The following is a 211,894-nucleotide window of genomic DNA, read 5'->3' on the forward strand; positions in this document are numbered from 1 at the left end:
AAAGGGGTAGTGCTGTAAGGAGAGGAGAGGAGGAGGAGGAGGAGGTTCACTGGGGAGTCAGGGAACCCTCGACGCCGGGACAGAGGGGCTGCTTGGCGGTGAAAGCCCCCTCCCATGTTCACTGTGATTGGCTACGTCTGTGGAGCCTGCCTCATGAGGAGAGACGGAATCACCAGAACAGCATCGTGGTGTTAGGAATCAGCGGGAACGCGTCGACCTCAACTGTTCTCTCCGCCTTTCAGCGCCCCTATTGTCTCCAAACATCGAGAGAAAGTGGATTCGTATCCGAGGTAAACGCTGGCCGCTGCTGCCCTGAGCTCGCCTTTGTTCTATTGTTTAAAAGGTGGTTATCGCAAACGTGTTGCAGTTTGAACGTGTTTCTTGGGGGAACTGCCTTCTGTTTTTCGGTGATTAATATTCCTGTCAGGATTCTGTAATGTGGTCTGTGGTCTTCCTCTGTTTCTTTCACTTTTACTGAGTACTGGCTGATGAACTTGCTTTTTTTGTTTATTCTCATCAGCCACAACAATATCTGTCCCTGGGCTGGAGCCTGTGTGTAGAACTGCTGTCTTTTATGTTTAATGCTACACTGCACAGCTCCTGTATTTGTCTTTGCATCCCGCTTTAGCAGCAGTGTTACCTTTTTACGAGTAAAAGTGTCTGCTAGGGGAGTTCAGGTAGATGTAGTTTAGTATTATGATGTGTATTGCAGGAAGGCGACCTCAGTGTTGGGATGGGCACATGCATACTACAGCACAGGAGTACCATGAATAACCAAAGAAATGATAAACGGACAATGAACTCCGTTTAACAGCAGACTGTCTGGACACATGAACGAGGTCTGCGCGGTCGTGCAGGGTCAGTTACTTTCCTATATGTCCTTAACAACTAGAATAATTATCATTATTAAGTTATTAGTGTTATCCTTTTTTCATTCATGATCTTTAGCCTTCTCATAACATAGCCTTTACATTATGAATTATTAAAAAAAGAAAAGAAATAAATATATATATATATATATATAGATAGCGTGCAAAGTACCACATTTTGGCATCGTCTCAAAATTCGTACATCAATGCCACCCCGTATATACACAGCAAATACCACAGTGTTAAATTAACACCGAGAGTGTTGACAGGTTTACATTTTTACACTAATCGTGTTGATTTAACACTGGTGAATTTGCTGTGTATATACGGGGTGGCATTGATGTACGAATTTTGAGACGATGCCAAAATGTGGTACTTTGCACGCTATCTATATATATATATATATATATTTATTTCTTTTCTTTTTTTTTAATAATTCATAATGTAAAGGCTATATTATGAGAAGGCTAAAGATCATTAATGAAAAAAAAGAATAACACTAATAACTTAATAATGATAATTATTCTAGTTGTTAAGGACATATAGGAAAGTAGAGACGATGAGTTGAGACGATGCCAAAATGTGGTATTTTGTACGCTCAGATCCACCGTGGGGCTAAATAGACTTGGGGTGGCTTTGCAAGAAAATATAACCTTTATTTGAAAAAGATATGTTCTTTTATTCAGGAGTACAATAAATGTCATCAAATACTGTTCAAAGTATTTCTCAATCTACATATTTCTAATACTGATATATTTGGCAATATTTTGGCAATGGTCCTGAGATTATTTTGCATTACATTAAAAACAATTCACATTCTTAACAAGTGAGAGTTTATTAACATTACATGATGTGTATTTTTTTTTAAAGATATGTGCATTTTTGGGTTTTCTTCAAAGTCAATTTCTGACTTGGTTCTTTGAAGCTCAGTATTTTTAATTTTTTTTTAGAAACTGCAGATAGAGCCTGATTATTTCAAGGAGACAACCAGATTAAAAAAAAGCTTTGAAACATCACAAAAGTAGCAATACCTTGTTTTGAGTTCCCAGGCGTTCTAATTGCACCCCATCAGCTGTCTTTGCCTACACTTATGTCTGTGTAAAATAGAACATTGACCTTTCAGTGCTGTAATTACTTTTAACAACAGCCCTATACTGCTACATACGACTTAATGACATTCCTGCTATTGCCAAGTGTCCATATTATATGTGGAACTTGCTTTGAAACTAAATGAGATGCGTGTGAAGTGGAATACAGATTTGCTTTAATTATATCTTTATGTGAAACACACAACTAGAAGCTCATTTAACTGCCACATTGGGAAACCTGTGACTCAGAGCACACCAGGGAACGGTACTCTGTTCTAGACATTTATTTACTCTGTTTGACCCGTGTTCTGACGATAGAGGATTGGAAGTGCTCTGTTGAACAATCGCCAACCACTCTCAGTGCCGGCCAGGGTGATGTCTTGAAAGCGCCTCCTTTGAATCCTTTGACGATGGATTGGCAAGACTGTGAGCTCTGGGAAATCCTCCACACACCCTCTTAATTTTTCCATACTCAATCTTTCTGTAGTTAGTAATGCAGAATGCTGTAACGACTAAGGTTGCCCATGGACTCTAAGACTCTAAAGCTTTTGTGAGATTACTTTTCTGCTCGTTTGCAACCCCCAAATCAGCACATTATTTGTGAAGGTATAACAATTTAGAGCTCTTTAATTACTGTTTGCAAGCAGTGGTTTCAGGTCTAGTTCAGCTTCAGCAAGCAGATTTTTTTTTACATGCAGCATAATTTTAAATCATAACCTTGAAATTCTCTTAATATCCATGTTGGCTGTTTATCATTTTTTGTTCAGTTCAAATTGCCTTTCATAATTTAATGAGAAATGCTCCAAAAATGACTAAAGTAAATAGTAATTTTTCTTTTCCTGTGAAGTTACATTTTTGTTCCCACATGGACAGTTCGATGTAAAAGAGCACAAACTAACTGACAACTGTATATTATACAATTTTCATGCCACATACTGGTTAGTGTTAGGCTATTTGCATTTGTTGTTTAATTTACTGTATCTGACTGAGCACAATACCTTCCATTTCTTTCTCAGAGAGAGAAAAGCAAGCAAGAGATTTCTTCAAGCAAACCAGAGGAGCAAGTAACGTATACTTTAGTTCTGTTCAGAGATATAAACCATTGTGTCTTTGTTTTCCTACATAAATGACAGACATCTCCAAGAGGGACTGTATGAATCCAGGTCATATTATATTGCCTCAGCTCATCCGTGGAGAATGGTCAGAACAGTTTGGAGTGCAGTCTGTAGGAAACAACTCCATTTGAACTCCTCTCATGTTTCCTCATTTAGTTGTAGTTGACTTACACTTGTAATTAATTTCAGTGCTGCACTACTGGGCTGATTACAGGGAGAGTTATACATTGCATAATGGTAAAATGGATGCAATTGCCTGTTTCTTTCAGAGAGGTTGCATCTGTTACCACAGTTAAAAATAAAGGCTGTTGAATTTGTGCTTGGTATGGGTATACAGGGTTTAGACAATGAAACTGAAACACCTGTTATTTTAGTGTGGGAGGTTTCATGGCTAAATTGGAGCAGCCTGGTGGCCAATCTTCATTAATTGCACATTGCACCAGTAAGACCATGTGCATCCAATGGTTCAAACATTATATCCTGAATGCGGTGCCGTGTATCAGGATGGCAATGCACCAATACACACAGCAAGACTGGTGAAAGATAGGTTTGATGAACATGAAAGTGAAGTTGAACATCTCCCATGGCCGCCACAGTCACCAGATCTAAACATTATTGAGCCACTTTGGGGTGTTTTGGAGGAGCGAATCAGGAAACGTTTTCCTCCACCAGCATCACGTAGTGACCTGGCCACTATCCTGCAAGAAGAATGGCTTAAAATCCCTCTGACCACTGTGCAGGACTTGGGTATGTCATTCCCAAGACGAATTGACGCTGTATTGGCCGCAAAAGGAGGCCCAACACCATTCTAATAAATTATTGTGGTCTAAAACCAGGTGTTTCAGTTTCATTGTCTAACCCCTGTATATTGTTCTAGAAATAAAAGGTGAAGAACCTTTTAACTAAACTTTAAAATGGAGCTTCACACTTCTCAGACTATTCAAAAAATTAAAAAAAATTTTTTATAGTGCTTGGTACAAGTGAAATAATTTTTTTACAGCACGCAGAACTTGTTTTGTGCCTTTCATTTTAAGTGTAACTTGTGCTTATGGATAATATATGACATAATTGGAAATGAAGCACTCTGCTTCCAGAGGAGCATAAAAGGAGCATTCCAAGGTTCACTCAGTGGCAAGTGAAAGAGATAATGCAGAAAAGCTTCCAGTGTCTGTAAGTTTCTGAGTGAGGCTGAGAGCGTGTTGTGAATGAGGTCTGGGGATTTTAGAATCTCCTATACATCAGACGGCTGTGCCTGAGAGGAGGTTGTTCTCATTATTGATTGACAGTGCAAGGTTGCATGACTGTTGCCATCACCTCTGCGATCATCAATCAGAGTCGGGTTTATAGCTGGACTCTCTGATTATGGCGGCTGAGCAGATTTCATTTCTGACAGGTGCCTGATGGATTTCATGTGGAGATGAAGTATTGCAGTTGTATGAAACTATAATACATGTAGTTAATTCACAAATGGCATGCTGTGTGTGTCTGTCTGTCTGTCTGTCTGTCTGTGTGTGCCTTTGTCATGCCTTTGTATATTTTAGGACATGAGTCATGTTCCTAAAAGGTACACAAGATATGGGACTCCTCACGGCCAATCAGATGATCAGAGAAAATCAGATGATTCTATCCAACTGTAAGAAGACAATTGAGCCATGAGGGTCTGAAAGGATATGTAGCATTTAAGAAACAGTTTCTCATGACTACAAATAGAATACAGACAATAAATATTTATTTCGAGAATCAGAAAGTACAGCCTCTCTAACTGAACTTAGATAAAGATAAGTTTACACATGACCACAAAGCAGGTCATAAATTCTTAGTGAATAATTCTCAGCCCTGCTGTGACAGTGACGTGGTGGCAGTGTGTTAGTGTGTGTCGCAGTTATATCAGTGGATCAGACACAGCAGTGCTGCTGCATTTTTAAACACTGTGTCCACTCTATTAGACATGTATTAGATGTAAAATGAGAGGCAGTAGCTCATCTGTTGATTCAGTGTTTGTGTTGGTATTCTTCTAGTTCTTCATCCGTGGACACAGGATACTGCTGGAAGGATGTTTTTAAATGTTTTTTATAAACCTCCAGCAGCACTTCTGTGTCTGATCCACTCATACCAATACACCAAACACTAACACACCAACATCATGTCAAAGATTGATCCATCACCCAAATCATACCCGACCTGTGGGGGTCCTGACAACAGAAGAACATACTGGCCTACAATCTGAAATTATAGAGCTACAAAGTCCATATATTGTAAGTGGAGCAGATGGTAAGGCACAAGTATTTAATCTACAGCAGGTAGTCAGTTATGGCTGACTAGTATATATATGACCCATGCTCTAAAACCATGTAAAGGCAGAGGGGTATGTGTGTAGGATGAGGCAATTACAGTTTCTAAATAACATCTACTGCAATGTACCTTCTAGCATTCATTCTGTTCAAAAGAAAAAAAAACCAAGGATACTTACTTCTTGAATGCATTCATAATTTTTATAACTTCAAGTAATTTAGAGTGAAAACTCTCCTTCAAATGATTAATTTAACATCATGAAATAATTTAGTTGTCACACAGCTCCAGGGACCTGGAGGTTGTGGGTTCGAGCCCTGCTCTGGGTGAGTGTGTGAGGAGTTTCTTGTGTTTACTCTGGGTGCTCCGGTTTCCTCGCACAGTCCAAAAACACATGTTGGAAGGTGGATTGGCGACTCAAAAGTGTCCATAGGTGCGAGTCCATGAGTGAATGTGTGTGTGTGTCGCCCCCTCCAGGGTGTGTTCCAGCCTAGCACTCAGTGATTCTGGGTAGGCTTCGAACTCATTGCGACCCAGAACTGGATAAGTGGTTACAGACAATGAATGAATGACAATGGCCTTTTTTTGGTGTTTTCTTTGAAACCAGGCACATGTTCAGTGAACAGCGTTTGACCGGTGTGGCATTTAATGGACCTGTGTGCTCCTGACGTTGTTGCTTTTTGATTGGGGCACTAAAAGGCCACAGCACATTAATTAAATCTTATGCATCAGTGGCCTGACTGAAGAGATTTCACAACATGAAAAGTAAAGCGTTAGTTATGGCTTAAAGGTCTACAAATCTGTGTAATGCTCCTACTGACCTTTACATTTATGAAGCAATTATGCAGCGACTTTTTCAAAAAACAGCCCTATGCTGCATTTCCTGACATCATATCACAGTCTTCAGATGATTCAAGGTTTTTGTTTGTTTTTGCTGGATTTGCATATATTCTTGTTAGTGTTACTGCGTACATGCTCATGATGTATTCTTTCTCAGGTGAAAGTGGATATTTTGGTTTGTGAGAGTTTGTGTCCCAAAAACAATCATCATTCATTTTTACATGCCCTTTTTCCAGTCAGTTTTTATGCCTTACGACAACTTAAACCTATTTGTTTTTGTAATTGTGATTTGAAGATATGCATATGTCAACAAATGCTCTGATTGGCTGCCCGCCATTTTATTTCTCATTCAGAAATAAGCCTGGAGCTGAAACAGCCTATAGTTTAGCAGGAATGGACAGGGCTAAACTACATGAAAATGTAAAATTGTCTATATGTATTCTATGTGTAAATATATGAACTGTATAGATAATGGAGTAAACAGCACATTTAAAAATGTATAGGCTAACAGCATTAACATACTACATCATACAGTTCAGTTCAGGGTGTCTGTGGTCACTGTGGTCTTTGTGGAATACGGGAGTTCTGCATGCTCTCACCGTATCTGCAGTGGGTTGCACTGGTCAGTGTGCTCCTTGTGCTGGTCCCAAGCCCAAGTGGAAATGGAGAGTTGTGTCAGCCTGTATTAAGTTGCCTGAAGGGTGTGGTGGCTCCTCAGAAAACTCTTTGACTTAATACAACATTGCTCGTTTGCATAATAGACGACATGTCTATAAGTTGGTAAACACATAATTAGGCTGTATTCACATCTAAACGCTCATTTACCAATTCTGTTTTTTTACTCAGATGAGATTTGGTGGTTCTTGACGGTTTACATCCATAACTGTAAATGTCCTGCATCTGTCTAAAACCAAATGGTACACCTGTGAACAGTGATGCTTTTATGTGCTTGATCTCAAATGAGCCTTTAAGCCCTGTGTAGTGCACCGTGTATATCCTTAAACAATGGCTTCTGCACCCAAGTACTGGATTGTGTTTATTACAAATCCATTTATACTATACTCCTTGTAACATTCAATGTATTTATTTGGTGCAGAAGCCTTTTATTAACAGCACAGTGCACTATGTAGGACGCATGGAGCCATTTAAGACAGAGCAGGTGTGGGCTGAATATGACAGCACTAAGCGCATGTGTACAGGCAGAAAGATGTGAAAATGCATGAAATGTGATCTAATCACATTCATGTCACAGGTCCAGGAATCAGATATGTATTTGATCTAGGACCACATATGAAAGTGACACAAATGCGATTTGAGAAGATTGGATTTGACATGTCCACACAGCTCTGAAAAAAATGTGCGTCAAATAATAAAAAAAAAAAAATTGACTCAATTCAACCTGGTATTTTGAATGTAGCCTTGAATGCAGCTACTTACAATGTACACCTAACGTGGCCACTGTAGTCATCGAGTAATTTCCAGTATTAGTACCTGACGTCTAATGATAGAATGTCTCTATATTGTCATTTACTGTCACTGTACCTAGTGTGGGGCGGTACGGTTGTGCAGCAGGTAGGTGTTGCAGTCACAGCTCCAGGGACCTGGAGGTTGTGGGTTTGAGTCCCGCTCCGGGTGACTGTCTGTGAGGAGTTTGGTGTGTTCTCCCTGTGTCCGCATGGGTGTTTCCTCTTACGGTCCAAAAACACACGTTGGTAGGTTGATTGGCGACTCAAAAGTGTTTGTGTTGCCCTGTGAAGGACTGGCGCCCCCTCCAGGGTGTATTCCCGCCTTGTGCCCAATGATTCCAGGTAGGCTCTGGACCCACCACGACCTTGAACTGGATAAGCGCTTACAGATAATGAATGAATGTGCCTAGTGTGTTCACTTTATATATATTATATATATGCAATAAAATAAATACACCAAATATTGCTTTTTAATTTTTATTTGCTCTTTCATTTATTCTTTTAAACAGGTCAAGGCATCAGATTATACATTTAATATAGGTTTCCTCTTGTTACTTTAGCTTAAGGAGCATAAAAAGGTAAGGACGTTCCTTTCTTGAATACTTTTTCAGACATGCACAGTGACCTCGTCATAAATTCAACCATACATTTCTATGCGTCAGTGAGCACAGGTGAAGAGGCCACCGTCATGGAGCTTGTATACAGCGCTGGATATCCAGTATAAATGACCAGGCTGCAGACAATTCACTCAGGTGTTGTCCACAAGAAAATTGATATTTATTATAGTAAAGTATATAGTGTGTATAGTAAAATATAGTTTAGTTCTGTCACTGAAAAAAAAATCTGCATAACTACTTTCAAAAATTTCTCCATCCACATAAAATAACTACTAGAAATACTCTAGAAAATACTAGAAAAACGTTTTCTAATCCAGCAGTGGGCCTGCTCAGATGTGGAAGAACTGCTGTGCTGATATCAGAGCATTCCGCAGCTTGCAGAAATTTTTATTTTATTTTATTACTGTTTTTTAAAATAGGCATTTCAATAGTTAATCATATTTTTGTATATTAAAGTTTGATCAAAAATCAATAGTGCACAAGTCTAATGAGGCGTAGACAAGCTTTTGGCTGTACAGTGTATGTGCTCTCTAAATGTTTTTCAAAGTTAAATTGTGTTTTCAGTTCTGTGACCCGCTCTAAAAGGAAGAACATGTCTGGGAAAGTGGACAGTGATTGATATCTTATTCGTGGGCTTGGTGTATAGGTTTTTCTGTTGAAGAGTTTATACTGAGCAGACTGTACTCATTCATGGCACAGTGAAGCTTTAATTGTGTTAATGGCGTCCCGTGTGTGTCTTGCCTTCTGTCCTGATCCATATGTTGCTCTCATTATGTATAGGGTCATTACAGTGGGAAGTGACTTTTATCGATTAGCTTTTGCCCAAGTCCACTCTCACTTATTATTTTATGCTGACTGAGAGGTTGACAGCGTAATAAATCTCTGAATGCAGCCAAAGGATATTTTTTCTTTAGATGAAACATACAGAGGCTTTCAAGATGCAATTTTAGTTTTGCACCATCTTGAGTGACGTTTTCATTAAAGGCAACACATATTGAAGATGAATCAATTTTATGCACCTAGGTAAGCAATTTCAAGCCGTTTTGTTTCTGATTCACAGGTGAGTAGTGGACTATATTAAATACTGACTGAGTACAAATAGGTTATATTCACTCTATGTGTACAGAGTGACTTAATTTGCTAGTGGACAAAGCACTGAACTGGGCTTAAATTAGCTTTTAATCATTGCCTTATAATGTTTAATTGTACAAGGGAAAGATAACCTCATAAAAGGTTAGACCTAACAGTATAACTTATAGTATTGCTTTTTTATGTTCGCAGGTCAGACCACGCCATGTTTTATTTATTACCACCAAATACAGTCCATGACTTGCATTATAACGTGTAAAAATCAATATAATCCTTGACGTGATTTGTCTTAGAGCTTGCAGTGAGTGGAAACTGAAAGGCTGGGTTTGAGAGGCTTTGTGATGGCTCATTAGATGAGCCAACAGTGTAGATATTCACATGAGAGTGAGATCATCTCTTCATTTCTTTGCTGGATTTTCTATGAACGTCTGCAGTCACTTTGCAATAACAGTCAAAGCCAGCAGTGTTCACTCAAATGTTCAGGCTTCACATTTAGTGAGCAATTATTTAATCAGTCCATTACAATGAATATCTAAAGGCTGCGAAATAATGGGCATGAATGTCAGATTCATATAAGTATCGGCAGATATTTGCTTCAAAAACCATAAATAAACAAAACAAAAAAATAGATCCCTCAACTTTAGTTATTGTTTGTTTCCCATTAGCTAGCTAAGACTCATGATACTTAGTTTGGAGGGTGATGGCAAGACATACTTACTCTGAAAAGTGTGAAGCAGACAAACTTTTTTAAGTTGATGCTTATCAGCTCACTGAACAGCTCAACATCCTTGGTGGAGAATGCTAATTTTCCAGACCTAACAGACACCCGCTCTTGCTAGCATCATTCTGAGTGAAAGGAGGGCTATTCTACCAAACCAGAAAAAGCAAGACCAAACAATTTCATATCAAGTGACAACCATGTGATATGACCCACCTTAAGACCACTGAAAATTTGATTTGCCTGTTCTCCTTCACAAGAACAAGAACTTTCTTTTATGTTACCATTACGTTAAATTCAACAGCGAAACAGTAGGAGTGTACTAAATGTGCAGAGGTGTGATATTGGTGAAATATGAATTAGACCATCAACAAATCCCGTGATTGGACAACTCAAACTGTTGAATACAACTTTTCCTCATTCACCTGAAGAATGTTGGTGTAGATGTCAGCTGTAGTAGGTTTAGAATTCAAATTAAATTCAAGAAGTACAGGGATGCAAATTTTAGGTGGAGGCCTGGTTGACCACAGATTTATTGAACTTTGTAGCAGTGTGGCAGGTTTCTGACATGAGGCAGTGAAAAACGGTGTTTAACGAGAAACCTGTTTGCTAGCCTCTGCAGCTGGAATGAGCTAATACATCAAGACCTGAGAGCCCACTTTACTGTCAACAGCTACTGAAAATTCATCCTAAATATGCCATAATGAGATTTTGCCTGGAAAACTATTTGACTCAAATATCTATCTCAGTCTATAGTGTATACAGAACAGTATATGGTGCAGTAGACCTGGCTATAGGGAGGTTATGTACAAATCTGAAATTTAATTTGTTCTACTTTAATTCGTTCACTCATTGTCGGTAACTGCTTATCCAGTTCTGGGTCATGGTGGGTCCAGTGCCTACTTGGAATCACTGGGTGCAAGGCAGAATCACACTCTGGAGGGTGCGCCAGTCCTTCACAGAGCGACACACACTCAAACATTCACACCTATGGACAATTTTCAACACCTACTAATGTGTGTTTTGGACCATTGTAGGAAACTGGATCATCTGGAGGAAACCATTGCAGACACAGGGATAACACACCAAACTCATTACAGACAGTCATCCGGAGCAGGGCTCAAACCCACACCTGAGGATTTGGGAGCTGTGTGACAGTGACACTACCTGCTGAACTACCATGCCAGCCAAAATAAAGCTTGACAAGCTTTAAAAACTGAGGACCAGTCCAAGCAGCTGGTGTGTTTCATATGTGTTCTGTTTTGATTTTGTAATTGTGGATTATTTGCCATTGAAATTATGCAGATTGCTTCCTTTCCATTAAAGTCAGTTCTGCTGGCAAACACTTGAATTAGTTTATCAATAAACAATTTTAATAACAAAATGCTATATTTATAAGCATTTGAGCTGCAGATAATAAATATTTCATAATCCTTGTAGGCATTGCGAATTATGAGCTGACCTCATCTACTTTCAGTTTTCCGTCAACTGTTTGCTGACCATGTGAGGCTACTGGGCCTAAAGTAATGCTGAGTATTTAATATATTTTTTTTGTCATTAAAACTCTGTTTCTTAGCAGAGTTTGCTCATGACTCCAATGTCCAGCTGACTTTGTGCCATATGCTTCAGTCAGACTGTCCTCAGAAGTGCAACAGCTAAAGACGCCATTCACCCGACCAAGACTCTGCGGGAACAGATGTTGTGTGTTGTGCTGCCAGCTATCTCCGTGTGGCTCAGTGTGTCAGGTTAGCACAGGAGAGTAAGCAGAGAGCAAGGTTACAGACACTCTTCATGCTACAGTAGACTAGAGATATATAAGATACTTTTAAAATGCTCCACTCGTGTACAGATGTCTTAAGCTGAGTAGGTGGTTTACATGATTAAGCAGGCATAGACAGACAGGGTAAGGGTAAAACAAGGTGAAAATGGAAAAAACAGACAGAAATAGATATGTGGGATTAGCTGTTGTTACATGAGAAGCACCTCAAGGAACTGGATTATAACTCACTCACTCACACACATTTAGGAACATTACAAGGGATACTTAAGGGGCATTAATATTAATGCCATTGTATGTTCTTCTGTATGTACTATATCCTCCAGTTCCCTCCTACACTGCAACTCTACAGATAAACTTTTTCACCAAAGTAACAGTGAATGTGAAGGTAGGTTTTCTAATTGTGAACATTAAAGTTAGCACTGCACTCACTTTTCAAATTGGATATGCCAAAAACTTTGTACACACTTTTTTATGGAATAAAGAGACTGAGTACATATCAGTTAATCAATCTTTTTGTCATTTATCATTTATGTAGCACCTTTCAAATAAATGTAAATATTTCAAGTGAAAAAGCAAAATACAACAGAGAATACAAATAATAAAAACATAAAATCTAATTATATAAGATTCCATATAATAAAATATGGTAAAGTATTAAAAAAATAAATAATATACAAATGGAATACACTGAATAAAAAAAATCAGTAAAGACTTTATTTTAAAATATTTTAAGACACTTTAAATTCATTCATTCATTCATATATTGTCTGTAACCACTTATCCGTTCAGGGTTATGGTGGGTCCGGAGCCTACCCAGAATCACTGGGCGTAAGGCAGGAACACACCCCGGAGGGGGCACCAGTCTTTCACAGAGTGACACATTCATTGACAGTGACACATTCACTACACTTTAAATTTACTTTTAAAAATATCAATAGTTTGCTTCCTTTCACATCTGGCTGGAACAGTATCTTGGAGCATAATGGATGAAGGCAGCATCACCAATAGTTTTTGTTCTTCCATATGTTGCAACTAGAAGAGGAATATGGCACTAATAACCATACGGGAACTGAAGGGTCCCTCTGGTTCATAAATCAAAAACAGTCTACCGCAAGGCCATGTAGTGCTTTATTAACGAATAGCAGGATTTTAAAATAAGTACAAAACTAACAGGTAACCAGTGTAAAGACTTAAAAAAAGTAGAATGTGTGCTCTCTGCTTGGTTTAGTGAGCAGTCATGCAGCATTTATGAAATTTATATTTATAAAAGCACGCATTTATGTTTTATATATCTCTGTTTTGCTAAGAGGGAAATATAGCCTCACTTTGAAGATATTCCTCAAGTGGTAAATGCTATTTTTGTAGCACCCCACACAAGCCTTGAAATTAAAACCTTGACTTGGTTGAATCATTGTGCAGTTTATTTGGGGGTTCTGTTATTTCTCTGACCCTTTGAGCCCATGATCAATACTTATTAATTTTTCTAGTTGAGCTTATAAAAAAATATGACATTCAGGCCTTTACATCTAAGATACAGTTAGCAGGTGCATCAGTCTGCTGATGACATTGCTCAGGTGTAGCGTGTACAAAAAAAAAGTTATAGTCCTAATTGGCCCTTGTGGTACAGCACATGTTACCTAATACTATTTAGAGGAGTGGTTGTCTATAGATAGTAAACAAACAAACAAAAATGCTTCCACTAAGATATGAGGTAAACAATTTCAGAATAGTCTCAGACAGAGCAAAATACTCATTTAATATTTCTGAAAGTATCTGATAGTCTGATGAACAGTTATGATTGGGGCTTGCTGTTGGGAAGCAAATGCATCATTGCAGAATTTCTGAAGTGATACCTTAGATTGGAAATGATCACAAATGTCAAAGTAAGCCTCAGGAAAGTAAATGTAGAATGTGGCCTGTATTATGACCTTGGGAAATCAGCCAGCAGAGAGGACAGAACTGTGATTTTATGAGGCCAACTGTGCTTTTTTTGGGAATCTAGATGTGGTTGTGGTATCATTGAGCTTCAAGCTCATGTCCCGTTGGTAGGATAAAATCTCCCTTTTTTAGCAGTTGCACGATTCAGAGAGCATTAACTTTCATCTGGAGGACGAAGCAAGTACATCTTGACCCATGGTGTTTGGAAATAGTAATTAAGAATGCAGACAGTTAAGGCACAAGAAATTAACTTATGGGGTGTTATGAGAGAAAATTGGAATTAGTGCTTTGTGTGCTGTTAAGGATGACATGACTATTTTAAGAAACACTGAATTTAAACTGTGCAGGTGCTACCACACAAGCCTGTATTAAGCCTGCTGAAAAGCAAACTTTCCTGTGGCCTACTCTTATCTCTCGCCCTTACCTCCAGAGAGTTTGAAAGCTGGAGCAGCCTCGTCTGCAGTGATGTGGGACTGTTTTTTTCATGAGCCAAAAGCACTCTGTAGACCTGCTATTCTTTACACTTCCTCATGTCTCAGAAGCTCCATGTCTCCGCCAATAATGAGCTAAGGGCTTGATGTGAAGAAAGAGAGTGGGAGGGAGAAAGGGAGAAATTGGGAGGGAAAGAAAGGTAATAAGAAGATGAAAGGTGGCAGAACTGAAAGAAGGCTGTGTTAATGTTTTGGCAGAATGAATAGTACACAGCAGGGGGAGTTACACAGGGAGAAGTTAGTAAATACTTTTCTAAACAGTTCCCTCTGGGTTTGTGTTGTTTAGCAGTTATCTTCTTCCATTTTGTACTGGAGGAACTACACTGCACGTTTGTTTGTCTTAGTTTTCAGCTGTATACCAAGTGCTTTTCCATGTGCACAGTGCTGTACAATCATTGTCGACCATTCTGTGTTCATTTTGTTTCAAGTCAAAACTGTGACTAAGTTTAAGCTGTTCATTTTCAGGACATATTTCTGGAGATATAAGATGTAAAATACTTCACTTCAAAATGAAGGATACGATGACTGACTGTACTTAAAACTTACCCACTGCAGATCTGGGAAAATCCTCAGATGCTTTTGTCATCTTTCCACTTTGAGAACACTGCTCAACACTATGGGTCAGCAACTGCTAAACTTTTCAGGACAATGGACCATCCACCTCAAAATAACTGAATGTGTTTGTGATTACTTGGATCATGAGAAGCACAAAAAATACAACTTCTAAGACTGAACTGCAGAGGTGGAAAATACTGTAGTGCAGAGAAGAATCTGGCATAAAGTAGTGGGCTGTAACAGTTTAGAATTTCCATATTCAAAGCATTTGCATCTGTGTAAGGCAGTTTTTATAGCTTTTTAGTTAAGGTGTACTTGACAGGCATCACTCACACAACTAATTCACACATGATCTTTCTAAGCTCCCTGTTTTCAAGCTGTGTCTTCCCTAATTACTTGTCCCTCATTGTTGTGTCATGAGTGAAGAAATGAATGACGGACATTAAGTCGTTAGATGGTTTGTGGTTAGCCAGTGGCTCAGGGAGCTGTTTACATTATAATTTAAAGATGCAAATAAGCTGTGAATATAATGTTGGGTATTCAGGGTCTGTGGATTGTCTCTCATAACTTCCAGCATTATCATTATGGTCTAGAATTAAACTGTGACCCAAATAAAAGTGGAGCATATCTTTTTTTTATTTTATTTTTTAAAAATATTTGAACACTATATGTCCAAATGTTTTCTGTAATTGTGAAATGCAGTTACTTTAAAGTGCCCCATTGTGGACAATGCTGTTTAATAGCACACACACAACATGTAGTCTCTGTACAAATGCATGAAATAAAATCAAATGCAGTGGAGCAGTAGCATTTGAGCTTGAGGTCATCTTGCTCAACCCAGTGTCTGCTAGAGGGGTATAAATCCTCCAGCACTGGTCTTTGAAGTGGTGGAACATCATTTACTGAAGTGACAAAGCACCGTTTAGTACCTTTGGAACAAGACAGAGTGGTATTTGTGTTCCAAAACTAATCATCCAACATTAGAACCTGCCCTCACTAATGCGCTCATGGCGGAATGCCATAAAATCCTCTCAGAAATGTTCTGGGATTCCAGTCTAAAGCCTTCTCAGAAATATACAGGCCGTTGCTGAAGCAAAGTGGGGGAAACATCCTATCAGTGCCCTTCATTTTAGAAGAAATGAATGTTCAGAACAAATGTTTTAAGATACCATATAGTGTATTTTAACACTTTTAACTGGGTCAGATGTGGAGACCAGATATATAAATGCACTTGGGTATTTATTTTTCTACCTCTTACCTTAAAGTTGTGATCAGTCATACAAGTTATGCATTAGTGCAAAAAAACCTTTAGTAGAATCATTACTTTTTGGCTTTTATGACCTTTCTACAGAGCATCAGTGAAAGGATTAGACAAGCAAAGATTTCTTTAAAAGCTGAAAAGCCCTAGCTTTCATCTACTGCAGCCGTTTTTATTTGAATGTATTCTCAGTGTTGGACTCCATTTTGAATGCCAATTTAAACCTTTAGTTTAAAGGTTATTTTAAATCCTCCAATGTCATCACACTTATCAGGTTGTTTTATGATGTACTGGTCTTTGAATAGTGTCTTTTTTCCAGGAAGAGGCTGCCTTGGTGAAACCTTCCTTACATAATTAACTTTCTTTAGTGGTGTTAGAAGAACAAGGTGTGGGGTTTTGTGTAATGAGTTTGTGGCTGGCAGTGGCTCCAATTTTTCCATTCAGCTAGGTAGCTTTGTTCCATTTTGTTTCACAGTCAAGGAGATAACCAGCCCTTCATCCCTTTGAAAAAGGTGCCCAACCACATGTAAACCAGGCCCAATTTGTATGAAAATGAATGCATTAAAAAAAAACAGCATTATTTTCTCCCCAGTTTCCTGTAATTTGATTTCTCAGAGAATGAACATCCGCGAGAGGGTCTCAGCAGAAAGCTGTGGTTTTGCTGTACTGTCCAATACAATGTACAGGCAGATAACTCCCATCTGCAATGTATTCTGCCATTCAGTCTATGCAGTGTGACTACTGAGGTCAAAGAAAGCACCTGCCATGATCTGCTCATTGATCCTAAATAACTTTAGCATTTGTAATGAGGTACTATATACTACTTGTCAGAATGTATTATGGCTTGCATTCAGTAGAACCCAATATAATAAGTCTTCATGCACAGATTACCCAATGTCTTTCAGATACATGTGGAGATGAGGTCTTTGTCTGTTTTAACTCATGGAATCTACCCTGCACACTAGCTGCAGGATTAACATTTGGAAGTGGAGGTTTAAATGAGAAATATTATGCCACTTTCCACAAGTTTACAGTTTCCTGTGGTCTTAATGAAACCTCTGTGACATTCTTTGGTCAAACTAAAATAAGGATCAAACAACACAGCACAGCCCCCCCCCCCCTCTCTAAACAGTGTCGGTTCCTTTAAATGACAATGGGCCGCAGTTTAGAACATTGAGAACACAGGACTAAGGAGCATAAGCTCTGGTTCGTAGCCATTTTTGCTTGATTCTTTTATTTAATTATTGCATTTGTTGTGTTTGCAGGCTCCATTTAACATTTTCTTTGTGCTCCCACATGAATGTGGATCCAGGTCTGTGATTCGAGATACTCAGACAAGGGTGCAAGACCATTCTAAATGACCTTAACGTAGGATGGCGTACAAACTGAACAACTACTTTATCCAACGTTTTCTGACTTCGACAGACCACAAAACAACTAACTTGGTGGTTTTACTTATTTATCTATGTGTCATTTTCAACCTTTTTTCTATCACAATAGAAAAAAAATTGGATGCAGTATGAGAGTGTGAGCACAGAAATCTGGATCATTAAGGGATTATTATTGATTTGCTTGCATGTTTGAAGAGACAGTTTGTGAAGCGAGATCAAAAAATGAATTTTGTTGGCTCATGCCATTTATGGAGCTGTCAAATGATTAAAGTAATCAATCGTGTTTATTATTGTGTAGTGTATTATTATATACATTACTTTATCTGTACCAGCATTTGACTCTACACTGTAGAGAACTCTAGAGAAAACAGTCGAGGATTCTTTACACAGTGGAGGCTCTTTAGAGAAACTGTAGCCCTTGCTTTTACTGTTGTTTTTGTCAGTGTGCTGCTTATTGATTTATTCATGGGTCTCCTGTGATCACTTTTTAGTGCAGTTGCAGGAGTTGCTGAAGGTAATACTGTAAAAAGCATTTAAAAGCTACATTTGATGGTGGATTCTTTTATAGCAATTTACATCTGGATTTTAGCTTAACAAACCAATAATGGATATTTATAATTTACCACATTAATAGTTAATGACTATTATATATATATATATATCTTCTTGTTCCTTAAAGCTGGGCCTCTCATGACTGGCCATATGTAGCGTCTCAGAGGGACAGTGTAGAAATGCACTCAGTATGACAAGACTGAAGGCCCAGATGTCCTTGTCATAGCAGCAGGGAGAATGTTAAATATTGACTCAGATATGAAGAGACCCACACAAGGACATCTAGATCAGACCAAGCTAGGGTTATATAACTTGGACAAAAAACATATTGCAGCACATTTCTATTGCTACTCTCATGCAATATATGAAACAATATTTGTTATCTACTTATGTCATCTACTAAAGTCATAATATTTGTTGGACGACATAAATGCATTCATTCATTGTAACACTCAATCAGACTCATCTGGAAGGTGTAAGACATGGCTGTTCGCTGAGTATAATACATTATGCTCAGCCACTGTCCCCACACATCATGACTGAAGCCTTCAAAATGACCATATTTGTTTTCAGAAGCTTGGATTATATACAGACTTGTTAAAAATATAAGAATTGACCGTAATAGAAGACATTTCAGTGAAAACTCTAAATGAGCACCACTTTAAACAAGATAAAGGTATGTTGACAAATATGTAGGTGGGTAAGGCAGAGCATAATCTGTCACTGTGAGCTGGTTTTGCAGTCAGACCGTTTAAAGTAAACAGCAGAATGATTGTAATAATCAAATAACATTTAATGCCAACACAGATTCTGTCCACAGATGCACAGGAGGACAGTTTGTCGAATTAAATAATGCATGATGTCCTCACTTTTTTTTATTTTTTATATTAATTAATTAATATAAATTAATTTTTTTTTAAAGCTTGCCTTGTTGAACATGTTCTTGGGGCACAGTTTAGTAACTCAATATGAGATTCTGAGTCATGTTTTTTTTTCTTTGTAGAAAAAAACAACAACTATAAAGGGGACATTTAATGCAGTCTCTAAACAAAGCTGCTTTATTCTATCTGTGTTCATTTACTTTTAATGTTGCCATGGCTTACTCTCAATACAAAGCTCAGCTTCTCTTACACTTTGACTGGACAGATATAGAATGCAATGTGTTTATTTCTTTTAACACTACTTAATCTCTCTCTCTCTCTCTCTCTCTCTCTCTCATTCACTCACTCTCTGTCTGTCTCTGTCTTGAGTGTGACACAAATAAACAACTGTTATTCTGCATAATCTGTTGGCTAGAGGAAAAATGCTCTTGTTGCTTGAATGCTTTGTCTCCTGTCATAGCCATCTGTTCACTATCCTACACTTTAACAAAAGTAAAGTTTGGGTGAATTCTTATTACTAAGAATCTGTACTTGTGTATTCTGCTACACAAGTATTCTGCTACACTTGTTCTGTTTGTATTCTGAACATACGTTTACTTCATAGCTCATACAGATTCAATGTCTCACGGCTTCTGTGGATTGTTTATGTTACTGTGGCTACACCATTCTTAGTTACTTTAACAACAACAGTACGATCTGAGCTTTAAGCAGATACGTTGCATCAGTTGGATATGAGATTGTGAGTGAACTGAGAATATCGTCCAATGTTAATATATTTGAAGATTTGCAATATAGACATCTTTCACATATGTTATATGTTTGCATATTTACAGCATATTGGCTAAAGAGATGGCACAGCTCAGTTGTGTTATTTTTGCATTACTTGACTCTTGACTCTTCTGAATTAAAAACTGGTGATAGTTCCAAATCATTTATGTACTTATTTATGCAACATTTATTTTCAAGTTCTTCTGAAAACAATATGTATTGTAACTGAAAAGGAAGACCTTTAAAATATACCTATTTGTTATGATATCCACCTCTCAATATATTGTTGTAGAATTACATAAGAGCAAATGCATAAATCTGCCTTAGGTATGGTATTACCTGCCCAGATTTCTGTTCAATCAATATAATCATGTTTTTATTAGATTATAAGCTAGTATGTGTACATTTGTAGAAAAGGGCAGACATGCTGTGGTGAACAATCCACTGTAAATAGTAGTTTTATGTTCCTGTTTGATATATTTTTCAGAGAAGCAATCATGCACCAACAAGAACAGGATCAAAGGGGAAGGACACACAGATGTCTTATAATCTCTCTCTACTTAAAAGGGTTTGTTTGAAGAGCAGATAGCTCTGAAAGCAGCAAGGATGATTATACAGGGCATGGAGAAATCAAACAGAGTTCACCTGAATTACACAAAAATATATATATTCGAGTCTGTGAAAGAGTATTCTGATACATGTCAAATGCAAAACTAGGATACTGTACAGCAGTGAACATAAACTCTGGACTCATTTTTGCATCCAAGCCTGCACACTCGGAACCATTTGTACTGTGATTATATCCAGAAGTGGCAAAAGTAAAAAAAAACAAATCCACTCCAGGATTTCATTGCAACTGCTTGGCTTCGTTAATCATCTCAGACCAGCCTCAGAGCACTGAGAGCAATTAAAACAAAATTCTGGGATGGATGCTGCTATAGATTGTTGTGCCCTGGAATAATAATAAAACTACAATACAAAACTGGAGATGTGGTTGAAGACTGATCTGAATCTGAATAATTTTTGAACAAATGTATGTTTCTTGTAATCATGAAAGTGGCTTGACTCATCCCAATGCCAAATGTGATTATCAAACAATACATTTATATGGAAAAGTATGGACTGTTGGGGACCCCTTATATATTTTATATATAAAAATATATTTTATAGCTTTTGTAAGTGAATATTGTCACGCCCTTGTCATGTCTGTTTTCCCCGCCATGTGCAATTGCACATGGCTCTGTTTGTTTTTGTTCATGTCTCCACCCTAGTCCAGCCTTTGTTCCTTGTCCTCGTCAGTGTTATTTGTAATCCTGCCCCTCGTTATCAGTCTCAGGTATCCTTGTGTGTATTTAAGTTCCCTTGTCTCACTTCCTCTGGTTGGACATTCGTTTCCACCGTTGTTGTTTTGCTCCCTCCAGTCGGTCTGTCGTTTGATCCCGTTCTTCGTTTTATCTTGTTTGGTCCTCACTCCACTGTTGTTGTGTTGCTCCCAAGTCATGTGTCTCGTCTGTTCCTCGCTCCACGTTTACTTGTTTTTCTCATCTGTTCTTTTTTTCAGTTTGCTCTCCACCTTCAGTTTGCTTTGCACTGTTGTCATGTTGCTCCGGTCTGTCTGTCTCATCTGTTACTCATTCCTTTGAAGTCAGTCTTTGTACCTCTGTCTCATGTCTGTGTCTTTTCTCTGTTGAGCGTTCTGTTTTAGTTTAGTCTGTTTAGATGTCAGTGTTCAAGTTTAGTCTGTTTAGTTTTCTTTGTCTGTTTAGTTCTCCCTGTCCAGGTGTCTATTTAGCTCTGTCTAGTTTCATTCTGTTTCTCTGTCTGTTTAGCTCCCTCTACCTAGGTTTCTCTGTCCAGTTCCCTGTCAGTCCAGTTCCCTCTCTGTCTAAGTCTCTCTGTCCAGGTCATTGTTTCCAAGATTCTGTGTCTCGGTCCTTCTTTGTTTAAGTATCCTGTTGTGTTATTCAAGTCTCTGTCTTTGTATTATCTTGTGGTGTTAATAAAAAAGTCACTGTTTCAGCAAGCGCGTCCGCCTCCGTCAGTCCGCCCCGCAGTCCTGACAAATATATTCACATCTTCCATAAAGAACATGTTTCTGCATGTTTTAGCACATCATTACATCAGATAATTCAGTTGATTTGGTGAATTTTAAATCCAATATATTTTGGACTTTGCAAATGTTATATATTTTATGATTGATTTTATTCCCCTGTATGTTAAATACAAGTTGTGCAGTAAAGTAACAGACAAATTCCATGTTTTAGGTTGTTCCCTGTGGCAGATTTGTTTTCCCTTTTGTTTAAGAAATGTAACAAGACAGCAACATGAAGCCTGTGGGTCTTACTTGGTGGTTGAATATTGTGAATGCCTGTTACATTTATTTTGCCTATAAGGCCTTCAATTTCAGCAACAGGATGAAATGTGAAATAGTATATTGTTCCTGTTAAGAAGCGAAGGCAGGAAGTCTGATCTTTCCAAGCTATTACTGTGGTGTCCTTGAAAGCGAGTGTGTTGTAACTACTCTTGTACTCAGAAGGCAAGCTGATAGAATTGTCATCACTGATAGAAATGTGTTTTCTTCATCTTTTGAGATGTTTAGTGGAATCTTGATGCAGTACTACATGCTGGTTTGGTGTCTATATTCACACAATGAATAGCAAGTTGATAATGCGATGAATAGTGAATGAATGGGATAATATTACAATGCATTTTGAGGGAGTCTTTCTAGTCTAGTCAGTTCTAAATGTAATTATAAAATATGTACTTGCGTATTTTAGCCACTCCATTTCCCTAAAGTTGCTAAACTGCGAACATGTTCTAATGAGTGATTTGTGCTATTTTAATGTATAACCAATACTGATGCACAAGACCAACAGTGCATACACTACTAGTAACTTTTACCCATATAGTATAGAATAGGACACTCTACACAAGCATAAGCCTAATGACAAACATAAGCTTAAGTGGTATAAGGAACTGCATTCTTTATTTCTGAGATAACACTGAGTGTTTTTATTGATCCAGAATCCGGATCAGAAACATATGGCATCAAAATAGGTTCTGAAGTTCTGAGAACCAAAATACAGAATCCATAACCAATAAAAGTCATTTTGTAATTGAGAAAACTGTCATTAATATTCTGAGTTATAAAAACAGTTTTACCAACAGAATATTTCTGTATATAATCCTCTATTTTGAGTTTAATATTCTTGAAGAATACGTTTTCACTTTCATTCCGCCTTCTCTCAGTTGCGCTTCTCTCAGTCTCACTTTCGCCTCCAGAAGTTTCTCGCTTTTGAAGGGGTCGGGATCTAGACAGTCATTGGCTGCTAAAGTTAAGCCCCGCCCAACCAGCAGATTCTGCACACCCTAATCCTGATTGCAAAATGACTCTAAGTCTCTATGAGGAACTGTGCATTACTAACAGACATAATCGTTAAAAATATTTGATATAGCTTACCAGTGTTTGCCGGGTGGTCTTTTTCCAATCAGGGTAAAATTGGCGCGCTCTCGCTGATGTAGCGGGGTGTGCTAAATCAGATGGGTGGCCGGGGCTTAACTTTAGCAGCCAATGACTGTCTAGATCCCGACACCGTCAAAAGTGAGAAACTTCTGGAGGCGAAAGCGAGACTGAGAGAAGCGCAACTGAGAGAAGGTGGAATGGAAGCAAAAACGGATTCTTCCAGGAAATATTCTGTTTACAAACCTGATTTTATAACTCTCAAAATCAATGACAGTTTTCTCAATTATAAAATTACATTTATTGGTTATGGATTCTGTATTTTGATTCTCAGAAGTTTAGAACCTATTTTGACGCCATAGAAACAGTCCTATAAATCAAAATCCTTCCCACATTATTCCAGTGTCTAGTGTAAAGCCAAAAGTGGACGAACTTATAAACTATACGCTTGGTTTTGCAAGAAACAATGGAGGTCAGAGTGACTACTAACTTTCAGTTACCAACTGTTTGAATCAGAAAGGCTTAATTAACTCTGGGCCACATTTTTGCATTCGTTAAAGGAACACTTAGTAATATTTTTACCTTAGAATTACAGCTTCAAAATCATGGCCATGCTCCACTAACCTGTAATAGGGAGAACAGAGTGGTGCTTCTCTTGGCTCAGCACTCCAGAAACTGCACTATGTAACTTTTGGAGGAGGGAAAGAAATGACCCCAATTCCTCCCCCTTGATTTTTTCTACAGTGCTGTTAAAATAAAACACTCTGCATCTGTAGGTGGAGCACAGAAGCAAAAATGCCAAATTTTAATTGATTTTAAGTATAGGTTAATAAATTACATATGCTCGTATGATTAATATAATTTTAAATAACCAACATGACAGTGATGGATTTGCATCATTCTTGCGTTTTGATGGCACCTATATTAATTCTTAATCCTGGATGACTGACTTCCATTGTGAAGCTGAATTGGCTCATGGACTCCAGACTAATTGGTGGTGGTAACTAAAAACTTTGCCTCTGGAGACAGCTTTACAGTGTGACACCATGTTTGGAGAGTTATTCATGCAGTAAGTTTTCAGATCTCAGTTTGCTAATCAGTGCATTACAACAGCTGAGTGCAGTGGGTTTTTCAAGGATTCTGTAAACACTGGCTGGAAAATGTGTCTGCTTTCCACGATAACTTCTCATTACAGCTTGTGATTAATGAACATTTTAGGAGACACTGTGCTTTGAGGCAATGACATATTACCTTAGCTCAGCAGGGTTTTTGTGTTCTTTAGATGCCATGTGTTTCTGGTGCTGTTTCTCTGCAACACCGTTGAGTTAAGGAGGTGGATGGGGCAGTGGGTTAGAGTCCCACAAAGGAGAACAGAAAGGTGCAGATTTATATTAAGAGACGCAAACTAGAGATTAGGGCTGTGCAGTCTTTAATATTGGAACACATTGGAGAATCAGCAGAGTGATATAATTATCAACTGGCCTGCAGTTTAGACCAAAATGTTTACATTTGTTGGATTAGACGAATATATACATTCAATGTAACACTGGGGCTCCAGAATGGTGCAACTATGTAAATATAAGCTCTGTCACTGGATGTTTGGGAGGTCACAAAGCTTATTTTATTTTTATCTACTGTCGTGTTCTAGTAATGACCTGTTAACTTTGGCATGACTTATAGTTTCATTATGAAAAAATGTGCAATTACAGCTTCATGTTACTGTGCATTGTATTCCACTACGAGATGCACAGATTTTAAATGAAAGAAGATTAGAAGAACACTGCTATCAGGTCCATACATGGTATCACCTTATACTCTGTGTTTTGGTGTCAGAACTGGTATTGAGGGAAGTACAGTGCAATTAGGGTATATCTAATTATTAATACTTCATTTTTACTTGTACAAAGAATTGTGTCTATTAAAGACGACATTCAAGATTGTAATATAAAACAACAACATCACTTTCTATAAAATACAGATGCTTCCTCACCATTTGCTATCTCTCAGTTTGCTTTCGTGTTCTAAACCAGTCTAATGTGTTTATGAAGCCCCAGTGTCTGTAAATAAGTAAAAAAAACTGTCTTCATACACTATGACTAGTCTCTCTCTCTCTCTCTCTCTCTCTCTCTCTCTCTCTCTTTCTCTCTGCTCATGGTATCCGGAATATTTTTAAACAACGGAGGGAACTCCAAATGTTGTTATACAATATTGCGCTATTCTTTCTCCATGGGTTGGTAGCATTACTTCATTTTTGCTGTTTTGAATCAGTTAAGGTGGAAATGTCTCCAAACTCGGGAGACGGATAACTGCATAACAACTCAAATTACACATGAGTTTATGTGGTAATTCAAACAGTGAATAAAAACTTACAGACATGTTAAACTTTTGTAGCCATGTACAAAGAACAGTGTTTTTTTCCCCCTAAAACACATCAATCCACCTTAAAAGATGCTTAGCTTCTGAATGTAAACAACCAGAGAGAACCGTGTTTACCCACAATCACAGACGTTCCCTTTAAAAGCATGATACTTCACAGCTTGTTTTTGCTTTAGAGTTTGTGATACAGTGCCCAACCCTACCTAAATCCCCTGCCTGAATCTCCAGCTGCAGTAAGCAACTGTTTACGTACATTCACACCCACTGGTGTCAAGCGTCATGCCAACTGGGTGAGCACTACATAACTGTTCAACAATAAGGAAATCCCCAATGTGCCTGTAATATGCTTCAGTTCCTTGGTTCCATGCTGTTGGAAACTTGCTCATACCCTGTGGACGTGAACTGGAGCGTAAGCATCTCCTTAGATACCACAGCCACAGGGTGCAATCAACCCTTCCATTAATGCTTTAAATGCTCCCTTATCATAAAAAGTTTTAAAACTTTCAAAAGCTAACTGCTAATGTGAAGGGAATACTTTGATAAACACTGTTCATTTGGTCTAAGATATATCCCGCTGCTGTGTCCTGGAGCTTCTGTTTGTGGTGGGAAATGAGCATGCTTTGTTATGAGCTTTATAATTAAGAAACGTCTCCCCTTGCGTTCAGGCATTGATTTTCCTCCACAGTGTTCAGTTGTGTGTGACAAAGATTTACGACATGCTGCATGGGCTGAGGAGGTGTTTGGGCTCGCACGGTGTGCCAGTGGGTTTCCCCCGTTCAGTCCAAACTTGTACACAATAGGAAGAGATTGTGAATGACTAACAATAGCCAAGAGCATTAATTATTCAAAACTTTAATCTCATTCTGTCATGATGAGGTTTTAGGTAAAAAATAAAAATAAATTACTATTGCCAAACTGCTTTTAGTTTTGCAATGAACAGAAACTCTCTCCAGGGTGTGTTCCTGTCTTGCGCCCTATGACTCTGGGTGTACCCACTGGATGAAGCAGCTTCAGAACATGAATGTGTGAATGAAAACACAATGGTTAAGGCATCAGACACTGAACTCATGTAAATGTAATGCAATAGTTTTGTGTAAGACTCAAATGTTCTCATTCTAGTCTCTGCCTCTGCCATCTGTAAAATTGAGCTTTTCGTATTAAACTTCTCTGAATGTTTGTTTACATGTTATGATATGTTGAAAATATAGTGGATATATTTCCCCTTTTAGTAATGAGTGTACTGTGCTAAAATTAAGGCTGGTAATGTTTGCATCAACATGCTCTTGGCTCTAGGGTAGTTTCAGGAATCTGTTTCCAGAACACTGGACAGCGTCATGCTTAATTTTAAAAAGAGCTCCCGGCTGTCAAAGGTTTTGCCCTCATTGTCAGGAGGTTGTTAGTCTGAATCCCCACAATGCCAAGGAAACAAAATTGGACCTTTTTAATCTGGATGTGAAATCATAGTTTTTAAGAATATGTTTTAACGTGGCACTGCTAGGGCAATAAGTCTGTTTCACAATATTGGGGGAGGGGCAGAAAAGCTCATGGAGGAGCTCCCAGCAAGCTCCACGGCCACACTTTTATGCTAGTTATTTGTTGTTTAAGGGATACTAAATAGGTATTTGGTTTGTGTGACTGTGTGTTCAGGGTGGTGGGGTGGATTTTGTGTTTGTTTTGCTGTGTGTATTCGACAGGTGTGTGGCAGGTTTTGCTGGCAGGGCATTATTCATTTTGTGTGGATGATGAATAAAGGGCTTTGACAGTTCCTCCATGAACCAAGCCCAATTTTATCCTTGTTCCCTTGCTTCCTTGCTCTTAAAAGTCAGTAATGGCTCAGTTTCATTTACCCTGCTCCTGGCGACATCAAAACAGAAATGAAGCAGTTGTGGTTCGGTTCCTGCTCTGTGTAAGTACACCTTGCTATAGCAATAGTCCTTGAACTAGACTCCTAACACTGCATTTGACTACATCTGCTTAGAACTGTAGAAAACCTCTGGGAAAGAGCACATGTCAAATGCTATCAATTTAAAATATTGTGTAATATCAGAGTTTATTGTGTATTTTTGAAAAGTCTGTGTTCTCAAAGTCTTTTTCAGATGTTATGTACTTTGTAGCATTTTTCATTATACCTTGCTGTAACACCTACTGTATCTCCTCTCCGTGTCTGTGAACACTATCCATATGTGCAGCAAGGCTGATGTGTGGCCTGCTCAAGCAGCCAGCAGTCTCCAGCAATTAGAGTAGTCCCCATCCTCTGCTGCTCAGCATGTGGTTAAAATGGTAGTTTCTTCATCTCTGATCAGGACTTCAGAGGCGTACTGGGCCAAACTAGGCCACATTAGAGAAGCATAATGTCCTTTTTGATTTTACTACTGCTGTGTCTATAGAGACAGTGTTTCTTATCATGCTCAGTAGATATTGTATGGGTTGGATTGTTGGAACTTTTATCAACACTATTTGAGGAAGAAAAAACATCTCCTAACTCTCATTAAAACTAAAACTTTGACTATCAATGGGAAAATCCATTCATGTGAACCAAAGACAAGTTGGACTATTTGGGCATGCTTACTGGGTATTTCATTTTCTACTTGTCGGGATAATTGGTGGCTCATAGTGTCACAGTAAACAACCTCTTCAGGAATTGATTTGTGGATCAATTATATTTGTGAGTGATCTAAACTCTGTAGTTCAGTGGATAATGAATGAAATTAAGTAGGGGTGGCCTATCTTTTCCACAAAGAGCCGGTGCACACCTGATCTGTTTTATTTTAGGCTGAGAACACTTGGAGGACTGAAGAGCCAGGTGTGCACTTGCTTAGACAGAATTAATATTTGCTGCCACACTGGCTCTGTGCAGATATGATTTGACACCCCTGAAATTAATCAGTAATACCAGTGCAGACATTGAAGGAATTCACAGCTGTAGCTGTAGCTGGAATTCTGCTGTGTTGTACTGTGCCAAACAATCTGCTGTTTGTTGTACTGTGCAAAAACAAATAAGTTATCTATCTCTTAGCATGAGAAAAAAGTTCAGTCTTTGAGTTTGGTTGCATTCTCCGCTTTTCAAGATAACAAGTACATTCAAACACATTCAGTGATACTGAGAACTGGGATGTGGGGCAGTCATTCAACTGCTTTTACTGTTTCCTTATTCTTCAACAATATCTTGAAAGTTACACATACCTTTCAGACCCATAGCATTGATTTCTTCTCACAGTGAAAATATAGACACCAACTCCGAAACAAGATGAAAGCTTTATGTACGGTCTGATAATAGTCACGCTGTCTTCGGCAAGTCTATAAACTTTTGGCATTTTACATGGCCAAGTAACTGCCTGCTACTGCAGGAAAAGAAATTGGACCTGACACACAGAAGGACCAGAAGGCTGCTATTTTGGCATGATATGTGGAGACAGTCTTTCAGAGTGGACCAGTAGCAGAGTCAGTTCAAAACGACACATGGAAGTGGGTATACACAGAGGTACGGGTAGCCAATCAGAATACACCTGGCAGAATCCTGACAGTGAGGCCAGATTAGTGCACTGAAGGTATTGGTCTCTCCATCAGCTGTGCATCTGTGACTGAGAATATTCTGAAGGTAACATTATTTGGTGGTTTAGCAGGTCTTTTGTGGTTGTTGGGAGTCTCATATAATGTTTGGAAGTCTCATTTTGAAAATTAAAAATGATTCAAGTTATTGACTTTTCCCTGTTTTAGTCAAGGGAATAATTCACATCTAATCTTCACAGGAATATCCCCTGAAAAGGCATAACTCATATTTAATTACTAATTAAAGGGGATTCTGTCATTATGGGATTGTCTCTGACTTTTGCACAGCACTGCAGTTGTGTACAGCTGTGCTTGAACAACTGAAAGGAATCCTTAGTGATGTTTATGGAGCATTATTAAAGCTGTTGTTCTGCTTGCATGGAGTGGAACCTATTGTACCGCCTGCTTGGTTTTCTCAAGAGGAGCTCCACTCTCCGAGGCACCTGCTCTTGTCTGTAGTGGCATACTATTGAGAAGAAGAAGCACCAATTAACCTTCCTCAGACGACTGCTTATTAGCGATACCTGTCTTCTCTGGGGAGAATGACTTGAATCATGACAGTTGTAAGATGGGTGTATTGAAACTTAACAAATAGGTCTGGTGTGTACAGGGTGTACATTTCTTTTTTCTTTTTTTAGGAATGTTTTGTGTTAAAATTATTTTGATCTTCCTTTATGTGTGTAAAGATATTGGGAAGGGTGGTGTCGTCTAAAGAGGAATCTGTTGCCCTAGATAAATAAAGCCTAGACCACATTTTGACAAATTATATCTAACACCTGCAAGGCCCCATGCAAAGCAAGAAGCCATGTGTTATATATATTCTTCCTTTAAACTGGTATGACTACGAGTGTCTATGTGTAATAAAAATGTGCACCATAGGTCTGTGCCTATTAATGGCTAACCATTAGAAATGACTGGGATAACAGCCCCAAGTGATCATCACGGCATTGCTGGTTTAAAAAAACCTTACTTCATACAAACCTCATTAAGACACTATGATTCTCACATGTGTAAGTAACTTTAATGATGTAGGGTGATGTAAGACCCTACAATGATCCCACATTTATTGTACCTACAGTATGTGATTGTTGTAGAAGTGTGGCTGTTGAGCTGCTCTGGTTGATTGCGTATGATTTTGCAGATCCTCATATCTCATTGTGAGCTTTCACACATCAAAGAAAATGGATTTGTCTTTTGGGAATCATGTAATGTTTGTCAGGCTAAGCACCTACACCAAGGATCGAACAGTAAAATTAGTTTTTGAAATTTGCACCCGTTTTGTTTCTCAGTAAATTATTTAAATATTAGTGGCTGAATTAAAGAGGGGCGGCACGGTGGCGCAGCAGGTAGTGTCGCAGTCACACAGCTCCAGGGGCCTGGAGGTTGTGGGTTCGATTCCCGCTCCGGGTGACTGTCTGTGAGGAGTTGGTGTGTTCTCCCCGTGTCCGCGTGGGTTTCCTCCGGGTACTCCGGTTTCCTCCCACAGTCCAAAAACACACGTTGCAGGTGGATTGGCGACTCGAAAGTGTCCGTAGGTGTGAATGTGTGTGTGTGTCTGTGTTGCTCTGTGAAGGACTGGCGTCCCCTCCAGGGTGTATTCCCGCCTTGCGCCCGATGATTCCAGGTAGGCTCTGGACCCCCCGCGACCCTAAATTGGATAAGCAGTTACAGATAATGGATGGATGGATGAATTAAAGAGGGATGTTTATATTTCATCTCACCTTTTAAGTACCCTTTTTAAACATTTGGGAACTGAGGAGACTAATTATTACAGTTTTGCAAGTTGAATTTTTGTCCATTCTGGCTTGGTACATGACATCAGCTGCTCAAGAGTCTGTGGTCACCTGATTCTCTATTCAAGATGCACCATAGGAGGCAGATCTGGACTGCACCTGTCTCTGATAACAATCTGGATAGTCCCTTTTGACATTAGCAGAGAAAAACTGACATTCATTTTTTTATGAAAACAAGCTGAAACATGGACACCTCTGACCACAGCACATGTTTCTACTGTCTTTTAGACCATTTGAGATGAGCTCGGGCCAAAGAACTCTTTAGAGGTTTTGCATAGAATTGGTAGACTCAATTTTCTCAAAATTTTCTCAAGCTCATGTAGCTATATTTATCACAGTAGCATGAGAGTTTTTTTATGCAGTGCAGTTTGAAGGTTCGAAGGTCACTCTCATTCAACATTGGTGTTCAGCCTCAATCTACATGGACTGGTGCTTCTCCAGATTTGCTGAATTATTTCATGATATTAACAAGGCAGGTGATATTCTAGGTTCTTTGCGATCATGAATTGATTAATGTTTGGTTTGAACTATTTGGACAATTCTCTCATGAATTTTGGCATAAAGTGAAGACATATTTTTGCTTGCAAAGTCTGAGCCTTTTGTGAATGTTCCTTTTAGATCTTTTATATTCACTTGCTTATAGTGACCTGCTTCAAAACAACATAACATGAATTTTCTATAAACATTACACTTTAATTTTGCACTTTTCTCAAATTTTTTAGATAGAGTTTGTTGCTGGTATCAAATTAATGGATATTTTTTTCTTAGCATTTTGGTCAGTTAAAAATGTTTTGTGTTAAAATTATTTTGATCTTCCTTTATGTGTGTAAAGATAGTTGGGAGGGTGTCATCTGAAGAGGAATCTGTTGCCCTAGATAAATAAAGCCTAGACCACATTTTGACAAATTATATCTAACACCTGCAAGGCCCCATGCAAAGCAAGAAGCCATGTGTTATATATATTCTTCCTTTAAACTGGTATGACTACGAGTGTCTATGTGTAATAATAATGTGCACCATAGGTCTGTGCCTATTAATGACTAACCATTAGAAATGACTGGGATAACAGCCCCAAGTGATCATCACGGTATTGCTGGTTTAAAAAAACCTTACTTCATACAAACCTCATTAAGACACTATGATTCTCACATTGTATATTCACTTGCTTATAGTGTCTTGCTTCAAAACAACATAACATGAATTTTCTATAAACATTTCACTTTAATTTTGCCCTTTTCCCAAATTGTTTAGATGGAGTTTGTTGCTGTTATCAAATTCAGAATTTTTTTATATTTACAAAACACAATCACGTTCTTCAGTGAAAATAATAGTAAAAACAGTTAAAAAAAAACTTTTCTTTAAAAATCTTTTTGGAATTTACATCTTTACAATGGGGCTTGTATATGGACTGATATAATATGGATTGAATAATAAAAATGATGAAGCTGAAATTTGAAGCTGAAAATTATTGAGGGCATCACAGTGGTGCAGCAGTTAGTGTCGCAGTCACATAGACTTGTGGGTTCAAGTCCCGCTCCGGGTGACTGTCTGTGAGGAGTTTGGTGTGTTCTCCACATGTCCGCATGGGTGTCCTCTGGATGCTCCAGTTTCCCACAGTTTCCAGCTCCCACGGTCCAGAAACACACGTTGGTATGTGGATTGGAGACTCAAAAGTGTCAATAGGTGTGAGTGGGTGTCGCACTGTAAAGGACTGGTACCCCCTCCATGGTGTGTTCCTGCCTTGTGCCCAATGATTCCGGGTAGGCTCTGGACCCGACTCTGAACTGGATAAGTGGTTACAGACAATGGGTGAAAAGTGTAAGCCTCAGCTGTAATTCAGTAAGTCTTTGTTGTCAGTTTTTTTATTTTTTTATTTCAGTTTTATTCTTTTATGTAAAATTCTTCAATCAGTAAATTACAACCAAGGTAATTTTTTCCAGATAAATTAAATTAAATTAAATCTCAGGTTCACATAAGGAGCTGTTGAAATCAGAAATGTTGCTATAAAACTAGAACTCGCCATTGGAAATAAACTGCCAGAGACAGTGTTTTGGCCTTTAGCCTCAAATGTGTCTTTGATCTACCTGAAACCGCTAGAGGAGAGTATTTGACGTGTGCATTTGTGTCAGTGTTAATAGGAGATGGGAATTTACTCCTGCCAGTAAATGCTGGGTGACTTTTCAGGACAAAACCAATAGAACTCCTCTTCAGCCAATTCTTCTACAAAAGGATAGAAGTTTTTTTGATGCCTTTGAAAACTTAAAATGACTGCAGTATATCACTTAACTCAGCAACTCATCTTTCTGGATAGAAAGGATAGTAATTCCTCTAACTAACAGCATAGACCAGTGCTCTATTATACGGTGGGTTATTGCTCTATTGGAGAAGAAATCCCCTGCCACAGAAACAGGTTATTAAAGGAAATCTAAATTGCCTCACTGGGGGGAGCAGCTTAGTGACTATGAAGTCATTTTCATAGAATTCCAGTGATTAGGCCCCTTTCAGATTAAACACTGAAGAGCCATTATGTTGCAGCAGTTATTGGTATTTCCACAATATGAATCGAGTAAATGTGTTTGCATGTATTTGTAGTGACAGTATCTAGCCTAAGGGCATGAGTATAATATTGAGAAGTAGAAAATGTCATTTGCCAAGCTGAGTTCCAGGCAGTCCATGCAGGTATTAGTAAACCACTGTTGTTAGGACATCCCTCATATCTTGTATCTATTTCGTTAGATTTGATTTCTTACATATTTATATCATTTGGGGGACAAAATACAATTGCCTTTTAGGTTGCATACAACATTCTTGTAGCATCAGAAATGGTCCAGAATCATCTCTACATATATGAAAACGTAAGAAATATTAAAAAGTTTACTTTTATAGATTAAATACTAGTACAACCATGTTTCAGTTCTTTCTGTTTAAGCAGGTTTCACACACTGCGACTAAAGTCTTTAACCTTGCCCTATAAGGTAAGGTAAGGTCTAGCTTTGTGTTTGGAAAATGCACTCAGTCCGTTGTTGTATGGTACATATACACATACTTCCTTTTGATACTGACCAGTGGGAATGTAGCTATTTTCTATGCCTCCTTTGTCAAAGACAATAGCTTGGGGACACAGTTGGAAGAAGGTATGCTGCACACAATCATGCAAATCATGCCTGGCATGATTGAATATGTGAGACACCCTACACATAAATACTTTTTTTCGCAGATTTTTCTGTGCTTGATTGTTGTTAGTTCTCAAAGAATCCACACTACACAAACCACGCTCAATGACACATCACACACTTTCAGATTGCGCTCAACCAACAGATGTTCAGTCGTTACTCAGTCCTCTGCTTTACTTGATCAGAGTCAATTTCTAATTCAGATAGTTGACCCCCTTACAGATCTGTTAATGTACCCATTACACATGTGTGTTTCAATGCGATTGAAGATTTTCCACCAATAGTAGATTGACATACATAGAGACAGAGAGACAGAGCCAGCATTGCAAAGCTGAGAATTTGACTGTGCTTGGAGGAGAATACTAATCACTCCACTCCAAAGACCTGATTAAATGATCTAGCACTTAGCAATGGGGGAAAAAGCCCTGTTGTGCTCCCAGTGAGCGCACACTCAATGGTGTTTTCAAGAGCCACTAACCATGCACAGCCCCACAATGACCCCATCTTGATTTATAATTAACCATTATTGTCTGGTATTCACAGGTCTGCAAGTCTGCAGTGTTATGTTATTTTGTAACTGTGGGAGCATTCCAGCAGAGTAATCAGATGACTAAACAAAGTATTTATGGTGAGACTATTTCTCCCAGCTTCATAACAACCCACCTGTTTGGCTTTGATCATTGATTTTCTGTATTGCTCTGGGACTAATCATGACCTCCATTACTCCGGTGTCATTTCTTTTCTTTTCTGGCTTCCAGGGCTCATCACTCTGAAAACCTCCCTCTGACAGCAGGTCATTAAAGGTCCAGGGACAGATGTAAAACTCTAATATCCTCTGTTAAGTGGCTTAGTTCAGTATTACTTCTATGTCCATACAGCAGGCAGTGTTACTGTTAACCCACACACAAACACACACACACACACACACACACACACACACACACACACACACACAGGTGCCCATTTGTTTGCACGAATGCAGACAAAGAAATAAATTGGACCCGTGACTCACACATCAAGCAAATACCCCAGAATTACAGAGACAACAGCATGTAATCATCACCCTCTCTGTGTCCTCAATAAGGACATTTTGTTTTGGAGTCTTGTGTATCTGCCATATGATGTTCTTTTAATATGCAGAACCTGAAATACCTCTGCAAAACTACAAAGCAGATGTAGTTTTTCATCTGCACTTACAGGAGAGTCAGGAAAAACCCGGCTTGTAGAGAGGCTAATGTATTTATGTAACATGCATTTTTAAAAGGCCTCATTTTGAATAACAATAACACAGAAATATGATGAATTCATTTGTATCCCAATCTAATTTGCTCAAACTGTTTTGAAGAATGGTGAACATGGTATTTGTGAGAAAGGAAGGGAGCGGGAGATAGGGAGATAAAGAAATTGAGAAGGATTGTGAGCGATTGAGTGGGTGGAGTCCCATGTGAGCAGTAGTATGTTTGTACTCTGTAAATGTGTGAAGAGGCACATCATTTGCTGTTCGTGATATATTTGCGTTTTGAATTCTTAACCTCGCTTCAGTAAATGATCTTGGCACTAAGCAACCTATGAGGAGTGAGTGAATCTCCAGTGTGTTTGCATTCAGTTAGATGTTTATTACTCGGCTGTGTTAGTTTTTTCTTCTGAAATACAACATACAGAACCCACACCGCATCTTTCAAAATGACCTTTTCCTGTTCATATTTAATTTGCGAAATATTTAATTTTCGAAGTGAATATGACTTGAAGAGTATGGCGTCTAAATAGGTTCTAAAGATCTGAGATTTCAAAAAACAGAATCCATAATCAATAAATGAAATTTTGTAATTGAGAAAACATTAATATTGACAGTTATAAAAACAGGTTGGTAAACAGAATATTTCTGTATATAAAAGACTATTTTGAGTTTAATATTCTTGAAGTATTCTCAGTTGCGCTTCTTTCAGTCTCGCTATCACCTCCAGAAGTTTCTATACTACATACAGGGCACTTAGACCTATGAACTGTTCCATTTAGCGTTTGGTAACGAGAGTGTAGTCTCAGGCACAGGCGCTCAGCCCGCAAGTAGATGGAGAGTCTGATATCTTTGTTCTTTGTTGTGTTAATCAGGCCTCATTTTCAGGACAGGATTCTGCCAGTTGCATTATGATTGGCTATTTGTACATCTATATACACACACTACCTTGCACCATGTGTCCCAGCTCTGATACTGGTCCATTGTGAATCCTCCTTCTACACGTCAGGCCAAGATAGCAGACTTGTGGTTGGTCAAATTTCTTTTCCTGCAGTAGTAGTCTTGGCAATGTTAAGTGGCAAAAAATGCCAGACTCTCCTTAGAGACTAATGGGAGAGTGGAAACACACTCTTGTAAACACAACATAGTATCACAGCATGTGCACCAATTATTTACAAAGACAATTATTAATAGATGCAGGATGCAGAGACCAAATATTTTTCTTTTTTCATATTTTGATCAATTTTGGCCAGTATTGATGAGTGATACACACACACACACACACACACACACACACACACACACACACAGTGACAGCAAATGTATGTGACAGCGCTGCAGCATTTGAAAGTTTAAATAGATGTTATTATAAGGTGTAGGTGAATGACAGGATCAGCAATAACGTTTTTGTCTTGGCTTCAGCATCAAACTCTTTACATGGGAACATGTATGTGTGAACATTTCAAAAGGAATGGACCAATAAAAAACGTATTTACCCATATAGGTATTTATTTTTACTGACAATAAGGAAAGTTTTGTCTCTTTTGATGTTATCTATCTATATATGCTGTATACATTTTGTAATTTTGTAACTTGTAATTTTTGGACATTTCTGTTAATAAATACATATTATTTACATGCCGTGAACTGGTAAGAATTCTAATTATTCACAATTTGTAATAAGCCCACTGTTTTCAATCTCTCTACAAGATTTAAGATTCTGACAGACAATAATTACATAATTACATTACTCCTAATGTCTAACCAATATTTCTAACAAGTAATTGGAATGTAATATTGATATATTACTGTCACCCACTGAAGCATATGAATTGCAAACAAACCCTGTGGCATTTGTAAACCATCAGTTATTTTTATAGTCATCGTTGTAATGATGATAGATAGATAGATAGATAGATAGATTGATAGATTGATAGATTGATTCCATTATTAATTCCACAGCAGAGAAATTCACAGTGATACAGAAGCAAAGGGACAGCAAAAATAGGATAGGATAATGAGGTAAGCTTAAACATACGATGTTTTTACTGTAACTTACAAAATTTGGGGTGAGAACATTAAGAGAATTATATGCAAATTTAGAGCTTTTCCTTTTTTCAATTTTAAAATAAACAAAAAAATTAACCTTGCACAATAAATCCTTCAGTTATTTCATTTTCCCAGTTTTATAATTTAAGAGGACTAGTTTGTAAAATTAGTGTGCATTTAGCAGCTTTTAATCAGCTAGACGTTTATTAGCAGCTAATTAGCAACGTTCACACTTTCTGTCAGTGAAATTGTCTTCCATTCTTGTGGTGTCTTTTCTTCATTTTCCACATTTTTAAGTTAATAACACTGTGAAAAACTGTGAAAAATGTAAAGAGTAAAATTACGTTAGAGATATATGTATTTGATCATCTGAAGTCTTTTCCTGGTTGTTGACATGTATTTCTCACAACAGCTCCATTAATGCTTACAGAGGTAGTCTAAGAATTCTTAATCCAAATATACTGTGATTCCTTTTCTAGGATTGGACTCTCATTTGACCTTGAAGAAACCATATCAAGTAAAGAAAAATCCCATTCGGTCAGAATAGAACAGCAAGGGGCTGAATTGAGCCTAGTTCACAATCAATAGAGGTACATTGTGGGCTGTATGAAAACAAAAGAAGAAACCTTAAGGAGCTGGTGTTCTTTTCTGAGAGGAATACCAATGAGAATGTTCTTTACAGCATGTATCATCAGCACAGGACTTTGTAATTAGTGGCATTGATTTGTGCGGCATTGTATAGGAATGGTAATTTGTCTAGAGATGATTCACCGTATTCTCTTTGTGGCACAGTGAATGCTCTGATCAGCTGCAGCTGCCATGCACTATATCAGATGTTATTGTTAAGCATAAATGGAAAATAAACTTTCCTACACAAAAAGTTCTATTTAATAAGGCTTCTCAGCTTTTCAGTGAATAACTCTTGTGTTCTACAAGTCTTTCAGTGATTGGCTACTTCTTCAGAATGATTGGAAAAGTTCAGTGCAATTGAAATAGTAGTTTGCAGTATAAAAAAAACAGGCTCCAGTGAAGACGTGTAAGTGACACACCTCCTAAAGTTTCCCATTTTTGATTTTTGCCGGACCACTTACAGGGGCAGCCACTGAAAAAGTGACTGACTGCCTGACACCTAATGTTAAAATGCGCATGTGCGAGTATTAATTGTTAATTCAGCCATATTTCACATAGAGAACTTAAGGTGGTGAAACTACACCGTCTGTTAGTTCAGCCATATTTCACATTCCAGTTCATGAACTATATTTGGAACTGTTCGGCAGTGATGAGAGGCCCTCTTTTCCCTGGACAAGTACTATTTTTGGGACCTAAAACTTGCATGTTCAAATGTTTAAGGGGTCAGAGAGTTGACAGCTGAATTGGGACACACTCGCGCCGCTTCAGCGCTGTAGGTCCACCATCCACAGCGGTGTAGCTCAGTGTTTTACTGGAGCCTCGTACAGAAATCTGTTGAACGTTGTTGAAGTAAGATTTATCATAGTCTCTTCTTTATGTTTGGAGAATGTTTCTGTGACCCAGACTTTTGTTTTCTACTATATATTTAACAAACAGAAATTCATCTTGTCTGTCCCTATACTTGTTTCCTGTGTTAAATATTTGTGCACTTTAATGCAGTACATCTGTAATGAATAGAGAAGGTAATTTAGTTATAAGTATTGACTTGTAATGCTTTAGCTGAATGTTTTCTCATAAAGGCCCTTTTTTCCAGAAAAGCCTATTTATTGAAGATATAGCTTTGTGACTTTGAAGCTAAGAAATAGCAAGGCCCCAAGCCCTGGCAATCCAGTAATAAAGTACAATAAACCATTTGTTCTAAAAAAAAAAAAAGGAAGCGTCGTTCTTATGTTGTGTCACACCTCATATTGTGTCACATCTTTTGATTGTTATAAAACAAATGGGCTTTTTGCTAGAGGTGTTTTTTTATGTGTATTTTTACTATAAAAGTAATATAATTGGTATTTCTTTAAATACTTAATATATCTTCTAGAATATTTATGTATGCAGTATTTAGTCTATATTGCTGTAATGTATTATTCAGTTGACGTATATTCAGTTTATATATTTCTCATGTAAGTTTAGTTATTATACCTTAATGTTTCGATTCTAAAGACAGCTGGCCAGCTGCTGTTTTCCTAGGGCAGGATCTATAATTCAGTAAATTATTGGAGCTAGCAGCAGGTCACAGTCCCTGCAGGCTTTCCTTCCATTGATCATTAGACTTAGACAGGAGCACAAAAATAGTAGGAAGGTGTTGTGAAACAGGCAGTGTTATATAGGACCAGTTTCACATCTAGCCTTCAGTTCCCCAGCTGTTACATTACACTGTCATAATCGTTGCATCATTTCATAACAAAAATCAAACTCTATTAGAAAAACCTATTAATTTGCCTCAAATATGAGCTGCAAAATAAGCTTCCTTTAGGAAAGGACTTCAGTGTGGTTATTCGCAGAGTATCTTGAACCTCCAGTAACTCATGAATATCATTCTTTCTGACTATATTAAGTTTAGTCAGAGAGTGCTCCCAAGACATAAATGTAACAGCTTTAATTATTCCAATTACTGATAAACGTTCAATAAAATTAAAAACCTTGAATATACCTTGCTTTTTTTAATCAGATAATTGTAGATATTTCAAACCATTGTTCACTTCACAGTTCACACTAGAGTTACTAGTATACACGACATTGGCCGATAGTGCACTATTAATTATTGGCTTTTTTGTGGTATTACTTGGATTCACATCCATACTCTCTAAATCTCTAATTCTAACAACCTAATTTGAATAGAATTAAATTTACACGGATTGCTGTGGTCATTTCCTCTTTTACAGGTTCCATTCTATGATTGTTGCTCCATCTGAACCAGCCATGTCTTTCTTTGTCTCCCCCGAGGATATTACAGGCTGAATTTCCTACTGCTTTTCACCAGACTCAGCACAGACCAGCTACATTTTGCCTTGACTGTATACACTTCTCCATAAAACTATGGCTTTAGATTGGAAAATAGGATTATAAGCACCGACACTCACTGCTCCTTGGTTCTGCATAACTCATTTTCTGGTAATTTTATTTCCTCCAGGATGCAACGGTTTTATCACTAAAATGTGTAAACATTTTATTACAGCTGCCCACACTGATGAACTAAACTGGTTTGAATAAGGCTTATTACAGTAGCACAGACTGATGTGGGAAATCTGACTGCAACACAGATTCAATCAAAATCAGTCAGTTGAGAGTGGAATAATGAAAGAAACACTTCTACCTGACGATGAAGAGGACAGATTAAAAATAAGAGACAATTAAGAGAGATCAAAATTATGAAGAATTCATGGTAGATTTGTCCCCAGTCCTGCTATTATATTATGTGAGTTTAAGTACAGATATTTTAAGCATATCAGAGCTAGTGGTTACAGTAATCAGCAAAACACGATTAGACATAAAATATGAAAATGCATAAAATGAAAATATGATATGAAATATAAACTGTTATCAAAATGGTTTCTTCTATAAAATCAATGTCAGCATTTGCCACAACATTGTCCTGTCACTCTGTCATTGTCCACGTATGGCAGACATTTTGAATAATAAAACAGCCATTTTGAATTCATTCACATGAAAGTGATAAGGAGTGTTTTACTTCAGGCTTAGCAGTCTGCAGCAGAGCTACTGGAGAGGTAGATCTGAAGAAACATTTTGATGTTTGTGGAAACATTTCTAAATTAAGAGCGTGAATAAATAGTTTGTCATTTCTTTGTGGCTGTAAAACCTTCTTTTCTTCTGAGAATGCCATAGACTATATGTAGATATTCTGCTGTAAGGATGTGGTATTTAGATACATATATCATTTGTGAAGTCCTGCAGTTAGTTACTCCACAGCTCAGTCCACACTTGACCCTGGGCATTGTGCCAAAGCTCATGTGCAGCTCCTCTTGTGAGTCTTATTTATTGCTCAGTGCTTTTCGACTGTGATTAGCCAAGCTGTGAATTCACAGTTAAATACCGTAGCTGAATATATTAATGAGAAGAAATGTTCTCAGCTTTGAGCATTATGTATAAGGAGCAGTAAATGAAACAATCGGTTTAATTCCAAGGGAAAAGGTGAGGTTAAATAATGTCTTCTTTCTACAGATGTCACAAGTGGCACTTAAAGAAAATACACAAGGCAAATGTAGAATTTAAGCTCTTTATCTGTAAGGCAGAAATTCTGAGGCTTTGTCTGAAACCATCTTGAGCAGAAAAGGCTCAGAGAGGAGTGAATGCTACAGTTTAAAGAGCTGGCTGCACACAGGATCTCTCTCTCTCTCTCTCTCTCTCTCTCTCTCTCTCACTCTCTCTCTCTTTTTTTTTCTCCCCCAGAAACATTGTTAACACTGCATGCTGTCTGTCTTTTCCCAGGTGTATCTGTGGAGCAGGGCGAGGAAGACTCCATGCAAGATGAGGAAGAGCAGGAGTGTGCTGAGCGTGTCGCCCGAGGTGAGTGAGCATTGTGCTTCATCAAAAACCCAAAAGCTATTAACAGGATGTCATTGGAGAAATAGACAAACATTAGAAATTGGGGATGACTTCTTGGGTCCATTTGAAAAATCTCTGCGCAGGAGGAAAGAGAATGAAGATAAAAGAGGCGAAAAGTAAAAGAGGAAAGCAAGGGTATCTGCCCCCAAATGAGAAGAAGCATGCTACAGATCAGACTGGAGCAGCTGCTCTCTGACAGTGCAGACTACAGAGAGAGGAGTTACAGCAGATGAGGAACAGAGCATGAGGAGCCGTGACATGTAGACACTCATCCACTTCTCTCTCTCTCTCTCTCTCTCTCTCTCTCTCTCTCGCACACACACACACACACACACACACACACACACACACACACACACACACACACACACATATTTTCCCTCGGTCCCCCTCTCTTTTTATCCCTCCTCGCTTACTCTTAATCTTTTTTTCTAACAAACTGTCTCGCTCTGTTTCTCTCTCTCCCACTTTCTCCCACTCTTTCCTCCCCTCTTTTACCATCAGTTTCTTTCATTCAGACATCAGTAATAATGCATTAGGTTGACACCTGCAGTTGCTTGATACTAGACATACTGTTTCCCCTGATAAAAAATCGTGTTATTTCAATAACACTTTAATTCTGAATAAGTTACAGATGACAATGAGAATCTTGCTCAAGGACTAAACAAATATAACAGTAGCTTTTCCACCAGGTCTCCAGTGTGTTGGGCTACAGTGTTATCCATTATTCCACTTATTTTCTGTGTTGTATAGATCAGTAGAACATATCACCTAGTGGATTTATGTCAGTGGGAGTGCAGCAGACAGAACATCAGGTTGTTGTCTGCAATTTCAGCTGTCAATTTCAGCTACCAGGGCGGCACGGTGGCGCAGCAGGTAGTGTCAGTCACACAGCTCCAGGGGCCTGGAGGTTGTGGGTTCGATTCCCGCTCCGGGTGACTGTCTGTGAGGAGTTGGTGTGTTCTCCCCGTGTCCGTGTGGGTTTCCTCCGGGTGCTCCGGTTTCCTCCCACAGTCCAAAAACACACGTTGCAGGTGGATTGGCGACTCCAAAGTGTCCGTAGGTGTGAGTGAATGTGTGTGTGTCTGTGTTGCCCTGTGAAGGACTGGCGTCCCCTCCAGGGTGTATTCCCGCCTTGCGCCCAATGATTCCAGGTAGGCTCTGGACCCCCCGCGACCCTAAATTGGATAAGCGGTTACAGAATGAATGAATGAATGAATTTCAGCTACCATGTACACTAGCACATTTCAGATTACCCATAATCCACTGCGCTGTTTGGTGAAAACCCGCATGAGGTGATGTTTGTAATCATTTACTATTCTCCTGAATTCAGTTCCCTATAATAGTGCACTATGTAGTGAATAATGAATAGGGAGCCATTTCAGACACAGGGCAGATGTGTCTTGTTTTGTGTGTCTTTTTATAGGCTGTGTTGTAGCTTTTTGATTGTCTGCCATTCAAGGTTGTCTTCTGTACTTCTGGTCTGGTTTGTCTCATGTGAAGAGTTGTTTTTTATATAGTATTATATTAGTCTGTCTTGTTTAAGGTATCTTCTGTGTCTCTTGGGTTTTAGTGCTTGTATCTTCCTTTGTTTAACTTAGCCCAATATGTTCCTTTGTTTGGTCTTCTGAGATAAACTTAAGTTACCCTTGTGTTTAGTTCTTTGTCTTCTCTGTCTTGTTTTGTAGCAGTATCTAAGTTCTTAGTTTTTTTGTGTCTGAAATAGATTCCCTCCCTGTTTAGCAAAGTCCCCTTTAATCTGTGTAGCCTTTAGTCCTCTGTCACTTCATCTCTAGATTGTCAGCATATCTCATTAGCATTGATCACTTATGTCTCTCTCTATTAGTATTTAGGTATTTTGGTTTGTTTTGTTTCATCTGTAGCCTCTGTAGTCTCCTGTATATTTCTTTGAGGTTCAGTACTTAGCTGATCTTGTCTGTTCTAGGTTATTGTCTTGGATTGTCTCTGTGTTAATACGGCATATCTGCAATTACTTCCATTTCCTTTGTTCCTTGCACCACACCCCCTTCATGACAGTAGAACATTACACGTCAAAACTTACAAACACAGGTTTATTGCACAAAACCTGACAAAGGAAAACTGAATTGCCTAAAATTACACAAGACAAGACCCAGGACAAGGGCAGAGATACAGAGGCAAAGAAAAAGACATGGTTAGGGATACATGGGGAACACAGAACATGTTGGATATCACATAAAGCTTCACGGTCATTCTATTTGAAGCCAATGCTGCAAGCCATGCAGATTTTGAATTTTTTGTGATGTCAGAAACACTGCAGCAGTCTAGCCCCAGAAGATACAGCTTTTTGAATGAGCTACAAAACAGGGCAACCTGTCATTTGCATATACCTGTTTTAAAGGCACAGTATCAGAAATGGCCTGTTTAATTCTAAGAGATAAAGTATGACAAGAGTTTGTTGAATGTAAATATTAACTATGGGGTTTTTTGCTCCATGAAACCACATGAAGATCATAGGCAGTCCTCAGGGGAAAGATGAATTGCGGGAAGATACAGGGTATGGAGCATTTAAAATGTCTTAGTGTCAGTGAGGTATATGAATTGTTTAACACAGAAGAGTAGCTCAGCTGCAGAAGATTATAAGACTTCAGTGGAAAGTGATTGTATCATCCACAGTGGGAGTAATTATGTCATTGAAGACTTTCCTGATTGGCAGCCTCATCTACTCCTGGTGCAGGGTACCAGAGAGAGAGAGAGGGAAAGAGAGAGAGAATGCTTGTCTGCTTTGCTACAGGACTGAATCACAGTGTGCATGGATCAGAGGATCACTGTATCTAGCCAAGCAAGAACAGAAAGCTTACACACACACACACACACACACACACACACACACACAAACCTTTTCTGGCTTTTCTGTTGTCTCAGAGTGAGATGTTCCATCCTCACAATTGTAAAATGAAGAAAAACAAATAGCTAAAAGGCTTTTAAACTCATTCATTGTGTGTAACGTTCTTGTGTTGTGAGTACAAGTCCTCCAAGACTACACTGCTTTCCCTCATCCAGGAGAGAAGGAGAAATTCCCATTTAGGGGTCGTCTGTGGCTGGTTTCCATGGTAACACACGCTCCCTCTTCACAGCTTTCCACTAAGGGTCTGTGGTTCTTCCTGAACCCTGAGCTTACTTTTTAGCACATCCTGGAAACACAATCCACATCATGCTCGACTGCAGCACTGGATTTAATGGCTTCCTTTCTTTCATTTCTCTCTCTCTGCCTCCTGCCTACAAGACTTTACTTGGAGCCATTTAGACTGAAGCTCAGCTTGGTAGAAGGTTTAAAATTCAAAGAAGGAGAAGCTGTAAGGAAAAACCACTGGTGTATTGTATGATAAATGTATATCAGTTATTCATGTGAAAGAAGTAATTGACACTTGATAAAGCGAATCAAACCAAACAGGTGTTTGTCACATCACATAACACTAGTGTAAGGTGAGTAAAAAAACCTGGGTGATAGTTCCTCATAGTCATAAAAAAAAAAAATAAAAACAAGAAGTACTAAATAAATTATAAAAACATAAAAGTACAGTATGTACACAGCTTAACTTATTTACACACATTAATGTACAATATACACATACTACACCCATATACAAAGTGTTATGTACTATATAACTAGGAAGTAAGCAAGTGTATATTTTACTTTTGCCCCATCCAGGGTGTGTTCCTGCCTTGCGCCCAGTGATTCTGGGTAGGCTCTGTACCCACCCCGACCCTGAAGTGAATAAGCGGTTACGGACAATGAATGAATGAAGATTTTACTTTTCCTAATCTATATCTCCAACACTCATATGTAAAGTTACTTTTGTAAAAGTTCCAAAAGTAGTGTGATATGTATTAGTATATTAGTATATATACCAGGCCAGTAGTGCACCGCAGTTATGAGTTTAACACTAATCCTGAGTAATATCCTGTTAAAGCAAAGTTGAAAACAGACAAAAATACTCAGAAGACCCTTCAGTCACCTTTGTGCTCATAGATATGAGGCTTTACCTTCTGAACGTGTGTGATTGGAGCCTCAGCTCGCTGGGACACGGTCTGTGCGGTGTTGTGTACCCTGATAACTCACTTATCTAAGCCTAGATATTTTATATTATTTTATTTGTTTGTTTGCTGTCAATGAATGAATTTTGAAGTTGGATATCATTAGTGCAATTAGTCCCTTCATTGAATAATATACAGCTGCCATGCTTTTGGCCTTCGTCCATCCAATCACTGCCTGCTTGTCTCCTTCGTTCTTTAAAATCACCCCCCTACACTGCAACAGCTGTGCTCCTGCTTTATCAAAGCCTTCCAGCTCTGTGAACCAACACACATGCACACACACACACACACAAGTAAACAGACACACAAACACACACACACCCCTTGTGAATTTATCTCTTTCTCTAATGCACAGCTGTGTCCATATTTTGAACGAGACAATAGCCATCTGTCATCCACCATTCAGCACAAAAATGCAGTTGATATTTGGGCCCTATTTCCAAATGTGCATGTGTGTGTTTGTGTGTGGGCTTATGTGTCATACTGTGTGGCATATATTTCAAGTGTTCCAGCAGTATTAGTGTCATGCATCAAAATGAACTTGTAGTTTTAGCATTGTATCCATTACAATAGTCAATGAAATAGCAATGTTCCTCTTGTCATGTCAGTAGAAAAAAGATTGTTTTTTATTTTGTAAAAACAAAACAGTAAAGTCTTACATATTTGCAATTTTGATTTATGCTATTTAAACAGGCAACAGGGATTTTTACTGGCAAAGTTAACAGTTGCCTATTATATAACCAATATTTTACCATTTTTAAGTGTCTATACATATTTTTTTTGCATGTGGCTTTAGACTGAATGGAATATCTTCTTCTTCTTGGCAGTCTAGTTCATTGATCAGCAGAGCAGTGTTGTGGGTTGTGTAGAGATGCTGCTCTGTTTTTACTGTGCTGTGCAGGGATGCTGCAGCTGAGTTCCAGTGTTCTCAGCCCTATCTGTGCTCTGTGCTGTTTCTTCTTTCTGCTTTTGTTTGAGGTTGAATGTTGCACATCGCTACTTGACAAGACTCCCTTTTAGTCACCCTGAATAGCTGCATATTCTGTGCTGAGGTCAGAGCTGAGACCATGTGTTTGTGTGTAGATGGTGTGTTAGTGTGTGCTGCACAGTAATGTGTGAAGCTCATCTCAATGGGCCAGTGTCTGCATGGATAAACATTCAATGACAAGCATAGTGATAGTCAGACAGGCTCTCTCTCTCTCTCTCTCTCTCTCTCTCTCTCTCTCTCTCTCTCTCTCTCTCTCTCTCTCTCTGTCTCTCTCTCTCTCTCTCTCTCTCTCTCTCTCTTTCGCTCTCTCTCTCTCTCTCTTTCTCTCTCTCTCTCTCTCTCTCTCTCTCTCTCACTCTCTCTCTCTCTCTCTCTCTCTCTCTCTCTCTCTCTCACTGTAATCATTATACTTTATCCTGGGCTTAAAACATGTCTCTTGGGCCAAATACCAAATAAACAGGTCTTTGAACAGATGCACAGAAAGACTGCATACTACCTTTAAACCTTCAGCTTCAGCAAACAAAGATTCTGTACTTAGTTAATTAAGTTTATTTAACTGACAAAAGCACAAATAAACACATTGAGAATTTGATGCCTGCAATATGCTCTACACGTCTAAAAAGACATGTTTACCACTGTTATTTTGCCTTTTATTTACATTTTAATCATTTGGGAAGTGAGGATACAAATTGTTTCCAATTTTTGCAAGTAGAATATTTGTGCATTCTTTCATGAAATAAGACTTCAGCTGCTCATATGTCCATGGTCACCATTGCCTGATTCTTTTTTGCGTAATGGGCCATGGGAAACAGATGTACCTGTGGGCTGTATGCAGGGCTGAGAAGGACCCACCATCCACATAATACGTAGGCTTTGATGGTCCACTTTATTACAAAAATATGTCGTTACTTTTGGTTTATGTATGAATAAAGCTCTCCATGTGACACACATCGGCTCTGTTGCTAGGAGATGAACGAACACGGTCACCGCGTTAAAACAAGTGAAAAAGTTTCTCCGCCTAATACCTAGGCAGACATTGTTTTTATATATATTTTTATATATATTTTTATATATTCCATACCACCATGTAGTCATGTAGTGGTATTAGTTGTATGAATCTTTAAAGTGCACTATTTAGGGAGTGTAGAGTAGAGGAGTTAATATGTCTAGACTTCTTGACTTGAGCAACTTGAACCATGTTCGTCCGACTGCAGACCACTAACAGTCATTGTGGTCTGTGTAGATGTGATGAGTTACATTTCTGAAGAGGTGCACATCAGGCCACGCTGCTTACGGCATAGGTTCAACACAGAAACATAAATTAGGCTTAATAGTCTGTTGGTGTGAAGGGGCAGCACCTTGGGTGTATGTAATAGTTCATATATCATTCGTTGTATGTAATCTTTGCCCATTTCTGCTGTGTTTAGTGTCAGAATAATTAGTGACTTTCTTTTAAAAGACTGGGGAAAAGACACTAAAGTTTTTTCACCTACAATGGGTTAAGCCTGAGTCTTGTTGCAAAAATTACAATAGGGTATTAGAGACATAATATGTCATGGCACTTTTACTTTCAGTACTTCAAAGTACATTTGAAGATAAATACTTTTGTACTTTATACAAGTAGAGATCTACAACGAGGACTTCTACTTTTACTGGAGTAATATTTAACCTTGAGTATCTGTACTTTAACTCAAGTACATTTTTTGCGTACCACTGTTTCTTGTTCCAGTGTAGGCTGTCAAGGATGAATCTTCCACTTTGCCTCTTTTGTTTTGGTGCTTGTTCATTTTTAAATGAGTCTCCCTGAACACTGTCCAACATAGACAGATGAAGGTGCTTCAAGTATTACTTTAAAAGCAGTTTAAAAGCTTCATTTCAGAGCCACAGTGGCAGATTCTATGAGAGCAACATACAGTGAGAGAGATGCTGGGGGGTTCAGCCTGCAAATTGTAAGCTATTTTTTTAGTAGTAGTATGTGAACAAGTTTCAGGATCCATGGAAATGAATGCTGGATGTTATCAGGGTAGAGCAGGATTTGGATCTGGACTATTTTTGCACAAATGTATGTTCATTTTTGCTGTAAAAGGCTTTCCCCAATCTTTTTAATGATTATGATTTAGGTAAACACTGCTTATAGGTCAAAGTATTTTTGTCTAAACTACATGCTACTGTTTAATTTTAGCCTCTGTTTTTGTGGTGTAGGACCCAGGCAGAAGGTGGTTATGGAGTGATTAGGGATAATGCATTGGTTGCTTGTGGCTGGTGTGATTTTAGCTTGAAGGAGAAAAAGGTTGTGTTTGTCTGAGAGCACAGCAGTGTCCCAATGTGCCCAAGCGAGGCTGCATTAGTTTAATGACTAAAAAAAGGCTGCAGTCTCAGGTGAATGTGCCGTGGCTGAGAGCTGAGCTGACCGCAGACTCCTCCAGAGAGCTGCTCCGCACAGAAGGTCACCTCCATCGTCCAGATATGGGAAGACCCGGACACATCTGATGAATTACTCAGCAGTTTCCTCTGTCTCTTTTCTCTCTTGGTACACACACACACACACACACACACACACACACACACACACACACACACATACACACACACACACATATATTTATATATATATATTTTAATAATTCATAATGAATGGACCATTAGCAATACTTAAAATTACTTGGAATAAAATATTTTTACACTGACTTCCATTGAAAGATAAGAAGGTTTTTCCTCTCTCCTGTACAGTTACTGTTTTGGGAGATACACGTTTTTAATTGGTCAGAGTCATGATATGCATATATGTGTAATGTATACAGCGCCTCTATCCTCTCTCTCTCTGCTTTGATAAACATTCAACGTCAAGCATAGTGATAGTCAAACAGTCTTTCTCTCTCTCTCTCTCTCTCTCTCTCTCTCAGGTCATCTGAGGATACTGGGAGCTGTATGGAAGCAATCTATCTCATCAAATTTTGAAATATTACCACCTTTAAATATTTGTAGCACTGAATTTTTTTGCACTGAAATTATGCATCTGAATATAATTGCTCTTAAATAGAACTTGTGAATTTTCAAGAACACGTTTTCACTGTTATTGTTCAAGGATAATAAATTCAGATAAAAAAATTCAAGCTCAAAAAAATTCAAACAATATATTTAGAAGTTGCTCAAATCGACAGACGAAAGTCAGATGCCAAAATACGAGTTACAAAAAAATCAGATACACATCCGGAATTCAAAAGATAAGCAATCTATTCATTAGGATTTTCTCTTTCACCTTAAATGGTGCAGTAGTTGCATTCTGTCGCCGCTAGATTGCAAAATACGAACACAACTTCCATACCGTGGAAAAACTACACGTTTAGCTTCCTTCCGCGGATATTATCTCTTCTGTGTCTCAAAAATCTGAAAGGCTCAGTGAAGACACATTATAAGTTCAATTCAAGAGCAATTGTATTCAGGTGCATAACTGCGAAGCAAAATATTCAGAGGTGAAAATCTGAAGACTTAAATTCTGATGAGATAGATTTGCTTTCATAGAGCTGTTGTAACTCATGCTCCAATCATCCTGACTAAAAAGCACTGCATCACATTCATGCCTCTAATGAGCCGTACACTTAATATACTTATTTTTCTTAATCCGAAGACTTCTTAATCGTAGGCTTATTATCCAGTGACTGGTCTGAACTATTCATTAACCACTCTGAAAAGGGCTAAGACACTGTAAATTAAACACAAACTCCACTTTCTAAATTGTTGGGAGTGTGTAACGGAATACACTTTTCAAAGTTGGGACAGGAGCATGTTTATCACTGTATTAACTCATATTTGCTTTAATATTTTGCCTCTTGCCCTTTTAAATAATGACATATCTCCATATCTTATGAATCTGCTGATGATACAAGCTGTAGAGGATGAAAGACCTCAAATTGCTGTCACAACTTACTGAATTTAAACATTTGGATTATTCAGTGGTGCATTTATAAGGGTGAGCTTTATCGCCTATTGCATTGTTAAGTTGTAGGCCTTTCCCGGAGGCTGGTTTAATTTGAAGCTTGATTAATCACCTGTTCACACTGTTTTTGAGTTTGAAAGTGGTTAAGTCTAGTATAGTATGTGTTGCTAGTTCCCACCTTGGGTCACTGTCTTTGAGGAATTTGGTGTGTTTTCTCTGTCTGCGTGGGTTTCTTTCAGAAATCCAAAAACACTTGTTGGTAGGTGGATTGGCTTTGTGGTCTTGTCCTCAGGTGAGTGTAAGAGTGACTGTATAAGTGTATGATACCATGTCTTGGCACCACAAGATTCCGGGTAGGCTCCGGACCCAATGTGATAAAGAGGTTACAGAAGATGAATAATTGAATGAAGCAGATAATGTTAATCAACGATGACATACATATGGCAAACTGTACTAACTTGTAGTTGAGGAATATCTATATTTGTTGCATTTGTTTTATTTGTTTTTTTTTTGAGATTGTACAACATTGAGATATATGACATTTGTGATGTTTTATGATTTCTATTTTAGATAGAGTTTATCCACTCACATGTTCTTAACAAATATACAGTAACAAGCGAAATCCTCACATGAGCTTTAACCCACAACCACAGAAAGCAAATCCATGAGTAACAGGTTCCATATAAACAACTGGAAGACAGCGCACATAGCGTTCGCATTTGACCAAAATATGTGACAGCACAGAAGATAGCAGCACACTCCTACAGCACAGTGAGAGACAGAGAGTTCTAGATTCTACAGACACGAATACACACCCACACACACCCACTTTACACATCATCAGCAGAGTCAAGAGGAACAGCACGTCTCCAGCGTGAGCACGGACAAACAAAATATAGCTCCAATTTCAAACACATTACAGGCCTGTAAATGAATTCACTGACCTACATTAGTCCCCCGCTTCTACACATTATGCCATTAATTCAATAAGGACCTAAAAAACAAAACATGGCAGCTTTTATCATGAGCACCTCCTTTAACTTTCTTTTATGAAAGAGGGAAAGACTGTCAAGGCCTCTGTGGTCTGCGTAACACATTCTGAATGGGAGCAGTTTAAGGTGAATAATTAACATTTTTAATCAAAAAGAAAAAAGGAAAGTGCCTGAAGGACTTGTTGAATTGGATGTCAGAGTTCAGTTTAAAGGAGCTTTCTATATTTCATGTATTGTGAAGAGTTTGTACAGTCCATTACAAAAGGAATATAGAACCCCACTCACAAAATGGACTGACCCAGGGATTTGCCAGTACATAGACAAAGTGAGAACATTATACACTTGTGTGTGTGTGTGTGTGTGTGTGTTGGTGTAAAACATTCATCAGTGACTCATTCCATTCCGATCTATATTCTAATTAATAGAGTTCTGAAGCTACTGAAAGTTTAGGACGAAGACCACACATGAAAACTCTTACATGGCAACATTTTTGAAGGGTGTTGCAGGCATGAGATTGAAAATTTTTTCATATTTACAAAATACTTTGGTCAAAGAAACAATTGGGAATCATTTTTTCATTTGTTGGGCACAGAGAACAAGGTGGCAGAGGTAAACACAGAGATATTTAATTCATTCATTCATTATCTGTAAGCGCTTATCCAGTTCAGGGTCGCGGTGGGTCCGGAGCCTATCTGGAATCATTGGGCACAAGGCGGGAACACACCCTGGAGGGGGCGCCAGTCCTTCACAGGGCAACACACACACTCACACATTCAGATACTTCTGAGTCGCCAATCCACCTACCAACGTGTGTTTTTGGACCATGGGAGGAAACCCACGCAGACACAGGGAGAACACAACAAACTCCTCACAGACAGTCACCCGGAGTGGGAATCGAACCCACAACCTCCAGGTCCCTGGAGCTGTGTGACTGTGGCAATACCTGCCGCACCACCGTGCCACCACAGAGATATTTCATTCAAAGAAACAATAATGCAAGCAAAGAACTACTATGTCAGCTACTAAACCAGGGATGGGCAAACCTTCCAGTTTAAAGGCTACACTGGATTTAAAAATTGACAGGCGGGCCGAAAGGTGGGGGTTATGAGGAGTGGGAACTAATATACATGAAAAGATTGCCTCCCTACCTTTATCTTTGTTTCTGCTTGGTGTATCGTAGCCTAAACAAAACCAATACAGCATTTAAAGCAGCATTTTCAACAAACGTTAACGGTTTATGTGACAGACAGTCACCCAGAGCAGGACTTAAACGCACAACCTCTAGGTCACTGGAGCTGTGTGAGTGCGACACTACCTGCTGTGCCACTGTGCCGCCCTACAAGAGAACCAGTGTTAAAACATGCAGAGAATTTTTAAAACATTATTTTCCTATTGAAAACACTGACAGAACCGGTGAATTTAGGAAAATGTTAAGCTGTAATTCAAAGATAAAAGGTTTTTGACAGATGTGTTCTAATCAAGAAACTTTAAGGTGTTTACTGTAGTGTTTATTTTTAGGACAATCAGCTTCTGCATGGCAGCTCATTTCCTCTCACTAATGATGTGTACATATATCAGGCAGCTTCAGAGTGTGAGGCAATCTACCACCTGTATCTCTCAAAGAGCAGCAAACAAAAAAGCGCTAGCACTGTTTCAAAGCTGCATGTAGCAGTGATACTCTACATAACGTACATACATAGCTATGAAGATCTGATGGCTTTTAGCCACATTAATACTATTAGTTCTGGATCATAAACACCACTGTAACTTATTGCAGTAGTACTGGATTAGTTCTTGCCAGCAGTGATAAGTCTCAGATTTCCCTCTAGTACAGGTAGTGTAATATCAGTTAATTCTAGGCTTACACTTGTGGCCCAGAACAATGTAAATGAAAGAACACAATGTTATTAAAGGACTCATGGCATAGAAATTAGAATGTTCCTCACTATTTTGCCTTTCATATAGTAAATAAATATGATTTAAGAAGAATGTACTATGTATTACTTAGTCCATATTTATGAACAAAAGGGCTTTTTTGATGTCAAAGTTAAAGTTAAAGAAGTCCCTCGGGGTGATTTTTTTTCAGTGAGGTACAATATGCACAGCTCATTTGATCATAAATTATTTACATACATCTGTTTTACAGGCACAGTAACAAAATCAGTTTCATTCAAATAAAACTAGGTAATTTTCAGGTGAAATATGGACTATGAGTGCTTTACCTCAAAGAAGAACCTCACATATGTTATTTTAGGGACAGGGTGCATGTAGAAAATGGGCTCTTTAAACAGTGAGAATGAATACTTTTACTGTACTGGAGTATGGAAGGCAGGGCCACTCAGTGTAGCCCAGAGATGTGGTCTGATTGAATGTCATCTGATTAATCACTGCTTTCTAAAAGCCATACCGAACACATGAATGGGGTCACTCCTGCAAATGCTTTTGAACGGACACATACAATGGAACCGCAGACCACAGAGGTGATGGATTGCATGATTGAGCCCTCATATTTAACAGATTATAGTTCTTGGTGTGGTGAGTACTGTAGAGTCTGGTGCCCTTTTGATAGCCACTCATATGTGATTGATGTGGTGCTCTGTATGCAGACAATTGCAGGGAGCAGTTCACTGGGCACCATTTCATGCAAAAAGGCTCGATGACTGAAAGTTGAAACTGACATCTACATCTCTACCATGTGGACAGAGTATGGGCTACTGGGGACTGTTTATTCCGGAGAGAGGAACATTCAGTGCCCTGTGATACAGAACTAATGATCCAGCATCTGTACCTGACCTCATTGACCCTTCTATGGTGTTTGTGTTATATTCCCACATTAGTGCTGGGTTTGAAAATAAATACACATATAAAAACACAGCACATATGGTTAAATGCAAGCATGCTTGTCACTCCCTGGCCCTGTCCTGTGTCTGTTTACCCCACCATGTGCTCATGTAGCACATGGTTATGTTTCTCGTTGTGCCTCTTTGTAGTTCTGCCCCCTTGTTATCTGTCCCAGGTGTTCCTTGTCTGTGGTGTATATTTAAGTTCCCTTGCGTCACTGTTTCTTTGTTGGACGTTACTGTTTGTATTGTTGCTTAATCTTGTCTGTACCTTTCTAGTCTGGTCTGTTTGTCCCTTTAGTACTTTACATCTGTGTGTCTCTAGTCTGTTTGCAACCCTCTCTCTGGTTTGTTTGTACCATTGTTCTATCAGTCAAAGTTGTTTCTACTGTTTGGATTTTCCTTTGTTTACTTATCTGGTCTGTCTGTATCTATCATTGTTGCTGTAGTCTACTTGTATTTCTCTTGTCTCTAGACTACTAGTACCTTGCAAGTTTGTGGCTTTCTAGCCTAGTTTATTAGTAATTCCCTCTCAGTCTGGTCTGTTAGCATTTCCCTTTTGTCTGTTTCTTTCTCTGCCCTCAAGTCTCAGTTCCTGTGTTTTCTTTATTATTATTATTTTTTTATATTAAAAATTAGACCTGTCTGTATGTCTCCCTAGCCTGTTAATATTGTTGCATGCCTTCCTCTAGTCTGTGTGTCTCTCTAGTCCGTTAGTGTATCTTTCTAGTCTGTTAGTATCTTCTCTGTACCTTTTTTTTCCAAGTCTGTCTATCTCTCTACTGTTTGCACCATAGTATTATATAGTATCACCCTGTCTTATGAGTATCCTTATCTAGGTATCATCCCTCTAAGTCTGTCTAGGTATTATCCATGTCTAGGTCTCTGAGTGTCCTCTGTATAGTTCTGAGTGTCCCTGTTATTATATTTTGTTATAATAAATGTTATAGCGTTTGTGTTCGCCTCAGTCTGCCTGGTTGTGACATTGCTGTATCAATAGGGGTTCAATTAATCACAGTAGGATCCATTTGTTTGGTGCTAAATGTGAATTACGTTCTTCACTGAAAAATGTGAACATTTATTTTAGTTAATTTTAAACATGGGTCCCACAAACCTGATCACACAAGTTTTGAGGTTTTTTTTTTTTTGTCAGAGCAGGTGTGTATCCCACATAACAGGATATAATTTCATATGTGTGGTCTTCTTTAGCCAGACAACTTGGCCCAAAGCCAAGACAGGTTCCTATTGGGAAGTTCTCGAATTTGGGCTTAAGATATTTAGCTTATGGAATACCTCCCAGTCTTACGTGTTACTTTCTTCACTCTGTGGTTGCGCCAACAGTTGAAGTGTAGATTATGATGCTGGGTCTCCCTCTAGTGTCTGGCAGTGGTGGTGCCAATGTGGGAATAATTGTAAATATTGATTCAAGAGTTTAGTGAATATGCTTAATAAAACAGGGAGGTGCAATGTACTATGGATTTTATATCCTGCCATTCTTCCTTTCTAGTGAAAAACAAAATAATACATTTTTAGATGGAATTGTTTTTTAGTTGTATGTTATGTACATGTTAATATTATGGTCCTTATGTGCAAAACCATCTGGAGAACAATGCCTTGTGTGGAATGTATATATTAATGTGCAAGCTGAACATTTTGCAAACATAAATATTGTTATAGTGTAATTATGTATATAAATTGGCAGGATTAGGGCAGGATTTGTGCTAGAAGTGGGTAGGAATATTCTACTGTATTTTGTTACTTAAGTGACTTTTTGAGTTATCTTAAAAGAGGATGCTTCCTACACTTACTAGGCTTCCTATTCACCTACCTTCCTCCTGTTACATCCTGTTGGGCTCACTAATGAGCTGCTTCTGCTGTTACTCCTGAATGAACATTTGTCTTCGGCTGTAATGTTTTCTGTTGTAATGTGTCTTAGGTGATGCTTCTGTGAAAGACCATTTTTATTTTAGACAATGCATGATTTGCCTCCTGGGACTGTGGGTTTGAGCCCAACTCTGAGTGACTGTCTGTGAAGAGTTTGGTGTGTTCTCCCTGTGTCCGTATGGGTTTCCTCTGGGGGCTCCGGTTTCCTACCACAGTCCAAATTAGTATCCATACGTGTGAGTGTGAGCGAATGTGTGAGTGTATGTCACCCTGTGAAGGACTGTGTACTTGAGCCCAGTGATTCTGGGTAGGCCCCATACTCACCAGGACCCAGAACTGGATAAGTGGTTATAGACAATGAATGAATAAATAATGAATGATTTGGTGTTTTATGTCAGGCTGAGATCCATCAGGTCTATTCTGATTATTAAAAAAAATCATGATTTTTATTAAACACACTCATACCAGCCATGGCCTTGAGGTTAAAGAAGCGAGTTTGAGGCTGGAGGTTCGCCGGTTCAATTCCTGTGATTGGCAAGGAAAAACTCATTCACATATATATATATATATATATATATATATATATATATATATATATATATATATATATATGATTTATACTTCTAAACACATTAATAGAGTCCACACCATCCTTTTACTCAGCTCCTCTCATTCTCAGTCATAGATCCATCCCTGTTAGCTCAGGTTAAGACTGATTCAACTGTAATTCATCAGATTAATTGAAATTCTGCTCTAAATGGAATTCCTTTTAGCAGAAGTGGTTTTCATCTGTAGGTTGAAAAGAAGGTTTGTTTTTTTCTGCTCTGGATGATTGCTGCCCAGTGGGGAAGCATTTCCAGCACAGCACCAGGTAACCGTATTAGATATAGCCTCTTACCGTCCTCATAGCTGCCAGGATACATCTCCCTGAAATTTTGTAGTAATTTGTAATTCAGTACAATCCCCATCAGATAAAATGGGATTTTCTGGAGCAGCTGCAGTGTGATCAATGTGCTTAATGCCAAGGGTCGGCTGGAGAGGTATAGCCCTGGGAAGCAGCCAAAATGTGTTCTCTGGAGTTTTAAAGCCCCACCCAGTACCTATGGGAGTTTGGAGGGGCTGTTTTTACTCCAGAACAGTACCTGGCCTCATTATTGTTGGCTAAATGCCAGCAGATATCCACCAATATCAGCTGTCTGGAAAAATGTGGCTGCATTATCATGACTGTTATACATGACATCTTGGTGTGCAAATTTTTACATCATATAGATCCTCACTATTTTTGAAACAATGAAAAAGTATGTTTAATAATAAAAACAATATCCAAACGACGAGTCAACAATGTGAACAATAGGAACAACTAGTTTACTGTTATTACACAAACTGCATAAAACAGCTGATGAATAATAATAATAATAATAATAATATTTATATTTGTTTTACTTATTTACTTATATGTATTTGGCTGATATTTGGCACCACAAGAGAACCATTAATTTATTCATTGTCTGTAACCGCTTCCAGTTCAGGGTCATGGTGGGTCTGGAACCAGAATCATTGGGTGCAAGGTGGGAACACACCCTGGATGGGGCGCCAGTCCTTCACAAGGCGATACACACACACACACACACCCATGTACACTTTTGAGTTGCCAATCCACCTACCAACGTGTGTTTTTGGACTGTGGGAGGAAACCGGAGCAAACCCACGCGGACATAGGGAGAACACACCAACTCCTCACAGACAGTCACCTGGAGCGGAACTAGAACCCACAACCTCCAGGACCCTGGAGCATATAGGTTAAATATGTCAATTATTCGCATAAATTAAACTATAGCTACACACCAGACCTTCATGAGCAGGATGTTCAGTGGTGAATAGACTATGTGCTGTTACCTGATACACAATGTAGATCAATTAAAGGTTTCAAACTTTTAACAGACATACGCAGATCGGCTAAATATAAAAATGACCTCCTTGTATAACTAATCACATGGATTGGTTCAGTTTTCCTTATTTTTGTTCTGTGTTTCATTCATATAAGACTTTAGCAAAAATAATACTGTAGTGCGTTACATGGGATGTATCATTTTCATTCCACTCTTCTCTCTCTCTCTCTCTTTTTTTTTCTCACTCTGTGTAGGACAGTAAAGGGCCTCCAGACTGTGGTCTCAGTGAATCCTTCACGTCTTCAGGCTGTACTCTCGGAGTGGATTTGCGGCGGGGACGGCGGCGTTTCTCTGGGAACCTGCAGCTGCCCCCACTCTCATGGCGCCAGGCTGAGAGGTCGCGCACCCCTGATGAGGAGATTATATGCCGGCCCACTACGCTGCCCTTCATCACACCACGCATCGACATCACACCTGTGGACTCAGAGTGGTAAGATTTCCTCCAATTCACACTCTCTGTGAACTGTCAGTGCTGAAGTGTGTGTGTGTGTGTGTGCCCGTCGTAACTACCATTGCAGCTAAAGAAAAATTACGACAGATTTAAGGTTTATTCTTTAAAGTGAGCCTGATAGCAACATTAAAGCATGCCTTTAAGGTGAATGTAAAGAGCAGCATGATACAGAGGCAACAGTGGCCTATCCATGACCCAAGTTGTTTATATCTGAGAACCGGCGATATTCCAGTTCCTATGATAGGTAGATGGAGTTGTGTTACACCTCTAAAGTTGTAAAGTATCAGCATGTAATGCATGTAAAGTGGTTGTTTTAGTGTTTGGACGTCTAGGCACGTGCGCAGGTTGTGTGTGTGGCTTACAGATTGTGGGACTGGGAAAGAGGAAGGCTAAGCAGATGAGGTACTGCTCTGTTTCTTCAGTTTATCTGGAGAAGACACTGTTACCTGTATCCATGAGAAATGAATGCTGTAAATTTTAGTCACAAACTGTGTAATGAATCTGTTCGATCGTTTGGGTTTTATACAACATTTCATATGTTAAATCCAAATAAAGTATTGAAGTGTGTGGGGATCTGAGCTTGATGGGTGTCAGGAAAATATTGGGTTTTGTGTGAGGTTTGGCCAAATTTATGCAATTAAATTAATGTAAATAAAGGTGCCTGTGAACAAAACTAGAAAAGTTCAACAATACATTATTCACGTTCATTGTGGTTAATGAGGGGAATGTATTGAAAAATCACAGCAGGTCTTTCCCCTTGCTCGCTAATTCTGTTTTGATGTCTAAGTGTCTAATGACTGTAATCTGCGATTGTATCCAAGTCAGCTATTCTCAGTGAACCATTAAGGTGTACATGCTGCGTGTATTAATGTTAAGCTTTCAATGTCTTGGTCATGGCTGGCGAAGTGTTAATGTGTGAAGGCTGAAATGTGGCTTTATAGACTCAGGTTAGTGTCAGTGTGAGACATTAAGTATTACATGTCTGGTTTACTGCAATCCCGAGAAACCTACACGAGCAAGTGAGAATGAAATAGCACAGACATTTGGGTGTCTTCCAGACTTCATCATATTTTCCTGAAAAATGGACATTTTGTGAAATGGGATGTTGATTTATTCATACTTATTATGTATTGCCTGCTGTAAAAATTAATTCCTGCATGTCGATACAGTCATCTTAGCTTTATCTTTTTTGTGAGGATATCCGTTCACTCACATATTCAGGAGAAAATGTGACTGCAGAGCATGAAATATTGGCAATAGGGAGGCTTTAGTGGGCGACATGGTGGCACTGCAGGTAGTATTGCTACCACACAACTCAAGGGTCCTGGGTTTGATGTTTGTTTGATGCCAGTCACTGTGAGGAGTGTGCCTGTGTGAGATTTCTCCAGGTGCATTGCTTCTCTCAAACAGTCTAGAAACATTTTGGTAGGTACATGGTCTGTGTGAAATTGTCCATAGTGAATGTGTGTAATGGAGTGGCGCTAGTGATTTTTGGTAAGCCACGACAAAGCCTAAAAATGTATGTGAAATAAACAAATACATACGTGTACATTTTATTCAGTCATTTTTTTAAATGCTTCATCCTATTCAGGGTCTGGAGCATAACTGGAATCACTGGGCACAAAGCGGGAGCGCATCCTGGACAGGCCCCAGTCCATCACAGATCATAACACCATCACAAAGCCACTCGCAGACAAGTTTGCACAGCTAATTCACATACCAGTGTTGTTCTTTTGAGTATCGGAGGAAACCCATGCAGACACAGGGAGAACAAACTAAATTCCTCAGACAGTCTGCTGAAGAGGGGATTGAACCATAACCCAAGGACCCTGGATCTGTGACACTACCTTTGTGCCTGTTTAACCGAGTCATTATGCTTGTTTCATTTCAACTCTGCAGGTACTGTAGTTAAACTCATCTCTTCATCATGTTTTTGTAGGAAACAAGGGTTAACATCATGACTGAATACAACTTTAAGTATTAACATTAAACAATGTTTCAGTTTGTTAGTAATGGAAAATAGTTAGTGCTCTATGTAGCTCGGTACCTGAGCTCTTTACTAACTGATTTTTCACCTGTGTTTACCTTAAATACTTTTTTTGTGAGGCACCAGAAGCTTTTGAGATATAAAAGTCTGTGGTTTAGATGAAGATGGGACAGATTCTTTCAGCCTGGGATCAATCTAATTCAAAATATTCTACTGTGGGTTGAGTCAGGTATTTGTTACTGGATCTAACATTTTCATTTCTACTTCTTGCCCAATGAGGGCAGCACTGAGAAACTGAAGTGTTTTTTTCAGTGCCAGTAACCTAGTTCTTCCAAAACACGAACTACATTTGATTTCAGCTTCTGTATTGTCGCTATCAATGGAAAAACATGTATGTTCCAAATAGCAACTTTATAGGAGAAGGAAAAATATAAAAAAATATTTTTTGTATTATTTTGGAGCAATTCTATTGGTCCATTCGTCATGGACAGCTGCTGTGTTCAAATGATGTAGTCTACAAAATATTGACAAAAATTGAGATGTATGGTTTTCGTTGGACGGTGATGATATGTCTCCTATAAAGAAAGGGACACACTTCTAACCTTGTGGAATCAAACAGTTACAAGCTGTGTGCAAGGGAGGCTTTCCAGTTATAGCAGTGATACGGAGTAACTGAGCTGGTAACGTAGAAGGTTTGTTTAATTGGAATCTGACACGGAAGGTTTATTTTGAATGATTTTCCATTAATGTGAGGTAATTGGACTGGTAATGGCTCAAAAGGTGCAGGACACAGAGATCCAGTCTCACACACAGACACAGATTTGTTCTCTGCCTTGCTCACCCTGCCATAGTTCCGCTTGTTAGAGGAGTGTTTAATATGCTTTACGTCAGAGGCATGAGGAGAGGAAAGGAGGCTGCAAGAGAGTGCTATTTTTGGAGCACAATTATTTTGCAGCTGACGTGATACCATTTCAGCAGACATTGATTTTGGTGTGTGTCCCCAGGTGGGTTCTGGGGAGGCATTTATAGAGCAGCCATAAGTGATGGAACCTGAGGAGACCGTGTGAGGCCACTGTTTAAAGCCACAGTGATTTTGTATATTATTTATTTACATCAAAAATAGAACATACAGTGCAAGCTGAAAATAAATGTACAGTAACACACTTTCTGCTGGTTAGGTAGTACTTTGGAACATCTTTTCATCTTTTCAAATGCAGCAGTAACTGTTTATATGCATGACTCTAACAAGACTGCTGCTAACTAAGACCAGTTTATGTGTTGATCCTGTAAACTCCCACTTGCCAGGTGGTCTTCTCTAGAAGGTGCATATGAAATAGCAGGAAAATATTTATTTAAAAATGTAAAAAATATATTTTTATTTAGTACAGTGGTGCAGCAGGTAATGTCGCAGTCACACAGCACCAGGGACCTGGGGGTTGTGGGTTTTAGTCCGGCTCCGGGCAACTTTCCTTGAGGAGTTTGGTGTGTTCTCCCCATTTCTGTGTGGGTTTCCTCCGGGTGCTCCGGTTTCTTCCCACAGTCCAAAAACACAACTTGATAATTGGATTGGTGACTCAACAATGTCCATAGGTGTGAGTGTGTGAGTGAATGTGTGAGTGTGTGTCGCCTGTTGAACATCCGATGCCCCCTCCAGGGTGTGTTCCTGCCTTGGGTCCAGTGATTCCGGGTAGGCTCTGGACTCACAGCGACCCTGAATTGGATAAGCGCTTACAGACATTGAATGAATGAAATTTTATTTAGGCACTTGGTGCAATTTAGTATTTAACTTGAACTGTAGTCCGTCTGTTTTGTATGCTCAGGCAGCCACCCCTTTAACCATGTTTTTCAATGGTCAGGACCCACAGAGCAGTCTATAACTGCCTTGTTGGTCCACATTGTAGATGTAAAGTCAGAGAGGCCATAGTAGTAGTCCATCAGTGGACACTGGACACTATCCACAGGATGCTGTTTGCTTTTTTGTAAAATTATTTAAATAAATGTAAAAGTCAGTTAAGCCTGCTGCCTGCTGTTTTGACATTGTTTTGTGGTCAGTTAATAAGCCAGCCTCTTTTTGTTTCTTTTATTAATGACACTAAAACAACCGTATGGTTTCGCAGAATTATATTTGTCTGTGCTGCCAAAATTGTACAGGTTTAAAAGGTGAAATGGCAGTGTGGTTTTTCATTGGAAATGCTCAGATGATTTGCTTTACCCGCTGCGCTGACACTGGCCAGACCATGGGTGATTTAGTGTAACATGTAAACACATTTGATTGCTCTTCTGAATCTTCTGCAGACTTATTTTTTCAACATTATGAAGCACTTCCTGTAATACCACATGTGCAATGACAGCTTTACGGCTCTAAAGCAAACACTGTAAAAGCAGTCAGAGTTGGAGTCTATATTTTAAGGAAGGCTTGGCACAAAGCATGTCTTAATATTTGCAATACAGAGAGCCAGGCAGTGTGTTTAAAATGACAAGGAACAGAGGTGTAGTTTTAAATTACATTTCAATAGTTTCACCATTTTAATAGGTTGTGTGTGTGTGTGTGTGTGTGTGGTGAATGTGCATTGATAAGGAACAATAAATTGACAATAGTCTCTTATAGAGCTCTTTTAGTTTAGTGTCCTACATTTAATCCTATACCTTAATTCTGTGTCATGGATGAAATGTGGTGTATTTACTTGACTGATAGTAAAAGAAACATATCACTTAAATAAGGCGCAAAGCCCCCGGAAAAAAACAGGAACAGGTTACAAGCATGCGTACAGAAAATACTCAGCATCAGATGAGGTTTATGGGTCAGTGGTCACAGTCATTACATTCTCAGGGATTTTCCACTAAGTATTAAACAGTCATACTTCAGAATCATTTCTTTTGTCTCCTATAAAGAGATTTTTTTTTTAAATGTCCCAGTTTTTAGATTGCACTGAGTGAATTACGCTGTGATTTCATTTTAACAGAACAGATCAAATACCCTACTGCACTAAATCCAATTACAGAGCTATTTCTTCTCTGTATAATAAAGCATGCTGTTGTTACATAGTAATGTTAAATTTTGTCATAGTGCCCTCTCTTGTGTGTCAGTTGTTGACATCATTCTTGTAGGGGCTTAAATTGTTAAATACAACAAATTTGCTCTACTCTAAGCCAAAACTAAATAGTGTCTTTTTAAAATGGTAGTATTTACAGTTAAATATTTTCAACATTTTAATTAGAATAGAACTGCTCCCAACACTGGCTGTTGACTTTTCTTTAAAGCAGGTTTTACATGGAATGAGTCAAACGGGTTGGCAGGCCCTCAGATATTGGATTATCTCTTTTGAGCATTCAGCAGAATGGACACACACGGGAACTGGCATCATCTCTAAGACCTGGTTTGTGTGCCTGTGTTTGTGATTCTTCATTGAGAATATTTTAAGGGTTGTATGAGAGAGCTGTTATGGGTGCAGTTTGGTATCATTCCTTCACATTCTTATGGCTGATTGGAAGCCCCATGGCAGGTCGTTCTGTCTTTCATGGCTGTGGGTCCTGTAATTTAAACTTTAATCTCTGGTTCAGCTTGAGGACTCTGTCTGTAATTAGAAAGAGTTTTAAAGTAGTGGTGCTGATCTGTGGTCCAATTCTTGCTCCCATCAGCTTTAATGGACCCATTTAGATTTATAAGATGAAAGACGGAGAAATGTGTTAACTAGAAAATGAGACTGAATAAAGTAATAGAAAGGGAGAGGGGCTAAAAAAAAGGTGAAGTGAGGGAGAATAAAGGAATAAAAAATAAAATGAGGATGCAGGACAAAAAAGATAAATGTGGAGATAATGAAAAAACAAAGGCAAGTATGAAGTTGGACAGCATTTGTTTTAAGAGTTGATGGAATATAGTTTTATGTTTCCCTCTTCGTGCAGTGTATTGCTTTTTTTCCCTGAAAGTTTTGAATGCTCTGTAACCTGCTTCTGCTGGATGGCTCTTCACTGAAAAGTGAAGGTCAGTGTCAGAAAAACTGTCAACTGAAGTGCACCACCCTACCCCCAAACACGCGCACACACACACACACACACACACACACACACACGTTCCCTTATGCAAAGTCCTGTTTGGCTTACAGCAATTACATTTCCTTTGTATGCTTTTGATCTTGAAATAAAGTGTGTTAAAATAAGCTCTGTGTAATATTCTATGCTGGGATCAGACCACACAAATTTAGTTAGATTTTGGCACGATTTTGTCGTATCCAACAAATTTCCAGTGTTGGAACTGGATTTGAGGAGCGAGTAACGGTCGTGTAGTGTGTCATAATCAAAGATCAGTGATGTAGCGTCTGGGATGCACCACGACACCACGACAAAAAGTCTGACATGTTAGAAATTTTTGGATCTTTTCACCTAGTGTGACATATCCTACGACACCATATCCTTGATGATCACCAATAGGAGGACAGAGTGCTGTCTGGCTGTCAGATAGAAAAATGAAACTGGCGAAAACGCTCTTGCCATGTTAACACATTACCTCAAGTTCTCTTTGCAGGACAGATACTCTATTCTCTCCTCTTCGAAACACATAGGAATGGGCCCACAATTGTGTTTTCTTTTTCTTATTTTTCTTTTTGGAACACCAAAACCACAAGCAGCACACCCAGCACTTCTGTAGCCATGATTGACAGTTTCTTGACCCTCATCCCCAAAAAACTCTGAACTCACGCAATGACGCAAACAAAGAATGGTCCTTGTCGAACGTGTAGTGTTGTCGACCAAGACACAAATTTATAGCGCTAATCTGACGTTGTGAAAAACAAAAATATTGTGTATTCTGATCCTGGCATTAGGTGACACAGGGATTTTCTCTCATTCCCTGAAATGTAGCCAAGAAAGAAACTTGCAGGACAAGCTCTCACTGCCTCAGTCACAATCTCTCACTCACCTATTCCCTCACAATCTCTCACTCGCTGGTTCACTCAGTCCTTCACAGTCTCTCTCACACATTCACTAACTCAATTACACAAACTCTAACTTGCACACAGTCTCTTGATCTGCTTTACCTTGTCTTCAGTCTGACCTTCATCTTTCTATCTTTTGTAGGTTTTTTTTTAATTGTTTATTCTAGGGGTTTGTGTTTAAAGTGTCTGGTGCTCACAGTGAACAGTGAATTAGACAAGTGGAAGCTCAAAAACAAACAAACAAACAAAAAAACATCAATAACCTTTCAATCACATCTTCCCATGTGAAGCATTAAGAATTTAGTACATAGTTATTAAATCCAAAATGCACAGCTGCCTTGCTATGTATATATTATGTCCTAGTCTAGTAGAAAAATATAATATAATAGACTACAGTAACTTTAGTCTTAAGGCTCATTTAACACAGTAAGTCATGTTGAGATAAATATTTGTATTAATGCTAATAGACTTGTAGAGTGCAATTTAATACATGTATGTCCTCCAGTACAAGTCTTAGCACTATGATGGGATTGCTGGAGAAAGGTGACATGAACATTGATTTAAGATTCCGTTGTGTGTAGATTAGGGTAATAAGCCTCATGGTTAATATTTACAGCTGTTTTATCAGTTCATGCTAATCACTCACTCGATGGTGTGCTAATGGAGTATTATGAATTCTGAATTGACCATGACTATGTAGATTGGTGTATTTACAGCACTGAAGTCAATCACATCAATGAGGTGCAGCAGTACTAATTATGTTAAAGCCCTGCACAGACAGATCAATGATGGGCTTAAATGGACCACAGGCACAATCTTGAGTGCAACTGGCAAAAAAAAAAAAAAGAGAACATGTCAGTCTTATTCATCATTTCTGTGTTGTCTTAAACACAACTTGTGATTAACACTGTGGACCAGGGCGTGTTACCAATGGTGGACATTTCCAAACACAGAAGATCACACCGATCAAATATACATGATTAAGTTATACATTTCTGGCTATTTTTATTGACTGCTTGACATTCAGCATCCAAATATGGACAGTAGTTGGCTAATAATCCGATAATCCACAAATAAAAGAGCACTGCTTGTTTAAGTGCTTCACACAGCTGTCAGATTGAGAAAATGGTTGCTAAGACTCAATGTCACATTGGAGCAATAATGGTAAGAAATGAAACAGGTGATGGTGAGGTGAACCCAAACAATGGTCTTTTGAGACAAATACACACTTTGCAGGGTGCTGAATTGAAACTGCTAAAGATGATAAAGTCATTACTGGAAGGAACAATTTGAGAGCATTCTGTGACAAAAATAATCTTACATTCTGGCCCTAACAGCTTGCTTGAATACAATCACTACTTCTTACTTTGTATCATTGCAACATACAGCTTGTCTAGATCATATAGGCCTTTTGGTAGATTGACTTGGGTCAAAGATGGCAGAATTCTTATTCTAATTCTATTCTTATTCTTATTCTAAGTGTTTAATTTACACTTTATTTTTAATGATTATCATAATATTGGTGAAACATGGGTGAGTAGCTCTGCCTACAAACATCAAGATATGAATTACAGTGAGAATAATGAAACATTATGGATGTATACAAGTTATTGTTTATAAATAGACTGATAGAAGAAACTTTTGTGAGTGCTTTGTCCCACCCCCCACCCAAGTCTCCAGCAGTTGGTGGTGAATGAGCAGTTTTATGTAATTCCTTCAATTATGTAAGGTTGTATATAAAGCTGCCTCTCAGAGCAATTCAGTCAGTTCCTCAGAAAGCTCAGAGGATATAAATTCTGAATGAGAAGCTCCTCGTCACAGAACATGTCCTCTCCTGCAGCGTCAGACCTCCAGCAAAAGCTCCAGTGCCTTCACTCCGTAATCAAGGCTTGATTAAACAGTGCCTGATTATCAGATTATTGCAATTACTTCATACTAGTTGCAGTTATCACATATATCTCTTTGAATTCAGTTCACTCCTAGGATTCCAGTTTTTCTTCAGTGGAACATGGGTCATCTATAATGGATACAAAGTATTTACACCTAACCTAACATTTCATATTATACACTAATAAAAGTATAATTCAATTCCTCTAAATATTCATAAATTTTCCCCCTTTTTTCCAAAATGTAGTTAACAAAGCTGTAGTTGAAGGTTGCCTCTTTAACTTTGCATTGGAGCTGTGAGCTGTGAACATTAATTCATTCTTATTCAGAACCACTCAGCATTGAGAAAATGAACAACTCGATTGTAATGTATTTGTAGAGCTAGCACAAAGCACACTTCCAATTGTCCAGGGCCAGGCCAAGAGAGACAATAAAAAGGAAAACCCCCAAAGAGGAAGAAACCTGGAGAGGAACCAATACTCAAAAGGGAACCCATCCTCCTGGTTGATGGCCAGTACTGGGCAGCAAAACAATAAAAGCAAAGTATTAATAGCCATGTAACAGTGCATCAGGAAAGGCCTAATGAATATACAATAACAAGAGATTAATAAAGTAGTCATCAGAGGTTCTCCTACGGAGCGAGGATTAATTCATGATTGCCCTAAGGACAGGCAAGGAGCTCTGGATAATGGGAATGTCTATGAAAATAGTTTTAGTTAAAGGTCTTTCAAAGGACAACTGACACCAGCCCAAACTATCATTATCACACCATTCCCTTAAGCAGTGTTGAGCTGTCAAACAGACTTGTGTATGTGATTCCTGACACTGTGGGATGGAAACATTCAAGCTTCAAGATCGCAGCTTCTGCTGCTGCAGATTTAAGTGCTGTTCTTGTTAGGCGAGTACATGGCATGTGTGAATAGCCCTGAAAAGACACACTAGCCATCTTGTCTGGCGGTGAAACCAGCCGGGATATAACACTCATCCTCACTGACAACGTAATGGCCACGCTGAGGAGTCTTCTGGTGCTAAACTGTGAAGAGGTATTGATTGGAACATCATGATTATCCTACCATGATGGGGTCATAATTGCTCAGAAGTTGTTCTGTATCTGAAATGAGGATTGTATTGACTTATTGAAACACTGTGTATGGCTAATGTAACTGGGTGAAGAAATTTGTTCTGAAATTGTGTATTCATTTGTAACTTTTTCTGGATATAACATGCCTTTAAGAAAAATGACAGCTGATGGACATTATGTGGCCATTAGTTTGCAGGCTTCTGCTCATCCTCTTTTTCTTCTGACTACTAGATTAACATTACTTGATGCTAGAACATTTCTGTAAAGATTTGGAGGCAATCGACAGCGAGAGGATTAGTGTGAGGAGGTACTGATGTTGGACGAGTAGGATCAAATGGGGCTTTTCCAATGCATGGTATCTACTTGGCTCAGCTTTACACATTTTTAGGTACCTGTTTCCTGGTAGCTTTTCCATTAGCACAACCCCCCTCTGGTCTGGCGACTTGTGATAAGGTTACAAGGGAACCACAAGCTTTGGAAACCACAACCATGCAGATGAACAATGGTAGTTAAAATTTTACTCATTCAATATTAACATGTTTTTGTTTTAGGGACAGAACATGGCTGCACACACCAGTTCAAACAGATCAGTAGAGGGGTTTTTTTTTTGTTGTTTTTTTTTCCCAAAAGAAGAATAAACAAACATAAAAAGGGGCTTGGTCTGACATGATGGTGTCTCTGTCTGTCTTTTTTTTCTGCACTCACGGGAAAGAACCTTTGACTAGAGTTGCTTATAGACAGCAAAGATTCCTCAAAACATTGAAAATCATTAAAGGAGAGAAATATTATGCTGTGTTCCTGCTCCATATATGGATAATATTCACATGTTTTTGCTGTTTCAGATTTCTTAATCTGGAACTAACTCTAAATACAGGAGACTGATAACTGCATGAATGTAAACGCAGACTGAAAGTCTGTGCAACCCTCCCCAATTATACCATTCCACCTTAAAAGAAGCAGCACTTCAGAATGTGGACAAACCCGGGAGAACCTTACTTCCCCTGAATCGTTTGCATTGACTTTAATATCTAGGATGCACTACTGTGGGATATATACATTTCTAGTGAGCTCCATGTGTGGATTTTCTCTGGGGATTATGCTACCTATGATTGTCGTTGTTCACTTTATGTGCACCTTAATGTAGCTGAAATTACTGATATATTATGGATATATTTTTAATAATAGACAACTTCATTTAAAGTGGTATTAATCATATGACATCTTTATTTATGTCTAATGTTAAAATGAGTACACAGTTAAATCAAAGATGCTAAATATTAATGGTATCAGTATTGACAGTTTTACAAAAAAAAAACACTAACAAGAAAAATATAACTGCCATTCTGGCATCAGAATGGATTTCTTTGCATGTAAAACGTAGTGTGTGAGTTCTTACATTTCGTCATGTTTGTGTCTTGCGTGTTCTTGCGTTCCGTCTGTCATCTCCTCCTTTTGTCCCCACCCCTCCTCCTCCTCGCTGGTCTCCATGGTGAGGATTCGGCTGATGGCGCTGGTTGACTGGCAGGCTGATGGCTTGCTGAAGGCAGAGCAGTGTGCTGGCTTTCTGCAGGGTTTTGCTGGAAAAACTACAGCTAATCCCACTGTTGCTCCTGCTGTAGAAGCACGGGAAGCGGCAGGCACCACCATATCTGCCTCTGCATGCTCTCAGTACCATTGCTTCATTTACAGCCATGTTCTCACCCTGTATTTATGCTGATGCTGTAGTGACCTTGTTGATTTGTTCTGGTCCCATTGAAGAAGATGGTTTTGCTCCTGTGCTTTCATGCATGGCAGTGTTCTACTCTAAGGTCAAGGCTCCACTTTTGAGTTCCCCCTTCCTATTGCTAAGCTAAGGTGAAATGAGTCATCTCAGGCTGAATGGCAGGCACAGGCTTCACATGCTGCTAAAGTGTTGTTCTGTTCCCCACTGCTTTGTGCACACTCTGCATTTGTCTTTGCCTAAATCTTAATTACTAAATCAAGCCAGCTCGTTCCAAATCAAACCTCAAGTCAGCAGGCAGCACTTTTGTGCCCACTAGACTCTGTGTGTTTATATTCCCCTCAACGCTAGTTCTTGGGCTTAGATTGCTTTCGACCCCCCTCCCCCACCCACACCTCCACCCACACCCCACCTCTTTGCCATCTTGAGCCAGTGCTCAGCTACAAAACCACCAAGAGCCATCATCAGAATTCACCCACAATCTCCACACTGACTGTCCAATGGGCTGCTAGAGGGGGCGGAGCCTCGTCTCCGTCACTATGCATGCGTCTCTCCCCATCTCCAGCTACCCTGTGTATCCTGAATGAAGACATTGCCTGGGGCTACAGAGTTAGGTGCATCACCTTTGGATGTTTTGAATCTCCTCCGTTTTTTGTGTTTTGCTTTCTTTCCCTCTGTCTCTTTCTCTCTGTGTTGTTTCTGCATAGATTGACTCCAGGTGTGGGCATCTCTAGGAGGTTCTGAACATGAGGGGCTAAATCAGCCCTCTCTTACATTATTCATTGAGGAGGTTCCAGTAGCTGAATGGAGAAAGTGAGCGCATCTGAGACTTGCTGATGTAAAGGGAGGGAGAACAAAGTGTGGGATTGAAGCCTTCAGACTAAGAGTGCATGAGTCCAGGATAAGAGACATGGCAAAGCTTAATAGGGTTCAGCTAAGAGACAGTGAGAGAGAGAGAGAGAGAGAGAGAGAGAGAGAGAGAGAGAGAGAGAGAGAGAGAGAGAGAGAGAGACAGTGACAAAGTGGAAGACTGAGAGGGAGACATAAATGAAGCACAAAGTGAGACAGAGACAGGAATAAGGGCGAGAAACAGAAGGCAGAAATCAAAGGAGAGTGGTAGATGGTGGAAGGAGAGAGGGAGAAAGAGAGAGAGAGACAGCAAAAAGGCAGTAACAAAGTGAGAGACAGTGTGAGACAGAAAGGAGAGAGTGGGGGCAGCAGAGAGAGAGAGAGCATGCACGAGTGAGAGAAAGGAGGGTTTTTTTCTTTCTCACAGGAAGGAGGTGTGACTGTGCTCTGACGAAAGCTGCTCTTAGTGTGTCAGTGGAACTAAAGCGCACAAGCAGAGGATTGCTCCAGTGCTCCAGAGAGAGAGAGAGAGGGAGCAAGAGGGAGCCTCATGCTGTGAAAGGAGAGAGAGCGAGAGAGAGAGAGAGAGAGAGGGGGGGGAATAGAACAGCAGCTGTGTCTGGAAATCAGCTTATTTGTTGGACTGTGGACTGAAAATCAGCCTGTATGGCACAACCTCAGTCTTAGAAGGGAATCCTAGAGAGTGTGAGTCAGAGAGAGAGAGAGAGAGAGTGGGAGAGAGAGCGAGAGAGAGAGAGAGGGAAGCAGACTCACCCTCAGTTCCATTTAATTAGCCCTGGCAGCATGGCGTCCAGCGAGCTGACCGCTCCTCCAGAGCCGGACCCTTGCATCCGCACCTTTAAAGAGCACATGCACCTGGAGCTGGAACCCCCCAGGCTGGGCGCAGGGGGCAAGCGCATCACTTCTCCGAAAATATCCCCCCGCAGCTCCCCAAGACTCTTCCGCAAGCTGATGGTCAACAAGGGCGGCCGGCACAGACGTCGCTTCACTGTGGCACACACCTGGTAAGTGGAGAGAGGAGAGGAGAGACGAACAGAGGAAAGAAATAGAGGAGAAACAAGTGGTAAGAAAAGGATGCGAGAAGAGGGGAAGAAAGAGGAGAAGAAATAACTGCAGGAGAGAAAAGGAGCAGGAAAAAATGGAGAGAAGAAGGTGAGAGGAGCATAGGAGACAGGCAGTATAGAGGTGAGCGGTAATATGACAGCTATGAGTAAAGATGATAGACAAAAAGGGAGCATACAAAAGCAGGGAACAGAAGATGAAGTGGGGAGAAGATGTAGAGGAGGAAACAGGAGAGAAGAGAGGGAGCTGGGGAGAGAAGAGTTAAGAGAAATGGAAAATAGGAAGGAGAGAGGAGGAGATGGAATGAAAGAGAGGACTGTAGTTTGGGAATGACTTTTCCTTTCCTTTTAAGGCCATTAGGGTATTAACTTCTTCTAACTGTGACTCCTGAAGCTATAAATCGTGTGCCTTTTTTATCGGTGCTGTTGCTTAAACCTGCAGAATGAATGACTCAGGAGAATGTGCTCTTCAGTCTGGTGTGAAGTGCATGTGTTTATCAGGGTGCTTGATGTGTAAAACTATGTTGGGAATCTAGTGCAGCAGCAGGGGTCTTTTGAAGAGCCCCTGTCCACTTCACAATTGCAATCTTACAGCCTTTACATTATTCAAGTGGAGAAACTTGTGTCTCTTTTACAAAAAAATCACTATCAAAAAAAAGCTATACTATAGACACAAGGTCATGTCCTGAAATATATAATGTAGTGATTATAAAAAAAGAAAAATATTTGGAAACATTTCTATTGGTCCTGCAACTTCAGCACAACGTAAACAACATCAGACTGCGTATAAACATGTTTAGCTAGCTAGAAAAGCAGGACTGTCTTCCGAACGCTTGTTTTGAAAAAGGCTCTGTTGATCTACTTCTGCTCTCTGCGCTATATGTTTGTGTCACAATCTGTGGGAAGCTACTGAGGAGGTTTGTGGTTTGAGCCTCTACGTAACTGCAGAGTGCATGTGCCAGTTAGAGCGCTCTGTGTGTGTGTGTGTGTATTTGTGTTGTACTTCAGCAGCTTTGGGCTCTTCTGGCTAATCTTAACACTAGCAGAAGAGCCAGAGTAACGGCTACAGAGGCGTCCTCCAAACCCAAAACACCTTACATGCAACTCAACGGCTTTGCCTTAGATGGTAGCACTGGGGAGGGGTTGTAAGGAGCAGAACAGAATTTTTTTTTTTTTTAAAGAATTCTGACGTGGTGCACTCAAGCCAGCTGACGTTAAGCCAGATATGTGACAACAAGCCTGCTCTGAATGGAATATAAGCTTATCCTACCAGGGTTAGAAATGTAGCACGTTTCACTCAAGGTCATTGTGCTCTGTGGAAAACCTAGCAGTGTTCTTGGCTCCATTGTGGATTTTTCCTGCCATTGCATTCTTTTTTTTTTTTCTCTCTCCTCGTTTTCCTCTCCCCCCCTCAAATCTGCTTAATCATCCTTCAACGTCAGTAACAGCTCTGACAGAGCCTTGCCTCTTCGCAACCATTGGCTGAGCAAACGGTTTTGTTTTTCATATCCTGTTATTTGTATTGTTTCTCATTAGTGACCTTCTAATAACTTCCTTAACTGGCACACACAGTACTGTTTATGCAGTCATTTCTGGAAATCAGTGTTTGAATACATATCAGCATCACTCACCGTGGATTGTCCCTACTATACATATCATTTGAATACATTATCTTCAGAAAGTGCTGCAGTGTCCATTTTCCTTACGACTCAATGGTTTCAATGCTCTTTCCCCTCTGTTTCCTCAGCTATAGAGATAAGATCCTGCGTGGTGGTGTGTGGGCTGGATAAGATATGACAGGACTATTTTGAGCTTTTGTAAATAGAACATATTTATTGTCCCAGCTAGAGTGGCACTACTGCTCTACTATAGGATCATATAATATTTCTAAGCAATTATATCCAGTTTATAGTAAAACTGAGCTTGACAGGACCATGCATGCTATTATGAATGTGTATAATTTGTAAGTGCGATTATCTGTGTGATAGAGAATGAGAATTAGAGCGCGGATAATAGAATAGGGTTAGAAGAAAAACACACTGCTTATTCTAATATGCCATATCTCCGACCTCTCTCTCTCTCTCTCTCTCTCTCTCTCTGCAGCTGTCCTTTTGTGTGTTTTGGTCTCTCTAGAAATATCATCCATGCATCCATCTGAGAGGTTGGGTGACAGTCACAATGATACGTGTGCTACATTCTGTTATGTTTTGTTGCAGGAGCACAATATACAATATAATCAAATCTATCTGCCTTTGCCAAACTGACTCTGCAATAGCTGCCATATGCAAATGAGTCCCTTAACCAATCACAACATTGTATACAGTGTGCTGTGAGAATCCTGATTAATCCGAAATGTCAGACCCACAAACGGTGAAATAGAACAAGCCTAAGCTGTTTACGTCAGTCGACATGAGATAATATAAGCCAATCTGATTTTGTGCAGCATCTTAACTATACAATTGACCCGCCTCCTTGTCTGAGTCTCTCCAATCACAGCACTGGACCCATGTTGCTATGAGAATGCAAAGATGAAGTTAAATGGAGCAAAACAAACACAGTGACCATGGAGAAGTAGGAGTACTAACCAAGTGTGAAATCTCTCTTCCTCTTTCTGGGGCGCTCGTGCTGAACTGAGCTGTGGCTTCTTCTACTTTAAAGGAGCAGGTGCTGAAACTGGTCACATTGAACAGGGCCAAAACGGGGATTGAATAGCTTGATACATTGTCATATATTTGGAAGATATTCTCATGATGAGGTGTTTTTTTTTTTCTTAAGGCTCTGAGCATTAGTCTCAGTCTGTGTGGGGTTAAAGCTGCAGTGCTCCAGTCAGCCATTCCCCATCTGAGCTGAGTGTTTCTCCCTGTGCTAAGTCAGCCAGGCAGAGCTTGTTAATGTTTAATGTATCAGGTACAATGCTAAGGCTCTGCACACTGGCACACACAGCGAGTGGCTTACGGGGGCAAGCACACACAAGTACCTGACATTGCTCATCCAGCCCATCACTACAGATAGATGGAAAAGCAACAGGGCCGTCAGAGTGCTGTATTGGTGGTTATCTGTTGCAAAAGTAGGTCATAATGGGTTCCTGGTGGGGTTATAGAAACTGTGTCTAAGTATTTAACATGAAAACCCTCTTTTGCCTCCTCAAATGCTCCTCCAGATTAAACCAAGGCTCTTTACAGCCTGACACGCACTGATAAAGTTAATAATTCACGGCAACTGGAAGCTTTGCTTTAAATGTGCCTGCAGTATAGTGGTAGAGCACTTTCCCCATATGGATACCAAAGATCATGGGCTTCAGCTCCCACAATTATGTGTTAAAGGGGACATATTAAGAAAAAAAAAGCACAATTGTGCAGTGCATATGTGCATTAATTTGGGGATTTTGAACACCTACCAAGTGAACCCAGTTAGTTTCCTGCAGTTTGCCTAAGTCTGAAGGCATGGGATAAAATGAGTCCTTCTGATTTTGTGCTGCCTCTAATGCAGACTGCTCAGGCTTCCTCTTCCTACTTTTCCATTCACTGCATCAGACATGCAACTCTGAGAGAGCCAAGACAAGGTTAAATGGAACAAGTAAGGGAAAAACTAGAATGGAGAAGAAAGGCTACTGCCTAAAAAGAAGTACTGAAAGCTAGAGCTCCAGCTCCCCAGTCCTGGGCTCTTGTGCTGGACCGAGCTGGGGCTCATTCTCATTTAAAAGAACAGGCGCTGGCCGTTCTGAACAAGGCTGTTTAGACGGGGGAGAACAGGGCTGTGTTGTTTGATCCCTGTGGCATTTTGACCAAAACAGTTCACACATTTTAAGAATGAGCCGTATTGTGTATGCCCACTTTATGTATATCCACAAATCCTGGGGAAAAGGCCGTAATATGTCCCCATTATACAGATGACAGTAATGAAATATGAAAAACAAGTCCAAAACATTCAAATGCTTATAATGCAAACTTCAAGTCAAGTCTCCAGTGTAAACCCTTGTGTGATACTCTTTACTCATCCAATTGGTTGAGGGTCTGGTGGATATCACTGGGCTTTTAAAAGTATACAACCAAAACAATTTGTGTCAAAACATACAATTTACATCATAGTTATACATTTATTTACTTAGTCCTCTGCAGCCTTGTGATTCCTCTCTCCCTAGTGTCTGAGAGAAAGATGCATGTTACTAGGCTCAGAGACCATTAAACACAAGTGAATGCCATAGTTACTTAGTCCATTGCTTCAGATACCAGCTTCCTGCCCATAGAAGGTGTCTGACCACACCTCTCTGCCCAATGTTCTGTCATGAATCAAGGCCAATGGGCCTTAGGTTAAAAAAGAAATTAATTGCATCATTTTTCATTTAGGAAATGCTATCCGCTTGGGGGGCGTGGTGACCAGTGCTGAACGTCATGATTACTTAACCTTTTGCTGCTGAGGGCTTTTGCTGTACAATTCAAATGACGTATTACATCTCCAATTACATTCTGCAGAGTTGCAGAGTTTCTGCTAGACTAACCATAATGACTTTTTACTTTTCTTTAGTAAAAAAAGGTTCTATATAGAACCCTGAACACATGAAGAAATATAAGATTAAAGGGTTCTTTGCAATTTGAAGGGTTTCTTCTCTATAGATGGTTTTGTTTAGCAACTTATAGAAAAGTGTTCTATATGGCACCAAGCTTGACAACAGTAGAAGAACCCTTTTTGGTGCCATATACAACTGTTGTCTAAAAAGTGCTGTATATAAACTTATCATTTGAAGTCCAGAATCCACAAGTGCAAAATAATATTTCAAAGATTTCTTCCATGAGCGTGAGAATATCAGTGTCACAGTGTGGTGTTGTAAACAGTAGCTGCAGTGACTAACAGGTGAAGATGGATATTGTGTAACATACAAATTTTCAGAAGTTTCCTGTCTTGTTTAGTGCTACAAATGGCATGCAGTTGCTTGAGATATATTTTGAGATCTTGACCTAGTGTGTTATGTTTCTGTTAGGTATGGGTCATCATCAGGGCTTCTCCAGAGTTAGGTAACACTCTGAGAGTGGAACATGGGGAGGGCTACTTCAGGGAATGAGCTGGTGCAAGAACATCGAAATGACCCAAACAAAAAATAGAAAAAAGGCTCCTGGAAGAGTTACAGACACGGAATGCCCTCTCCTGTTCCCCACCTAGCCTTTTCTGCTCCCTAGGGATGTTTTCTGCATCACAGGAAAACATAGCAGCCCACATATTGAGGTATGGAGAGATTAGTCAAGAAGTGCATACTTTTCAGAAATTTGGTAACGCCTTTCTCTTTAGGACTGAAATATGGATGCTTTTTTATATAATGAACTGCACATTTAATTAGAGCCAATATTGTAAAGAACAATGACTTTAATGGAGGTGTTAATCTTTGATAACAGTGTTGGACTAATCAGAGGAAACCAAACTCTTTGCTGTGTACATGACAACAGTCTAGCACTCTGCATTCAGTGTTCAAAACTGTTTGTGTTGTTTTTTTTTATTATAAAAATAGGCCTAGACCTTAACTGATAAAAAATAATTGCCATTGAAATCAGAATCCTAATATTGGTTTTCCCACATTCGTTGAATACTATTTTAGATGACTGACTTGCTTCCTTTTAATTGACTAATAATTGTTATTATAACAGGGCATGACAGCAGTTGTTGAGTAAAATAGATTCTGACCTTTTTTGAGCACTAGATTTTGGCATCTGCAGTGAATGATAGAAGACTGGTTTTCTATTTACTTTGTCACATTAAATGTTGTGTTCTTTACCAATCAACTACTAGCCCGTAGGCTCTAACACAGAGATATTCTCAGGAGAAACAGTGAATGCTTTCTTTATATTTTTGCACACTTATCAGTCTTATTAAAGTCATGACAGAGTACGGAAACAGCATCTTTGAACTCCTCAGATTAATATGTTTGTGAGGCATTCACTGGCATCTGATTTTGAACAGTCAGAAATATGAGGGACTTTGTTTCAAGAGGGGCCCCAGGACCGCTCCTAGCTGCGCTTGTGGTATTTTTGTGCATTGAGGTCAAAGCAGTGTGGCATATATGAGTACTGGCCCATAGACAAGACTAAAAATGTAACCATAACGTTTCTGCCTGTTTGCCCCGCCTCAGTATAAAAATAAAAAGAGAAAGTACAACAAGCCACCCACGTTCCTCACACTAATCTGCTTTCTTCTTCGGCTAATGAGTTCTGCTTTTATTCTGCCCTTCCTCAGGGCATAATATTTGGAGCTGTTCCCGCTCTCTGTGGGAGACATTATGCTACATTAACATACACAAATATGCAAGGAGGCCTTAAAAAAAATTAGTGGGCTCTATTAAAAGTTACTCAAACAACTCCTGTTCCACTCCTGTGGTCCTGTGGTCCTGGCGTTGAGTGTCAATGCTGTCATTCACAAAGAGGCTTAGGGTGCTGTTTGAGTGTTGCCTTTCAGCTATGGTCAGTATGGTCAGTTTTACCAGGAAGGGATCTGATGTTAGATAAGGCTTTGGGCATCATTTTAGCCGGATGAGGGTTGTGGTAAAGGTAATGTGAGGATGTTTTGCCATGAGTGTGTGTGTGTGTGTGTGAGTGTTGAAATGCGGATGTGTTTGTGTGAAAGCTGGAATGCTGTGTCACTTTCACTTTTCATCGTGAGTCTTCTTTCTCCTCCTCCTCCTCTTCTTCAGCCTCCATGCTTCAAGTTCTGCTGAAGTGCTCATCGAGCCACTGAACTGGAACACATGATATTCGCAACAGAATGAAGGAGGTGCACACACACACACACACACACACACACACTCACAGGCTTTGCTTCTGATATGACTGAACTCAGTCACCTGTCATTGGATCAAAACCCAGTGTCCATCTCTTATCTAAACTGGCCCTGGAAAATAGCCCGAAATTCTTGTCACACATCAGTGTGTGTACTGTACCATTTTCTGTATTGATTACATTAGTAATCAGTTCAGCTTATAATACGTATTTATGGATTATCAGTCACATAATGCATCAAGAATGAAGGGAATTACATTACTTGCTCTGTGACATAAATTGAACTGTTGTCACATTAATAATTAAATTGTTTGAGTGACTGTCACAGCTTCATTGTTTTTCTTTCTCTAATAATTCATTCTGGGCGGCACGGTGGCGCAGCAGGTAGTGTCGCAGTCACACAGCTCCAGGGGCCTGGAGGTTGTGGGTTCGTTTCCCGCTCCGGGTGACTGTCTGTGAGGAGTTGTTGTGTTCTCCCTGTGTCCGTGTGGGTTTCCTCCGGGTGCTCCGGTTTCCTCCCACAGTCCAAAAACACACATTGCAGGTGGATTGGCGACTCAAAAGTGTCCGAGTGTGTGTGTGAGTGAATGTGTGTGTGTTGCCCTGTGAAGGACTGGCGCCCCCTCCAGGGTGTATTCCCGCCTTGCGCCCAATGATTCCAGGTAGGCTCTGGACCCACCGCGACCCTGAATTGGATAAGCGGTTACAGATAATGAATGAATGCATAATAATTCATTCTGTTTCTTATATTTTACTTGATCCTGTTTTCATTCTAATTGTCACATTTATAGTACTTGTGATATGCAGGGCCCAAAATGATGACTCATACAGGCATAAAACTCAAACTATCTTCGGAGAGCATTTTTATTAACTTTTACTAACTTAAATAAGGAAGCAACACTGTGGTCAGTATGGTTGTGAGTCTTGCGATAGCTGTAGCTGACATGCTTTTTAAACTCGTCATGGGATACATTAAAAGCATGCACATGGCATTGATATAACAAAAGACTCTTGAAAATCCCTCCATCTGTGTGTATGTTCTATGCAGTATAGATTATACATTATGTTCCACTTTGTGCACTACAGACTGAAGGAATTTTTTTTTTATTTTTATGGTTCGGCACAGTCATGTGCATTGCGACTAATTTTGATTTTCAAATAACCGTAACAGTTCATCACTGGAAACTATAGTGAGAAACACACAGGGCCGATCAGCTAAAATTACAACTGTACAGGCTTAGGTGTATAGCTCCAGTACAGCTTAAAATGGCATCATGCAGAGGAATTATAGCGTATTGCTGCTATACAAAGTAAAACATGCATCTTCAAAATGGTAACTTTATAATAGAAGGCAAGATATTCCTTTGAATGGAAGTTAATGTAAAGAGAGTTTATTGTGAATTTGCAGCATTTCGGTTCATTCATATCGAACTACCTCTGAAGTGTAAACAGCAGCTGAATGGTTCAAACAACATGGAAATCTAAAATCAGACAAACATTGAGATACTGTTTTTCTTAGGAGAGCTACAATATGGATTTTTTTTTTTAGTGTAACACTTGATGTTGTAAAACTTTATTCATAAGTCTTCATGTATTCTGAGTAACTGGCACTAGCACAATTGACTTGCACATGATCTGACTGGTATGTGGAGCAGGATTGGTATTTCTCCTCAGTGGACAATGTGCCAGAGCTAGCCAGCATGTTATCCTGTCAAAATAACACCAACAAGAACGTAAAATGCTTTACCACTTCAGGACCTGCCAAAAGTAAACTAGAGTGGTTAGCATAGTTAACAAAAAGCTATCTAAAATGTATGGGTACTTTTTTGTGTTTCACAAGTTGCTAGATCACTAGCACTAACCAGACTTCCGTTTTACTCAAAAGATACTTTTTATCATCAGTTTTTTCCTGTTTTAGGCCACGGCACATGTTCATCTCGTCCCTCAACTGGGATTCACAATTCTGCAAGAAAATCTGCTTCCTTTGTCACAGTGTCGTTCACCCTTGAGGACCCTAGACCACTTTCTGACATGACTGCTCACCATTTGTGCTTTTTTTTTTTTTTGCTCCTTGCTAATCAGAAAATCAGAACAGCTGTCCTCTGAGGACTTTTCACCCACACTCACCACCAGACTGCAGACATGACGAATAACTGATGACTTCAGTTGTGAAAGATGCAAATATGAAAATCCCTAACTAATCTGATGCTGCAGGGGCTTAGATTTGTGTAGTGCCTTCTCAGTGGACTATGGTGATTTGTTTAATGCTTTTATGTGTCAGTGAACTGTTGCTGTCTGGTGTCTAATGAGCGCACACTTCTTCTCCCAGAATGTTATTGCAGCTTTATTTTTAGCAGGCAGGATATTTGCCAAAATTGTAAAAGTAGCTCAGTGACCTTTTTCTGCTCATGTTCTTCATTCTCAGACACTATGGGACTAGAAAGCATGGCTGTGAATGGTGGCTCATTCATCTTTTAGGCTGATGTATCTGGCACACAGGTGGCATTCATACGGGTGTGTAACTCTCAGCGGTAGTTATTGGGCACAAGCGCACACACACTGCTGCAGCTGCAACTGCTGCGTGTAATTAACATGCGTTTACATTGCTATCGGCTGTAGAGCCTCAATTTAGACCAATGAACAGACCGTTTATTCCCTCGAACTCGCAGTTATCACCAGTAAAACAACAAAATGCTGTAATCGGGTATGGATTTATTTCTCAGTTGTAGTTCATCGAAACAAGGAGAGAAGTGAGTACAGAATTTTAGTTCATGCCACATTGCTTTTCCTATGTAGCATTCAATGAAAATAACTGTGTATACAGTTCAGTCAGGCATGAAGAACAGAATTCTCTGAACTATGAAGTCCCTCAATTCTAATTGCATATCTACATAATATAGCACATTGATTATGAAATGTAATATATTATAAAAGGGAAATGGGCACGTTTCTAAAGCGAATGAGCTAAACCACACTGTTTTTCTTGCTTATTTCCTTACAAGCTCTTTATGAATTTGTCATGCATTTCTGAGGTTAGATGTTTGCACTCCTCCTGCGAGAACAGATAACATTTCTAACGTCTGGCTTTGTCATCTCCTTCCTGAAGGGTGTCTGATAGAACCCTTTGTAGTTCAAGTCTTACTAAATATAGAGCGTGTAGAAGGTTGGTTCTGACTCACATGTGAGTTTAGATATTCTGCCATTAATTACTCACTGCCATATTTTCATGCCCCTTTAATGCAGCAGCCCTAGAGTGAAGCAGTTGTGAAATTACAAAACATGTCTTTTTTAATTTACATATGTTTTTTTGTCTGGTCAAGGCTTGGGCATATCTCTATGTGTTTTTATCTACACTCTTAAAAATAACAGTGCTGCAACGGATCCTTTGAGTGATGCCATAGAAGAGTTGAATAAAAAAAACAAAAACTGTTTGTTTAAGAGGTGTGTGAGTGGTTTAAATTGGCTTCTGTGGCATTACTCATAGAAAGAATACTGCACCATGATAAAGCTTAACACACACATGGATTTCTTCCCCATGCCACCACAGTGTCTCACAGAGTAAATCATCCAGCTCTGGTTTGGATATTTGCGTTAATAGCAGGTTCTATAAAGGCATGAAAGTGAAGGAGAAGAGGTCCGGCATCACACCTGGCAGCCTGCTCCTCCAGGCGACTGCTGCAGCTGAGCAGATGCTGTTGGCCTTGTAATAGTACGCCATCTGCAAGGCTGCAAGTGATTTGTTGAGGCATTCTTCTTTGAGTCTGTTCTCTGAAGAGCAAGTCACGAAGCCGACGACTGTAATTATAATATCAAGATGAATGCAGAGGAATTGACGGGAAAAGAAGAGGAGATGGAGCACTGCTGGGGAAGCTAATGAGCTGAAAACACAAGTGATTATCAGAGGAAGAAAGAGAGCAGTGAGACAGTGAACTCCTTTACAAACTTCAATATCACATGCAAGGGGCAGGGCTCTGTGTGCTACTTATATGCGTGTGTGTGTGTGTGTATACTGATCAGCCACAAAATTAAAACCACTGCAAGAGGACTTGAATAACACTATCTTGGTGTGGAGTCTAATAGGCAACAAGTGAACAGTCAGTTCTGACTGAAATATGACCATCACTTCCTGCTTATTTTATATTTTTATTGTCACTCTCCAAGTAAAAACGTGCCTCTATTTTTGGCGGTTGTTAATTTGAAAGAATGACTTCCACTGAAAGTTAAGTTAAGGTTTTTTCCTTCTCCTGTTGTGGAGATACAGGATTTTCTTTGGACTGTGATGGAACATAGGAACTGTTTCTGCATGTAATTAATATTTGTCCCTGTGCTGCTTTTAACCAGTGTGTTCAGATAAGGATGATAATTATGATGAAGATTATAAAAGCGAAGGATTTTTAATGGTAACCCCCAGTAAATAAACTGTTGACCAATCCACCAGCTCTTGCCCACAGGAAGTCTAAATACAGCTGAGCTGACATGCCACAGAGAACTGGTGTCAGGCTCAAACTGAAAAGGGCTGTGTTGTAAGACAGTTAATACAGTTAGCGGCCTGGTCGACTTGTAGCATAGTTGTAAAAGTAACGCCTGTTTTTTTTCTTCCTCTTTTTTTTTTTTTTTTTTTTTTTTTTTTGAAAAGAGCTTCAAAAAACTTTCAAAGATGCTAACATTACCAAAAATAACCAGTTATCTTGAAATTAATGATCTTTTTACTATTTTTAACTAATTAACCAAATTGACCACAGTAATTTTACCACTTTTTTTCTTTTCTTTGACATTTCTCTTGTTATTTCATCATTTAGTTATTTAGTTATTAATTATTATTGACAATTTAGTTCTTTGCCAGGATATGCCACTGATATTGAAAGAAAAAAACTCAAAAGCATAGATAGATAAATAGATACGTAGCATAATTTATCACCTCTGTTCAATGAAATCACGTATCTCTAGAATAGTAAATTTATAAGGGAAAGACATAAACTTAACGTTCAACAAGCATCAATGTAAAATGTTTATTCCAAGCAAGTTTTGAGCATGTCTGTTGGTAGATCCATCATGAAATTTACACGTGAAGTAACCTGCTGTGTTCAAATGCTGTAGTAAAATAAAAACTGACAAAAATGAAGAGCCATATTTTCCAGTAGACAGCAACAGTTTACCACTTACTGCGGCAGGATAGTTTAAGTAACACTGACCAATAATTAAGGCCTGTCAGTGCATATTTAATGTCGACAAAGGCCATCATAAATGCACACATTAACCCTCGCCTCATCCCAACCACAACAGTTCCCCATATAAGTGCCCCTCGGTACAGCCTTCATCTCTGAGGTCATCAGCGGTTTTAAGTGTCAAGAAAATGTAGCCCTGTGAGAATATCATGTCTCATTTCTCAGTTTAATGCCAACTATTTTTGTTACACTTGGTATCTGTTCTTTTTTCTTACCAGACGAGAGCCTCTGTCAAGGCATATGTTTTACAGTGCCCTCTGATAGAGTTCAGACGTATGATACTTAAATGAGAACTAGTAATGTTAGACAAACTTTTTTACATGTAATTGATGGTCGTAATTAAACAGTCATGCACATCCCTCGTCAAAATTCTCTTATCCCCCTGTAGACTGTAACAGGTATTTTACATTTAACAGCACACTCTTTAATGTCTTTAATGGCATGTGCTCAATGCTCTTCATTTTCTTATTGTTTCATCCTACTATAAATTCATCGTCACTGGGCGCAGGGCAGGATTTTTTATTTATTTATTTAACTCTTAAATCTCAAGTCTTGAATCTGGTGTTATAAGGCAGAGCATATTTTGTGTCTATTGCTTGGGTCTAATTAACAGACATAGCAAGGCTTGGCATTATGCTGGTATTCATGGGCCATAGTCACACTGATATTCAGATGCTCCGCTCTGCGCTCTGTCACTGGAGACCTACAGAAAGAAAAAGATAGCTATTAGAAATAAAAGAGCAATTTTAAATGCTTTAATTTGTGCCCTGGCAAAGCTTTAGAAATTTGTCTTGTGATTTTTCAGCAAAACACCCAAAGATGCCTTAATGAGTCATTCGACTTCTACCATCACAGAGGGCCCAATGGAAGTCGCCCACGCGCTGCATTGTGGGAATAGTGCAGTTTGCCAGAGGCGTGTTTGTATCATGAATAATCCAGAAGTCATTTTCTAAACATACTCTTAGTGCTCTCCTCTTGTTGAGCCTCATCCACTTCTGAAGAGCTTTCGTGAAACTCCACTTCACATGTTGTGCATATGTGTGTGTGTGTGTGTGACAGAGTTCTCTTCATTCTCTCTCACTCTTTCTCACATCATTACTCTCTTGCTTTTCTTAGTTCTATATTCTCTCTCTATCTCACTACCTGTCTTCTCACTTTCTGATCTCTCTTTTCTCTGCTGTCACACTAATCTTTCTTCTCTCTCTCTCTCTCTCTCTCTCTCTCTCTCTCTCTCTCTCTCTCTCTCTTTCTCTTTCTCTTTCTCTAAACAGTTATCTATCTATTAACACTGCATATTGTCTGGCTAAATCCACTGTGTGTATATATACCCTCAAGCTCTAGGTTCAGACAGAGAGAAGGAGAGAGAGAGATGGAGTGATGCAGTGACAGGGCCAGGGCCAGACAGCCTCCTCCATCCCTGCAGTGCTGAACGTCTCTTTGTTTTTCTGCTTTATCATGGTTGCTGAGTTGCTTCATGTGGGAGGGTCCTGGGTGAAAGGAGCTTCAGGATAAAGAAATCTGCTTTTGTGTATGAGGATGTAAGAGGGTGTGCGTGTGTGTTTTTATTAAAGCTAATTATTTATTTATTTATTTTATTCATATGCGCTAGTATATTTGGAACCTAAAATCCTGATATTATCTAGAGTGTGTGTGCGTGTGTGTGTGTGTGTGTGTGTGTTTGTGTGTGCGTGTGTGTGTGTGTCTGTGTGTTTGGGTGCGTGAATGTGTAGAGAGGTTGGGGACGTCCCCTGGATGATTTTGATCATTTTGATCATGTGAAGATAACAGACTAGTCCCTAGAAGAATTGCATTTACAAGACGATATGTCAAAGATTTCTAATGTTTAAAGTACTGACAACCTCACCACGTCTAATTGCATAATACACATTAAATCTCTTAAAGTTAGCGGACAGCAATGTATGTTATAATTTTTTTTTAATGGAATTTGTTGAATTTATTTGATTGATATTGAATTGAAGTTCTTTTTTAAAGGAACTCATGGTAGTATATTTATTTTAAAGTAACAGCTTCAAAATCATTGTGATGCTCCACTGACCTTTAATAGGGTAGCTGACACTACTCCAGGCTGGCTCAGAACTGCAGAAACTGCACTATGTAACTTTTGGAGGAGGGTAGGAACACATTTTACTGGTCCACGTGTGTCGCTGGCTGTACCCACTCAGCCAATGTTTTATTTAACAAGAAAGAAAGTGTGTGTGGCCTGTGCAAACCTGTTTGTGTGTGTGTATGTGGAGGGGGGTTTATTTGTGACTGTGTGCTGAAGCATGTTTCATGTATTCTTGCTTGTGTGTACCATAGCAGGTGGACGCTGAATCACGACTGTGAGCTGTATGCCAGCTCAGTTTGAAGCAGTTGGTGTCTCTTAGTGGCTGTCGCCCTCCACAGATTGCTCCCGTTGATGCCTGGAAAAAATTTTTTTTAGCTTTATTCTTTTATGTTTGATGTTGTTGCAGCTGTAGTGCGCCACTTTAGCGCTGCTTTTTTAGCCTCGTTAAAGCCGAGAGGGCCCATTGTGCTTATGTGAGTGTCTGCCCACTCACTTAAGGGTCTCTCACTGCTCTGAAGAGCCTATTTAGACTGGAGAAAACAGCACTAGTACTGTCCTCTAAAGTACTTCACACACCTCCAGTCCTCACAGTGTTCCCCTGTCCTCACTGAAATCCGATTCATTAGCTGAAGGGGTGTAAATTAGAGATGGGCCATAAAAAGTTGTAATAAAATGTATCAATATGTTTTATTGTGTACACCGTGGACATTCACTGCACATGTATAATAAGAGGTTTAGGCAAATTATGGAGAGCCTGTAAATAACGACAATTATCTCCACAAACTGCATAGCAACAGGTAGTTGATGGGGTATCAGTCCATTTTGCTGTTTATTATGTTGTATTATGCTCATTTATACTTGGCTATTGCTTTATTCAATTTCTGCAAACGCTAAACATAAAACAAGCCCCATAAACCCTATTAAAAACTGCAAGCATTGTGTTGTAAAAAGCACCTTTTTCTGCTTTGCCCACTTTGTGTTTAAATGGCTTTTCTCACCTGAGCTGTAATCATTTCTCATCCGCTTCAGTACAGACATCTGTCAGATTCAGCCTGCTCTGTTCCACTTATCACAGTCAACAGCTGGTAACACACCTCACACACTACTCATGCCTATGCCCTGATGTATCTGACAGGAACGTGATGCAACTGTTGTCTATTGTTTGTGCTTCAGACATTTAAGAGTCCAAACATTCCACCCAGAAACCTTTTTTTTCACCGTTCCTTTCAATATAAGATCCCAAAAGCCTTTACAGAGACAGTAATGTGCTTTATCTTTTGTTTAGCAGATTGGCCAAACGAATAACACAAGAAGTACCATCATATTCATTTGTTTGAGCTGAGCACATATTAGTGGGGACTGTAGTCTGATATTATTCAAGCTTGGCTTACATTTTGGTTTAGTGGTTATCACTTTAATCCAGCATTTGAGTGTGTACACAGCAATTCAAACCTCTAACACTGAAGTGGATGCAAAAGTTAACAAAGCCATACTGAGAGAGTTGAGGCATTGGGGAAAATAAATAAATAAATAATATAAAAGAAATGTACTAATGCTTTTTGAATCCCACATCATGACATTGTCTACATTGTGTGTGTTGTAGTGCGGTAAGGGGTGTAAATTTGAGTTGGGCAATTAATAGATAGGATAAATTGTATCAATACTATAGTATGTATACTATGGGTATACATTGTCAACTTTAACTGAGCCAAAAACTGTAATTAATGTGGTAAGAAATACAATCACTGCAAATGTAGTTAATGCAAAGTCGTTTTGTCTGGTTCTAAATTGTACAAAGCCTCAAAGGTGCTAATGCTCTGGTTTGAGAGTGTCCTAAAAATATACTGTAACCTAATGATCCTAGTTTTTCCATTGAAAAAAACGTTAAAAATATTCAGGATTTATCTCTTTAGCTTTTCTCAAAGCCACCGGTGCTCTAAAGGATTTATAATGGCAAATAAAGGAGATTTATAGGAGTAATTTATTACAGCATAAAATATGCAGTGACAGTGTATCCAGAACATTTATAAAGGCCAAATTGAGCAGTTATTCTCTATTTGTTACATGCCATGAAGCTTGTCAAATATTCTTCTTTTTAACAGATAATTATGCCTGGGGATTAATAAAAAATTAATAAAATCTTTTCTATATCAATTAAATTGATCTTTCATTTTATAATGTTCACCCAGCACTACCGATAATTATGCATTACTCCTTTAAACTTCAGTATAAAGGTCTGTATATGGTCCTACACTTCCTCTCCTTGCACTCATTTTTACATCACTCACATTAGTTTCACTGTGGTTATGAAATGATTCATTGTCATTCTGAATAAGTGTTAAATTACTAATAATAAATCTGCAGTGTAACTGGGGCATACAGCTTCATTTTATTTCTATATAAAGCTCGTATGAAGTCAGATTTGATGGATGCTGTGTATAAAAGTGCGCTGCTTGCACTAAAGTGGTCTGTGTGGTGGTGCTTGACAGAGTGCAGATATACCACTTTTATAAGAGTGTGTTCTGATGGTTGGACGGGCCAGGCAGACTGTTTGTGCATGATAAAGGAGAACTGTAGAAAAGCCAGAGGTCATGTGGCCATGGTGACAGTGTTACGTAGCTCTTAACTGGTGTCAAACTAAGTTTAGGGCCATGGTTTACTTTAGTGTATCTGTACAGCTGCTAACACTTTCACTGTGGGGAAACATGACGCTAACAGGGCCAGGCAAGTTCAAGTTAATGTAGGGTATTGTGTCTTCTTGTATCTGTCTTATGTGCGGAGTTTAAATGTGATGTTCGCAATTTTTAATCGAACACTGTTTTTTAAATAAAATCTGGATATGAGGATGTTGCTTCATTTCTGTTTTTCCTTTTACATTCTAAATTGTTACAGTCTAAATTCAAGAGTGCTACAAAACTAAATATCTCGAGTTACAAATTAGCTCCTGTGGTAATTCAAATAGTAACTAAAAGCTTTAAAGTTTTAGAGGTAAGTTAAACTTCAACTATGAAAATTTAAGTCTGCTTCTTACTCAAACATATGGTTCCACCTTAAAAGATGTGGCGCTTCTAAATAAACACAAACGATGGGGGGAATTGGCCGTTTTGCTGTGGGAGCCATAGTACTCCAGAATTGTCTACATTGCGTATAAGTGCAAGCGTCAATACTGAATATGGCAAACCAGACATAATATAACTCCAGTTGAACTTCATTTATATTCCATTTTTTCATTTGTTACATTAGTTATTTACAGGGAATTATAACTATAAATATATACAGCTCAATAACACAATGAGAAATGGAGCCATAATAACTCTAGGCATCTTCTAGCCTAAACAGATATGTTTTCAGTTGTATATGAATATGATTGTCCACCCTCAGAGCTGTAAATGCTCCTAGGAGTTTGCACATAGCTGAGTGAACTGGTCTGAGTTTAATGCTTCAGTAGAAACAGAAGCATATTGTATATTAATGATCATAATGGTATTCTTTAAGGCGTTTGACTACCCTGACAAATCTCAAGAAATCCAATCTTGGACCATAAAGTCACACTGTTTTCCTTATTGTACTGTGGTAGTATGTTTGAGTGCATGTGTGTTTAGGAGAGGTTGTGAGGACTCTGAAATGCATGTAGAGAGTGTGGACAGTCCCAGTTTTAAGCTCCCAGTGGGTTTTTCTTATCATTTAATGGAATATCTGATGTTCAGACGGCCCAGGCTCATGTCGTCTTTTGTGACACTGAAGTTTCCCCTACTGAGCATGAAGCACTTTGTTCTTATCAGTGCAGTAGAACTCTTACAAAGAACATATGCTAATCTGCAGAGATCTTATCAGCACCTTTTATTTTTCACACACACAGAGTACAGTTACACAACCTCCCACCAACCCCTGACTGTCTGGACATGTTCTGCCTCATAGAGCTCACACACTCACGTGATACACACATACACATCTCACATATTCACTACACAGACTGTATTTGTTGTAATGTAATGATCAGAGGTGTGCGTATGATGGTATTTCCCTAACAAATTGCCTTCTATTCCTGATTGGGCTACAAAGGGCCATAGACTTCCTTTATCATCAAAGCTTTTGGAAACTGGAAAATGGAGAATAGAGAAAGCATTACATTAATGAATCATTCAGACCTGGCACCTGTGGCCTGCTGTTGGGTTTTCATGTCTACTCTTTTTAATCAGGTCTTTTTTGCTGGCGTGAAAGCAACGGCCATGTTTTATTGATGCAGATACTTCATTACAGTTAACAGCATTTCTGAATGAGTGTCAGTGGCCTTCCAATCCAAACACTATTTATATATACACTTTAATCCTCATTTTGTTCTTCATCGCGCTCTCACATTCGCCCTGTATTCTTTTCCTCTTCAACAATCTCTCTTTCTAATTTGCTTCCCCTCTTTCCCTCTGTTTGTTTGCCTTTTTCTGTCTGTCTCCCTGGTTGTCTCTTTCTTCACTCTCTCTTGCACTCTCCCCATGTTCGTTCTCTCTCTTGCTCGCTCGCTCGCTCTTATTCCCTCCTCTTTGTTGACTCACTCTTTTTCTCCATCTTTTTTATTCCTCCTTTTCACTGATTCACTTTCTCCTTTGTCTTTCCTGTCTTTCTCTCCACTGCTCTTCTCTCTCTTCACTGGAGAGTTTTCTTCTTTTCTGAATTAGATTAACTTCCTCATGTCTGAAACAAGAGTACATTGTGTTGTTGTCATTAATTTAAACTCACGGTATGGGCCCTTCATGTTGGATGAATACCTCTTTTATGCAGTAAATCTGCACACACACACACACACACACACTCATACACTCATGCACCTTGGTGATGACGGCAAGGCAGAGGAATGGGCTAGAACTAGGAAAATAAGAAAGGGGGGGGGGGTTAAAATGGATGGTTCACATGCTAACTGAGCAGCTGATGATGATGGTGATGGTGTGTGTGTGGGCGTCTTCTGTCTGTGATTCACATGAGTAAACGAGTGTGTCCTTCACAGAGGTTAACGCTAGTACCAGAACACACAGAGACTCTGCTGTATTCCTCTCTTTTTGAAGATCAGAGAGAGTGAGAGAGACCGAGGTAGACAGGAGAGAGAGGATTTATATATATATATATATATATATATATATATATATATATATATATATAGAGAGAGAGAGAGAGAGAGAGAGAGAGAGAGAGAGAGAGAGAGACAGAGAGAGAGAATTACAGATTGAGAGAAAGAGGCAGAAATCCTCTTGGAAATGTCTAAATTTTTAATTCCTGCATTTGTGTTATAAGCAGAAGAGATGTCAGATTTTAATTTGATGGAAAATCAATGAGGTGTGTATCGTCTAAGATATTTAATCACATATTTGTCAGACTTGATGCTGTCCATACAGCATGTAATCGGTTGCGAAACTGTAATTAAATGTAATTTTCAATGTAGGGCATATTATAAAATCTAAACATTCTTCAGGGCTTTCGCACATTCATTTGTGAAACAAATTCAACGAAAACAATTCAACTGTGAAACGAGATCACCCATGGACTAAATCTGAAAACACGGAGTGAAACAAACTGTTCTGATTTGCCTCGCCTCATTATGTAATAAATGGAATCGTTAAAATTGTACCCCCCCTCTGAGTATGTCAGTGTTAGACTAGCTTTCTTATGAGAGCGCACTGGTTGGGGTTAATCCAGATAAAACAGACATGATAAGATAAGACATGATTGAAGAAAATAGAGAACTCTGTGAACACAAGAGCAGAGAAATGAGAGATCTCAGTGAAAAGTTTCTGTGCCTTGCCTCTCAGTGGGCTATGGTGAGCTGTGTGTGGCTTCATCATTTAAAGAAACAGGCAACCAGGAACAGGCTGTACTGAAATGTGCTGTGTTGACCACAACATGCCTCAGACTTTTGATTAAGAAACTGTGTTAACTTGTGGAAAAGTGGTGTAATTTGATGCCTGTAAAGTAGTAGGTCTTACCTCACTGGGGAGTGAAACATTGTTGGAAAATCTTCAGGCTGAAGTTGATGTGTTAATTCTAGCAGAGGTAATGGAAATAATGATCGTTGGTTCTTTTCTTAGAAATGCAGTGGGAACGTACCGTCCTCTCCTCCAACTGTATTTTAGGGTGATTTCTCTCAAAGTGACATCTTTCCAGCTGCTACTTTAGCTTCTTATTCCTAATCTCCCTCAGGACATTTTGTTAAGGAGTATTTCCATAAGGGGATTCCTGTGCAGTTTGAAAGTATTATTAGAGGCTTGAGCACTGAAGTGTAGTTGCAATTCTGAAGCTGTGGGAGCATACTATGACTGTTTGAGTTTGGATGACACTGCCTAAATAGGAGCTGTCTGATTATTTTTGAATGAAATTAATTATAATCATTGTCAGCAGAAATCATTTGCTAATGAGTCTCACAGCAATTATCACTTGGTTAAAGAGGTAGTTTTTTAGGGAAAAATCAAATAATATGTGATGTTTGCATCTTTAGTGTCACACTGAAGCCACAAAAGCCTCTGGTTCTGGTCGTTTGGTTGTTTGGAGTAAGGCTGTGCCATATCATATTGTTGGCAATAATATCATATTATAATTTTTAAAATGATTTTAAAAAGTCAATATCATGATATTGTGCCCAATGATTCCAGGTAGGCTCTGGACCCACCGCGACCCTGAACTGGATAAGTGGTTACAGACAATGAATGAATGAATGAATGAATGAATGAATGAATGATATTCTAATGTTTACATGCAATTAGCCATAATATGGTATATGTTCTTTATATGAGTCGTTTAGGGACAGTGACGTACGGTGGAAAGTGGCTCTGAATGATTGAAATTACATTTGTTGTAAAATAAAACGTTTTAATAAATAAAATAATTTAATACTTTTAAAATATATTACATATGTTTAATATAATTAATATTAATATAACTTTTTTTGTTGCAATAGTGTGTTTTTGAAATTAATAAATGTATTTTTTATTGTTTTGTCATATCAACAAAGAATACCATTATCGTGAAAATATCCTGAAATATCGTAATATTACTTTAGGGCCATATCGCCCACCCCTGGTTTGGAGACTTATATTTTTAATATTTAGAAACTCTTTTGGAAACATACCATGATCTCATGCAACTGGATTATCAGGGACACATGTCCTTGTTTCCTTTAGAAATTGCTCTTGAAAACTCCATGTGCATGAAAGAGGATCTTATACCTGTTTACTTTCTTAGCTTAATCAGCGGGGTTCTGGCTCGTAGATGAAAAACATGCTTCACATGCCTCTTACTCAGTCTTGGCCACTTCACAACAATGCCTCATCACTGCCTATTCCCGCTCTCAATAGAGCAATGCTATGAAGTATTACAAATCATATGAACAACCAGATGTGAGTCTCGCTCTCTCTTACTGTGTATGTTAATATGGCTACCAGTGTAAATGAATTGTCTTAGTCTTGGCCACATAAACAGTGTGTGAATCATTTACAGATTAAAGAAGAGAAAGTCTAGCTTGTTAGTAAAGTGTACACCCCAGCTCTGGTAAGCAGTCTGTATATATGAAGAGGACTCACTGTGTGTGTAAACTTGGCTTCCACTATTATTCCAGACTAAATTTATGATTGCATATTTCATCTTAATGCCTGTCTGAAGTGAACACATAAAGTGTGCATGTGTTTAAAGGTGGAGAATATTCAAAGAGAAGTGAAAGTGGTTCTGTACGTGTGTGTGTGTGTGTGGGGAGGTGTGCAAATGTGTATTCCTGCTCTGGTGTGATTTATTGGGCCTGTCATAGTGTAAGTGAATGCAATTGAGAAAGAGCCTCGAGCGCAGGGTGCAGTGTCATGCAATCTGACTGCGTCCCGTTAGCCAGTAATCAGACTTAACTATAATTCAGCTCCTCTGGGACTACAGAGCTAACTGTGCTGCAGGGGGGGAATAGAGAGAGAAAGATGGCAGCAGAGATGGAGATGAAGTGATGCTCAGGTGTGCTGGGCTGCAGGGAAAGAGAAGCAGAAATAGGAGTGAATTTAATGTAATTTGAAGTTTAGAGTTTGGAGTTGTGTTGCACTTAATTCTCTACTCCTCTATGCCAAGGAGACAAACTTAAACTCAAATGAAACCACCAACACAGCTGCAGTAAACATGCATACTCATCTCATACAGCAATCATGGAATAGTTTGTGGAATGTAAACATTACACTGTAAATATACACAGTATCTTTCATTTCTCTTGCAGTCCTATTATTGAATATTTACACAAAGAAATATTTGCACAAAACAAAAAAAAAACAAAAAAGAGTTGTTGCCAAGTTGTTGGAGTGAAGAATGTTTGGGCACAACTCTCATGTCAATGTAAGCTACCTGAATTGAGTTTATCAAATTTCTTTAAACAAATAAATATTAATATAATAATAATGTAACAATTATACAAGGACTTTATTGTTTTCATTTAACAAAACATTATTTATACTGTATTTTAAAGTATTTTTATACATAAAAAAATTACATGACAATGGTATGATGGAATAATATAAAATGAAATACTAATGTGATTGAATTCTGTTTACGACTTGTAATTCCTCTATAAGAATTTCAGTACATTGTGCTGACACAAACAATGAAGGATGCTGGAGAACCCAAACTCAGATTATTGAAGGCTGTTCTGGACGCGTGCTGACCGTGGTCCATCGCTGAGGGAGAATGGTCTGAACGTGTGAGTGCAGCAGGAGCAGACTCCAGACTGTGCGTTGGAGATAACACAAGCAAGCAGAGCCCTGCAGCGTGAAGACGAGCCTAATACAGCATCACCTTAATTCTCTTGTAATTGCTCTGCCAATCCAGTAAGCTTACAGACTATTGCATCAGCCACTGCTTTCTTCCTATATTCATTGTATACATTAATATTCATATACAAAACTGTGTATATCCCTGATGTTCTACTTGAAAATGATTTAACTCAGGAAACAATTAATATGGGCTTTTTTCCTGAATTTAAGTGCACAATTTCAGTTTTCTCAATTTAACATAAGGGGGGGATAATAGAGGGGTCGCAGCAGGTAGTGTCGCAGTAACATCTCCAGGGACCTGGAGGTTGTGGGTTCGAGTCCCGCTTCAGGTGACTGTCTGTGAGGAGTTGGTGTGTTCTCCCCGTGTCCTCCGGGTGCTCCGGTTTCCTCCCACGGTCCAAAAACACATGTTGGTAGGTGGATTGGCAACTCAAAAATGTCCATAGGTGTGAGTGTGTGAGTAAATGTGTGAGTGTGTGTCACCCGGTGAAGGACTGACATCGCCTCCAGGGTGGGTTCCTTACCCACTGTGATCCTGGGACAGTGAATGAACATACTGTTTGTATGTTATGTTCCATCTGTGTGTTTTTCACTTAAAAGATAAAAAAACGTGTCCCTGACCAAGGCCATTGTCATATGTATAAACTTTTGTCTATGAATGTATATAATATCTGTACAGATGTCAGTACTGAATTGCAGGATATGCAGAAGAATGCTATTGGTGACCTTTATTAGACAATAAAGTAGGCAGATTCCATGCCATGTTGATGGTCCCTATTTTGTAATAAGTGCTGTACAGTGGCTGATGTGGTGCTGTCGATGTTAAATGATTTAATGGACATTGATTTGATCTGTGGTGAGCGGAGGTCTGTTGTTTTGTTTTTCGTTTCTTTGGGCCGGTGCTAGACACATTGGCTAATGGCACTGTTTTGACTGGTGAACAGAGGGCCCTGGAGATTTATCCTCAGGGTTGGACAAAACAGTGTCTCACTCGTCAATAGTCACCGTGTCTCTGGGGACGGATGGCTTTGAGACGTGCCAGTGCGGGGACACATTCGCGTTTATTTTCTTCACGCACACACACTGAGCCTGTTCCCATGGCAACAGGCTGGGCCCCTGCACTGAGGGCAGAGTGATAGCAGGTTGTGTGTGGCTGATGTTTGACTTCCTGCAAGCCATGATTTCTCCTTTTCACCTTCTTGGCTGATGTGTATACACACACACACACACACACACACACACACACACACACAGAGAGACCACCACACCCAGCTCTGCTCTAATACTGCACCTGCTTCCAGCTCCTCAGCAGAGTTATAGATATCAACTCAGCGCTTTATCGACTGATGTTCATTTAAATACATGAAAATTCAGTATTGTTTTTGTTTCATAAATAATCAAAAATAATATTTATAGCTGCTGTAATATACTTGTAGAGTTTACAAGACTTGTGGCAGCAGTCATATTGATATGCATTGTACCGTTCTGTCGCTGCTACTGTATTTCCACAGTTAGGGCTGGGCAATAATTCAATATCGGTATATATCGCAATATAAAATGTTTCAATAACAATGATATGATTTTTAAACACATTCTCAATATTTAAATATATATTATTTACAGCATCTGTCACTGACTGACAGTCATTACAGGGCTCTGCTGTCAGTTCAGCACTCATTTTAAAGTTAGTTTAAAAGTAATAACATTGAGCCAAGAGGTTGTTTTGTTTGCTTTCAGTTCTTGGCAGATTTTCTGTGTCTTTTTTATTGTTCATATCAATATAGGAGTTGTAATGTATCAACTGAAATTAAGAAATATACTGAGATATAAATGTTGGACATATCGTCCATCTCTATCTACAATAAAATTTATAAAATGTACCTACAGTCTGGGTATGGTTAAACACAATATGTCTGAAGTGTAGACACTGCTTCTAATCAGTTTAGCAATGGGAGACAACTATGATGGTCATAAACACACAGAGTGCTTAAATACTTTATGAAAAGTTGAGGAGAAGGCTCCTAGTAATCATGAGACTAGTATTTAAGACCTCTACTGGTGTGGTGGGGAGCTAGCCTGGCCAGATGTGACAAATCCCCTTAATTATAGAAGAAATTTTGGATGAATGGGTGTCCATAGAATGGTCAAATTCAGTGTTTCTTCCTCTGGTTCCACTTGCTGCAGCAGCTGCCTGTGCTCTTCTGGAAAGGCTTAACTCTACCTGCTGGGACATTGAGGATTTGATTATATTTGGCCACAGAGGCATTAGAACTAATTAAAAAGGCTCTTTGAGATTGAGTGGACCTCATGTTGTGTTTTATTTATTTATTTTTTAAGTTTGTGTGTGTTTTTGTTTTCCATTCTACCGCGTGTTGTCAAATTTCTGAGCTATATGTGAATTTGTAACAGAGCTCTGGGAGGACTGAGGAGGTTAAAAACAAGGAACCAGGAACAAAAGCACAGACAATTTATTTGGTTCTAAAGACTCTTTTTATTCAACTCCTCGTGATTGTGGCCGAGCCGGTCAAACACACCTATTTTCTGAACTCTGAAAAATAAACACAAATTATCATGCTTGTCTCACACTATTCAGGGTGGCCAACTGACGGTGTTGATGATTTCTGTTTTCTATAATCATTATTTAGGCATATTCAACTGAAATAATAGTTTCAATGTGTGTTTGAAATGAGATTGCCTGTTTCTTCCAGCATGCTGGTGACCTGCTGGTCAAAGGACCCAGGCACATGGCATTGATGGGTCATGTAGTCCCGAGTTCGTGCCAATGTTAGGATACTATTTTACATACTAAGTAGAGGGGGGCCGAGTTCTCTCAGGTTCCCTACTTGTATGTTTTTTTTTTTATGTTCTCGCATGAATGTTTTAATAGATTTAAAGGATTTATGTTTAATTATAATATAATATAAATATACATATATATGGGATTAAATAGTAAAAGTGGTTTTAATTGAATCAAGAATGTAAGGTTATGGTTAAACCCTACAATTTTCAAACTCACATGTATTTGGGCCAGGCCAATAGCCTAAAGGTATTTGAGGGGGAACAGCCATTTTTAGGCTAGCTGGCTGGGGATGCAGACCTTAAAGGCTAAACACCACTTAATGGACCTCCATGAATATTTCACATTATTAGTTACTGACATATATAAGTATGAATTAAAATGAAAATAGCAACTTAATTTGCTTTAAAGCTGACATTTTTATTAAATTGATGGAAAAACCCGAGCTCCCTACGGAAATTCTTGAATGCAACCGTGACGTCACTGGTGGACAACAGCTGAACAACACCGCGGTAAAACACCGTTATGACTGACTGTTATGACAGTATCTAGCTAGCTAACACACATTGTTCATGACAATAACCTAGCAATAAGCTAAACTCAAATTTAGAGGTACCGTTATTCTTGTAAATGTGATCAAAGTTGAACTCGAATTCATCTGACACTATAAACCTCCATAATGCAACTACGTAGCCGAGTATAATGAGCCACCAAGTTTAGCAAGTCAAGCTAACGTTAACTAACACCAACTAAAACAGGCGAAGTAAGTGTACTTACCCTGTTTACCTCCATGTTACAGAGGCTCTTGAACACCTTTCGTTGGTTTCCTTACATGCCCATATTGTTGGAAAAGCACCAGTAAAATGAGCACTACAGATAACGGAGTGAGCGGATGGTCCTTTCCAAACTGCCCGTTTAAAGTTGACAAATTAAGTCCATTTTCTGGATATTTTGGGATCTTTGGGCTATTTGTGCACAGAGGTCCCACTGTACATTGAATTATTGTGGCCAAAAACAACACATTAAAATTTTGCATTAAATTAAGTGCAACTTCTAGAGTTGTTGTCCACCATCTACGTCACATGCAAGACGCCTATTAGAGTTTCCGAACATGGACCAATGGTGTTTTAAACCTTTTTTTTTTTTTTCATTCATTATCTGTAACCGCTTATCCAATCCACGGTGGGTCCAGAGCCTACCTGGAATCATTGGGCGCAAGGCAGGAATACACCCTGGAGGGGGCACCAGTCCTTCACAGGGCAACACAGACACACACACACACATTCACACCTACGGATACTTTGGAGTTTTTGGACAGTGGGACAAAACCGGAGCACCCGGAGGAATCCCACGCGGACACCAACTCCTCACAGACAGTCACCCAGAGCAGGAATCAAACCCACAACCTCCAGGCCCCTGGAGCTGTGTGACTGCGACACTACCTGCTGCACCACCATGCCACCCTGTTTTAAACCTTATTCCTTGAATTAGTAAGAAATAACATGTTTTCTGACTATCAGTAAACACAAGTTAGGAACTCAAATTCCACTGAATTTATTTGTTTGACATTTTCATATCGCTGGTGCTTAGCCTTTAATGCTGTAGTTGATAGTGTATTATATTAAGCTTTGATTATCTTTAATCGGTAAATATATCTTTAATTTGTTTTTATATTTATTTAATTATTTAAATTTTTTTTATTAGTTTTGGGTTTTTCTATGGCACTCTAGTTGGTACTTGGATGAAAATAAACCTTTATATATTTGAATTTCTGCTTGTGAATCAGTTTTCGACCACCACTCAGCTATCCTGCAACAGAATTATTTCGAAGGAAGTCACACATTCACAGTTCACCACATTTATACAGTTTCACACTTACTTGCACACAAACAGTTACAAACCCATTCATTAAAGCTCTTGAAATGTATGTTCATTAATGTGCAGCAGAACAAACCAAGTACACTAGATCTTTCAATGAATAACAATTCCATAGTTGCTAGGTTACATTTTTATCTCAGGAGATAGGATGTGGCTTGGGTGTGTATTTATCAGTTGTGGTTAGAAGAAACTACAAAACACTTCTTTAAGTAAGACTTAATATAAAGTGAGTGGAATAAAATGGTCAGAGAACAGAGTCAGTCTTATGACTGAATATCAAATATCAATTGTCTTTATGAGTTTGAGCTGTTTCTGTTGACAACTTGGAAAAAATAAAAGTAATCATTCACTAAATGTAGACTTTAGGCTTTGGTTCCTTCAGGTTTATTATAGGCCATAAAAAGTTTTGACGAATGTAGTGTGATAGCTACAAGTATATTAAAACACCTGCTTCAAAACGAATTGTGCTGTAGAACAAGGTGTCACTCCTACAACAAGTCAAGGCAAGATGCCTGTGTGCTGGACCCCCTGTTGCTATGTGGGGCATGTCGTTCCAGGTTCCTTTTTTGCCCCCAATGTCCCGGGGTCTGTGAGTAAAGCGGTCGTGCCCGCGGCACACATGGCTTCAGCCCTGCCAACTGCTACCATCTGTCCCATCACGTTCTCAGTGTTCCTGAACACAGAGACAGGGGGAGAGGGGGAGCATTTGGTGGTGAGAAAAACAACGCATGCCTCACACATGTCCACCAGTCGCCTATGCTCGAAACTAGAAGAAGATGGAACAAAAACAAATAGGGTAAAACAAAAAAGTCTTTACTGGCACAATATAAAATAGTGGTTCACAGTTCCACTGGTCACAACTTGTTAGCTACATTTGCCTTGTAACTCTAATGGAATAAGTTAGGAGGTCAGCTAACTCCTTGCACTGCTGTAGGAAATTCAAGGGTGAGTGGTCATTGAACCCTGCACTTAGAACCCTACTGTCTGGATGTCTGAATAGCAGGGGTGAATGGACATTAACCCCTTACTTTATTTAAAAAAATAAATAAATAAAGTGATGCAATATGCCAACAATTTCTGAGTCTGAGATGCTTGTTTTTGAAAAAGAAAATCTACGCTTGAAGGAACACTGGGTAGTATTTTTACATTAACATAACAGCTTCAGAATGATTGTGATGCTCCACTGAGCTGTAATGGGGAGAATATAGCCTCTGTTATTGCTACTCTGGGCTCAGCACTGAAGAAACTGCAGTATGTAACATTTGGAGGAGGGTAAAAACCCCCACCCCCCACTTTTCTTTAAAGTGAAACCTGTGTTTATTTAGAGGACTATAGCGTTGCTCCACCCCCAGCTCCAAAAATTGTTTTGACTAAAACATTCACTGAAAAAAAAGACTACTTGGTACCACTACTACTACTATCTAGTAGATAATGGAATTACCTTGTACTACCTGTATCTACGTATTCACCAGTTGTTGGCATTTCAGTCACACACTGGTTCCCTTCACTCGCTTGTGTCTTTTTGTGCTGTAACTCAAGCTCAAGCTCTTACATAAGAGAAGGCAGGCTTAATGAGATGAGTCTAACATATCTTTTCTACCTCGCCGATCAGCCCAGTAATAAAACCACAAAGAGCTCAGAGCGGCTATTGCAGATCCATCTATTACTTATGGCAAAGCTGTCTATTCCCCCCACCCCGTCGCCACTGGAATGAGGTGATGAGCTTTTAATTAATAGCCACTTCTAAGTGCCTTCCAGAAATTACCAGCCGTTTTTATCTCATAAGGAGCTTCAGGGGCCACTTGACTTTTAAGCAGTCCAGCAGCTGGTGTGTTTTCATCAGCCCTAAATGGGTCAGTTGTAAATTGAAGTGTGACTTTCTTCCTCACTTCGATGACATAATGGTGCTGACTTCTGAATGTCTCCCAACACCTAGCCTGGATTTCTAGACTACGGTCTCACCATGTGAACGTCTCTCTGCGCTGCTGAAGTGGCATCATGTTTCCTACTGTGAGTTAGAGCAGCGTGTTTCAAATACTTCATTCATTTTCTCCTAGCATATTTACTAACCACGAGGCACTGCAAGGCAAGATTAACTGCTGCAAATCAAACTGTTTCCTGCTACTCATAACATGAATCTGGTCCACTCAAATTTGAAGTAAAATGGCCCAGATGTCATCAGAGAAGTAACAGATTTACCCGTGACAATTTTTTTTTTTTTGCAGTGATACCACAAGTATAAAAGCATAATATGTACTTGAGCTATAAGGCTAATCCTGCCAACCAGCAGTAGAACCCAATAGTTACTTTATGTACCCAAATGTTTCTTTAAATTCACCCCACCCAACACTTCCTCTCAACCTGCTCAAACCACTTCCAAGCAGGGGTGGACTGGGACATAAAATCAACCCAGCATTTTGGACCAGACCGGCCCACCACATTCGATGACGCACACTTTTCTGTTTTTCCTCTCTTGAATGTGCATGCCTTTAAAACCATGTTGGTTGAGTGATTTCTTTACAAATATGCTTAGAATTATTCCCTTATTGTATTATTAGATTCTCGTAAAGAGGCACACAGCTGCAGTGGCATAACATACCATAACATAGGACAAAATGATATAATTTTAAAAAGTGTGATTTTCTTTCATTTCTGAACATTGTCCCTAACCACCTATAATAAAACTGTCCAGCACAGTTCTCCAGGGCCAGTTGCTGGGCATTGGCCTAGCCTACTACTCACCCCACAAACAACAGTAGAATAATAATGAAGTTAGAATGCTGCCTGCTGACGTACTGTTATTGTTGGTGAATATTGAAAATATTAAAATGTTAAAACGTGTTCTCATATTTAAGACTATTTAGTTCAGGATGGAAGAGATAAAAGTACTAAACTAGCCTTATTTTCTTATACTGTCAGTGTATACAATGTCTTACAAATAGCTATTAGAGGTAAGCACATTATTAGTTTATTTCACCTGCATTTACAATACAAACTTACTTGGCCATAGAACATTAGCTAAAATTATTTTATTTGACGTTTTATCATTTTATCAGATTAAACAAGGGGTTGGTTTGCTTTAGCTTACTCATTGCATACAGCTTACCGCAAGTTCAACTACATGTTCCTGTGCACACTGAGTACCACTGCTAGAACCGTCGTTGCCACCACCATCACCACTGTCATTAGCCACAGGAGCTGATGAAGGCCCTGCTGTGGCAGACATGTCTGTAATTTTGACACATTTGGCAGCGTTTGTATGAAGAGCAAGCTTTTTATATTCTTGCAGTTTCACTGTGCCTCCTTTGCATTTTCTCTCCATCTCAGAAGACCCTAACAGAAAACATTACATTCATTTTACATTGCACTGCACACTGGCACACAGAGGGAGGAGGTGTTTCATGATATGATTGGGCCAGCTGTGGATCAGAAAATAAAATAACCAATGGGCTGCAGACCAGCGTGTTTCAAGGGCCTGTGGTTAGGAAGCAAACACTGGCGCTGAATTTTTCTTTTTGCCTAATATATTACGCAGACAGGACAACAAAATTTGGATTTTGACACAGAACCTTTTGTCTGAACGGCTGCTCCAGCATTTTGCTAAGAAGTGACATTACATTTGTTTTCATAGTTCTATTTATAAGTCAAACTTAGCCTAAAACCATATTAATATCTCTGTGACCTTAATAAATATCTGTTTTTATATAATCAAAAAGGCTGAATTGAAGTGTTTACTGACAACATTAGCTTGTCTTGAGTGATCGACCATATCTGAGCTAACTGGGAAACTTTGAATTTTAGCAGTTTATTCCCATAATGATGTCTACACTGGAAAATACAAACATTTGATTCAAATTTATACACAATTCTAACATGCATAAAATGTCTAGTAGCAACACAGCTTTGTGTTTCTGTTTAGTTGCTTTTAGCAGTGATTCTTTTGATGTGAAATATTTTATTCATGGGGACCAAATGTGCAGATTTAAATGGAGTAAATTTAATGCATTTTTAGTGCACAGCCCAACATTCTCTCAGCCACAGATTCAGTGACCAGAATTGCTTTGTTGACCTAGCAATTTTCCCCCATATCAGTGACCTTAAACCAATTGCGTCTTCCATTTGTATTTACTTTACTTCTGGTCTTGGAGTGTTTTTTTCCTCCTCCTTTTTTGGATATAGGAATTGAATTGCTCCAGGAACTGTGGCCTTTATTTAATGTCTTAATTTCATTTGCTACCTCTAAACCAATTGCACTCAAGAATTTTCCTTTCGCTCTAGTGAGGTGTTTTGTAACAGAAGGGTTGCTGACAAAAAGTAAATGTCATGGTTGCAGAGGTATATGCAGATCAATCTCACTACAAAAACACGACTGCTAAACCTCTTTCTGACCAGTGATTTATAAAGTGCCACAGATGACATAAAGCTGATTGTAGTTGATTTCCACTCATTCCTCGTGGATGTTATTGCATATTTTGCTTATATTGCATATAAGTTGCATATAGCACTGTAATCATTAGCAAGGTGTCAGTTTCATAGTAGTTTAAAAAATAATAAATGTATAAAGTTCCATTGCCAACTTTTCATAGTTTAATAATGAGCAGGGAGATAAAGCTCTGAAAATGAAAACATGCCTGTTGACAGCTATAGATGGTGTCCTCAGTGAAACCCGAAGTAGCTCTATTACACTTACATCATAATAAAAGTTAATTTCTTAATATCTTAAAAAAAGTAGAGACCAAATCTAGGTAGATAACTTGATGATTTTTTTAAAAAATACATAATTATTGAATGAAATTTACAATATATAACATATTGCTATACGGTAAATAAATCTACAGTATTGGAAAATATCAGTACATAACTTCATTAAGGTATTAATGAAACTTGTGGAAAAGAGGTATAATAAATGACATTATGAGGGTTATGAGGAGATGATACAACGGAGTGGACATTCCTGTGGACAAACAGTTATGTTTTTGTGTCAGCCTTTCTCTTGTAAAGTCTGGTAGATTTTAACAAATAAAGGAATCTTAGAATGTAACATGTTACCTCTGTACAACTGGTTGAAAAAGACTTGTTTGACAGTGCTTGGCAAGATGCAAATATTTGTTAGAAATCTAGAGTGAGCCCAACTGTGTAGATTTAGGAGCCCTTTGACTTTCCACAGTTGGCTCATTTCAATGTGTAGTATTTGCTTCTTAGAAATTATAAGGATGGGTAGGTTCTTTAGAGAGATGAGAAGGGATTTGTGTGTGTGTGTGTGTGTGTTTGTGTGTGTGTGTGTGTGTGTGTGTGTGTGTGTGTGTGTGTGTGTATCTCTACATTTAGAATTACACAGCTTTAAATAAATGGCTCCATTAATCATTGTGTGGTCAGCTTCTCTGGAATGAATTTTGCTTATTAGACATGTTGCTGCTTTTTGTCAGCCTTGTAGGGCCTAGAGTTTATTTGCCTTTTCTCTGCTCTTATAAATGTTATGATGGTGCTTCAGGAGATTACAAGGCACTTTGTCAGTTGACGGTGAGTTACATCTAGTCTTTTTATAACAAGCCCAGAGGTAAATTTCCCTCTAGCTCCAAGTAGCAGGAAAGTCCCTGAAGGGGAATTAGTGTGCAGGAAAAACTTGTATTGAATCGCCCAACTCTGGAGTGTGGGAGAGGGTCTGAAACAGGTGATCTGAGATAATAATGCTATAACAAGAACATGACTGAATTGAATAACCTTCTGTTTATTGTCTAGAAGGGAGCATTGTATGTAAGACATTGTGGTTTGAAATAATCAGAACATGACACCAGTGATAATTCTGGCAGATTCAGACAATGTTAATACAGTAGTAGCCATGAACAGCTGCTAACCCCTATTGTATAGAAGGAAGCGATGTGTGCAAGTACAAAGCTGTTTGAATATGAATCAAGTTTTATGAAAGGCTATTATTTCTTATTGCATGATTAATCACCCTGGCAGAATTTGAATGTGTTTATACGTAACCCCATTTTAACTGCATTTATAAATTATTTCAAATTAATGTTTATGATGAGGAACATTGTGGGCCATAAATGGATGAGAGGACTTGCTTTGCTTTGGCTGAGTAGCACTTTTGTGTATGCTCAAAGTGCTTTGGGGAGGTATAGATTTTAAAGGTTTCTAAGAAGGTTTGATGAAAGCTGGAGGTCGATTACTCTCCTTTTTCCCTGCCAGGACTGTTATGTTTCACCTTTGTGATCTGTTTTCAAGGTTGTCTGTTTTGAGCCCCCATGGGGTTGCTTTCCTTGCTGTTTCCTGATGTTGATTTTCTTGACCTGTAGATGATGTGGGAATATATGTCTACTCTGATGGTCTGGTTGTGTCTGGTGAATGTAGTGTTATCCCAAGCAGCCTTTTCTTTCAATATCAAGTTAATCTGAACTCCCATACTGGCTAAGGAGTCTGTAGGTCTGCTCAGGTCAGCGGGGAGTAGGGTTGCATAGTATGGACTAAATACAACATTATGATTAAAATGCTACATATACCAAATACATATTACCTGGCAATGAAAATAAGTGTTGACACAAATTAAGACCCGCATTATTATGACCAAAATTGTTTCCTTAACACTCATAGAAAGCAAGTTTACCTTACATGGAAAAATGATATATTCAAGTCCTTGTATGTTTAGACTATTATGTAAATGTAGCAATCTATTGTACATCTAATGTAACAAAGATCCAAAATAGTAACTTTACAGGAGAAGGTGGTAATATATGTGGTCTGCAGTTAGATAGATAGATAGATACTTTATTGATCCCCAGGGGAAATTCAAGAAATTCAAGTTGCAGGAACCCTCTTAGGAACACTTGGGTTCATCTTTCATAATTTTGTATGGTCCCCTTCTTGGACTTACCTATTCCTTTTGGGTTTTGGCAATACTGTTATCAACCATACCATCCTTAGATCATAGTTTCAAAAGATTTAAAAGGTGAATTCATCTGAAAAACCTAATGGAGATAGTTAACTGCATAGCGATGGCACAAAGTAGAGAGTAACTCACCATGGGCCTCCGTAAAGCTGGCTCTGTTTCTGCCTTTTAGAGTTGGAGCTTAATTTCTCTGGAGCTGTGATTTGATCCTTGGGCTCAGGTTGCGAGCCAGGCTCCAAGAGACGAGAACCAGAGTAGAAGAGGCAAACAATGGCCGCCCTATGGCTTTCTGCCTGCCACTAATAACAATGAAGATGGTAAACTGAATCTTCACACACACGCCCCTCCAATTTAAGACCCACGTCACCAGTAATGTCATTCCTTGACTGGGCTCAGGGCCCAGGGATTGATTGCTTTGCGCTGGTGTTGCTGGGTCATGTCGGCTCTTATGTAACTTTGAAGTAGAAGCAAAACGTGTCCTTAACTTTAATAAATCTTAATTTTAAGTAGTTTTTGGACTACTAATGTGTGTCGATTCATTTCACATTGTAAAGGAAATCATTTGCGTTCCAAAAGTAATTTGAAATAACTACATGTCATCTACATAAGCATCTTATCAAACCAACACAGGCATTTATTCCACTTATTCCAAGCATGTCATGTTGTGAAGACAGTTTGATAGTAAAATAAAATCCAGTGTTAAGAAATTAACACTAACAGGTAGTGTCACAGTCACACAGCTCCAGGTTCGTGGAGTCCCGCTCCGGGTGCCTCTCTGGGTGAGGAGTTTTCCTACGGGGGTTCTGTTTCCTTTCATGGTCCAAAAACACACTGTAGGTGGATTGGTGATTCAAAAGTGTCCGTAGGTGTGAGTGAATGTGTGTGTGTGTGTGTGGCGCCCTGTGATGGACTGGCGCCCTCTCCAGGGTGTATTCCCACCTTGCAGCCAATGATTCCAGGTAGGCTCTGGACCCACCCTGAACTGGATAAGCGGTTACAGATAATGAATGAATGAATGAATGAATAGGATTATATTAGGTGTCATCAAAAGCTTATTTTTAGCATTATGAACCCTTTAAAATTGTTACCAATATAGCCTCCAGCTTCAGTATTGACTTATTAAGGAAGAAATGACTGAAGGGCTTCAGCAATGTCACCATCTGCGGAATGAACCTCAGCTCTTAATTAAAACAATGCATTCTGACAGTAATTACCCTGTTAATTCAAGCCATTTGTAAAATCACATACATTTTAATGCATCCTTTATCAAAGGGGTCTTGGATTAGTCTGTTCATGTGAGGCAGGATACAGTGTGTTGGGGTTAATGGGGTCTCTGTGTGTAGTGACTATGCCTGCTGTGTTTATGTCTGTGCTCGTCATATGTACAGATTAGGGTTTCTTTCCACACTTTCACTTCTCACTTACTAAACACACACTAGCATAGTGACTTACATAGGACACAGGCCTTTCAACCTACATAAATGTTGGTAAAGGCTTGCTCCAACATGCTGAGTGAACTGCAGTCAGCTTCCTTCTTTTCTGATCAAATGATGGGGAAATATCTCCCCACAACACGTTTACTGAATTAAAGTAATCTAATTAATTTTGGAAATTCAAACTAGATCATTGCATTTCTGAAACCATTAGCTCTGAAAAAATTGAATCAGTTGATCATCTTCCTTATAAAATGTTTTAAAAGTAACATCTGCGATTGTAGGGAAATGCTGTTCTCTCTAGTTTCAGAAGCTCCAGAAGCTACGGTATGTTAGAGGAAAAAATTATTTGTAACTCAAGCTGGTGAGTTCTGTAGTGTTTTCGGTCTGTGTTTACTTTCATGCAGTTAGCCCTCTACCAAGTTTGAGAGAATTCCCCATTAAGTAATCCGAAACAGCAAAAATATGTAAAATATTACACACAAATGGAGCAGGAATTGAGCATTATCCTCATCTTGGTTTGTGCCTTTTTTAATATTTTGTGTTTTCTCCATTGTCTAAACAATTCCAGATGCCTTTGCCCTGTTGTGAGCAGAGAGAGAGAAAGCCTATCATATCAGACTGAGACACTTTTTTTTTTTAAGTTTTTTTTACCCATTTGCAGACACTGGGGCTGTGTAAAACACATTATACCAATGTTTGGATGTGGATACCAAAGATCCGAGCACACAAACAGACGGTAGAGAAAATAGAATGATGAGGAATTTTATTTTAAAATAGTTTTTTTAAATACAGTCATGAACGTAGCCTTTAAATGTGCAGAGAAATTTTTATTTGCAGTTACAGTAAGAGTTGCTTTTGGAATGAATACTGCATTAAGCATTGATTCATGAAACTGTGTATAGGTTGTGTACACTAAAAAAATTTGGCCAGAATTGTAACATCATTTTAATTAATTAAATTATATATTTATTTATTTATTTTCAATAAAGGGTGTCCTCCACATGAATAACTTATAAGCTGGTAAATCCTTCACAACTGTTATCTTTCTGTGTAATTCTTTTAAGCAATAAACACACTGCTGTAGTACTTTATTTATATATTTATTTTATTAATGCGCAAATGTATATACATTATTTAAATGAACTTTTTTTTCCCAGACTGTAGTACTTTAGATCAACATCCAGGTCTCATGTTAAACAGGAAATATAAGAACAGTCTGAGACAAGGTCATGGAGAGGGAGAGAGAAAGACACAAAGATATTCATCAGTCATCTGATGCCCTGCAGTTATGCCAGCGAAGGAGCCTTTTGTATTTTGCTTGCGTCATACATTCGGGGCTTTGCACTAGGCTCTTTATTACACAGTCTTGTGAATGAACACACTGATATGTACCTAGTTGTGTTTGCCTTGGAATTCAGCTCACAGCTCCACTGCTTTGGCCTTTATGATGGTTTCCTTCTAGAGCTTCTAAACTTTGGGCTGTGCTTCTGTTGCACACCTTTATTTGTTTGATTTATACCTCCCAGTGAGCCTCCATAATACCAGGACCTTCGGAAGCACTGCCATTTTTACACTGCCAGCACTGTGTATGTATACGTGTGGCAATAAATAATATTTTTCATTGATTTATTTCTCAGTCAATACAGCCATTTAGTTCTAGTTATTAGTTAATTTTTCTTCTGAAAACAAAACAGGAAATTCACAGAAAATTACACATGAACTGCAAAAACTGCTTTTAAATATTTCAAAGGATTAATTTTTTTTAATAATAATTGCTTAGAGTTTTCAAAAAAATTTATTTTGTACGTCCCAGCAGTGATGCACGATATATCCGCGATATATTATTTGCCGATATGTGGATTTTTTACATTAATTTTAATTGGTCTGATATTGGGATTTTAGCTGTTGTTACAACCAACTTTTTTTCCATGGTGAAAACTAATTTAAAATATCAACGACAGACACAGATAGCAGAGTAAATACACACAGCAGGTTAAACTACAGAAGGGTACTCTCAACCGCCCCAGTTCAGGAGTACTTATAAAAACAAAAAAAATTATTACTGAAACATGAGGATAAATGATTACAAACACTTGCTCAAACATTCTCTCTCCAGCCGCTCTCCAAAACAAATCCGGTGCTTCAATATTTAGCACGCCTCTAGAAACCATTCATGTGGAACCAGCAGTAAATCTTTGATAAAAATATAAGTGAACTACAACTAATATATTTAGAAGATAAAATTAAAAAGTACAGAAATGTACAAATACTGAAGAAATGGCTTGTCCTATTTCAACCTATGATAAAATTAATTTGTTTTGCTTTAATCACATGTAAATTTGCTTTAATTATAAAACAATAAAATTATTGGTTATTAATATCTGTATCGTCTACTCCAAGGTGTTAATTATCAGTTATCGTATCGACACAATATATTCAAAATCAGTGCATCCCTATTTCCCACCCTTTTAATTCTTCTTTCAATATATTCTCTACCTGAATCTACCTGTGCTGACTGCTGTTATACTACCTGTGGATGTGTGGTGTAAACTATTTTAAGCTGCCTTTGCTTCACAGAGATCCGTTAAAGTAGCCAATTAGTTTAGCTGAAGCACAGCAAGAACATTTGTCTCTGTCTAACTCATGCTCAGGTTATTCACATAAACTCTCTCTGTCTCTCTCTCTCTCCCACTTACACACACCACATACACATACACACACACACACACACACACACGCTATGGGTACATGTAGATGTGGATTCTTCAACTGGCCTGTAATTAATCCATTATTTATGAGTTACCGTCATCACTGCTTTTGCTCCACTTTCATAAAAATATATTCTTTAAGTCAAGGTCAAATACTCCAACAGCTTCTTGCAGCCCTGCTTTGTGGGAGGTCATGTGATGTAGCATAAGGCATCCTCCCAAAGGTATCTCTTGCACACACGTACGCACATGTCATACATTAAACACAGCTGGGCCTTAGGGGACACTTCTCTGATAAGAACCCTGTACCACCAGGAATCCAGAGTCAAACCTGGTTGCTGTGGCAACAGAGGCAGGGCATTAAAGGGATTAGGTGGCTTGGAAGAGCGTATCGTGTCGTATATGTGTGTGTCTGTGTGTGTGCGTGTGTGTATATTTTATATAAATATAAAAAAAAAAGATTAATACTGTGCAAAATTTACCGACCACCCTACATTTATTGTTGTTGTTAAGCGTAAAAAAAACAAGAGCAGGAAATATATATCCAGCAGAAAACTTTACAGAAGCCTCACACATTATTTCATATTTTCTTGTTATTAGGTTCGTTTAACTGTGCTTTCTGTTTTCAGGAAAAGTATTCAGCACCTGCACAGTTCATGTCTTCAAAATTGGTTGCATTTTAATGTTCCACGTAACTCCAAACACTGTTAGTGATGTCTGTTGTTCTGAGCACACCAGCACCTGCTTTGATCTCTCTCCCTGACTCATTTTTGTGTTTCTAAATTTATAACTACCTGAACCCTACGTGTTCCTAAAAGTGTGACAGCATTCAGCACAGGTTTGTAAAAGCCTAAAATGTCGCTTCAGATCAGTAGTGTTTGTGTCATCACAGTCCCTCTCATGCTGGATAAAGCTTCAGAAAATGGCTAAAATTAATACAGCCTGACTTGTGATGCCAAGGAAATAATACATCATGAAGATGTGGCAGTGGAAGTGAAGAGCCTGTGTAAGACTGAAAAAATTACTTCCTTTATGTCCTTCAGTGTAAGCAGGCACAGAATCTGTCACACAGCCAGGAAAGTCCTGTTTTAACAGTATCTTGACCTAGAAAACATTTCCTCTGTAACAATTTATGTGAACCAGATTGTCAAATGTTGCAGTAAGTCACTCCTTTCTTTTGCCCTTAGGGAAAAAAACGACAGCATTTTATGGTGCAGTTTTCAACATCTTTTTGTGATAAGTTGTCAGTCTAATTTTACTTCTGAATGTGTTTAGGCTACTTGTCACATTTAGTACAAATACCAAGTATGTACAGAATAGAAACCCTTCAAAAAGTATTTATATATAATGGAGACAAATTCAACATTTTGTTGGATACATAGTGGATAACACTCCCCTGTACATGTAAGACTGAAAGTTGCATTCTTCATCCAGGCAAGAAAAGCACTGTTATAACAATGAGCGGTATTTTAACTAGCATTAAAACAGGAGAATATCAACTGGAGAAACTGACAGGAGAGATTTGTCAGAGTCTTATCTAGTGAATGCGCACAAAGGAAGGAAACTTGATATGAATGGAGACACCCACAAAGTAACATAGTTTGGGTAAAAAATCAGACTGTTACTTGCTGACATCAGATTGCAGATTATTTTTGAATGACGCACAGATACTCTGGAAATAGTGAATGTTTCAGACTTTGGCCAGTCATTTTTCTCTAATGATTCTTCTTCTCATTGTACAACATTAATTATACTGACACCTAGTGGCCTGGAATCGAATTTTTTACCAAAAATTTTATAACATTGCCACCCCCAGATTGAGGCCCCACTTTACAGTGTAAAATAATTAATCATCTAATGTGAGTTGTGGAACACATCTGGAAAAAATCCAAACTATATATGTTTGTAAATATCATTTGCTACATTTTGGTGGTTAAAAAAATGATAGCCGCTTTAATATTTCTTTAGTCTAGATTTTCCCAATGGACTTTTTTATTTCTGGTGAAAATGTCCTTCCACATTCAATATGGCATGCCATCATTTGGAGGATAAAAGGAAGCATGTTTCCTCCTCTTGCTTAACCCCCCCCCCCTCCCCCAACTGTTCCAGATGTTCCTGTGGAGTCTGTCTCTGAATGGTAGCTTCAGACGTCTCTCTGTGTCCTTAAAGACTCAGGCCAGAGCATGCCATACTGTTGCTGCCAGGTGGGAGCTCAGGCCCATGATACACGACCCCTCCAAGAGAAAGAAGCGTGACGGTGTAACCAGAGACTCTCTCAAACAGATTATCCTCCCTAAACCACCCTGGTGTGTGTCTCTTAGCTGTGTACACAAAGGTGGGATAAGTGTGAGGCTCAGGATGCTTGAAGAGGATGATATCTGTATCCAGGAGCTGAATATGATGGCTTTGACTTCGCCGGAGGACATAAGCACACTCAGGGCTTCCTTGAATGTGAGAGGCTTTTCTTACCGCCGCCACTCCTGGGTCTGGTGAGTGCTAATTGGCTGCTGGAAGGGTTGCACACAGGGTTACAGTTCTCTCACACTTATTTTAATGTAGTGTTATTAATTCCTTGTGATAATACTCTCTAAACTCTCAGCTCTTAAACTTTAACCTAGAGAAATCCTTGCTTCATCAAATTGACTTTATAAAAAGATGCAAAGAAAAGCTTCATAAGGAATGTTTTCCTAAAACAGCAGTTGTGAAAGATGTTAAAATCATTTGGGCACAGTGATATCTAAATTGAGGTTTTAAAAAGCAAGAGGCTGTAGCAATAAAATAATGTTTATGCATTTATTGGTATTTTCAGAAAGTCTTAACAAGAGTAAAAAGCAGCCAGGCCAGCTTATTAAAGGCGTAATCATAATTCAAGAAAAACACACTGAAAAGGCCATGCACTACCCCCAGAAGATTACAAAGGAGTTAAGAGCAAGACAGCAGTAGGAGAATTGATCAAACCTGCAATAATTATGGACAAAGAAATGCTGATTCATGCTTGTTTATGTTGTTAAACTCAACTGGTTGCCAAAAGCAGGGACTCACAAGGACCTAAAGAAATTGCAGCCAGCAGTAGTTGGTGAATCAGATGAAGACATTAGTATCACTTTATTGTAAAGCTACATGGGGAGTAATATTTCTAAAGCAATATGCCCAAAAAGCAATATTGTTATAAAGCAACTGGTGTATGCTTTTTTTTTCCCGACTCAAGCAAAAGTACAAAGAGGGAACTTGTATCTTTACTTATGCAATACTTAACAAGTATATCTACACTTACTCAAGTGCTGGATTTTTGTATAAGGGCAAATTTATGAAAATTACCTTTTAAATTTGAAGGTATCTCAATCTTCCAATGAGGTATGGTGTCTTTGTCTATGCCCCTCCTTTGCAAGATTCCTATCTTAGTAATGATGCTTTATAAATGCAATGAACTGGATTAAAAGTCCATCACTTTTAATCGGAAATTCTTATTTGTCAGGGTGTGGATGAACAGAAACAAGGAGGCAGATGTGAATGGAAGGATGCTTAATTTAATAAACGGAAAACAAGAACCAAATCCCAGGTCCAACAAATGAAGTAACATGAACAGAGAAGTGTAAAATGCCAAATAACAATGCAGTCTACAGAGGGGAGATGGATTAAACCTAAAATTAGGATAAGAGAACATAAATCAAGACTGTAAAACTAAGACTAACAAAACGATTGAAGCCTGTGTGAACAGGGCCGCATATAAAGAAGCTAAAGTAAAACAGAGACTAGATATAAACAGAGACCTGGACTCTGTAGGAAACGACATGGGAACATTAGAAAAGGGAAGAAACTAAACAAGACTTACAAAGGGAACCGAGGGGAACACAAACAGCAATCTAGACACCAAATATAGACAGGGACTGGGGACAGGGATAAGACACAATAACTGAACAGGCAGATGAGAACACAGGAGGAATACTAGGGAACATACAGAGTGAAAGAGACAATGAGAAGTCCAAAGCGAGCTGAAGAGTCAGAGAAAGTACCATGCACCAACCACAGAGATTTTACAGATGGTTAGTTTGTGCTGGGTGTCTTCTTTCTGTCATGAATCACGAGTCTCTCTGGCCGGTTGGCATTCTCCAAGGTTTACGCATTACGCTTGGAACCATGAGGGAGCAGGTACTAAAACATACCTGGTTTGAGGCACCAGGCAGCTACCAGTTTTGCCTAATACAAAAGCAAAATTGCGAGTCAAGCAGAGTCCAATAGATACTATACAGAGGAAAAGTACCTTAAAGGTGACATTCATGATTGTAATCCAAAAATACTTTTTCTAAAATCCATAAGATATTTCCTCACCATTTTCTAGCACTCCAATCTGTTTGTGCACTGGAAACCAGTCTAATGTGTTTACGAAGCCCCTGTCAGTGGACAGACTGAATGTACTACATAACAACTCAAGTTACAAACAAGTTTCTGTGCTGATTCAAACAATGAATACTAAACTTACAGACAGGTTAAAATTCAGACACATACAAACAATAATTGTTTTTCTCCTCAAACATATCTTAAAAAATATGTGCTTCTGAACATAAACAAACCAGACAGAACTGCAGTTCCCCACAATCGTAGACATTCCCTTAAGTGTCTCCTGCACTTTAAGGAGTTCTACTTTCAAGGTTATTCATCTGCACCTCCATATTTTCACACTATATATTTCTGTCTGCACTTACTCTCCAGAAGAGCTTGCCTGTTCTGACCAATCAGAAGTGAGTTTGTTTAGAAGCATCCCTCAACCTGCACCCTACCAGTGACAGGACCCTGTGGTTTCTTGAATGTAAAGAGCATTACAATGTAATTAGAACTGTCCCTTTGTGGTGGGGGTAGAACATTACCCTCTTAGCATGGTAGGACCCTTGTAGTGAAATCATAGGCCAGAATTTGCCTTATGTTCAGTGCTTATACATATACGTGTTATAAAACCCCTATATAGGCATGTTTGGTAAATGCCTTGTAACACATTTTGCCATTAAAGCGTAACAGGTCACGGTGTTCTTGCTAGTTAGTTTCGGCAGAGCAATTTGAATGTAAATATGAGTGCTTATTTGTAGGCTGTGGACTTTTTATCTTGATTAGGCCTGCACTGAAAGGCTAGGGACTTGGTGGGTGGTAGCTATAGTCTGAAACTGAATGCGTCTCTGGAGCTGCTGCTTCATTCATGCTGTGGGCATTTTCCTGGGCAGGAGGCCACGGTAATGAAGGCTGTGGCTGAAATTTCGTTCATTAACCACTGGCCACTGCAAGGCTCTGGCGCTGACTTTCTGAAAGCTCTCCAGGAGCCAAAGAGAGAATGAGGTTTGAACTTTGTGCACTCATTTTCCTATGACACACACACACACACACACACACACACACACACAGCGAGGCTGAAGTGGTGCACTCATTACAGAGGAGCTGGAGAGAGGTTGTGATTGTAGTCTCAGTGAGAGGTTTTATTTCGGCAGCTTCATTATCTCCTTAGACTTCATATGCACAACTAGTTTTTTATACAAGCACGCAGACCCCCCCCCCCCCCCCAACACACACACACACAAACACACTATGCTCATATACTTAATTACATTCCCTCCCATGCTGTTCTTTTTTTTGTGTTTCTTAGCATGTTCCTTGGTAGTCTGCAAAAAAAAAAAAAGCCAGCTGTCATGTCTGTGCACCGGTTCATCTTACAGCCAGCTCTGTACCAGGGTCACAGGATATCTCAATGAACACACACACTGCATTGACATCTACTACAGAGCTGTCTGCTCTAGGATAGTGTAATTCAGCCAATCTGTACTGTGAAAATGAGAATGGAGGAAGTGTCTTAGCGATTCTTTCTCCCTTTCACACATACTGGAGCAGTAAAATCATGCTACTGGTAAAAGGGAGATACACTCGAGGGAGTTCATTTCACATGCTGGATCAACCTCATTCAAATCATTCAGTGTTTTGCCAGTGGGCAGACATTTAATTAAAATTTGCCCTACAAAGATCTTAGCAATCTAAACATGTTATAAATGGGGTTTTGTTAATTAGATTGAGATAGAAATCACCTGAATATGGATGGTAACATTTAGTGAATTGCAGTGTTGAATGGAATAACACTATCATAATAGTCTTTTCATGATTAACCTGTGTAAACATTTATAAAAGTATGGAGTAGCCATAACATGTTCTGGGTTAAAGTGCCAGCACAATAAGTAGCCTTTATGACAATGCCTGCTGGAAGGCCTTTATAGCTGTTAGTGTAGGTTTATATGAGTTGTTGTGAAAGGATTACACTGCCACCTTGTAGTATGGTGTCTCCATGGATTAAACATGCTGCAAGTTGTTTCTAAAATAAGTGCAATTCACACTATTGTTGCAATCTGTTCTGTGGTTCTTTGTAAAATTTAGTTGTAGAATGATATCATCGCTTTCCAACAGGTGCTTACCAATTTTTTAATTCTAGTTCACTATACAGTAGCTGACATTTACATTTTGTGAATATTTCAGAAGGAATGGACCAATACAAATGCTCCAGTTTCCTCCCACAGTCTAAAAACACACGTTGGTAGGTGGATTGGCGACTCAAAACTCTATAGGTGTGAGTGAATGTGTGAGTGTGTGTTGCCTTGCTAAGAACTAGCACCCCCTCCAGGGTGTGCTCCCACCTTGAGTACAGTGATTCCGGGTAGGCTCCCAACCCAATGAGACCTTTAAATGGATAATCGGGTTACAAACTGAATGAATGAATGATGAATGACTTTCAGTGAAAGTTGAGAAGGGTTTTTTCTTTCTCTTATAAAATTACTATTTTGGGACAGTGACGACATTAATCTTCAATTTTTTAATAATACTTTTTGTCCCTGAATGTAGATATCAACAACCTTAATTTCAGATGAAACGCTGGATGAGCCGGTGCCTACAAACTGCAGTGTGACATGAATGTATAAAGCAGTCTGAGTGGCAAAAATACACTCTAATTAAATAATTTGCTTGAAGAGTGAATGCTCTTTGAAATGTGGCAGTGGCCTCTTCATTAGTCATTAATATGTGTTAAAGCTGCACACTCTTTGGAAGCTCTCTTCATTGTTACATAAGACTTTGAATCTGAAGCTATACTGGTTGGTCAGATAAGGAAATGGAGAGCTTTTGAAAGCTCTTGGATTAAGGCCTGCTGTGCTCTCCGTGGACTTGAATGGAAGTCTGTCTGTTCAGATTTTTAAAACTTGTCTTTACTCAATAAACCTTACGCTTCTTATTCCTTCATTTGGTATTCTGGGCTGTTGAGAAAGCCTCATGGTTTGATTCAGGCCCAGAATAAAGTTACAGATTGTTGTCTAAAAATGCATCAATTTCAATTAACTTACATGTTTCATTTCGTACATCTCGAGCTGTGTAGGACTAGACATATCAAGCCAAACGTGCAGCTACGCAAGACAATTGTCATAAGTGTAAACAATATGTTAATTAGCAGCAAGTGCAAATAAACGATTAAATAAGGAATGTCCAGTGTAGAAGTGGAGTGGGGTGTGTGTATGTGTGTATAGTCCAGTCACTAATTGTTGAGTAGTCTGATGGCTGTTGCAAAGTCTGAATGTGAGGGCCCAAATACCTTTTCCCAGATGGTTGGAGAGTTGTGTGTGTGTGTGTGGGTGTGTATGTGTGTGTATGAGAGAGATGGATGAAGGGAAGATAGACATCGATGATCTCAGCTGTCCTCACTGTCTGCTGCAGGAACTTGTGATTTGAAGCTGTGCAGTTCCCACCAGTACCTTTCCCACTTAACATTTTTTCTTATAATCAGGAGTCTTTCAGTGTGTTTGCCTTCCACACTATGTGACACGGGGTGAAAAATTACACCATTTTTTAACAGGAGGAACCTCCAATGACACAAAAAACTTGAGAAATGATGCTTTGCCACACTCGAGAATCTTTTTTTCACACAATATAGTGAGGTAATTATGAAGAAATTAATAGAATTAGAATCACTTTGTTGGCCACTGTGCTTACACACAGAGGAACACCCTAGTGAACACTAGGGGGCAGTGAGCCCAAATGCCCGGGGCAGTGGGCAGCCCTAGCCACAGCACCTGGGGAGCAGATGGGGATTAAGTGCCTTGTTCAAAAGCACTTCAGTTTTGAGCTGCCGGTTCTAGGGGTCGAACCGGTTACCTTCCGGTTACAGGACCAGTTCCCTAACCACCAGACCATGGCTGCCCATAAACAAACAAATGGACGGACGGACGGACGGTAGGTATTCATGTTTTCATTGGCCGTAACAGTAGCTGGTCTCCACACTCAGTCATGAAACAATTCACACTTGCAGAGTTAGAGTTACTGACAGGTCCAGATATCAAACGTGCTAGGTATATGTGGGGCATTTTTCAGGCATCAGTGTTCGCTGGACCAGCTCTCGGATCGTGCCTTTCGGCAGTTCATACACACCAACTGAGCACAGAGCAAGCGCCGATTTGCCTCTGAAATTAGGGTTTTGTGTCCAACCTCAAAAAATAGTCGATGACTAGAAAAACAGGGCTAAAATTGTGTAACGTGAACCTGCCACTGGATATTTATTACTGATATCACAAGAAGAAGCACTGAAATATGTCTCTTGCACCTCAGCTGGTATATGCCTGGGTGACACATTTTTATATGTCTTCATTTCCCTTTTTTTAAAGGAAGTGAAATGTCTCTCACAGCTGTTAAAATGTTATGTCCCTTTTACACAGTTGGTGGGGTCTTATTAAAATGCCTTTGACATGCTTTGATACTTGACATTTGGAGCACAGTGTGCCTATTCCTTTAAATGATCAGGAGCTACAGCTCACTCCAGCCCTGAGCATGATCCCCCGGCTTTTCATTATTTATTTATTTATATATATTTTAATGATGAGACAAAGCTGGGATGACATGGGACCTGTTACATCTGGCCCAGCCAACACTGCCAGCATTCTACAATAGAACATAGTACTAACAGTCAGGGCAAAGAAGACTGAGCCAACAGATAAAGTAAAATACTTCATATAAAGCATCACAAGTTTTTTATTGCAGTCGTTACTCCAAAGGGTGGCACAGGCAGCAGGTAATGTTTAATCATGTTGTCTTTCTCTTGTGTTAAAATTAGCCGGATGATCTGAGACATCAGCGTATGCAAAAATGGAAAAAATTGTGAAAGGAGGCAAATAGTTTCTCACAGCACTGTATGTTGTGTTCATAGTTTTATCTGATGTCTCCTGGCTTCATCCTCTTCAGGCTGACTCTGCAGAGTCCTGCTCAAACCTGCAGGCAACACAGCACCAACGCTCCCACACAGCCACTGCAGATCATCAGAGAAAACCCAAAACACCTGCAGTCACTCTCTCTCTCTCTCTCTCTCTCTCTCTCTCTCTCTCTCTCTCTCTCTCTCTCTCTCTGTGTTAGATGTTTGTAAGTGCCAAAAATAGTTGAGTGTTTGTGCAGTTCTCTCTCATTTAAGTTAGCTTTTACTTTAACACTGAATCTCTCAGACATGCGCTCAGCTCAGCGCTGGAGGATGACTAATAGCACTGCACTTAAACGATTCCGGCATGGTTCTCTCTCTCTCTCTCTCTCTCTCTCTCTCTCTCTCTCGCTCTCACATTTTGCCCCAGATGTTTAATTTAACACTGGCTGGATTTGTTGCTTGGCGTAGTCTTGGTCTTGATGTGCAGCTTTGGTGTTGACAGACTGATGAGTAACATATCTTAATGTGCTAAATGTGTGTGAGTTTCAGTGTCTTGAGGATAGTCTCATAAAACAAGCTGTGTTTGTTCCTGGGCCTTTACCACTGTGATACTGTATGTAAATCTCATATTGTCACCTAATGTGGGAAATGAGACACAGCCATTCTATTACTGCATCAAGCAACCTTTACTGAAGTACACAAGTGAACAAGCAGTAATTTGGGCTTGGTGTATGGCGGGACAGACAGAGGTCTTATCCACTGCCGCCCTGATCCCTGCCCATGTCAGTCCACACACAGACACCTCAGACCACACAAGCAATCTCACTAATATGTGCCAAATGAGTCCCTGGGAGAGATGCTAGGCATGTTGGGAGCTCCCCAATCCACCCAGGTGTGAGAAAATTGTGCAAAGCTTAAATAACCTTATTTGTGCTCTGCTGCCACCTAGTGGACTGTGGATAATGCGTTTAGCCACTGGCTCCACTACCATATTCAAGATGTAAGGATCTACCTGTAACTGCTCTTTTGCTCATGGAAACATTGATTGTACAGGTTTATGTACATTACATATGTGTACTGTATTATATAATACTGTTTATTGTACTGTTATTTTATATATAGTAACATTCAAGAAGTTTAGCTCCCTGAGAAACTAGTTGTTAAAATACTATTTATCTGAGCTGGGCAGATAAATATAATAGGTCTTTTTTCATGTACATTAATGTAACATTATTTTAGTGTTATTACCCCACTCTTAGAGGAACTGTCACTCTGCAGGATACTCTTCACTGTCACTGTGGTGCCTCCCTCTAGAGGATGTCTTGAGTGACATTAGTTAGGGAACAAATGTTACCTTCTTTTTTTTTAAAACCATAGATTTCAGCTGCATTTATTTTATTCATTATTTATTGATATTTATTTTATTTCATACAGTTTTTGAAAGTGTACAGTAGACCATTTCCAAATATTCCATGCAGCATTAAAATACAACAATGCAAAACGATGCGTGTGTGTCTCACACACTCTCTCTCACATACACACATGCACACACACACACACACACACACACATACACACACACACATGCACACAGAAGTTAGGAGATTTATATCCTTCTCTGCCTCTCTCTTTAAAGACTGACTGACACATCACGTTACCAGCTGAAATGAATGAATGGGTTTCTTTTGTGCTGATCAAGTACAACATGAAGAGTAGCTTTACAGCTGCACTTGCAGTAGTGCAGCATTGTTTTCACCTGAATCATGTCTCACTCTTTTATGTTATACTGTACCCACATGACATGAAGCGTATGGAAATTTAACATGAATCCAAAGTTTCTGTTTTACATCAGAACCAATTCTGTCCTTTTATCTTTACTAGGTTATTACTGTTTACCAAAAGATAAGCCTTTTAGCGGTGAATCACTACTGAAAGAGGCTCTGAATTCAGCTGCACTCTTAAAAAAACAAAGGTGTTACAAAAGGTTCTTTGAGCAATGCCATTGAAGAATCACTTTTGGTTCCATAAAAAATGTTTTTAAGAGATTTGTTAGTGTTTACACCTTAAGGTTCTGCAAAAATCCATCACAAATGGGTTCTTTACCCATTTAAATGTATTCGGAAAAATTGTTCTTTATGGAATCATAAATGGTTCTTTGGTTGCAGTGCTCAAATGATATTTTGCATCTGTTTTATTAAGTGTAGCTTTGCGAAAATGCGCACACGTCTGTGGTGCTTTGTAAAATGTTTGTTTCACACTAATGTATGAGAGAAAACCCATCTGAACTCTTATATAGAAGGGTTACCATTTAATTACATTTACTTTCTTTAATAACAGATTAGAGACTATCCTCTGTCATTCCTATGTATCAAATCATATCGTGTCTTATACACTTTGCAGCTCTTGCCAGTGATAGAGTTAAAAAGTGACTCACTCAGTGACTTTCTAAATCCTTTTCATCAGTGTCTGCTAGTCACTCATGAACTGTCTTCCATTGAGTAAGAAAATCTGATCACTCATCTCTGACTCCATCAGAGTGTGATCAGAGGTAGTGTATTGTAAGTGCCACTCCACCTCATTGTTGCCTGAGAGAAGTGACTTATAGAAGCACATCAATGCCTGGAATGTTTTTGTGTTTGCAATTATAGAGAAACTCACACACACACATTGTGGTATTAGTGCATTACTCAGAAGTATGTGTATTGTGAGGTGGATTGCTGTTTCTCTTCCTGTACTGAATTCTCAGAGCTGAATAAAATGGCTTCTGTTCAGAGTACTCTAGACACTTGTGTGTTGTCAATGTTACTAGTTTTTAGTGACTTTCTCACGCAGTCAATATATAGCGCCATGCTGAATACATAAACATAACCCATTTCATTTGGTTTTCTTAACAAATACAGACTAAAACATTATGTGTACATATCAGAACAGCAACTACTTATTTTATATCTGTGCTAAAATGATTACTTTCCTCTAAAATAACATCTTAATGAATATTAAGTTCCATTTTGACACCTTTTTGAACATCACACAGCTCCCAGTCCACTGTTCCTCCCCAGCTTTTCCCTGCAGCCCTGCACAGGAGCTCATGGTGCAGTGGGACTTTTGGAGGAAGTGCCTGCACTGTGGAGCTCAGTTCAGTGGGCAGGGCCAAAGAGAGGGAGAATGTGTGTGTGTGTTTATGTGTGGAGTCATGCTGGGCCGGTGCTGATAGTGTGTATTTCACACTCCACTGCTGTGAGTGTCCCAGGGCAATGCATCGCAGGTCCCCCTGCCCCAAAAGCAGGGTCCACTTTGACTTCAGTGAGGAGGTAGTCAAAAGACTGCATGCGGCCACTCTCAGGTGAGAATTCTCATTTTCCCACATGTTCTCTCTCTCTCTCTCTCTCTCTCTCTCTCTCTCTCTTTCTCTCTCTCTCTCTCTCTCTCTCTCCATCTCTTTCTGTTTACATCTTAAATAGTGAGGAGAGATGTCTCTTTCTGTCAGTCTCTCGGTTTGTCTGTCTCTTTCTCTTCCTCTCTCTCTCTGAGCCTGTCTCTGTCTCTCTCTGTGTGAAACTGACTCATTTACATTTTTATCTCACACTTTCACACAGGATTTCTACCTTTTTCTTTCTCGTCTATTACACTTTCTTTCATTTAATTTGTAGCACTTTTCATTTGAACTGTGTAAATCAGCTCTCTCTCTCTCTCTCTCTCTCTCTCTCTCTCTCTCTCTCTCTCTCTCCTCTCTCTCTCTCTCTCTCTCTCTCTCCTCCCCTCTCCTCTCCTCTCACATTCTATTGGTGCTTAACCAAACCCATAAAACCCACAATATTGGTTGTTGAGTTTTGTTTGATTGAATAAATGTAAGAAGAAAGCACTAGTTAAAGGTCTCAGCTACACCCACACATACACACATGCACACACACACACACACACACACACACACACATATATATATATATATATATATGAAGATTTCTATTGTTGATTCATAAAAAATAACAATAATATTACAAAAGCAGTGAAGCATGGATTGAATCTGTGTGTGCAGCTGCAGGGCTTATTCATTACTCATTATATCATCAACATCACCTCAGTTTCACTTCTTACAGCTACTTTCAGTGACATCTCCGTAGTGACAACCATTTATTGAGAAGCAGATTGCCGGAGTTGTGAATTGCTTCTGCTTTGTGCCATGTGGCGCAGTAAGGTTGTTTTATTTATTTATTTTTAAATGCAGAACTTTATAAAATGGATCTTGGTTTTGTCTTTTGTTGACAGGTCAGTTTGATTTTAAGTGGCAGAGTACTGGGTCCAGAATGTTACAACCTAGCCTCAACCTCCATGACCAATAGTAGTCTTTGCAGACATAATTTAGGAAGTGAGCTAGTTTTGGGTTCGTAGATATTCTGGAAATAATAAGTTAGGGCGTTATTCATACTGTAACTCAAATGCAGTCTTTAAGTACAAAACACCTGGCCACACATTCTTATTTCTGGCCTCGGGTCTGTGCGTAAGTTTTATGCATCTACCCCTGCTATATTTGAATAGTTCTACTTTAATTTTAAATCAGTAAGACAGCTTTACATTTATGGTTGAGCTACATTACATCACACTGATGGACATTCCTATGCATTTTGAACTGTGGTGTTGTAAAGGTAATTGTACATTTATCTTTGGGATGAGATTAGATTATTAAAATGCTATATATTACTAAATATATGAAATAGAACTTATTCACATTTATCACATTTGGCAGATACTTGTATCCTGAGCGAATACCAGTTCTAATCCTGTTGCAGATGTGTCCACATGTAGTGTTAGGAATCTTGCTCAAGGACTCATAGTGGTGTAGCATATTGTGGTTATTTCTGCAAAATAAATTTTACATTTCTGATTTGCAATGCACTGTGGTGCTTTGTAATATTATATACAGGTGCTGGTCATAAAATTAGAATATCATGAAAAAGTTTATCTATTTCAGTAATTCCATTCAAAAAGTGAAACTTGTATATTATACTCATTCTAATGAAGGAGTATAATATACAAGTTTCACTTTTTGAATTGAATTACTGAAATAAATAAACTTTTTCATGATATTCTAATTTATGACCAGCACCTATATATATTTTTAATCAAGTATAATTATATAAAAAAATGCACCATGGACCAAAATATTCTTGTGTTTTGAATGCAGTTGTATTGCAAGATTATCTTCTAATTTTAGTTTGAGTGGCAGTTAATTGCACTGCTGTATTCTATTATGTTTGGGACATAAACACATTTGGTAGGAATCTGCATCTCTAGTGTGAGCTGTTGGTACAGGTGGTCAGTCTGCTTTTGACAGTGTAGTATTTTTTCTGCAGAAACTCAAACATGCAAAGCAGTTTGTTACTGTAATAGCCTGTGGGTGTGTAGCGACGTAAGCTAACAGGACCCGTGACGTTCTAAAAGCAGATGTCCTTCACGGTCATATACTTCCATTTGTGTGCACACATGCGTGTGTATATTTGCTCTCTCTATTTGTACTCTGTGAGTGTGTGTGTGTGTGTGTGTGTGTGTGTGTGTGTCTGTACACTTAATCTACTGTGTGCACTTGTATACGAGTGAGTGGACCTTTGTGTTTAAACACATGATGCTGTGCTGTTCAGAGGGTGTGTAAAGGTCTCACTTCACTCAGAATTCCGATGAAGATAATCTCTGTTCCTGCAGATTTATGTTAAATAGCAGCAGATCAAATGTTTGGCTTGGGATTGGAGGGGGATTCTCCATCGTGTTGGAAAAGACCACTTGGATTTGAGCCTCAAGCAAACATATTCAGTAGTTTTATGTGACTAGTTCTCAAACGCTGAAGCTGCTGAGAGAGTTCTGGTGACAGTGTTTACGCTAAATACTACATCAACTTTAATAAGATGGCTCAGAAACTGATGAGTGTGTCAGGGCTGGACATGAATTTACTGAGGATGTTGTGTAGTTGGGCTGTTTACTTAATATGGTCTTATACTGCAGCCTCTCTCTCTCTTTCTCTCTCTTTGCGTGTGTGTGTGTGTGATAGCCATAGTGTTGGTTAGAGCATGTCTAAAAGAGCATTTACATATAATGTGCATGAGAAGGATGCACAGTGTTAACCATTATATATATAGTGTAACAAATGCGGTAGTGTGTCTCTATATTATATATATGTCATAAACTAAACGCAATCTACATATTGGCACTGGATTAATTTGGTGCAAATAGAGACAATCTATTTTATTTACTGTACTAGGTTTTTTTCTTCTTCTTTTATTTCTCTTCTCCCCCCTCATGTTATTCTGGTTAACTAACATACACACACACACACACACACACACACACCAGGGAACTAACATGTAACACGTAGATACACAAACACATACACCTGGGAACTAACAAGTGAACACACACACACACACACACACACACACACACACACACGTACATGGCATGCATGTACAGCATCTGAATTTTCCCAAAATCAGTGTCCAGGAAAATATGCTCTCCAGTTGTCATTTTGGGCAGTGAACTGAAATGTGTGACCGGAGACAAAACAATACCATACAAGTGAGCTATGTTGTAAACTGCTCATTGACTGCTCATTGGCGATTTAAAGCTGGGTTCACAGCACTGCTTATTCTCATATGCCATATCTGCGATCTCTCTCTCTCTCTCTCTCTCTCTCTCTCTCTCTCTCTCTCTTCTCTCTCTCTCTCTCTCTCTCTCTCTCTCTCTCTCTCTCTCTCTCTTTTTTGTTTTCTTTGGCCAAAAGTCTTTTCTTCCCCAAAGTCATGTGAACAGAGTCAAACCTGCACGTCATGAGATCATTTTGACCAGTTCTCAAAATGTCAACTTGATCTTTACCTTCTTCTTTATTTATTAAACTGTACGTTTAATCTATAAGCGCAGTGTTATTCAGTATTTATTATAGCTGGTTCTATATTTAGCTGTTTTGTTCTGCTTCAGAACCCTTGTGACACTCACATCTAGTAAAGCATCAACAAGACATGACCTAAAGTAACTAGTGGAACCTTCAAGAAAAATAGATTATAGATTATTAAATAAATAATAAATAAATTATTATATAAATAGATTATTACAATGAACTGAGTTAATACAGTGTACTTTCATATCATTTTCTCACAAACTTTAAAAGACCCTATGTCTCTTCACACATCCTGAATATCTCCACTGCTGTGACAAAACCTGTAAAATTACTGTAAAATAATAAAATAGGTCTGCAGCCTAAATTCTAGAAGAGCCCAAGAGAAAAAGATAAATTTCTAATTAGATCCTAATTACAGAAAATGATCAAGTTTGGCAGATATGGAGAAGTGAGTCTTTGGTCAGTTAGTATATTGTGTGCAGGAACTAAACATCAATCAAGTGCTTGGCACCAGTATTTCATCAGTAGACACTTGATTAATCTGGAAATGTTAATGGGTTGTATTTTTTTATTTATTTTAAACACAGTTTTAATCAATATACAAAATTTGGCCACAACTTCCTTCCATAATTCTCCCATAACGTTTTACAGAGATTAGTCACATATTAGTGGATTTATTAGGTGATGTAAATGCAGTGTCAGTGGATTAAAACTCTCTCTCGCTCTTTATCACACATTCACAAACACCGCTTAATCCACATATTTGTCTATGGTAGTTTTTTTAGTTTTTTCAAGTTAAAATACAAGGTTGAAGTAAAATAATTGAATGAATAAAAATGTCTTATATTTTGTGTGTTCAATTTAAATCAGTATTTTCTAAGTGAAAAGTTTGAGTAACTCGAATTCAATCCCAAATAATTTGGTTGAATTCGGTATAATTGTATATCTTGTGGAAAAGGTATGGGTTTTTCATGGCATCAAACTGTCTGAAAATATTAACGTTGTATACGTTGGGAGGGGGTGGGTGTAGACGGTGCACTGCCCTGAGCTTCATATCTTTTAGCACATAGTCGAGAGAAGGGTCTTCTGAGTGTTTGTGCTGTGCAGTTTAGCTCATCACAGCCTGACAGTGCACACGGCACACATGCTCATGATAAAAACCCATTTCTGAGAGACCACATTTAAGAAGTGTAAGAGAAAAAAAGTGCAATAAGGCAGGTTATACACTGTTTAGAAGCATCGCTGGCCAGTTAACAGGCATTTGTTGTTTACCACACCACAGCTGATGGTCTATCCAGTGAACTCCAGTTCAAAACACACATATTTAGAGGATAAAGCCTAATACCTGTGAGCACAAAGTCGCGTGAAGGGTGTTCTGTGTATTTGATCTGTTTTCAGCTTTCTCTCTTTTAACCCAAACTCAGCACTAAACTCACAACTGTGGTGGGCTACAGGGCTTTTGCCCCCCGCCTGTTTTCTGACTGTGACATCAGCAGTCATTGAGCTCCCTGTGGCTCTCTTAAAGTAACCTGAATGAAAACTGGCCTTGTACTTAAATTAGTCAGACAGAACAGAAATTTGACACACAATACACATGTAATAATTTTGTAATACTGCCATCATTTTGAGATACATTTTTTAAAAACCACGGTATATGGTATTACCGTTATACCACCCAACATTACTGTGGATATTAGTTCAGTCTCTTGCTTTTACAAGATTTTAGATGGTCAAATTCAGTTTGAAAATTTGTTCTTAAACATCTTGACAGTGGCAGCTCCTGACAAATCACTCATCATTCATTCAGTGAAGGTTTTTGGGAGTTCTAGAAGAAATTCTGATCACCGTAAAAGTGTGCATTTCCTCAGCATTGACTAATATTTATGGCCTGAATTAAGCCTCATCACCGAGTAAATTCTATGTTATTGTAGCTTTAAAAGTTAAAAAGGGGAACTCATCTTGAAGTATTTGACATTGTGTTGACAACACAGCGTGGTTGGCATTTTCACAGTGTGCAAAAATTGAAAGGAGAAAGGAAAAGTTATTGCAAAGTTGATTATTATTATTTATTTATTTATTTATTTTGTTAGAACAGTGGTGATATTTGAGATTTTGTATTCTAGATCATGGCTGTGTATGATAATTACTACCTTTTTCATTCCATGTTTGTTTGTTTGTGGGTTTTGGATCCTTATCTATATGACTGACATGTATGTAACTGCACTGTGGACAAGACAGGGGAGTTTAACAGAATTCAAGGCCATTCCAAGAAGCGGAATTGACATTCCAGTCTGATTGTTTCTGTGGTAGAATGGGCTCTGCACAGGAAGCTGTGTGCTGATACAATTACAGACTGAGTGCTCAAAGTGTGTTCCTGTATGTCTCTGGCAAGTTATTGGAAGTCTGCAAGTCTCTTTCTCAAATCCTACTTATTTAATGATTAGAAAAGCCTTCTTTGTTTTTTACTTACAATGCCTTATTGCCATGTCTAACTGTGTCTATTACTTGTTTCCTGTTGGACCTAGGAGTGAAGTTCCTGTTTTATGTCTGCACCATGCTATAAAGCAGCATATGTTGTAGGTAGCAGTTATTGTGAGTTGAACATTTAAAGGCGACATTCATGATTGTAATAAAAAAAAAAAACTCATAAGATGTTTCTTCACCATTTGCTAGCTGTCAGGTCCCATATGCTAGGCTTTCTCTCGCTCTCTCTCTCTGCTCGCAGCAGTGAAAAGGAATCTGGAGCTTTTTAGATAACAGAGAGAACTCCAAACGTTGAAAACCACGAACAGAGGTGAGGATATTACTCTATTTCTGCTCCATAGCTGGGTAATATTGACTTATGTTTGCTGTTTCGGATTAATTAAGGTGAAAATACTAACTGCATGAAAGTAAACAAACCAAAATGACTACAAAACTAAACAACTTCGAGTAAACCTTACAGACAAGTTAAAATTCAGCCATGTACAAACAAGTGTAGTTTTTTTGTTTGTTTTTTCCTCAAACATACCATTAACATACACATAACATTTTAAAAGATACAGAGCTTCTGAATGTAAACAAAACAGAGAGAATTGTAGTTCCCCACAATTGTGGATGTTCAGATCTTAAGACTTTGGTAGTGTAAACCAGTAGGGGTATATTCAGTGTAAGGGGTAATTTTCTTATCATAAGGGGGTACACGCAGCCTTTACAGTGGCACAGATGTGCTTCTAGTAAAAAGCCTGTGGCTGGCTGACTTAAATATTTGCATATATCCATTACACAAACGAATTTCATTAAAGCATAATTATAAAACTGTGATTTATACATGAAAATATTAGATTTTCAGTTATTAATCAATTCCGTAATTAAGTACATTTTTAGTTCATCTTGGGTACCACCTCTTGCTGCTTCACATGCCAGCAGTGGTACGGTTATCACAGTTGGAGAACCACTGGGCTAGTGCATTTGTTTGCACTGAGTATGTGTAACCTCTATTCACACATTACAATATGTAGAGGAGACATGTTATGAAAAGGGGCGGCACTCCCAGGTGTTCTCTCTGTGTCCGCGTGGGTTTCCTCCGGGTGCTCCGGTTTTCTCCCACAGTCCAAAAACACACGTTGGTAGGTGGATTGGCGACTCAAAAAAAAAAGTGTGAATGTGTGTGTCTGTGTGTTGCCCTGCGAAGGACTGGTGCCCTCTCCAGTGTGTAATCCCGCCTTGCGCCCAATGATTCCAGGTGGGCCCTGGACCCACCGCGACCCTGAATTGGATAAGCGCTTACAGATAATGAATGAATGAATGAATGTTATGAAAATGGGCGGCACTCCCAGGTGTTCTCCCTGTGTCCGCGGGGGTTTCCTCCGGGTGCTCGGTTTTCTCCCACAGTCCAAAAACACACGCTGGTAGGTGGATTGGCGACTCAAAAAAAAATTGTGAATGTGTGTGTCTGTGTGTTGCCCTGTGAAGGACTGGCGCCCCCTCCAGGGTGTGTTCCTGCCTTGTGCCCAATGATTCCAGGTAGGCTCTGGACCTACCGTGACCCTGAATTGGATAAGCGGTTACAGATAATGAATGAATGAATGAATGAATGAATGAATGTTATGAAAACTCACATTGTCATTAGCACATTCATTTGGGGATCTGTGGAGCCTACTAACCCACAAACTGAAATAAGAGAACCTGGTCAGTTTTATTGTGGTCTGTTTATTTTGCTCATCCACATGGATCCAGTTTTATGTCTGCGTTCTTGGCCTCCTGTCCATAGGGTTTTTGGAAGGTGGAGTTTCTTGAAAACACCATTGGCAGCGGGGTCGTGTTTATGACAAAAACACATCTTTTCAGAAATGCTGACATCACAGCCTGTTTCTGGCTGAAATTCAAATAGCTCCTCACTCCCTATAGGGTGAATTACAAAAGTCATAAAACTGCACTTTTGTACATTCAGATATCATTAGTTATCAGAGGAATAAATATAAAAATTGTTGTATAAGAAATATATAATCTATTATTAAGAGCTATATTCAGTAATTTCATGACTTACATAGTGCACTACACAGGGAGTATGGAGTAATTTGGGATTAAATGTTAGTGTTTCATTACTATCCCAGGGATCTGTATTAACTTGTGGAAGAAGGGTGTAATATGTCCACTTTAATTTTTTGGAGGACTAATGGTATAAACTGATAAAATAAGAACTACTAGATGACTAATTGTTTTAGTCACTGTTCACTGGTCGTTGTCTTATTATATGAACACTAAATGGTCATATGTTTGTGGACACATGCATATCCCATATTTTATCTGTAGTTAAGAATAATAGCAAGTTATCTCCTCTAGCATTCATTCCACCAGGCCAGAGCACTGTAAATGATCAGCACCATGGGAACTGGCTGTATCAGATAAGGCTAGGGTCAAGGCTGTCATTTCCTGAAGGCTCTTATTGGCTCAAGATCTCTTGGGGGTGTAGAGTGACCCAGAGAGCTGGATGTCCCACAAGACCCCAGCCTTCTGCAGTAACCCACTCTCGGGGCTTGTGGTCATCCTCCGCCCCTGTGGGTGTTCTGCTGCCTCACTGACCGCTGTTTTATCAGGTCACAAACATGTCACACTGAGTGGGCTGCTCTACAGCTGCGAGTCTTTTACCTACATGGGCTGGTCAGTAGGTTTATCACAGTGTCCCATGGCCTTCTGAATTTTTTTTACTGAAAATTACATGACAGGAAATCATTAGCAGGTTTCCTGCACTGCAATATAATTTGATCACTCCATAAATCCCATATTCTAATCCATGAAGTAGGAGATTAGAGCCGAGCTGAGGTATCAGCTGCACTGTTGGGTGGATTATCCTCTCTTTCCAGTCATGCTCGTGTCAGTGAGGCTGTCTGACGTAGATCCTGTGCTGTATTCCTGCATTTCATATCACCATGCCACACGATATAGTACAAGTCTTATGTCTGGAAACAGCTACTAATGTAGGGGTTTCCTTTTTTTCACTTTTCTCTTTCTATTTTTTATGTTTCTATTGACTGTTTTTGCGCACAGATATTTACTGCAGCCCATGTTGACTGTGCACACACATATTTTGGGGTCATTCTCTTTTCCATTTGGTTTTGTTCTTTTAATATTCCTATGGCTAATAAGCACCAAATTATACCTCACTGATATTTTTATTGTCGCTTTTTAATTTCTCCTACTTATCGACTTTAAAAAAAAATAAATCTTTCCCTCACATAAATTCTTGATATAAATAAATTATTGTCTTTTTAGAGACACACAATATAGATAAATGTTTAAAAAATACTAAAAAATAAAATGGATATAGCTTGGTCTGATATTTTAAATACAGATATCAACAATGCCATAACTGGACTGGACAAAAAAATATGTACCACATTCATTCTTCTGTAACTGCTCATCCAATTCAGGGTCGTGGTGGGTCCTTAGCCTACCCGGAATTACTGTGCAGAAGGCAGGAACACACCTTGGAGGGGGCACCAGTCCTTCACAGGGCAACACACACACACACAAATTCACTCACACACTCACACCTACGGCCACGTTTGAGTCACCAATCCACCTACCAACGTGTGTTTTTGGACTGTGGGAGGAAAGCCACGCAGACACAGAGAGAACACACCAAACTCCTCACAGACAGTCACCTGGAGCAGGACTCAAACCCACAACCTCCAGGTCCCTGGAGCTGTGTGACTGCGACACTACCTGCTGCACCACCGTGCTGCCCAATACTTACTACAGTTCTCCCCCAATCACACTGGGCCTGAAGCTTCCTCCTGAGGTCTGAAATGACACTTTTTAAACTGTTGCTAATAGCAGACAGACTTGAAAACACATTTAAAGCATTTCTGCATAAATTAGTAGAGGGCAACCTTATTGTATGCAGGTCATTCTGAAAAGCTGATGAGAGTTGTGGACCATGTGGAGTTGGTAGAAGACTTCTTCTGAGCCATTGTTTATTGATTTGCCCACATATACGTCATTTACAACTCTAGTGCCTCCATCTCCCTCAGTGTAGTGGAGATCAGTTAAACACTGAGCTTGCTTTAAAGGTGTGATATCATAGAGTGTTGCTGTTGGTTGCTACCGGGAAGGAGGGATGACAATAGTGGGATGTTGCTGAGCCATTGTGAGATGCTTAATAAGCTGCGTGATGTTGGTGGAGACAACAGCCCTGCCAGACCAGAGCCCCTCTCTGACGCCATGTCCTGCTTATTGGTCACAAGGTCAGTCATGAGACATTTCAGGAGACGCCAATAAGCCTCACTGAGCAAGTGTGTGTGTGTAATGTTGTCTGTATAAGGGTTGCCAGTTTGTGGATTTTGAGAATAGTGTCAGAGGTCAACTGAAATATTTGTGTTGATGTGTGTGCTGTTGGATTTGTGTTTATCCAGGGAGAGAAATGTTAGTTTTAGTCTGTCACTGACTCCAATACAAACCATAAACAGAAATTAAGATGCCATAGCAGCCTGTCTTGAATTCATTATTTTTGGGATGCCACAGAAACAGCACATTTACATAGAACTGGTTGTGCAGCCTACATCAGTTTAGCTCTGCAATACCTTTAGGAATAAACCACATCACACAGCCACCAATCAGAACAAGAGTGATATTATAATTCAGTCTGACCTGCTAGCAAATGTGGGCATATATTAGCTGACATACTTATAGTGTGTTGAGCATTAATTTTGTTGATGCAACACCTTTACATGCATTAATTTAAAACAATGGTCGATGTCTTGATGTATTGGAGAATATTTATTTTAGCATTCACATTTTTATTTTAGCATTCCTTGTTTGGTCCCATATCAATTTTGAATGGGAAATCTAGCTACAGTCAGGTCCATAAACTGACACATGTCATTAGGGGACACCATTGCAATTATAAAATGACACATTTTAATCAGTATATTGTTTTCAATGTGTTTAAATAACAGTTGAAGTGGTTTAAGTTTGAAATAAACATGTAGAAGTGGCATCGACAGTAGCTCTTTGGCGTGTTCTGACACAGCTGCTTCTTTCTCTGTGGTTTACGCTGCTGCTACTGGTGGTTTTAGGGAGTCCCATCTGAGCTCACTTGCTGTGAAATGGCTAGGAGCCATGGCATAAGGCCAGCAAACATGTGAACCGTCTCCCACTCTCTCCTTCCACATAACACACATGGCACAGGGCAGCGGCGGTGCTTTGATGAGCGTTTGTTTGGGTAAAATATGATGCTTTTCCACAGCCAGCATCTCGTTTGAAGTGGGCTTAGGCTACCTCCGCTAAACTTCCTGAGGCTGAAAGGATGCGTCCTGTTTCCTCCCTCAGCACTGGGAATCTCTCACACTTTCCACTACTTCCACATCTCAAGGGTCTACTTACATAAACTTGAGTGCTACATATTTGTCTCTCTCAAATCATATGTCCATTACATGCCAGATCTATTTGCTGCTGCCTGATCTTTTACAGCAGAGCTGGTTTGTTAATGTTTAGAAAATTCTCATCGTCCATTTGCTCATTTAGTGCTGTTTTCATGAGGATGACTTCCAAGTGGGACATCCCTCCAGGTTATAATTTCCACTCTGAAAGTCTGAATTTCTCATGTGTGAGTTACAATTCTGTGACATCACTCCAACTCCTACTATTTGGTGTACAATTAGTTTAAAAGGATTTTTGTGTACAATTTTAATTCAAAATTCAAATGTTCTCCCACTCTTTTGTTATTATATGGTAACTGTTGCTTAGTTTTTAAAGGTACTAAATATAGTAAACTAAATATTAATATACTACATTCGTAATCTCTACATCGAATTCTAAACCAAAACTGCCATGTAATTTTGGATACTATTGATGAAACTAAATTGATGCACATGTTTTCCTTGATGAATTCATAGACAAATTCTTCCTGCTTGCCATTTTCCAACTATTTATATAATTGTCATTGTTAATACTACACACCAGTTCTCGTAAAATGACAAAATAGCTGAAGAATGTTTTGAATCACAATAATACGTCGTTCTAAGAAAAACACTTCAAAACTCATTTGTACAACTGATAAAAAAAGAATGAACAGGTTGTTTGGGAGTTTGTTGACTATCTGTTTGTATATGATATAGCACTGAGGCATGATATCTCTACATATATGGGATACTGTGATGATCAAATGTGCAAGGTATTTGATAAAATTGTTTGATGCTATCATGTAATTATTAGCCCTGTATTAATGGTGAATTGGCAATCGTTCTAATCGAAAGTATAGAAATGCATTTTAAGATAATGTTAGGTGCATTTTCAGTATCTCAAATAAACAGCAGCACATTCTGAGCATTATTATTTCAGACCTCAAACAGTTAAGTGTGGGATCACGCACTGAGCTGGGAATTTCTGAGTTCTCCTGAATGCTGTATAAACATCGCCTGCTGTGTTGTTACTAGTCATCCATGAAGAAAATCACTCTCAGATATGGCATTAATACTAGTTTCTTTTCTCCTATTCTGATATTCAAACTTGAGATGCACACCTCACATTAAATTACACAATGTAAATGTGTACCTTTTCAGTGGAGTGAATCTGATTAATGTTTGCTTTCTGTCCTGCTTCTGATCCAATGTTTTCTGCTGATATGAATACAGAACTAATGTGGTTTTGGACCAGTGATATATCCATCACTGTCATAACCAAGCCATGTATCTATGTGAAGACCAACTGAAGGATAATTTGTGTCCATTCATGATGAAAGGTTCATATGATGAAAGGCCACCTGATGTTCTAGGTTAAAAAAAAAAAACTAAAAACAAAAGAAGAAACACACACATCCATAGCTATCTTCAGAGCTGCAATTCAAAGCAGCTTTTTAAGCGCTGTGTTTCTGTTAACCAAATGAGTCCATATTTAGCCCTCCATGGAAAGGCCAGATGTGTGTATACACTTGGCAGAAATCATTTTCCAAACACTAAATGGATCTTTCTCTTGCTGCCTGAGAATTTGTTCTGTAAATGTTTGTAACAGCTGACAGCACAATGGATAATGTAGGGTTTTTTTTTTTTTCTGCGGTGTAATGCTGATGTTTTCTTGGGCTTGTGCTTGCAGTTTCGATGTGGAGAATGGACCGTCTGCAGGCTGCAGTCCACTGGACCCTCAGGCCTCCCCTGGCTCTGGCCTGGTACTGCACACTAACTTCCCTGGACACAACCAGCGCAGAGAATCCTTCCTCTACCGCTCAGACAGCGACTATGACCTGTCTCCTAAATCCATGTCCCGCAACTCCTCCATCGCCTCCGAGCTGTGAGTCAAAGCCATCTGTATAAATAATGCACCTCCAACTAGTTACACACACTTACCAGTTTGGACACAGAAGAGTGTTTTCTTAGCCTTTTCCACATTCATGAAGTGATGCAGGATAGGCATGCCCCCATCTATTGGAAGATGGGAAAAACCCTTCCAATATATAGGACTGTGTGCCGTGGTATAAAAAAAAAAAAGAAAAAAAAAAGAAGAAGAAAGAAAAAAAAAAACCACCATAAAATATTTGTGCATACAAATACACTTTCCTTTTCATCAGAACAATGGGATCTGCATGTGCCAGTAATATCTAATAACATGACTATGTTTCTGCAATCTGAACAAATTAACAGTTGCATATATTGGTTAAAAAATAAAATACAATATATAAATAAAAATAGCTGGCAGGATTTTTAAGTATAAGACAGTATACATTTTTAGATCCTGCTTCAGAAGTTCACTTTTTGCTGTAGTATGGAAACCAGTGTTTTTTCCCTCAATCTTAAGTAGTTTTAGAAGAAAATTCAGTTTCTGTATCATCCACAATAACTCTACTTCTCAAGCAATCTGAGGAAAGGAATTACAACTTAAAAGGTAATCAGAACTTATCTCAGAAATAAATGATTGCAGGATTCAGCAAAGGGGGGAAAAAAAACTAAATAAGCCCACATTTCAACTCTGTACACTACGGGAGCCAGTGTAGTTTTTTGAATTCAGCCATACTTGGGCAATACTGACAGATAGTTTAGCTAATGCTAACATTAGCAGAGAGCCCTTAAAGGCAATTTATAAACATTTTTATAAAAATTCAAATTCAGATGGTTTCTTACCATTTGCTGCTTTCCTGTCTTTTTCAGTGTTTGGCTCTCCAGTTTCCTCCCATAGTCCAAAAACATAGGCGGTTAGGTGACTTGGCTTCTGTAGTAACTGTCCTGGAGTGAATGAGTGTGTATATGAATGAATGTCTGTATGTGTGAGTGAATGTGTGTGCCCATATATGGATTGTGGGCCTATCCTGACCCTAGTGTCTGATGCAGTCCTCCAGGTGGACGGTCATTCCTGGTTGAGAGTATGCTGTGCACGTTTGGCTGCCACTTCTCACCAGTGTGTGTGGATTGAGTGTTGCATGGAATGAGCAGTGTTGAGTGTAAAGCGTCCTTGGGTATCTAGAAAGGCACTATAAAAGTGTAGCGATAAATAAATAAACATCAGAGAGACCTCCAAACACTGAAAAGCATGAACCGAGATGAGAATATTGCTGGTACTGTACATTACAGCCCTAGTAATCAGCCTTGTAACAGGAATGAGCATTTTTCCAAAGCGTGTGTAAAACAAATTAGATTGAAATGGCTTGATTGGCAGGTAAGTGAGGATGTGAGTGAGGGTAAGTAAGGCCCTGCTCTCAGTCTGTCTTACTGAGGCCTGATTTCCTCTGATGGCTCCTGCTGGCACTGACAGTCGGCCATCATGTTACAGCACATTTTCACTGAACTCATATTAGCCAAATTACTTACAGACCGCAGGGATTTGGCCACTTGTCCTCTATAAGCCATTTTTCAACTGTTTCGAGTCATCAGCCATTGACACCCTCTTTTTGGGTCATACTTTGACAATGAGCCCAGTGACATCGTCAGCCACGTCAGGACTGAAATCAGACATGACATCAGCACTGTTGCATAATGTGGATTTGTTTTGAGCCAAGCTATCTCTGAATTGAGGATGACGTTGTATTGCATTTTGATTGCAGGCATGGGGATGACCTAATCGTCACACCTTTTGCTCAGGTAAACATTATCTTACGTCATTTTAACCACACTGTCCTGCTCTGTGGTGAAGGGTCCGTTTACTTCTGTAAATGTTTAATTTCATATATTCAAACATTACGCTCTAATGCTAAAACTAACTTTGTTTGTCTCTATCTAGGTTCTTGCCAGCCTTCGAAGTGTGAGAAACAATTTCACTGTCCTCACTAATGTACAGTGCACCTCAAACAAGTAAGTCATACTTGCTCTTTTCAGTAAAATATGGATGTCAGCATTTTAAAGCAATGTTTAAAACCTGAAAAATGATTGTCTGTATTTTTCTCCTCACCCTCTCCGTGTCATGTGTTCAACGTGTAAAAGTTGTTATTTGTCCTTTGCGCCACAAGAGGGCAGTATCATCAAAAGCTATATTTGTAGCCAGCCATGTGCCTGAACCCATTTTTCCACTTATCACTTCTCCAGTTTAAAGCCATTGAATGTTAGCCAAGAAGCATTTGCCTGCTTAGGACTTTCCGTGTGTCCTTCAAAGCCCAGTGACACGTTTTTCCACCTGCTCTCGAGGAGCAGAGGCAGAAAAGGTGGTTCCTTGCTTTTATTGAGCAAAGGGCTGATTTTTCCTTTGAATTACCACAAGCTACGTCAAACCAATTAGGATGCTCTGTTAAAGGCCTTTGTAGGGTCTTGTTCAAACCCGTCCAGGCCAGACTGGACCAGGTGGTGATCAAATTATACTTGGCCTCTGGCGTCTCCCTCTGGAAACATTGGAGTACCCTGAGTGAGGCATTGCCCAAGAATGTTAAAGGAAAATAGCGCATCGTGTAAATGATCTAGTTCACAGACCTGCTGTAAAATAAAATAACCACAAAAAAAAGGCTTACATAACAACTGTATCAAATAATATTGTACACTGCATGTCCAACATCTCAGACACCTTTCTGATTAATAAATTCCCCCAGCCATTACTGGGGAAGACATTCAGTAGCACACACAGTTTGTATTATTCTCACATTATTCCAATAGAATAACACAGTTTGTAGCAGCAGGTGACTTAAAGTCAGAAAACCAAATGTCAGGTGTTGGCTATAGCAGTATACAACTCCTCAGCACTGGATTGTGAAGATTCGTGGTGCTTCATTTAATACATTGGTGATCAGACCTAATCTAACTTTAGAACCTTTACTGCAATTTACTTCATTAATGCAGTTATGGCAAATTCTCACAGAAATGTTCAATCATCTAGTGCCTTAATGTTGTTACCACAGCAAAGGGTGGCAGATATATTAATACATTGCATTTTAGAAAAAAAGGAAAAACATGTGTCTATGAACTTTTAGACATATTGTGTATGTGTATATTTTGAGTTTACATTGTCATTATGAATGTGAAATAATCTTCTATAAGAATAATGTCCCAATGCTCCCAGTCCTGACTTTAAAAAACCCCAGAAAAAACACATACATAGTGTTTTTAAAAGACAAACACACACACACACATCATTTATTTATTTATTTATTTATTTATTTATTCATTCATTTATTCATTCATTTATTAACCTGTACATCTTGAATTTGAGCCAAATGTGATTATGCATTTGATCCCTTCCCTTCATCTGTCCATTTAGGAGATCACCTGCTACCACACAGCCTCCCATCACCAGAGTCTGCCTCTCCGGTAAGACTGCAGAGTATATGCAATTATATAAGCAGTATTATTTTGTGTAATGTGTAATGTGTGTTTGTGTGTGTGTGTGTGTGTGTGTGTGTGTGTGTGTATTTCCCATTTGACCTTGATATAAAAAATGAGTAAGTGAGTGGAAATGATATTGTTAGAGGTCCTCACGTGATAATCAGCCTAGTGCTATCACAGTTCTAATACGTTATCAGTGTTTTGTTACTTTCTCAGTGTTTAGGTATGCTATCAGCATCTTGATTCTTTATCAGTGTTGCTTTCATGAAGCTTATTTCACAAAGTTGAGATTTTGCTTTGTCAGAGTGTCAAACAAGTTTCACACAAGTTCTATAAAGGTTTCTTTGTCATACTCTTCCATGGCCTTGGAGAAGCAGAGCTGTTCTCTCCTGCCTCATGCTGCACTATACTACGTGACTGCCCACACTACTCCCAGCACCTCTCCTTCATCATCACTCATCTCCACGCTGGCCTCTGGTGATTGCCCTGGCAATACGTGTGTATACACACACCACTGTCCATTGTTGAGTCTAGTATAGGGCCTATGGAAGCCCACAGGAAATGGCATGCACTCATTGCCCTCATGTTTATGCGTATACATACGCACACTCACGCACCCACACACACCAAACTATATACCTCTTATCTGATGCTGAGTCTACTTACTGCATAATAAAACCATAGTAGGGCCCTAGAAGACTGTAGGAAATGGAGAATGGTGTAGGCAGGCACACAAACTTCCTATAATAACTAATGTCACAGTTACAGTAAATGAGCCTTAGAAGACAACAGGGAATGGGGGACACACAAAGAACAGTAACATTCATCCATCTGCACACACACACACACAGGCACTGACGTGCACCTGCAAAATAGACTACACAATGCCATTACAGGGAGCTATAATGTTTGACTAGGAGGCAATGCTTTGTGATAATTGCTGGGAAAATTCCACAAAAATCCCCTCTTGAGGGCCCTGAGGGAGATATGAGTGTGGCATCAGAAAATTGTCGTGGAGTTTTCAGCACTAATGGATGCTGTTGTTTGAAGAGAAATCGGAATGTTTCCTTGAAACTGACAAAGTACTGTAGTAGTTGTGAAATCCTTGGCTATGTTTGAGTCAATGATGTAATGGTGGAAGGGAAGGCACATGTTTGTGAAATGTTGGCGTTTCTGTTTCATGTTATACAGCAGATCGCATCAGCGTACAGAATGAACCGGCACAATATGTTTGGGGAATTCATAGTTAAGAAACACTGTACATGTTAATTTTTTTATTTTTTATTATATAATAATAATATATTTTATTATATTTTTTTATTATTTAAATAAACGTTATAGTTGATCATCCAATACTTATTTGATGTCCAATTTTGTAATATTATTTCTAGAATTTTAAGGATAATATTAGTAATAAACACTGGTCACTCATATATATGACACATATATATGACAGCTTCCATTAGTAATATATATTACCAATGGAAGCTGTCATTTGAAGAGAAATCGGAATGTTTCTTTGAAACAGACAAAGTACTGTAGTAGTTGCGAAATCCTTGGCTATGTTGAATCAATGATGTAATGGTGGAAGGCTATATATATATATATATATATATATATATATATATATATATATATATATATATATATATATATATAAGTGTGTGTGTGTATTTTTTTAGTATATAAAACTTCATTCAACCCAGTTAAATATATATTTACAGCACAGTATGACATAAAATGAATAAAAATGAACTAAATAGTCACTATGTAACAAATTATTGCCTAAAAGTGAAATAGCTGTCAGGGACACTACAGATTATTTCAGTGGTTTGTTTTATACACAATGTTACAATAACAGAAATCATGGTACTAATCTGTTTTAAAATGTCATTGTGATTCCCAGCAGTGTTATAGGGAGACAGTTTCTGTGTTTGAATCTGAATTTAACACTAAAGTGGCTGACTGTTTCATTCAGCTTTGTTCATTTGTATAGTTCATAGTAATTTGTCCTGTGCCCTCAACAATTTTAACCTGCCACACAACCTTAATGAAGACCTAAATGCAGTTTTAGTGGATCCAGATGTTGCCTCTGCTGATTGATTACATCAAGTAAAATAAAGAAATAAGAAAATAGTGTTCTGCCCCACTTATGAAACTGCTGTTCAAAAACACGTGGAAGCAAGATTAACAGTTCTTATAGTTAAATCTTAGCAGTTGATGAGAAGAGACAAGACTAGTGAGGGAGAGGGAGGTGTATAATCAGTAGGAGGTGTTCCTGTCAGGTGCGGTGGTTTGTCTTTGACGTCAGTCTGCTGGCATGTGGCTTTTGTTGACTTCCTCTCAGCCCAGGTGGATAGATATTCACTTCCTGAAAGCAGTCAAGCCTGATCAATTTAACAGCAAGATTATCTCTGATTTGCTCAGAGTGCATTCCTCCACCAGCCTCACACTTTTGTTTTATTATTTACTTGAGTTTATATTACCATTAGCATGCACGGCATTTAAAGCATTGCATTAGCATTAGCTTTAGATCAAACACTGCACTGTCCAACACTGCACCATTTTAATTGAATAGGTGTAATGGGTGTTTTTGGAGCATTCTGTCAGAATCTGTAAGAAGTGAAGGATTTTTTTTGGCCTGTTGCTTGTTTAAAACAAGACTGAACTGAAATTCCAAGAGAGAATAACTGACCTCACTCTCTGGGTGTATTTGATGATCCTCCCTCTACACCCTCATTAAATATAGTAGCCAAACTTTAAGATTACTTAACAGAACTAGGCAGTTGGTGTTCTCCTTCAAGTTTGTTGAACTGTCCAGAAGATGGATTGACACTTAATGTGTCTCAGGAAAAGACGCTTGGCAGCATTATGATAATTGGAGAAGTGGCAAAATTAACCAATTTATCCATGTTTATTTATGTATTTAAGAGCTAGAGTACAGATAGACAATGTTCAAACAAAGAGGACTTATATGTTTATATTGTTTGACTCCTATTTGCATAGGGGCAACTTGTAGTGTGTTCTGAAACATCACACTTCCACTCCTTTCTTTTGTTCCCAAATGTTTTCGATCTGTTGAGATCTGTTTGCTGTCTGATGTTTCTGTTTAGTTTTGCACTAGATTTATGAGGCTAACATTACTAAAAAAAAAACAGCAGGGTGTATTTCTGCCTTGCGCCCAAAGATTCCAGGTAGGCTCCGGACCCACCGCGACCCTGAACTGGATAAGGTCACAGATAATGAATTAATAAATATTACTAAAAACTAAAATGTCATCCAAATTTTTTTGGCAGATGTAGATTTCTATTTTGTGATTTCAGTGCAAATCTTAAGAAGCAAACATCAGACACGCAAGATATCTTCCTTCACATGTTTGCTACGTGGAGTGTACTAATACTTTGAATCCCACCCAAAAATAAGTCATAAAAGCATTCAAAAAACATTCTGGTATGGATTTAATTAATAATTCATTAATATGTGTATATATTTAGTGTATATATTTAATATCCACAGCAGCTGAGATGCATATCACTAATTTTAAACATGAATGAGTACAACATGAATGGCATCAGAAGAATCAATGCAGCTGAACTTACTGAACTTGGCGAACGCTGGGGTGTATTGTATTGTGCAGTATCTATAGTTAACAACTTTTTGAGCTATTGGATGATGTTACATACTGTAAAGTGTATTGTGCAGATATTAAACAAAGGTGTATAAGACAGGAAGCTATCAGTCTCTTAATCCCTCCACGCAGTCTTCCGTCTTTTACAAAGTTCCTTCCATTTTTTTTAAAGAGAATCCCTCAGCAAAACATCCTCTCTGTTCTCCTCAGTCTCACTCTCTGCGGCTGAGTGGTCTCCCTTGGTGGGCTGTCGGCTGGTGATGTAACGGTGGCTGATGGACACAATGAGGGAAGTGCTGACCCCCTGTCTGCTCTAAACTGCTTCCTGTGTGTCACACAAACAGGGTCAGTGGGCAGGAAGGAGAGCACAGATTTTTCCTGTTTTTCCCTAACTGTTGGAATTCACCGGAACGCTGGAGGTGTTTTTCACTGTGTGAGTCTGAATGTACATTAACATTTCTCTCACACGCCGAGGGTTCAGCCTATCTGCGAGTTAATGAATGAGAATTCCATTATTGGGAACTTTAAGCAGAAGAGTTTGAAGAGCCTGAATGTCAAAAGTTTGAAATCACATTGTGCAATGTACAAAATTCAGTATTTGTTTTCATACAACATGGTCATGTTTTGAAACAATATGTTTTTTGGATATAGTCAGACTAAGGAGTGGCTGAAAATGCACCCCATAAAAATTTAATGGTTCTATTTTCTGTTTCTAAAAGCCCTAGCCACAAGCTAATATGTTACTTTCAAGCTAACTCGCTAATATCAACTTCACTTCAATCTGCAATAAAAAATAATAAATAATATAATTATAATAAATATAAATTAGGAAATATTTACCCATTTTTAAATATAAATTGAAATTAAGCACATTCTTTGAATTCATGCATGTGCCATAACTACCCCAGGATAAATGTAAAGTTTTATAATTAAAATGAACATTCAAATGGCCATCACAGATATCTTTGCGTTTATCACCAAGGAGAGTTTCAGTAGTTAACAACCTGAAATATACTGCTGTTGAGTGCTAACATCGCAAGGGAATTGAATGTAATCACAATTAAAAAAATTAAAAAATGCATTAATTATTCATATGTAAATGTCAATCTAAACAGCTTTCTGATTAGTGATTTTATCAGGTATTTGCAAAATAACTGTTACATATAAGATATTTTTACTGGTCAGAAGTGTAGATTTGAATTTAAGCTTTGTGCACTGTTTGACGAATTATCAGCGTGTACTGCACTGTACTGTTCTACAAATAAATAGCCTCTTATTCGTCTGCCTTTCTCACGCAGGGATAACTATTCTACCAGAAGCTGTAACTGCACAGGTGTGAAGAAGAAATATGCTTTAGAGGGGAGAGAGAGAGAGAGAGAGTGTGTGGACTGGTTGGTGTGGCTGTGTTAGTTCTTCTGAATTTTTATGTTTGCACTTCCTCATATTACATAGAAGGTGTAATGTGTGCATCCCTTTGTGATTGCCTGTGTGTGTGTGTGTGTATGTGTAATAGTATTGTGAGAGTGAGCAGGTTAGTGCAGGTGTTTTCCCTGATGCGGTTCTAAACAGGAAGATCACAGTTATGATCCTGTCTCTCTTCCTGCAGCATACTGGAGTACATTCCTGCCATAACCTCCAAGTGATTTTAATTTGTTATTTAGGCCAGTGAGTTCACAAGTTATTCAGAACTTGAAATAGGTATTTGGTGACCTGGAAATGGCACTGTTTTATTTATCCTTATTTAAAATTTAAAACTAAAAACTAGTGGGTTTTCCATTCACCATGTGTTTGCAGATGATCAAAATGCACATAAAAAAATGTCACAAAATCACCCGGATATTTCAAAAAGAATTTTTGTACTCAGATGAGGTGAAAAATGCAAAGGAAAAGGGTTTTTCTGAATAAACAATGATGTTTTGGCTGTTTTATTCCTACTGCACAGGCGACACAGCACCCCAGGAGCTCCAGATTGAGCCTGACCACGGGTTTTCAACAGACTATGCCCCCGAGTCTCCTTCCTCTTCTCTTCTTTTCCTAGCACCACCACCTGAGCTTCTAATTTTAGTGCACATGTAAATTATTGTACACATACACAGCACTGTGCAAAAGTCTGTACTACTTACTTTCTGTCAAAATATTATGGTCAACTTCTGTATGACCAAATTATAAATATTAAATTATACTTTTCAATATAAATGTTGTTTCTGAAATAAACAGCTGTAAATATATAAATAAATACATAAATAAATAAATAGTAATTAAAAAAACTTTATTCTGAACAAAGCAAGAACCCACTCAAGTCTGCCTATGTCCCTTGTTTCAGTACTGCTCCTGATCATGGAGCCTACACCATCTGACATTTATTCACAAAAGTAGTGGATGGAAACATGACTCGCTGCTTTTCTTCTATTGATATTTGTATATTGCGCATAGCATTTGCAAAATGTTTGTCAGGAAACCCGTCTACTGTTGTTTCAGATTTGTTCTTTGCAGCAGCCAAGCTGAAGGATCAGCTGTAATACTCCAACATCAGAAGGATTTATTTGTTTTCTAGTTCAGGGTTTTGGGCAGGATTTGTAGATCATCAGCTTTTCTGTTCTGTCTTTTGTTTGTGATCTTTTTGATCATATATTTTTAGCAAAAAGACACAAACAGCCAACACTAGTGCAGTATAAAAACATTAACTAATTATTCCTGGCCATTTAAAAGGTTGATGTATAGACGTATCACTCCTGGATCAGTCTTCTGTTTGTGAATGAGCGAATATAGCCTGTCCCTAGTGAAATACTGGCTCATTAAATGTCACTGGCATCATTTACCTTAAGCGCTAATCCTAAAGTATGATGTAAATCACCAAATGGACTCTGCCCATGTGTTGTGTTTTCAATGAAGTTGTCAAAGTCTGCACTGTCTGGATCTTTTCTAACTGATGATAAGTGTGTACTTGCTGAATTCCTGAGAAATTCACTTCCTGAAAACATGCCATTTTGTTCCATTTAATGCTATTTTGAAGAGCGTAACACTCATTCACCCTCCACTGATAGCTGCCTTGGCCAGCTTTAACAGTATTTTTCCATTTGCTTATGCTTGTTTTCTTGTGTAGTCACTAAGAGTAAATGTTAACTGCTTTCCAACTCAGCATCAGTCTACATCATCATTGTTATGAAGAATGGTGAAGACTTGCGGAAGGAATGTTGCAAGATCAGAGTGGTGTTTAAGTGCGGCTGCTCATAGGAAATTAACACGGCGTTGTTTTTCCCCGTGAGAGATGAGCTAACAATACAAAACATGCATCGGTCATACCACTTGTGCATTAGTAATACTGAAACGTTTCAGTGATGGAGAGTTGCTCTCGTAACTCTGTTATTGTCCCAAATTTCCTTCTGCGTGTGTTTATTTACTCTTCGGATTTAGTCATGTTGATAGAACAATGTGCTTAGTTCTGCATCCTGTTGTGTCACCTCAAGCACACACACACACAAATGCTTGTACTGCACCAAGGTGTTAGCAACTATTTACACCTAATATGGGCTTCAGCGCAGTAGCATTCAAGGCATACATTTGAGCACAAATGTTTAAATACTTATATCTTAATTCACAAATTTCAAATCTTTTATCAGATTCTCAATGATCAAAAGTATAAGCACCCTTTGGGGTATAATATTCGTCCTTCATCATGATGCCAAAGTCTTTCTGAAGTTGTGCCATTCCCTTTCCAAGCAGAACACCTCTACAACCTTCACTCATTACTTTGGTTTGGTATGTGTACTTAAAGCCTCACCCTTTTTCTTCCATGCATAGCTCTAATAAGTTCCTGCTAAAGGCTAGGTCTTTGTCCCACAGAACAGGAAAAAGGGTGAGGTTTAATTGGAAAAAAAAATAATTAAAATAATTATAATATGAAACAAATCCTAAGAACACCATTCCATGTATGACACATCATTACGTTAAGGGGGTGTTTTGATGGGAATTCAGGAAGGAGGATTATTTTAAAAACAACATCAAGGTCTCATTATCATTGTTTTATGAAGCAACATCCCAAGGCCTCAGACTGAAGTCTGAAACTTGTACTATAAATGTGACTTTTAATCAAGGATGCCAACAAATGTGACTGAATTATAGTGGCTCTGACAGGGGGAATGAGCTAAAATTCCTGAAAATTATGAGAAGCTTATATAAGACTGCGCTAAGTATTTGAGTCAAGATAAGCAACTAATAGGCCAACCCATCAAATACTAACAGGTTTTATGTAAACTTTGGTCCATTAAGTATCTGAGGGAAAATAAAGGAATAATAGATTCACTTAGCCATTATGTACAAAAATATTTTTTAGAGAAAAAAGTACAAACACTAGTTTAAATACACCTAAACCTTTGATGACATGAAATGCTTAATTGAGCTGGAAAGAATTTAGCCTAGGTGTGTGCAACCTTTTGCCCTCTACTGTATATAAAGTTTTTAGGCTCAGCTGCTTTATGGAGAGTAGTAGCAAGTGCAGTGTCTAATATAATTTTAAAGTATTTTTGAAGTTCAGCAGTAACAAAAATGTAAAATAAAACCATGTGTCTAACTAAAGGAAAGAGAGGACATTACAATATAAAGGCATGTTGTGTGTACATGTGTGTGTACATGTATGTAAACATTATGCGTATAAGATTCATTTATTGTGCTGTGAAAAATGTTGTATTTAAGTAGAAAGAATATGAAGGATTTGAACCCTTGAGGACTGGCCCACATATGTTTGACTGAAATTATTTATATTTAGTGCATTATGTCAAAATAATACAGTCAAACTTTTACAGAAACTTAAGTGAAAGCTATGATTGGTCCAGATGGTCACAACACACATTAAACACTTAAGTAACTGATGACTGATTGGCTCATTCGCATATTTCTATTAACACTTAACAGCTGATATATATTGCACAGGGGCAGCATATGGCAACACACACTTTCTTTGTAGATGTACTCTGCAGCTCATTTGGTTGTTTGCACAGTGATTCATAATGCATGCAATGTCTTTTCATAATGAGTACAAAAATATTTGCCGATGTAGTATGAATATTAGAGTACATTTGTGTGTGCCACAGAGTTTAAATAAAGGATCGCCCATGTCTGAAGAAAGATTATGAAATATGCTTAGTGAGTGAAGCTGATTACGGGAGTTAGTTGTGTACCTCTGTGTAGACATAGGTAGTGGTTGTTTTAATGCAGCTTGCAGTACGCTTCCATGTGGACTACACAAGGTCTTAATGCCCAGCCAGCAAACACTTTCTGCCAAACTTTTATGGCACCCCAGTGGCTGCTCTCTAGGGCTCTATATTTACCACGCTGCATGTGGCTTGCACGTCACTGCACTAACACTCACTTATTTGCTGTCGGTAACTTTTTCACACTCTGTCCTAGGGCTGCACAGTGGGAAGAGTTGCATTCCAAATTGCTGGGTATCCATTTGTAAAGAAATTTTAAAAGGAAAATAAAGCTAGCATATAATCCACTTCATCAGAATTAATTCTGACAACCGTTTGTACATTTAAAAAAAATAAATTTTTATATAAATACAATTGCCACATATTATGTCATTAGTATTTCTTGAATGTGTAAAGCCCACTCCCAGCAGTAAATCCCACAAAATTTAAAGAAAGTTGTGCAAGTGACAGTATAAAGTTTGTTAGTCATTTTATGTTCTCAATATTACTCAATTACTCAATATTACAGCACTATCAAATGCTACAATATACAGATTATATTTATTCCGTGCAATGATTTTCCTGACCAGTCACAATCCCTGTCTCCCTAATGATTAAAAGTTGGAAATTGAGAGATTTTCTACACAATAGTCCCTATTGAAGTCAATGATCACAATTACAATACTTCCCTTTCCCCAGAAAGAACATGTTACTAATGTAGAGGAAAAAGAGTATAGAGTGGAGTTCCCCATTTAAGAGTTTAAACTCAGGGAAGCTATAGCTGACTGAGATTAGCGCAGTGTACAGTCATAACCGTATTGCTGAGTGCTGACTAAGCTGTATGACTGATGGACTGACTGGGCTCTGTTGAGTCCAGTATGAAGGTCACTTGTCTGCACTGTCTGTGTAACTACAGGAATACTCTTATCAGTTGATTTGGCTTGTCTGGCCTTCCTGCCTGGCGTCAGCCACTGATTTGGCCTGCTTAGGAATTTTGGGCTATTTTAGTGTTTTGAAATGATGCATTACTATTTTTGTGCTCATAACTCTTCCTATGCTAGTTAAGCTAGGCTTTATTACAGAGTATGCACTTATACAATATTGGCAAACAGCTATTGTAAGACAATTACACCACTGTAACTCTCCCACCATCGATCATAACCCTGACAGCAGCAGAGTGTTTGAGGACTAAGATTTTTGTTTGTTTAAAGCTCAGTTGTACGGGAAATACTGGTCTTTCCCAACAGCTGGTCTAGCTTTAAAGCACTGCCCGGAACTGCTGGTCAAGGTGTCCTTGGCGTAAGGGCCATAATCACCGCCATGCCATTTTAATCAGGAATGATATGAGACTGAAAAGCAGTTAAGGAGGGAAATGTTAGGTTGCCAAAGCAACAGTGTTCAGCTCCCCTTTGTAGACCTTAGGTCGGATATAGTGACACTTCCAGTTAAGGGACTGGGTAGGGCAGGCCACTTTAGCTCTGCGTGTGTGTGTGTGTGTGTGTGTGTGTGTGTGTGTGTGTGTGTGTGTGTGTGAAAACCATGCTGAGCAGACACGTCTTACATCCAGTAAATGTTAATTTCCTTTTCCCAGGAGAGAAAGGGCTTTCTATTATTATTATTTTTTCCATTGTGTCCTTTACTGTCACTTTCCGTAAGAAGAGTCTAAGTTTATAATTTCAGTCCTGATAAGGCCAGCTGTTAGTAGAAACACAGACAGGAAAAATTTTGTTGTGAGTGTATGTTTGTAATGTTTTGCTAATCCATTTGTTACTCACAGCATCACTTTCTCCTCCTTGCAGTAATTTGGCCCACATTTCTTCTTTGATAGTCACAGAGCTAAAGACTGGAAGGCAGTCAGTTGAGACAAAAGATGGTCAGACTGGAACCACAGTGTTGTTTTCCCATTCTACTTGCTAATGGGCCAGGATTAGAGCACAACTAGTGCTAGCTGGGAAAGCAAGACCATAATGTTCTCTAATCAGTGCAAAATCTAATTTACAGAAATGTAGTCTCAAAGGGGTTGTCTTCTTTAGTTTTACACTGAAGCTATGAGACTAATGTAGGTAATGAAAGCTTATACCCCATCAATTAGCTTCATTCAGACTGCATGCCAAATCATCACATGCTTGACTCACACACTGAGTTAATAAGCAATTTCAGCCTGCAGTTTCAGTGATAGGATCACTCTGTGATTTTGTTTGACCACTTGAGAAGCCAGTGTAAATACACCCATGATACTCAGTGGTCAGATCAGATAATTCAAATCACCTTCAGAGGTGTTCTGAGAGATATATGGACATTAAATGCACATTAAAATTCTTTTATTACACTAAAATGCTCTATATCAACAAACATTTATGTAAGTCTTAAGTCCAGAAATCAAAGCCAAAACTGTACTGTTCCCGTCTTTATGCAGTTAATGCAGACGATTACTTTCATGTTTTATATGATTTTGACACCATCTTTTTTTTCTTTTAGCCAAGAAGCTTAAAACACAACTGTTTTTTAAATTCTTTCTTTTTTCCAGAGCTTTCCTGGATATTAAGAAGTGACAATGGCATCTAATGAAATTATAACCAGACACCAGTGGGGAACCTATTAGAGCTTTCAGTTTAGACCATAAATGAGGAACAAAGCACTTGTAAAATTAAGGTAGTTTCCATTAGCATGCTTACACTGATTTGAGAATATTAGTGTTAATATTGTAAAAATGAAAATATGTGGGTGGGGATTGGTAGGGAATTGAAACTTTAATTATTGTTCTTGTGAGTGCTCAAAAATTGTTTGCATGGGTCCTGGGCCTAGTCACATGCTCAGACTTGACCCAAAGGAAGGCTCGGAAACACATTGCTTACGTCAGCACAGAGTCTTGGACCCCAGCCCTGATCCAGGATCAGTCAGAGCTTTGAACACTCAGTAAAAAAAAACATAAAACAAAACATGAGCATGTGTCTCCAATGCTGATTCCAGATCAGAGCTTGAGTGGCCTCAGAGAGTCCAACTTGTTGATCTAGGCTTAGGTCTTCAGATCAGCATTGACAAAGGCGATGGAATCTGATCTTGAAGCAGCGGCCTGAGGCCAGTTGCCCCCAATGAACGTTGCTTTTCTTTGGCAGTAGTTGTGGAGTGTTAATGTTGTTAGAGCTAGTCACATCAGCCCCAATAATGTGCTCAATCTCTCCTGCTCGTATAATCTGGCGAGGGCTTTTCTGAGGCTGCTTGCGTAGAGAGAGGCACAATGGTGGGCTTTATGGTGCTTCACCCCAGGGAGAGTGAACCTGCGTCAGTGTCATCGTCACAGCCAGGGGGGTCCGGCCTCAGTCCGGCACGAGTGAGGCCATCTCACGTGCACTGCAGCGGAAACTTTGGGGAATAACACTGGAATTCTGGAAGCTTGCAAATCCAAATGGCCATAGAGGTCTGGCTAATTTCTTCCTTTGTGGGAGACCTGAGCCCAGCATGTGTTTCCTTAACTAAAAAACGAATGGAAGAAATTTATTATAGAGATTAATGGCAGCATCTTTTATACAGGTATACTACAGACTGAACATTCTTAAAATTGCTCAGAACCAACACACATTTCACACTATTAAATTGAAGAGGATTTACAAGAATATTTGAATAGATTTGCAATGATGTCAAATTTTTGTATTGTATTGTTTTTATTTTATTTTCTCTATTTTATTTAGTGTAAATTGTAAAGCTTTGTCAGTCCTTTTGTTGTCAGGGCCTTAAATCAACCCTTTTTTATTTACAGCTCCTATTTTAACAGGACTATTTCTATTTAATTATTTCTTCTATGTAGATCTGTAACTGCTTATCCAGTTCAGGGTCGCGGTGGGTCCAGAGCCTACCTGGAATCATTGGTCACAAGGCGGGAATACACCTTGTAGGGGGCGCCAGTCCTTCACAGGGCAACACACACATTCACAGCTACGGACAATTTTGAGTCACTAATTCACCTACCAAAGTACTGTGGGAGGAAACCGGAGCACCCGGAGGAAACCCACGCGGACACGGGGAGAACACACCAACTCCTCACAGACAGTCACCCGGAGCGGGAATTGAACCCACAACCTCCAGGCCCCTGGAGCTGTGTGACTGCGACACTACCTGCTGCGCCACCGTGCCGCCCCTCTATGTAGATTGTTTCTCTATATTAATAAGTATATTAAGATTCTATTATGCTTTATCTTTTTTTAAAGTGCTGTTAAAAAACTGACTTCCAGATTTGAGGCCTGTAGTCCAGTCAATACAGTCTCCTTTATGCACACTGCAAAAGCCTATAATCACCCTTTATTTATTTATTTTCAGTAGAAGATAGAGAGAAGATGAGAAAGTACTGGAGAAAACCTGGTAGATCACTACAGTTGTCAGTGTATGGTAAAACATCAATTTCATATTTGGGAGACAAAAGAAAATTAAGTTTCACACTTAGTAGGTTCAGTCCATGCTTCCTCTGTCACTGCCTTTGTGACAAGTTGCAGCTTTCCCATGGTGCTGTTCTCACCAGGGTTTGTAAGTTGTGCCCATGGTTTAGACGAGAGAGTGCAGTTCATTTGAGCGATTCTAACATGACATGACAGCACAAGGTCGGTGAAGAATTCAGATCAATATCCGTGGTGTCTGTGTGTAACTGAGTGTGTGTGTTTCTGTTGAATTTGACTAGGTCGTCTACCATGACAGGAAAGCTCTTAGTGTTCTCTGATAGTATCCAGGAAGTGGAGCAAGAACTTCCTGTTTGTGACACACACACACGCACAAACACATACACACACCTGTACAGCTGTGTTGGTTTGCAGCTCCCCTACTTAGGTCACTTTTCAGCAGCAGGATACAATAAAGCCACAGGACATCCATCTGAGGCCAAGACAAACCTGTTCTTTCATATGACACTAACACAATGAATGGACTATGTGTTTTTTTTAGTGTGTGTGTGTGTGTGCACCCTGTGAATGCTCCTCTGCCTTGATATTCTAATGCATGCATGTTCATGTTTAGCAGCATAGTTTCTCTAGATGTGTTTGTGACTATGGCTGCATGACCACACACTTACTCTAAGTGTTGCATGCATGCAGTGGTTTTACAGTTAAGGGATAAGAACTAGATGAATCTGATAATATTGGGGATATCGACAACCCCTGGTTTTACATGGAATAGACAAATTACTGCTTTTTAACTGTTAATAGCTGTAATTTTTGTGGAGGCAAAACAACTTAAAACAGTAGGGCAAGACACTGAACATTAGTGCCACTACGGAAACCAATCTGATGCTGAATTTACAATACACTGCACTCTGAGAGGAAATTTTTGCTACACTTCTGTGTAACTTCTAATGATAATGCATTAGATGGCACAGGCACAAAGCTTGTGCAGAGAATGATAAAAACGTAAGATGATCTCAATTTTATGCAGATGAGAAGCAGCCAACTACATTAGTAAAATGAACCATACTGTGCAACTATGTTGATGATAATCCAAATCCAAAAAACAAACGTTGGTAGATGGATTGCCTGTGCGAAACTTTCCATAGCTGTGTGTGTGCGCGAGTGACTGAGTGAGTCAGTAATGCCATGCAGCGTACTGGTGACCTGGTCAGGGTGTTATGCTGACCGTGGTACTTCCTTTTTCTTCAGTCATAAGCAAATATTTGTTTTTATAAACATAAAAGAAATCCTCCGATTTTTACCATTGCCTATATCTGATAGTTTCTGTTGAAAGTAATCACTACTTGTGGCTAGGGTCCCAAATACAACTGGTATTGGTTAGCCCCTAACAAGACAGAAGGTTTGATATGTATGTAGGTATTTATGTTTGTATGTATTTATATATTTATTTATTCATACATTTATACATTTCCAAAGAAAATAAATGTAACTTATGAATAAGACTTTGTTATTCCACTCTCGGGGGCAGCCAGATGGAAAATAGGTTCCCCTTTTGCCTTTTGGTTCCTCTCTGTTTATTCCTTATTCTCCTAGGGATTTTTGTTTTTCTCAACCAATGCTCTGCCCATAAACGCGCTTTCCTGGTGTAAGTTGGACACTTTTTTGTGTATAGTTAAAACATTTTCTTTTATATATTAAAACATTATAGCGCTCAGAAACATGAGCTTTCACATGTATGCCAAACGATAATGTAGAACGAATAATGTTACAAAAAGTCAAATTTCTTCACTAATGCACCATTCTTTGAACCACTTTTACCAGGAGAAATCATGTAATATTCAAGAGATTTCACTGGATACAGACAGGGCACAGTAGCATCTGCAAACTACAGACTAGGGCAGTGTATTTTCTTCCTAACTGACCTATACAGCCCAAACGGAAATGTTATAGTCAAGATAATCACATCAGATATAAGCTTTATATTAATTTGGATTCTAATCTCCAGTTCACACCAGAATTAGGACTAGAGAAGTCTTATATTGGGAGGCACTTGTTAAGTTGAGTGACAGACATCACACTGACCTGCAAGAGGTTCTTTCAGGGTATGATGTATGCCCAAGGTTTGCGGACACCAGTTCATCCAACACTGCTCCACAGCCCAGTGCCTGGGGCTATATATCCCTATAGCTCACACTAACAGATGAAGTTCCCTTTTTGTCATTAGCCTTGTAGTACTGTTTTTTTAACCCCCCACCCCCTCTAAACTGTAAATACAAAAGACCATGTTAATAGGACATGAATCAGTCAATTTATCTTAAAGTCAGTTGATCCAGTCCGTGCTGCTGTTATGCTGTGGTCATCCTCCATTCTGAGTTTCTCTGCCTCTCTTTATGAAAAGGTTAAAACAGCAGTCCTGCTAGTGCTTTGTGTTTTGACAATCAGTCACTATCCATGTGAGTGACCTTGTTCCACCTCCCTCTCTGCTGCACTTTGCTCCCAGGCTCAATAGAGTTTGTAGCTGCTTAATGCACTTTCACATTCAGCCGCTTTTACACCACAGAGCCACGGCTGACCTCATTCACACTGCCATGCCCTGCAAAGCACTCTGATTCTGAATGGGCTGATAGAGGAACAGAAGTGGGGACATTTCTGTTGCAGCATCCATTTCTCTGTATCTCATATACACATTTTCATATACATATTTCTTCATGATTTGGTCTTCAAAATGATTTTTTTTTCTATGTAAAACGCAATTTAAAAATGGAAATATGTGATTTGTTAACTGCCTTGAAATTTAATTTGACTGACAAATAATTGTATCAAGAAAATATTTCCAATATTTATGCTGACCAACATGATTATATTTTGTAAATATAAACACATTTAGAAATGTTTGTGACACAGTTTTAAAAGGTTGGCACATGAGCAAAATAAATTTTAAAAATTTAGAAAACTTTCAAGTTACCAAATTTTAAGTTTTACACAAAGAAGGATAAGATTCAAAAGCTCTTAGTAAGCAAAGATGGGTCATGGCTCCACAACAGGCCAAACTTTGAGAATTAAAAAAAATAAGTAAATAAATAAAATCTCAATTCACGATGTCAAAGAATTTTGTTTTTTCTCCAAATCCTCTACATAGTATAATGAAAAGATTACTTAAACTGAGGGAAATCTGAATCTGTCTAGGTCAAGGCCATAAGTCACTATTGAATGTGTGTGACCTTCGAGCCCTCACACGGCACTGCATAAGACAAAGTGATGTTACAATGATGAATACAGGCATGTGGGCTCAGAGGAATGGAGAACATCCAAAAAAGAGAAAGAAACACACTTGTGACCTAAGACCCTGCCACTACATTGTTTACATTCAGAAAAACTCTATTAACTAAGGAGAAAGCCATACATCAATTCTATGCAGAAATAATGTAGGCTTCTCTGGGTTGAAGCTCATCTCAGGTGGTCTGAAAGTCAGTGGAAAAATGTGATTTGGTCAGGAGACTGTGTTTTAGCTTGTTTTCAGGAAAAAAAGAAAAGTAAGTTCTTTGTGCCAAAGATAAATGTGACAATCCACACTGTTATTAGCAAATGCTTCCTAAGTCATCTGTCATGGTTTGAGGCAGCATTAGTGATCAAGAGTGCAAAGATACCATTGCTGTGGATGTGTAAGATGGCATTTAGAGTGACATATACTGCCCTCAAAGTTGCCTCTTTTACAGGGAAACTGTAATTATATCAGCAACACAATGCCAGGCCTGTTTCTACACATGATACTACAGTGTGGCTTTGTAGTGTGTGTGTGTGTGAGAGAGAGAGAGAGAGAGAGAGAGAGAGATTGACTGACCTGCCTATAGTCTCCCGTATTGCATCACGAAAAAAATAATCAGAATATGAATACTGACTGCTGAGCAGCTGAGGTATTGTATCAAGCAACAATGGGTAAAAAATCCAGTTGGAACTGTAACAATTAGTATCCTCAGTTCCCAAATAACTAAACCACTCCAGATGGGTGTTCACTGCCCCTAGTGTCTTTTGTGTGTGTGTGTGCGTCTCTCTCGCTCTCTCTCTGGCACTGTAGGTGGTCTACACTTGAATCTTCAATTATTTCTGCTCCTCTCTTTCTCTCCTATTTCCTATTCTCTCTCTCTCTCTCTCTCTCTCTCTTTCTTTTATTGACTTTAATGGCGGGGATGCTGCAGGAAAGACCTGGTTTGGAAAAGAGCTTCAATTATAAAGTATAGCTCCGTGCTAAGAGAAGTCACTCTCTGAAAACAGCGTGGTCACCTCCAGTCAAATCCTTTCCAGACATCGTCTACCTCAGACACTGTTGCCATAGCAACTGTGGCAGCAACAGCCCACCCAAATAGACAGGGTCTTCCCGTCCAGCGGGAAAACGTCAGCTGAAAGGAAGCCTGTGGAATGGCCATGACGGGTTTGCCATTTTTCAGCATGCCACGTCCCCACAAACCTGTGTGTGTGTGTGTGTGTTTGTGTGTGAGGGTAGGCCAAAGCTCACAGCTCTCATTACACAAGCATTTTCTGCCAAGACCGTTTTGTCTTTCTACACACAGGTGTGTGTGTGTGTGTATGTGTGTGTGTGCATGTGTTAGTGCATCTATCTGCCTACGTGACGCTGGGTGCGTTGGTCGTCTTTACTTGACCACTAGGTGACTTTGAGTGATGTGAACAAGCTTGTGTGTGATGTTTACATGTCACAGCGGGATGACCATCTGACTGATGTTTAGCGTGTGTGTGTATTCTGTGTGCAGAGGTGAGGAATACCACACTACCTTCACAAAGCCCTCAGTCCACTCCTACATGCCAAACTGGCCTTAGATCTGAGCCTTCTGCCATGTTTATGTACTCCTAACCCCTAGAGATGGTGTGACATCATTAATAACATTTTCAAACATTTCTGGTCTCTAGCGACTGGTGTGTCTGTTTGTGGGAAAGGGGAGTATGGACAACTGCAAAACAGTGTGGGCTGAAACAGGCTGACCTTTCACAATTTAAAAGGAATTTCTTGAGAATACTGGAAATTAGCATGTATTATATCGTCGCTATCCGACGAAAAACATATATCTCCATTTTTGTGGATTTTTTTTGTTTATTGCATTATTCAAACACAGCAGCAGTCCACATTGTGTGAAAATGTCATGATGAAGATGTTAAGAAGTTTTTTCCTTCTCTTGTAAAGTTGCTGTTTTTGGAGATACAGTTCATTAGACAGAGTCAATATGTTTTATTAAATGAGTAATTGCTATGCGATGCATGTGACTAGTTTCTTCATACAGTGTCTTGAAGCTGTCATCACCAACAAAGGCTTTTGTATAAAGCATTAAATCAATTTCAGTAACAGTGTTCAATACTTTTTCCCAGTATCATTTCTCATTATTGCACATTAGTTAATGTATGTAAATCTATGGTTTGATTTCTTTACATGTGTGGATTGGATGGGTTGTTACTGAAATCCGGTGAGAATTTCATGCCAATAGCACCTTTTGAAATGCAGTGCCAATCTAACGTTTGGACACATCTTCTCATTAGTCATTGATGGAATAGACCTGTTCACTGTATACAACTGTGTATCATCCCTACATCTGCATAACCCAAGTTATTGTCTCAAACACATTAAAAAGGCACCAGTTCTACAAATTAACTCCTGGTGAGGCCACAGCTGTTCACTAAAGACCATTCCAGGTGACAACCTCATGAAGCTGATTAAAAGAACGCCAAGAGTGTGCAAAGCTGTCATCAAAGCAAAAGAGGGCTGTTTTGATTAAATTAAAGTATAAAACATATTCTGGTTTGTTTAACACTTTTCTTTACTACATAATTCCTTATGTGTTCCTATATAGTTAATACAATATAGAAAATAATAATAATAATAATAATAATAATGATGATAATAATAATAATAAAAGAAAAATCATTGAATAAGAAGATATCCAAATGTTTGGCTGGAACTGTTGGTCATAAAATTAGAATATCATGAAAAAGTTTATTTATTTCAGTAATTCCATTCAAAAAGTGATGCTTGTATATTATACTCATTCATTACACACAGACTGATATATTTCAAGTGTTTATTTCTTTTGATTTGATGATTATCTGTATATTCACAATATGTGTAAAATGGCCCAAAACAAAGTAAACCCTCCCTGAGTGTGCATGCCCAAACATTTGACTGGTACTGTATATTTACTTAGAAAATTGGTGACGGGGTTAAAATTTTTGTCAAGTTTGGCAGTTATTTTATATGAAGAATAACATTTGTATGAGAACACTATTCAAATTATCATCAAATTGCTCATATTGAGCCTAAAGCTGTTAAACAAAATTAGGGTCTGCTGGCTGTTCCCATGGGTGTAAACTCAGGTGTTGTTTATATAGCAGTGGTACAGTCCGGCTGTTTCAGATCGTTCCAAAAGTATTTCTGCAAGAACACGATGGATCTATAAAGACATATTCCCCTCATTTGTTATCCTGACATATTACACAAGCATCATCATCCTCTTTCCCCACCCGAGAATATTATGCAAGTGTAACGATTCTCTAATGATTTCTGCTGTTTTGCCTCGTTGTTTCTCACTGATATGATTTATGGTCTGTGCAGCTCTGGGACTGAAGGTGCAGGGTTTTTTGGACTTGTGCTGCCATGGAGAGCTTACACATTCCTCAGATAAAGTCCACCTGTCTACCCTTTGCGTGGAGGCTGAGGAAAGTAAATGATGCCGTAGGGTATTCTTAATCACATAATGGCTTACGTAACTTTGTCTTCTAATTAATTGTTATTCACTGTACTTGTGTATAGTTTTCTTAAGGGGTGTATTATTCGCTTACCTGAACTGTTCTACATTGTGTCATTGTATAATTGCCAGAAATTAATGTTTGTTCTTCTGCATGAAGCTCTTTATGGATTTTGAGTTCTGTTTAAAATTGATCTTTAACTGTAACATAGGCTACAGTGATATCTACACAATTACAATGTTGCATTACTTAAACATTTTAGCGCAGCTGCTCACATGCTGTATATTTATATGATATAATTCAATGCCTTTTTGTTTTAGTGCAATATCTTCAGGACCTTTAGGAGAATATGCTAGAAGGTGCTCATGGAGCACCTATAGAGAAATAAATGAGCAGCTGTCTAACAAATGTAGAAAACTTAAGTAACACAACCATCACAAACATAGCAAAACTCTACCAGCTGTAAGAATGAGAATACCAGTGAAAGAGCTACATATGCAGAGGACTATATATTTGGCTGTATGAGATATGTGGGTGTATAACTGCAGCCCTGATGCAAAATCCAAAACAACAACTTTACACGAGATTCCTTTGGAGTAACATTTAATTAGAAGTAATTTTGTAACATTGAATTGTTACATTTAAATAAACAATAAAATGGAGAAAACAGAAAGAACCTGTTTTTGAGCCTAATGGCCAGTAATGGTTTAATAATTTTTCTTTTCTCTAAGCAACTATCATAAATATTTGTAGGCCCTTTTCTCCTCAGTCACAGCTGCACCGGTAGTCAACAAACATGTTGCGTCAAATTGAGAAACGCTGACTTTATCTTGCTGACATTAATGCCCTCACCCTCCCACTAATCCTTCCCTGCTGAAAGGCTGTTGATAAAATTCCCGTCTCTACTCTTCTACCAGCTGACTGCCAGCTCAAATAGTTTGGGGGGTAAAGGGAGAGGTTAGGTTTCTGCCTGTGGAAGGGTTCTCTGTGTCTCCGGTGGCTGCAATGAGTGCCCAGGCCCCAGCGAGTCACTTGAAGTCTACAACAACACTCACTATTTGATAGCATTACTATCTTTAGGAGGACGTAATGCAAAGGCCAGATAATTCAGCACCAGGCATTAAACACACCACATAGACCTTGCTTTCTGGAGCCAATGATATAAAATCCATCTGCTCATGGTTAATGTAAATAAATAAGACTTTCCCTTTTTTCCCTAGAACCCATATAATCTTTCTCTTCTGAAGAATTCCTTCAGCTTGGGCTTACAAAGCTCACACACTTTCTATGCTCAGGACCTGAATCAAAACAGGTTTTTAAAAACAATGAAGCTGCTGGAGAGACACTGGGCCTAATGAGCTGCTGTGGACATATGGTCAGGAAACAGTCCAGATCGATGCCTTAAATGGAAAAAACTGCTGCCCTTTACAGATCATTTCATGACTTGTATATGACCAAAACATAGCTGTACGGTCTCTGTCTGGTTGAGAAACATACTGCACTATCTTTTTTAGGTAAGTATGCTGTTTCTGAAGTGGACAGAAGCAAAACACCAGCAAAAACACATAATCTAACACAGTGAGTGATAGATCTAGTTTGGGATTTGGGAGTTGTATGAGATGAGCAGATGTTTCTGTGGCTCTGAAAGGAAAGTCTGTGTCGGGTTTTGGCTCTGGCTCGGCTCCTGAAAGCTGCAAGCATGCACCCTGCTAACTATCTGAATTATGCCATTGACGTCAGCACGGCCTTAAAGCAGACAGCCTGCCCTTCCCCTGCGAACTCCCCTGCCAGAGGGCCTGCAAGTTTTCAAACAAGCTGAACCAGAAAAGAGAGAGAGAGAGAGAGAGAGAGAGAGAGAGAGAGAGAGAGAGAGAGAGAGAGAGAGAGAGTTAGTTTATTAGGACAAGTACGACCCTTTTGTTTTGGTTCTTGAATTGGATCTAATCTCTTTTTGTAAACAGTCATGGAAAAATTCTTGCCCGTCAAATGTTTGTTGCATTTGAGATGTAGAGCATTCCTTTGGTTTCAGTTCCCTCTTAAAGGCAAGAGAAAGGAGGAAATAAAAAAAGCATAAACAAAAAAAGGCAGTCGTCATTTAGAGGCTTGGTTTCTAAGATTGTGGGTCATGATTACATTGAAAGGCCTTCATCTGAATTTCAGCAGATCTGTCTTGTTTCAGTTACACAGAAGCATGTTTTAAAGAATGTGAGCCAACAGCCTTTCAACACTAAGCATGTAAAGTATATAATACTGGTACATGGGCATCAACTAATGGAGTATATTATCAGTACTGTCAAATATATATATTTATGATTATTGAAGTACATAGCCTTGTAATCTTTTATAAAAAAAATGTCTGTATGTATTATCTTAGATATATGTTCGTACACTATGTTAAGCCCCATAATTCTTTAATAATGGATCTGGCCTGATATTTCACAGATTGTACATTTTGGCTCTTATTTAGAATAGGTGATTTTTAATTATGTAAAATTTATAGAAAGTTATTAGTGTTTTTTTTTCCCCCGAAGGAGATGCCATATATATAATATATTTCATTTATGTTTCATAAATGAAAGGAAAAAATATCATTCTCTTTAAACTTTCCATACAGATTATACATTTAATGTAATGGTTTGACTTATTTAGGTTAATGTTATTGGGGCAAGGGGTCTAAAAGAATGGAGGTACAATACTTTTTTAATTCATTGATCTAAGGACTGTGGCATTGTTCAATTAACGGTATAAGATTACACCTTACAACAGTCTTGTCCATCTATATTTATTCAGTATTTCCAAAGAAGCAAACAAACAAACTAGAACTGGAAGCATAAAACTAACATCTTGAATATATATATATATATATATATATATATATATTCTTGTATGATAAAAAACAACGGACATGCAAAAGATTTATATTACAGGTAGCACCATCTTTATGCAAACAAACACAACCATGTAATGCAACTGGTTTAATAATATTAAGCATTCTGAATAGCATCATAGGACCTTTAATTAACACATGTATCATGTTTGGATTTCACTTGACCACACGAAAAGGCATCAGGACACACCCTGAATGCATCTCTAAAACTAGGAATGATTCTTTCCCACCAATCCTCACTAATTTGTGTCTTAAAACTCATCAGCTACAAGACAGTTTTCATTGATAATGATTTCTTTCCTGTTCCAGAAACTGCTCCAAAATCCAAAAACACTACAAGTGTTTGACAGATTATAAAGTTACTGTAGCCAGTAAGAACCCATTTTCACAGTAAGAAATAAAAGAGAAGCAGCATGTTTTGATGTTCTTGTTTCACAGGGAAGTAAGATCAGATTTGTCTGATTAAACTGGGTACACGTTTAAATGGAAAAATATGTTAAAGTAGAGTTAGGGTTGAGCAGTATAACGGTAAGAGGGTAATAGGTAAGTAGGGTGGTATTTCAAACATGATGTGTGATGTGTCAAATTTCTGCAGTGGCCCAGTGCAGTTGTGAGTTAAGTGCTGAGGTTCGGTTAAAAGAGAAATGAAGGAAGCTGAAAACAGACAAAATACTCAGAAGACACTTCAACCGACTTTATGTATGAGGCTTTGTCCTCTAAATATGTATAAACAGTAGTTTTCTGTTCCTCAAGCACTTGTTGCTAAAAAAAGAATTGCCAACATATGTGCTGATGTGTACTGTCTGGCTGTGCTGTGCTGAGCTGAACTGCACAGCGCCGAAAACCCTTCACTTTATCCATGTATTAAATGTTAAGTTCACACAGACCGACACTGTACTCCCACCCCATGGTAATACCATATACCATGTTAATATTTGGAAATATATGGATACCACCCATCCCTATATCCGCCTTAAGTTTATCTCATTTAAATGTAAGTGTAAAAAGGTTGAAGCATTACACCTGCTGGCTACTTTTAGGATGCTTTCAGTTCACAGCTTTTATTGACAGTGAAGGGTCCTCAGAGGATCAGGCTGCAGTGTACTGGATAGAGGCCTTACCAGTGTTTTGTTAATGAGACTGACTGGGATCATAAAAGTTTTTAGAGGAAATGTTGATAGCCCAGTGTCTGGTGATTCAGGTCCTTGGGAGATTCCCTCGCAGACACAGGGGGAAAACAGAGCAGTGAGCTGATCTGCTCCAGACATGCTGACAGATTCCAAACCGTTCAGAGAATTCACTGTAAATCTTTCCTACCCTGCCACCCACCTACTCTTCTCTTTTTCACCAGACATATCCTTTCCATCCTGTTTCCCTGATGATCGAAGGGAAAGAAAAATGAGAGTAAAGGAAAAGCGTAATGGGCCCTGTGGCTGAAAGTTTGTTTTATTACTCCATATGATGTAGGCCATAAACATGTGATTTTTAGCTTTGGATTGGTGATATACTCCATATGACCCCTTACACATTCTCTCTCCCTCTCTCTCTCTCTCTCTCTCTCTCTCTCTCACTCTCTCTTTCTCTCTCTCTCTCTCTCTCTCTCTCTCTCTCTCTCTCTCTCTCTCTCTCTCTCTCTCTCTTTCTCTTTCTATTGGCTCGGTTCCTCCACCCACCCCTCTCCCCACCTCTGTGGATTTTTCTGTGGAGTTCATTGAATGGTGCTTGAGTTACTCAAGGGAAAAGCGGTTATTAAGCAGAATTTCCAATTGGACTCAGAACCCAGATGGTGCCCATTAAAATACACAGCCCAAATCATTGCAACATCTTCATCAGCAAGAGAAAGAAAATGAACCCAAAACCACAGCAGCGGATCCTCCTGCCACTGAACCAATCCTGTCTTTAGCATGAACTGTGGCTGTAAGCTCTGAAACGAGTTTATGAAAGAAAAGAAAAATATTCCACAGAAAGTTGAAGTTAATTGGTGTATCTTGGCTTTTTAATCTGTGCTAACGGGGTTAGAAAGGCTCAGTGAGAAGCTTTTCTGACAAAGGCCCTATTGAGTTCCGTCAGGGCTCTAGCTTTAGGCACAAGGGTTCACACCAGGTGAAAGGACAAAGCTCTGACTGTGTGTGTGTTTATATGTTTGTATATGAACCCACACTGGTGACTGATCAGAGTATTATCTAGTTGTTTCGTGCTCACCCCGGGTGCCCTCTCTGGACCAGGCTACTTACTTGCGTAACATTTTGCTCTCATTCTAATTCTTGATGCACCAGTGCGCTGATCGACATTTGCCTAATCCCAGTGTCACCACAAAACAGATGTAGAACACATTTCCTAGTAGTGGAAATCTTTTAAAAACAAATTACTCTGTGAAATGCAAACACTTTTCAAACTTAAACATAATACTTTTCAAAAATCATGGAAGCTTCTTTAAATTTTCAAGATTAATGAAAATTGACAAAATTAAACAGTAAAGATTTATTAATAAAAACACTAGTAAATTTGACTTGTTGCAAGTCTGGCTGTACTGTTAAATGTTTTGTTCTTGCAAAGATATAATTTTGCCTTCTCTAAGGCACTTACAGATAACAGTATATCATGAATAATCAAAAAGTCTATTTGATGTCAGTGAAAGCTCCTGCCAGTGTCTCAGGGAGAAAATTGTTTTAATGATGGCTAAGGTGAGGTGTTCAATGGGTAAATTAAGATCTCTCTGTCCCTCAAGAGAGGCACATTGCAGTGAACTTAGTAATCAAGAAACTAACCTGTCACTGTCATGTAATGCTGAACTTTTTATTTATTTATTTTATTTTATTTATTTTTTGTTCACCACCTGTAGCAGTGCAATCAGTAACCATTCGTGTTCACAATAATCCTGAATACAGATTCTTATAATATACTATGCTAATATACTGTGCATTATATAGCAAGTAATGTAGGGAATAGTGAGTAGGGGGCCATTTCGAACATGCCTCGGTTTACATACGACAAAAAATGAGAGCCTATTTTCAAACCTAAAAGGTGGTACTGTACAGAACAAAACCCTTAATGGATTATAATATTCAGAAGCAGGACAAACCATCTAGGACAAGCACAGCTAGTATAAAACTGTGGTAGAATATGATAGAAACATTCCATCCTTTTCTTTTTAAGTGGTGCATTGCCCAATGGCCCTAACCAACAGACCACCAATGACTGAGATTAATTAACAACTCAGCATTGTTTGAGGCAAGTGCAATAATTTAGGTATGCAGTCTAATTAGTGCAATACTAATTAGTTCAGTATGGAACTCTGTCACGAGTTAAATACGTTAACCTCATAGCTCTGTGCAAACCTGAACTATTGCACTATTTTAACATTATTTACATTTGTTTGTGTTTAATCTTAAATTGATATAATGAGTGATAAACTAACACCAACTTGTCAAATGGAAAGCAGCTGTGTTTCCAAGTACTCCACGCAAACCACACTTCCATCATTTAAATTAAATTACATTATTTATTCAGTTATTCTTCCCCATGAACTATCTCTGAAATCTGAGATCTATTAGATAGTTGACCTTGTAGTTAACTGTACTCTCTTCTCTGGTGTTTGTATCTGACAGGCAGCCAGTAAACAGATGCAGTAATTTGGAGTGTAGGAGAAATGTGGTGCAGCTAAAGAAGCATTGCTGTAAAGATGAAACAGATGGGGGATTAGACAGTGTGGCCAAAGCTACCATCGTATGTTTCTGCTCCTTTCTTGCGTGCCGCAGTATAACCAATAACACCCCTCGGCAGTTTTCGTCCAGCTTTGGTGTTTCATTCTGAAGCGAAGCCTCATAAATTTGTGTGGAATATTTTCCGGAATGCTGCTGTGGAGGGAGACAGGGAGCGCTCTGTGTGGGGATGGAGGCATGGGGGAAAGAAGTGGGGTTGGGGGCAATTGGACAGACAGACATCAGGCCATTAGGTTTGGCATGGTTACACATACAAACACACACATACACACAAGTACCCAGTGTTTAAACATTGGAGACCATGCCTGTAAAAATGCTAACACTTAAAGGGCCCATGTCCTTCATTCTTTGTGTAAATGACCTCAGTGACAAAAAAGAATAAAACAATATGCCTTTTCAAACTAAAACAATAAACATGTAAAGAAACTCTAATGTGATAGGCTGTCCTTCATTAATATTCATAAAAATGAATAGAAAGAGTCCTTATGAACCCCATAGTGAACAGGTGGCTGGATGGCTTTGAGTAGAAAAACACTTTATCAATAAAGAAGAACATTTATTCCAAAATAATTTATTAACATGCATGCATATTCATAAGTCTGGATACCTCAGGTCAAATTACATGTTTATTGATTTCTAAGTTAACACATCTGTCAGGAACAAATTTACATGACATTTTATTCAAATTAAAATTTAAATTCAGCAGGTAGAACAATAAAAGTGCACAGATGTGCTCTATAAATGATGCAAACTTACAATGAGACACCCACATGCACTCAGCCTTACAAATTATGTCAAAGAAAATGTGATTTATCTGACAAGGACACCCTCTTCCAATGCTCCATGGTCCAGTTCTGACACTCACATGTAGGCACTTTCAGTAGTTGACAGGGTTCGGCATAGGCATTCTGTCCAGTTTGTTGCTACCTACCCCTTAGGGAGCAGGCTGCCACGTACTGTGTATCGTGACACCTTTTTATCACGATGCACAGGCAGCACAAACTTTTTCAACAACATTGCAATAGTAGCTCTTCTGTGGGACCTGACTAGATGGGCTACCCTTGTCTTCCCATAATTGTTTCACTGTTTCACTGTCTTTGGACAACTTTTCATAGGTATTAACAACCGCATACTGGGAACTCACATGACTGGCTGTTTTGGAGGTGCTCTGGCCATCACAATTAGGTTCTATTGCCAAAATCCTGTTGCTTGCCAATTTTGTTTCCTGCTTCCAACACATCAGATACAACGACTGATTGGTCACTGGTTGTTTAATATACCCCACCCCCTTTATTGGTGCCACTGTAATGAGATAATCAAAATTGTTAACGTCACATGTATGTGGTTTTAATATTGTGGCTGATCTGTGTATATTTACTTTGAAAATAAACAACACATTGATCTGGGGCTGGGCAAATCTTGCATATGATTGTAATTGCTTCACCAAATTGTTTTGGCAAACTCAAGCAATGAAAGCATTTTTTTTTTGCCCTTATCCTATGGGATTTTCCTTTCAAAAAAATTTTTTAATATATATATGTAAAAATATGTGTGAAAACAGGGGCTGATGTTGTGCCGTCTGATGTGTGTTCACAGTTGTTGTGCCGTGTGAGGTCTGCCGAGGTTTCCAGCTTTTTCATTCATGTGGTTGAGTGAGTGAGCGCTCTCCTCTGCTGCCCTCCCTGCTCTCAATGCTGCTCTTGTTTAAGTCCTCATACACTAAGCAGTGGTTAAGGCTTCTTTACCAAAAAGGAAAAAAAAAAAAGAGAGAAGATTCCAGCACAGCTAGTCTCATGCTATTCACAAAAGACACTCAAACTGCAGCCTAGAAGACTGTAAACATTAATATTTTGACTCCATTATGGACATCGTTCATTGTGCACCAGCAGGAAAAGTGTGTGGAAGTAGGTTAGAGGACTACAAGAATGATGCAGCCTTGTTATATTTTGACACTACACTTCAAAAAGCTAAAACGTCACTGGGATGGATCCCTTCACAGTGGGTTGGTACTATCAATTAGGGCTGTCCCTGAATATTCAGCTGTTTGTTAGTTGGGTAGGAATTTGGTTTATAATTTTGAGATTCAGATATACCACAGTTCATTATGTCAGCTTTGTGCCTGAAATTAGAGCACCTCCACTCAAACTGTTAACTCTGTGCTCCCAGCCAGCTAGTTAGCGGGCATATGTAGTGAGCAAAGGAGAGAGGGAAATTCAAGCAGGGGTTGGAAGCAGATTTTGTTAATGACAACAATATAATCCCGATTATTTGAATATTCACTGAATCCGAAGCCCTAAAAATGGTATTCGGGACAGCCCTACTAATTAATGTATACCTTCAGTACTTTCATAGTTGTAGCAAATTTAATTTAAATGATTTTTTATGACCATTTATCATAAAACAATGATATTTTAATTTACATCACATACACGGTAGGACTCTTAAGATCACTGTTGTATGACATGTCTGAGATCAATAATTGAGGTCACATTGAAATGCATGCTGTTATAAACTGTTATAATAAATTTCAGCACAGCTTTGATTTGGTCATACGCACAAGGACACAGGCACTGTGTCTCAGATAATCACGGCCATGCTGATATTCAATAACAGCACAACCTTGAGTGTGAGTATGCTGTTATTCAACAGTTCAAGTGCCATTTATATTCTAATAATAAGTAATAACTGATATGTTCATTTATTTATGCGAATATTTATTTGGCTCCACCCACACAAATAATTTCGCAACTGGCCTGGGACTGGACTGTTGCCAGATAGCACATATGTCCCTGCATGCTAGCTGTGTAGATCTAAGTTATTGCAGCCGATGTAATTTTGTATCTGTACTTTGATTTAAACCTGCACAAATGCCCAGGTACCTGTTGATGATGTAGAGTACCCCTTCAAAACTCTCTCTGATGTGATATTACTTAATAAACTGAGTGTACCTGTAGAAGTCCCAGTGCTGTTAGTCTTTATATCAGCATTCATTGAATGTTCCTTGTCCTGTGATATTACTTGGTTGCAAATGATCTAACTGTTGTATAACTAGACTTAAAATACACACTGGCTCCTAAGCTTTTTAAACAAAGTATACAGTTCACTTTATATGATGCAGAAGTTTCCTTTACTGCCTAGGAGCCATTCTGAACATCATCATCAACTTCAACTTTTCACAGAATGTATGTAAAAATTTCAGGCCACCCCTTATATGTACATAGTTTGTACCACAACTGTACATGTACAGTACTTTCTTCCTGTTAGTGTACAGTGGGTATGTAGTGTTTAGACTATGGAAAGATTATGATGAGGCCTAAACACAGAGATGGTAGTGTGGAAAACACCTTTAACCATGTGTTGTGTTCCGTAGGTCAGAGCTGAATGTGATACCGTCATGGCTACTGCTACCCTCTGTTAAACATCTGACCACATATTAAACCTGTTTTCTTTTAAACTGTACACTCCTCAAGCATTCTTAAAATTGAAGTAAGAAAACACCACCATTTTAGCAAATAATCCTACACTGTCAGAAAAAAACTCACTGTGGTGATATCCTTAAGGGTAGATCTTCAGTACTTTTAATTAGGGAACATTGTAATGTAATTGTAATTGTAATAATTTCTTCACAATTTGATACGATTCTCTTCCTAAAATAAAGATTTTCACAGCCTGTTACACTGATTTTATTGTGACATTTTTCAGTAAATTTAATTAATGATTGTATTTTGTTTATTCATTTTTTATATCACAATTGTCTATAAACTAAATCTATAAATTGTCTATAAACCACTGGAGTCTGAGCCTCCCCATATCTGATGAGTTTTTTGGCAGTCTGCATTGTGGTGTGTAACCTATGGTTTATTGTTTTCATATCTGAATAATCATGTATGTGTCAATTGATAAAAAAGATAAAATCTTTACATTTAATACATTTATAAAATGTAACAAACATATAAATATCGAGAGCATCAAACTGTAAAAATAAATGAAAAATATGTTAGCTTATTTTGGGTATCATGAGATACCCAACTGACTATGTTCTATCAGGGCTAAATTTGTCCTCTTTAAACGTATTAATCAAGCCTCTCTGTTCTTGCATTTGCACATTCTTGTACTTCATTTCTTAGTTTATAAACTACGTGGCTGAAATTTAACTGTAAGTTTTTATTCACTGTTTGAAATATCACAGAAACTTATATTTAGTAGATTTTGTAGATTATTTGTTCTAGATTTTTGACTCAATTTTTACTTGATTAGTTTAGAAGCACTTTCATTCTGTACTTTCATGCAGTTAACACTCTCCTGAATTTAGAGTCAGTTCCACTTACAGCAAAAACAAGTCAAGATTACCCACTTATTGAGCATGAATAGAGCGATATCCCGATTTTGATTCAGGCTTTTCAAAGTTGGGAGGGCTATTCATTGTCTAAAAACTCCAAATGCCGTTTCTTTGCTTTTAGCAGAGACAGAGAGTGAGTGAAGGCCTGACATACCAGACCGAGAACCTTTTTTAATCCATTTACAGACACTGGGGCTACATAGGCACATTAGAGCACACAAATTGTTTTGAGCACACAAACAGATTTGACAGCAGTAATTGAGGACACATCTTCAGAAAGGTGTAAAGGGTGATTTAATAAATTAATAAATTAAAAATAAATTAAATTAAATGAATTTATTTCTTATTATAATTGCGAATGTCGCCTTTAAGTGTACACTGGAGTGTGTTTGGTCTCCTCAGTGGTTTGGTGTTAGTTCAGTATCACTTAAATTCATTTAATCTCCTGGACTTCTATTTTGTCTTTTTATTTGACACAGTTCTGTAATGAAAGATTACAAATATTCACTTCTGCTTCTAGAGAAGAGAATGTAATGTAACTTTAGGGAAGAAAACTGGACTTTTTAAACCCCTCTTCCGTACCATTTTTTCTGAGACTGTAGCACTCGTATGTAACTATGTCTATCTCACCATTATTACCCCCCCCCCCCCCCCCCACACACACACACACACACAACAAACACACAAATTGATTGCCACATTTCTCGTACAGCAGGATTGTCAGAAACCCAGCTGTTACCACAAAGATGCCACATCCGTCTTTTCATTCTGCAAAATTTTACACACTAGAACGCACACACCAACATGCCGATGCATTTAGAGCACTTATACAATTGGTTGCATGAACACAAGGCCATGAGGCAGCTTTAAAGAGTTCAAAATGTCACAAACAAAAACACATATACATATATTTACACAATTTGAAGCCATTTGGAGAGTTTAAACAGCACTGATTCCACAGCTTAAAACAAGCTCCCTCCCATTTGTCCTCAAAAGACCTGATAAGTTTACTTGAATACACACACACACACACACTGGAGCAAACACAACCCACACACAGCAGATATTAGACGTAATGTAGTATTACTGTAAATGTCACAGTGACATTTCTGGGTAATTTCTGTATCATTAAAATATAAATCTATGGGCTCGTCAAAGGAAAAAAAAACAAGATAATATTCTAGAAAATGTATCAGTTCAAGGTTAACATTTCATCACTGAATGCTGTTCATCCTGATTTTTTTCCTTCTACTGCCCCTCCTCTCAGCCAAATCTGTGACCTTGTGATTTTTGGGTATTTATTTTTTTTCATGGCCATATGTTTGAATTTTTCCTACGTTACTGCCCCAAGCCCCAAATTTCATCTCAATTCCGTTTCTCGCTGCCATCCAGCCATCACAACTACACCGCTGACATGGATGTGTCTGTGTGCTTAATACAGATATAGCGGGAGGAAAGGGTAGCGAAAGAGGATGAGAAACAGCGTGAATATGTGGGAAGGAAAGATCATCAGAGAGACGGATGAGAAAGAGTGAGAGAACATTTGTATAAGAAAGAGACAGGGTGAGACAGTGAGGCAGGAAGAGAGAATGTGCCAGAGTAAGAAAGTGAAGACAGCAAATTTTGAAAGAAAGCAAGAAATCGAAAAATAAGACAGACAGGGAGAGAAAGACATGGAGCAGAGGTAGAAAATCATGTAGAGCCTGGAGTAAGTGGTTGAAAGAAACAGTGGGAGAAACAATAGGAGTTTGGAAATGACAAAGTCATTGTTTGCGTTTATCATAAAAACTCCTGGTAAAGTTTAATAGGCATTATAATGTGTGATAAAGAAGTGGCCTTGCTGCTGAGAAGTGTAAATATATTACACTATAAAGAGTTACTGCACTTAACTGTTTATCCACACATCATAAAATGAATGTCATTTATGCGCATGGGTATATTCAGTCATTTTATTGTCGAGTATTAAGTGTTATCTGTTATCATTTGCAGTAGAGACAGATTTGCTTGAGCTCAACTTGAGCTCTGGTCCTGCTCCACTAGAGCAATGCAGTGATGAACTTAACCAACCTGTGGAAGAATAGAAACCAGCTTGAAGAAAATGAGGAACAGAAAGTCTACAGAGTTCGCATGAGGGAGAACTAGATCTCAAAAATGACGTATTGTGGTGTAGAATAGAAAATGTATTTTGTTGTTAAATCTGCGTATTGTACACTGCCTAATACAGTCAGTTTACTCAAACAATACTGAGGTCAAAAATGAGTTAATGGCATCTCCACAAAGCCATGAAGTGCATTATGGGAGCTGTGATTAGACCTATGGCTGCAGATTTGTGTAAGGGCCTTTCTCTTGTGGAAAAAAAAAACAATGTTTAAACTCTTATTAAATGATACGCATTTATATGATGAACTGGAAAGTGAAGCTCCGGGTCGAGTTGGTCCTGAGTTTCTTTTTTCTTTTTTTTTAACCCAAGAATTTGCTTTTTGTTGTAGCAGCAACATAGAGACAATGTATCAGTTTAATGTCCTTGACATGCCCAGATCACACTGAGACCCCTCAGTGTATTCGACTTTTCTCACACTCCTCTGTGTTGTAGTGACGCTGGGACCCACACAAGAGCCTCTCTCTCACACGCAGCTGCTGCTTCACACTGACCCACACACAGGTCATCTCAGTCCAGGCTGAGGTCAACATGACTACATAGACTCAGGCATGCTTATTAGTGTGTGTGTGTGTGTGTGTGGAAGTGTGGAAGTGAGGTAGATTTGGAACGTGTGTTTAATAAAATGTATGTGCAGATATCTGCATATGGCTTAAAGGGAAATAAATTAACACTAGGGTGCGTGTGTGTGTGTGTGTGTGTGTGTGTGTGGTGTGCATCTTTGTGTGTTCATGTTTCCTGGTCTGAAGTTTGCCTTTTTGTAAATGAGGAAGTGTGTGTATGTGTGTGTGTGTGTGTGTGTGTACTGGAGGAGGTGGTTTATGCAAAGTGCCCCCATCTTCCCCTACTGACATCATAGCTGAGAAAGGGGTATGAAGGAGGGAGGGAGAGTGAAAGAGAGAGTGAGTGAGACAGAGGGAGGGGGCTAAAGGAAGGGGCATGGAGCCAGGAGGCAGTATCACCTAGCCTCTACCACTGAACGAAGAAGAGCAAAAAAAAAAAAAAGTCTGCGAACACACTGCAGACTTCACTCATATAGACCCACTGCGTGCGTGAGCGCAAGCCCCTCTGTGTGTTTGCGTGAGCCCAGGATGAAGGATCGTTTAGCGGCCGGTGCTGGAGTGGTCATGCAGAACGCTTTTGACCGTGCGTCTGTCTCTCTGTGCCTCTACCCAGACGATTCATACCAGAAGCTGGCCGTGGAGACCATGGAGGAGCTGGACTGGTGCCTGGACCAGCTGGAGACCATCCAGACCTACCGCTCGGTCAGCGACATGGCCTCCAACAAGGTGAGGAAAGACCCTTCAGCAGGTTTTGCCAGGACAAGGAGTCATAAATAAATAAAGTTTTAATTATTTTGAATTTACTTGATTCCAATGTGTATATAATTTCCATATGAGTGAAATGAATTACCACATTTTTAATCTTCACAGAAATAAATATTTGAATCATGTAAATTTAATGCATCTATTTTCTCCATCACTCTTACCATTTTGGACTTTACAAAACCTTTAACTGAACCTGAAACTGATTTGTAAGTTTTGTATCGATGAAAGTGTGGAAATGTAGAGCCACATAAGGACCCCTAAGCGCTTAATGGGTTCTAAAGAAAGAATTAAAAATATCTCATGTGTAAAAATTTGTTGTACAGCAGAGATGTGCTGTGGAAGATCAGCTCTCATTAAAATATTAACATTCAGCTTTGTGAGCTGATTGTGGATCTGATGTTACTCCATAATGGGGTTATTTCATGGCTGAAATGCTCCTGAGAAGTTGTAGTGTGCTGAGCAGGTCTGCTTTCCTCATTGAGCAGGTCGTAGCATGCACTACTGTAAAGAGCTTTCAGTCTTGGGGCTGTAGCTGGGCTACATTACTGCGTCTGCCTTGAAGTGGATTACATTACCAGCTTGCAGTTCTGTGGATATTAGACCAGCTCCAGGAGCCTAGTCTTGTATAAGGGTATAGTTAGATTATGGGAGCAGTGTGGAATAGTATATACAAGACTGTTGTCCTGTTGGCTGGTCTGTCAACTTTATTTTGCGAATTCATATGAAGCTGCAGTAACATGGTATTTAGTAAGGAATGTATGTAAAAAACAGATTTGTTGCAGATTTCCTAGTGTAATGAAGTAATGCATGTATCCTATGTGTAGTGATTTTTATTTGACTCACTATTAGGGGTGGGTGATATGGTAAAATGACAACATCATAGAGTAAATTTTTTCATAGGTTCAGTTGAAACAGATGAAGCACCAGTAGTGCAACAGTTTAACCACACAATGACACAACCATAACACAATGACTTATTTTACATTCCACATACAGCGATGCACTCGGTTGTAGTAGCAAGGCTTTCTGAAAATTGACATAAAACTACATAAAAAAGGCATTTAATCCAACTAGTATTAGTTATTGTACAGTCAGCTTTAAACCGTTTCCAGTGAAATGATGAAGGTTGGTCATGAAGGATTATGTAGGTGCCTCTGTAGCCTTATGAATATAAAATCTCACTGGCCAGTTAAACAGGACAAATTATTCTCTCTCTTTGGAATTTAAGTGTTTCAGTGGTACGTGTGTGTGTGTGTGTGTGTGTGTGTGTGTGTGTGTGTGTGTGTGTGTGTGTGTGTAAAACATGTAAAACACATGGTGACCAGTGTCCAATCAGGGGCTGCTATGTCCGACTCTAGTTAGTGTGTGTGTGTGTGTGGCCATAGCTGTGTGACTCAGGTTTCCTGTCTCCTTCCTAAGCCCATGCCGGGTGCAGACTACAATAGAAGAGAGAGCTGTATGGCAGGGCAAGGCCATGCTCCTGTTTGTTTCTGCTTCTGCTGACGTCAAACTGACACACACTACAGCAAGACACTGAACTCAACACAATAGACACACACACAAAAAACTCTTAAGGTCAGTGGAGTGCAGGCTCGCAGAGGACAATAAGATGATATTTGGTCAAGTTTTGATCAAGTACACATCCTCTACAGAGGACACACTTCTGTCATTTAATGCTCATTTGCTAATTACAGCATAATTTTCTTAAATAATAATTTCATGTTTTATGTGTTGTTGGTGTTTTTATATAGCTATGCTCTATAATTAGGGAACAAATCACATATTAAAATGTGTTCCCTGTGGAGAATGTGTCAACAAAACATATCAGCTGACGTCTACATTGTCTCATGAAGCAGTATTACCTTCGTCTTTATCAACTGTGTTGTTCTGTGAGTACATTCTGTTGTCAGAGTGTTGTCAGTAATTCCACACAGTATGACTGCATGTAATACACACAAACAATTGTATTTTATGCTTAAAACACATGCATTTGCTGTAGGAAAAATAAAGGTTTTAGGTGCCATGAGAAAGAAAACATAACTAATCTCATCTTGCTGTTAGAGATTCTTCTTCAAGACAGGTTTGTTGTTTCAGTTAACCTCTACTGCGAATAAGATTAGATTATTTCAAAATCTTTGCACAGCTGGAATATCTAAGTTCAAAATCTGATCAGCTGCTCTTTAGGGTCAGTGTGCTTCCAGTATTCACAAAGATTCACATTAGTGGGCTATTGGAATCAATAGAGGATCAGGGAGCATGCACTAATGACAAGAAACCAGAGAAATATCTGCAAATACTTTCTCTGATTGTTTTGTCCTTCACAGGCAAAGCCTCAGTGACAGTCACAGGACACTGTTTTTGTAACGCAAATTTTAAGTTCACATATGAGGCAGTGGTGGGTTTATTTTTATAGGTCTTCTAAAAATAATATTACAAATGCTTTGACCTAAAGTGGATTGGAAAGTAAAGGTATGAGTAGTTAACCTCTGGCTCTCCAGACTTAGTTATTTATTTGAGACCTTATTCAGAAATATTTACTATGTGTAAAATGACTGTAAAACTCAGAGGTAATGTTAAGAGCGAAGAATGGAAACTAGAATTGTCTTTTTATATAAAGGCCCTTGCATATTAAAGGGTAAATATTATAATAGCCTCAGTGTGTGTAAGTCAAATGGCCCCGACGCAGTAAGTAGGCCTTGCCTTACATAAGGAGAGTTTGGAGGTCTGGTCCACTGACCCAGCACATGGTTAACAGGATTATACATATCAGGTGGGCATCAGGTTCCAGAAAACACAATGTGCTCCAGTTGTGTTTAGGGATCTCTGTTATCTAGTGTATGTTTTGTGAGTGTGTGCGTTTCACACATCTACGAGTCCAAAGCTTCATGACTAGGTAGGAACAAATGACACAACTAAACCTAACTGAAGGGCTTTTCAACAAAATTTCTATGATTTATTTGGAAGTGCAAAAGCAAAAGCTTTTCTTTTTTGGATACAAAATGCTAGGCATGTTTCTAAGACTATAGTCTATTTGTTGCTCTGCATGCTTTGTTTGCCCCATTTCACCCTGTTCTTCAATGGACAGGACCCCCACAGGACCCCCAGGTATGATTTGGGTGGTGGATCATTCTCAGAGCTACAGTGACACTGACTGTATGATAAAACAATGACACACATTGTGGTGTGTTGTGCTTGTACACGAGGATGAGACAGAAGTTGCTGCTGGAGTTTTTAACCCCCTCAGTGTCACTGCTTGACTAGGAATAGTCCACCAACCAAATATATCCAGCCAGCACCGTCCTGTGTCCACTGATGAAGGAAAAGAGGGTGGCTGAAACAAACTGCACAGCAGCAGATTAACTAATGTCTGTGATTTTGCATCTGCAAGGTGGACCAAAGGGTTTGTGTACGAACTGAGTGGACACTGTGTTTAAAATCTCCAGCAGCACTGCTGTGTCTGATGGACACTGTGGCATGTTAAACTGCCCAAGTCATACCTGCTCTGTTGGGGTCCTGAAAATTGAAGGGCAAGATGAAAGGGGGCTAACAATGTAAACAGAAAACTGGTGGACAACCGTGTGTAATTGGAGAAATATGGAGTTCACCTGTATGGTCAGTGGAGCTGATAAAATGGACAGTGAGTGTAGAATATTAGTGTGAGATTGTCTTTTAAGGAGACAGTGTATAAATATAATAGATATACGCTGTGTGTGTGTGTGTGTGTGTGTGTGTGTGTGTGTGTGTGTGTTGTTCGCCTTGATTGCAGGAAGGACTGAGATTTCATCTGTATGCTTGGTTTCATTCCAGTGCAAAGACTATTTGCACTGTAAACTATGATGCAGTTGGGTAAGAGTTACTACTGTGTGTGTGTGTGTGTGTGTGTGTGTGTGTGTGTGTGTGTGTGTGTGTGTGTGAGAGAGAGAGAGGCAGTGAAGGGAGGGTCCAGCAGTAGAGGGCGTGTGTTTAGAGGGTGACACACTCACACACTGGAGGGTAGTCAGAGCACACAGCTCAAATTGAGTCAGTAACACTATTGCATCTGTCAGATGCCAAACCTCAGCATTACTTAACCCTAGCACACAGACGCTCAAACACACGGCAGGACTGAACCCGCTGCCTCAAAATGGGAGCTTGCTGCTTCGAGAGGAAGGAGCACAGAAAGTTTGGAAAAGTTAACTGCTGGAGAAAGGTGAGCCGTGGCTGAGGTTTCTCTGCTTTTATTCTATGCATGTTCCTGGGGTATTGTTAAGACCTGCTGAAACAGTATTGATTTGGACGTTTCTCTCCATGGTGCCTTTAGTAAAAAGTTATTAAGAACACCTTCCTTTGTTGGCTGTTTTGTACTGATTGCTTTTATATTTTGTTTATAACTTTGATTTCCATGTGGGCATGTCAAGACGTTTGTATGTTTTTAAATGTTTTTCTACATGATTTTCTGATATATGGAACATTGGAACATTAGGCCAATGCCAAGCCAGTGTTGTTAAAACCGGTCTAATCAAACAGCAGTCAAACGGCTGGGTTTAAGGCTGTGTTGGCTTGTTAGTAGATAACTATATGTTAGTAGATAACTATATAAGGCTGTGTTGGATTGTTAGTAGATAATTATATGTAGTGTAGTATTATATAGTCTTAAAATTATATATGTGTGTGTGTGTGTAATGGAATTGTATAGGTTTGAGAACAGTATTTAGTATATGCTGTATATTGTTGAATAGTCTTGCCTACATAAATAGAATAAATGCATAACATAAATAGAATAAATTCAGGTGAAGTTTATGCTGATGTGCAGTTTATTTACTTTTGACTTGCAGAAGTCAGGACCATTTTTTCTTCCAATTCCAAAACATGTTTTTATAACTCAAAATAATGTCAAAATAATGAACCAGATATATAAGGGTCTACTTTTAAAGACATTCAAAACTTACCCCTATTTTATTATTTGAATAAATTAACAATGCTTGTATACTCTGCTGTTTGCGTCCACCAAAGTAGCTGTGTCTGCAGTTTTAGTTTAGATTTAGTTAGATTTTTATTTAACATACAGGGAAGTAGAGGCAGATTAATCAAAGTTCTTGTGCTCCACTGATCGATTCAAGCTGACAGTAATTTTAAGAAGGTTTTTTTTCCACAATAATAATGATTTGTTTTTAATTGTTGTTTCTGAAGGCTACCTGCATGTAGTTAAAAGGCGCGCACACACACACACACACACACACACACATAGACGCCCACACACATACGCACAAAGACACTTAAGTCATTTAGGGGAAGTGAGCCACTATTTGCTCACAGCTTTGGAGCTATTTTGTGTGCCAACTGGTGCACACTTACACCCGGTGTCTTTCACAAGAAGACTGTTATGTCACAACGTGTGTTTTACTCGTGAATCGGTTCATCACCTTGCTGTGCGTCAGCAGGTTTCCTAATGCTGATGTTACTTGTGTATGTGTGTGCAGAACAGGATGGACTTACCGCTCTTACAGTCCAGGCTTCTGTGAATGACATGATCATGACTAATCATCTCCTACACCTCTGGTGGTACACAGAGAAGGAGCATTCCGTGTCATTTAGCTTCGGGGAAGTCATGAGATCCGCCAAAATCACACACCAAATATCATATGTGCTTTCAATTTGAAATTACTTTAGTTTTTCATCCCAAAACCGAAAATACTCCCACAAATTTTGCAATATTGATATAAATTATATTTACAGACATATACTATAGAGTCTGAACTGTGTGCTTGATTTACCCTGTGTAATTCATGCTGATGCTGCATATAATATAGTTTTAAAAACTTGTTTAGCCTAAAAAACTTGAAGGAAACAGATCAACTGTTCCACAAAAAAAAATAAAAAATTGCAGTCTTCTTAAGTTAACACTGCCCACTAGTGGAAAGGAAATGTAGTGAATATAAATAACTATTCCAGTGTGGAACACATTCCAAGATTGTTTACCTCTTGCACAATTAATGTAAATTTAAATAAATAAATGAATAGATTTGGATATTAAATATATATACATTCTTTTATGATACATTCTTTCCTAATTTTTCATTATTGTGTTGAATTGTCTGCGCTCCTAAGGAATGGCTTGTGATTCTCTCCGTTAAGGACATAGAGAGGGATTAGTGCAGGATGAAGGTTTCTGAGAATGAAGTGCTGCTCTCATTGACAGCAGCTGACTGTGCAGTGCCATGTGTGTGTGTGTGTGTGTGTGTGTGGAGTCAGAGAGCGGAGAGGAATGTGCTGCTGTGGGAAATGCAGGGGAAGACGACACTAAATGTCGAGTATCCAGAATAACTCAGACATGTACACGTCCCCACTGCAGGAGAATGTGCAGAGACTTCTCTGCTATTGTTTTTCTTTCCCTCTCGTCTTCTCTCGTCTCTTCTCTCCCACCCACTCTCTTTCTCATGAAGACACACACACAGAGTCCTACTTTGGAAATCTGAAATCCTTTTCTGGGCTGTTTTTGATCTCCCCCTGAGAATTCCACACACGTCTCGTCTCAGCCCCTGAGCATTCTGGGAAATTTCTTCCAGAGTACGTGCCCCAAAGTCTATCATCTCAGTGCATCGTTATTGTCCCATCACCGTCATATTAAAGGGTCCTTCTCGTGGAAAAAACAATTTGTCCTCATTTATTTTTAAACAGAACAGTTTATTAAACACTGTCCATGCCCCGTCTCTTCACCCCTTCACCCAGTCATGGATATTAAGCTAAAAATGATGAGGGTTTCAGCAAGTATATGAGACTGGACATTTCCCCAGAGTTCCTTCCCATTGACAAAGATGAATGCAACAGACATACTTTGAAAAAAATTAAATAAATAAATAAATCTAGGATAAAATGTATTTCCAAAGTGGACATTGCTGTGTACAGAGACAAGAGACTACAACGGGGTGGTCAGTGGTCAATCCCATTCACTAGGGAGTTCCCTGCCAGTGGACTGTGCCCTCCTGGTTGCAGCAAGGACAGCCCATTGATTCTGGCTGTCTGCCTTTGTCTTTGAGCTAGAAGGGTGTTTGTGTGTGTGTGTGATAGTGTTGTGTGTGCTGTCTGTGTGGTACTGAACTGCAGAGATGCCCTCGTGATGCTTTGGCGCCCGCCATGTTTGGAAAGACTGGGACATGCCTCATAGAACAAGAAGCTTCTGCAGCATCCCAGATCACGTGGCACTGTTGCCATGGCATTGGGATGTAATTTGGTGGTACTCGGATGAGAGAGAGAGAGAGATAGATAGATAGAGAGAGAGAGAGAGAGAGAGAGAGAGAGAGAGAGAGAGAGAGACTGAGGGAGGGCTGATGTCACCAAAAATGAAGACAAGGGAAAGGCAATTATCCTAGTCTCTTTCTCTTCTTAACGCTCTCGCCCTCCTGCCAGGGTCTCCGGTGCCTGCAGCATTAAAAATAGCACCGGCTTCTCTCTGTGGCTGCCTCACCCACTGTGTGGGAGATGGAGAAGGAGCCAGTGGTCTGCGCCTGGTCACTGCAGAACCCAAACATATCACACAGTTGTCTTTTAGCATAATTTAATCTTGCATCTCTACACAGTACTGCCCTCCAGAGAGGGTTAATGGCTCCTTATTCATCATGTCCCTGTATTCATTAACAGTCCCGGGTTGTCATGTCCCTGGGTATTCCAAAAGAGGAATTCAGGAAAGCAAAGGACATCCTCAACCCTTTTTCTTCTTCTCCCTTCCCTTCTCATTCCCTTTCTTCTTTTCGCATAGCTAAGCAGGGGTCTCCCCCTCCTCTACCATCTTTCTGTCAAATGGTGTGCCTTGGCCACTGTGTTGCTGGGGCTGACATGCTGCAGGGGGAGAGAGAGAGAGAGCTGAAGAGGGAGGGGGAAAGCAAGCAAACACAGAGAGAGAGAGAGAGAGAGAGAGAGAGAGAGAGAGAGAGAGAGACAGAGTGCGCTGCCGCAGCAGTGGAGCAGCACTAATCCAGCAGAGGAAGCCCCCCTCCAGCTAGATGAGCATCCCTGTGTTTTTCCTCATCCCTCCTTCACTCCCACCCTCCCTCCCTCCCTCCCTGCGCTTTCCCCTCGCCTCATCTCCTCCATAATTCACCAGCGCTAGCAGACACTCCAGCCTGAGCGGCGCAGCCATGGAGAGTGTGCGCCGGAGACCGTCGGCCCAGAGCCGCCACCACAACCTGCGCCCACTCTGCCGCCGCTGATCCAGGGGAGAGGAGAGAAGAAGGGATTTTTTTCACTCTGAAGAGTCCCTGTCATCTGCCTCTCTGTCTCTGGCTCTCTCCTTCTCCGGGGGACGCGTGTGCTATTGTGGAATTCTTTATTTTTTATTTATTTATTTATTTATTTTCCCATTTGGATAATAATCAGAATCCAAAATGCCTGAGGCGAACTACCTTCTCTCTGTGTCCTGGGGTTACATTAAGGTGTGTATTTGGATGTGAGCGGTGCCGTGTTTGTGTGTGTTCCGTTTGGCTGGCATGGTGGTCTTGGTGGTCTGGGAGACACTGAGAATGAATGCACTCTGCTGCTGTGTCTGGGGCGCCTCTGCTGGAATGTTCAGTGTCGGAGTCCCCTTTACTTTGCTTTTTAATGAGCAGAGATGGGATGATCTGTAGAATTCTATGCAAAATATTCTAAGATGAATTTTTGGTTAGCAATGAATGCCTATTTTAAACAGTTTGTGTGCTTTTTCCAATGTGACGCAGGATATGGCTGCCTTTCTTCCCAACTTATTTAATTATATATTCAGCTGTTTATTTATATGTGCGAGATTGAATTTTTATTGAGTTTGCGAGTCCGCAGACACAGATGTGTTTTTATTTACTGTATGTTTAAGAGCTTTATGCTATTTGCAAATTTTTGACAGTGAGTTCATAAGATATTGCATTTCACATTATTGTTGTCTACACCCCTGTACTTTTAAATGAGATAGTAATTTTGTACTGTCACAATTATCAGGATGTCACATATTAACCCCTCTTTGGCCTTTAGAATCCAGATGTGTGGATATAATAAATGATAATATGAAATCACTGGGTTTGATGGTTGATTTTATGTGGGAATTTGACTATGTTCTCACATTTAACACTTCCTTCTCTTTTTGTTTTCCTTCCAGTTCAAGAGAATGCTGAACAGGGAGCTGACACACCTCTCTGAGATGAGCAGGTCTGGCAACCAGGTGTCAGAGTTCATCTCAAACACCTTCCTAGGTAACCCCCCCCCCCATATTCATACAAAAACACACACACGCATACACACACGTGCTTAAAATGCTATGGATATCCCATAGAAATCTTTTTTGACTAGATAACATTAATACACTGCACAGATAACAAGCTGTGTGTTAAAAAAGAGGACAATATTAGATAAGTAGGACGTGACATGTCAGAAAATGGAGTGTTGACAGTAGGTGGTCATCGGGAAAAGCTTTCATTTCGCCTTCATGACATGGTGCACCATCAGCTTTTGTCTGGGTAGGCAGCTCTTCGTAGAAGGAGCAAGAGAATTTCCTAATGCAGCAGTCAGCAGAAACAAGAAGGGAGGGGTATATGAGTTAGAGATAGAGTGAGAGATGGAGAGATGCAGGTAAGGTGGGTGGGTGAGGGGGGGGGGGGGATCCTGCTGTAGAGAAAGACGCACACGGTGGAACCCCCGTAATGGAACCACTAGGCAGCAGAACCTATGAGTCATCCAGATCTGTACAAAGAGGGACACCATTACAGCTCCACAAGAAAATATGCACATACACGTCACTGCTCCGCTAGAATGTATTAAAACAGCACTGCGTAAAAAACTAATATTGCAATCATCAAAATCTTTGTAAAATAATTGTAATCAAGCAATCTACTCATTCTTTGGAGACATAATTGAGAAATCTTTCTCTAAAAATAGGGACTGAGGAAAATATGAAAAGTTTAAAACGGCTCATATTTAAAAAAAAAAAAAATTGGGAATATGTGCATTTGTTTTTTAAAATCCAGTCTAATAAAGGACTAGTGACGGCTTTAACGGCACACCCATTTTCAGAGTATGTTTCTGCTCATTTCATCTTAATGAGACATATTCTGGGCTCCTGGATTAGGATTAAGTGTGTTTTGGGCTCTGTGGGATTATTGAGGCTGTTAGTTATGAAGCATCTGTGAGCTCTGTCACGTGTCTCTGCTCCGCTCTGGCTCGGTCCACAAGGAAAAGAGCAAGCATGGCATGGCTAATGGGATTAAACGTGGACAAAACTCAATGGCCCCCATCTCTCCGTGTCTCTCATCCTGTCTTTCTCCATGGCATCTGGAGCTCAGAACAAGCATATGCAGCTTGCCCAGCACACTTTAATTTTTCATAGAGGGATCAGAGGCGTGAGGGTGACATGTGCCTGCGCTCTGTGAGGAGAGATGAACAGGAATATGATGAGATGTAAAGTAAAACTGCACTTTTAGAGCAATAAATATACATTTGATTAATTTGCTGCACTTAGAACTCGAGAATGGCTCGTTCTTTTGCCACAGAAACAAATCAGAGTTTTGGATGGATTGATTTTTTTTCTTTTTCTTCATCAAACTCAGTACTGATCCACTGCCGGTTTTCCGTAATGTTGATCCAAAAGCAGATTCGCAGAGATTCCCTAAACAGAGCTGTCAGGGCGAGAGCAGTACATTGCGTACAGTCAGTGCTGAGGCTTCCAGTGCAGCGGAGGAGCGAAGATGATAACGACTGTAATGAATTAAAGACCTCGCACTCCTCCTCCTCTCCACCTCCGACACTTTTGAGACTATTACCTTGCATTATTGCTCTCATTCACTCATGTTAGTGTAAGAGGTAGCTGGAGAGATGGAGACAGTCGCTAATTGAATAAGCCCCATGGGACTGAGCGCTGTTTTCGGGTGGAATCTTGGCCCAGGAGAAATTTTCATATAAGGAAGTGGTTCATTTATAGCCTCTGTCCCTTAAAAGAAACTCAAAACAACTCCTTCCCTTCTAAGATCCTGTTCCAGTTCCAATCTTAGTCTAAGCCTAGAGCTCAACTCCTTAACCCCAGAGAGTCCTTAGAAATACAGTAAAGTTTACAGCAAGGCTAGGGTTTAAATTCATTTAATTTATTTATTTCATGTGTTTTGTTTTTTTTTCTCCAACTTTGCTCCCCTGGTGTACTGCCTCTTTGATTCACTGTCAAAGGCATCCTCCAAAGGACTGACCTTTTGGAGAGACCATATGAAGTGCCGAAATGGCACGGACCCCTACGGTAGTACTGAGTAGCAATGAGAAACAAGAGTTTGTGCAGGTCTCACTTCATTCTTAACAAGGCTCTGTTCTCCAGGGGTTCGCGTGTGAACGTGTCACACACATACACACTAACACCATGGGCGGCTGTGAGCCGATGTGCTGTCTTGGTGCACCTGAGTCTCTCTCAGGCTAGAGGCAGAAGCTGGCGTGGTCTACACAGCCAGCTCTTAACAACAATGGCTCTCTGTTCATGAGAGAACTCTGGATGACCGTTCCAAAATGAGATTGAATACACTGAAGTGCCAACCAGAGCATGTTTTTTTTTTCATGGTTATTATATTAGCCATGGAAAGGCAAGAGATGGCATCAGGAGTCACATGTCTGGGTTTCACAGTACTCAGGAAAAATTAAAACCGTTCTAACAGGTTTGTTCTGGATGTTTCCTGCAGACAAACAGAATGAGGTGGAGATCCCTCCGCCCACACCAAAAGCTCGGGAAAAGAAGAAGAAGCAGCAGCTGATGACTCAGATCAGTGGTGTGAAGAAGGTATCTCATGGGCCTAGCCTCAACTGCGGCATTGCTCGTTTCGGCGTCAAAACCGACAAGGAAGACCTGCTGTCTAAGGTAGAACCGGAGATGAGCTGTCAGATTTACCTTCTGAGGGAAAGCTTTTGTAGAAAGCTGTTTTAACTGTCAGAATCCTTACCCGAGTCTATCTTTTTCCATCTGCAGGAGTTAGACGATCTGAACAAATGGGGTTTAAATATCTTCACAGTGTCTGAATACTCCCACAATCGGCCTCTGACATGCATCATGTATGCCATCTTCCAGGTTAGTACTATTTATTTTCTTCCATTTGGAACAGACATACACTTGTGATTCCACCTTCCACCTCATGTCTAACCAATGTTCTCAATCTCTCCTCGACAGGAGCGGGACTTGCTCAAGACGTTTAAGATCCCAGCAGATACGTTTGTGACATATATGATGACGCTGGAGGATCATTACCACTCAGATGTGGCTTACCACAACAGCCTTCATGCTGCCGATGTGGCTCAGTCCACACACATTCTCCTCTCCACCCCTGCCCTAGATGTGAGTAGCACTTAAGTCATCAGTATGTTGTAGACCATAATTATAAAATGGGGCCAGTGTCATTCATTTTAGCCATGGTTCTCAGGGCGGATATTTTATATCCTTAGACATTGTTCCCTCTTCCATTAATCACAGTTTAGTTGGGGTTTACGATTATGGGGATTCAGAAAAGTCATCTGGCTAAACATGCTGAAACAGTGACATTAAATGACATTTATTCCTCTTCCAGGCTGTCTTCACTGATTTGGAAATCTTGGCAGCCATTTTTGCAGCAGCCATCCATGATGTAGACCATCCAGGTGTTTCTAACCAGTTCCTCATCAATACAAGTAAGTGGATGCACTGGCTCTGGTCAGAGTTTACAGCAGCCTACATGTTGCTCAAAGAATAAATGTTCATTTTTGCCTCTGTTCTTCCTCAGACTCTGAGCTGGCCCTCATGTATAACGATGAGTCAGTGCTGGAGAACCACCACCTAGCTGTAGGCTTCAAGCTCCTCCAGGAGGAGAACTGTGACATCTTCCAGAATCTCACAAAGAAGCAGAGGCAGTCGCTCAGGAAGATGGTCATCGACATGGTGAGAATCCAGTCGCTATTCTTAGCTCAGTGTCTTGTGCTGAAGCATCTGTTAATACAACAAGATTTAACTTCATACGTTCATACATATGGACAGCTGCCATCTTTCTGTGTTAGGAACTAGATTGTTTCCTTATGTGCGTTCAGAGACTGAGTATGCTTTTTGTTCCTGTCTCCAGGTACTAGCCACAGACATGTCTAAACATATGAGCTTACTCGCTGATCTGAAGACTATGGTGGAGACAAAGAAAGTCACCAGCTCAGGAGTTCTGCTTCTGGACAATTACACAGACAGGATACAGGTAGGACCAGTCGCGTTGTTTATAGCTGGGCATATACTGGCCACTAGCCACTCTTTTTGAGATCTCAATTTGAAATGTGATTTGTTCTAATCAAAGGCCTATTGACTTTGAATTCAGGTTCTCCGTAATATGGTGCACTGTGCCGATCTGAGCAACCCCACCAAGTCTCTGGAGCTCTACAGACAGTGGACGGACCGCATCATGGAGGAGTTCTTCCATCAGGGAGACCGTGAGAGAGAGCGAGGCATGGAGATCAGCCCCATGTGTGACAAACACACAGCATCAGTGGAGAAATCACAGGTCAGGGTTTATACATTAAAGGAACAATCATGTAGTATTTTTACATTGGAGTTGATATGCTCCATTGACCTGTGATAGGGAGAAAATGGCCTATTTTCTATTCATTTATCAGTTGTCACTTTTCAGTGACTGTATATTTTGATTGTATCCTTCTCTAAAGCAATTTAAGAATGCATGTAATGTAAATAATATCAGACTACCAAAACTTAAAGCATCTATTCTGTCTCTAGGTTGGTTTCATTGACTACATTGTCCATCCGCTGTGGGAGACGTGGGCTGACCTGGTCCACCCTGATGCTCAGGACATTCTGGACACGTTGGAGGACAATCGGAACTGGTACCAGAGCATGATCCCCCAGAGTCCTTCCCCACCCTTCTACCAGCCCGATAAAGAGGGCCACGGCGGGGGTCCGGGGGCCGAGAAGTTCCAGTTTGAGCTCACGCTGGAGGAGGAGGACTCAGAAGGCACGGAAAAAGACGAGCACAGTCAGGGAGATGAGGAAGAGGAGGAGGATGAGGTGGAAGAAGAAGAAGATCAAGGGGAGGAGATGGAGCCACCTACAACACACATCCAGATCGTGACTCAAGACGCCTCGCCAGTGGACACATAGGACCTCACTGCCCGCGCTAGTGGGTAGTAAACCATTTTTTTTCCTCGCAACCTGGCAGTTGATGCATTTTAACAAAGCCCAGAGAGGGAGCTATTTTTTTGGCCCTCTCGGGAGGAGGACGACTGGCCCTCCTTGCACTCGTGTTTGGAGCCAGTTTGGGTGGAGCTCTCAGGAAATAAATGCTGCAGACATTTTGGAGCTGAGTGATGGACAGGTGACTGTGAGAAACATGAAGGATCGGGGCCAACTGTAGACCTTTGTTTGTCTAATAGACAAACGTTTTTGAGGAGTCGACACTACTGAGAGGACGGGAGTCTTTTTGTACCAAGTGACTTTTTTTTCTAAAGCTATCTATTGGGTCATGACGGGGTAGCATACGAACTACTGATGAACAAGTATTTGTAAAGAAAAAAACTGTTTACTTTTCTGTACCATTTGTCTAAAGACTTTGTGTGCCTTTTTTACTATTGTCTTTTTACTAGTCTTTTTTATTTATTGAACACACTTTAGTATAACTGTACATGAAAATGTTCTTGTTTTTGTTTTCTAAAAGCAAACCAGACAGCTTACCTGCAGAATCATTTTATAAACCGAAGAGAAAACTCAGTGTCTTCCTTTGTATTTGGCAATATGAAGAAATAATCCAAATGTCTGACATCTGCTCAGAAAACTTAAAAATGTATATTCCAGAGAAAAATGCACTTTGTCATTTTTTAAAAGTCTTTTTTTTTCTTTTTCCCTTGTACACACATACAGTTCACTGTACACTTACCATTTCAAATCAGACCCATGATATTGAATCTCTCAAACTTAAAGGACCCCTACAAATTCTGAAATTGTACTCAGTTTAGGAATTGGATGCAGTTTTCTTCACCCTTTACTCCTCTCATCCCCAGAGAGATTTCTCCCTAAACCTTCCATAGAACTTCCCTTACCTTCATTCCCCCAGTGATGAAAGCTATGCAGTTAGACCTGGTAAAATAATGTTTGTGATTTAATATAATTTTTTTTATTTGCTTCTAAGAAGACTGCTGCAGGCTAATGAAATGAATTTGACTTGAGAACCATTAAATAAATCTCCTGATCTTCCCTGCCTTTCATCTTAAAAAAGGTTTAAAAAAAAAACAACCTTTCCAATCATTGACGTGAGCTGAATTTGTATCACCGTCACTGAATACATTTCCTGGGGTTAGAGCTATCAGCTTTTTATTTGATGACTTGATTACACACATCTCGCTAAAACATGTCATCACTAAACAATGACACATTTCACTTAGTGTCTCAAACACAGGAACTCTGGGTTTTCACCTTTAAATCCCAACACTGCTCCAACGTAAAGGATTTCAGCATTGTAATTGACCACCTCATCTTTTCATTTCATTATACACTCTAATACCCACCATCCTCCAGCCTCAATGTTTCACCAGAAGGAATAGTCTACGGCTAAAGTAGCATGCAGCTGTGTGTGTGTGTGTGCGTGTGCGTGTGCGTGTGCGTGTGTGTGTGTGTGTGTGTGTGTGGATTATTTCTCTCATCAACCCATGCCCTTTTCACACGATTGTTTGGTTTGTTTATATTCGCTCAAGTCGGTCCTTTGCTGTTCATAACAGTGTATTTATTACCTTTGACTGTACATAAGGAATGATGTTTCTTTGTAAATTTACTTTTAATTTATATGCACTTGCATTACCGAAAATTGGTGGTGTTTTTGTGTAGTGGGCTCTTGGATTGAGTCTGTTATATTTGGTAAATATTTTTTTGGTTATTTGTTTTAAATATTGATGAATAAATATATATATATATATATATATCTATATCTATATATATTATACTATATAGGCTATATAAATATATTGCACAAATTACAACTGCCCAGAAAAGTAGCTTAAGAGACACACAACCCATTGGTTACGGGGAGAGTCTGTAGATAAGACACAAGAACATACTGTAGACATTCTGTCAGATGTTAGAAGCTTTGTGTATCACTGTTTGGTGCAACATCGAAGAACCTGATAACACAAGATTGTACACAGAGCAGTACTCCAGCTGAAACCTGCAGCTTTTTGAATGCAGATTGCTAAGAACGGCTCAGAATTTTTTTTTAACCTATATATATTGGACTATGAAAACACACATATTGGTCACAAATGTCACAATCTCTGAACACCAATGTGAAGTCGATATGAATTACAAAAATGTGATCTGTAATTATTTGTGCTAATGTGAACTATTTTTCTGACCTTGTTAGCAGTTTTGAAATTCAAATTGTCGGTATAAGTTTGTTCATCTATGTTTAAAATCTTTTGGTCCGATTTGTGTCCAAAAGGATTAGGCAGAGTTAGTAATATCTGCATGAGGGATGGGTTTTTCGTCTAGTAATCCCACATTGTTGCAGGTGAATATTCAATGTTTCACACAATGTATGGTATAATATTGTATATTGTGTTCAATAAAATATAAAACTACTTTTTTATGAAGTGATTAAAAAGGAAGCATGAATATATTTTCCTTGTCCTGGATATTTTTCCATAAATTCTCTTTATATGAAAAATTTATATGAAATGTGTAAGGATTTCTATCGTTTACTTGGGTTATAGTGGTAATTTTGTAAAATTAACCCCGCCGTGTGGTAGCTGTACTTTAGCTTGGCTCACTCGTACTCTATGTGCTTCCAAAGCAAACAGACACCATGTGAGGGATTAAAAGAGATATTCACTTTATTCTTCAAATCTAATATCGATTTTTAGCAGTTTTCTTAAACATTTTGACAAAGGTTTTATACAGAATCTGAAGAAATATGTTGTCAAAAATACCCATTTGTTGCTGTTGGAACACGTGACGATGACCAAACTACATATGCAGCTACAATCAATATCTATGTTCGAATTTTCCCTGCCTGGGGGTGCCTATGTCCTACTTCTTTCTGTTAAGTATCATGATTCACTACAGAATCAAATGTCATTAGTGAATCGGTGACAGCATTAACACCACAGAGCAGTGTGAACTGTGAGCTAGGGTTGATGTGAGGCTTCTGTGGCTGTGGCGAGTCTCAGCTTGTGCTGGAGCTGAATGCGGTGTGACAAGGTCACATTGCGTCATGTTCTTTAATCCTGCTCACACTCTTCTCCTCCAGCTACTGCAGCTCCTAACATCACACCACGGCACAGCACTCGCTCTGCACTGCCAGCTCTGATCCAGCCAGGGCTTAGCTGCATCTTTCTTTAAAGAGGAGAAGGCAAAACATTCCTCTTTTGCTCTTTCATCTTCCAGGTCTCATCACGTTACTCCACTTTTTGTAGAAATGATGGGATTGTTCAATAGCAGACAATATACAGTACATCGTCAAAGGTCATCTTATATTTCTTTTGAAATACTGTGCCTCCTATTGGCAAACTCACCCATCTTTATTAGTTCTGGATCACAAACTCCACTGTAACTACTTCTGTAGAGGAAGTGGATGGTGTTCCATCACTCCAGAGAACACGGTTTCACTGCTCCATAGCCCTAATCCATGCAATCTATGAAAAGTACAGCAAGCTACAGAAGAGAGCTTCTGAAACTGGAGGTGAACTGTCATCATTCAAACAAATCAAAAACTCGAAGGTAAACATAGCCAATAATTCCACTAGGTGTTTATGGATAATTCGGCCTATATCAAACAATGAGAATTACAAAGCAACATCAATTTTCTGCTTCTCAACATCCCACAAAGGAATGGTGACATTCGTTTCTGCTTTATTGTAAAATACCTGGTACTATAACTATACTACACTAAAATTAGCTCATGAATGTATTGGGACATCTCTTAAAGTCTTAAGGTCATAATGGTTTGTGCTGCTTGACCAAAAAACACTGGCAATAAGAACACCCCAGGGGAGTAAAGGAATAGTATAATACTTTTGTATAACTGACAGAAGTTTAGTGTTGGGATGTTTAAACTGTATCAGTTTAAAAATGAATATATTCAGTCTGAATAAATAGCTTAAACAACCTTGCCCAGAATCAAACTCCCACGATCACCATCACCACTGCCATGGCATCGGGTCCAGAGACAGTGATAATGAAAACAGACAAAAGACTGAATGTGCTTCAGAGAACCGTATAACCATATACTTACACTGCTTTGAGCCATGATCTGTTTTTTAAGCGTTGTTGCATAACGCGTCATTAGAGACCAAACATGATGCTCAAAAAGACTCATTTTCTTCCCCTCTAGAGGTAAATGAGACTATTTACTCTCCTCCCAGTGGGCCTGCTGATTGCTGATATTTTTGGTAGTGAAGGAAGGGACTGGAATGTTTTACTTGGTCACAGTGGCAGTTTATACAAGTTATTTTCTGTCCTGAGAATGCAGCCTACTGGAGTAGTGTTGGTGGTGGCATTGGGGAAACTGTTTAATATATATATATATATTTAATCCATACTTCCATTCGACAGTTTACAGCAAACTCTGTCATAGGGCAGACCAACACAGAGGTCAAAATAAAAGGCAGATGCACACTTTTTATTTAAACACATTCCACATAAGTTAAGGTGGCAAATAATACAAAATTAGTAACAGAGGTATTGTACACTTTTATTATTCTTCTAGTATCTGATGCCATGCATTCAGTAAAGCCCATTACGTCTTTCTTAATTTTAATTATTGCATAGTATTTCATGTTGTTGAATGGTACATGATTGATCTGTTTCTTCCTTTGTTAATCATTGTGAACTTTTATTTTAAAAAATGTTGCCAATCTTTTTGTAATAGAGAACTAAGCCTTCAGGCTGCACGGTGGTGTAGCAGGTACCGTCGCAGTCACACAGCTTCAGGGAACTAGAGGTTGTGACTTCAAGTCAAACTCCGGGTGACTGTCTGTGAGGAGTTTGGTGTGTTTTCCCCCTGTCTGTGTGGGTTTGCTCCGGTTTCCCCCCAAAGTCCAAAAAAAACACACATTGGTAGGTGGACTGGCGACTCAAACGTGTCCCTAGATGTAAGTGTGTGAGTGAATGATCTTTGAAAAGATCAAGGGTAAATGTCAGTGTTGTGTTTTGAAAGATGTGTGTGATCATCCAGATTATGCTTATCTTATGTTCATGCCTAGTGAAAACAGGGCCAAAGGTTGTAGTTACATATTTATATGACTTCAGAGAGACAATGCACACTATGGTATAGAACACTAGCAGGAACACACTAGCTAAGACTAAGAGCTAGCAATGTGTTGTAGGGAAATCACCCCTTGAGAGCATATTAGCTTTGTAAATGAAAGCTGCAAATCAGTCCCATGATGACCAGCCCCAGCTATTTATAACAGCTGGCCAATTAAAAGAAGAGGCTGGTGACGCGTTTTCTCTCTGAGAGGAGCCACTGCGCGCTGAGAGCACCTCCCTACAATCTGCTTAGAATTACATTACCACACTCACAAATGCAGCCACACATGCACAAACACATACAATGCTATGCTTCTGAAGTATTTTTATGCATTTAGCACACAAGCACAGGAAGATGCACAGTCTAGAGGCTGATTCATGCTGCATTCTGGGCCTGTGGTTCAGATCTCTCATAGTTGATTAGTTGAGTAAGTGTACACATGTTGTCTATGTGCTGTAAACAGGTCATGGCTGGCTGTTTTAATGTGCAGTAGGTACCCTTTACTGCAGTATCAGCTTCAATTCTTCTAGGAAGGCTTTACACTACACAGAAAATCACTGATGTGAATTGAATAAAATACTTTCTCTTAGTACGATGATCATTGCTGTACAAAAAACCCATTCATCTCCATGCATCCATCTACAGCAGCTGTACTTCACATTGTGTGAACATTTCATGATGAATGGACCAAGAGGAATGCTCGAATTGAAGTGACTTTTACAAGGGTCAGATTGTGATAGCCATATGATTGGGTCACAGCATCTCCAAAACAGCAGGTCTTGTGGGATATCCCCAATTTGAAGTGATTCGTGCCTACCAAGAGTGATCCAAAGAGGACAACCGGTGAACCTATAACAGGTCCATGGGTGCCCAAGGTTCACTGATGCACACAGGGACTGAAGGCTCACTTATGTGAGCACTAATCTAGATGCACACTGAAATAGACTGATTGCACATATACTGCGCTTAACTCATTTCTTTTTAGGTATTAACACTGATTAGATGCTGTTTATTGCACTTATACATTGGTTTGTTCCTTCTAGGTATCAGCACTGGCCCTTGTTCTGGCAGTGTCTGAGCTCAAGGGTAATTTGGACACAAACGTATTAGTTGGGATACACATTCTGTCTGAACACACCATTATCTGTCTGGATAGGAACATCTACTAAATGCTGTCAATGAAAATGTAAAGACTAGCCAGTCTGCTCTGATCTTGTAGAAGACCAACTTTAACACAAATTGCAGATAAAGTTAATGCAGTTTGTGATAGTAAGGTATCAGCACACACCGTGCATCAGTTTGCTCCCTATGGAGTAGCACAGTCGCAGATCAGTCCGAGAAAATGTACTGACCCCTGTCTGCCTCCAAAAGCACCTACACTGGGCATATGAACATCAGAACCACACCGCGGAGCAAAGGAAGAAGGTGACCTGGTCTGATGAATCATTATTTGTTTTACATATGTTGCTTACCTGGGGAAGAGATGGCACAAAGAGACAACATGGCAGAGGCAGTGTAATGCTCTGGACAATGTTCTGCTGGGAAACCTTTGGTCCTGGAATTCACGTGGATCTTAGTTTGACACGTACCGCCTCCTTAAACACTGCTGCAGACCAAGTACACTCCTTCATGTCAATGCAACCTCCTAAAGGCAATGTCTCCTTTCATAGGAAAAATGTGCCCTGCCACACAGAAAAAGTTGGTCAGGTACGGTTTTAGGAACATGACAAATGAGTTTAAAATGATGACAAACCTTTGGACATGTGGTCACTGTTCCAGTGGTTCCAAAGCCTGCACATTATCCATGCTCCAAAATACATGACTGAAGAAAATATTACATTATACGCATTACTGATTGGATCTGATTGTGTTAGAGCTGGGAAAATATTAAACCATGCAGGACAGTAGTGCTCCAGGGCCAGAACTGAGAATCAGTGTCTTAATTAAATAAGCATTAAATAGGCCAAGCTGTATGGAGGACTGCTAGGAGGTCGCAGTGAGTAATCAGACTTTAAATAGATTCTTTTGCGTGATATTCAGCTGTCTGGTTTAAAAAAAAATCACCTGTTTCTAGAATTTAATAATGTAAACATGTCAGGTTTTTAGGACGTTGTCTTAAATTTGGGGCATATAGGCGTTCAAATACGGAGGCCCTGAAAGGCAAAACCACATCAAAAAAGAATGCCAAGCAAATTAAAACAAAAAAAACCCACTCTAAAAAAAGAAGCACTGATAAATATAACCAACCACACATTAAAAAATAGAGATGTTTAATGTTGTGTGTGCTTTTAAGGTATTACTACATGCAGGTAACTGCTACTCAGAGCAAACCATTTCTGCTCAACAATGAAGAAAAATGATCAGACAAAAAGGAAACAAAGGATACTTCTGAGCCAGATGAAAATGATCAAAGTGCTTTACAACATCAAAACTGAGAAGGGTCTTAGTCTTGGATTAGAAATGACTGAGTCGTTAGCTCAATTACAGATTAACATGAATATTTTATCTCAGCGAATCTGAGCCCTGTGCGAGCCTTTACTGAGATATCCTCTAGAACACAAAAGACACGCAAATGATTCTTGGGCTTTCTCTCAGGAGAAATACCCGAGCAGCAGGAGACCTTTATCTTTCCACTTATTCGTGCTATTTTTTACAGGAAACTACCATTGACCATTAATGAAATTCATTGACATTTTCATTAAGGTGATATTTCTTTCCTGTAGATTGTCTCTGTAATTGTCCTTTTCATAGAAAGAGCCTTTCAAATCACAATAAAACTAATCAAACGGCTTTTGATTTGGCACCCCTGCCTCTGTTGGTCTGAGGGTCCTGGCTGAACATGCTGGAAAAATTCCAAAGTAAAATGTGACCTTAAATTTCCAAGTCCACTTGTTATAATTTAGCCCTTCCAATATTTTAAATTCAACAAATAAAAAAAGCAAACCATGTATGCACTACACTCCAAAATGTTTGGAGAACCCCCTAATAATAATTGAGCTATTCAGCTATTTTAAGGTGCACTCAGTTTACATGCATGCCTTGTATCTCCGTAAAAAAAATCTAATTCATTTAAACATAAAGGAGTAGCTATACATGTGTTTATGGTCACCATGCCCAATGTCCAGTGCCACTTAAAGAGGTATAAACCCTGCAGCATTTAGCTGTAAAGAAATGGAACTGCATTCTGAGGCATGATGCAGCACCATACAATGCCTTTGGAATGAGTTGGAGTGATGATCCAGGTTTCAGTAATGCTCTGGTGGCTGAAAGCAATCGAATCCTCACAGGACTGTACCAAAATCTAGTGTAAAGCTTTCCCGGGGAATACAGATTGATTACGCCGTGCAGTAGTTCCTTGTTTTCACAGTACATATTGGATGAGTTGATGTCCTTGTGTACAGACGGTGAGTCTGAACGCAGCAAGAATAGCCAGTTTTACTTACATTTTTTAATGTCTAATATTAGTATTCCTCCTTTTATCTGTTCATTTATCTAAATAATATTACAGAAAGACTTTGACCTGTATTATTTGGTCTTCAACTTATTCAGATTTTTTTCAGACTTGCTTTGAATCCTTTGTTTTAAAAAAAAATTATTGCTTGTGGACTGCAATATAGTGTTTATGTGGTAGACATGCTCACTCTCTCTCTCTCTCTCTTTCAAAGCACCCACGTGTCCTCATATCCACTGAGCCATGCAGTTCTAGGGAGGCCAGGCACACTGCAGTTGCAGCGCAGTGAGGCTGATGGAGAAAAGAATGGAAGGATGGAAGGATGGAGGAGGGAAACAGATTTTCCCTCAGGGGAGTATGCTCTTCCTCGACTCGGGAACCAAAATGCTTTTTGACATTTTGGTGGTTGCTGCATGTGCCTGGCCTCCTTTTTTTTTTACAACAATTTCACATGATTTCTTTGTAATTGCAAGTTCTAAGTCTCACTAATCATAGAAAGAATCTTAAAATCTTGGAGAGAAAAGACAATGCATCCTTACTCAGAGACTTTCAGAGACAGTCAACCTGACTGTAACACAATTTCACTGTAAAGCTCAGCACAGCTAAAGGATAGGCATGTTATGCTACTTAACAAACACGTGTTGGCTCGCATCACAGGTTTAAAGTCATGGATGTCCAATAATTTTACGGTTTTATTTGTGGTTCAGACACATCTCCTCTTACAGGTGACTCTTAAGTCTCCTTTTACAGTTTTTGTGGAATTTGGCAGATGCACCAATTTAGAGCAACTAGCAATTTTTATAATATTTAATCATAGTAGACAAATGATTAGTGTAGCACAGAGGATAACATCTCTGCCCCTCAGTTTGCCAGATTAGTGTTTGATACCAAGATTGGCCAGGACCACGAAGCTTGAGCAGTAACTGTCCATGAGTAAGACTTCATTTGCCTACCTCTGCAAAAACTATAAGTCAGTGTCAGAAAATTTGCAAAATGTCATAAAGGAAAATGTAGTATCATTGCCTTGAAACTCAGACTGGTGTGTTTATCCAAGCAGTTAAACACCCCTGCAAGTAGTTTCCTGTGTAGAAAGCAGTGGTGTTATAAATTACTCTCCACCAGCTACCCCACCTCAAGATATACTAGATGATTTAATAAAGTCATAATTTAATAAGGAATCATCCAAAAGTCTCCTGAACTATCATAGAGCAACATTTGAGCAATGAAATGGTCCTCTAAATTGATATCAGATTTACACTGCCTTTTTAAGGTTCTCATAAAGATGAGGCATTTTGAATATTTAGGCTTTTGGATAATTAGACGGACTGATTTTAGTATTTAAAAAAGGGGTATTTTAACATGTTCCTGTTTCACTTTTCTTTGTTTTTTGTTTTATGAGCCTTTGGTTACCACTGGTCTGAAAGATTTCCAAATGGTAGGTCCAGCCACTGGAGTAACATTCGGAATTCTCTCTTGACCACACAAAAATGATTATTACTACGCAAGAGGGTTGGAAAAGGCAGGCCTGAACAATACAGCTGAAAGAACACGTTAGAATCCTGAACAACCAACGTGCCTCAACAGATACACAGAGAGCAGTGTGGGTGGAGCATGTGTCTGTGAAACGAGACAAAGACACTGAAAGAGAGAGAGAGAGAGAGAGAGAGAGAGAGACAGAGAGAGAGAGAGAGAGAGAGAGAGAGAGAGAGAAAGAGAGAGACTGCATTCTAATCACTGCTATCTCTTCCCTAGACACAATGAGCAAGCTAAGCGCTACCACTGTGTTATGTCTAAAGTTGGGCCACTGCAGAGCTGATGTTGCCATAGCAACCCCATTAAAAAGGGCTCTGGCTGATTCAACTGGGCTTTATGCAATACCACCCAAATATTTTCATACTCTACCCCTCCATTTCAAACAATTTAGACAACACTCAGACGTCTCCAGTATATTTAGCAGCGCTTGTGGCCACACAGCCATAATGAATGACAAGATTTTACTTGATGCAATGATTACTCAACAATTTTTAATGGGATTCCCACTGCTAAGCAGTACAGATTTACTGATCTGAGTGTGCAGCAATTTTAAACATTACCTCAAGGCAAATGACTCACTGAACCTAGATCTGTATGCATAGATTTCAGCACGCAATAGCCCAAAAGCCAAAGCAATACCAAGGAGACAAAGCAAACAAAGCATTTACTAGCTCTGAATGGGCAAAAGTAAGAGACCATCCTTTCTGTCCTTTCTTTAACAATGGTCATTTTAGGAGCTATTTCTAATGGAACAAGGTATATATCATCCACTTGCATTAGGGCAGGGAATAGTTGTATGCAAAATTGTGGGCAATAAATAAATATAGCTTGGTTAATCTTTTCAAAATTCATTGCATAAAGGTAGAAAAGTTGCTAATCAAAGAATCTGCCAATGTTAAAAAAAAAATTGATCAACAACAGAGAGCCCAGACTTAAACATCATTAAATGTCTTAATGGATTGTTCAGCTTTTAAGAGTGAAGAGGTGGAATATTCCTGCTGATTTCCTTAAAAAACTGCAAACAAGTCTACACAGAATAGGATTTGTTTAAAAAAAAACATTATATTAATAAAGAATAACCTTCTGAGTACATTTCTGTTAAACAAATATTTTCTCTTTTTCATAAGACTAAAAAAATGATTAACCATTCCTTAAAGGCTGGTTTGATTGGAAATCATATAAATTCAGGCAGAGTCTCTAATGTAAACAAAGAAGTGAGAGTGAATTACTTTGCAGAACATAGACGGAATGTTCATTTGTTTAAAATCACCCTGTGGCAGTGTGCTTACTCTTTACAATTGAAACAACTCTTTTATTCATCAGTAATATAGACCAGGGCTAATAATCAGAAATCATTTTGAAGTATGAGAGCACCAATCCAGATTCGGATTCCTATTTTAGATACAATAACCTTATTGACCATAACAGATCTGAGATCACTACTCCTAATCTGAGAAGCTAATACTGGGTTATGTCTAGGTTTGGTGAAATAACAAGGAGGTGGAAGATGAAAATGCGAAACTGTTTTGGCTTGGAATTCTATGCTGCATCTTTCTGATGTCCAAAAGATTTTTGTTGCCTAAAAACCAAACAAGGAGAAGATGAGGAGAGGATGGGCCTGAGTGAATGACCCAAGGAGAAGTACAAAAAAATGCGTACATATATGGTTAATAGTGGTGGTGGAGGAGGAAGAGTGCGGACGTGGTCTTTCTTCTGGAAGTCAGTTATTATGTAATTATACTGAAATAGTTTGAAGCAACAAAATTGGAGCCTCTGTAAAGTATAGAAAGGGGTTCTGTGGTCAGGGTCTGAATCTGAGTCAGACAACAGAGACAGCATCCCTAACCTTAAACCAACATAGCTTAACCCTCTTCTCTCCAAGCCAAACGGCCATGGGGAAACCAATCTAAGAAAGGGAATGGAACAAAGCCTAAACAGAAAGTGCACCTGAATCACACGGTCCTTAAATGTAGTGCAAATCTCAAGGACGGTTAAGCTAAATTAAGGTGTGCCTACTGTACATGCTGGGAGCTCTTCCTGAGCGTACCAAAGCCCCGCCCACAGCCATAACACTCAGTTTCCAGTTCATTTCACTCCTTCAAATTTCCTCTTCATTGGAATAATTTAAAAAGTTGAGATGAAAGGCTGAAAACTCACAAAAATCCAGTTGAAATCACAACATTTAATTTGATAAGGTAAATGACAAAAATGTTGTCATGACTTATTGCTTAACAAATTTTAACAGTGTAGGCTTATTATCCCTTTTATAGAAATATATAAAAAGTTAATTGTCATTTTGAATATGTATGTATTTGAATAAATACACAATTTAGTACAACTGTAAGGTGCTGGAAAAGCTTGAAAATGGATCTTGAAAGTGCTTGAAAAGTGGTTGAATTTAACTTTGGAAAAACTGTTTGAACCCTGGAGTAAGAGGGAGCGAGAGACTATGAAGATAAGTAGTACCCTTTTGTGATCCTGCACCTGAATTCATCAGTTTTTATCAGGCCCAGAATGATTTTCAATAATACGATTTTGATAAATGCCATAATATAATACTATATATTGGAATAGGGATCCCACTTGTAATATATATGACATAATTAAAATATACGCTATAAAACATAACTGCACTTCTTAATGAAACAATTAAGTTAGCGTAACTTAAATGACACAGTAATGTTGGATCACTTAAATTGACTGAGCCACAAAATCTCAAAAATGTATAATTAACACACACTCTCAGTTAATTTGTGTAAGATCAACTCTTTGGAATATGTTTAAGGTGAATTTATTTAGTTAAGTTTTTTTTCTCCGCATGGGGGCGTGTCTGTGATGTAAAATGTACCAAACTTTGAAGCAGAAAAATGAAAAGTGGTCACTATCCAGCACTATACACTTTTAAACTCACACAAATACACTAATACACTTACAGTTCCACCTTAAATGCTCCTGCTATTACACTAACACCAGCCTATTTTACATTTTCATCCCACTGTAAATAACAGGCTGTAAACTACTGCCCCAATTAAGGTAAAACTAAACTGGAGGCTGGAGAATAAAAAAAGCTAAATTGGCTTTTTATTCTCTCTTTCCATCTTAAAAACTAGCTGTTGTGTTGGTTCATCTACTTGTGTTTATGTTTCTGCTGGTGTAGTTAAATTCAAGTGCTACAACACGTTTTCTTATCAATCAATCAATCAATCAAATTTTATTTATATAGCGCTTTTCACAACAAAAACTCGTCACAAAGCAGCTTTACAGAGATCCGGGTCCAAGCCTCCTATGAGCAAGCCAGGGGCAACAGTAACAAGGAAAAACTCCCTCAGCACATGAGGAAGAAACCTGGGAAGGAACCAAGACTCATACGGGAAACCCATCCTCCTCGGGTCGACACTGGAGACACAACAGAGGACAGAACAGAAAACAGAAGTAAAAGTGAACTAATTACAGATGAATGGGTTATAGTAATGTGAATGTAGAATATTAGTGATATATGAGTCTGAGGAAGGACGAGGTGGTCAATGATTCTGTGTGAGTTAAAAATAGATGCTGAGTTAATTTGAGATAAAACAGCATGGCTAAGTATGATAGTGTAGATGAGTCAAGGCCAGGATCTTCTACAGGACACACAGGGTCAGGGGCTGGATAAGGGCAACACCTAGGTTAGTAGGTTCATGGTAAAGAATGGGTAAATTTGTCCTGAGAAAAAAGCTTCCACAGGTCAGGCAAGAGAACCCAGCAACAGACAGCGTGTTTTCGGTTACCAGAAAGCTAACTAAAAAAGCTGTAGCTATAGTAGTATGACAGGGTTAATACAAAGTAATGTATATGAAAACCAGCTTTAACACTAATAGAGAAGGAGTAAGCTGAAAGTGAGTGATTAACCAAAAGCTGTTTGAAAAGGTAGGTTTTTAATCTAGATTTAAAGATTGAGAGTGTGTCTGATAAGGTATGAGAAGTTCAGTAAGATACTGCGGAGAACTGGGGTTATATGTTCGAATTTTCTAGCTCTAGTGAGCACCCTGGCTGCTGCATTTTGAACTAACTGAAGCTTGTGTAACGCTTTGCATGAGCTCCCTGCCAGGAGCACATTGCAGTAGTCTAGACATAAAGTTATAAAAGCATGCACTAGTTTCTTGGCATCTTTTAAGTATAAAATATGTAGAATTTTGGCAATATTGCGTAGGTGGAAGAAGGTGGTTTTGACTGTATTGGATATGTGGGTATCAAATGTGAGAGTCGAATCAAAGGCTACCCCTAATTTTTTAATGATGGTACTGTGTTTTACTGTTGAATTATCAAGGTTAATGGAAGCATTTCTGACTGAATGTTTCTAAGTATCTGTACCTAGTAACAAGACCTCGGTTTTATCAGAATTTAACATGAGAAAATTTTGCATCATCCAGTCTTTAATTTCAATTAGACATTCTGTTATTTTACGTAGACAAGCAACATCATTAGGTTTGGCTAAAATGTACAGCGTGTCATCAGTGTAACAGTGGAATTGAACACCATGCTTACGGATTAGTCTGCCCAGTGGCAGCATGTAGAGTGTGAATAATACAGGGCCAAGCACTGACCCTTGTGGAACACTATATTTAATAGTATGATTAGAGGATTTATTATTCAGATAAACAAATTGATAACCGTCAGATAAATAGGATCTGAACCAAGAGAGGGCAGATCCTTTTATTCCTACCAGATTTTTCAGCCTATCAAGAAGCATTACATGATCTATGGTATCAAACGCTGCACTAAGGTCAAGCAGCACCAGAATAGAGATATAGCCCTTATCAAGTGAAAGGAGTAAGTCATTAATTACTCTTGTTAGAGCTGTTTCTGTGCTGTGATTTGGTCTAAATCCAGACTGAAAAATGTCATGAATGTCATTGTTTTGTAGGTAAGAGCACAACTGCTGTGTCCCAAACTCACTGAGCGCACAAAGCTACAGCATCAACATACCTTTTACCTATGCACAGAGGAGTGCAAACCGAAAAAAAATAAAATAATAATAATAATAATAATATATATATATATATATATATATATATATATATATATATATATATATATATATATATATACATATATATATATGCCTCCCAAGGCAAATTGGTCCTAGGTGATAGGCCAGAAAAAGAGTGATCCATAAGACCCTGATGAAAAATACAACAGGGACACAGCTTCCCTTGCCCGGAGTAGGGTTACCGGGGCTCCAGCCAGGCCTGGGGGACGGGCTCCTCGGCGAGCGACTGGTGGTCATACTTTTACTCATGGGATCCGGCTGGGCTCAATCCGAAGGAGCAACATGGGTCCACTCTCCCATAGACCCACCAACTGTGGAAGAGGTAGTAACCCGGGAATGGGTCTGCATTGTGGATTGGGGGGCAGCTGTTATCCTCAGTTACTGAAACCGGCTCTTGGAACATGGAATGTAACCTCTCTGGTGGGAAAAGAGCCTGAGGTGGTTCGTGAGGTTAAGAGGTACTGGCTAGATATAGTTGGGCTCACCTTGACACACAGTATGGGCTCTGGAACCAATCTCCTTGAGAGGGGCTGGATGCTCTTTCACTCTGGAGTTACCCAGGGTGAAAGGCATAAGGCAGGAGTGGGCTTACTCATAGCCACCCGGCATAGCGCCTATAGGTTGGGGTTTACCCACTAATTTCCCTGCACCTTCAGGTTGGGGAATGGGTTCTGATAGTTGTTTGTGCTTATGCACGAACAGCACTTCAGAGTACCTAGCCTTCTTGGGGACCCTAGAAGGGGTGCTGGAGAGTACTCATTCTGAGGACTCCATTGTTCTGCTGGGGGACTTCAACGCTCATGTGGGCAATGATAGTGAGACCTGGAGGGGCGAGATTGGGAGGAACGACCCTGGATTGGGAGGAACGACTGATCTGAACCCAAGTGATGTTCAGTTATTGGATTTCTGTGCCTGTCACAGTTTATCCATTACAAACACCATGTTCGAGCATAAGGGTGTCCACTTATACACCTGGCAACAGGATACCCTAGGCCGCAATTTAATGATTGACTTTATAGTCGTATCATCTGACCTGCGGCCATGTGTTCTGGAAACTTGGATGAAGAGAGGTGCTGAGCTGTCAACTGATCACCACCTAGTGTTGAGTTGGATCAGATGGCGGGGGAGGATGCTGGACAGACCTGGCAGGCTTAAACATGTGTTGAGGGTTTGCTGGGAACATTTGGCAGAGGAACCTGTCAGAAAGATCTTCAACTCCCACATCCGGCAGAGCTTTGACTGCATCCCAGAAGAGACCGGTGACATTGAGTCCGAATAGGCCATGTTCCAGACCTCCATTGTTGAGGCATCTGAACGGAGCTGTGGCTGCAAGGTTGTTGGTGCCTGTCATGGTGGACTCACTCAGGGCTGCCCGTTGTCACTGGTTGTGTTCATAAATTTTATGGACAGAATTTCTCAGCTTAGCCAAGTGGTGGAAGGTGTCCAGTTCAGTGGTCTCAGGATCCCATGTCTTTTTGCAGATGATGTGATCTTGTTGGCTTCATCGAGCCAGGACCTCCAGCTCTTGCTGGGCCAGTTTGCAGCCGAGTGTGAAGCGGTAGGGATGAGAATCAGCAACTCCAAATCTGAGTCCATTGTACTCAGTCGGAAAAGGGTGGAGTGCTCTCTTCAGGTTGGAAATGAGATCCTGCCTCAAGTGGAGGAGTGCAAATACCTGAGGGTCTTGTTCAAGAGTGAGGGAAAGAAGGAGCGGGACATTGACAGGCGGATTGGTGCACCGTCAGCAGTAATGCAGGCTCTGTACCGGTCCGTTGTGGTGAAGAGAGAGCTGAGCAGAAAAGCAAAGCTCTCGATTTATCGTTCAAGCTATGTCCCAGCCCTCACCTATGGTCACGAGATTTGGGTAGTGACCGAAAAGAATAAGATCGTGGGTACAGGCGGCTGAAATTAGTTTTTTTTTCCGCAGGGTGTCTGGACTCTACCTTAGAGATAGGGTTAGGAGCTTCAACATCCAGGAGAGTCTCAGAGTGAGGCCACTGCTCCTCCATGTCGAGAGGAGCCAGTTGAGGTGGTTAGGGCATCTGGTCCGGATGCCTCCCGGATGCCTTCCTGGTGAGGTGTTCCAGACATGTCCAATGGGGAGGAGACCCTGGGGAAGATCCAGAACACGCTGGAAAGATAACATGTCTCCTTATAACATATTTCCTTACTCTGACTGCTTCACCCACGACCCGGACCCGGATAAGTGGTGGATAATGGATGGATGGATGGATGGATGGATGGATGGAAAACTATAGCATTACCCAATTGTATCACACAGTGCACATCATTAAGTCTGCAAATTAAGCAGCCTGCAGTGAATATAAAAAAATTAACATTCACATGTTCTCGTAAATTCTCCACTATGATGTACTTTTGAACATCGAGAGTGCAGACTCATTGTGAAAAGCTGCAGGTGTTTTTTGCAGACTTTGGAGGAGGCTACTCGTGGTTTTTTTTCCTCAAGTTATCCAATGTTTGTATCTGTTTTTTTTTCTAGGCAGCGCTAATTAAAACAGCAACTTCCCACATTTTGAGAGAGTTCTCTCCGACTCACTGTGTGGGAGGCGTGTCACACATGAAAACACATTGGCAGATCACAGTCATCATGGACCCACAGATTCGGCACTTCTTGGTTAGCCAGGTCACATGATCTTGTTTCACCATACAGAGTCACAATTCCTATCAAGAAACTGGAACCTGTGTACCCGTTTTCCATTCCATTTTCTACATAGACCCTCTGTCCTCCATGTTTGTTTTCTGGAGAAGGCTTTTCGTAGGAGGCGCTCAGTCACAGAACCAGGAGACCTCAGCCAATAGCATTTGACCCATGCCCAACAAGTCCTCTGATTGGTCAGAAGGGTTCTCCAATCTCTGAACAGTACCCGGCCCGTGGTTCTACAGATGCACAGAAAGTATTAAAGTGGACATTTCTCTGTTCTCTAGTCTCTAGTGTCTCTGTTCATTTGTATGTGGGTTAAATGTGAAAGACATACCATGACCAGAATTTTTTGATGATTAAATACTTTTGTGATTATGTTGCACACATTCAAAAGAGACCCATTGAAAATGAAAGCCTCTGTTTGGGTGAAAAAACAAGAGCTATTGCCAAGTCATCCTTACAAAGCAGAAGCAGATTTCACCATCAGAGAACAACAACAGAGAAAACCCTAGGTGCAACCATGACTTAAGACAGATTTAGGTAAAACAGCCTCAAGCCACACTTCACAAAAGGTTATTTCATTAAAATAAAGACCCATTTAAAGCAGATACCAAAATAAATAATAATAATATAATCAACAACTTTAATTCAAATGTACCAGAAACTGAGCAAATCTACTCAAGTTGTGAGTAACCGGAGCAGGTTATCTAGTATTTAGTTGGAAAATTTTCCAAAAAAAATCATCAAAATGTAATCTACTGATATAGCAGTGATGTATTTAAACAAAACAAGAAATTTAAGTGGGGTTTTTTGTGTTTAAATTGGAAACAACTTGCAGGAGGTGTATAGGATTTAAAGATATATCATAAGTCCTTATATGCATACTTCAGACCTAATAGCCCTTGGAAACCAGAGAAATTAGAGATTTAACAAAGTTAATTTGGCCCCTCATGGCGTAAAATGTAAATGTACAAATTATTTCTTATGAATATTTTTTAAAGTCTAATAAATATCTGCTGTATTTCTGCAGTATTGCTATACCCTCTGGGTAGAATGGGTAACCCAAAATGCACAATGCTTATGCAAACTTCACTCTGACCAAACACAAGGCTAACATGGCATAACGCAACACAAGACTCACACTGAGAAAAACCTATGCAGGTTTTGAGGCTCAGGTTGAGAAAAACCTGCACTTGTTTCAAGGCTCACACTGAGTATAACCTGTGCTCATTTTTCTTCTGGCACTGTCTCCAGAGCCTCTCATTCCTATGCAGGCACTGTGTAAGTAATCTTCACACTGCTCTTCAGTATTGGTAGGTTTGTACATGTATGACTGTATAATCCAGATTCTCCCTGTGTATGACATTACATTGTATATCTGTTAATGGGTTGGTAACTGAATTATAGAGATCTAAACCTCAGTTAACCCTGAAGATTTCTTAAATCATAATCTCAATTCAATATAAAAATCTAAATGCACAGCATGAAACTAATAACATAACTAACAAATTAAGTATTATATATGAACAAAACAATCTATATATCAAAATGTGTTCCCATGGGCTTTAATAAAGTATGTTAAATCAGTATCACCTTTCCAAAAACACATTACACAGCCAAACATTAGCAGATCTGTAAGCACTTGTTGAAAATCTTTTTTTGAAAAACATGTATGGTTTGCTGCTACTGAACTCTCCATTGTTCTGGAAGGGCTTTCCACTAGATGCTGGAACTGTACAGTGGGGCTTTCATTCAGCCACAAGAGCATTAGTGAGGTCAGGCTCTGATGTTCAGCAATAAACCTTGACTCATAGTTGGCATTCCAGTTCATCCCAAAGGTGTTATGTGGGGTTGAGGTCAGGGCCCTGTACACACCAGTCAGGTTCTTCCACACCAAACTCAGCAATTTCTGTACGGATTTTGCTTTCTCATGCTGAATCAGGAAATGACCTCCACTGAACTATGTAGGTCTAGAGAATATCATTATATGATGTGATGATTTGCAGAAAGAGTTCAGAGATCTGTAGTTAGTGTTGCAACCAAGGGCACACTACTTGCTTAAACACATGGTGTCCCTGCTCTGTACGGTTGTGTGGCTGGACTGTTGTGGCTCTGAGTGGTTTCCAATTAACACTTAGAACTAGGGCAAGTTGTGAAAGCCATCAGAGATGTTGCAATCGACTGGACATATGAACTTGGTAGCAGTCACTGTGGTTGGAATAATCAAACAATTTTGAATTACATTCATGAAGTATAAACAAACCCTCTCCTTCCTGAATCCTCCAAGAAAGGTTAATCTTCTACCACTGATCCAGTAAGAAGAACTTGTTCATGTTATTACTGGTCTTTGGAATTCAGCCAGTAGTGTCAGCACCATGGTGATTTACTTCCAATCACACCCACTTGAGAGAATGTAGCAGCTGGTTAAAATTTGTTACACAATCCTGCAATGGCCCACATTAAAGGGGATTCAGAGTAGCAAGAAGTCGTCAAAGAAGAGAGTGCAAGGTGGAGGGAAAGACAGCTGACTCTGAGAAAAAGAAAGTGAGGGTGAAACATAAAAGAGTCAAGTTAACAAATCTCTGTAGTGTCACAGAGTTTTTAAAGACAAAAGCATTTTGCTTGGAATGCTCAGAAGTGCAACAGCAGCCACTAAATTAAGTTATTACATAATTAGGATTACGTAAGTGATATTGAATCACGATTCCTGCCATTTGGGATGGAAAAGTCGCCAGCGCTCTTGACGTATTTGAGCCTTCTTATTTCACTCTGGCATGGCAGAGTCATATCACTGGTGTGCAACGAAGGGGCCATAAGAGATCCAAAAACTTTTCCCTACGTCACAGCTCACACGCTGCCATCTCACCCTCCACTGACCCAGCCTCTTTAAAACACAGGCCAGAGCAGCTGCTGTCCTCCTGGCCCCTCCCATTGCTCATAAATCTGGCCACCAGGAAGAAGGGTGCTTGGCAGCGTCCTCTGAACCTGATACTTGAAATCTAACTAGAGTTTTAACATAAAGAATTAACCTATTTACCACCAGTGAGATGAGCATACATTTAAAATTTTGGGGGCTGGCCCATCCAGCATTGATTCTTAAAGCAAGGGCATAAACAAGATAAATTATTCGTTTTTCCTCCTTTGGAACATTTCTGTGAGTTTTCGATGACACAGTGGCATGGTGGTTAGCACAAGCTTCCTCTCAGCACTGGGGTCTTGGGTTCCCAACTGGATGGAGTTTCTATGTTCTGTCCTTATCTATATGGGTTTCCTCCAGGGTCTCTGGTTTCATACCACAATCCAAAAACACAGAGGTTAGATGAACTGGCTAATTTTAAAATAAAATTAAAATTAACAAACAAACTGTCCTTCTGTGAATGAAACAATTCATATGTGACCGAATGCGTGTATGCCTACATTTGAGTTGGTGTTCAATCCTGGGGGAATCCTATGGTGCCTGATGCAGTCCTCCAGGTGGATGGTTATTTCTGCTTGAGAGTACACTGTCGCTTTTTGCCTCGGTGTTTGACTGTTGAATGGAATGGCGTTCTGTGCAGTGTTGATTCTAAAGGGTTCTGGAGTGTCTTCTGTCTACAAAGGCACTATATATGTGTAACTATACATATGTAAAGTACAATTTTGCCTTGAAGTGATTAGTGAAGTTTAATTCTGATGTTCAGTGACTTTTAAAAACCACTCCAGCTTCTCATAAGGTACTGAATTGTGCTCAACCACTCCAAAAAAACTGTGCAGTTTTGGTAGTGTACATTCAGTAATGTAAGCAATATTAACTACAGAGATGATTGACAGAAGAAAATGATGCTCTAGAGTATGTATTTTGTCAGATAACAGCAACAGGGTTTGCAAAAATTTGATGGGGCTGTGGACATAGTGCATATGTTAGCTGTCTTAATTGACCTTTAGTGAGGTCATAATTTTCCAGAGAAAATAATGATGAAAGTGCTGAAAGGAAGAGATGCAGGCTTCATCCCTGGCAGTTCCGTTTGGCCTCCCTCCAATGAAGCGCCCCTATCTTGCTACAGTGCCTAAAGCAGAAGCGCGGGTGCAATCATTTCCCTTTCATGTATCAGAGCTGCTGTTTTCTTGTGAGTAGGAGTGCCCTACATACAGGCTCCCAAGTGTTTCTTCGGGATCCATCTTTCCAGCTCCTTAGAGAACAGCTTCAAAACTAGGAGGCCTAAGTAAATTGACCTTACTACTGGGACCGTCAGAAGGACACATAACTGAAACTGTCCTCCTCCTGTGTCCAGAAATAGGACTTGGCCAAAAGTGGCAGCTAACTCTGAATTAATTTCACCGGAGAAGCCACACATCCGTTATAAAGACCCGGATAAGTGCGTCACATGGGCCACTCTGGAGCACATCTTCATCAGTGTAGACGTGTAACCCAAATTGCTCTTGATTCTGTTTCATTATTGCTATCAGAGTAGTGATAAGAGAGAGGTGAATGGAACAAGCACAGGATGTGTGTTCCTCAATAACATCAAGGAAGGAAAAGTTGAAGAAGTGTTTTCCACATTAGCGCAAAGCAAGGACACAGTATTGTTGGGGTGTAAATCTGACCTCTTACAGATTTGATTCCATTTGAATGGATGATTGAACATCCCAAATTACAGTGCAAGAAGTGATTTGATGATTAAAAGTGCATGGAATACACAAATATCTGGGAAATAGTATATGCTGTTATTGAAGCATACACATTAAATTTTACTTTAGGAAATAGCCTAAGAAATGTATTTTGGTTAAAAAAAATAAAACACCATATTTAATTAATTCATTATCTGTAACCGCTTATCCAGTTCAGGTCACGGTGGGTCCAGAGCCTACTTGGAATTATTGGGCGCAAGACAGGAATTCACCCTGGAGGGGGCACCAGTCCTTTACAGGCCAACACATACTCACACATTCACACCTATGGACACATTTTTTAAGTCACCAATCCACCTACCAACGTGTTTTTTTCTACTGCAGGAGGAAACCGGAGCATCTGGAGGAAATCCACACGGACATGGGGAGAACACACAAACTCCTCACAGACAGTCACCCGGAGCGGGACTTGAACCCACAACCTCCAGGTCCCTGGAGCTTTGTGACTGCGACACTACCTGCTGCACCACCGTGCCGCCCACCATATTTAATTGTATATGTTTATTTAATTACAGTTGAGTATGTCATTACAAAAACTTAAGTCCCTTACGGCTATTCTAGTGGTGAACCATGAGCTACCAACAGC

At 39.2% G+C, this 211,894-nt stretch overlaps 1 protein-coding gene across 5 annotated transcripts; it reads left to right on the forward strand.

Moving 5' to 3' along the window:
- Positions 1–203: 203 nt before the first annotated feature.
- On the forward strand, positions 204–191,319 carry pde4ba (phosphodiesterase 4B, cAMP-specific a). Of its 5 annotated transcripts, XM_066663095.1 has the most exons (18): positions 223–290; positions 2,974–3,021; positions 41,750–41,827; positions 58,728–58,963; positions 136,719–136,913; positions 138,658–138,694; positions 138,834–138,904; positions 140,295–140,344; positions 174,594–174,706; positions 183,846–183,939; positions 186,397–186,572; positions 186,681–186,779; positions 186,879–187,043; positions 187,273–187,372; positions 187,465–187,619; positions 187,798–187,920; positions 188,038–188,220; positions 188,451–191,319. In XM_066663095.1, the coding sequence occupies exons 3-18, from the start codon at positions 41,789–41,791 to the stop codon at positions 188,829–188,831; spliced, it is 2,217 nt and encodes a 738-aa protein (XP_066519192.1). In that variant the 5' UTR covers positions 223–290; positions 2,974–3,021; positions 41,750–41,788; the 3' UTR covers positions 188,832–191,319. The 5 variants fall into 5 exon arrangements, with proteins under 5 accessions (XP_066519191.1, XP_066519192.1, XP_066519193.1 ...); XM_066663094.1 differs by lacking the exon at positions 2,974–3,021 and having other exon boundaries at positions 204–290; XM_066663096.1 differs by lacking the exons at positions 223–290; positions 2,974–3,021; positions 41,750–41,827; positions 58,728–58,963 and adding an exon at positions 71,987–72,464.
- Positions 191,320–211,894: the final 20,575 nt, after the last annotated feature.

The sequence above is a fragment of the Hoplias malabaricus genome, chromosome 3 (assembly GCF_029633855.1).
Source record: "Hoplias malabaricus isolate fHopMal1 chromosome 3, fHopMal1.hap1, whole genome shotgun sequence".
In the NCBI taxonomy this organism is placed as follows: domain Eukaryota; kingdom Metazoa; phylum Chordata; class Actinopteri; order Characiformes; family Erythrinidae; genus Hoplias; species Hoplias malabaricus.

Bases quoted from the DNA above. Each gene is read 5' to 3' on its own strand.
- pde4ba (XM_066663094.1), top strand. From the start codon at position 41,789: ATGAGGAAGAGCAGGAGTGTGCTGAGCGTGTCGCCCGAG. The intron at 58,964-136,718 runs GTAAGATTTCCT...TTGTGCTTGCAG, and splicing joins ACACCTGTGGACTCAGAGTG to TTTCGATGTGGAGAATGGAC. The intron at 187,373-187,464 runs GTAAGTGGATGC...GTTCTTCCTCAG, and splicing joins CCAGTTCCTCATCAATACAA to ACTCTGAGCTGGCCCTCATG.